The following is a 288,358-nucleotide window of genomic DNA, read 5'->3' as shown; positions in this document are numbered from 1 at the left end:
TTTTTCTTTTGAAGACTGGTTAGGGGACCCCCCAAGAGCCTTGACACAATTCGAACACTGATCACGCGTGCAGTACACGCAACCCGCTACTCTTTCACTCATAGACGTAGACGAACATTACATATATCTGAATATTTCTAATGTTATTCATAGCACAATTTGAATTTTTGTGCGCTACTTTCTGGTTAGGAAATAATACATTTGCCAGATTCCGTGCCATTCTGTGTTATACAACAAATTCTCTTTTTATGCCTGGATTCCGCGATTCTGTCCGCGCTTTCCGCATCGCGGCAATCATAGGGGCCCTACATATGAAGGTAAATGGTGACTGGAGACTTTCAGTCCCTAACATCATGCTAAACATCTTCTCTTGTGTTCCACAGAAGAAAATCATACAAATTGGCAACAACATTAGTGTGAGAAAATAATAACATTATGTTTTAGGGGGTGTACTATCCCATCTTTCATCTCATTCTGGGATTATTACACCATTTATTCAACCATTTTTTCTCATTTTTAGACCCTTACAGTAATAAAATGAGAGGTGATGTTCTAGACCATGTTGTACATTGTATGTTTTACTGAGATTATACTGTGTCAAGCGAACCAGGCAGTCAACCCTTTCCCAACATCCTCTACCATCGATTTAAAGATGTGTCCTTCTTCACTTCTAATGAAATATAAATGACACACTCGAACATGCAAAAGGAACCAATTCCACCAGGCCGGTCGTACCGACGATTTCAGTTTGCTTTTCATCCGAGACCAGATTAGACGCTTGACCCAGACGCACCCGGCAAGATTAAGTTACTCCTGCTGGACTGAAGACCCTCAGGTTAGGGTAACAGAACACACACGCAGAAAATGTGTGAAGAGAGAGAGACCATGTGACACTGTGAAAGAGAGCAAGAGTGTGAGAAAGATACAAAAGGATGAGAAAAGACCATAATTGCATGCTTTAGATATTTACAGCACTAAAGATATTCTGAGAACATGTTTTTTCATTTATGCAAATGTGTTGGAAAAGAAAGCTAAAAATAAAGATTTACCTCCTGTTCCCGACAGCCTCTCTGTCCAGAAGTTCTGTGTTGGTTGGCCATTACGGCCCATTAAACTTCAGAGTGGCCGGCTTCTCAAAGTCTCGTCCAAGACTGTCTCCCATAACACTGTCTAATGTCATCTTAGGGACCATCACCTCTCGGTACGCTTCACTTGAGAGAGCACCATTTTGCGAATGCCCTTTTCCAGCGTGCTAGTGGAGCTTGTTCTCTGTAATTAAATGGGCTCACGGTTCTGTGTCTGAGTCCATACTGCTCTATTCAGAGTTCTGCCCTGGGGCTCCAACACTCAAATTAACCTTTCACTATTGTAATCACCTTGGAGACTCTTTCTCTTTCTCTCTCTCTTCATCTGAACTGGCCTATTGAAGCGGCTCATTGCAGTTAGACTGTACAAACCCTGACAAGTGACATGAGAAGGTTTTATTCCTAATCGTTTTGAAATGACGTAAGCTAGTGCAATGATGGAAATCTGCATACATGTAATTTATGATGGCTGATTAGGGTTGGGAATCAAAAATCATTTCTAAATGGAATCAGAAAAAAAAGGTTAAGAATTGGACACTTGATATAAAAATTACATTTCAGTTCCACTTATCAATTCCTTTGTGCACATTTTCAGAAATGTGCATGTGATAACTTGTGATCTTCTGGGTCTCTCAATAATACCCCTTATGAAAATGAACCATATTTTTACTCTAGTAACCACAGTATAACTATAGTTATTTGATAATATAAATATTTTTTATAATTAATTAAAAATGATACAAATAATTTTATTTTTTATTATAATTATATTTTATTTTATATACAATTATAATGTATACAATTATAAAATTATAATAAAATTATAATGACAAATGTTATATTTTGTTTAATTTCATCATTATAAGTGTTTATAATTTTTATAATATGCATAATAAAATATAATATTGTATTGTTTTTTATAGTTATAGTTATTTGTATTTTTTATACAAATACTCTAAGATTTGATGGAGTTCTCGGTAATGTTTCTTAGTCTGCAAAAATGGGTGAGGAAAAATAAACAGAAACAAATGGAAGATCTGTTAAAAGTGTAGATTGTATAAATAAAAAATCTTAATTTGGGTCAATTTGAGAAATTACATTTATTTTGAAATCTTCAATATTTAATTTTAATTGCAGACTTTAATTATTTAGATCTCTTCTGAAAATCTGATGGAGACATTTGTGAGAGTTTTGAGGAATCTCAAGTTTCGCAGAAGAATGAGCAAATCAATTCGCTTTTCATTTAATTTCATTGATCTCTATGAGGTAATTGAGATATTAAAAAGATCTAATCTCTTCAGATGAAATAAACTACAAACCACTTGCCTTAGAAACTCTTTTTTTTACCATTGCAGTGCTTGAGCAAATTCTTTTGTACCTCTTCCCTCTTTCTCATTTTGAGAACCTGACAAACGTAATAAATACAGACCACCCTTGAGGGGTAATGTAATACATCCAAACTCGCAGAGACTTTGCGAGAAATCAACTCAAGACGATTCAGCCTGAAACTTTGACCCCTTCATCTTTAAGTAACAAGATTGAGAGGGGAGTGAGAGAGGAGCCAAAATGACACAAGCTCCCTGGAATACAAACAACGGTGGGCGAAAGTCCAGAAACGGTGGAGAAGAGATAGCACGCTGCACGTAACCTGCATGCACGAAGGTCTCAGCCATCCGGCAGTAAACATTCTGCTGCCACATATCCTAAGACAAGCTGAAATTGATGTCAGGTCTCCTGGCACTGCTAAACCAACAAAATACGATGGAATTTTTCATGGTTAGAAGTAAACACATCAGCATGTTGTTTTTGGTGACCTCCCTAGACGTGGTGGCATTATTTATTTAACAGTATGAATATTATAAGCATCTGGGTGATTGTATATTTTGTCATTTGGGGTTTTGTTATAGCAATCACACAAGTCTGGTCTGTTTAATAAACCGAGGTACACTTTTTGAGGCTGTTGAATCAGTAAGAAGAGACATTTGTCAATTCTCTCACCATCACCTTTGTGGAAATAAGAGAGAATTATTCAGGAAGATGAAATCAGGTTAGAGAAGACATGTTAATTTAAAACGAATCACAGGCAACAAATGTGGTAGGATCTAAGGCACAATTCTTATAAATTCTAACTTCTATCGTACAAGTCTTTTTATGTTTTAATAATGTTTTCCAACGTTTCCAAGCTGAGATTGAAATGAATATTTAATCTCAAACATCAACGTAACAATTATTGTGGAACCACACCTCCCAGTAACTCAAAGTGTACACATTTCTTTTAAATTGTGATTCTGTTTAGTATTCAACCTCCATCCATTCTTTACTATTTGATTTTGTGAATTTGTTTTGTTAATGTGATAGTTCACCCCAAAGTGAAAATTCTGTCATTATTTATTCACCCTCTTGTCATTTCAAACCTGCATGATTTTCTTTCTTTCGCAGAACACAAAAGAAGATATTTTGAAGAATGTTGCAAACTGGCACCGATTCACTTGCACTGGTTTTGTGTCCATACAATAGAAGTGATAGGTCCCAGCACTGTTAGGTTAGCAACGTTCTTCCAAATATCTTCTTTTGTGTTATGCTGAAGAAAGTCATACAGGTTTGAGATGACAAGAGGTTACATGTACAGTACATGTGTGTTGTGAAAAAAACAACAGCATACAGATTTAGACTGAAATGAACTTTCATTTTTAAATCGACTTGAGACTTTGAGCACTTTTAAATTCCAAGGCAAACTTGGATGAACTTTTTTACCTAATGATATGGCTAAGTTCATTCCAAAACTCTCTATCTTTCTTGCCATGCTGTCACTGTTAAACTCAAATAAGTCTCCTGCAAACAATTTTTCTTCGCCTGCAGTGAAACATGCCGCTTGACTGCTGCACATTAGCCATGGATCAGCTGGCTTGGTCTAAATGAAACTGAAGCCTAACTAGTTTATAACAACCGTGTAGACGGAGCACCTATTAATCAAAGACGTGGTCTGGATGTTTACGAAGAACTCTGCACAGCCTTCGCTCGTGCTTAAAGACATACATCACTTTTAGCATTAATGAAAATGCAGAAAATACATTTAAAACTGTGGTGCAGGGGTTTTGGGAATTAATAATTTAGGTCTTGTCAAAATATGCTGTAAAAAGTTTTGATTGCACAGTTAGAGAGATGAAAGAAAAACCTGCAAATCAATTTGGAAATTAAATTGTATTATTTATTATAGACAAATACATGAAAAAACACACAATTAATAGGCATGCCGCAATGCATGCTGGGAGCATGCTGCACAATGTATTAAAATAGCTTTACTTTATAGATTTTTGTTCAACAAACACAAACGAATCCGCCGTGTTTTTACAGTGCACATATAGAGTCAGGCTCTGCGTGTGTAAGACTTTCTAAGAGGTCTTCAGAGGACTGCAGAGTGAAGGAAAATTTCATCCTTAAAATACAGTGGAAGCAGTTTTCTGTATGTCGTGACTTCAAGGGCAGAACATCAAGCATCAGGAAAGACACACTCCATTTCCTGAGAAATACCATCAAACTCTTCAGAAGCCAAATCTATTACCAGGGTTTTTTCAATACAGCTCTAAAGAGAGAGAGAGGCTTTCATTAATTTCTAGGGTTCTATGAGACTACATTTATATAAAAAATAAAGCGTTACCAAAGGTTATCTATTAAAGCGACACTTTAGAACTATTGCTCAAGGGTTCCCCATGTGGTTGATAAGCGCAATTGTCTGTTACCAGTGTTGTAAATAATGTAGCTTCCCCGTGGGCACCACAATATACGTGAATTTGTTTACGTAAGCTGATGTAACCGGCTATTGCAGAAACGTCTTTTGGAAACCATATCGCACTTTTCCGCAGGCAGGGGATGGGCGGGGCTGTGTGTACCGACACGAAAACAGAACTTCAGAGTGTGGTTGTAGCCGCTATGAGGCTGCTCAGGTATACAGTGGCAGTAGAATTCATTCGGTTAAGAGTTGTTCTACCACAGAAATAATTTTAGAGACATTATTTTAAGGTCGAAAAACTACAAAGTGTTGCTTTAAGAGCATATCTAGGCAGTTTTTTGTAGATGAACACCACAGTTCATTGTGACTTTGGCTGGACTTTATGGTCTTTTGCATCTAATTTTGAAATGACCATATTAAACATATTATAGTGAATATATTCAATGCCACTCAAATTCCTCCACCAGTTTCATAAATAATAACAGTATTGATTGCTTATGATAAATAATGTACACCTTATATTGCTGCAAGACTTGTTGTACTGATCATTTTAAAGCTATAGCTCTTCTGAAAATGTCAACAAGTAGGGCCAAATCATTGTTTGTTTACCTTATTCATCAGGATTTGAGCATAATTAAAAGCACAGTCAATAACAATCCAAGATTCACACAGGCCAATCACTGACTAGCAATGAAAAACAATTGCAAGGTGACATTTTTATGGATATTTGAATCTCTTACGTAGTATTTTATCTTACTGCTTTCCTGTGGCTCGGTGGTCAGAGCATGGCGCTAGCAATGCTAAGGTCATGGGTTCGATCCCAGAGGATTGCACATAGTCAGAAACAAATGTATAGTACAATGCAATGTAAGTCGCTTTGGATAAAAGCGTCTGCCAAATGCATAAATGTAAATGTAAATATTTGAAGCTTTGCTCTCCAATGTATTCCTGTGACAACATAAATACTTTAAAGCAATATTCTATCTGTCTGCAAATTATAGTTCAACATTCAACATACTGTAAAAAAATATTTGCTGCCTTAAATTAGTAAGTACAATCAACTTGACTTTACAAGTAATTTCAGCTTTTTTACATCACTTCAACACATCAAAATAAGTTATTTTGATGTGTTAAAGTAATGTAAAAAAAGCTATCTCAACTTATATTAACGTAATTTCATATCAACTCACCACTGGCCAACTTAAAAAAGTAAGTTGAAATGACCTAAAAATTTAAGACAGCAAAGATAGTGTACAACACTAACTTAACATTTAAATTCAAAATATCAAACAAAAATAGAAACAAATATAGAACATACATAAAGATGAACAATTCTAGAATCATGACAGATAGTGTGTGTCATGTTACATGAAAATGTTATTTTTACTTTTTGTGTCATATATTTTTACAACTTTTAGTTTCAACCGGAGGATGGTGGTCATGATTTCATCCCTGTAGCTATTTTTTATATTTTCATCAGGTCAAACTTATTGCACCACGCAACAAAACTCCCTACCGTGTGAAATAATATGTCCAACACATTCCCACTTTTACACACCTTTAAAACTGTAATAGTATTAATTTCCTTGTTTCTTCTCAAAGACCCATGTTAAAAATGAACATGACTATATAGTAAACAAATTCTACATACCCATTAACTCAACATTACATTAATAAACTGTGTCTCTCAGCACCAATTTTACTGTCCTTTCGTACCATCAAAAGACTTATTTGAAAGCCTGCCTTCATATCATATTTCAAACGTATTACAATTGGCCCGTAAGCTTATTAAATCTAATCAAGTGGGGATTTCAGCTGGAATGCATCCAAGACATTATTTCCCATTTCCCACAGGGAAATACAATCTAATAAACCGAAAGAAAAAATAAGGTCTAACAAAAAAGTAAATAAGCTCCCCAAAAAACCTATATTCCTCCTCACTTGATTAAAGCAGAAATGCTAATCTTTACACAGAGGCAACAAGCATCCTATAGTGAGTTTTTCTCTTCTTAATTACACTTTCCCACACAATCGCTACACTTCTCTGATCCCAATGCATTTCACTTCTCTGTGTTTATTTAAAAGTGACTGCAAAGGTGGTTCGGCTATTTATAATTGTAAATGGATAAGAGGAACAAAACAGTTACAAACGGTGGTGAAGAGATGTTTGTCCCAGTGCGGATGTCTATGAACCAGCATTTGCATAGACGGTTTGTTCATCACGGCTGAGCCTACAACAGTCAACAGTGTGGCTGTGAGTGCATATAAGTACTGCGATTAACCACTTGATCACGGTTCCCATGACAACTGAAGACTTGTTTGTTGCACGCTTATATTCAGAAAGCAAAAGAGGTCTGTCCTGTAAGTGCATGTTCCTTTCTCTGCTTGAAATTAACACGTGGCATATGCATATGTGAAGAGGTCGCATTGATGTCTTGGAGAATGTAAAAGCCCTGGGTTGTGGGAACAGCACAAATGAACAAGTAACTGGCAGTTTTAAGAGAACGGGAATATAGTAATGCAGTAAGCATGAAAGGGCATTACTTTTCATAGCTCAAAAACTGTATATAAAAAAGAATCGTGATGGTGATAGTTCACCCCGAAAAAAAAAAACGTTCATCTTTTATTTAGGCTCATGTCATTCCAAACCTGTATGAATTTCTTACGTGGAAAACAAAAGAAAAAAGTTGGTAACCAAACAACATTGGACCCCGTTGACCTCCGTTGTACATGGACACAAAACCACTGAGACATTTCTCAAAATATCGTCTTTTTTGTTCCACTGTTGATAGCATAACAGCATAACGGTTTCACAGACACGGTTTAGCTTAAGCCAAGACTATGCCTTAGTTAAATTAAGATATTTATGTGGCTTTTATAAAAATGCCTTAGAAGAATACATTACTGGTGTGCATCTCTTGAGACAAAACAATGGCACTAATATATTTTAAGATATTTCTGGCCAAGTTATATTCAGTGAAGACAGCTCACACATTCATTTTAGTCTGGGACTAGCCTTAAGCTGTCATGATTCTGCCTCATCTTGTCATGTCTTCCTTGGTCTTGTGGCAGGATCATGGCAGAGCCTCATGCTTTGTGTGGAGAGAGGCATGTTATTGTTGGTTCTGACATAGCATGCGCTCTCTCCGGTCTCGTCTTCGGCCCCGCCCCTCTCGTATCCTTGTTTAGCTTTCCTGCAGTGTTTCATCCCCGACACCTGTCCCTTGTTAATTATCCTTTGTTAGTCTTCCTATTTAATGCCCTTGTGTTTGCTGTCTTGTGCTGGTTTGTTTAGCTAGTATCCTGTGTATGACGTTTCGTCAGCTCTTAGTCTGTGATTACCTGGTACTTTATAAGTGTAGAGTTAGTTCATGTCAAAGTGTTGTTTTAATTTTAGTCCAGTTTCAGTTAGTCTATGTTCTGTCGAGTTTTAGTTATCATTTCTCCTGTTTTTGTCATTTGCACCCTCGTGGGTTTTGTTTTGTGTTTTATTGTTCAATAAATTCCTGTGTCCATCCTACTGTCTGCGCTTGGGTTCTGGCGTCCCCCTACCCCTTCCCTGACATAAGCCTTGTCTTTGAATCCGGGCATTAATGTTTTTCTCATTTGATTGCAGGCTTTGGTTCTATATCAGAAAAAATAGTCGCCACACCAAAGCTCCAAAAATGTCACCCCCAAAAATGTAATACTGTAGTAGACTTTTACATACAGGCTCTTCATCAGACAAAAAGTCTTTGGTTCTGTACCTTGCCCAATCATAGGACAGTTTGAGACATTGTTGAGATCTCTCCTTAAAGGAACAGTTGACCCAAAAATGAAAATTCTGTCTTCATTTACTCAACCTGTAAACCAAGTTGTTCCAAATCTGTATACATTTCTTTGTTCTGATGAACACAGAGAAAGATATTAGGAAGATGCTTGTAACCAAACAGTTCTTGGCCACCGTTGACTACCATAGTAGGAAAAAATGCTTTATAAATGTCTTTGTTCTGTTGAACACAAAAGAAGATTTTTTTGAAGAATGTAGGGAAGGAAACAGTTCTGGGGCACTTTTGACTACCATTGTAATTTTTCCTACTTTGGTCAAGAACTGTTTGGTTACAAGTATTCTTCCAAATATCTTTCTCTGTGTTTATCAGAACAAAGAAATTGATACAGCTTTGGAACAACTCGAGGGTGAGTAAATGATGACAGAAGTTTTATTTTTTGGTAAACTGTCTCTTTAAACTCCAGGGCATACATTTGAGATAAAGGGGACCTTTTTTTAAAGACACTGAGATGCAGTTCTTAAGCAAAACTCTCCATTGTTGTCTAAAAAGAAACAAATGAGATGTTAAAAAGATCCTATGGGAATACACAAAACTAAATACTGAAATACTTCACATTAATGTTCCATTCTACAGTACAGTTAGAGCAAGCCCAGTTAAACGCTGGCTCAAAATTGGCCTGACATTGGCGACGCTGGCAGACCATCAGCTAAACACTGGCTCTGATCCATATTTTTAACAAGCGTCCCAACAGCAGAAAGCACTGTGTATCTCTGGCATTAAGGTGACATTCTATATGGAGATTAATGCAGCCTGACAGGAATATTGATCAGACGGCGCACATTTCACACCAGGGGCCCGTGTGTTCGGCAGACAACTGCTACGGGACCTTTATCCGCCTAATCATTCTTTAACCTTCTGTGAGTGCAATACATCTTCGAAAACAAGTTGTTTTTCTTTACTTTAATTCTACTTTTTTCAATCAAACTGATTAAAGGTAATGACTGTTTTTCTTTTGATTTTATTGGACTTTACCTGCTGTTCCTCTCTGGGAAAAGTGCGAATCTTGCACAATAATTGATTGTTTTTTATTGTAACCGTATCATGATGTCATCTCCCTGCAGCAGCGTAGTGATTTGTCACATGACTTTTACGGCTGAGGTGATTGGGTAAAAAATGTATCACTCTACTGTATGCACAGGAGCAAACTACCAAACACATGAAAGTCTGCTAACTGATTACTTTCTCCATTTTATAGAACACTTCAGTGCAGAAGTTTGTTTCTAATATTACCTCAATTCCACACAAACACAGGAAGTCATTTGATAACCCAACACGCCTTATATACACACACACACACACACACACACACACACACACACACACACACACACACACACACACACACACGCACGCACGCACGCACACACACACGCACACGCGCACACACACAAACGCACACATCTAGGGAGTGGGTGGCTGGCATCCCATGTGTTAGCGTTGCTAAAATTGCTCCTCTCTCGTGGTCGTCTCCCTCTCTCCATAATGGAGCTCCCTGCAGTGGCGGACCCCAAGAGATCCCAGCCTCCTCTTTCAGCCCGACACCCTATCCATTCCCCTCCACCCTCTCATCACCCACAGCCAAACTACACCGTGCCACAACGCAATAAAACAAGATGAAAGCCCAGCGTGGAAAGTCAATATGAATCTTTCAATAGCTCGTCTCTCTCCGGGGACCAGGAGGGAATGGGATCATAAATACAAGCCTCTCTGTCTCTCTCTCTCTCTCTAGGAAGATCCTGGGAGTGTATTGATCAGACTGTGACTCTAAAAGGCTTTAATTGGCCATTTCTTATTAGTGAAAGTAAAAGGTAAGGGTGAGATTGAGAGTGCTTTACTCCACATACTTCCTCATCAGCTTATTTGGTGGTGGGAGCATGTCAAGATCAAGTGTAAATGCACTCCAAGATGCCTACGAGATGGGTTAGCAATCCGACTGCTCATATTTTTTTAGTACTTGCTTAATAACTGATTTTTGTTCATTTTCTTTACCAACAAAACAGTTACATAATGCAGCTTTGAAGTTCAGAAAAATGTTTTGTTTTCAAACTAAAATTGTACATCTAAACATATTTGATTTAAAGGTCCAGTGTATGAAATTTAGCAGCATCTAGCGGTGAGGTTGTGAACGGCAAGCAACGGCTCACTACACCCCTCCAGGACAAAGATGTCGTCACGCTTTCACTTCTTTGCCTGAAGGAGATAACGTATTTTACGAAAAGTGCTCTGTAGAGCAGTTTGTCCGTTTAGGGCTACTGTAGAAACAACATGGTGAATTCCATGTAAGGGGACCCGCGGTGTATGTAGATAGAAATTGCTCGTTCTAAGGTAATAAAAACATAACGTTTCATTATGTACATACCTGTCAATATTCCCATTTTAGCCGGGAGTCTCCCGTTTTTAACACCCATCTCCCGCCACCCTCCCGTTTTGTTGTTTCTCCCGTAAAACTCCCGTATTTCAGTTATTTCTCCTTTGAAATTCCCGGACCATTCGCGTGAGCAGGGGGGTGGCCGCTTGAGCCACTACCCGTTTGCCCTCACAGGCTGAGGCGCCCTTTTGTAGGCGAAATTGAACGGTAGCTGAAGTGGAGTACTATGGAGAGGATTCACATCCATCCCCGCTAAAAACTTTCTCTTATTACACCGCTAAAGGTCCTCATATTCCACAATCTACGTTTTTCATTTAACGCTCGTTCCTCACAGTCTGTGTCCGCTCACTGGAGACGACAGAAAGATCGTTTCATATATGGTTCCATCTACAGGTAGATGGGTCAACATTACAGCTAGTGCTTGATCTGCAGAAGTAATATTTTAGTAGTTTTTAAAGTATGCCTGTCGGTAATGTATTGTCTTTGCTCTTGGTCTCCTGTAACAGTATTTTTGGAAGTCTGCCTAATAAAAATAATGAAACCGATATCATCTTTTAACACCACATTAGCTGTTTTTGTAACACTTTCTATGCCTTTACAAAAAAAATGTGTTACGAAAAGAGTGTTGTGTTCTGCAACTCTGAATAAAACAGGTAATAATCCCCGTACTGTGACCATAGCGGTTCTTGTAAATAATGACTGCAACATGCAAACACTGGTAAATCCATCCATACATGTAAATAAAAAATAAAAACATTCTGCTAACTAATAAACAAAATTAAAACAACCGAACTATGGGACACGTAAAGGAACAAACTGCTCAAACTTTTTAAACCGTGTTTAGATGTCTTTCATGTCTGACGCAAATTTTAATATTACATTAAAATGATACCTTGATACCGTGAATACCTCGTATTCATGAATTCATGGCCCCGTGAGCTGCATTAAACAGTCTGTCTTATTATTCTGAATAAATATATTGATTTACATATAATAATTTGACATGAAAATTATGTTATGTTAGATATAAAGTAATTAAAAGATTTATAACAGGTATTTCTCTCAACAGGTAGTGGTCTAGCTTTAACTTTGTATTAGCACCTATTGTATTATTGCTCCTGTATGACTTACCGCTTATTGCTCCCTGAACTCTCTAAATGTAAATGTAACAGAGAGGTGCCCTATGTGCCACCCCCACCTCTGCACACACAAACCCAGATAAGGGTCGAGGGTCTATCGGATTTTGGTCCCAAATGTTGAACATAGTTATGTATATTATATTGTATTTATGTCAATAGATCCTCCTTAATCTTCCGCATTGCACCTTTAAATCAACTTGAAGTGCACTAATTTCATCAGTATTGTACATGTGCACACATTCAAAATATTTTATGGAGTTTCATCATCAGCAACAACAAAATCAACTTTCCTAAAAAGAACGGCTTGTAAAATTCTTAACAGTCATGCTAAGACAGATAAAAAGTCAGGCCACACAGCTATTATATTCAGAAATGAGAACTGGGGGTTGAAATTAAACCATGAACACAATGGCCCGACATAAACAGCTATCTCATCCTTGAAAGGTATGCAGAGGTACACATTTCAAAAGCATAAACACTGCAGGATTCAGTGATCTGAGGGACAATTACAACGAAATGCAATTTAGATCCACTAACCTCCCGGCCAGATGATTTCCTTCGTGCTGACAGTGTTAAAAGCTTTGAAGTACAGGTGAAGTGCAGTTATAATTACTGTCCTCTGCTCCTATCTTCCTCTCCACCCTTTTATCTCTCAAAGCCACAGTGGTACTGTACATTCTGAACGTGAACATGGCAATGTACCTTTCCTCAAAACAAGACTTTAGAGTCACATTCCTCCACCGCTGCCTCCGGCAGCTGAACAAAGTGGGCCGCGCCATTGTAAATTGCTGTGGCTTGTTGTAGCCCCTGTGGCCATGTTGTCACAGCTTCTCGTTCTGGAGAATAAAGACGACTGATAAGTCACACTGGCATGGTCTGCCCCTTCAGGCCCAGAGGAATGTTCAATAAAGCAATCTAGACTGCTCAATAGTGCTTTCTCTCGAAAGGATTGGAGTACCGTTTGTGACATCAAAACTCAACAATCGGTTTGTGGCGGTATAATTATCATGTTTGTCATTTTAAACTAAATTTAAATGTACTTTTTTCATAGAAGCATTTAAAAAGAAATATTTGTATTAATTTATTTATATTTGTAATTTGTTTTACCATTTCTTTATTTTAGTGCTGTTAAATCGATTAATTGCAAATAATCGATTCCAAAATATCTCCAAAATGTTTTCTTAAATATACAATAATTTAATATGTATTTAATTATAATTTATATTATGTATAAATGAAAATATATTACACATTTTTCTTAAATATATTTACGTTTGTGTATTTATATATACAAATAAATATACACGCCACAAACACATACACTATATAAACACAAACATTTATAATTTAGAATCGATTATTGCGATTAACTATCTATTTGACTAGATATTTTTTTTAATATTACACTAAACAGATTCTTTGAAGGGCTTCTGTTAGCTGGTGGAGAAAAAAGTCAATAAAGGTTCACCCAAAAATGAAAATTCTGTCATGAATTACTCACCTTCAGGTTGTTCCAAATCTGTATTCATTTCTTTGTTCTGATGAACACAGGGAAAGATATTTGGAAGAATGCTTGTAACCAAACAGTTCTTGGCCACCATTGACTACCATAGTAGGAAAAATGACAATGGTAGTCAAACGTTCCCCAGAACTGTTTGCTGTCCTACATTCTTCATAATATCTTCTTTTGTGTTCAACAGAACTAAAAAAATTATAAAGTATTTTTTTCTATATGGTAGTCAACTCGAAGGTGAGTAAATAATGACCACATTTTTTATTTTTGTTGGAACAATCCCTTTAATTCTTATAAAGTTTTCTTTTAGACCCTAATCTCTGCACAATGCCTTAGAAAGTCCATGGACTTCTCTCTGCATCTCTCTTTGCCCTATTTAACAAGTCTGAGGCATGAGGTGTAGAGGCCTTTGACTGATAATATCTGGCACCTTCTCTTAAATGCAATTTGACAGACAAATGATCCTTCGATGCCTTCTCCACTGTCCAAATCATCTAAGCCAGCGCCGATTACCTCTGCGGTTGGACAATAACTTTCTATTTATCGCCTAAATGATTTCGGCATTGACAAAACACATTACTCAGATTAAATGCCTCTTCAAATAGACTGGACCCTTGCTGTCAATCAAAGACGGGCATTGTGCGATGACAGCGTCAACAGTTCATTACGCCCCATACCCAACCACCACAACCCTACTAAATCAAAGCTGCTGCTACTATTCCCAACCCACCATGATATACGAGCGCTATCGTATTTTAATACTATGACACAGTGTGACAGAAATAGGATTAATTCAATACTTAGCACCACCTACGTGGGAGACCGTTAACATGGCAGGTTACAAGCCCCTCAGCTGTCTGTATATATTGATCAGTGGGACCCAGTTAACTGTAATGGTCTAATACTATCGGGAAGTATGGGATTTTTGACATGGAAAGAGCGCCGTTGCTACTGTATCTGTGAATGTAATTTGAATACGGATTTATTGGTTCCTTCATCACAACACACACAGGAATAAACTACTGCTGTTGTTGTCACCACTAAATTAGCTTTTTTATACGGGTTATACTGGTATCCAGTAAACCACCACAAAAAATCAGTTAATAAATAACTTTCTCATTTTGTTCTATTTTGCATACTTTTATATTTACATTTTTACATATTTACACTGGTGCTTTGCACAAAATGCACAAAGTAAATTAATTTACTTTTTTGGTCCAATGGAAATAACTTACGCACCTTGTCAATTAAAAACCTGTTTGACTTTCTTCTGCACAACACAAAAGAAGATGTATTTTGGTAATCGAACAACGGTGGCACCCATTGACTTCTATTGTCTAGACACAAAACCATGCAAGTCAATGGGTACCGCCGTTGTTTGGTTACCAACATTCTAAAAAATATCTACTTTTGTGTTCTGTCGAAGAAAGAAAGTCATACAGGTCTGAGTGAGTAAATGATGACAGAATTTTCATTTTTTGGTGAACTTTTTAATGCGTGCTGTCATTTTCCTTTTCCCACAAATATTGATTCTTTATCTATATAAAACATCACAATAGTCATTGAAACTAAATTGATTTTCCCCCTACCAGTAACATGCCGGACAACACAAGATCAATAAAAATGAAAAAGCGTGTTGTTAAAAAGTGCCCCCTGTACTTAAAAAAGTATTTTCGCAGTCGTTTGCTCTCGTGCCGGTTTACAGTTGAACATTTATTATTATTACTTTTACAGGAGCCGGATCGAATTGCATCGTAATCAAAAAAGCGCCAGGACATCTATCATAGCAGGTACAAATAAAATGTCCTGTTCTGTAGGGTCGCCGAAAAAAATTAGCCAAATAAATGATTGTCCCAGGTTTGGCTGTGGCTATTTGTTTCTTGCGGATGATGAAAGTGAAGGCATATTTGGGGAGACAGAGGAGGATGTTGGGTAGGAGAGAGCCAGGGTTTGTTCAGGTGGTCAGGGGACGAGGGCAATTTCTCATCAGAGGCTAAGACCCTGAGACCCATTCACTCTCGCAGATGAGAGCTGAGTGAAATGAAGAGAAGGATCGAGCGCTGGTTTATGCCACCGTGTGGTGGCCAACAGCCAGACTTTCCTCAGCAAGAGCAGTCAGAGAAGCACGATACCTTAGGCGGATGCACGACATGCAACTACTGACTGGTTATTGACTTTTTAATTAGTGATCGGGGCAATTCATTTTTAAAACAAGAGCATTTTAACAGTGCCACTTGTGTTTATTGCTGCAGGTATGCTGTTTAGTGAAGGGTTGTAAAAGACCAAAAATAAATTCCTGCCTGGGAAAAGTTTGTGTAATGCATTACTTTAAACTGTGTGTGGAGTGGAGTAATGCATTAAAACAATATGCAGTAATATTAATAAAATCAGTTGTATTTGTCAGCAGTATTTATTATTTTATGTATTATGTATTACAATGCATTATCTTGTGTATGCATATACAAGCATTACAATGCATTATTTTGTACATTGCATTATACAGTATATACAGTAACTGTATATGATAGTAACAGTTAATGATACACCCAGGTCACAACTCGATATAATAAGTGTACACAATAGTATTACAATATTTAAAAAAAGGAAAAACACTAAAAAATCCCATAAAAAACATATTTCGGAGGCTGGGGCGCCAAAACAATACTGTAAGAAAACTAGTTTTCATGTAAATTTACACCCATCTAAACTGAAAAAACTAGTTGGGTTTACTTAATTTACTTAAATGGTTTTGTGGCAACTTTTTTCACACAGTTTTTTGTTTTTACTGTAAATTTACTGCAAATTTACTCTAAATTTCCTTCAAAAACTGTGTGCAAAAAATAAGATAACTACACAAAAATTAAGTAAATACTACTATAGTCGTTTTTTTCACTGTAGTAAATTTGCTTTCAAAAATTTAGAAAATTAGTAGTAGATTTACTCTCTAAAATCTCAAAAATAAAACAGTAAAATTGTGTAAAAAAATTTTTTTTACAGTGAACAATGTTTTCAAAGCTAAAAAAATACAAATGAAATGCTCATGAAAGATTTATTTCCAAAACATTAAAGTTCAATAAAATTCAATAATGTAATATTTTCATAACTATTTTTGTTACACATAACAAAAAAGAAAACACTTAACAAATAAAAACAAACGACAAATACATTTATTCAGTACGGTATATTAAATAAAATGAATTAAAAAATTATAGGTCTGTCACTGAAAAATAAAATGAGAAAGGAAGGAAACTAAACCTAAGACAGAACATGTTGAAAGAGTTCATGTGTTGGATTAATTAATATAAAAAATTGCCATAGCTCTACAATACATGTCGTATTTGTGGTATTACGAAATAAAAAAGTAAAACTGTACCAAGCAATGAAAATTTTGTAAAATTAGCTGTCTCTGTAAAATGCTTCCCTCATGTGACCCTGATGTGGGTGGACCAATGCATGTGAAGTCCACGCGAGGTCTACGTGAGATTGGGATGGAAGGACAGTGTCTTTCTCAAACCAATTCTCCTCCTATTTGTATTCAGCACACAGAATCCATTCACTTCCATCCACTATGAACACAGAAATCATCATCTCTCCTTTACAGATTGAGGAAAAACCAAATGTGAAGTGCAGTGTGGCGTAAGTGGGGACACACCATTTAAAGATGCCCGACGCAATTCTACGGAGCAGATAGAATTCTGGTGGAATAACTGAATGTTTTCCCTACAATAACAATGCTGCGAGAGGTCGCTTTAAATACATTTTGAGACTAAAAGTGCAGCTATTTATTTTGTCCCTGTAATACTGCACACTTGTATGCTCGTGTGCATGTGACCGTGTCTGTTTGTGTATGTGTTTTATTGCGCATCCATGCAGAACAATGGGTTTGTGTCTGCATATGCAGTGCAAGCCAAAGGTCTGAGACCACAGAGAATATCAGAGTTTTTTTTAACAAAGCAAGAAAACAAGAAAAGTTATTACATAGAAAGAAGAATTTAAGAAGAATTTAAGATTCTACACTATTTCTGGGGTCACAGATCAGAAATACAGTAGTTGAATTTGTGCCCATGTTAAATCTTGTGTATGAGATTTTCTTTGCTTGTATCGCATACTCAAGATACTCTGTGGAAAATTCTCAAACAAAGCTGGGATAACACGGGTCAACTCAAGCCATACATAAAAAAAGAAAGCTATTAAATTATGAAAATGCAAAACAGAAGCGTTTTCAATGGCTTGTGTACGCCTGCAGGTTTGTCTGTTCTGATAGATTAAAGGTATAATAAAGCTATAGAGGTCATTGCTAACAGATGTTTGAGCAGGTGTCTGGTCTGAGATGCTTCTACTGGATCTCTTCCAGTAAACCCCCCGACAGAGCTGCCGTTCATTACCCATAACCCCCTGCAACAGCCAGGGCTAAGGGACCGCTATTAATATCACATCTGTTAGAAATGTGTCACTTTACAGCTTTTCTATTTGAGACTGGATTCCATAATATACACAAAAATGATTAATTATATGCCGAAAATGCATTCATATGCATTTTTATGTAATATAAGCTTTATAAGGCAATAATTTAAAGGTTAAGCCTGTAAATGTTCAACTCTCATTAGTTAAAGTAAAAATTGATGTCACATCCCAAATTGTGCAGAAGCAAGTGTGTCATGCAGATTGATCCTCCGCATATTGAGCTCCATTTATGGCAGATTTTCTTATTCTAAGAAGTCTGGAACTGCTTTGATGTGAAAAAAACAAAGAGACATAGGAGGAAGCAAAAAATGAGAAGGAGGAGACACAGCAGGCGGCCATAGAACTAACAGATATCTGCTGTTCCCTTTAGAGAGGCGGGTACAGCACACCAATATGGTGAAAAAAAGTTGCTTTCTCACTCTTGTTTGACAGTGACAAAAACTTTGGCTTTGATTAAAAGCTTTGTCTATTCAAACACAGACTTCTACAGAGGCAAATGCATTGATGCAGATGTCATTATACCATTTGTACTTGGTCAAAGTGTCACGGTAAAATATCATCTGGGAAATTACGGAAAATTCCACAATCCCAATTCTGCCTCTTTTATTTAGGGTGAGGGTGCTTGTAAAATGTTCAAGACACAAGTCATCATAGCTGTAATTATATGCCTCAGCAGAAATGTGATGTTTGTATCAAAGTTTAGGAAGTAAAAGGTTAATTTGCGGTTTAGATAACAGTTTTGCAAATAAGCGACTCACATAGTTCAATTGTTACACAAAATTAGTTGCCTGGAAAATTCTAAAATGCTGATAAAACACCAATTAAATACTGTTTATGCTGAAAAAAACCCAATTGTGTGGTCTTCAGGTTCGTGGGACTTGTTTTTGATGTTTCCTAAAAATGTGATTGTTTTTTTAAGCTGACATTTACAGGTAGAAAAAATAAATGTAAAAACTTTTAGTTCGAAAGCTGAACAAAATTTTTCAATGTAGAAAATGTTAAGAAACATCACCAGTTTGATGTTCAATATTAATAGTCATTGAATTAATAACGTTCAGAAAGTTACAAAATCTTCAGAATGGATATCGGCAGATATCAATCCGAATAATCTGTATCAGTGAAGAAATTTAGCTGGTGCATCTCTAAATTTCAATTCAAATATCATGTCAAGCCAACTTGATTTACCTTAATTTAACTTTAATTAAATTTCGATGAACGCAAGTCAGCATTTAAACTTTTTTAATATACTTTTTACAGTGAAAATTACTTCCTATTAATATGAAATGTTGTGCCAAATGTTTTTCTTTAAAATAAATAATTAAAAAAAATGTATAACAGGGATAAAGTCAAGTAAAGTATATTACATTTTTACAACTGTATTGATTTGAAAAACTGAATAATTTTTTTGGTCGACTGGGCCCACAAACATTGGCTAAATAACAAAAACACAAGCATAAAAAATGAACTTGATAAGGGACCGTAGAACACAATATTGATGAAAGACTACAAACACATGGAGTCATCATCAGTCATTCATATTCACACTTTGTGAAAATACAAAACAAATTCAGCCCATTCTTGTTAATACACTTGTTTGTGTTGAACTGTGACCTTACAATACACAAAGAAAAATGACAGCGCGAAGCGTCGGTGTGCAGTAGATTGCTCTGATGCTATGTTTGAGATTCATGACAGCACACCCAGGCGTGAGCTCCATACTCCCCGCAAACTCAAACATGTCGCGGGTAATGTCAGCGTCTGCACGGTTGGAATCAAGTGCCATCTGAAGTGATTGTTCCATTGTGTTGAACAGTGTCAAACACATTTTCTCCATGATCAACGGCGCGGGCAGCGGCATAACGGACGATATCGAATGCGAGAAAGTTTCTCCCAATTTCCCCCCCTTGAAAGTCAACGCAGATCTACTGTCTGACGCTGTTTATCAATATGTGCGCTCTTTTATCACTCTGAGGAAGATTGAAGAAGATTGCCTGAGCATTTCTTTCAGGAGGAATGTGTGCGTATGGAGGGGGTTGTCTATTGGCGTCTGGATATATTAGGTGCTACAGGAGAAATCTATATTGTTGAGTCTGAGACTCCTATGGGAACAGACAGATAAGAAGCAGTCCTGTAGTTTATTGAGCTTTTGAAACCGCATTTATAAAATGGTTTTTGGCCTGTTCTATGTGTTTTCCTTTAGTATTCTGGGATTGTAAATATTTATAGTTTTGTATATAAAAAGATGTGCGACTAGAGATATTTCACGTATTTTATTTTAACCTAATGTTTTTTTTTTCCAAATGCTTTTATGTGACTTCTATGAGTAACAATGACCGATTTTTATAAATATATCATTACGTATTTTATGTGCAGTAGCGTGTGGTTTATCATGTCTCATTTAGCACTATTCCTCCAAAAACACACAATATCAGAGGTTATGCCTCTAGAGTCTGGACATCATGACCAGACACAACTTACTTTCTGAGTGGCCTCAAATTGCTTCTCAGAATCAAAAACTGGCCTTGAAATTGCCTTGTGAGAATGTTTTCTACACAGTATGCTAAAATACACAGAATTTCCAGCATTCACAGACATAACAACCAGAAAATGTTTTTGTCCCTTTCTTTCATACAGCAAGGAGTCATTTCAATATCTTGATATTTCGACATTCAATAACACACTTTTCCTGACAATTAAACTTCAATTTTAATTTCAACAAGAAACAAAATAGCCTTTTTATATATCAAAGCTGTGGCCTACCTGTTAGCACATTCATCAGAATTTTTTTTGCATTGGTCTTCATTCAGGAGAATTGGTTTGTTAGTTTCTTACTTTTTTGTACACTCTTCAAAATCAAGGTGCTCAAAGGTTCTTTAAAGACACATCTCTGAACAACCTTTTTTCACCCCAAAATCTTTTGTGAAACAGACCTGCATAAATTTCTTTGTTCTGTCGAACACGAAGGAAAGATATTTGGAAGAATGTTAGCAACTGAGATTTCTGGGGCACCATTGACCACCATAGTAGGAAAAATAATTGTTCATTTTTTATTCTTTTTACCACAAAAGAAGATATTTTGAAGAATTTAGGAAAACTAACAGTTCTGAGGCACCTTTGACAACCATTTAATTTTTCCTACAGTACAATGGTTAGTCAATGATAACCCAGAAATGTCAGTTGCTAACATTTTTCCAAATATGCTTCTTTGTGTTCAACCAAACAAAAAAGAAAAAAGAAATATATACAGGTTTGGAACAACTAGAGATTGAGTAATTCATGATAGAATTTTCCTTTTTGGGTGAACTATCCCTTTAAGAGTGTATACTGTACTTCTGCTTTAGCTTTTTGTTTAAAATTCACTATATTTCAGTATCCTCCTAACATGTTTTTCTTTTCATTTGTAAGTTTCATTTCAATAAAAACCTTGATGATCAAATGTACATATATTTTAAATGTATTAATTATGTGAACTGATATGTTCATTCTGTTTCATGTTACTCACTGAAGGAATAATTTCATTGATGATGGGTGGTCTAAGTGATGACTCATCCTGTTAAAGATTTATTATTCATTATTCATTGCACAATGATTCAAAGGGCGGCTTTTCTCTCTGTCACTTTAACTTTAAGGACCTGTTAACATCCACACTAATTTTCCCTTCATCTTTTCTTAATTCTTCCTGTCTGACAACTATCGAAACCCCTCATACAAATGAGACACAAAACACACTTCAATTAAGATTTTTTCCCACTTTTTTATTTTCTGAACTGAACTGATAACTGGAGCCTTCGGGCACAACCTGAATTACTGAAAGAATTAAGTCATTCTTTTAGCCATTATTCTTAACATTATTTAACAATATAGAACAAAACAATATTATTAAAATATTATATAACTTCTACAAGGCTCTTGGCACCTCTCTACATTTGTCTACACATTAAAAGCAAAAACACCTAACCAATTCCTAACAACTAGACTGAATAAATTAATCTTTTTAGATTACGTCACATGGTTTTCCTGTAACTCAACTGGTAACAACAGCAAGATCATGGACTCAATACACTGATTTCTGTTGAAATTTAAACTAAAGTCCTGGTGGGAAGAAACCCAATAGGTAAACAACAATGCCTTGGACTACCAACCTGGAGCCACTAATGCGATTTATGATCTTAGATGTGGAAAAAAATGGGTTGCCTCAGGATGTCGAATCCCATAAACTGCGTGAAATCAGCATATTGCATGAAATGCACGTATTGAGATAATGTACACCTAAAATGTCCTGTAAGTTACTTAAACACACCTGTCAGATGCATAAATGTAAACATACATCCTTGCTTAACAGTCGCATATCTCTCTGCCCAAAAATGAAATGGTTATAGCCAGAGGTTCTGGGGCTGCCTTAGCTAAATCTAATAAAAAGCATGGTGGTGTTTCTCAGACTCGCGGTGTGCGGTCATTAACTTCATTGACGGAAGGCAGGATGACACAGTACAGGGTCCTTAGCCAACTAACAAGTCCCCCTCACAGCTCCCAGATGGTGCTCTATTGTTTTAAAGAAGCCTCGTGTCCTCGTTAGACTCAGAGAGCCAATATAAAGCCAGGTGAGTCACACCACCTGTCCGCTTGAGAAAGGTGTCACAGAGGGATAGGTAGAGACGATTCCTGACCGTGAGGCTGTTTCATTATGGTAAAGAATTCATTAGACGATTGACATTGAATTTCACACACATCCTTTTGCAGCGGTCAACGCCTCTATTTTATAGCCTTTACATATTAGGCTATGTTCAGAAAAGACACTTGACTTTTATGCCATTTCACATCAATGATGTGCACACTGTCACGGATACGTGGTGAGACACAAGGACAGAGGACCCAGGTGCAGACAGCGGGTAAGGGGTTAACAAGACGTTTAATAAATAATAAAGACAAAACCAAAAAACCCACAAGGGGGTAACATAACAAAACAAGGGAATATAATAACATGACAAGATAGGACTAAGACTAACTAAACTTCAATTAACACTTGACATAATTTACAAAATGACTATAGACTAAACTTGACAAGACACAGGAACTTACACCACACAAATCACATGAACCAGCACAGGGCAGAAAACACAAGGGCATTATAAAGGGGATAAATCAAGAGGGGAACAGGTGAAGGGCATGAAACAATAAACAAGTAATTACGAGGAGACGAGAGGGCAGGAACAGAGACGAGACCGGAGAGGGTGTATGGAAGGCCATAAGGGCCAAAATTACCCCTCTCCACATGAAACATGGGGTTCTGTCATGATCCTGTCACTAGACCACGAGAAACAAGACATGATGCGGCAGAATCATGACAGCACACAGCGGGGACTATTTTGCTCTTATATCAATGGAAGATATGAATCAATCTCAGGAAAACATCTAGTCATTCATGTCACAAATGAAAAGAAAATCGTTTTCCATACATTGAAATGGATGTGTTAATTTGAACACATTGTTTGCGTTATCCTAAACGTGTTGTCCCAGGAAATAACACACACAGTAAAAAACAACTAGTAGGATGTACTTATTTTTTTTGTGTTAATTTGTGCAAGTTTTGCACACGTTTTAAGGTAAAATTTACTTAAAAATAAAGTTTTAAAAGTAAAGTTTTTGCACACCTTTAGTAAATTTTTTTTAAGTACAATTTACTTTAAAAAACTGTGTGCAAAAACTTGCACAAATAACACAAAAAAATTATCGTAGTTGTTTTTTTAAAGTGCATTAATGAGATGTCCTTAAATGAACACAAAATGAGTTGTTTTTAACACAACTGTTTTTAGAGTGTAAAAAAAATGAACCCTATTTTACAATTGTTGATTTTTCATTACGTTAATTTAATTTTTTTGTATCTCACAAATACAGTTAAACAGCTATGAGAATAACAGAATCTTGGAAGGGAAGGGTGATAGTTTAAATAAAGTTTAATTGCATGAATTTCGTGAGCGAAAACCAAATCCCACTGGCTCAGGGATACAGATGCAAATTGTATTTTCTGCTATTGTTTTTGGATCCCCATTTTTCTCTGAGGTAAAGCTTTGGAGTCAGCAGAATTTTCTCCCAACAGTGGGGAGACAGTGATAGAGAGAGAGAATTATCAGTCTGGCCTTGGACTGGGTTGACCCCGCTTGTAATGTATTCATAACAAAGAAACTGGCACATTCTACCTAAAACCTTATGCTTTGCTTACCTGGCAACATATTAGTCTTCTTCTTCATGTCAATACTACAGGGGGAACCCACCAAGAATTCATGCCAACCTTTTGCACATCATCTCTTAGTGCTAAAACAATGTAGTGTTTTATTGCCCCGTACACAATTAGAAGCATGCCAAAATCAGACAAACATGTCAGTCACATGCTGGTAGAAACTTATTACGTCTAGCAAACTTAATACTTGGAGGACTTCAGAATGACGATTTAAAACACATTATAGTGTCAGGTAGCTCTGGTTTTTCAGTTTGTCCCAACTGACAACATTATTGTGATGGTTTCTTAAGGTCTTTAGCAAAAATAACCAATTCACGACTACATTGCATGTAGATCAAGCGGAATACTTTTATTGTTACTGCCATTCTGAATGAGGGACTCAATCAGCAACAACTTTCCCATTGAAGCATTCAGCGAATTACCAGGCTTGGTCCCCGTCTCATGAGGCCAAACAGAAACAGAAAACACTGAGGCACTTTCATCGTGTTTTGATCAAGTGGGCTCTTGAATCAGAGAGCAATCAGACGACATTGATTTTTTGCCTTTGTGCTTTTAACAAGGCAAAATTCAGCTGAGCTAACGAGTAACGCGAGAGATCTACAATCTCTCTTCCTCCAGCTTCCCGCTAAACTGAAAGACAGATAAACTAACATTAATTACAGATTTGAATCCCCAGTAATTGCCAAGACCTTTATCTCTCGCTTCCTTTTACACCCCTATCTTAAACTTTTCCTCTTTTCTTGACAGCAGCAGAGGCAGGCATACACCTTTGATAGGGTGGACAGATAAAGGGAGGGGCAGTGAGAAAAGGAAGAAAAATAGATTGCATATGTATGTGTATATTTAAAAAAATAACGTTTTTTAATAATTTTTCCTTAATGTACATTTAAGCTAAGTTTATACTCAACGTGTTCACAAAAGATTTTCCATGACTTCTAGAGTTTCGGTCATCTCTGTATCGAGGCTCACCTCTTTGTACATCACACTTTAGTAGACTTTTCAGAGCAAAACTCACTTAAGCCTGTCAGTATCAGATTGGTATTAAGCAGCTACAATTTTACGCAGCTGTTTTTTTGTCCAAACTGGAGGTTAATAAATTGTGACCTGGACATTAAGACATTAAACCACAACAATAAACTACTAAGGCTTTTTACTGCACAGTAAAATCTCAGCTTTGTTTCTTTTTTATTTATGAGGTTATGGTTCACATCAGTTAAGCTTAGCGTTTATTCGCACTTTTATTTGTAAAACAATATTAGATGTAAAGTTTAGTGGACAGATTAAATAAACAAATAAATTCTTTAAGTTCTAAATTAATTATTTGAATTTCTAAAAATAAATAAATTCTTCAAATAAATTAAATAAAAATCTTTAAATAAAAAAACTACAAATTACTGTCCAAGCACTTCTGTAGTAACACAGGTTACATATTATGATGCTCAGAAATCACGTACAATGTGCCAAGATGTCACAGCAATTCATACGTATTTTACGAGGTGGCCAATTCATATGAATTCGTACAATGTGAATTGTACAAAAACGTACGTTTTTTGGAAAAAAGCATTGAAACCCCTCCCTTACCCCACCCTGTCACTCTACTCGGATGCAGGAACAGACAGGAATCGCAGGAGATCGAATAATATAAACTTGAATCTAGAAATGTATAAGTACAAGCATCAAGCATAAGCATAATATGACTGTGACCGAACAATGGGACAGGCTAAAATACGGAACACAAATGAGACTAATTGAAACAACACATCTGAATTAAAACTACTAAACAAGGTGTCAATGACAACTAAGGAGTGGTGGGAAACTGAACAAAGGAACCACCGGCACCAGGCGCATTACAGTGACGCCTCAGTGCCTTCGCACCCTCACCCCTTGGTCAGACCTGGCCTTTCTCCGAGCTGGGGTTCCACTCGGGCAGGTTTCGAGGCATGTCGTGGTCACGACAGACGCCTCCCTGCAGGGGTGGGGTGCCGTGTGCAATGGGCACGCAGTATCGGGGCAGTGGACGGGTCCCATGCGGTGGCACAACAATTGCCTAGAGTTACTGGCAGTCCTTTTGGCACTGAGGAGGTTCCAACCCCTCGTGCAGGACAAACACATGCTGGTCCAGTCGGGCAGCACGACTGCAGTGGCGTACATCAATCACCAAGGCGGCATACGCTCACGGCAGATGTCACGACTCGCCCGACGCCTCCTCCTCTGGAGTCAGCAGGTGATCAAGTCCCTGCGAGCCACCTTCATCCCGGGTGACCTAAACCAGACAGCCGAGGCGCTCTCTTGTCAGGGGACGCCCCGAGGGGATGGAGTCGCCATTCCCCGCGGGGCGTCCCCTGACGCTCATATGGGAGCGGTTCGGCCAGGCGCAGGTGGACCTGTTTGCCTCCCCGGACTCCACCCATTGCCCGCTTTGGTACACGGATGCCTTAGCACACAGCTGGCCGCGGGACAAGCGGAAGTATGCCTTCCCCCCAGTGAGCCTCCTTGCACAGATCCTGTGCAAGGTCAGGGAAGAGGGACATCAAGTACTGCTAGTTGCGCCCTACTGGCCTAACCAGACTTGGTTCTCAGACCTGATGGCTCTGACAACAGTTCCCCCCTGGCCGATTCCCCTGATGAAGGACCTTCTGTCGCAGGGGAAGGGCACAGTGTGGCACCCCAAGCCAGGCCTCTGGAATCTCCACGTCTGGCCCCTGGACGGGACAAGGAGACCTTGAGTGGCTTGGCGCTGGCGGTCAGGGAGACCGTCCTGCAGGCTAGAGCCCCCGCCACTAGGCGTTTATACGCTTATAAGTGGCGTCTCTTCTCGTCCTGGTGTTCTTCCCATGGGGAGAACCCACGGAGTTGCCCGATCGGGTCAGCGTTGGCCTTCCTACAGGAGAGACTCGAGAGCAACCTCTCCCCGTCTACGCTGAAAGTGTATGTAGCTGCTATTGCCGCTCATCACGGTCTCGTGGAAGGTAAGTCCCTCGGCCAACATGACCTGCTCACCAGGTTCCTTAGGGGCGCGAGAAGGGTGAATCCACCTCGACCGCGCTCCGTACCCTCTTGGGACCTTAATGTGGTCCTACAGGGCCTTTGTATGGCCCCTTTCGAGCCCCTCAGAGACGCCAGTCTTCCTCATCTGATGATGATGACGGCACTCTTGCTGGCACTTGCTTCCATCAAGAGTGTGAGGGACCTTCAGGCATTCTTCGTGTTCCATGGGTGCCTAGAATTCGGGCCCGGTAGTAATCGGTACAAGCCTCTCAGGGTATGCTACTAAGTACTGACCCCACTGGAAGATTACGTCTCGCAGTAGCGCTCACTTGTGACTCGCTAGTCTAGTCAGTGTCGCTCCGCTTGAGGTCGTGATACAGCTCAGCGCTGTGGCGTGTAAAGATAGGTCCCCAGTCTGTGTCTCAACACAACCTCCAGAGACCGACTGAAGGGGAACATCTCAGTTACGACTGTAACCTCCGTTCCCTGATGGAGGGAACGAGACGTTGTGTCTTCATGCCACAATGCTTCACCGACCCACTGCTGCGACCGGGAGATGCCTCTCAGGTTCCTCAGCCCAAAAAATGAGTGAATGGCCACCGCCACCTCCCTTTTATACCCGTATGCACGGGGCGGGGACTGGCGTGCGTGTGCAATTCGCCAAGCCCATTGGTGTTTTAAAATTCCTCTTGGAGATGATAGGTTCTCAAGATCAAACCCAAGTCTGTCTCTCAACATAACGTTTTTTTTGCTCAAAAGACTTAATTATGCTAAATTATAAAGCATAAGTATTGAGTAATTGAATTTAAACGTTTATAGAACTGTAAACACCTACCAGTGTATTTCACATTTAATTATATTGCTAATTGTGTAGGCTGTATATTGAACCTCTATTTGTTCCTTAAAAAACTACTTTTATTTGCTTTTGTGAAAACTGAGTTTGCAATGTATCAGCTCTACTTTTAACAGTTGCTGATGTATACATAATTTAAAAAAACATTGTTTAACACTTCAGTACACTAACCATGATAATTAATTTGCATTAGAGGATGAAGGTATGAAACGTTAGGCCCACAGTTACATGTCCAATATGTCATGCTATATCCCTTTTATATGAATGCAGTTAAAATATATCCATTTTAATTTTTTGGTTTGAATTTGGAAAAAAGTCCATGGCTTTCCAAGTGTTAAAAGAGGTGGAAAAGGCCTATCCTGAAAGGCTATTTGTAATTTGCAGAAAGGCCTTTCAATACTAAACTGTAGGAGGAGGCTGAGAATCAGAAAGAGATTTTCAGTCAGTATGAAAAACCTTAAGTCAAAGTTGTTTTATGTATTTTTTATGTAAACGGTTTTAAAATTATAATAAGCCTTTAAATATGTGAACAGTATACCATAGGTGATCTCATTGGAGGTCACCTAATAAAGCCTTGGAAACCTGCCAGCCTGGGAATCGAACTTGCAACCTTTGAGTTATTTCATTTTAAAAGGTTAAATAATAAAGTAAGTAAAAAAAATAGTTGTGAATGTTGAATTGCGATGGGTGAGATTGGAAATGTAATTGTAATATGGCTGTGCTTCCACGCCCACTTGACGCTCATCAAAAAGCGCACACATGCGCAGACAACCCCTAAAGCTTCATAACATTTCCTTGAAATGAACTAACCTTTGAACATAACCTGCTCCGGAGCATGTTATCTTCAGAGAGTGAGTTGCAATGGTTACTTACTGTACATACCCTGAAAGTTATCTCCGTTTTTGGAACCGAAAGTTGAGGTTATCAGCTAACTAACCCTTAAACTTACCTGGGCATGTCATATAGCCAGCTTTCTGGAATAACCCCCTGGTGCGGAAGCAAATCATACTAAAACATACAAATAAGATCGTATCAATTCATCCAAATTAGCCACCTTGTAAAATATGGCTATACAAATTCCCATGAGACTGTTTTTAATATGCCATCAGTTTGATAAAAACTGTGATGTTATTATGTATACAAAGACCAAACTTTCTATCTTTTTTTACTTGTTTATATATTCTTGTCTTTGCTTGCACATTTCTATTAAGTTAACACATAACTGCACATCAACAGCTTTTAGCCAATGACATATGTCACTGTTAGCAAAAAGAACATCCGGTTTCCTTGTTTGTAGCCGTGCCTCTCATCTTTTTATGACCCTCAATGCCTTTGAGGTTCTGAGAGGACCAGCCTTCCATCGCAACCCCAATACTGAGCTGTGCTGTAATGAACGCATCAATATTCTGTTCAATATTTATGTAGCAGATATCTCAGACCCTCAGATCAGATCTATATGGAGAGGAGCAGGCTACAGGATTCCTTTTGGGATGTAAATAAATCAATTTTGGTAATGAAAAGCTTCACCATGCTCATGTTTTTTCTCCGCTGCTCAGCAAATGGCAGGGAGAGCCTTTAGATAATGGCTCAGAAAACAACATAAGAGCAGGCTTCCATCTCTGACTGCTAAAGGACAGATTCCGTACAGCGGATACTTCCAATTATAATTGACCACCCTGTTTCATGTCTGGAACAAATACACTATGGTAGATGTGTGCATCCTGGATACTTTGAACTTCAATATGAGCCTTTGAAGCTTTTAAAATCATTACCGAAAACCCAACATGCATATATTTTACGGAGTGATGAAGTCAAAGGTAAAGGACGATACAAAATTGTGTGAGTTTGGCAATGTAAAATAGATAGTTAAACAAAAACAATTCTTTAAACTAAAAGCTAAATTTTTTAACATGTATGCATTTGGCAGATGAGTGTTCCCTCTTCATACCTAGAAAAAGCATATTATTATTAATATAAAATTATAGAATAATGTATATATATATATATATATATATATATATATATATACTGTATAGAAATAACAGAACAAATACCAGAAATACGAAATAAACTCTCTGAACAAGATTTGTGCTTTGCCATCTTCCTCTCGCTTTAAACCAGTCAATCTGTTATCTTGAGTCTTTTGTCCTCACATTTATTATTCCAGCTACAGTAGCCAGCATCCACTGTAAACGCCAATCAATAAGCAACCCATCCACCTTCACTTTGAGAGGCCATTTGTCAGTCCGTGTTGTCTTTCACCAGCCCAAGTAATCACATTTCTCCTCCTTTTTGTGTTTTTCTCATTCGTTTTTGCCTCAGCAGGGCTGAAACTGTTTAATAGATTGTGAAGTGGGCATGTTTCAGCCGAAGTTAACGTCAAGCTCCTGTCCTACGCACGCCGACTCTGTCTCATTGTAGTCAACTCATACAGGTATCAACCACAATAAACAGCCTCTCTATATATTTAGATACAACTCTAAGGCCCTTGATCTAGACTCATTACCCGAGACACTCGAGCTAAACATAAACTGTTATCTTTAACATACAGGATACCCGATGTTGATGACAATAGGGACCGATTTGTAGGAATATCATTTACGATTGCTGTCTCCCTGTATCTGGAGATTCTCTCAACCTGATGTGAGTCACTGCGGTGCTAAGTTACAATATGATGCATAGCACCTTTCCTTCTTAATCAAACTCCAGCTGGGTAGCAGTCGTAATAAACTTGTGTGGAGCAGTAAACATGCAAAGTGTGGTCTCCAGAGCATCCTGTGCTCCTAGATTGAGAGCAAAGCTTTGATCGCATTGGGTTACCGTTCAACATCATATTGGGGTCTTCTGTATTTGATGTAATTTCATATCACACCTGATCCCTGTGATGTTGAGGTTTTGCAGCTTGGTTTCAGAACTTCGTGATTCTTGTATTTTGATCTTTTCCTTAAAGGCAGAGCACTTCATGAATTAGAGGGCTGGCAACATGTTGGTGGTTATGGTTATGTGGTAGGGATTACAGCAGATGCCATATGGGGATGGTGTCACCACACACTAAAATTAATTAAATCTTTCATGGTCAATGGTTTTGAAAAAGAAGTTTATGAAAACCAGGCTTAAGTCTCGAAATCTAATTCTGAGATACCAAGCATCAAAATTTAACTTTGACCATTAAATTTATTATGATTTTAATCTTTGACTTGGCCTTACTCAGTCAATATTTAGGATTTTAAAGGTATATTTTCACAAAATGTTCTTTACATTAGGATAATTTATGTAGAAAACATATTTTCTACAATTGATATTGTCAATCATCATTTTTTGGCAAAAGCACTTTGGGAAAACTAAGGACACAATAAAATTCACATTCAAATATGTGACCCTGGACAACAAAACCAGTCTTATGGGTCAATTTTTAGATATTGAGATTTTTACATAATCTGAAAGCTGAGTAAATAAACTTTCTATAGATATATGAGTTGTTGGAATAGGACAATATCTGGCTGAGATACAACCGTTTAAAACTCTGGAATCTGAGAGCGCAAAAAAATCTAAATATTGAGAAAATTGCCTTTGAAGTTGTTAATCAGGGGCACTGTGACAGACCATCCACTCACAAAAATAAAGTTTTTATATATTTAAGGTAGGAAATATACAAAATATCTTCATGGAACATGATCTTTACTTAATATCCTAATGATTTTTGGCATAAAATAAAAATCGATAATTTTGACCCACACAATGTATTTTTGTCTTTTACTAAAAATGTTCCTGTGCTACTTAAGACTGGTTTTGTGATCCAGGGTCACATATATGAAATTACATTTTTATATAAGACTAATGGTAAGCTGGTCTTAGCTGATTGTTTGCTGGTTTTAAAGCGCTTTGAGTCAGCTAGAGAAACTAAACAATACCAGCAAACCAGCTGTTTATGCTGTTTTTTTTAACTAAATTGACTGTTTTTTTAAGCTACATCTATTTTGAAACCAACTTGAATAAATCAGGTTACACCAATTGAAATACATTTTAAGAATCAAGTCAAATCCATGCTGTATAAAGATGCCATACTAACAGCAAATACCTCTGTGCATACAGATTGTGTAGAATCTTACATCTCTGCATCTTTAAATTGGATTCCTAGCGATTTGAAACTCATCGTGTTACTGTAACCGTGTTTCTAATTCTTGGCAATTGCAAATCGTGCCATTTGTTTCAAATCGTCCAATCGTCCAAGACAAAAGGAAACTTTTTGTTGTGGTACCTACGGACCATCTGTCCGCCACCGAGTAAAAATATTCAAAGGATGAGACAATATTTTAATTACTCCCAAGGGGCTGTTTCAAAGACAAGGAGGTTTAAACCAAAACCTTGTGTAGAACAGAGAGCAGGTGGTGAGAATGACTCTTACTCTTGGATTGCATAGCTAGTGAAATTGTATTTATATACGTGCAGTTCAGGCAGCCAAAGATTAAAACAATTATTTTTAGAGATATGTCCATGGACCTTGTTAAAACAATACAAAATGACAATAATGAAATGTGCGAACATTTATGTTTAAATAAAAAGCTATGGGAATGTTTCCCAGAAAGAAAGTCTGGTCTTTTCAGAAAAAAAATATATGATGTATTTACGGGGGAGTTTGTACATTATAGGCTATAGTTTAAAATGGAGACAAATGTTATCTGTGTACAGTATGTGGGGCATATGCATTTTACATAGCTCTCTGTGAAATGCTGTCAGCTGCCATCAATCTTTCTGAAGTGAATTGACATTAAGCTGCATGTAGATATAGAAAAAAAGCAGCTATCACGTGCCGGCTCATAATATATTCACAACCAGGATGAGGTGGGTTTCTCAAAGTAGCTGCTTTCAGAGACCCTTATGATGTCATTAGACCATCAGGAGGCTTCTGTTGAGATTCCAGTTAAAAGGCGGCAATAGTTAACATTTCCCTGAAATTAAACATTTCCATGCAAGCTGTCATGCATCAAAACACCATCAACTCACAGCTTTCAATCGTTGTGAATCGATGGTTAATTTGCATTTCTTTCGCATACAAACTGAACATAATGACCCACTGCTAACGTATCTGGTTTCACGTTTTTCCAAAAACTTTCTTTAAGGTCAATGAGGAGTGATGTGAAACAGCTACAAAATCAACAATCGCCAAGCATGATTTAGTCGCCAGTGAAATAGCCAGGAAAGTGTTTATCAAAAGTGTGTCCAAAATGCGTTAATTTCTCTAAAGGGCCATTCACACTATGGTAGATAACGATAACTACAACTATAAAAATCTAGTTTTAATTTTTTTTCTTAATTTAAGTGAATATTGGGGTTTACATCACAACTATAATGATAAAGATTCAGAGAACAATATCGTTGGGATCACTTTCAGAGTAATATTTTTTTGCAACCTCTCTAATATTTGGCTATTGATGATCGAGATGCAGGTTTATGTCTGAATGAAAGACCGTAGCGGTCAAAAAGTGATGCGTTTACGGCAGGATAATATATGAAGAGTTTGGTTTCAAAATGAGATAACTCATACATTAACTTTCAAAAATCATGGTTTTTTACTGTGCATTCCAATTAATATCAATCAAACTGCAATTGGTTTGTTTTGATTTAAGCCATAATAACTAAAAAATACAGCCAACTAACATAATAAAACACAACAAAACCATGATTACATAATAAAAAAACAGAGTTATGTCATGTTGGAACCAAACTCTTCATATATTAATTTAACAATTATGTAAGTCTGAACAAGCTGACAGAATATATACTTTACATCCCGGACCCGGACACAAGTGCACCTTCAGATAGAGCACTGAGCTTTTGCAGTCATATTTTGGAGAAAAGACGTTCAGGAAAGAAAACGAAAGCATCAGGAGGTCATCTATGTTCATTTTAGTGACTGGGGACACTGCAGTGTGTGAGCTTAGAAAAAATGCAAATATAGTTATAGTTAAGTTATTGTTATGTGAACGCCCCTTAAAGGGATACTCCACCCAAACATGAAAACTCTGTCATCATTTACTCACCCTCAAGTTGTTCCAAACCTGTATAAATTTCGTTGTTCTATTGAACACAAAGAAAGATATCTGGACATATCGTATTGTTTTTTTTTGTTCTGAAGAATTTAGTTAAGCAAAAGTTCTAGGGCACCTTTGACTACCATTTTAATTTTCCCTACTATGGTAGTCAATGTTGTCCCAGAAGTGTCAGTTGGTAACATTTCTCCAAATATCTTTCTGTGTTCAACAGAACAAATACATTTATACAGGTTTGGAACAACTTTAGGGGAATAATTCATGACAGAATTTTCATTTTTGGGCGGAGTATCCTTTAAGAATCATACATTTATTCTCTGGTAACCTGTGTATAGCACAGTCAGGGTTGTCAAGGTAAACTCTTTAAGGCATGCTACAAGAAAGCTAATCCGGCGGTGTATAAAACGCTATGAAAAGCCACAATTACTGAAACAGAACAGAATAAGGTGGTACTGTGTAATCCCAGTTTTTAAAATCTTATTAAGAAGTTTCTGGATTATGAAACATCGAGCTGCCAGGGGGAATATGAAGTATGCTGCATGCATGCATAACAGTTGAATATAGGAAGACCTCAAAATGAAGAACCTGACTAACATGACTAATAATGCAGGACAGTGATTTCGTGATAAAGTTTAATGGCATCTTGAGATGTGACAATCAAAAGAAAAATAAGAATCATAAAATAATGAAATATTTGCGATTTAAACATTGCTTGTAAAGAAGTTTGAAGGCCTTTAATTAACCGAAAAAGTAAAACTAAATGCTATTATTTCTTTTGCATCTGTAGTTTCCAATTTGCCAAAGCGTACTTAATTTGATTTGCTATGTTTTATTAAACTGAAATTTAACAGTGTTAACTTCACTTTCTGGTTGTTCTAAAAGTTTGTCATTCTGACTAAGCATGAACAGAAAGGAATTAAATAGGGGAAAAGAAATGAAAAAACATGAGCACTCGCAGGGGGCTGAAGATATGAGAACATCAAGGTATCAGCACCCTCGTCCTCACTCAGCTTTCTTTGTTTCCCCATCTGTCACACCTCCATATCCACGGGCCACAGAAAACAACGGGACTGCAAAAACGGTTACTAAAAAGAACACAGAATATTAAAATAAAATACATCACTCTTTAGTCTTTATCTTCATTGCAGCCGTAATGCAGCCAGGCATCACTTCATAAAGAACCCGGAAGCTACAGCTCAGCACCGACCTCGAGGGAGAAACAAAATTTAGTTGAACTGTGGATTAAATTTCACTCTGTGTTCAGCATCAGCCACTAAATCACATCTCTCTCATTCGTACATGCTTGGAATATCCAAGTTAGGAAATTGTCTGTGTTGGGTGAAGTCAGGTCAAAAGCTGAAGTCTAAATCAAAGTGTGAAAGCATCGATTGGAATGTACCAACAGATGTAAAGGTTTATGGGAAGGGTTCGGCTCAACCAACAAATCAAATCTGCTCTCCATCAAAAAGAGGAAACTGGTGAGTTTGAACGTGTGGTTAAACACTTGGGCTCATCATTTAGCCTAGGGGTTAAATTAGGATTTTTGAGGGAGGGAAATGTTATAATCTGGTGGCGTTAGTGGTGCCCTAGATAGAACAAAATGAAAAGTAGTGTGCATGTGTCAAAGAGCTGTGTCTGTGTTGCCTAGGGCAGGGGTTTTCAAACCTTATGGCCTAGAGAACAATGCCAGTTAATGTGATTAATGTCGCATTTGCCTGGGTCCCTAATACTTAACAATATTGCTAAGGGGATAGTTTACACAAATGAAAATTCTGTCATTATTTACTCACTTTCATGTTGTTCCAAACTCATATGATATTGATACTCATATAAATTTACCTAAAAAAAACAGTTAAAAAAATTAAGCAAATAACACAAAACATTAAGTAAATCCTACTAGTTGTGTTTTTCAGTGTGATAAAAAATATACAACTTGAATGCATTTGGATAAAAGTGCCAAATGCATACATGTGGACAGGAACAAACAAAACATGACAGGAGTGTACATATATAATGGATTGACAAACAATATTTTTTTTCTGTTGACTTGACAATGAAGGAATGCCATTCCCCATCATTACAAAACAGTAACAAGACATTATGTTTCATTGAACTGCTCAACGGGGACTCTCTAGACAATTAATACACTACAGAATGTTATCATGTAAGGCTGTTTTAAAACAATGTGCATTATGAAAAGCATTTTAAGTACAATTAAGTGCTATACAAATTTAACTAAATTTTTGGAAGAATGTCCCTTCAAAAAGTACATTTATTAAAGGGAATGTCTCTTCAATTAAGGTACTTTTGATTTTCTAAATGACTTCTAAATCACTTATATAGATCTTATTTAGGCACTAATTCGATCTTATTTAACTTTTAAATAATAATCACAAAATACTGCAGGAACCACATTTTGAAAGCAAACAAATCACATATATTTGGTGCAGACCACTGAGTGTAAAAGCATCTTTACCTTATTTGGCATCTGTGACAGACACACACAACAACAGCAGCAGTAAACACCTGAGGTATCAGTCAGTTCTTCTTTAGTAGTGAAGTGTTGGTCATCATTTCCCAACAGGATCGGGGACGGCAGTGGCCCTAGGAATTATTGAAGTAGCTCCCCTAGAACATATCAACAATAACATTTTAGAGAGAAAACTGAAAAGGCCACTTAAAGAGAAACTTAACCCCCCAAACAAAGAACTGCCGTTATTTATTTTAAGCTTATGGTTGTTTGAAAACTGTATGGCTTGATTTCTGTGGAAATAAAAACTTTGGAATAGATGTTCTATGGGGTTATCAGGCTTTTCCGGACTGACAACTTCAGTCACCATTCAGTTTTATTGTAAGGGAAGGAGCAAAATCAACATTTTCTTAACTCCATCTCAGCCAGCGTTTTTTTTTTTTTATAAAGTTGTCAGTCAACACAAGCATTTTTGATTATTGCCCCAGAATATTTTCTTGTATGAATGAACATACAATTTCAAATGAGAAAACAGAGCCTCTGCTTTTAAACAAAGAAAAACATAATTTTATCTCGATTTGTTCTTTTTTATCTCTTCCCGAAAGTGGGTAGGTTTCTTCAAAAACACAACTTTCTGAACAAAAAATAGAAATGTGTTTCTGTCAATGACTTCATCCAGGTTGGATTTAGAATGATTTTTTGGATCTCTAAATGCTGCACTCTTCTAGTGTTGTCATAAATAACGTAAAAACGTGTAAATTGCAGAGAACCGTTGTGTCAAATGACGGAAATTGATGGAGAATATTTCTTCTCATATGTCATACAGGTTTTCAAATACACTGTAAGTGAATTTTCATTTTTGGAAGAATTACCCCTGTAAGATGTCTGCTAAAGATCTGGAGATCTGGAAAACATCAGATGTGTAAAAACATCTGATAAACGTCTTAGAAAGGCGGTTTTACATACATTCTTAATCATAAACATCTTTCGGACGTCTTCTAAATGTCTATATGACATCTGACAGGAGACATCTCAGAGACGTATTGCAGATGAGCAAACAATAAAAAATACATCTTGCAGATGTAAACGCAGACATCAAATAGACGTCTCCCAGATGTACAGTATGTGTGTTATCAGGGATATCCTTCAGGCTGTTTTTGTTCAAACTGTGCTAGGGTAGAAAGGTTACTTTGATAAGCAGGTAATCTTAAACAGGTAACCCTGTGAAGACACGCAGAAATGGTGTTGCAGATGCATGATAAACATTGTTTATTGCACATTTCTGGATAGTAAGATGGCACAGATGCGTCCTTGTGGTTCCTCCTACAGTATGTCACTCTCCCCTGCCAAAAGACACAAATCTCGGTCTAACGTTTGATATAAACGCACTCTGGCATTTTCAAGGCTTCCGGTTGAGTGTTCACAAGAGTAAACTACAGAGGGATGAAACGAGACTTAATGAGATTTAGAGTGTTCGGCTCTCACTAACTCTCCTGCCATCTGCTTCCTCTGATGCAGGCCTGCCGATGCAGTACAACAGCCTTGGACAAATAAATACGCTAATACTCTTTTAATGAATTGTGCCATGTGAACACACATGCTGACTGTAAACAACTGTAAGCGTTCGGAGCGTGCAGCGTGCGAGGGTTAAGATGCCTTGCGAGTCTGGGAATGAGGAAATACAAACGCAAGCTCAAAGGTATCAAGTCATCGATTTGCATACATTAACTTCCTCTGAACTCACATATAGTGGCATGATGCATTTAAGTTCAGCTATAGGGTTATATATTGTGAGTCTCGGATTGCACGCCTATGGCTCACCCACAGAAACTTCACACTGACCGTCTGATGAAAAACGCAAAAAAAAGAGCGCTCAAAAGTGCAAGCTTTAATTTGATTGGTTGGCTTTTGTGCAAAGCCAACCAATCAAAAGGTTGCAAAGGGCTATCATACAGTACGTCTTCTGGGAAATAAAGTTTGCAACAATTAGCGCTTCTGAAAAGCACTAGGTTTTTGAAAGTTTGAGAGGTTTAAAGCATTAAATCTTGGCATTGAAAGATATACAAGAGCTTCGAAGCAAATAAACAAAATAATCTTGAGCACACACACACTCATGTGGTAAAGAAGATATTCTCAAGAGATCTCCCAATCAGCACTTTCCCACCGACCACATGCTCAACCAATGCATCATTTAGAAACAGTGTTCTATTAATTTTACTGAACAATAATAAAACCAATTCCATTTTATTAAATTCAGTGCTCACACTTATGCAAATATTAAAACAATCACTGTTAATCTCCCATCACATCAGAACCTTAATATGAGATTGGGGTCTTTAGGACCCTTTTTGTGCTGACCACAATTATGACAACAAAATTACATCACAAAAAAAAATTAGTCTTCATCAACACAACAGCCGAACCGTAATTTCTTCAGTCTGCACAAGCCTCTGTTTGTGCATCTGAGACAGCCAGTTGTAGAGTTTGACATGAAGCAAACATGGCAGCAGATGATTTCTCCTCCTCAAGTCTATCTGATGTGTCCAATCACCAGATGACATATTGATAAGGAGATGAAAAACAAGACAAAAACAAAATCTCCAAATCTGTCCAATTTCACTCTGACGCCAGCTGCCGGGAGGACCTGAGTGTGCCGTAGAGTCATCGGATATGGAAATTAACAAGGGATGATTGGGCATGACAGATCGGAAATTTACCGTCAAACCGATGAAAGGCGAATCCGTTTGACGCACTCTCACCTCCCGATTAGCAGAAGTGGAAATCGAATTAGTGTTGTGATAGAGGAGCAGATCTGGCACAGCTGTAGACTATAGAAAAAAAAGGAATATGGTGAATTTGGTGAAAGCATCCCACACAGCGGCTTTTATTAAGGAGGAGAACAAATTACACAAGAGGTGGTCTAGAGGGATTGTGTTTTTTAGGAGCTGTGGGCGGGGAGGATAGGATGAGGAGTGAGAGCTCCTGCTTTAGCCAGGTATTTGTGGGCGGTGCCTGAAGAGGAAGTGAAAATCAGGTACAGTTATGAGATCTCTTGGTACTCTGGGGGGCATGGGTTACTTTTTCACACTTTGAACAATTTCTAAGTAAAAGAGAGTATTACAGTTTTCCCCACAAAATAACCTTACAGTACCTCTTGGGGCTACTTTTGTGGTGTTTTTGACTGTGGGGGGAGCGTAATACATAAACAGGAACATTTTAAGACTCATAATGTCTTGAATATTGTATGTGCCCCTTGCAAGAATCAAATCACCAAACTTGTAATTACCAGTCTATTTTTAAGATAAAATAATATTAAAGGTCCAATGTGTAATTTTTTGGGAGGATCTATTGACAGAAATGCAATATAATATACAGTACATAATGTCTTCAGAAGGTGTATAAAGACCTTACATAATGAAGCTTTATGTTTTCATTACCTTACAATGAGCTATTTCTATCTACTGTACATCCACTGCGGGTCCCCTTGCATGGAATTCGCCATGTTGTTTCTACCCTAAGCGGACAAAATTTTGACGCTCTCACCGCGGCGGTCTGAACGCACAGTAAGAATTTCCATTTTGCAGTCTGCCTCATATGTCACTTGGATATTACTATGCATATAAGCAGTGACGTTGCTAGGCCCTTTTTAGGGGAGCTAAAGCCCCCCTAAAGTTCTAGCCTAGCCCCCTAAAATATTGTGAGTAATTATGTAATCTGTACAAGAATTCGAGATCGCTTTTAGTCCACTTTAAAACTCTTATTATGAAAACGGCGACAGGCTGCGAGTGCAACGCATTCTTCAGTTCACAACAGCACAGAGTGGAGTGAACATCATAAGCAGAGTAACGTTACAAGGTGTGTGCATTAACATGACATCTGCATCTTTGCCATTCTTTGTTATAAATGCAGCTTAATATGATGCGGGAGCGATACAAGACCCTTTACCATCCACTGTAAAAAAGTTTTGTCTGCCTTCACCCCTCATTAACTAACGTTAGTTGTTTACCTTACCTCCAGCAAAATGAAAGCACTTCACTCCAATGACGGCATACTTTAGAACACGATCATGATGATGTTGTAGCGCACAGAAATGTGACATTCATGATGATGTTCTGTTTTATTTTTCTGCACTTATAGTTACAGAGAGCTGACGGTAGTTTTGAGAGCCCCGGAAAGACAACGGGCAGATAGAGTTCCTGTAGTTCAGACTGGTGCGGCTGTGTTATTCATTGTTCCGAGTTCTGATGAAACCTAGAAGCTCTTTGTCGTTTTTCAGACGCTTCAGTATTTTTATTATTAATTATAATGGATGTGATAGATGAACACACAGTCATGCACAGGAGTGACAGCGCTGGTGCTGAGTGAATGGCAGGGAAACATCACATCAAGTTATTCCTACTACTAAACAATGATTCAGCAGTTGATTGTGTTCTATATAATTCTTCTTTTTTCATAGCTATTTGCAGTAAACAAAACTGTATTGCGGCAGGGCGCTTTGGAATACCTTTGAGAAGTGCACCAAATTTGATAATTTCACTGCGAGACTATGCATACAGACATGCTTCAGGTCCTTCTCATAAAGCTCTTGGCTGGAACTGAAATGCATTTGGAACCAAAACGTTTCACAGAAAAACACACTGAGATGCAGTAAACAGCGTGCGTGTTGTCTGCGGGGACCATGTAGTGCCTGAGACCAATCAGACACGCAATAACTAGTTATATTTCTTAAATATAACAACAACACCCCTCACCCAACCAGCAAGCTATTGCCAGGGGGTCTACCCCCAATCTGCAACTAACACTAGGCGCAGGACCAGACCTCTGGTGACCATAGCAACCCACACCAAACCATCAAGATAAGAGTATTTTACGACCGAATGGCATGTAGGGAGATGAACTCGCTTTACTCACTTTGGGGACAGACATACAATCCTAAATACATCTCTATAGAAATGTACATATTAGGGCTGAACGATTAATCGAAATCGAATCGCAATCGCGATGTGAGACGTTGTGATTTGCTAATCGCAAGAGGCTGCGATGTGGAAGCGATGTGAAAAATAGGAAACGCGTCTGTTCCAAGCCTGCTTTGAGTGGCATTCTTGCTAACCAACTGAGTGAGCGCAACTCCGTTATGCCTAATCAGCACTGCCCCAGCCAACTGCATAAACGTCCGACATTAAAAAAACAAACATACAGAAGGCAGGAGAGAGACAGTGTGTGTTATTATGGCATCTGCAGAGTCAGATCGATCATATTAGGCAAATAAATACTAAAGAACCGTCCAATTCAGAAGACCGCACACACAACCTGTGTCATACTCGCGCGACTCTTCCCCGCGTTGTGCGTCTCGCGGACGAGCCGTTTAAACTTGACGCGCACACACAGCCTGTCATACTCGCGCTTCTCTGCCCCGCGTTGCGCGGACGAGCCGTTTAAACTTGACGCGCATACACAGCCTGTTTCGTAATGACGTTTATAGTAGCCTACTTGAGTCTGGCTCGGGCATCTGGCAATATGGACGAGGCTTGACGCACGCGCGCACCCTGTGTAAACTCACGCCTAGCTCCGCGTTTCAAACAAATGTAAATTCTATCTAACTGTTTTGCTAATTTCACTTGGATGAAATTAAACATTCAGCACATTTTTTACTTGTTTTAAAAAATCCCACATACTTAAAAAATAATAAATCAGCCTATGTAAACTATGAACTATTTTAATAATTCACTAACACAATAGAAAATGTTATGGATTTAAGGGTTACAATGGGAGTTGTATTTGTTTTAATGGAAACTATAATAGTGTACACTGGTATATGGATTCTATTGGTGTGATGTAATCTGGAAGTTGGGAACCAATTGAACAACAGTAAGACCTATTTGAATAATGCCCAAAGCACACTACAAAAATTAATTTTGTAATGGTTTTAATGGAAACAATTAAATGTTTTTTTTTTGCTGTTTTCTTTCAGGGTAACTATACCCATACTGTGCTCCACACAACAATATTGAATTGAAGCTTGAATTAGAAAAGTTAAAATCGCAAATCAAATCGCAATCGCAATGTCTGTCAAAAATATCGCAATTAGATATTTTCCCCAAATCGCACAGCCCTAGTACATATATTCATTTATAACCTTTCCATGTATTGATGTTCTTGTTTTTATGTCTGTCTTAAACATTAATCCAAAGTAGTTTGAATGAAAGTGTGTATAACTACTAGATTTATTAGATTTGTAGTAACTCATTTAACCAAGATTATATGTAGATCATGTTTGGTGTCTATGAGGCGCATTTGTGATTTCCTTAATGTTAATGTTTGTTGTGTCTTGGTAACTCTTTTCATAGTAGTTTTATTAAACTCTTAGAAGTTTTCTTAGTGAACATTCAATCAGCTTCCACATGCAAAACACCACGTGGAAGACAAAGACAATTAACTTTCCCGCCAAAGGTGCCATCTCCTGATTGGGTCAGTCACGTCTGTAGGATGTGACATCCTTACAGTTTAAAGGAGACCACCAAAAGAGTCTCTTGGTGTTCGAGGGGTTCGTTCTTTCTCTCCTCTCTCTTCTTGCATTTTGCTTTTCTTTTTGTCCAGGTACTGCCACCTCTACAAGGGTAAAACTATCTCTAAAGGATGGACTAAAAGAAGACTTCACCTTTGACCCCTAAGTTTGTGCCAGGCTGCGGCCGCGTCTTTCCAGATACAGATCCTCTGCATAAAACTGGTTCTCTCGGATCACTTCCAGCCAAGATCCACTGGAGCCTCAACAAACTGCATCAGGATACTTTCTTTTGATGGGCAAGACATGCAAGTATCATACTTAGTCTTATTAATGGATGCATAGAGCATCTAATACTTTTAACAAAGGTGCTTTACAAGAAGAAACTGATGTTTTGTTCAGGCTATTGATCTTCTAAATATCAAATACTGCCATAAATCCATGCTCTGTTCTTCTCTCTGCTTCAACTTCAACCTTCTTCCAATGCTAAACTGTATGTGTGTGTGTATGTTAGATTAGTATGTGTCTAGTCTAGGTAATAAAGTCCTGTTTTAGTTCACACATGATGTTGTTTGTAGTTCATGCTCATAATCCGGAGTCCCTTAACATGCAGATTCTTGCCATGTGCTCGTAATGCTAAATGATTTTCCCAGATCATGAATTTTGTCAGGGACGATACAGGAGTCAGATGCAGGTTACCAAATTTATTTAACAGAAGTACTGTATACACAGACAGATATGGCATGAAATAGCCTCCACAAAAAGTCAGAATTGCTAGAGACCACTAGGGGTTGGGGACAACAAGGCTCGAGCGCTCGGCCATAAAGACCATGGGAAAAGATAGCAAGGCAGGGGATCGTCTTGAGGGAGAGATGGCAGTTCAATCGTCACAATGACTGTTCTGAAGCAGATGCTCCTTGAGGGAGAGTTGGCAGTCCAAACGTCACAATGCAGATTCTGCAGAAGTGTCTGAGGTGTCGTGCCAGGGAGTAGGTTCGATGATTGATTCCGGTGGAAGGCGTCCAACCACAGTCTGTGACTAAGAGATCGGGGATGGCAGTAGGAGACCGCAGGGCAGTCAATCCGTAATCCGTTCGCCAAGAGTTGGTCCCTCGACTGGAGTAGACGGTCAGCACTCAGTGAGATTCGGCCTCCGGTGCAGAGAAGCCAGGTAGTAGAAGGTCTCCCAGCGAGGAGAGAGTCCACTCCTGAAGACAATAGAGTAGGTGTTGGAGAAGGTCTAGCAGCCGTGATCGCTGGGCAAACACAAGCAGACAATGCAGACACCCGGTAGTGGTTAACAGCACTGGAGCCAGACAGGACAAGATGGTGAGTACTAGATACCAAGACAAGAAGATGGCTGGGATTACAAGACAAAAATAACTAGATAACCAGACTAGGCGTAAACTAGATTTCCAGACAAGATAGCGCTAGGTACTAGAAGGGGTCTAAGACCGATAAGCTGCGAGACTAACATTAACGATCCGACACAAGACAAGAGAAACACAAGGAATAAGAAGGGAAGGTAATCAGAGTGGGGATGAGGAGCAGCTGGGGAGAGAAAAGAACCCAGGTGGTGAGGAAGTCGAAAGTGATAATTAATTAGATGACAAGAGGGGCGGGGTCAAGCACGTGGACTTCTGAGCACATGGTGAGCTGTCAAACAATACCTCGTGCTCAACACAACAATGACAGAGGACAAAACACAAAACAGGAGTGCTAGACCCGAATTTGATCCAGATAAGTATAATTGATCATAATCAATTAAATTCATCCCAATTTGGGCTGATATTTGTTTCCCTTACAAAGGGTGGTGGAGAATATATTACTTATAATTGTGATCAAAGCTCATGATAATTCTTACAAATTTGGTGAAGAATAGTGTTGAAATAATACTGTTCCTCATTGAATCCCCTACATAATTGGTGGAGAATATATTACTTATAATTGTGATCAAAGCTCATGATAATTCTTACAAATTTGGTGAAGAATAGTGTTTAAATAATACTGTTCCTCATTGAATCCCCTACAACCATTTGCAGTAAACGCTACGTTTTAGATGTGATGGAAAACCTTTCTCCCAACCTCCCTCCCCTTGGTGCTTTTATATTGTTGCATAATTTTAACACTGGTTCTTTTTAAGCAAATTGTTTTTCTGTTCATTTCAGTGTGTGTGATGTGTGTTTGAACATACGTGTTACAGCTGGAACCATACTGCTCCAGGACCATTATCCAGAGAAAATGAAACACCTCTAGATCACCTGAGACCATGAACGCTGTGAGTGAGCGAGCGGGGGAGAGAGAACGAGATTTTCCTCCACTGAAATACAGCGCGTAGCAGGGAAAGTAGAAAATGGCAAAGCTAAAATATTGAGAGTATGCAAACATTATTGGACTACAGCCTCTGTGCTTTTAAATGTGTACTAGCATGAATTCTTTCGAATATATATTGAGTTTTGCTTAATGCACTCAGTAGCACATGAGTAGAGTACAAAACTGATTGATATGTTATTGACTGTGGAAGGACAGAAATTAGGATCACAAAGTTTGTTTTACAAATGCTCATGGAGACCGCTGCGCTGAACTATTATACGAAAGAATTGTTATTTTATTGCACTGGTGTGCTCATTGATTTCACTTTTTGTAGCCCCTAAAGGGCACGTAAAAATAAACAAACTGTTGTCGGACGGTCAGACGTTGTTTTTCTAAGTGACCAGATCGGATTGGTGGACCAGACTTTATGCTGAAGTCAGACAAGCTCTTTTAATATTCAAAACCATGATTTTTTCGTACCTGTTTGTTTACCATCAAACATTTCATGCTGATTGCTATCAGCACTTTGTTGACATGAGCACACTTTGTAAATGCCAATCAGAGATAAAACATCTTTAGGTCTCAATACAATGCCAACTGATAAGCAAATAGCACGGTATCAAACACATTGATCATCCGTGTGCACTTAATCAACATTAAACCTCTAATGCCAAATATTACATTTTTAGTCTGTATTCTCAGTTTTTTATGAGACTGACTGAAATGAAGATGACTTATTACTGAGCCAAACTGTATACTGTATATTTGCAACCGTATTATTAGTTAAGATTGCATATATTGGGCCTGTGAAAGAAACAGATTGATTGAGATCATCGAGAAGTCTGAATCACAGGAAGCCTTTTATCATTTTAAACCGGACTAATAAATGAATATTCTAGCGTTTCGCGAACAGACGTTTCATCTGATGCCATTTGAATGCCATTTCCTGTCAGCTCTGATGACTCTGGCAGGCCAGACAGATGCGCGCATGTGGGCGCTCGGGTCCCCACCGGATGCGTTTATCAGATTCTCACAAAGGCCTCTGGGGCAGGCTGCCACGCTGCCGATGCAGACATGTGGATGCGTGCTCGCTAAGTGAGATGGATGGGATCGGCACCCGCTCAAACAAAAGTCTCACTCTCTTGCGCACACGCGTGCAGACGAACGCGCACCTCCCGAACTGTCACACACACTTCACCATGTCATCTATCTCGTGCTTATCCGGCCTCGACACACACACGTAGCCCCACTGTTACGGCCTTATGTCCTGGTCAGAAAAATTCCAAATGACTTCTGCTTTCTTCCATCTTTGTTCTCTGATTCTCTTCTTTTTTGTGTGAAATGTCTTTGCAGGCAGGCTTGTCACTTAACCTTTATTTCTATCTCTCTCCATCCTTTTCACTAGAAATAAAGACAGAAGGTGGAGATGTCATATCCAGCCCCATTTCTCTACCCAGAGGAAAAATATTTCTCACATAGCTCATAAGACATACATGAACATAATTGAGAACTCCAGTCAGTGTAAACTTTTTCTCATATATTCATTTTTCTTGTAATAGAAATACATTAGATAGATATACTGAAAGACTATAGAGTGATAATGTTAATGTGGATAGCATTATTAAAATTATTTCCATAGGGAGTTAGATGAACGTTGAGCTGCAGTTTTGAAGCAATTATGTCATCTGTCAACAATCTGAGACATTATTGAGGTCTCTATCAAAACAACACACGTTTAATTACAGAGTTATCTTTGTTTTTGTTGTTTTATTTAAGGAGAAACATCTGACAGAATACTCACTGATGTCTAGGATAGACACTTGACGATATGGCATTTGTGAATTTTCTTTCATCTCTATCCCTCTTTATCACTAACTCTCTACCCTGCTGACACTTAAGACAGATATAAACGTTTGCAGTAAGACACCGGGTCTGATAAAACACGGGCATTTGTCTGTAATGTAGGAAAAGGCCATTTATTGTAATGTAGCATCTGTAGGCCAAAGCTCATTTTTCAGGTCTGTGTAAAGGTTTAGGTGATGGCTCAGGTATGTCAAGATTTCCCAGGATGACATTTATCTGAACACCATTGTGTGCTTTGCTATGTCAGGTACTTGTACAGTAGGTCTCCAATAATAATAGTCCATGCATACAGTAACTTCTATACAATGTATAAAATATAAGTGGTGCTTACCCATGCAAAACTCACTGCTATGATGCCTGGCGTTCTGGGTGGTTGCCAGGTGCAGGTATAGTTGTCTAAAGATGCCTTTTCAAACGCTACTACGTAAATAAAAATAGCTGCCAATATAAACCATGGTAAACACGTACAGTGAGGGAAATAAGTATTTGATCCCCTGCTGATTTTGTAAGTTTGCCTACTTACAAACAAATGAAGGGTCTATAATTTTTATGGTGGGTTTATTTTAACTGATAGACACAGAATATTAAAAAAAATCAGGGGAAAAAAATGTTATATAAAGGTTATAAATTGATTTGCATTTCAGTCAGTGAAATAAGTATTTGATCCCCAAGCAAAACATAACTTTGTACTTTGTGGAGAAACCCTTGTTGGCAAGCACAGAGGTCAGACATTTCTGATAGTTGGTCACCAGGTTTGCACATGTGTCCGGATACATTTAGTCCACTCCTCTGTCAATCTTTAAGGTTTCTTGGCTGTCGCTCAGCAAATTGGAGTTTTAGCCTCCTTCACAGAGGTTCTATAGGACTAGGGTCTAGAGACTGGCTAGGACATTTAATGTGCTTCTCCTTAAGCCACTATTTGGTTGTCTTGGCAATATGTTTTGCGTCTTTGTCATGTTAAAGGCTCATCCATGACCCATCTTCAGTGACCTAGTTAAGGGGAGGAGGTTCTCGTCCAAGATTTTACGGTACATGGGCCCGTCCCTCAGCCCCTCAATGCGGTGAAGTCATCCTGTATACCTGTAGCAGAGAAAAAGCCCTAAAGCAGAATGTTTCCAACACTGTGCTTCTCTGTAGACATGATGTTCTTGGGCTCATAGTCAGCATTTCTCTCCCTCCAAACACAGGAGTCCATTTTGGTCTCACAGCAGTGCCAGCACTTTCGCCAAAGCCTTTTCTGAATCATTTTTATGTTCATTGTCAAACTTAAGACGAGCCAGGCGGGCCTTCTTGGGCAGGAGGACCTTGCGGGTGCTTCAGGATTTCAGTCTACTGTGGCATAGCGTGTTACCAATGTGTTACCAATGTTTTGCTTGCTAACTGTGTTCCCAACTGTCTTGAAATCATTAACAGGCTTCTTCCGTGTAGTTCTGGGCTGATCTTTAACATTTCTCATGATCATCTTTACCCCATTGGGGAAATATTGCAGGGAGCTCCAGAACAAGGGCATTTGATAGTTATTTTGTATATCTTCTATTTCCAAATAATCACACCAACAGTTGTCTCCTTCTCACCAAGCTTCTGTCTGTAGCCTATTCAAGGTTTGTGCAGGTCTCCAATCTTGTCGCTGACATCCTTTAAAACCTATTTGGTCTGGACCATGGTGTTGGAGAGGTTGAACTGGAAGATACAGATTCTGTTGGCAGGCATCTTTTATATACATAACAAGCTGATTTAGGAGTACTTTCTTAAAGTGACAGGACTAATCTGTGGTCCATATAGGCACATAACCAATCTGTGGAGCCAGAATTCTTGCTAGTTGGTAGGGGATCAAATACTTATTTCACTGACTGAAATGCAAATCAATTTATAACCTTTATATAACATTTTTTTCCCCTGATTTTTTTTAATATTCTGTGTCTATCAGTTAAAATAAACCCACCATAAAAATTATAGACCCTTCATTTGTTTGTAAGTAGGCAAACTTACAAAATCAGCAGGGGATCAAATACTTATTTCCCTCACTGTAATAACTGAAAACAAGCCATAAGAGTGTATGAATTTGTGATCTTTTATGAATGAAAACACTTACTTTTGTTTGTTAAAACAAACGCTTTGTAATTTAACATTTCGCTGTGAAAAAGTCTTCATTATTAATGATGTTGTTACAACACTGTAGCCAGAAGTAATAGACTCATACATTTTCTACTAAATTGGGAGGTTTTGGAGGGAGAAAAATGATTTTAGCAAAGAAAGACTCGTTACATAAATCGTGTACTTAATGAACCGATACTAGATTCAATTGAAATGAAGACTTTCTTGGAACAGTATAGAAAATTATTTGAAATCTCTTAACTATGTGATAATCAGAGGAAAGCCCTGAGTGAGTCACTTGTGCGCTAAAAGGCAGAGATAAATAATTGTGATGTAAGATATATAAATGCTAAGATATTAGAATTGAATTACATTTGATGACTCATGTCATTAACTTTAATACAGTGAAACACTATGGATGCACAAAAGCAGTGAGAAATGTAATTTATTCACATGTGTGGTTTTGCCTATGGTGATACTTAAACAACATACAGTAGTTCAAAGGTGAATTCTTACTGTAATTGCATTTTTACAGGAGTATAGTAATAAAGCTGGCTGCTATATGTATGGCCTCTGGAAGCAAAGTCTTGCATCACTTATGAAAATGCCCACTTTCGTATGGGTTCTACTAAGTTTATTTCCAGACCAAAACTATGCAAATCACACATAATTATAACATTGTCTGGCTAAATATTACTGAATGCCTGAATTTTGCAACATGGATAATAAAAACGTAGTGGTAGGCTACATAGGGTTGGGAATCAAAAATCTATTCCAATTCTGGAATCTAAATGTTAGGAATCGGTTAATACAAAATTTAAATTTGAATTATTTTGTGTTAACCTGTCCTGTGATCTGCTGATATTGCAATAAAACCCCTTATGAAAATTAACCGTATTTTTACATAGCCTACTTTACAAAACAGTTCTCATATATATGAGTTCTATATATATACATTTTGCAATAAGTGAAGTGAAAGTGACCTATTTGTCAGATATGGTGACCCATACCTGAAATGTGACCTCTACATTTAACCCATCCAGTGAGTAGTGAACACCTCAGTCGTTACCCACCGGCCCTGAGAATTGAACCGGCAACTTTCTGGTCACGAGTCCGATTCTCTAACCATTAGGCCACGACTGCCCCCAATAAGCAGGATACATTACCATACAAGTTTAGATATTTTGATAAAATGTCAAAAAATGATAAAAGTCAAACGATACCCAACCCCAGTAGTAGGCTACAGCAACAAAACTTCACATCAAATACAGTACATATTGCTTTAAACTGAGTTAATAAGAATTATTGTGTAAACAAAACATTTTTTTTCTCTCTGACATTTTGATAAAACCATAAAATATCATCTTCTATTGAAACAGTCTTGTAAAGGTAAACAATGTTTTTAAACATTTTCTTGGCATGATTAAATCACGGCTACTGTTCGATCAGAACACAAGTCCATAATCTGTTTAATAATAAAAGTTAAATGCCAAAGTGAGCAGAATGATGTTCTGTGCACAATTCTGTGGAGAATAAAACTCACCTTCAAACAGAAAACAACTTCTCCAGCAAACCTCCCCAGCAACAACGTTACTGTTTTTAACAGATTTGCCGTCTGCATTATTTTTTGCACACCACTGTGGAATTCAATTTTAGCAGTAACAGTCCCCTGATAGTTGGTCTGTGAAGTGTCCTTTCACAGGATCCCAATTAAGTAAGAATTCCCTCTATTTCAGCTTGGCTATATACCGCATGTCTAGAATCACTGTGTTGACCAGCAAATGGCATGTTTATTTATATTTTAAGAACAGGACAGATGGACCATTTGGTTGGCTAAAACAGCATATAATAAGTTAAACGATTAAATTTGGTAAGTCTTTAGAAAACAGTCTATGATTGAAAAGCAAAGGAAGATGAATGATGTCACCAGAAAATAAATGAATGTCATTAAGCCACCAAATACAGCTGCAGTGAATGGCACTGCTATGTCAATATGTTATTTAAGTATATTACATGTCATATTAAAACTTATATTGACTTGGGTTACTATTCATTTACGCATTTGGCAGACGCTTTTATCCAAAGCGACTTACAATGCAATGTAATGTACTATGCATTTGACTATGTGCAATCCCCTGGGATCGAACCCATGACCTTGGCGTTGCTAGCGCAATGCTCTACCACTGAGCCTACTCTGATGTCCCTTAAAGAAACAGTTCATCCAGAAATGAACATTCTGTCTTCATTTCCACAACCTCAAGTTGTTCCAAATCTGTATAAATTTCTTTGTTCTGATATTTGAAAGAATGCTCGTAGCCAAAAAGCTCTTGGCCACCACCATAGTAGGAAAAATTGCTTTATAAATTTCTTTGTTCTGTTGAACACAAAAGAAGATCTTTTGAAGAATGAAAGCAAACCATTGTGGGGCACTTTTGACTACCATTGTCATTTTTCCTACTAGTCAATGGTGGCCAAGAACTGTTTGGTTACAAGCATTATTCCAAATATCCTTCTGTGTTCATCAAAACAAAGAAATATATACATATTTGGAAGAACTTGAGGGTGAGTAAATGATGACAGAATGTTTATTTTTGGGTGAACTGTCCCTTTAAGTAGAACGAAAACAGAACAAATAGCTTATTCCACAGTATGCATTGAGACAGCATTTATGTCATTTTCTAAATTTCACTGTAAAATAAACCATTTAATGTTTATATAAAGCTACCTTTTTGCAGAAAGATACTGGTTGGAAAGAATGCGAGGGAGGCTTCATCCTTCAACGTGGCCTAATAAAGCCAGTGTGCCACGGCCATAAAATAACCTATTTCCAAGGCATCAGCTATAAAAAAGAGGTCATAACAAATCCATCCATCAAATTCTATTTGCTGAAGTATAAAAAATGTATTCAAGTCAGCTTAATAACTTTACATATTTTACCTACAGATGACTCACTATATTGACAAACCCTAAACAGTGTTTTACATTCTCTATTCCGAGCGTATTATGTTTTGATGACTTGCGTGTTACGGTCTATACCGTCGCTGTTTCCCGTTTTATGAACATTCCTGTCGAGTCTCTCTAACATGTAAAACTGAGCCAAAGAGTCTTCATTAATAAATTCATGTTGAATTTACCTGATGAATCCAAGCATCGCTTTGAATTTGTACCAGCGGCATCTGAGCCCCTTTTGAACCATGCGTCATGACAGTTGAAAGGAAACCACGCTTTCAAAGGGTTTCTGGATCCAGCGATCGGCATTTAGCAGTGCAGAGTGACAGTAACTCCCGACAGATGGCTCTAATTATTTATCGCTCCAAGCTCAAGCCGAGATTCATAATTGATAAAAAGATCCTACCGTCGGTCTAAACCTTTCTGTCAGAAAAAAACAAGCACAAACACATCTGGGCCATCACATCAGACATTAATTGTTCACTGTAATTGTGGGTTACACAAAATCCCACATGGATTTTAAGATATTAAATGAATATTAAACTTTAGCAGCACTCCAAATGCATCTAAATTGGCCGAGCAAGAGGTTACCCTAGGTAGGAAAATCACAAAGAAATGGTTAAGATGCTTTTCCTTGACCGCAAAAAATAAAGCAAACTAGAGTTTTAACAATGATGCAAACTGTAAACAATGATGTAAAGTCTCTGATGAAAACACTTTTCAAATCAATCATTTTCTCAAAAAAAGAAAATACTAATTCCAAAAGACCAAAATATACGAGTCGTTATCCACATAAATCCATATCTTTAAGTTGAAATTGAAGTAAGTCAACAAATGTCTCAATTGCTTCAGGCTCCCCCGAGAAATTTTAGGAGAAATATCTGAGACAAAATACAATAACTCAATCTCTTCCTGAATGAGCAACACTGGAGCAATAAAATGTTCCTCTGGGGAGTGATAAAGCAACGCAAAGCAGTTCCTCGGCTTTCGGCTCATAGTGAAATTCTAGGAATTTTGGGAGCCCTTACAGATTAATGAGGTTATCGTCAAGGTCACTCTTGGATCTGGCAGCAGGAGTGTGCGGTGAGAGCCCAGACACAGAGCTGTCAGCTTAGTGCCGTCAGCGTGCGTCTGATAGCATCGTTAGCTTGCCCACCTGCTGCTCAGATGCAGAAAGACGCTGGCAACAGGTTGTTTCAATAAAGAGCAGACCTAAAAATGCACACAGTGAACCCAAGCAGAATGGTCATTTGTTAGCGCTTGCCTGTGGAGGACAGAAGCCTGGAACGGCCTGCACAAAAAGGGCATGGCAAATAAAGTCATTTTAATTTATAGCGGTGATATCTTTGATAAATTTCGGGGTGTACGGCCTTGGCTTGAGGAGTCCGAGCATTAAAGCTGAGGCATTGGCCTTTGATTTCAGTTTAAAACTGTGAGGCTTCTTCATTGCTTAGAGACATGACTCAGCAACACAAAAGCGGTGTAAAGCTCCTCAGATTTGCCAGATCCAGCATACAGACTTACAGAGCTGATTTTAAAAGAAATTTGAAGATGTCTATCAAAGGATTTTAACAGAGAACATTTTCAATGACAGGTGTTTGGAAGCATGGGACTCAGTAAAATATAAAAACAGGTCTTATTATTTTGACGATGAATTACAAATATGATATGTGTGGACCGAGGTGTCGGTACAAAGAACATGAATGACAAAACAAAAGACTACGCACATGCAACAAGTGTCTACAATTTGTTTAGCTGTGGTAAGATGTTTGTTTCAGCTCTCTGAGGTCAAGCCAAGGAAGACAAATTGATTTCCCCATTAAACCACAGTGGCATTTTACTTATTGACTAACTATACACACTTACAAATGACACAAATCACTCTTATTATTTATCAGTTCTGTTAACATATACAGGGACACAATACATCCATTTAACTTGTCTGACTAAAGGTATTGGACATACAACCAGTGGCGCCCCCAGGATTTTCTTTATGGGGTGGCACAAAGGGGCCTGTAAAAATCTTAGGGTGGTACATTAAAAAAAAAAAGTATTATGCCTGAATCTAATGGTTAAGAGTTTTGGAACTGCCATTAATACTACTGGGATCATATAAAGTTATTAATATTCTTACGATTTAATTTCTAATTTAATTTACTAATATTTTCAGTGTTTGATCGATACATGCTAATTCGCTAACTGTTCTACATATATTTGACTATAAAAAATATGATAGTAATAGATGCCAAAAACTGCAAATCCAACAATTTAAAGATCAGCTGATGGAGTAATGCATTAACCAAACATGTATAGTGATCGATCAAAATGCGAGTATGAGCAGCAGAAAAATTCAAATCCAATGCCTTAGCGACTAGCTTAATCTCAGTTAGCCAACCCGTATTAGAGTTTGATACAATAAGTTTTATCATACAATAAACCACGTTTTACTTACTAGTTTGTGAGTTTCGTCTCCAACCCTCTACCCCTTTCATGCGTGCTGACTGAACAGGAGCAAACATGACGTCACGTGCATGGTACTGCGGCTGCCGTGCACATATTAGTCGCGGTTTCGCAGGTTAAACGAGAGAGGAGGGGTTGATATCGTATTCTACATAACACATTATACAAGTTGTTTTTTTTACATAGTGCTTCGATAATGTACATTTTAATTAATAAATATTAATACTATTATTCTAATATAAAAAATATATATATATTTAAAAAATCTCATTCTGGTTGGGGGACCAATGGGGGGCCAGTGAATTTTTGGGAGGACCGCGGCTCCCCTGGTCCCACCTTGGGGGCGCCACTGCATACAACACAAATATATTCCAATATTTAGTGAAATCAATTACTATTCTGTCAATAAAACATAAATTGTATATAATGAAACCTATAGAAATATATATTATGTATAAGGTCAGGTAATTTGCATAGTCAAAATTCAAAAGGACGTTTGGCTTATATAAACTCTTAAAAACTGGAGATTAGCAGTACGTAACATTTAATAGAATTGTGTCTGTAAATTAGATTTACCTACCTGCCTTATTTTAACTGCCCACAAACTAACAGAGTAGCACTTACCGAATTGGTATTAATGACGTGAATGAAAGAACATGCTCAAAAAGACGTCCGTTTCGTTTCATCTCCTAAAAGCGTCCAGCAGGAGCGCATGAACCCACAAGCCCTCGGCAATTTCTCAACCAAATCGAATTTAGTTCTTTTTCCTCCCTTTCTCTCTCTGTCGCAAACATGAAAGGGTACCTGAGTTTGCAAGGTGCTTCCGGAAAGGCCAGGATGTTAATTAAGTCTCTATCAGAAACTTTTGTTAATTTTAATAGTTTCAGGAATGCGGCTGGCGAGGAAGCGGCGGCAGGTGTAATTTCAAGGATTAGACGCAGCGTGAAGGCTGCCTCTCTCTGACCCCGCAGCGTTCCCCACTCAGCTTTGAAGATAACTTTACCCATTATCACAACAATGGCACACGGATGCAACGTAATTCATGCAGAGCCAGAGAACATGAGGATACCACCACTTACACTTCTGGGGAATTCAGAGAGACAGAGAGTGAATGATTATTTTCTCCGCAGACCTCTGAAGCACAGACATAGCCCTATGCCTATGTGCTTCTGCTTCCCGGGTGGTGCAGACCATCCACGTATGCATCTCTAGGATACGCTTTATCGGTTTGCCTGCCTTCCTCTTCGCATTTCTCTCTCTCCCGTCCGTGTACGGCGATGACAGGCCTTTCAGATTGCGGGAAATGGCTTGACTTTGAAGTGGAATTGGAGCCTGTGGAAGTGTCTGGAGTCTTGATTAATATGAGAAGAAGCTAAGAGATTGGGGAGAAGATGACCCTCTACATTGGCCGTCCTCTTTGGTGGATAAATAGAATTGAGAAAGAAGAGAGGAACAGTTTTGAGAAAACTAATGGATATAAGAGAAACAGTAAAGTCAAAATGTACAGTCCATTACTATCTATACAACATCCACACATCGAAGACAACAGAGTGATCAGAAGACCATGAGGAAAAAGATCAGGACAAGTGGGAGACATGTACTGTAGCACTTTTAAGCAAGCAGCCATATAAGAGCTTTGTGTAAAATATGTTTTTTTTTCTTCTTACATTTACTGTACAAAAGTGTGTCCAAACAACAACCCTATGCATCATTAAGCATACACAGAGTGCTTTCACACCTTTTTTTGATAGATACCAGTGCAAATATAAACACACTCATTTATACGTCTATTAACATTACTGTGTAGCTTTACTTTTTTACAACAAACCGCTTTATTTCATAAAGGACACAACACACATGCAATAAAGCAGTTGTTAGTCTTGCGTTTTTGTTGCTTGTGACAATGACCTCAGTAAAAGCCTGTTAACACAATAAATCACAACTATAAATTGTTTATGGCGATATATATTATCAAATTATATGTGATTGTTTGCTTGTAGAGGTGAAGGGTGGGGGACATGCTGTATACATCTCCATTAGATTTTACAGGTTCTGATGACTTATTCGTATTTGAACTTTTTCCTAAGCCTACCACAGCACAAAAAAAATAAAATACATTTTATGAACTTATATAGCATTTAAAGATGAGGTAACATGCTATTTCATGCATTCTAACTTTTTTACACTGTTAAACGTGCTGGCTTCTCAAGCTTAACATGGTCAACTTGTCAAAAAACGAGTTGAACGTATGAAGTAGTATTTCTGTGCTCGATTCGCTCCGCGAGGGTTCGTACAGGTTTCTGAAAGTTTTTTCCGAACATGGATTCCCGTTTCTAAGAAGGGTTATTAGTCCCTTATTGGACAATTCCCCCGGAAAAGCACACCCATGCGTCATCCAGCGAGCGAAAGAGCACACCCACGCACGAGCATGAGCGAAAGAGCACACCCACGCGTCAACCAGCCAGCGTGAGAAATAGCACGCCCATCAATGCCGCTTCACTCGGCTGCCGGAAGTTTAGCTGTGTTTGTTTGATCACTGCATTTCGGAGATGAATGTTATATAAACGGTGGATATAACGCTGGATTTGGAAATCATTTGAAACGGATAGATGGCGCGGTCCCACCGCTAAAAGATGCCGGACATGAACCGCATGCGATAAGTCAAACTAAGTCATATGTCTGTGTTTTGTTGGCAATCGCGTGTACGTGCATAATGTAAACAACACAAACTTATAGTGAATCAATGCAATGATGTATTGTGTGCTCGTGCTGTAGTTCCGCCCCCTCTGCACGCCTCCAGGCCCTCATCTTTTTCCAGAAATAATCGTACAGCTGTATCTGTCTTTTATAAATTTGATCATGCAATACTACTGTATAGGTACTCAAGATTAATATGAGATTGGCAGAAACTGTGTGTTACCTCATATTTAAGTAAAATCTCTCGCAGCTGCAAATTGTTTTAAATAATTTTTTAAAATAAGAGACTATTTTAAAGACCATTTTCAGTTTTTTCATGTGTTTAGGTAAAATGATAATTTTTGCATCTTTCAAACAAAATATTTGTTGTATTTGCATTTATTTTCAGAAAACAAAAACTGGAGAAACAGGTCAAAATAACAGAAAATATCCTCTGTATTTTTTCAGACCTCAAATACTGCACAGAAAACAAGTTCATATTCACATTAAAGCAATACAACAGTAATATTTGTACATGTATTTTGGAGAAAAAAACATTTTGGAAGATTTTTATCACAGTTTTATTCCGGCAAATGGCACAGGCGTGTCGTAAGTTCCAGTGACAGCCATACAAATTGAAAAATGCCACGTCCGTCACCGGAACGTACGACACGCCTGCGTCATTTGCCGGAACAACGACCCTCTCGTTCACACGCAGCAGAGGGATTACAGAAGTTAGACATTTTGTTAATAGCGTTGTCAATATAGATATTTCTCTTAAACAAACACATTGATTCACTTCAGAAGACCTTTGTCAAGACCACAGAGCTGTGTCGAGCAGTTCTTTGATCGATGGATGCACTTTTTGGAACTTCAAAAACTTGACTCCTATTCACTCCTATCCTACCGCTCTCTTAATTTTTTCGAGGTTGTATATAAGCATATACATATCTTTATTTCTCTTGTGTGTGTGTTATTTTGATCAAAGGTGCCAGTGGGTTGGATTCTGAAATATTTATGCTTCCGTTTTACAAAGGTGGAGATGATATAAAGGGAAGAGGAAGACGACGAACTGTAAGAAAGACAGAAACAGGATGACGGCCCAATTAGTGTTAAGTGCTGTCACCTCATCACAGATAGTAAAAACACACACACAATGCAATGCAAACAAGTGAAAACAGAGCTGTATACTGCTATGTGTGTCTCGCCCATGTCTTTCATGTCGGCCTACCCTGTATGCAAACAAACACACACAGATTTAATGTTGCACGGGAAGATGCAGGTTATTCCAGTGGCAAGAAACACCTCAGAAAAATCTAAAAGTTCATTATTGCAGGGTGCTGTGTCATCCCTATAGTAAAAAAAATAATTGATATCAGAACGAGCCTTTTGTACTGAAAAATCAAACTGTTGTTTTACATTATCCTTTAATTATTAAACGGGTTTATACTAGAGATAGCTCACCCAAAAATGTTGTCATTTCTATGTCAAGTATTTCTTTTTTTTGTGTATGTGAATATAGACATTTTGGAGAATAGTGTCATTGCTTTTTACTAGCACACTGAAAGCAAAAAGTTGTCAGTCATTCTTGCCAACATTTGATTTTGTGTTTCATGTAACAAAGAATGTTATACAACAGGAGTTGGAACAACATGAGGGTGAATAAATGATGACAGTGTTTTCATTTTTGGGTCTCATGTCATGTCTTTCGACACTGGATGTTTCAAAACTTTGCTAAACAACTAATAACAACTAAAGAATCTGCACTTTTTATGCAGTGATCTGAGGAATTGCTTTAAAAGTGCTGAATGCGTACATTAAGAGTCACCTGTCAAAACCATGCCTGGGCCAGATTTTATTTTAAAAGGAAAACAAAGAAACATTATGTAAATAAAGGATTTTTAAGGACAAATACGTTTTTTTGGCTTTTTTATGTGTTAAAGGTGTCCTGAACTGGGCTTGTTTATTGTTTTATACTGTTGTATGAGGTCTACTTATGACGTTTGCGTGGTTTTTACTAAGGCTGTGCGATTTGGGGAAAATATCTAATTGCGATTTTTTTGACAGACATTGCGATTGCGATTTGATTTGCGATTTTAACTTTTCTAATTCAAGCTTCAGCGCAATATTGTTGTGTGGAGCACAGTATGGGTATAATTACCCTGCTGAAAGAAAACAACAACAAAAAAACATTACAGAAATTCTAATTGTTTCCATTAAAACCATTACAAAATTCATTTTTGTAGTGTGTTTTGGGCATTATTCAAATAGAGCTTACTGTTGTTCAATTGGTTCCCAGCTTCAAGATTACATCACACCAATAGAATCCAAATACCAGTGTACACTATTATAGTTTCCATTAAAACAAATACAACTCCCATTGTAACCCTTAAATCCATAACATTTTCTATTGTGTTAGTGAATTATTAAAATAGTTCGTTACATAGGCTGATTTATTATTTTTTAAGTATGTGGGATTTTTTAAAACAAGTAGAAAATGTGCTGAATGTTTAATTTCATCCAAGTGAAATTAGCAAAACAGTTAGATAGAATTTACATTTGTTTGAAACACGGAGCTAGGCGTGAGTTGACACGGGGTGCGCGCCTGCGTCAAGGCAACAGGCTGTGTGTGCGCATCAAGTTTAAACGGCTCGCCCGCGAGACGAGCGAGTATGAAACGGGCTATGTGTGCGCGTCAAGTTTAAACGGCTCGTCCGCGAGACGAGCGAGTATGAAACGGGCTATGTGTGCGCGTCAAGTTTAAACGGCTCGTCCGCAAGACGCGCAACGCGGGGAAGAGAGCGAGTATAACACAGGCTGTGTGTGCGGTCTTCTGAATTGGATGGTTCTTTAGTATGTATTTGCCTAATATGATCGATCTGACTCTGCAGATGCCATAATAACACACACACACTCTCTCTCTCCCGCTTTCTGTTTGTTTGTTTTTTTGATTAGGCATAACGGAGGTGCGCTCACTCTGTTGGTTAGCAAGAATGCCACTCAAAGCGGGCTTGGAACAGACGCGTATCCTACATTTCACATCGTTTCCACATCGCAGCCTCTTGCGATTAGCAAATCGCAACGTCTCACATCGCGATTGCGATTCGATTTCGATTAATCGTTCAGCCCTAGTTTTTACATTCGAAAACATCAAAGTCAATAAGTAATAGGCTATTTTCTACCCGGGTTTTGAGGCCGTCTAGACAAACGCTCAGTTTTAATGGGTGTGCCGCATTGAAGACTTAGAAGTAAATGCCCACTGCTATTATTGGATAGCAGTTTGCATAGTAAACTTAGTCGGAGCCTTCTGTGAATTTGGTTAGAAACGTAACGTTACACATGGATTCCTGTCAGATCCAATATTGACTGTACAGCACTGCTTTTTAATTTTAGTCTCTCCGCAAATCCAGCGCCTTGTTCACAAAGGAATACATGGTGAAATGACGTGAACAAATGCTCAATGATTCACCCACGTGAGCAGGAACGTACTTAAAAATAAACTTCAACCACACATTCCTAATATCAGAATCCGAAGGAAGCGACTGTGTTCTACCACAACCAGGCGCTGCACAATGTTGCATGTTTGTTGCTTGGTCGCTCTAAATAAAAATAACAGTGAAAGAAGTCCTCACTTTTGCACATATGACACGGGGCTAGCCGCTCGAGAGCCCTTCGCTAAAGTGACAGGGTTGCCAGATCTTCACAGAATAAATGAGCAAATAAAGACAAGACAAAAACAAACCTTAAAATGCAAATTGTTTATATATTTTATAAAACCAAAAATTCTTAAAATCTGCAACAGACCATTTATGAGACCTAAGTGCCGAGGCTTTTTGATCTAAGACCAAACAACAAGCATAAAAGCACTTATTAATAACAAACATGGCAACACAGCAAAAGAGCGCTATGTGATGTAGCCTTCTGAGCATAAACACAACACAGCGCATATCAGCAGTTTAGTTTAAACTGACGGACAAAACGAATCTTTAGCTGAAAAATATGTCGCTATGGTTAACAGTTTGTCAATCATCACAAATGCGGGAGTGTGTACTATGTGTGGCTAAAGTCATTCTCAGTGGGCGGGGCTAGAGAAGTAGTCGTTGATATTTTTCAGCGGAGGCGGTGTTCAACCTATCTATAGATAGGTGCATTCCAGGACCTGGTGTTCGCTGAGCCTGGTGTCAATAACAGTTGTAATTTCAGTAACAAGGGCGTTTTCAGTTCTGACACTTACAGGATGTTTGCTTGAATACGATTCCCTCTTATAAAACAAAAGCTCGGGTTAAAATTGAGGTCTTAATTCATGGCCCCTTTAACAATTTCACTAACCTTATCTGTTCTATCAGTTATATCCAGTATTTTAACTTTGTTGCCATAAAGACATAATGCTGGTGAATATTGAATATAACTTTACACACACAAGGTTTGCAAGGCCTCGTTCACACTGCGGAAGAAATACAATTTTAGACTGACTGCAAGTTACAGTATGTGACTATTTCTCATGATTCTCTGTTTACATGCATCCATTTTTTTTGCGCGGCTACACTTGTTGCCATAGTAACTATGTAAACTTGCATTGGGTTGCCATGTATGAAAATTTTGCTATGTGTTTGCCATTGATGTTTTTCATGAGCACAGTCACCAAGACATTCATCGCAGACAACAGCATAGGAAACAGTGAAGCACATGCAATGTTTGCAGCCTTTGTCACAGAGGTGTCACAAAGTGATCACTGATGGGAACATGTCGTCTTCTCAAGAGGAGTTTAGTTGTCACAAAACCTGACATAACCTGTTGTCCAACGAACGGTGAAAAACCAAATTGGATCCAAATCTGACCATTCAGACTGAAATATATGAATCTACTTTTAGTGTGATTTTGTTTCTGTTCAGACAAAATGAAACAGATCTGAGTTGAAAAGACAAAAAACAAAGATTTTTTTTCAACGTGAACATAGCCTAAGCCAGTGGTTCTCAAACTGTTTTGTTGTAAGGCCCCCTTTGTGTAGAGTGCATTGCTTTGTGGCCCCCCAAATAAAAACTTATAATCTTAAACTTAAAATTTTTATTAAACCAAGAAAATATTCAGTTAAACAATGCTAAAACATCAATTCTTTTGGTTGGTGGCGTTGTTTTTCTGATGTTTGATTGCACAAAATGTATGATAGATCTATATTTCTAAAATGCCACAAAATCTGTGGCCCCCTGGAACCATCTTGGGGTCCCCCAGGAGGCCACGGCCCCCAGTTTGAAAACCACTGGCCTAAGCTGTAACTAACCTGACACGCAGTGTTCCCCCTGCCGATCACACTATTGTACGAGTCACAGAGATTTTGACAATGATCACCTGCGCATGATGAATGTGCTGCACCTCTGTGATCTGCTGTATCCTATGGAGAATATGCAGAAGGGTGGAGGACGAGCTTCCAATGCCAGAATCAATGACCTGCCCATTTATCAAACTGCGTTTCAATAAAGGTGAAGAAGGCTCATCTATCAGCCGCAGAAGGCGAATTCAGCGAGGCAACTTTTACAAAGTGTCTTTTTCTAACTCCCTCTCCTTAAAGATAAATGCTTCTACCAAATTTGCAAGGAATTCTCGCCTCGCATTTGAGTTCTGCTCCCGCCATAAAAGACGCAGATACGCTGTAAAACTTGGTTTTGACTCACCGCGGCCACATTTTTCTTCTGAAGCCGATAAAACCGTGAAATGCACAATAGGGGGGAGAAGAAACGCGAGAGAACGCCGAGCGGGGGCATAGCTAGAGAAAAACAACCTTATCTTTCGTTCTTCCTTCCGTCCGCGCGCTTCCGAGGAAGTGGCTCTCACCTTAATGTAGACAAAAGAGGGCAGGGCTGTTATCGTCATGGAAACAGGTGCTTCCGCAGAATAGAGTAATGGCTTCCTGCCTCTACGATACAAGCACGCAGAGCTCTTGACGGTAAATCTGATAAAAAGGAAACATGAAGGAATTACATGCTTGCACGTGAGATACGTAAATATGAATTATTAATCTGGATTCTTGCTGATATAGCCCTTGTACCTATGCCTGAACAGAATAGAAGATTTTTATCGCTTGTTACGTAAATCTTTGTGCTTATATGTGGAACAAAAAAGCAAGAAGTATGTAATAATCTTCACTGTTAGGGAGGTTCATAGAGAAATTGGACAGATACATTATTAATAACTTCTGTTTCAGAACTGATGAAGTTTTTTTCACAGATTGCATTTTCATATCTTCACCTGTGCGATAACGCAGGGGTTCCCAAACTTTTCAGCCCGCAACCCCCAAAATAACAGTGCCAGGGACTCGAGACTCCCACTGTCCTCAGAGGTGGGTAAAGTATACAAACATTGCGCGCAACTGCACACAAGCACTTATTAGGTCTATCCAAACGCACGCATAATGACAACACAAAAGAACACAGTCTAACATAAAATGACTTAAAAGTTATTTACTCATTATTTTACTTGTTGTTATACATAAATATGAACCATTACAACAGATAGTCAAATTTCATCAAACTGATTCGAGTGCTGATGGACGCATGTCCTCTTTATGCAAACGCCGGCCTCCTTTCGTAGCCTACCTGAGGACGATAGCCTCTCTGACGGCAGCGCTTCTCCATCCTCCTCCGCTGGCCTCCCTGCGTTGTCTTTGGTCGATATTAACAAACGATTCATTTCGACATATTAAAATACCTTAAACTTAAAGCCTGAAAAATAATCTGCGTACACATATGGGAATGTTTAACGTGCACATATGGGAATGTTTAACGTGGAGCTGTAAAGTGACTTGCTACACCTAACCTAATGCGGTTGCTAATGTGAAGTAATCACCTCAGAGGTCCCGATCAAGGGGGAGGAAATTCCAAAGGCGCATGGCTTTTTATTTGGATTTATTTATGGTTTATTTTGAAATTAACTAATATTTATATGTTTTGTTACACTTATTGATTAAATACGCAATTTCTAATAATAAAAAAATGATTTCTGGAAATCATCTTGCGACCCCCCCGGGGGGTCCCGACCCCTACTTTGGGAGCCCCTGCGATAACGTAATGGAAGAACAAAAGAAATAGATGCACTTTCTGAAAAGAAACTGGAATGGCTGTCAATTTACAACTCATGAAAAATGCCTCCAAAATGTTTTTGATGACTATGCTGAAAGTTTCAGTTTTTTTAGTTTAACATTAAACACTTTGTAAGGTTAAAATAAAAGATAGAGAGAGAGAGAGCGAGAAACAGAGCGAGAGATGACTTGGGGCTGCGTTCATTCAGCAAAACATGTTTGGCAAAGCCCCAGGATATAAACTCAATTACACCAAATTAAATTATTAAAAACTAAAAGAAAACAACGGTTAAGTTATTGGACAGAAATTACAGCAAAACACAACAAATTGCAAAGCTATGCATCCAACACAGAATACAAAGTGGCAAAACATCAGAGGACTATGAACTACTCTACACAAAGAAAAGTCTTCTACAAACTTCACTGCATATTTTCTGTTAAACACAGATGCAGATTATATTTGTATTTACATTTCTGCTCATTAAATCACACAAAGTTTGTCTGTATTGTATCAGTCACTGGCCACTGCGCTCTCCGGTAACAGTATTGAAACCGGTCATTAAAAAATCCATATCGGACGAACACTATTACTAAGACCTTGCATTGCTGTTCACTACAATTTAGTGTCAGACATAAGACAGATCAAGACCTCATACAATGGCTCTGGGGCTTGATTCAGGAGCTCTCTGTTCGAAACCTTCCTTTAGGTTAGCATAGATCTGAAAGTGTTCAACTGACAAACCATTTTCTGCGAATTCTCAGAAGAGGAAATTTTCCTCCCCTCAAAAACTTCTTCCATCTAAATGTAAATGCTGAAATCATCATAATAACATTCCAGAAGCATCTTGCAACCTCGAAAAGTGAAAGTTGAAGTTTGTAAAAAGAAAAGAGAAAAAGAGTGTTTATGAATATGTGACGGGTGTGTGGCAAGGTGACAGATTTGTTAAACGCGCGCTGCATGGGTGCCTTTGCGGAGCCATAACATTTCGCGCAATTAACGTAATTGTGTTAATTAGCAACATCATTACAGAGTTTTCATACACAAACCACATTCTTTCGATGGAGGCGATAATGAATGCACACTTGTTCAGAAGATTGCACATGCATAAGTTTAAGCACGCACACATACACGTTTTAAAGTACATCTGCAATCGGCGGTAGTAATCTGATTTAAAGTCATTTAGACATCTGGTATCAGGGTTAAATACATGATGACGTCAAATATATTTAACCTTATTGATTACATTTAGATTATCACGTCTCTCCGGGTCAGCCAACACTGTCAGCAGCCAAATGTCTGACGCGAGTTTACGAACTTTGGGACTAAATTTACATCTACAGTTCTCGATAATCTCCACCCAGAAAGACAAGTAATTACATAGAAACCCGAGCGATCATATTAGAGACAGCTGGCTTCATACAGACAGCTGGAATTGGCCGTGTTTAATATTCTGAGCTGAGCTCTATAAACCTCTAGCTTTTATTGGTACTCCACATTTTCTTTGTTCAGCAAAGTCTGTTTCGTCTAAAACAAGCCTGTTTCAAAGATATGGTGTCACCGTGCGGCCGCAGAACAAACCCAACGCCGGAAACTTCAGGAGGTACAGTAATGTTCCTCTTTTCAAGCGAAAGACTTCAGGATATGTCAGCACTTCTGCTAAACACCTGAAGTTACACTCTTCTTTCTTTTTGATTTTTTTTTCAGCAACAAAGGGGAACATCCCAGTCCATCATGCTCATTTAAAGGGGTCATATGGCGCGAATACGTGTTTTTCTGTGTCTTTGGTGTGTTTATAAGTTGCCCATGCATGCATTAGACACGTAAAATTGCAAAAATTAAAGTGTCGGAACAAAAGATGCATTCTATCTAAAAGCGAATGCTCACACAGACCTGCCTGAAAAGCCTCGTGTAACCACACCCCCACAAATCTACGTCAGTTCGTGGTATGATTTGACCAAGACAGCCCAAATGTATACGCAAGTAAGGTGGGTTTACCTGTCAGTACAATTGCTTTGGAACTCTCATTGACTCCAGCAACCCAAAAGCCCTCAAAACTGTAACGTTGTGTCATTCACATTATATTTTTCTATTTGTCTCTGTTTACCCCTGGCATTGTATTTGTTGCAATAATAATAAAAATAAAAAAATATTGCTTTGGAACCTGATGTTCCAAATATGGTAAGAGGCGTTACATTTCCATCACACGCTTGCAGTATTAAACCAATCACTACACACTGGTTAACTGGCCAATCATAGCACACCTTGCTTTTCAGGGCGATGAGCTTTGTAAAAAAATTTGCACGTTTCAGAGAGTCGGGGCAAAGAGGAGATACAAACATGCACGGTATCATACAAACATGCACGGTATGTGGAAAATACAGCGTTTTTGAACCTTAAATCGTGTATACACATTGCATTACATCTAAAACAAACGATAATATTCGTGTCGTATGACCCCTTTAAATTTATATAAGAGATACATTTAACCTTTATCTTGGACAAGATAAAGATTCCAGCTATAGGATTATCTATAAAAAAGCAAAAAAGTGCAACTACGCAAGCTAGATACTATTGAAATAGAAAGTGTGGCTACAGAGGTCCATTTTTAGCAGGGCAACGTTTCTCTGTCTGGTTGATATGGATTGTGAAAGAAAAAAAAACATTATAACAATGAGGTCTATCATTTTTGTTCCCCAAATATGTTAGCATATTAAAAATATTTCACCCACAAACCAAATCTGTGTCTTTTTTAACTCTCTTATGTTGTGTAAAACCTATAGACGGTTTCACATTAACAACATAAACAAACGTTACTGCGCATGTGCACTTTTGTGACCCCAAATAAACTTCCGGGAACACATTCACAAACAATAGAGTGCCTGTAGATTATTTCTTACAACAATTATTAGAAACCGAGAAGAACCGTTACATGGCTAAACTTGTATCTCCAATATTTTGAATTTAGACTCCGATACCAAGCTCAACCGCTAGATGTCAATGTACCATACGGTTTGTTTAAATGCGACGAAACTACAGGACCCATTCAACAAATTGTTTATTTAATAAAATGAACACAACAAAATTCAACAAATCGTTTATTTAAATAATATTATTAAACAGTAAGATGTAGTTACAAACAAATACAGACATTTGATTTTGGAGGGGAAATATTCCTGTAGCAGATTTCAGGACAAAATACTTGCCTCATAATATATTTTAATAATGAGCATTTTGCTGATATATCAACTTGGCCACTGCTGACACAGGTCACTGTATCCTGACCATCCTGCCGAAATCATTGTATAATACAACTTGAGCCATAATCCCACAATGAATAAGCCGTCTTCATCAAATTCACCTCACACAGAATCAATACTTTGCAAAGATTTACTTTGTGAATGGTGCGGTGACTTAAAAAGGCTTTGGGAAAGGTAAAAAGGGTCAGACACTGACAAAGGCGTTTGTTCGGTCGCCAATACTGTACTGTAAATGGGTCGCACTGAATGCACAGTGAGCCTAATACATATTACATCCCTATATCGCTCGCTGGCAGGAAGCCTATCTCATCCCCTTTAGTTTATGCTGAAACCTAGATGCTCTGATGAATGACCTCATCGCCCCCGCCCACCACCGTCACCACCCACCCGGCTGCCAGATTGGACTAAAACCCCTTTTCAGATGGCAGCAAAAAGGGAGGAAAGGAAAAGCTGAGCTCCCTCCACCTTCCTTTCCCCTTAGCTAAATCTAAAAATCCATAAACTGTTTCTTTCCCTGCACGACTCGCTGAATCCATAAAAAAGAGTGAGCAACTCTTGTATAAAGATGACGAAAGGAATTCAGATCCCCTCTTCACTTATACAGCCTGCCAGGTCTCGGGTCCACACGGGGAATGAGGAGGGCTTGGAGTTATGTGGTGTGATTGAGTGGAGGGTGTGCAGGTGTTTTGGGCTTGGCCTCCTGCATTAGAATCAATAAAGATGTTGCACTTCAGATATAAACCTCAGCCGGGACACTGACCGAACCAGCAGCGTGTGATCGATGAATGGTTTTGCCTGCTGAACACGTATACACAACACAGTTCACCAACACTAAATGAATATGAACGTGTGTATACTGTATATGTTTGTGTGTGTTTGCTGTATATACAGTGAGGTTTGCTATTCCTGCTCTCACCAATTTACTTTTTTCATTAACTTTCATGATTTCGTATGGGGAGCAAAAGGCATCTGCTAAGTCAGATCAATATGATTATGATGAAAGGATGAAACTGGGGGAAGGAAATATGAAGAGAGGAATGAGAGATGCGGGGGCGGTGCTTTTGAAGCGAGTGAGCGATCTTTCAAAAGCCATTGCCCTTTATAGATATTTGTGTAATCAAGCCCTAACAGTATTAGGACAAGACCTATCTATGTACGCAGCATGTAGTTCTTGGTTTTGTTGAAAAAAAAACTTGTTACTGCTTAGACTTTTTGTGTGCAAGAGAGATTTATTAAATTGGCTTTGCCATATACTGTATCGCTATAGTAAAGTTTACTCTGCTGTGGTTTACTAAAGTGAAAAGGGCTTTGACCAAGAACAATGACCTTTCAAAGACTGGACACGAGACAAACCAGCTGCCACCAACAGATAATTAGTCTGCCACACTCTTAAAAATAAAGGTGCTTAAAAGGTTCACAGCGATGCCGTAGAAGAACCATTTTTGGTTCCACAAAGAACCTTTCAGTCAAAGGTTCTTTAAAGAACCATCTCTTTCTTACCTTTTTATAATCTGAAGAACCTTTTTTCACCACAAAGAACCTTTTGTTGTTAAAGATGTTAAAGGTTCTTTATGGAACCATTTAGACAAAAAAGGTTATTCTATGGCATCGTGAAGCACCTTTATTTTTAAGAGTGTACACCTGTGGCAGCTATATTACAGGCCAAAAACTACAGCCCACAATCTGAGACAAAACCCAAAACAAGTAATTGACTAAAACTTTGAGCATTATAGTATACAATTAGGTAATATGAACTCATTTATGGATAAAAGTGCACATTCCCAGATTGATTCCTTAGGGCGAATGTTATATATTTGGATATTACAGGGATACTCCACCCAAAAATGAAAATTCTGTCATGAATTATTCCCCTCAAGTTGTTCCAAACCTGTATAAATGTCTTTGTTCTGTTGAACATAAAGAACGATATTTGGAGAAAAAAAATTGAAACTGACATTTCTGGCACATCACAGTAGGAAAAATTAAAACGGTAGTCAAAGGTGCCCCAGAACTGTTTAGTTTCCTACATTCTCCAAAATATCTCATTCCAAGTGTTTATTTATGGTTTTAATAGCATTATGTGCAATATGCTTTAGGCCCCATTAACGGGTTTTTCATTCAATCTGCGTGAATGGTTACAAAATCTAAATGCTAAAAAACGTTTCTCAAACTTTGTTTTAAAAAAACGATAAACTTATTTTTAAACTCACATTTTTGTACATCATATTTCTGAAAAATTATTATACCGTGGCTTTTGAGTGGATCAGTATTGTATTGATTAAATCAGTTTTACATTACAGTTGTGTCGCATAACAGTTGGTTTCAGTGATAAAATTAGAGCGTTTTAATTGAAGAGCAGATTTTAATTAAAACTGTTATAATTCAAAGATTTTCTCAAGGCAATATGTATTTTATACAAATCAGTGCTCCTTAAGCTATGTAGTTGTTTAAAATGGTCAGGTCAGCTATGAGAGCCATGTGATACGACACATGTATTTTGTAGCTAATTAAAATACTCGGTAGAATGCGATTTCTCAGTATTGTACGTCCTGCGATTATCATGATAGATCTGTTAAGATGAGTCTATTATAATATAGATGATCTTTAGCCTATTGCCTTTATCTCTTTGTTCAGATTTTTTGACACATATACAGAAATCGCATCTCAATATTTAAGAGCAAAACAATAAGCCAAGAACTATCAGATTTAGTGTATGTGTAATATATATACAGCTGTGGAAACATTAAGAGACCATTTCAAAAATATTTTTAGTTTTTCTGAATGTAGTATTTATAGGTGCGTTTAGGTAAACTGATCATTTTTGTTCCATTCTGTGAACAACCAACAATATTTTTAACCAATTTCAAATAGAAATATTGTTTCTATGCATTTAATTGCAGAAAATTAAAACTGGAGAAACTGTTTAAAAAAAAACGTATCGCAGTTTTCATGTGTCTTGTCGTGCTGTCAGTCTTTCACATTGCTGTTGGATGACTTTATGTCACTACTAAGGTTTAACTGTTGAAATTTAATAGACACAATACATCTAGAAATGCTGATTAAATGAAAATTTGGAATGGTCTCTTAATTTTATTAAAAAAATAAAACCAGCATTAAAAGTTAGTTTAATCAGCATTTAGATGTATTGTGGTATACACACAACATACATAATACTAAATACACACATTTGTTTCTCTGTGATTACCAATTTATTCAAAACAGTACCAAGGAGAAATAATCACTTCTTTTTGACTCATTCTAAAAGTGACAATCTATCACACTCCATGTCAACCTGTCCAGCTAAAGCAATTAGCCTGCAGTATGTGGGTACAGCGGAAGCCCTATGACTGTGTTTGACAGTCAGCACACCTCTCTCTGCATTTCTTCCTCCCTCTGATATGAGTTTCATTAAAGTGGCAGTCACACTCAGCAGGAAACTGACTCTTGCTCTTAAAATGAAAGCTCTCGATATGCTCATTTACACAGCAAAGTTAAGCACCCTAAAATTCATTTCAGAGAACATACAAGGAAAATAAAAGTATTTGAGGACCCTTAGGAAAAACAGCAGGGATCGTTGAGTTGGTTTAATGCACTTGCACTGCATTCAGTTTATAAATTATAGTAATATTTATTGAGAAGCTAAATCAGTCACAAAAAAATCTGATATTACATTGTGTGAACAAACACATTATCTGCTATAAATGCCACCACATGAGACGCATGATAAAGGTAAGAGTCTAAACGCATAGTGACCAACCACTGTTTTAAGATTCAACATGGAATGCTCTTAAAAAATTAGTATAGACTGCGATCAGAATTGCTCCCTTTCCAAAAGTAACAAGTGCACAGTAGGCTATCTCAAATTTAGAAAAGAGAATACAAAAAACAATTGCGTGGTTTGGCTTCTTCTAACTGCCTTAAACAAAACTCTTAAAATATCGTTAAACAATGATCGTTTCATCTCTCCCTCAATGTTTTAACCTGGAACTTTAACTGATAAAATTCCTTGTAAGCATATACTCCTAGAAGTGCGTAAAGTGAGTCAAGTCAGATTACACTTTGCAGTTTTGTGCGAATATGTATCAGTCAGCCAGTAAATGGACTGTGGGCGGCCAGTAGGCATGCTGTTTGAGGGCAGACTACTGTAGGTCTTTCTAAGTTAGTAAAGACTTTTTGGCCTATCTAACGTCAAGATATATGCATTGCTGGCATCTATCTTACGTACACGCACACACAAACACACTTTCTCCCCTTTTCAGCTCTACTGATTCCTCCGACAGTGTGCAAAACTACCAGAATTCATTACGGTTCTTGACGAATGTGCCATTAAAATGCTTACAGTTGGAGCGTGGTGGCAGGGAGGATGTGACAGAGCTCCCAGCATCTCCGAAGCGATAAGAGGATTTCTGAAATTCTAATGGGGCCATTACTACCGCGACCATTCCACCCGCTGTCTCATGCTAACATCGACGGATCAGCGATTCAGCGTTTAATTACAGCCGTGACACCACTGTCACGAGTCTCGCAACAGGGATGCTGGGAATATAGGTAAAGACAAGCCTTAAATTGGATTTTTGTGAATCTTGAGGGCAATCAGTGACAATAACACTGTTTGGAAAACAAGGGATTTAAATTCGAGAGACCTGCTATTGAGAGTGAGGCGACCAGAGAGAGAACGGAGAGGAAGTATTCAGTTTGTCACTTTGTGTTATTCTAATGATGTCAGTAGGTAGGGGTTCATGATAAAGCGCTTCCCTGACTCCGGAAAAACAAACACAAACAATGTGTATCTATTTGTCCTAGGCTATTATGGGAATGCATTGCAGCACAGCGGTTGAACATGCACCGCTTGAACAAACTCAAGAGATACGCCGGCCTCTAAGCTCGGAGGAAATAACTGGACGGAAAACATTTGACTCTCGTTGAACAGAACTTATAGTCCTGCCAACTGTCTTGTCATTAAATGCATTTGTTACGACTGCGTTTTAAATCAGGGACGCTATAAGGCAAGAAGATACGATGTGCCTTGGCTTAGCTGTATAGCACTTTCTATTCTAAATGTAAAATGACTGAATGTAAATATTAAAAGTAATGCAGTAAGAGTCCCAAAGTCAACTTTCAAGGTCATTTGCTTTTAAGAAGTGTAATAACTTGCTCATTAGTTGCTGAGCTGTAACATGGTCAAGACAGGTTTAGAACCCAAATGAAGCCAAAATTAATCAAATAAAAATCAAATTACCACTTCTGACATTTTAGATCAACGAATATGACAAGACTAAAAACAGGAGGAACCTTGGGAAAGCTGTCCATTAGTTGTTCAGTTGCAGTTACTCGGATAGTGTTTAATCACACCAGAATTATGTCATGATATTAAAAGCTGTACAGTGCAAGGGAAAATGTTAGGGTTGGCAGCAAAACATCTGCAAAATACAAAAAAGATAATAAAATAAAATACCATATTTTGTCAACACACTACTGCTTTTGAATGGCCATCAATAAAGAAATAATTGCCCCCAAGTGGTATGGCACCTGGCTGCCACCTAGCATGGGTTAACTGAACCAGACTAATCTAAAAAGCTCAATAAAACCTGGGGAAAGCTACAGTATCTGTTAACATCTCCATTTATCATATCATTTTCTATCTTTGACTGGTCTGAATCCAATTCTAAATAGTGACTGCCTACAGTCACATTACAGATATGCTGTAAAACACTATTAACAGATCTGTGCTAATAGGTTTATTAGACACATAATGAATAGGTAACAAAAATATTCATACCAAATATTTGATATTAATTTTAAATATTCCACATGAATAATATTACACACAACAATACCAAATTTGGCAGAAAGGATGCATTTTATTGTGTTGTGATACCATGAGTGTCCTCTCATCTCACTGAGTGGGCCAGTCTCATATTTCTCTTCACTGGGCAAAAAATCAGATTCTTTCACATGCTATATTGGATTACAGTGCCTATTTTTAGTTTTTGCCTCGAGTCCAGGTAGTTTAGAAACAACACTGAGAGGTACTGGCAAGTTACCTTTCTCTGCTCAAAGCTGAGAGAATTTACAATGAGAAAACTATGTAGAAAATAGAAATTGGTTTATTGTGCCAATTTGTTGTTCAGTAAAATACTTTAGTAATACATAAATTAAATGGGTTAACATTCCCATTCCAAGGATTCTCGTTTTACCATTTTAACATACCACATGAAAATCCATATGGATATAAGATAATACTGTACTTATGTTGCATTCACAGACACGTAAGTGCAGATTTCATGTAATGCAAGTGCAACTCTATATTCATATGTCTATAATACAGCTTTCAGTTTATGAGACCACTATTTAAAACATACAGTAATATTACATAACTTTTGTCAGATTTAATAACCTAAAGTTATATTATCATTGCAATTATATATCATTATTTGTATATACAGTACATATTAGAAAAAACACAAAAAATATTTAAATTGCACACACTAGTCGGTAGGGCTATGCAAAAATATCTATACATGATGTAACTATCGCAATTTTTTTGATAACTCTACTATCGATACATTTTTTAAAATCATGTCATATACACACGGCCAAAAGTAAGTGGAAGCGAGCATGGCGAAAAATACAAGAACGCTTTGAGCTCTCAGAGCTGATGTGTGGGTGTGCTTTGGTTTTATAAATAAGTCATGGAGTAATGTAGGGCTGCAGCTATCGATTCTTTTACTAATCGAGCATTCTACTGATTTTCCATCGATTAATCGGGTATTCGGATAACAAGTACTTTTTCTTTATTAAAAAGCAATACTAAATATACAAGAGAAAATAAGACAGGTCTCTTAAAATGAGTAAAACAACTAATTTGTTTCCTTTTTAGAACAATTAGTTTTTATTGCTGAAATAGCATACATTAATATCTGTGAAAACTAAACCCATTTAGTACATTCCATTGCCATATTAAATTCAAAATGCAATATAATACAAATATATAAATAAGAAACATGGATAAAAATAGAAATAATCATTTCAAAGGTAAACAACTAACTTCAGCTTATGCATGATGCATTTAGTTTATATAAATTAGTTTTAGTTTCTTTTTTTATTATTAAATAGTAATATATAGCCTATGACTTTTATTTTGGCAGGTTGTCGGAAGACGCTTATTTTTTAGTATGTCTGTTTCTTCACTCAAACAATAACATGTTCGTGAAATAAACTCTGGAGATGAAGTTCATGTCCTCATTCAGCGCAGACGCAGACAAATTCATGAGCATCACGCGTATAGCACGTTAAAGACACGCAGAACAGACAGATGGCATGTGTAAATAACAGGATTCGGCATCCACAAGTCCACATCTAGTTTGTTGGACTCAATGCAGCGGGAAAACAAGTTTCACTCGCAAAATAGACTAAAACTAATTAAAACAGCAGTTCACCATTTCAATAAGCGATCACTTATTTATCATCATGAGAAATACGTGTGAGCGTGTGAACAGACTAAAATGCGTGTGTCTCACGGTGAATGCGTGAGACTTGAGAGCCCTGTAACATGAATGGAGTTTAGCGGGCTGTGCGTCAGTAATAACGGTCCGTGGGGAAACGCAGCGCTCCGTGTGTACTGTAGTTAAATGGATTAAACAAAGCTTCGAGGCAACAAAATTTGCCTCGATAATTTTTTGTATTTGAATTACTCGAGTTACTCGAGGAATCGTTTCAGCCCTAGAGTAATGAGTTACAGTATATAAAATAAATGCTGTTTGTAAGCTTTGCAAGTCATGACCCACCAAGTCACTTGGCTACTGCAGTGCATTAGACAAAAAGTTTATTAAGAAAAGTAACAATGACATTTATTGTGCTTTCACGGTTGTGACACCAGGGCATTTACAGCAAGGATGAACCAGGGGTTTTATACTGCCCATGTTCATTGTTTTAACTGTAATGCACCACAACAGCCAAGTGACTTGTGTGACCCACCTTATTCCCCTGTGCTACCCACTTGAGGGGCGCAATCCACAGTTCGAAAACCCAAACCTCTGATCTAGTCCATGCATCGCACATCATGACCACTCTGTAAGAGGTAAGGGATGTTTTTACACGTATCCTTACAGAAAACCCCCGGTGGTGCACAGCATGTTGTATTTCTAGCTCTACATTGGACATTTTCTATTTAAAGTATTGCAATTTGCAATATATCGCTAATGTGTATCGTATCGAAATATATAGCAATATATTGTATCGTGACCCATCTATCGTGATATGAATCATATTGGGAGGCATTTACCAATACACAGCCCTACTAGTCAGAAGTGGAAGTACTTAGATGCCAGCATGAAACCGTTTTTGATTGATTACATGCTTTTAAATACAGATTTTGGCATCTCATAACAAACGTATACTTAATATTACTTTAACATTTTCCAATGTTGAAAGTCTATTCAGCTGGCTCCTGTGGGTGCTTTAAATTATATGAGAGTATAATTAGTGTATGAAAATCTCAAAGCATTTACATATGAATACTATTAATTATAACATTACAAAGCCAAGCCAAAGAGAAATGATGATGAGTGATTACTAAACCATTCACTTTTATGTATTTGGAAAATGTTATTATTACCTAAAGCAACTTAAAGGTATAGTTCGCTCAGTTACTGACATTTCTCCAAATTTCTTCCTTTGTGTTTAGCAGAACAAAGAAATTGACACAGGTTTGGAACAATCTGAGGGTGAGTAAATGATGACAGAATTTTCATTTTTGGGTGAACTATCACTTTGATAGGGCATTCAAGCTCCACGTTTTATCAGCGCACGTGCATTCTCTAGGATTCAGTCCCGTCTGCTGTGCTGTGAGTTACCACTACGAACACTTGACACAAATCTAGCATTAAAAGTCGTTTGCAGTATTAATGCAGGGATTAAAGTGCAAAACCAAAGTGTTTTTGTAAGGTTAATAATAATTCAAAGCACATATACGAGAATCCTTAATGTCAAACAGCAACTATACAAGTTTCTTGTACTAGTTTCTAAATACAAAGAAACTAGTAACTTTGTATTAGCACCTATTGTATTATTGCTCCTGTATGACATATCGCTTATTGCTCCCTGAACTCTCTGTAAGTCGCTTTGGATAAAAGCGTCAGCTAAATGACCAAATGTAAATGTAAACACTCAAATACAAGAAAGCATTGACAGTTCGGTGACTCACCAATTCATGTCATTAAATTCTGTATCATATATATCATATGCGAAGTTCATGGCATAAACTTATAATCATCGTTGTTTCTGTTAACTTTTGACACGTTCGTGAATGTACATCAGTCTGTTACTGCGGGGACATTTCCACGCCTCTAAACGTTGACGCGGCACAAAACGAAACGTGATTGGTTGCTTTACCTGTCAGTCATATGGCCTCTTGGGCAGGCCTTTCCAAAGAAAAGTTTCCAAAATAAGTTCCTATATGTCCTATACGCGAGACAATAGCTGTGTCTCGTTTCGTAAGGCTGCGTCCTTGTGTCCTCCATAGGTATCGTCCTCTAAAGGATGCGGTATACGGAGGATTCCCAACTTAGAATTAAACGAGACATCCTTCGTAGGACATACTGGCAGAAAAGGAAACGGGAAGTACCACGTTGCTATGACAACACGTTGCACTCGCACACCTGTCAACTTAATTAAAATGATTTCTACATGATTTAAGAGGTAAAAAGTTGGTTACTTTCTACCCTAAACAATGCCAAAAGAGTTAAACAAATATAAAATTTTTGCCTTACTGTTTCAAAAAGTTTCAAAATCACTAAACACTTGTAAACCTATTTACTACATATGCCTGCTAAGATTCCAAAAAACGTGACACAAATTACAAACTGTTCACATTTAAACACCACATATTTGATTGAATGTGCAGCTGCTGCCGTTTATTCAACACGTTTATTTAACAGAGGTTAGCCGACGCAAAGAATTGTGGGTTATCTCTAGCAACTAAGGACACACCTAATGTGTCCTCCGAATTCTCGTGAAAGTAGGTCGCATTAGAAGGGTGCCTACAGAGTATCCTACCTGCTTTTATGAAACGAGACAGCCTCGATGACGTAACAGGCTTTAAATGAGACCTCCGGAGGACACAGCCTATGTCTGTTGACAAGACGGCGCTTTTCTGTTTGATTATGCGACGCTGAACGATAGAGTATCGCGAGAGCAGTATGCTCCATATGCTCTCGAATCACTCTCGCGGTACTTTGATGTTATAAAGTGATCGGTCTGCGCAGCGCCGCCAGCATGCCATGCAGTCGAAGTCGACATTCCAACGCTCGTATTTTACTGTGGCACAGTGTAGAGCTTTACACCGAGTTTTGTAATGTGGAAATGCTTATTTTGTTGTTGTTTTGGTGGTTATTTAGTTAAACTTTTTTTAGTTAAACTGTACTGCCACCTTGAAAGCGCTTCGCCCTCACTCCAAACACACGCCACCGTTAATGCTATGTTGCACGCGGCATTGATGCTAACCTAGTAACCAGTGCAGAGATGTGAATAAATGGGTCTTTTTGTGAATGTAACGCAGTGTCCTCTGGCAGGCTGATTAGTTTATCCATTACGTCAAGACTTGGTTTCTTACCCAGCAGCTGTTTGGAGAAGAAACGATGGCTGGAATTTCTTTTCCACCCACAGATATTATCTCCTCCACCTGTCTTCACAGCTCAAATTAACATGCTGCCCCCTTGGGACACTCTTGAAAACAGACCACGATGCTTGTTTAAACCTGTGTATTTGCGTGTATTTCAGGGTTTTTCCAGATAAAGAATAATACCGACAGGTTTTAGGTGACTATAAGGTGAAAGGAGACAGAGACAAAGTGCTGTTAGTGCCATTTCACAAACTGTAGCCTACTGTAGGTATCACTGAATGCTATTTTGAACTCATACGTTAATATATTTTATTTGTGGCTAATGTAAAGGTTTACAGAATCACCAAAGAATACACCAAAGCTTGTTGCATTTTAATCTCTTGTATTTATTGGTTGTAGAAAAACATTCTAATCAAGGTCATTTATTTTCAAATAAATGACAGGAGAAAATACAACACTGCTAGTTATTGTTGGACTTTAAAGGCAGTCCTGCATGTTCAAAAATTTGTACTGAGACGTTCTTCAAAATCGATTAGAAGTTTATTATCAGATGTAAAAAGGAGTAACAAAGCTTTGGGTTGCCAGTAAATCACCACTCTCTCCAAAAAGCCAACAACCACAAATATTCAAAAACACCCATATTTATAAAGTATGTGACGTCGCTCGTATCTTCTGACTCCTCCTCTGCTTTTTAAGGAGTGCTGCTCCGTTTCCACCAATCACCGTGAAGTCCTTTTTCTTAGTTCCTGTAAAATAACATTTCAAAACGTATATCCTGTGGTCAATCGCCAGTCCTGAGGAATGTTCTCCAGGACAGTTTCTTTTTGGGGAGCGGTCTCCTAGAAACAGTTCTTTGTGGCCGGACAACATACCAACATTCTTAACATTCTTTTAGTAAAAAGAAAACACTCAATCATCTAATGTTTTTAATTATATAGCGTTGTTTCTTAATCCTATGATTCATTAAAACACATCACAACTCATGATTATACTTAAAACATATGCAGTGGATTGATTCATAACATTTTTATGTGAAAAACACTCTTTGTGTGTGTGTGTGTGTTGATCTAGATAATTTATGGCTCCAACCCCCATTTGCCACAGTAACTATTTTACTGAGTAAGATAGCAAGCACATGACAAAATCACACAGCTTAATGATTTAATGAAAGAAAACACTTATTGATTATATTGATATTTAAATCATACTTTTATCTGAAAAATATTCCCACATTATACAAAATATTACAAAAAAGTAAGTAATAATTGCTAGACAATAACGCAACAGACAATAGCAGAGTTAGTGATAGGTGAGTTAGATAACACTACCAAAAAAATACAATGTTTTATGGTAATACCAGGTTTTTGGACACTTGTTATCTTATAGATTGGACCACCATTTATGCACTATGTACATGTGTTTATGATTCAGTTTGATATATATCAGTACATTTATATAAGATCACAGATTGTTCATTAAAATGAGAAAAGAGATATGAAAAATATGTTGGTGAGTTTGTTGAATATAATAAATATTTGAATTTCTGCACTGTTGGTCACATTTCATACATTTTCTTTATTCCTTTGTTCTTCCCCCAACTGCATCTCCATCATTAATAGTCTCTGCAGGATGTTTAAGTTAGACTGTTTGTTCCCTTGCGTTTCCCCACCGACTTTGTGATTAAATGAGTATTTGACTGAGAAAACAACAATTTCGGGAAACAATTCAAGTCTACTGTGATAAATGAATGTTTCAGGGAACTTTCCGACAGGCCTAATCACAGATTTAAGTGCAACAAAATGATTTTGATCAATCAAGAATGCGCTTAAAGCATTTAAATAAAATTACTTGTTTTTGCATGGCAAAGACAAAGAATTTTGATGACCTGGATGCAAATAAACAATATTGACAACCGCAGCAGCTCACGGCAGATATAGCAAAAGGTCCTAATATAGAATTATCCAATGAAAGTTATATCCCTGTCAGAATAGTTTAAAAACAGAATTAGGACTAAAGCAAGCTTGTTTATTGTAGTTTCAAACCCTTTTGGAGCTTTTCCCATCAGTATTTTCATTTGCTGGTTATAAATTGCACAGAGATGGTGGAAAGGCTGGTTGATATCTGTATAGAGAGGAGGATCAAATGAAAGCCTGCTGAGAGTCTCAGAGCCGGGATACAAATGATGGTGGAATACCAGAGTAAAGATCAAGCGGAAAGACCACTGAAATTGGATTTGTGTAATCTTTAGAATACGAAACAAACTGTATGTATGCATTTCTGTGTGTGTGTGTATTAGAGATAGATATGTGGGACAAGTTCACTTCAAAGTTTCTTAGCTCTTGTGCATGATATTTACGCCAGGCGCCGTGTATTGTTGTACTTTACAGTGCAAAAGTGCTTCTTTTCTTCGTAAATTAGGCTCAATATACTATTATTATTTGTCTGAATCAGTTATTATGGCAAAAGTCAACATGATTTTATTTTTAAAAAGATAGTATAATATACACAGTTTCTATGCAGATTGAGTAGTCGGGTGCAATTTTGACATTTTAAAGGGGTCAAATGACAGGGCTAAAACGAATATTATCATTTGTTTTAGATGTAATGCAATGTGTCTACACCATTTAAGGTTAAAAAATGCTGTATTTTCCACATACCGTGCATGTTTGTATCTCCTCTTTGCCCCGCCTCTCTGGAACGCGAGGAGTTTTTACAAAGCTCATCGCTCTGAAAAGCGAGGTGTGCTATGATTGGCAAGTTAACCAGTGCGTAGTGATTGGTCAAATACTGCAAGCGTGTGACGGAAATGTTACGCCTCTTACCGTATTCGGAACATCATGTTCCCAAGCAATTGTACTGACAGGTGATAAAATGTCATTGGTACTTTCCTTATCAATTCAAGCCCGAATCTGATCAAGCCGATACATCAACTTTGCCAGCGTGACTTGAGCAGGATGTAAGGATGGTAAGGTTTTTAAAAAATATATTATGTTAAATAGTTAAAAACTATAGCTAACTGTTTTTCCTTTTATATATGACGTTATAAAGATTTTCCGTTAGTGATCAACCAGTGTTACGCCATGTCTCGTCGCGACTCAACAAAGACAATAAACCCCATAATAAACATGACATTTGTTGCCTCTAGTTGGAACATAATTACTGATTATTAGGACTTATGTTGTCTTTTTCCACGTTGCGCACGCGTGTGTCTGCACTTGCAGATCACAAACACGCAACAAACTCATCTCGTGTTAGTCCGTAACAAAGTCTTTTACAATGAAAATATACGTACAGGCTGCAAATCTGAAGCGCAAGACTGTCCTTGCGAAGTTGTAATGGTTGGAATTGCCCCACTTTTTAACCAAAGCTTTCGTGCACAGCTGGCCTTGATCTCTCCCAGGTTCATGAAGCGATCATCTGTGAAATGCGCTGCACAAACTTGAACATTCGGATTGTACTGTTCTGGAACAGTATTGTAAATAAAATGTAACCATTCGTTTTTTACTCGTCTCATCGTTTGGAAGGGCAAACATAGAGGCTTTCTTTTCGCAACGAAACGCACAGCGTCTCCACGACATGGCCGACGGCGGCGACGATACAATGACATTTAAAAGTACGCCCACCTTACTTGCATTTACATTTGGGCGGTCTTGGTCAAGTCATACCACGAAATGACGTAGATTTGTCGGGGTGTGGTTACACGAGGCGTTTCAGGCAGGTCTGGGTGAGCATTCGCTTTTAGATAGAATGCATCTTTTGTTCCGACACTTTAATTTTTGCAATTTTACGTGTCTAATACATGCATGGGCAACTTATAACACACCAAAGACACAGAAAAACACGTATTCGCGGCATATGACCCCTTTAAGAATCAGGGGCCGGATTTATGAAACTGTTCTTAAGACAAAATATAAGATTGTTCTAGATAAATTATAGGAAGTTCTGAAATATTTTCTTAAGATCATCTTCATTTTTTCAAAAGAACATCATTTCTAAATCAATCTTGAGGAAAATATTTAAGAACTGTCTTAAGAAGTTTTTTTCAGGAATACAAAACATTTACTTAAATTAGAATTTAAGAAAAAATATGGCCTTTAAGGAAGAATTTTCTTCTTTAAGAATGTTTTGTGAATCCGGCCCTGGTGCCTGTTTTATTGTGATGGAGTGAAGTACACAAGACCACAGTAGCCTCCTGTATGCTCCACAATCTCACACTTCTCTTATTTTCATATTGACTCCATATAGCAACAAGAAAGATTTACCAGCGAGTTGTATTTAAATGAAAAACTCTTCAGGTTGAGCGATGGAAAACAGATTGAGTAGCCTCTGTGTACTTCCTACTAAATACACATGCCTGTGTACTTCAGCATGCATACACATCTGTCGGTTTCAATCAGTGCCAAAATATTTTATTCCCAATGACAGATAGTCCACTTTTTTTTTTTAAGTATAAAAGCTTGACAACACACACGCAGTGTCTCTCCACAGCTGTTGTATACCCTCAAAACACAATGGTCTTGTAAATATGCAGACTAAGCCATTACGAGCCATCCCAAATCGTTTCTAATGCTTGTCACTTACCAGGAATGCACCCATGGGTAACGTCTGAACGTCAGAAATGCTCCAGAAATGTCAAAATGCTTTTCTAAAACATAATGGGCAGTAGAAGCATCTCCTTGTCCCCAATATCAGCGGCTCTAGAGTAGTTGGCCTTGTTCAAATCTGACAATGGAAGCTTGAACAAGAGCTGACAGGAAGCTGCTGTAAACCCTAAGGAGAGAAGGGACAGAGGTGAAATAATCGATAAAGCAAGCAGAATCAGGAGACATCCTTCGTGTCTTTCTCTAAACATCCACACAGTCTGTGACATCTTTGTGCCCTCTTTGACCTGAGCCGTGGCACACAGAGTCTTAATCATCCAAACTGGCACATAATGCAAAGCATGAGACAGTTGGGCCCGTTGCCTTGATAATTGGCAGAGGGTGGCTCTAAAGCTTTGCCCATTTCAGTGATCAAAGACTTCATTCTTTGGTCTGGTGAAGAGATACACGCTGTTTCTGTGCAGGAAGCCAAGTCTGACGTCTCGAGGTGTTTCCATTTTCATCCCAGCATTGGGTTTTCATCATCAGCACAACATGGGACAGCCAATTTTGACCCTAAAAATAGAGTTTTACAGGCTGGCTAAAAGTATAGTACAATAGCTTACAAACATTAACAAAACAACTGAACCATAAAAGATTCTTGATTTGCTTGTTTTATGACAGGGGAGACATGCACTTCATGCCATTGGTTGTGAACAGTGCCCAGAATGCAGCAGAGACATTTTCAGAACTACAAAAGTAGTTCCAAAAATTTCCAGGCCAGAAAATACAAAAGTATTCTGAACAACAAAAGATGAGAAAGCTAAAGAAGATCATTACAGAATGAACAAAAGGCAGTTGTAAAGCACCAGAAAGAAATTACACATTTATGCAGCTGAAATACCCATAAACCTGAATACGTAAAGAGACATATTTTTCAGAGAAAAAAACTGTGTGGTTTGCTTTTAGGTTTAACAAATATACTTTCCCATACTGAACAGAGACGAAATCAACGAATAGGATAATCTTGCATTTAGAAGCATTACATTTTGCATGGCCTTTACTTTAAGGGCCTTCCTATAATATGAAATAGTTAAGCATATCTATACTGCACATATACATATCAGCCTTTGTTGTTAGAAATGAGCCCACACTCAGTGTCTTTTGAATATTTTATTATTTTTCAGTGGTTATGTTCACATGTGTAAAACACAATTAGAATAGTTTGTGACCACAAATTCTACAACGGGATGCAAGTGAGAAGTCTGAAAGTGTAATGAAAAATTTTAAATCTAATCAACACTTGGAAATAAAGAAAATCTATAAATAGCAATCTGATAAATAAGAAAGATTCTGCACAAATTCTCTTACACCGTGTCTACACCGGATGCGACCAGCACGCGACACGACACACGGCTTGATCTAATGGGATTGTCGCGTCACGCCGCATCCAGTGTGGACAAAATTAAAAATTATAATGAGTTCTAATGCGTTCTGCATCGTGCCGTGCCGCATCTGGTGTAGACCCGGTGTTAATGAGCAAATCTGTGACTTAATACTTAAAGGTCCAGTGTTTGAAATTTAGCAGCATCTAGTGGTGAGGTTGCGAATTGCAACTAATGGCTCACTCTACCCCTCCCTTTCGAGGCACTATAACGACTCTCACAGGACTAAAATATTGTCACGTTTTCTCTTCTTTGCTACTGTAGAAACAATGGTGGTGAATTCCACGTAAGGGGACCCGCGGTGTATGTAGATAGAAATAGCTCATATAAGGTAATAAAAACATAACGCTTCATTATCTAAGGTTTTTTTAGACCTCTGAAGACATAGTTATGTATATTATATGAATAGATCCTCCAAAAAATTACACACTGCACGCTGTCGTTAAGGAAAAGTGGGACATATCAACAAACTGTTGTACTAATACTGTAAATTGTAATCAAAACAGTTTTAAGGATTTTTGAAATTTGATTTTAGCCCAGATCAAAGTAAAACGCCCATAACACGTGACTGATAAAATTTCTGCATTAAAAGTTTCCTCATCTCAAAGATTATTAAAGATACAGCGGAATTGCTGAGACAATCACAATCACTTGTAGAGGTGACCCAAACGGACCTTTCACTCTCTCAAAGACGCATACTTTCTAGACAAAATGAAAAGACGTGTGCCAGCCCAAAGTTTTCCATGAACCACAGTGTCAAAGCCTTGCTTCTGAGAGAGAGATAGAGAATCAAAGCCATTTCTAAACAAAGCCTCCTGCTGGCAGAATTTAAAATGATAAACTTCTGTTCCACTCTGTTCTACAGGGAACAACACAAAGAGCTACAACAGATGGAGCTCCAACGGGGTCACTCAGAGGGGAAACGCAGCGGAGAGGGGATTTGGCCGAAGTTGGCGGAGTTAACACAATCAGCGCCAGTAACTGACACATTTGTGATTGCTAATACATGTATTTGCCTGCCAGTTTGATACTAATCATAAAGCCCCATTGTGTTGTTTTGGATTTCATGTCTCTTTGAAAAACTCTTAATATTTCTGATTAATACATTTTTGTTAGTTCAGTGTTAGCTTTAGTCGTGAAGATTTCAGTATTGTGTTGTTTTATTAATCTTTTTTTTTCTATCATTTGAAACAATTTGTTACTGAAAAAGTGATTGTGATGGTTGCAATGTTTCAGAAATATTTCTTTTGCACGCAATGGCAATATGATAATAGAATTTGATATGATAATAGCAAGCCACCTGCATAATAAAATAATGTAATGGCACAGCACTTTAAAATTCTGTCACCATCAGACATTGAGAGCCATTAATATTCTGAATGCTTTCTTACACTTCCCCAAAACAACAGGTGGCACTGTAGAGAAAAAAATCAGCTGAAGCAGCAAGCTTAAAAAATATTTATCTTCATTGAAAACACACTAGACAACGGTGTCTAGACTGCGGTGTCTAGAATGATGATTTTAACATTTAAATGTTAAAACTGCCTTTAATATTAAAATAAAGTTTTATTAGAGCTTCAGAGAGACGTCTGGGGTAATGTGTTTATTGAAATTAAATCGATGCCCTTGCTAACAGGGTTGTGCAATAATTTAAGAACTAGCTCCCTTTCAATTCATGAGTGTGAATTTGAATGGCATTGGCCAAAGCCCTCAGCCAGGGTGTAGTTTGCAGTAAACGGAATGTATTTGAATTTAAATTCATTTTAATTCAACTTCCTTATATTCACATTCAAATTGCAATTCTGCATCGTGTTTGCTACAGTACCACTGCTCAATTTTAATTTAAATTCAGTAAAGGGCACTTTAAATTCAATTCGGAATGGCGCACATCCCTTGCTTGCTCAGATTAATACTAGCTCCCTGCAAATAAGAATCAATCTTGTTAGCACCACAGCTGTGTAAACAAGATAATAAACCGTCTGTATTAAATGCCATTGTCTTCAAATGAAAACTATTTTGCCTACCTGTTTAACAGAGACAGATTCCTGGTAAATAAAATAGTGCACTACACTTTTTCTACACTTTTTTTACCTGTATAAAACACATTGGATGTACAGTATAGATGGATGTACGGTATGTTGTTTAGTTTCTGATACACAAGAATTTTTTATTTATTAATTCATTTCTTTAATTCAAAATGCTTATTTACGAGATAATTCGATTTTTTTATTCTGTCATCATTTACTTATCCTCTCGTCATTTCAAACCTGTATGACTTTCTTCTGCAAAACACAAAAGAAGATATTTTGAACAATGTCGGTAACCAAAAAGCACTGGCACCCATTTACTTGCATTACACAAGTGAATGGGTGCCGGTTAACAACATTCTTCAAAATATCATTTTTTGTGTGTTCTGCGGAAAAAAGAAAGTTATACATGTTAGAAATGACAAGAGGATGAGTAAATGATGACAGAATGTTCATTTTTGGGTGAACTATCACTTTAACTTCATCAAGGTAATGCAAAAAGAGCTTTCCTTTGAAGCGAATGCAAATCATCCACCATTTTTATTTTACTGATAAAATGTATGCTCTGTGTATGTTCCTAAGAGTTTTTTGTTATAATCCACATACTTTATTGCATTAAGACACCAGAGCGAGTAGAGGACCACAGAGAGCTTTGCTAATGAAGTTTCACGCGACGGCCCTGTGTGGTGGGCGAGCCAGAAGAGATAGAGTGCAACTGGGAACCTTCTGCTCAGCGCTGCTCTGTAGACCCGATTACATGCAAGGACGCCAAATATACATTTTTAGCTTAGTCAAGCATTGAAGAGGCATGAAAAGCTGAGATGATGAATGTTACTGCTCATTTCTCTCTCCCCCATATCGAAGACCACCCCAGAGGATGGAAGCAAGCACGGGGTGATTAAGACTATCCGGAAGGTGACTTGAAGGAAACATGAGCTGGATTTATGTCTCTGTATAAGTACTTACAACATTTCTTGGAAAACCCTGACTTTTTGAGGGTAGTTTTGGCTTATTAAACCCTGAGCACTAATGAAGACGTTCTACGCTGATGTGTGACCAAACTAGAGTCCCCTAATCTGGGGCTTCAGAGGGTTGGTGAATTACGCACAGTTAGTTTGGACAGGCAGAGCCGAGCGCGGCGTCTCAAGACGCTCAGTTTCAAATCCCCATATTAAAGTAAAACTAACAGATAGAGGAGAAACCCATCTTCCTTGTTCCTCCACCAGATTCCTTTGCTTTCATTAGGTTTGTTTTTCTCTCTCACATACGGTGCCGCATGCCCAGGCTTTTCCGCGTCCCCATTTGGCTTTTATCTTCTTTCTCTATTTCTGTTGGTTCAGCCACAGAAGAGGTGCTTGTTCGGTTGTGTGCCCCTACGATGTTGCGCCTTCCTTGGCAGTGGAGCTTAGCGTTGACAGCAGCACAATAGCGGAGAGAGCCGGGGTGCTGGAGAAAGTGGGAGTCCCATTTTCTGCCTGTTAAGGAGCAGCTCTGTTGATCACGTTTCATTTGCTTTAAGAGAGCAGATTAGGGTCTGTATTTAAATATGCGGCCAGTGAATTATCACGCATTATAGCACGCTTTGAAAAATACTTGAATTTGACTGGCCGAAAGGTGTGGCGTGATAATGCTCCCAGCAAATCGCAGTGTTCCTCCTCATGCCTCATTTATTTTCATGAAAAACAGCAGGCCACCTTTACTGAACACTCATAGACAGTCGAACAGTGACATACATTTCACACGTGCGCATCCATATTAGCATTACAGAATCACAGCATGGCATACTGTACTGTAAAAGCTATGTGAAAGCCTACAGTACTGCTACAGAAAATATATTTTAGCATGAATTTTACATTCTGAATATTCTGGTAACACATTGTCGAAGTCTTTAAAGGTGCTGTGTATAATATTTAGGAGGATTTACTGACAGAAATGCAATATGCATAATATGTCTTCAGAGGTGTATAAAGACCTTACATAAGGAAGCGTTTTGTTTTTATTACTTTAGGATGAGCTTTTTCTATCCACATACACCGCGTGACCCCTTACATGCAAATTCACAATGTTGTTTCTACAGTAGCCCTAAACGGAAAACTGCTCTACAGCGCGTGTTTCATAAAAATGCTGTCTCCTTCGGCAAAGAAGCGAAAACGCACCGACATCTTTGTCCTGTGAGAACCGGCGTAGCGCTTCGAAAGCGAGGGGTGGAGTGAGACGTTGGTTGCAATTCTCAACATCACTGCTAGGTGCCGCTAAAATCTCCACATTGCTCCTTAAAGTAATTTGTGTAATTCACAGAATCACACACAGAGTCACATAATATTATTATTAATTACAGTCTTTCTACACATGGATTGAATTATAAACAAGTGATTTATTTAGTATGCTCATTAATTGGTTTTATAGGTCACAAGATAAAAAAAATTTGTGCTTTATACAGTATTCTTAAAAACAACATAGGAAAACAGATTTAAAAAATCACAATATTTAAAGTAATATCACCTGTCAGATTTGATCAAATCAGTGGCGGTTGAAACTCTTTATTCGCAATCTATAAATTGCTCCTATTTGTTGGTATTACCAAAAATTGTACAATTCAGAAATATCAGCTTTACTGAACTATAACATTCAAAGGCTTTCTTCATTTTTGCAAACCGTTGTGACTCATATGGCTAAATCTGAATTGGATACTACAATATACATTTGTACAGTTATATGTACTGTATTACAAGAAAAGAGTTGCTTGTGCATGAGGTTATTATAAAAAACATAGTTTAAAAAACCTGTTGGTTATGAAACAAAAACAAAAAATCACTTTGCTGAGTGTCTGCTCTTACCCTAGCAACACTAAGAAACTCCCTGGATGAATCAACACGCCTGGTTTAAAGTCCCCGTGAACCAGAAGTTGTGAAGGGCACATGAATTTAAAAGTAAATGACCCACACTAGCTATTTATAAACACGGCAATATACCGTGAAAGAAATTACATTTGTAATTTTTTATTTAATTGAGACTTTAAGTTTGGTAATTGTTCTACTGATTGTCACCTACAGTAAGCACAAAATGAGCAGCTAGAGTTTCAACATAAGGATGAGAGATGGATGCCAAAAGTCTCCAGTGGAGGTGAGATGACAGACTCTGGAGTGTTGTCAGGTGCGTATGTCATTTTGACCTCACCTCGCGCTGCCTCACAGATGAAAATGTGTGTACGAGTGTGATATAAAGAGACTGTGTAGTGTACACATTCAAATAATTCCTGCAAACATTTACACCGGAAAAGCAAATCTCCAACAACACTCATGAGCCAAAATACCCAAAGCGCTCAGCCAAAATCAGAGACCAGATCAAACAGCCTTCAATGAACCATCGTCCATAATCTCTACTCAGCAAATAACCCCAGAAAGATGTCAGCTATTTCTGAAAGACGAAGGTAGTATTGCAGCCCATGGGCTGGAAATGTCTGCTTAAATAAAACTATAACATTAAATCAAATGTCATATTTGCAAACTGATGTGACTCATATGGTTAAATCTGTATCTGAAACAGCAACATACATTTGTACAGTTATATGTAAGATGTTATACTACAAGAAAACAGTTCCTTGTGCATAAGAGGTTTTTCTGAGAAACATAACTTAAAAAAAAACATGCTAAACAAATAAGTTTTCTTAAATCGTAACATACAGACTTCTTGAACTCGTCATAAATATTCAATGTTGTGGCTGCAATCTGGATTTAGTCATTTTGTTGTTAAAGTGTAAGTGTGCAATCAGAAGTTTCAATTAACAATGTTTTGATATTGGCACAGACCAACAGTTTTTACACTTATGGGCGAATCAAACCATAAATGGTTGTCTTATACTGCAGTGTATTTTAAGTTAAGATAAGAGAAAAAAATTACTTAGTCTGGAGGGGTGTTGCACAACAGCTTACGCTAATGGTTCATTTCGTCACAGTCAATATATGTTGTCAAATGTACTGATTCGGACTTGACATGCTTTTATCTTTCTCCAAAATGTAAATTATGATATTTCAGTGGATCTCCTACCTTAATCCTTATCCTACAGTAACAATCAATTATAAATGGTCAATCAATTAAAGGAATGTAAGTCAGATCCAAAGTGTCATTTTTTGGAGAAACTATTGACAGAAATGCAACGTATTATACATAACTACGTGTATAAAGACCTTAATGAAGCGTTATGATTTTAATATTACCATAGAATGAGCTATTTCTATCTTCTATCTACCAGAATTCACCATGTTGTTTCTACAGTATCCCTAAACGGACAAACTGCCCTACAGGCACGTTTTGTAAATACATTATCTCCTTCGGCAAAGAAGCAAAAACACGATGGTAGTGGGGAAGGGGAAAGTGAGCCGTTGATTGCAATCTGCAACCTCACCACTAGATGCCGCAAAATTTCATACACAGGTAATCAAATGAAACAATCGATTCATGAAAAGACAAACATCTAAAAGAAACTAAATTGTTTGGATTGTCTATGCTTTACCTTGTTAGATAGATAAAGATAATAGAGATGTAGTCGGTGTATTTTTAAGTTTAATTGGCTACAATACAGGCAACCCTAACACTGCTCATCAACACCATCACTTGTGTGTTACTAAAACAAAATGCAAATTGAACTAGCGAAACACAAGAAAGCGAGAGTGACAATGAGAGCTTGTTAGTCAGGTTGATGAAACAGTTCACTCATTGAGCGATGGTAACTCTCAAAATAGATAGAAGAAGCTACTAAAATAATAGACATAAATAACATTACTGGTACTTCATTAAAAGCTTTATTTTTCTGTGTTGAGCATGTCTCAGTCTGCTCAGTCTCAGACAGCTATGGATCTGGCAAGCTCTTTTCTGACTGGTTGAACAGACAAGTCATGTTTACACTGGCTGAATCGGAAATGGCATACTTCCTTATTATATAGTAGGCAGTAAGCGAACGAATAATTTGTCCGAATCGTCAGTATACACAAAACAGTAGGCGAGAAATACCCGGGTGGTGGACTATTTCTCGCGAGATTTGGACGTGCGTATACTAATGTTGCGTCCGAAAACACCTACTTACCTACTATGTAGTAGGAGAAAACAGTCCTTGAACAGAGTAGTATGTCCGAATCTTCAGTATTCATAAAAGAGTATGCGAGAAATTCCCGGATGGTTTACTGGTTACGCCCAGATTCTGAAGCACTCAGCGATAGATACTAGAGATACTTCTACATCCCATGAGCCCACGGGACAGAATACCACGCACAGCCCGCAAAACAGTCTCAGCCGACTTTCATGTACAGTTAAATATGTTGTTAATTATTGTAAAGCTAATGTAACATTAACATTGACCTTGCTTTGTTCTTAAATTGACCGTGTTTTATATTGTGCATGTAGTTTTAATTCATAGAATTTAAATACGAAGCATTAATATTGAGCTTATTTTCGCAGTTTATTTACATTTGTGTTTTATATGTATATTTGCCCTTTACAATATTATATATTCCTTAAATGTTTTTTTAACTCACAGATATAACAAAATACATGATAATTGTCACGATCCCAGTCCGTGTTTCCCCTGTGTTGGTGAACTTTTCTGTTACTTCCTGTTCTGTGCCATGTTTTGTAGTCCTTTGTAGTTTTTTGTAGTCCTTTGTAGTGAATGGGTGCTGCTGTATAGTTACCAACTTACTTCAAAATAGCTTCTTTTGTGTTTTACGGAAGAAAGAAAGTCATACAGGTTTGAAATGACAAGAGGGTGAGGAAATGACAGAATTTTCTTTTTTCAGGTGAACTGTCCCTTTAAGCACATAAAACGACAAAATATATTAGATTTGTTATGTTTTTTTTGTCTGAAGGAGCAAAAATAAGCAAAACATGTTTTATTAACAGCTGTGAAGAAAATATCACATATGGTGAACAAAACACAGGTGAAGAATCCTGCAGCATCCGCAAAATGAACAAAGTGACTTCAAAGCTGCTAAAGTAAATGCATGAAGTATCTGTATTACTCTCAATTTCATGTGCCAACACAAATATAATACAGAACGTATGCAGACAAAAATCAATACCGCCTGTTTGAAATCACACTGGCGACTTTTATTTGAACAAAATATCTTTGTATTTGTCGGTCTGCGAATGCCTCTGCTATATATTCAAAAAAATCTGTGCTCTTATTTTAAGAGTGTGAGATCTAAGACTACTCACCTCCAAAGAGGAAGCCTTTGATTAGAGACACATCATCACAGGTGATGCTGTGCACCAGCTGCTGTCGTCTCAGCTGACATGCTGTCAGAGAACAGCAACACACAGCTTCTAATGAACCTCAGGCCTACCTGCTGGTGATACACCTCATACCTCATGACTTTCTGTGTTTTTAAAAGAGACAGGGAAATGTAAAGGCCAGTACTATCTAATAGTATCTCTAACAGACTAATTCACTAGTAAAGCAAAAATATTTTATCTGAAAACATTTTAAAAGTTAAACAAAGTTAAAACAAGGAAACATGTCTGGGGTGAGCAAAATAAACTTGAATCAAGTTTACTGAATTAATTTGAAACTTAAACTTCTCAGGTAAACTGTATCTTCATTTATTTGTACTGGAAAACAAGGCAAACATACTAGGTAAGATTTTTTTACATTTCAGTTTTTGCAGCGTTCAAATGGCGAAATTGTTAGTGATATAAGAACGTGCAGAAGTCCTGAAGTAAAAAAAAAAATGAAAATGCTGGACAGTTGTTTCATCATGCTATTTCATTATAACATTATTTCAGATATATAGCCGCAGAAAAAAAAGTCAATTTCAAAATTACTATTAAAGGTAAAATGATCATTTTTGTTTTTTTGTGAACTACGAACAGTATTTCTCCCAAATTCCCCCAAAAAAATTCTATTTGCATTTATTTGCAGAAAATGAAAACCAGAGAAAAGATGCTCTGTATTTTTTCAGACCTCAAATACTCCAAAGAAAAATGTTTATAAACACTTTTAGACGATACAGCAATTTGTATATTTTTAATGTTTTTTAATGTGATAACCTGGATTTTATCACAGTTTTCATGTGTCTTTCACATTGTTGTTGGATGACTTTGTCACACCAGGGGCCAGTTGTTCAAAGTTATCTGATTAGACTTCGGCTATCGGATTGGATCAAACCTTAAAAATGGGTTGTTCAAAAGCAAAAAAAAAGGATTGTGAATCTGGATCAAATAGTCGTTGTTCAAAACTTTTTAGTAAGATTGGGCTATGTTTAAGCGAGAAAACCAGGATTATTCTGATCCAGATTCAACTTTTTGAACAACTGGCCCCTGAGGTTTGATTTTGTTGAAATTTAACAGACACTGGACCGCGATGGCCACAACACATCTAGAAATGCCGATAAAATAGCAATTTGGAATGGGCTCTTAATTTTTGTTTTTACATTTTCTCTTGTCTCCAACACGCAAACGCTATAGTGGCAAATCATAGTTTATCCTTGTGCCATATCTTCATCTTATTGTTTTAGAAGAAAAAGAGAAGCCCTTCCTGTAGTGACATCACAGAGTGTTTAAGATGTCATAAAAATCAACACAGGAACACATTTTATTTTGCGTGTGTGGAGGTTAAAAACAGAACCACGGGCTCCGATCAAATCCTCTAACCTTAATGATGGAAACAAAACTTTGAAGGCATGTTTGCAAAGCAACTGCATTCAGGACATCTCGATGTGTAGATGATATTGGGGGCAGATAGTAAGATAAGGATTCATATAAACTTTCAAAGATAGAGATACACTTAGTCTGACTGTTAGACAACGTTTTGACACTATTCCTAATGAGAGCGGTTATGATGTGAAATTTCAAAGAGGACTTCTCCTATCCTCTGGCGAACCTAAACTGTGAAGCACCCTGGTTCTTTCTGATCATGGGCCACCAACACACCGTCAGATCAGCCGGGAAATTGCAGCAATTCACCTGGAATGAAAACAGGATCAAACGGAAATCAAATCGGGCCCGTCGGAAAGAGACAGCGAGACCTCGAGCACATATAGGCCTAGTCAAACTCGCTCACGTCTCATAACAGAGTGAAAATAATAGAGATGAAAAGAGTTACGACAAATCTGAAATGATGACATCATCCTAGGTTGTGACTGGCAGCAGCTAAACTTTCCTTCCTTTTTTATTACCTGCTTTTTGATTCAAATCCAGGGCTCACGGTTTCACAATCCAAATCTAGCTCCAAGCACCCCTGACGAGCTGTAAAACCCCGTGCTGTATGAGGGAAGCTAATTATCTTTTCTAACGTACAACCGGCGTCTAGCTTTGTTCTCGCGCGCAGGTTTTACGTCTAACCCAGCGTAAAATCGCGGGTGATAGAAAATGTAAATAGTAAAATGTTTTATAATTAATAACGGAGGAATAATTGGCACTGTTATAAAATCCGAGGCCGCCAAGTGAAGCATGATGACTTGTGATTACCCCAGACATCATATATCACATTTCCACAGCACTCCACTAATAAACTGATTAAGTTTAGTTGGCCCAGCTGTCCCTGATAGACCATAAACACGCTGCTCAATCGCAGGGAGATTATTTACTACCAGCCCAGTAGAAATACCTCAGTCCTGAGAGAGGATATTACAGAAGCCACAGGAGCAGAGATGCGCCGAGATTAACAATCATAAAATAATAATAAGAAATGCCACAAAGTCTATCATTATGCTCGGCTTGCAGATTGTGCTAATGGCTCCGTGAGGGATTGCCGCACCCCTGCTGTAAACAGCTAAGCAAGCAGCCTTTTAAAGGGTGCGCTCGTGCGGAAGAGATCACGGTAAGGAATCAAGTCCATGCAAACGCTACTAATGTGTAAGTTGTGTGCATGAAGCACAGCTCACTGTGACTGTGTTATTTGGTGACAGTGGATATATTATTATAGAATATCATACATAGGCCTGTATATAATATTGACAGAGTAAGGCCACGTCAAAGACTGAAATTAGCTAAATTAATGGTTGTAATCAAACTTGATGCTCGTTTTTAAGCATCAACTTGAGACTGGTTTCACAGGCAGGGTCACATTTAATAAACGTAACACTTCTGAAACCTCGTATCTTCATATTTTTGTGATTTTTATTTTTTGCCAAAAAAACATTATTATTAGTCACCCATTACGTACGAAAATTTACCATGGTTATACTACAGTTAAAATTGATGTTTTTTGTAAAAACCATAGTAAACGATGGTTACTGTAGTAAAACCATGGTTTTGGCCTAAGTAATCAATCCACCAAGGGCTTTCACTGGGTTTTGCAAATATCTAAACAATAAAACGCATTTAAAAGTGCTTGTCAAGTCTGACGACACAGTATTTTTAAGTATTTTAAAAAGAACAGCGAATTTGGACATAGGAGGTGTGGGAAGGACAACGGCGATAATTCATCTTTAGCAGCTTTATATAAACAAAATATTTTTTACAAGAAAGCATACTATCTTACGGACTTTGCTCCGTCCAACTCTATTTAATTAGGCGTTCCTTCCGATTTACCACCACTTCTATTTTTAGACATTTTAAAGTGAATGTGACAAGCGAGACGTCAAAGCAGACACTTTCAGGCTTGCCACAGGTGATAATGAACGTCTTACCGAATTTGTGAAGCCGTTCTCACCTTTAGCTGTTTTCACTGTTCATCAGCCCCCCCCATCAGCCCCTCAAACACCACATACCTGTGCCAACCTGGGATGCGTTTCCCGAACAACGACATAACTCGCTGGTTTACCACCATAGTACGATGGATCATTGGGGAAATTAACGATGTAGTTACGACTGTTTCCCGAAACCGTAGTAACTCTGTCGGAGATCAGTCGTTTGAACCAAGTTGGTTCAGCAATCTAGTTGATGACGCCACACAGGTGGTGTGGAGTAATGACGTCTACTAATAAATACGTTCAGATCGAATTAATGTAAAATTCTTGCTGTAAATAACATGCATTGCATTTAACGGCGACTTTAGTTATCCTATTTAGTTATCTGTTGTTTTATTTCACGATATTTCATTAATTCATCAGTTTCCTACTACGTCACTCCGCCCGGGGATTCCTCAGGGTCCTAGTGCAAGTCCTTTTAGCGCATGCGCACTTGAAAAAAAGCGCTTGTATTTTCTTAACAAACTAAAAGATGTAAAATTAAATTTGTTTGTATTTCTAATTATGGATATAGAATGCACTGCATGTTGCTTGCTTAGTTTGCTCAAAGGCATTATGCTTGTAAGTCTACATGTCATAATAAAAAGGAACTATACTTCTAACCACAGCTCTAGACCTGTAGTTCCAACAACGCAACTTTGCAATGCTGTTTGCGATTGATCGTTGGAACGATGGTTTCGGGAAACACTTAAATCGTTGAACTATGCTGGAACGACGGAACTTGCGACCATAGTTGGCTAACGATGCTTTTGGGAAACGCACCCCTGGTCTGTCAAACTACCTCTTCCATTGAAAATTTTAGATAATCAGAGAACTGATATCCATTCTGACATCATTAAATAACACTGATGTAATAGTCTCAGTGAGCCCGCAGCACCACGTCCAGCCCGTGACCTTCCTGGTCATATTGCTCACACTCCATTGACTCGGCCCTCTTTCACCATAAAGCTTGTAAAGATTAAGTGATTCTGCCTCTCTGCTGGATGATTTCTAAAACATTAAGATAGATGAGGTTGAGGATGAGGTTGGGCTGTTTATCAAAGTGTGACGTACCTGGGCCAGACCTGCAGATCTGCAGTGAAGGGATAGCACACTATCCTATAGTCTACCTTCTATTTTCTCTCGTAGGGTCTGATTTATTGTGGAATATTATGCTAAAAAGCTTTTGAGCTTCACATCTATTAATCAGAGCATATGTATTCCATGCGTTTCATCTTAACTCTTTTTCTCCTTTTATAAATGTGAGGAGCATTTTTTCCTTGTGGTGGAACATTGATCAATTGTCTTGGTTGGGAAACTGCTTGGTTTGTTGATGACAGCGGGGAAAGATTACAGCTCTCCTGTTGTGCTAAATGTTGAGGGTTTTGCCCGGAGAAACAAAAAAAAAAACAGTTATCCAGAGGGGATGAGTGGGTGCATGTGCCTGCTTCAAGTGGATGTGATTTTGTCTGCCACGCCGCTGCTTTAAGCCTTAAAACATTGAAGACAATCATGTAGCTCAGCATGTCACGTGATCCGCGAAGGTTCTGTCCTCCATTCTGTGCTACGGTACCTCTCCTCAGAGAATCAAATGTAAAACATTTGAAATATATGAATCGTTGTGGTCATATTGACCAAAACAGAACAATATTAATGGATCCACAAAGTATTCAGACACTTGCAACACTACCTTATTTTTATTTTAGTTCAAAAGCTGCATTAAATTCTATAGTTAAAGTTCAATTTTAAAAGTCGCTTGACCTATAAAAATGAACAAAAACATTTGGTTTAATGGAGGAAGTCTGGAATAAAGGTTTGTGAAGATGTGAAGAGGATTTAAAGATGACTTTAGTTAACAATTTTTGAGTAAACTCCTTTATAAACCAAAGACTTTTTTGATCACAAATCTGTCAAGGCGACCTTATTTCCATGCTCCTTAGTGTTTAACAACAGCAAGCCAGTCCAGACAAGAAGTGAGTCACAATCAGTGTTGGGTAAGTTACTCTCAAAAAGTAATTAATTACTAGTTACTAATTACATATTCAATAGTGAAATTAGATTACTGTACAAATTACTCTCTCCAAAAAAGTATTTAGTTACTTATTACTTTCTATATCCTATATCAACCTTGATTAGTTAAGTGATTCAAGGCATGAAAGGGCTCTTTTAATTCATTAAAATAAATAATATTAAACTACATAAAGTACTCTTATTAACTGACCAAAGTATTACAAATGTGAGAATTATACATTAAAGCACAGATTTTTAAGTTAGACTTTGAATTTTGATGTCAATTCCACTATTGCACACATAATTACACAAAGTATTTAGTTTAATTACATCAAAAGTAACTAATTAAATTACAAAAAATAAGAGTAATCCCTTACTTTACCTTTTCAAGGGAAAAGTAATTAAATTACAGTAACTAATTACTTAGTAACTAGTTACACCCAACACTGGTCACAATATAGGACAATTACAGACTGACTCTACATCTACTTTTCACAATACAAGACCGTAACTGAGAAAGAAACAGTATGTGTGCCAAGGTAGAGCGCAGTAGAAATAGATAAAGACAGAAATAGAGATTAATAGGCAAGATGGTGATTTTGATTATCCGCTGTAAATCTGCACAGTTCATATAAGGGAGGAAAAAAGAGGCAGAAAAGCACAAGCGGGCGAGATTTAATAAGGAAAAGATACAGGAAGTGCACAAGGGGAAAGAAATGAAGCAGATAATGGATGAACGCCAAAAAATATGAGAGAGATGGAGAGGAAGGCAGACACTGGTGGGGATGGGGCTTCTCTCTTGTGCGTCTGGCAGGCCAATAAACATATCATACTTCCATAAAGGTGGAGCAGAAGACGGAGTGAAGAGAGAGCCAGGCTAATCTTTAAATCCTCCAACAGCCTGTCTAACACTGACTCTCCGGTCACTTTATTAATATACAAACAGAGAGAAATCGCAGCAGAGTGTGGGAAAACCCACACAAACATTCACATGCATGTAATATTTAGCTTTAGGCTTTTATCAAGACATCCAGATAACCTTCCTTCAACCTTGAATTTACAGACGGCTGGATAGACTCTCAGGATATAATTGGTGCGTGCAACCAATAATAAAAGGATGGGCAACCAATTACACAGACGAGGTTCTGTAATCTACAGTGATATTATTTGAGAAAAACATGCAGCTTAATAGTTATTTCACAAACAAATTCTCAGGCTACTTTCCATCAATTTAATTTAAATCTTCAAGATTTTTGATTGTCACATACACAGTTATATAAGGTATAGCCCAGGTAAAAAAAAAAGTGCACTAAGTACACTTTAAGTTTCATAATGCACTTAAAGTGCTCTTTTGTCACAAATTAATTTAGTACTTAATATACTAAAAAATAACATTTTTTGTACTTATATTCATGGTGTTTTAAAATAGCACAGTCGAGTACACTTAGACCTTCTCAAGTTTATCTTAATATACAAAATTTGTTTTGTAATACTCAAAGTACAAAATTAGTATATGAAAAAAGCAGTTTTGTGAAAAAGCACTATAGCACTTTATGAAAAAAAGAGCACTTTAAGTACATTTATCATGGTGCACTTTTTTTTACCTGGGACAACTTGCAGTGAAATGAAATCTTTTCAACTCTATGGACTGTTCAAAATATTTAAAACATAAGATCAACTTTATCTTATATTTTCTCTAATTTAGTTTAAAGTAGGATAGCTAGATAAAAGTATAATTTTTCAACTAAAATTGAAAGAGAATCTTTTGAACTCGGGATTCTTTACCTGCACCTAAATACTTCCAAATGTGGCCTCTTAAACACCTTCGATTGTTTTTTATACACAGCAATGTGTCATGATCCTGTCCTCTTCGTAGTTGTTTTTCCAGTTCAGGATTTTGAGTTCTGTCTTATCATTTATGTGTTAATAAAGTATTTGTGTAATCTTATGCACCCAGTAATCTTATGTGCGTCAGCTATGGTCTATTGAATCAAAAAACAATTTGTCAAAATTGTGCTAAAATATTCAAAAATAACTCAAATATCTGTTATCAAATACTTCTAAAAAAATCTGAGCTTTGTTACCCAAATGAAGTATGCATTAAGTACAAATGCAATAAGTACAAGTTAAGACCAAATACTGTATACTTACTGTCAGTATACTTAAACGTCAGTGTCACTTTAAGAATATTTATGAGAAGTTGATAAAAAATAGACAAAAAAGTATATTTTCTCATTTTAGTTTAAAACACTTTTGTGTACTGCAGTGCCACTGTAACAGTAGACTACAAACAGAAGATTCACTTTCAAACGATTTTTTAAAACACTAACATTATGAGATTTACAAGTTTTCAATGAAACAGTGACCAGTTACGGCAATTAAAATACAATTTGATATACTTTACATATTCATGTCAATTTTAACACAGTTATGTGCTCATGAACTGCATGGACTAGCCTCCAAATGTAATTTCTCCTGAGGAATTTAAGAGCAATACAAGGCAACGTTAAGAAACTTCAATTAAACAATTGAGAACTCCATTTATTCTCCTGAGCTATGGAAGAGCAATCTCTGAGCAATTAAATCTTCCTCTGCGAAACGTCCTGTAGTAAGCATGTACTCATGTGTCAGCAGTGTTGGTTTTGGGTGAGAGTGGGTGTAAAGAGCTGATTTAGGACTTCTAATGAGCTTTAATGAAGGGCCTTGCTGTATAGACGGATATTAACGGCTGGCTTTTCCTAAGGGGTTTAGTTCTATTCCAGAGCATGACATTCAGTCCAGGGTCGGTGGGTTTGGTGAGGTGTCGGGGCACTTCCTGTCTTTGGAGTCTCATGTAGAGCAGTGTAATTTGCCCAGGGCTCAAGCAGCAAAAGCGGAAACGGCAGAAATCCCATTACAAAGGCCTTCCTGGTGCAGGAAAATAACTAAATATTAATCAAACATTGATTAAAGTGTTAAATCCTGCTCTCATTATTCACATGCACTACCGGGTCTCTTACTGTCCGTGTTTTTAAGCATACAGCTCTAGTCTGTGTGCTGAGCGAATAGACCATGTAAGAAATCCACAAAATAAATACACAGAGGTTACAAAAACATTCGTACTGCTGAAAAAATAGGAAGATGGATGGATATATGGATATATGGATAGACAGATATATGGAGAGATATATAGGGGCCACTATTGACTTTGACGGATGAAAAGTTTTAGTGGTGAAACGAATTTTTACTGCCGCAGTGAAAGCAGCCGGCAGGCTTATTCTGAACTAACAACGTTTGCAATGGTCAATTTTCTGTGAAAAATACATCGGCACAGAGACGAAAAGTATTTCATGTTTTTATCATTTGTGCTTTTACATTCTTACCATAACTCTTCTTATTTTCAAGCTCTAGAAAAGGTATTATGAAGGATGTATTATAAATTATATCAATTTGGTATTCCTAAATTTGACTTTCTTCTCTCGCTTTAGACTGGAGGGAAACAAGATTTGCACAATAGATCACAATTATACGAATTCTTCTTTTTTTTTTTTTACTATTACTATTGTTTGACTATTGCCTCGACTCGCTGTACAGTGCAACATGAAAATTTTGCATCATGACGTGCAACTACTTGATGGAAAAAGTAACATGTCACTGTAAAAGCTACATTTGAAAAGACAAAGTGTTGTCATGCTGAAAATAAAGTTACATAAGCTGCATCGCTAGAAATGAACAAATGAGATTGCAGCGTGTTTCTCATACCCCAAGAATGCATCAGTACATTCATATTACATTTAAAATTGTGTTTTTGCAAAGGACTTCCGACAGGATAAAACTCTCCACAAAGGCTTTATTCCTCACTTTTTATATAGCTTTATCTATCCTGCCTTAATTAGTTTAAGTAAAAAAAGCTTCCTGCTGAAGCTATTATGGAGCAATAAAGAAGCCATTTATGAGTTGATCAATAAGTAACGTTTAGATTTCCCTATTAAAAACGGGAAAAAAAGCAAAACAAAAGGAAAGTGAATGTAAGATAGACAATTTCTGCTGACTCAAGCTATTCACCACAAACTGTCTTTTATTTCATATGTCTCGATGCTAAACACTCATCCTTCAGGATATGATATCCATTCAATCTAAGACTTAAAATCATTACATTTACGAGGACGAGTCGATGCGTTTGAGCTAAAACGGGGACGCCGGAGCTGATGGCTTTGCATGAGAAACAGTGTTGTAGTGTAGTTTTTCCCCAAACGCTTCAAAACAAAAAAATAAAAGCTTCACTCACACGAGCATTCAGCAAGGCATGGAAAAGTCATTTCCACACTGACTGCGCAGCCCGAGAGGATGGGGCCTGTTAATCTGTTTCAGATCCTTTACACGGCAGCATCTTAGATGTAGTGTTTTTCCTTGCTCAGTCTCCCAAGCTCTCGGAGTAATCTGTGCTTGAAACAAGCTATACATCACGCAGATGGGAAGGCAGGAAAGGAAAGCAGTGGAAAGAGAGGAAAGCAGAACTAACTGTTAGCTTCTTGGTTCTGTGTCGTTGGATACCAAAATGTTTTTTATGTTAAAGAAAACTAGCCAGAGTTCTTCACATACTCTCTTAAAAACTTTGGGATGTTTTTTCTATGGAGCGTTTTTAGTCTCATTAACTATTCACACATAAAACACAAAGTACACTTGCGTGGCCAGTTTCGCATGCATAAAACCTAATTCACGTGCACAAATTATATATATATATAAAATATACATTCACAAAAAAACAATTCACGTGTGTAAAATAAATTATATCCTCATAAAATATGTTTCACAAAGCTTAATAATAATAATATTAATAATAATAATAATTCATTACATTTATATAGCGCTTCACATGGAAGGGGGATCTTCTCAACCACCACCAATGTGCAGCATCCACCTGGATGATGCGACGGCATCATCCATCCTACATGCACTATATTGCGCCAGAACACCCACCACACAACGGCTTATAGGTGGAGAGGAGACAGAGTTACAAAGCCAATTAGTTCATATGGGATGATTAGGAGGCCATGATGTATACAGGCGAATGGGCGAATTTGGCCAGGATGCCGGGATTACACCCCTACTCTTTTTTCGAAGGACATCCTGGGATTTTTAATGACCACAGAGAGTCAGGACCTCGGTTTAACATCTCATCCGAAGGACGATGCTTTTTGACGGTATAGTGTCCCCGTCACTATACTGGGGCATTAGGACCCACACAGACCACAGGGTGAGCACCCCCTGCTGGTCTCACTAACACCTCTTCCAGCAGCAACCTAGCATTCCCAACAGGTCTCCCATCCAGGTACTGACCAGGCTCAGCCCTGCTTAGCTCCAGTGGGCAACCAGTCTTGGGCTATAGGGTGATATGCTGACAATTAATATAATTCACAGACGTACATCTGTGCACAAATGTTTCGAAGGTTCAAAATGTACAAGTTTATCATTGAATGTGAATGTGCAAATTGTCACTCACGCGTGAATCGCCCTGGATTTGTTTGTGTGTATTTTGAGACTCTCTTGGCAGCGCTGTCCCTCCCCACTTGAGTTGTCATCCTGTTTAGCCAATCAGATTCAACCTTACCATTCAACCAATCATAATCGTGGAGAGCACAGAACTCATGGAACACTAGTGTTAGCACTAAAGGCTCATTTGTTCGCTACTCTACTCTCTGAGCTGTGATGCTGTATTAAAACCTAATACAGCCACACAATAAATCGGTTTTATTAACTTATTTTGTAGAAAAAAAGTATGAAATAGTGAGTGAACATGACCACTTAAAACTACACAACCAGCAGTCACTTCTACTGAACTGCTAAAATCCGGTAACAAACTGTGCTTGATAGATGAGATGTGTTCATGTTTGTATGTCCATACAATGTATGTTTTAAATGAACAAGGACAATAAATGACTAGTTCTTGGAAACATTGTTTTGTATGGGTGCATAGATTTGTAGCTAGCCGCCTTTTGGAAAATATATCGCTGAAGGGAGCTGAAAAATCACTAAATTGGCAACACAGGAAGCGAGTCAAACTGCGCAAAAGGTGCACAGAGCCGTTTTCCTTGAGTCCTGTGCTCTCCGCGTTTATGATTGGTTGAATGGTAAGGTTGAATCTGATTGGCTAAAGAGTACGACAACCCACGTGGGACGGGTTGTGCTGCCAGGAGAGTCTCAAAAAACACACACACACATCCAAGGCGATTAACACGTGAGTGACGATTTGCACATTCACGTAACACGATAAACGTGTACATTTTAAACTTTCGAAATATTTGTGCACAGTCGTATGTTTGCGAAATGTACTTTATGAGAAAATAGTTTTGTTTTACGCACGTGAATAGCTTTATTAATTAGGTTAATTGGGTTTTATTCATGTGAAACTGTTTACGCGTGTGTATCTTGTTTTACGCGTGAATAATTAATGAGACTAAAATCGATCCATATTTTTCTACCCATACACTGAGTTTGAGGTTGGGTTGGGTTGTTTTATTGGATTATTTTGGACCCAACAATTTTTAAAGCGCGTACTAAATGACGACGAATACATTGACCCTAATTTACATAAAAAGGAAGCATGCTTGATCTGAAAACAATGACTTAGAGAAGTAGTTCATGATTACTTCACTCACCCACATGTCATACAACGCTTTTGAGAAAAGTTTTCCAGGATTCTTATAATGCACCTAAACAGGGGGGCTGTTGGTTAAGGTCCAAATTTCAGTTCCATCACAGCTTCAAAAGGCTCTACATGACACCAGCCGATGAATAAGGGTGTTGTCTAGCGAAACGATTGGTCATTTTCCAAGAAAACAAAAAATGATATACTTTTTGAATATAATCATACGGCTTGCACTGCCTCGGAGGTCCTCCATGTAGCCCGTCCATGAGTTCACGTACTTTGTAATCACGTTGGAAAGGTCACGCGTGAAGTAAACTGAAGTTCCGACGCAGTGTTTACGAGTGTGGAGAAAGAAGATTCTTGGATGTTGAATGACACATTATGTATTTGTGCAAGATTATTGTTTAAAAATGGTCATGTGCATATCAGGGATGTTTAAATCTACGTCACGCATAACCTTTCCAATGTGATTGCATAATACGGAAGTCGTGGACGAGCATCCTGGTGGACCGCCGAGGCAGAGAAAGCCATATATTAATGTTTAAAAGGTATAACATTTTTTCGTTTTCTTGGAAAATGACCAATAGTTTCGCTAGACAAAACCCTTATTCGTCGGCTGGTGTCGTTTCGAGCCTTTTGAAGCTGCAATGAAACTACAATATGGACCTTAACCAACAGCCCCCCGTTTAACCTTCGAAACCTTTCCTCAAAAGCCTCAGTTTGTTTTCGACAGAAGAAATAACACACAGACAGCTTGTATGACATGTGGGTGAGTGAATTATCATGAAATTTTTATTTTATAGTGAACTACTTCTTTAATACATGCTTGCCATACAGCACTATTTAAAGGGACGGTTCACCCAAAAATAAAAATTCTGTCATCATTTACTCACCCTCGAATGGTTCTAAATCTGTATAAATTTCTTTGTTGCGATGAAGACCGAGAAAGATATTTGGAAGAATGCTTGTAACCAAAGAGTTCTTGGCCACCATTGATTACCATAGTAGAAAAAAAATTGTGCCCCAGAAATGTTTGTTGTCCTATATTCTTCAAAATATCTTCTTTATAAATGTCTTCGTTCTGTTCAACACTAAAGCAATTGTTCCTACTATGGTAGGAATGTTCATGCATTTAATAGTTAAACTGAATTATTGAATAAGATGCCGCTTTAGTACTGAAACATCGCACAAAAAAGTAGCACAAATGTTTTGTAAATCTGTCTCTAAAACGTCTTCATTTGTTTTACTGGTCTATTATAATAAAGGGAAAGTGTGTATTGTAGGTGGTATAGTGGTGTCCTGGCCCCCTGTAGGACACCATCTATCTTTCCATAAACCACCCGGCTCAGCTGCTCTGAATCTTTATGTATGTGTTATTACGGTATTTGTGCTATTAATCATGGCAATGTGACATTTCCTGTCGTAACCCCACGCTGCTGTTGAGAGCGTAGCATTGACCGATTTCTAAACAAGCTGTGCACAGTGGAACCAAGTTCACTATAGATTTCATTTCCTTGATGTGTAATGTGTTTCAAATGCACTATATGCACGTACCAACACAGTTTCTTGCCACAGCTTAAATGTCATTAAAGTGACTCAGATTGGCTCTAAAGCGCTCTTCTGAATGTGGGGAACATATAAGAAAAGGTTGTTGAGTTAATTGCTTGTAGTAGCAAGTACAGTAAAATAAGCAATATACAGTACAACATACAGTCTTTTCTGTACTGAAGGCAAAAATGCTCAATAAGAGCTTATCAGAGTTGTATAAAATAAAGTTTTATATACAAGTATTAAGTAGTTTAAATTTATGGGATTTTAGTGTGGGTAGGGTACTTGCCCACTAACAAAATATTTAAAGGGATTGTTCACCACAAAATGAAAATTCTGTCATCATTTACTCACCCTCTTGTCATTTGCAATCTGTATGACTTTCTTCCGCAGAACACAAAAGAAGATATTTTGAAGAATGTTGGTAACCGAACAATGGTGGTACCCATTGACTTCTATTGTATGAACACAAAACCAATGCAAGTCAATGGGTACCATTGTTGTTTTGTTACCAACATTCTTCAAAATATCTTCTTCTGTGTTCTGCAGAAGACAGAAAGTCATACAAGTATGAAATGACAAGAGGGTGAGTAAATGATGACCAAAGGTTCATTTTTGGGTCAAGTATAGCTTTAACAAACTATTTAACAGATTAATAACAAAAATAAAGAAAAATGTCTATGTCTCTATGGATTAAGTCTCCTACATATAGGATAGACAGACAGACCGAGAGAAATATAGTATAGTATAGTGTATAGTATAACTGGTCTCGGTTAATGCGCACAACATTAAGAAACATTTAAAATGGTCTGGAGTCTAATCTTTTATAAATCATGATCAGCATGCAGGTAATGACACATCAAGGTTGTATAATTAACACACTAGCGAGAGGGGCGTGGATTTATTAGCATGCTAATAACCCAATCACAATGTCTCTTGAATAGACCTGAGTGCTACTGGAGGAGAGAGGAACTCTATTAGTTCAGTGTGAAAGGTCCAGTAATAGTTACATACGTATACAACTCACAAATTGCTATTTCTCTCATCTCTTCCTTCATGTTCTGTGTCTGCTTCATGCTGTGGGTATATATATATATATATATATATATGCACACACTGGGCGGAAGGAGAGTGTGAAGTTGAGGAGAGAAGGGAAGAGTTGAGGAGAAAGAAAATGAAAAGAGAATAAGAGATCGGAGTGGATAGGAAGAGAGAAAAATAAATCATACAAAATTACTGTTATTTTTTGTTACAGATTTTTCACGTGTAATGTACTTTTGTAATTAAATGTAATTAATCATTTTAAAAGAATGCATCTAAAATGTAATTTTACAGAATTTTTGGAAAAAACCTCCAGAAACTGAATTTTTTTTAGAGTGGAATATTTTTTATAACCCATCCAATTACAGAAAAAGACTGCAAATCTACAAGAAATATGAAAAACATGTCATTTTGCATAGGATTTTCTTTTACGGTATTTTCTTTTTTGCAGTGTAACTTTACATTTTCTTTACAATGCACTCATCCACATCCGACTTTGTGATTTTTCTATATCTGTACTTATCTTTTTATTTAAAAAAGTACTTCCTAAAACATGTAACCCCTCAAAATGTAACCGAGGCTCAGTTTGTGTCAAGCTTGTGAAGAACAAAATGGGAATTTAATTGAGCTCCTTTACTGTCAGTGTTAATACACCATTACAGACAAACCCTGAGCTCATACGCCATTGTTGTACGGATTAAATTAGCAAGGCTGCTCTCCACTTAACGTCATATTAGATCTCCACACACACACACGCGGCGAGTCACAGTCTATATTAGAAAAGGGACTGAATGAACTAAGCTCTCAGCGTTTAGCTCACAGTGGAGGTAATGGAGCGTGAGGCACGGTCAGAGAGAGCGAGAGCGCATGAGCCGGTGCACTTTATGATGTCTGCAAACGCTTTTCTGCTATGAGAGTAAGTGGACCCGAATCTCTCAGTTTTATAGTCTGCTCTTCGTTCAGTTAAACACAATGAGGGAAATATGACCCATGTCTGCGGTGAGTTATACATTTGAAAAGGATCATTTGCCCGGGCCCAATTCATACAGGGCAGGATTCATACTCCAAGTTTTGACAAGCTGACAAAACACTGAGAATTATTTGCTTACTACAAACGTATCCTGACTATTAAATGAAACGTCAAGCTGTTGGTCCGACATATGGTGACCATTTCCCTTACGAAAATTTACCCTGGTTTTACTACAGTTAAAACCGAAAAACCATGGTTACTGTAGTAAAACCATGGTTTTGCCCTAAGTAATCAATCCACCAAAAAACCATGGTTACTACACATGTACCACAAAAAAAACATGGTTAATTTTCGTAAGGGTTGTAATATCAGGTGTCAAAAACTCAGAGGTTTTGTGGAACATATTTTATGGTTCAGTAAAACAGTATGAAGCAATTTGCTTGTCATTTACATCCACGCATTTGGCAGACACTTTTATCCAAAGCGACTCAATGCGCTATACATTTTATATCTGTACGTGTTCCTGGAAAAAACAAACCTGTCACAACTTGAATCATTTTTCCCAATCAAGACCGTTCCTAAAGGGAAGTTTTGTCAGATTTGACTAACTTCAGACCACACACACACCGTTAATATATACTGTAGACCACAAAGGTCTTTTATAGGCCTTAAATCAAATGCATTTACTTCTGAGAAAGAATGTGATGGCCTTGCTCTAGGCGGTTTCTTTCCTCTCATGAAGATGCATTGCTTTAATATTCTGCGAAACACTATTTATAGGCAGGAAAGCCGGCGCAGCTATTCACAGGTAAGGGACAGTACTACTTTAACTTTGAGCAGCTCGGTCCATTCTGACAAACGCACAGAAACATGCTAAAGCAACACTCACCAGTGTTGGGTGTAACTAGTTACTAAGTAATTAGTTACTGTAATTTAATTACTTTTCCCTTGAAAAGGTAAAGTAAGGGATTACTCGTTTTTACTGTAATTTAATTACAGTTACTTCTGATGTAATTAAACTAAATACTGTGTAATATAATTTTGATGTCTTTCCACTATTGAATATAAGTCTAACTTTAAAATGTATGCTGTAATGTATCCTTCTCACATTTGAAAACTTTGGTTGGTTAATAAGAATAATTTGTCGTTATTTATGATTTATTTTAATGAATAAGCCGTTTCACGTATATCCTTGAATCAATTCTAATCAAGGTTGATGTAGGATATAGAAAGTAATTAGTAATAAGTAATTAAATACTTTTTGGAGAGAGTAATTTGTACAGTAATCTAATTACACTATTGAATATGTAATTAGTAACTAGTAATTAATTCCTTTTTCAGAGTAACTTACCCAACACTGACACAACTTAAAGCACACCAGTGACAGCATCCAGTAATGAACGTGAAATGAAAACGAAAATATAGTCTAAAGACACAGGCCACTTCCCATTGGCTTCCTCAAACACGGCCATTTTTCTTGTTAATGTAGCATGTCGAATTTGTAAGGCGACGGTGTGAAAATGAAAGGTTGCATGTCTCACTTGGTTGGCAATATGTATTTGATACCAGCAGTAAGTCAATGCCCTGTGCAGAAACACATGTTAATAGAAGCCACTAAATTGAAACAGAATTTGTTTAGGGAGGGAAAAAAACAGAGTGGCTGAGAGTGCAAGAAACCAACCATCTGTTTTATGCCGCTGGAAAATGAGATGATTTAAAAGAAAAAGAGATGTGTGAGGAGAAGGTCGTTTTCCCTTTTGAAGCCTGTAAAGGTTTTTAAAAGAAAACCGGTCCAGTTGAGTAATAAGCAATATAAATGATTTATTTTTGCGATTCTACAATTTAATTCTATTTGACATAAATATATTTACATTTACTGTAAATATTAACGTTCGGATGTCTCGCCTTCGGACAGAGCATTTATGGGCCGCCCATCATTTGTTTGCAAACCGTCCAAAGCACATTTCAAGCAAAACTGAAAGATTGTTACCAGCCTGTTGTCACAGGAATTCGTAACTCTTTTACGAGGTGGCTAATTCGTACGATGTAAATCGTACAAAAACATACGATAATTAAAAGGCCCCTCCCCTAACCCTAATGTCACTGGCGCGAAAGCAAATCGTACTAAAACGTACAAAGGAGACTGTACTAATTGATACAAATTAACTACCTTGTAAGTAGTTCAACCTGATCTCACAGGAGTTCATAACTATTTTACGTGGTGGCTTATCTGTATGAATTTGTACGTTGTGAATCGTACAAAAACGTACTATTACTAGAAAATAGCAGTCCTGAAGCCCCACCCCAAACCCTACCGTCACTGGGGCGAAAACAAATCGTACTAAAATGTAGCAACGAGATCATACAAATTCAAAACGAATTAGCCACATCGTAAAATAGTTACGAATTGCCACAAGATTGTGTTGAAATAACACTATATACTATGTATGGTTGACAAATCATACATGTGTTTTATGACAAAGCAAAAATTTTGAAAACATTATTTTATATTATTAATATTTATGTTCATAATATACAATAGCATATTTTTTTGCTGTCACACGACAGGACACATGTACAATTAATTTGCCAACTACCCATTTACTGTATGTTTACATTATTGAATGAATTATGAACTAACAATAAAAAATGGTCATTGATTAATAAATAATCAACAAATATTCTTTGTCATCATAATAGCCAATGCATTAACTGACCCTTGTGTAAAAATTCTTGATGTAAACATACCAAAAAGTCTTTTGCCTCTGTTGATATATTGCAGACTTGAATGTTACATGCTTAGGAAAAGCAGAGAAAGGAGATTTTTTTTGTTTTGTACCAAAAAAGTAATTTAATATTCCCTGAAAGCCCCCTTGACTACAACTAAATGAATGACATCTATTTGGTAAAACAATGATAATACAGCCCCTTACCTTTTCCCAGCGCCTCTGAAACAGCCGCATAATGTCAGTTCCATCTTCTCAGAGAAGGGAAAAAATTGCTCAATATTTCAAAAAAATGACTTTGAAGTCCAAGTGGAAGATAGTGAGGTTCATTACAGAGTATTTTCGTGCCATCTTTTGTTACAACAGTCCAAATGGAATGTGTACATTTCACCACATCGTGCCTCACACAGACTTTGCCTGTTTGTACCCTGGGCTCATGTATTACCGGGGCTAATAGTGTGTCTGTCGTGCACCATCCAGAACTTTAGTCATTGGCATACATCAAAGCTACCGTGCATACACTGAAACATAAAAGGCATCGAAATGACAGTATATAAATGCACAAATATGTGATCGTGTGAAATTGGCTTTTGCCAACTAATTTTATACAGAGACTGATGTGGGTTCGAATTAAATTACATTTTTTGCATAAACAAGGACAAAACAGACACACATAGTTCATTGAAACAAAGAAAAAAGATTCATATTAGTAGGCAACAACTTTAATGTCAGAGAACAACTGTAATATAGACAGAATGATGCTCATAATACTGAGAAAATACCTGGAAGTGACATTAACAAGTGTTGGTTCTTCAGTTACGTCATTTGTGGTCTTTAAACCTATACATTTCTACAAAATCGTGTCATTTTTAGACGCTAAAATATATTTATGTGAAAAATATAGATTTGTATACATGAACAACGCGGATTTATCAGAGGAATATTTTTATATGGAAACAGGGATTCATATACAGGGATATGATTGGGCTTGTGAGAAAATGCTGATCACAGAGGATTTAGGAATAGGTTAGCTAAAAGAATTCTGAATATTACCGAGTGAATACTGCATGAAAAAGATGAGTCCATGAATCATCAGACATTATGACAGGGCATCGAAGGTCTTATGGGTATGGTGAATGATCTCAAAGAAACGGTTTATTGTTACAGACTGGTTAAAGAGATGTCAGCGAAGGCTTTGAAATATGAGCACGACATCTCTCTCTCACATTCTATTATATGGATTCTCCATAATTTACAGTCACAACCGACAATATACCAGGATATACTAGTGCTTAAACCAAGCGAGTTAATAAGAAAAAACTGTCATTCTGATGTAAAGAATCAAGGCCAGGACAGAACGAAACTTCACAGCGGAAATGACAAAGTGATCCCATGAAAAAATGAAACTACAGTACGTATTTCTGGGAATCTCTAATGCCGTGGTCACGCTAGACTTTCAAAATACTACATTTCTACGCAGAGACCAACGTATATGGGTAGCAACCAGAATATTTTTGGATGAAAATGTTTTTTTATCTGCACATCATAGATTATAATGTACTGTTTATTGTTGTTTTCGTTATTTTAAAGCTCTATTGTACAACACTGTATTGTGCAATTTTATTATTAGTATTAGGCATTTCCTTCAACAAAAAGATCATACCATGGCCTATTGATATTTCACGGTCACACATTGTCATGTGATATGAATTCACAGGTCAGAACTCACTCAGAAAATTTCACATCTCCGGTGTAACGCATTCCCATGTGTATGAATGGAAGTCAGTGGAACAAAACGTCTAGCGTGACAGCGTGTTGCTTAAAGGGACAGTTCACCCAAAAATAAAAATTCTTTCTTCATTTACTCACCCTCGAGTTGTTCCAAATCCGATAAATGTCTTTGTTGGGATGAGCACAGAGAACGAGTTTTGGAAGAATGGTAGTTAATGGTGGCCGAGAACTGTTAGGTTACAAGCAAAGTAGGAAAAATGACAATGGTAGTCAAAAGTGCGCCAGAACTGTTTGCTTTCCTACATTCTTCAAATTATTTTTTTGTGTTCAACAGAACAAAGAAATATATAAAGCAATTTTTCTTACTATGGTAGTCAATGGTGGCCAAGAACTGTTTGGTTACAAGCATTCTTCCAAATATCTTTCTCTGTGAACAACCTGAGGGTGAGTAAATGAAGACAGGTTTTCATTTTTGGGTGAACTGTTCCTTTAAGTCAAACTTTCGGTCCTTTACCATTACTTTTTAAATTTAGACACATGCCAGTACAGCCTTCGTACCGCATAATTTGTATCAAACCAACGGAGTCGTGCGCTGCTTTTGTCACATCAGAGCAATTCTGAGCACCTTTAGTATAGCTTTAAGTATTCAAACACATTTGAAATGAACTGGAATAATATATAAAAGGAAAAGATTGAATCCAGAATAAATGGAAAATGTGCAAGTCCTGACAAAACCCATGACATGGCTTAATATATCAAAGCTTATTTTTATTCCCCCCGAGGAAATCAGACCTTAACCTAGAATGTGAAACATTGAAGTCGTCCCACCGACTCGTAACTTGTCGAATGTGAAAATGTACACGTGTAGCCGTCTCGTAGTGTCCACACAAAATTTTGAATCATTTTATTTACATCCTATCTCATGTTACACTTACAAATAAATATTGCATTCTTACAATCTACATTTCAACTCTACCACTTCTCATCTGTGAGCGTATTTTCACCTGAGCATTCAAAGAGAAGGTCATGTTTTTGTCCTCCTCTACAACTCTTCAATAATATAAACAACAAGGATTCAGGATATCGGGTAATGTGAAGTTGGTGAATAAGAAATTGAAAGTTGCTTTAAAACCTAAAACATGTAAAAACCACAGGGAAGTGTAAAAAAGGATGATGGACTTTTCGCCTGGATTAAAAGAGAGACATTCGTACGATTACCATACTGAAGAGTCATAGATCATTTCTATTCGGTATATTCATCCATCACAGCAGATCATATGGTTTTAGAAGAAACACAACTCGCTTTGTGGGCTTGTATGTCTACGCGGTCTGTCCGGAAATTTACAAATCAAGTTGTAAGTCTGAGTCAGACACGGTACAGTTCAGATGTGTCGGCCACTTTATAAACAGAATTTTTACATGAATTTTATTGTGCAAATGAACAACTTCCCAATGGGGCTTAAAAGAAGTCCACAATCCTGTATTTCCACATTCACTTCAGAGTATTTTCTATTCTTATGTTACTTTTCATTATTGTTGTGTCCAGTGTTTTTATTCCTACGGGGTTTTAGAGTTTCTGATAGACTTTAATAACAGCACATAGACTTTAATACAACTGGTATCCCAGCCTGGGATTCCCACATTCCCCGTCTCTCAGAATCCACGCAGGAGGACAGGTGGTACAAAATGAGCGTTAAAAAACAAACTTACACCGGGTCCGTGGCAGCCTGTTGTGGTCTACCTACATTTGAAAAAAGCCAGGGATTATCTTAAAAATAAGATCTGTTGTATTCATCCGTAACCTGAACGTTTATCTAAATAAACCAGAAACTACATTACATTAGTGGTAACCCCATCATTGACTTTTAATTTGTCTGTACAGCTGTCAGGTTTGTGTCCTATCTTTCCTTTCTCTCTGGTCTTGTTTAGACTTGTTTATTCTGGGTGTCGGTAACTGGTGTTCTGTCCCGGTGCTAGCCAATTGGCAGCTGCTCTCTTTGCGCCACCTGGACTACTTGTCAGAGACTGTAGGAACGTGCCAGTATCTTTTTACCCGTTTCCCCTTTCTGTGAAATTCCTACTTAACTCTGGACTCCCCGTGGATTTTATTCCTCCAGACTTTCTTTTTTCTATTCCCTACACGTATCCCGTTGCAGTTCTCTTTTAGCAACACGCCTCGTTTCCCCCTCCTCCCTTAGTGCAAAGGCATTTCTGGTGAGTTTGTGTGTGTCCATTCTAGTTCTCCCTTTCGCTCTCTCTTTTTTCCCACCTTTCACAGATTGTCTTGCAGTCTCTCCATGTAGCTTCTGAGCTCGGCAGACTGTCCCAAGTCCATGTCCTGGCAGACCCACTTTATATTGTCTTCATTCCCAACGAGGATGGAGTTGGTGTACGGCCCACCTTCGTCAGGGAGCACGGTGGCAAACGAAGTAAACTTGACCCTCTTGCGCTTTGCGGCACTGGGCGAGTTGTTGAGGGGTTCCACTTTCCCCGCTGGGTCGTTTCCGGAACACGGCCGCGGGTCGGGGTGCGCGTGGGGTATGCCGCGCCCATGCAGGGAGCTGCTTTTTTGGACGCCGCTCCCGTTGAGAAGGTATTTGCTTTCCTCACACCCCTCGTTTCGATCTATCGCCGTCGTGCACTCGTCGCTGTGCGCAAGCGGCCCGTGTTCACCGTGGTGATCCATCAGGTCTGCTTCGTTGCCGAGCCACACCCAATCGTGTGCGTGGTTCATGTTGCCCTGTTCCAGTACAGGAAGCTGTTTGTGACTGTAACGGAAAGCGAAGCTCACGCAGTTGATGAGGAAGACGAGGATAGCCAGACAAAAGACTCCAAGTAGGGCGTACATGCCGATCTCCAGGTCAGATAAACCTCTTGGACTCTGCGTCAGGTCACTTTCCGCCCCGCCGGGTAGGTCCACCTGCGCAGGGTAACTGGTGTAGTCGACAGGGTTGTTGTTTTGCCCCCCGCTTTGCTTATTGCCTCCGGTCTGACTGTTTAGCGTAGTCCGTGTGGTCGTGCTTACTTTCTTAAGGGATCCCTCTTCTCTGTCCACCGCTGTGTTAGATAATTTCCAGCTGTCTCCTCCGCTAGTTTTTTCAGCTTCCACAACCTTATGTTTCTGTTCATTCGTGCTGTTGTCCAGATTGTTTTCGTCTCGAGTTCCACTCCTCTGCTCCAGATCATTCTGTCCAAACTTCACCTGTACGCTCCCTACACCCATTGCCAATATGCTCTTCCTCTTTGATTTCTGGCAGGTTTCAGAGATCATCATCTCTACTCGCAACAGCGCCCCCTGGCCCTCTCCCTCCGCCACTACCACTGGCCAGCGCTGGCCTTGCTCCTGATAGGTGGACACCACGGTCTCATCCAGTGAGGTGACAGTTAGGGTAAAGTCTTTGGGGTCGTAGATGTCAAGAGGGGTTACGGAGCCATCGCTGTATTGAATCCATGCGCTGATGCCGGCTTCCTGTTTAAAAGAGAACAGAGAAGGTGACAAACATTCTCATTTATATAGATATTGCATGTCTGTCCTTGATGAGTGATAAAGCTTTGACACGTACTCCACTGCATTGTGAAAATGATGAAGGAAAACACTTTTAATCTCTGAACACAAGGATTCAAAGCCGAGACTTCCTGTGATTTTATTTGAACTGACATCTAATAAAGCAAAGATGTCAAGGTTTTCTTAATAAATGCATAAAATACTTAACAATTGCCAGTGATGAATCCAGGAGCACGATGAGTTAGGTTATGTATTTTTTTGCACACAGATTCAGAGAGGCAATATTATCGCAACTACCCACTGAGAAAAATGTTTAAAAGTAAGAATACACTTACTGTTTGAATCATCTCAGTAAATGAACTACAGGGAATCTTAACTCAACAGTGTGTTATAAGCTTAAATTTAATTTTTTTAATTAGGGATGCACCGATATGTAAATTTTGGCCGATAACAATAACCGATAATTCTATAACCGATATATTGGCCGATAAACACTATCTAAATAGTAATATAACATTTTCTAAGACTGAAAAGTCTTTTTTCCCCCTGAAAATCATGTACCACGCCTACTTTACACTAACTAAAGATTCTTTAACTTTTCTGGTACAATGTTTATTTAATAAACAAATTAAAGGTGTTCTTCAGGGGAGACCAAGAAAGGTGTTCTCAATAGCCACAAGTCTAACAGGTTTCAAGACAGAAAGCATTCAGACAGCTGTAGGCTTCAAACTACCTGCTTTTGTTTCTATTATTTACACATTCATAAATATCCACATACTACATGAACAATGTTTTGCTTAAAGCAGTAAGTAAATGATCATGACCGAAAGAAAGTACTGGACTGGATTTTAATTGTGAGCAGCCTGTAGCTGAAGTGGTTCAACCAGAGGAAATTAATAATTTATCGGCTATAATATATCGGTCTAAATTTTATTATCTGCAGATACCGATAACATTAAAAACGGCCATTTATCCCGATACCGATCTGGCCGATAATTTATTGTGCATCACCACTTTAATTCATTCATTTAATAGAAGAATTCAATCATTCAAAAATAAACATTCAGTCGTCAATTACTCATACACGTTTTTCTAAATCTTTGACTATCTTTACGCTTTAATATATTAAAACGTGGTGTTTGTATACATTTGTTACATGTTAGGGACCATTATGTAAATAATAGATAATACATTTTGTGACAATGTCACAAACTGCTTTGAGACTGGGTTGCAACTTTAGTTACTTATGTGAGCACTGTTCTTTTAAGAGAGTATGCAATTTCATATTTTCCTAAAAAAATATTTGCGGCAGAATTGCATAAATACAAAAAACCTGAATTAAACAAATACATTTTAAAGGGGTCATATGGCGCGAATATGTGTTTTTCTGTGTCTTTCGTGTGTTTATAAGTTGCCCATGCATGTATTAGACACGTAAAATTGCAAAAATTAAAGTGTCGGAACAAAAGATGCATTCTATCTAAAAGCGAATGCTCACCCAGACCTGCCTGAAACACCTCGTGTAACCACACTCCCACAAATCTACGTCAGTTCGTGGTATGATTTGACCAAGACCGCCCAAATGTATACGCAAGTAAGGTGGGTTTACCTGTCGGTACAACTGCTTTGGAACTTGATGTTCCAAATATGGTAAGAGGCGTTACATTTCCGTCACACGCTTGCAGTATTTGACCAATCACTACACACTGGTTAACCGGCCAATCATAGCACACCTTTGTAAAAAATCTTGAGATGCGGGGCAAAGAGCAGATACAAACATGCACGGTATGTGGAAAATACAGCGTTTTTGAACCTTAAATCGTTTATACACATTGCATTACATCTAAAACAAACCATAATATTCCTTTTAGCCGTGTCATTTGACCCCTTTAATCATTTATAAGCATACAGATTTAAAAACAAAATGCTTGATAAGCGAGAGAAAAGAAGGGAAAATGAAAAAATAAGATATATAAGATTATAATTATATAGGATGTACAGAATGTTTTGAAATTCCTGAATCACGATTCAAAAGATGAAAAACTGCAGATCAATTACTTACTTTGTATTGAAAATCATACATAAAGACAAGCTCCAGATACATGGCCACACTGTTTCTGGCAGCTTCTTCAAATGAGACAAAAAAAAGTGTTTTTCTTAATATCCGCAATTGCCAACAACTCCAAATGAGAGTCTTGCAGTGTCTTCCCACCCACTCTCATTCACTCATACTTAACCTTGGGCCCTGTGCGTGGGAAAACACTGGCAGAAAGCAAGGCAAGTGTTTCGATTTTTAGCAGAGCTGCTATTTTTGAGACTTTAATCAGATGATTCAAAACAGCTCTGTAGGGAGAAGAAGGATATTAGAGATATTCACCACTCAGTTTTAACAACACCTGCCAAAATGAACACGGGGGCAAAATTAACGATGGGACTCTGGGCTAATGGAGCAACACAGAAATTCTTGAGTGTTTGCATATTAACAGATTATTTGATGTTAATCTGTACTGTTTATGTGGCTATGGGGCGGTTTCCTGGACAAGCCTTAAGCCTAGTCCTAGACTAACTTAAATGTCAGAGGTGTCTTGATCAAAAACAACTTACACTGACACATCTTAAAATATATCAGTGCAGTTGTTTTGTCTCAAGATGCACACAGTAATGGTTTTTTTGTAAAGTATGTTTTCACAATGACTTGAATATCCTAATTAAACTAAGGCCTAGTCCTGATTTAAACTAATCCTTGTCCGGGAATCCACCCCCAAGGATTTTAATGAGATGCCACAGTTCCCTTACTATGGCTATGACTTAAGTGCAAAGCTCAATACAATTGCTCTAACAAAGAAAATTCCACCTTTCGGTAAAAAGAGCCAATCATTAAGGCCCAACCGTTTTGAGACTATGGTCTCTGCACAACATACAGGGGAATTTCTTAATCATTCGGCATTTTCAAACTAAGATATCATATTTCAATTTTCAAACATTAAGTAGGTGATTCCCAACTGCTTTCTTCCATTGCTGTTTGGAAACGGCCAGTAATTGAGGAATGTGCTTCTGGCCTTTTTTGAGCGGACGCTTGAAAATTCCTATCCTGGTTTGGAAACGTATAGTAATTGAGAAACACCTTTCCATGTTCTGCAGAGACCTGTACCCTCTTAAAAATAAAGGTGCTTCACAATGCCATAGAAGAACCTTTTTGTCTTAATGGTTCCGTAGAGAACCTTTAACATCCGAAGAACCTTTCTGTTTCACAAAAGGTTCTTTGTGGCAATTTTTTTTCCTTCAGATTACAGAAGGTAAGAAAGAGATGGTTCTTTTAAAGCAGTGGTTCTCAAACTGGGGGCCGTGGTCAAGATGGATCCAGGAGGGCCACAGATTTTATGGCATTTTATGAAATATAGAAACTTATAATATTTTTCTGATGTTTGATAGCGTAGAATTTAAGTCCACCAACCAGCATTGTACAAATGAATATGTTATTGGTTTAATACAAATTTTAAGTTTAAGATTAAAGTCTTTGTTTGGGGGGCCGCAAAGCGATCCACCCTAGACAAAGTATAGGCCTTACAACGAAAAAGTTTGAGAACCACTGTTTTAAAGAACCTTTGACTGAATGGTTCTTTGTGATACCAAAATGGTTACTTTATGGCATTGCTGTGAAGAACCTTTTAAACCTTTATTTTTAGAAGTGTACTTCAAGATTTTCAGGAGGAAGGGATCTGTTAGCATGTTAGCATATAGCATTAGCATACAAATTAGCATGAAGAAAAAAATGGTACAGCTGATGTCAGGTTTTAATGTTTGTAAAAAAAACGTGTTGTTTGATAGCACGATAGAGGTCTTCACCCGTTTACTGCTAAGAAAGTTTTTTTTAAAGTCGCTTTTGTACACTACACAATGCCTGCATTAAAATGACGCCTGAAAGGTATGAATGAGCTTTTATTACATTTTACTTAGCTTTCCGGAAATGTTTTTCTCTCTTGTATCTATCTCTCTCATTAGCCACAGGCTCTAATGAAAATGTACATATATTTATTCAGAAGTGTGACAATATTAAAACTTTCACGTGGATTTTGTTTATTTAGCTCAAGGGTTCCCTGCACCTGTTACATGTTTTTCAACTGTATTGCTTTCTGTACTGTAAATGAACACCAGCAGCTCTAACAACAAGCTGCAGATGTTGTCGCTTCGCAAGTTTTAAGTGTTCCTCCTCTCATCTAATTCACAGCAGCCACAACTTCAGGTTCTTGAAATTTAATTCAAGTTTTTTTGTTTAACGCTTTTCACAGTTTACACGGTCACAAAACAGCTTTAAAGGTTCTAAAGTTTCAATCAACACTATATTTTTTAGCTAATTCATGCAGGTGAATTAATTGTTGAGGTGCTCACTTGTTTTGGTGTGTGCAGCAGGTCCTGAGCAGTGGTCGTGATGTAGAAGGCTCTGTTGTTGGTGGTACTGGGCTGCAGAGAGAGACTCAGAGAGCCTACCAGCTGAACTCCCAGATCAGTAATAGTCACTTTATCATCCAGCACTGTGACCGTCTTTTCAGCCAAAATAGAGTCAGACAGAGGGGATATCACCTGGGAAATACAGAGAAATGCCCTCAGGATGCACAGTGATAGAAACCTCACACTACTCAGATACTGACTTTTGATTTTTTGTGTGAGGAGATTTAAAGTCACCATGAAATCAAACAGGAAAATTCTAAGTGTTTCACACAGTGTTGCAGAGATTATTATAAATGATTTATCCGTGGACACCATTCTTTTTTGTAAATTAATTTGCATTTGTGATCTTTAATCAAAAACATTAAGCTCCTCTCCCCCTCTCAACAACAACTCTTCACCACATGACATCAGCAACAAAAAAGAGGTAGGACTCTACTGACTGTCCAATGGCCAGGCATTTTTAGCCCTCCCCTCCAGGCCCAACTTACAAGAAACCAATCAAAAAGGGAAGGGCAAAATAAAGCTCCGCCCTACATTTTTCTAATTTCAGTAGCCGTGTCACGCAGCTATACGTCACGTTACGGAAAAGAAGTCAATCGCAACTTTCATTTCATGGTGACTTTAAAGATGACAGATATTTATTTTTCACGCCATTGTATCCAAACTATTTTTACCCAGATCTATAGTTTATGCATCAGATCCATCTGTCTGTCCATCGATCTATATGTCTGTCCTTCTGTCTGTCTGTCTGTCTGTCTGTCAATCCATCCATTCACCTATCTGTCTATCCATGTATCTATCTATATTGGGGCGTTTCCACCACGGGAACTTTCCCCCAGCTGATTGGTTGAGTTCACGGTGCATTTTCATTGGTTGACTCTACATGCTGCATCGTGTTCCGGTAAAAATAAACCACCATTTTTAAAAGTGTGTTGCGGTGCGTGTAGTTTGAAATGGATAAAAAATACAACAGATGGACCGACGACGAGGTCCAGGCTTGATTAAGTGTTTTTGCTGAGAAAGAAATCCAACGGGAATTGGAAACGATGACCCGCAAAGAAAAGGTATACTTAAAAATATTGAGTCTGTTATACAAGCTGGGCATTGTCACCCAAAAAACTGACAAGTGTCCGTCGCTTTATGTGACGTCATTGTTGATCGACATTACCCCCTCCTGGACTGGGAGGAGCCGTCACATGCAGTCCTACGTCACTAGACAGATTTGCCTAATCTTCACGGTACTTTAGACCGCTATGGAAACGCAGACAGCAACAGGTCTGGTGAGAATAATGTTCCTGGGAAAAAAGTTCCTGGGACAAATTGTCAAGGTCATGTCGGTGGAAATGCGCCATATGTCTGTGTCTGTCCGACCATCCATCCATACATCCTTCTTTCTGTCTGTCTGTCTGTCCGTCTGTCTGAGATTCTACACACAACCTTTTCCAAGACGTTTCATTTTTAACAGCTCATTCTGACATCTGTCTGTCTGTCTGACGTCCATCCCTCCATCTATACATCCATGTCTCTATCTGTCTGTCTGTCTGTTTGTCCATCCAGCCATTGGTCCGTCCATCCATTCACCTTATATACATGTAAATATAAATGTTTTGAAAATCCTTACCCCACTTTCCATTATATAACATCCTCCATCCTTACAAAAGCAACACTAAGGCGAGGAGATCCAGACTGACACTTTACAACATAGCTTTGCTATGACAGACAGACAGTATGACAGGTGTACAGAGAGCTCTCAGAATCACATGTCATCGTCAAGCACCATCTCCTGTTACCATGGACAAAAACTGTTGACTGACACCATGAGGATTCCCCGTGCTGAGGGGAATAAAGCAAGGAACAAAAAAATGACAGGAAATCAACCCGATGGCAAGAGCCAAAAGACAGGGAGAGATTCTAAACACAACCTCTTCCAAGATGTTTCATTATTAACAACTCATTCTGACGACACAAACCAATAATAATCCCAGGTCTTCATCACACACGCAACACATGATGACGTTTCGATAGAGACTGACACACAAGTACACAAAAGGAAGTATACATAAACACAGGGGGGTTGTGAGTCAACACAACACTTCACACAGAAGTGAGCATTCAGCACCTCAGAGATTTCAACACCTGTAGGCAAACAAGCTTGTTATCACTCACATGCGATGGCACTGGAAATATTTCAGCCGTGTTTAACAAGTGAGGTGTTACTATCTCTCAGGTTCTATATTTATTTGTCAAAGGTGAGTGGTCTAAATAAAGTGTGCTGTTATTTAGAAACTGAGCCGCTCTTCTATCAGATCGCTAAAATCTCTCACTAAAATATTGTTTAGGCAAGCCTATTCCTATAAAAATTTTGGTGCATCACAGACGTTTTTCTTCTATTTTTACTATGAGTTGTACTTTTGAATATTTTGAATTGTTTACAAAGTAAAGAAGCTTGACACAGAAATACAGACACACTATATTTATTATATATATATATATATATATATACCTGTATAGTGGTGATGCCCATATCTCGTCCCACCAGCACCCTCCCATCAATCAGCCGAGCAATGCGTGTGTCCTCCACTTTTAGGAAGTCTAGGACCATCTCCGTGATGTCAGCTGACCAATCAGAACCCAGCATGTGCACAAGCTCCCCACCAGGGTCAGCTGGTTCGGCTACGAAGTGTGTGAGAACTCGCACCTGAGCAAACTGATACTGCAAGGCACAGCCCCTGCCCTTCCTCTCATCGTCCTCATCATCCTCACTGTCACGCGTCGGCCTGGAATGAAAGAAAAATGATTAGGTAATGAGAAATACAACATATATGGAGCCTTGTATGCCTTAATAAGTTTGAATTGCTTTCTACTAAGTTTGTAATTAGAAACATAAAATATTTTCATTCCTTTAAAAACCCCAATATGTAACACTTATTTTAACCTACGCCGGATGCTGTTTTGTTTGTCGTTGACAAACGGTTGTGTGCACAGTTCAACTGAACTAAAATATGATTTTATATGAAAACTACACAGTTTTCCTGTAATACAGTATAAGGCTATGTTGACTTCTTTTTTGACAAGAAAAAGTTGACAATGGCACTTTTTTTATTTTAAGAAAAAAAGCTTCCAGTGTTGTGGTTACAAATAGGAGCTGGCAATGACTTCGGAGGCAGCGTTTGTGCACAAAGGCAGCACAGAGAAATTCAGACAGGCTTCATAGGAAGAGTAACGGACGTATATTTGAATTATAAACGGAGAGCGTCTTTGCAATAACCAATCACATATTTAAAAACTACAATACTGATTTCTCGCTAGAAATGCAATCAAAAGTTATTGAAAGTGAAAATTTAATTTATAATTTTATACAAAATTATGCTCCAAATGGTGTTTCGGCCACCATTTTATTTTTTAGAGCTTGATCCGGCTCGACCAATCACCTTCCTCACATGTTGTTATGGAAACGACAGGTCTCGCAACTCACTTGTCATTGGTTAGCTGTGAAAAGGGTGCTTGATGTGGGTTAAACTTTTTTCAACTTCAAAAGACTCAACTTTCAACTCTGAGCTGCAGAGAAAGATGCAGGTGCTGGCGTTTAAAAAAAACGCTCAGGACTTTTTTGAGAACACTGTTTACTCCATAGGATTATAATGTAAAACATACGCTAGCAGCTTAAAAAAAGAAGTCCAATTTGAACATAGCCTAAGGTGCTGCAATAAAATACATTGGGCCTCATTCATGAAACATTCGTAAATAAATGAGTAAATTCCGAGTAATTTGCGTGTAAAACTGACCTTCCCGAAAACTCTCCTCCGGATTCACAAATACTTCGTAAAAGTCAGATCTGATAGTAAAACGTGTGTATGTTAATGAATTCCAATCATTCGTAAATAACGTGTGCATGCACACTCATTTATAATTAGCATAATCCCCGCCTATGAATTACAGCTACGCAAATTAAGTAGGAATGCTGTGGAATCCTCTGGATTCCATTCTCATGCATTTATGCAATACAACGTGCCAAACCTAAGAGACTAATAGGATATATGCCTAACAATAAATTAATGAATTAACACGTGTCCACCAAAACATTTGTAGCTAAGTGAAATAATGTCTGGTGCTTGACAGAGACAATTGACAGAGAGCGCCATTGAATTACAGTCAAAATGACGATCTAAAATAACCCGTTCTTTAGATTATTAGGCGAGCGATAAAATTTTAGTTCACATGTGTGTTTAAATTAGTTGTTATTTCTGATGTTTTTTGCCAATGTTTATGTTTATTTTGGGCAGAATAGCGACGTATAGAAATCAATGTATAGAAGGTGAGTGTGTATTGAACACTGTTGTAATGGCACATGTGTAATTTTTTAAAAATAAAGCTTCATGACTTAAAGAACATATACAGCGTGTATTTATCTGTATTTAGATTTCAGAATAAGCACATTTGTCATATGTTGAGGTGTCTCGTGAGTCTGCTGATCTGATATGTACGTTAACGTTACAGTAATGAAAATGAACGTAACTCACTCTATATCTAATAAAACGGGAAAATTCCTGACTTTAAATAATTAACCATTTGCATGCTTAAGACATTTGCATTGTAAGAATTTACTGTGAGACTTTAGACATAAAAAGGGGGACTGGTAAGTTACTGTTTTATCATTAATATGTGATAACTTCCTTTTAATTTAATAGAACGTTTGGGAATACCAACATGGCGGCACGGTAGCTTCAGTGTAATGACATCATGAGGAATCCAGTAATTTATATAGATCAGTGGATGCCACTAAATTTCATACACTGGACCTTTAAAAAAAAATTGACAAACGTCTTAATTTTTATAAACTTTTAATAATAAAGAAAATCATGACATTTATACTGTTTTTATTTCACAATTATATAGTCAATGCCAGCGGATCTCCAGGGATCTCTTTAAGAATTTTTAAACAAACAATTATGATTGTCCATAGTGTTTTGCCCACTTCAGCGATACGATGCAAACTGTTTGTGTATTTCTCCTCTTTTTTCTTTCCCACATTTTTTCCCTCTTTCTGGGGCTGCGATGCCTTCAAATTTTCAGTTCACCTGGGGAAAACACTGCGTGGTGTGTGTGTGTGTGTGTGTGTGTGTGTGTGTGTGTGTGTGTGTGTGTGTGCGTGCGTGCGTGTCTGTGTTTGAGTGTTTCCTAGTGCTAACGGTGGTTTTGTTGTTACGGGCAGAGAGACAGAAATTGGCCAAATTGAAAAATGGGCCCAACAGACAGACTGAAGGCCAACAAACAGAATTGGCTTGTGAAAAAAACAGACATATCCACATGACAGCATAAAAAGAAAGACAGTGGATCTCTGTTGGCTTTAATGAAAATAATCGTGTCCTCCTCATTGGTTTGTAAATAAGACCAGTGTTTCTGAATGTCTGATGGGTCACTGTGTCATCTGAGAATGTTTCTAAACTCAGCAGAAGTGGAAAAAATAAGCAATACGGACAGGAATATAAAAATCCAGAATACATTAAATGAGCTCATTTGCTATGAGGACAAACATGATATTGGCCAACCACATTTTTTTATTTTGTATGGTGAATTATTGGACGTTTAGAGCATTCAGGATCCTGTAAACATACTTTAAAAACATTGAATTAAATGAGAATGCACAGACAAGCACATATAAAGCTCTTGCCCTCTCACACATACCTTCTATTAGTGATTATAGGTACCCTCCATCCTTTCACTTGACTAAGTTCTACGTCAGAAACATCAATCTGGAGAGGTAACCGCGGCACCCACACGGTGAGCTCTAATTGGCTGGTCAAATAGAGGTAGGTGAAGTTCACTTGAAGTGAGACACGCCCCCTCATTTCTTTTCCATTTACCAACACCTCATCACAGCCAAGAGACACCTGCAGAAAGAAAAACGGAATGTCAGATGGAACGGCAGTGATTTTGTGAGGTTTGTAATTATGATTTTTCTTCACATACCCATGCGCTAACTGCACTTATTCACAAAATTATAGAGTGGGGAAACAGACTCGAAGGGTCCTCTTTTTCGTTCTATAAACAACCCGCTTGTTTTTTTACATCTAATTTTTTTAATCCAAACTAAATTCTCGGATTTGTCCTCTGCCCCCGTCTCTCTCTATAATGATGGGTGGTGGTCTGTATTCAGTGGTCGTCTTTTCTGACACATGATGGGTTGTGTCTGTGACGTTGTCACGCCAAGCGGAGCGCTATCATTTTGCTAGCGGCAAATCACACACGCAGGTACACACAAGGGAACTGAGGCAGCGTGAAGCAGTCACATCTCGCAGTTACAGCTCAGGGTCACCGCAGGGGCACGCTCAAGTTTGAAATGAACGTGTGTGTTCACGGATCATATATGGTTCACACTGTGAAGCTTTCATGGTTTGTTCAATGCTGTCATTTTTGCAACATTTCTTTCATACTCCCAGTTAACTACTGTACCATTATAACTGAATACAATTGTAAATAGACTTTTTAATCCCATTCTGAAGACAAAGAGGTTGGTTATTTACTGATGTGGCAAGTGACTTACTCCTAATTCGTTGCAAATTGTGTATAAGAACTGAATGGGCTCACACATAAAAAATGTGAAACATGAAAATAAACGCTACTGGGCAATAACATGCAAATGCAAACCTTAGGCTTACGTTTTTACCAAAGGTTTTCACCATACTGATAGGTCAGATGTCAACCTCTTAAATATTTTAAAGCATAGTTTCCCAAAATCAGGTAAGAGAATTGTCACGTCCATAAAGGTCCATAGTCTTCATATATGGGCACATGAAAATAACTATTTTGTGGTCTGTGAAGCATTTTTTTGGTATAATTGCTGCTGGTTTCTATACATTTTAATTCACAGAATCCACTGTACACTGAAAAAGACATCTATTTTGAGTTTCTTAATTTTTTGTGTTAAAGGAATAGTTCACCAAAAAAATGGTCCCCATTGACTTTCCATAGTAGGGATAAAAATGACTATGGGCAAATCAATGGGGACCATTTTCAGAATCAGAATGGTTTATTGCAAAGTACAATGCGTTCACATGTACGAGGAATTTGCCTTGGTAGGCTGCTGCATAACTATAGTTAGAAAACAAGACTTAAGAGACAGAAAAATATATAGATATATACAACATAAAAATGAAACTATATTCAATAAAACAAATTAAAGAATGTCAAAAAAGGCATTTTGTGCAATTTGTGCCGGGTGTGCAACAGTGCATTGATTATAAGTTAACTTGAATTGTAAATTAACTTAATTTTTGCACACAGTTTTTTTTTTGTAGAATTACTTAACTAAACTGTGTGCGAAAACATCCTAATCATTAAGATCATGTTCCATGAAGATATTTTGTGAATTTCCTACCGTAAATATATAAAAAAGTTATTTTTGTGAGTGGATGCAGCAAAATCGAGAACAAAAATGACAGAAACACGCCTACAAACTTCACTCAATGCTGCTCACTCTTTGGGAATTACCCACTCAAGTTTGGTATCAATGTAAAGTTTAGAATTTCTGCTTTCGGGTTCATCTACTCTCAAAAGTTATTACAGCAGTAAGCCAATAGAGCGTTAAAACAAACCTGTTTTTTCTTCGCAACGGCCTGCTACAGTGCCTCTGATTGACAACTTTAAAGGCAATTGCCTTTAAATATTTACATTTTTTGCACCCTCAGATTCCAGATTTTCAAATAGTTGTTTCTCGGCCAAATATTGTCCTACCCTAAAACTATACATCAATGGTAAGATTATTTATTCATCTTCCAGATTATGTATAAATCTCAATTTCGAAAAATTGACCCCTTATGATGGTTTTGTGGTCCAGGGTCACATTTACTGTGTGAAAAAATTAAGCAAATGAACACAACAAATGAAGTAAATCCTACTAGTTGTCTTTTTTCCAATAATTTTTTTGTCACATCCATTTTTCTCTCTTTTAATAGAAAAACCCATGCATAGAATGATATTTTTCTGATGTCTGGACTCTATTATCAGGGGTTTAGTAAAATATAAACAGATGATTCAATATATTGGTAAGAAATCTTTTTCTTTTTCAGTTACTACAATTTGAAAAACCTGAAAATATTAACAACAAAAAAAGTATTTACACAGTAATTTATGCAATATGCAAAGGCTTGATGTTGCTGTAGATTTGACTGAAAATGTCACATCCATAAAGCTGGGTTTACCCTTAACGTCCGTTAGTGTGGACACTAATATAGTTAGTGTTATATATAGTTATAGTTTGATCGAACCTTGAGAGAGAAAAATAAACCAAGTTGTAATATCTGTCTGGGATTAAGGAAACAGACTTGATTCATTTCGGTCGTACAACTAATGTGTGTATTTTGTTATACACTAAATATTCAGTTCTTTAATGTATGCCACTGAACAATGTATGCTACACAATTTCAAATCATTAAAAAACTTAGAACTAGATACACAACAGGGATTTAAAGCCACAATATGGAATAATTTTGTCATGAAATATCCAAAAATCACTTGCACAGTGTGATATATTTCATGCAGTTGTGTACTTACATTATCCCAAATGTTCCCAAGAATGTGCAAATCCAGAGAAATTCCTATTTAAAAGAATGGCCCGTCCCTTGTCTCCCTTGTATTTGTCACATATCAGTGAATTAATATCCAGTTCTCCGCACTACCCTCAGTTTCTGGTTGTAGAAACTAAGGCAACACGCAAATGCAGAAGTGGTTATACAGCATCTGGGACACGGCATCAGTTGTTCTGTTATTATGGATAACGATTACTCTTTGGCGAGTAAAGGAAACCCAAAAAAGCGTAAACGTACGCCAAATGAGGCAAGGAGGCTTATGGACAAACAAAGAAATAAAACAAGGATTAATATCGGCGTGGCGTTTCTAAATGGAGGGGGCTTCGCGACCAACTTGGACTTGACAGACACTCCGCTCTTGCATGTGTTTTAATAGACAGGTAAGCAAAGAAAATGTTATTGTACACGAAATACTCATGCTCAGATTATTTGAATAGTTATGAATGCAGTTACCCTATGAAATGCAGTATATGTCGCACAAAAATATGTAGCCAGTAACGTTACTTGTAAATACTGTGGGTTCGTTCAAAATTACTTTTTAAACGACGACTGTATGACTGTTTGAAACACGAAAAACTGTTTAGCATTACACTACCAAATCGATTGACAAAGTCCAATATCAGTCGCGGGCTAACGTAGCATTACATTCCACGTCTCTTGAAAGCTAATTCATTACGATGACAAAATAAAATTCATTCATTACCTCATCCGTGAACATGATGGGCGATCTCCATACGCCTCTGGATGGTGAAAACGACATGTCCCATAATTCCACTCTCCTACATAACGTCATTTAGCTTCGCCTTTTGTTGTTGCTTCAAAAGTGCGCCATCTAGCGGTCTAAATATTCCACATTGTGGCTTTAACAAAAAATGACTCTGATTACCATGCTAAAGATTATTTTAAATGCAAATCTAAATAAAATGCACTGTGATTTGTTCATTGCACATAAAAGTGAAAATATGAAATAAAGAAGTATCATTTTATCAAACTTAAAGGAACAATACGGCATTTTTAGGAGGATCTATTGACAGAAATGCAATATAATATACAAAACTATTTCTTCAGAGGTGTATAAAGACCTTACGTAATGAACCATTAAGTTTGTAATACCTCAGAATAAGCTGTTTATATCTACATACAGAGCGGCCCTACATACATTGAATTTGCCGCCATGTTTTGTACAGCAGCCCTAAATGGACAAACAACTCTACAACACGCGTTTTCTCTTCCTCTCCGCTGCGGTATCATGGTGAAACGGATCGCGGGATGATCCGTGATCTGTACGGATCGTGCTCTCCGGTGCGGAACACATGTGACCCGCAGATTAACTGAAAGTTTATTCATCATTCAGTAAAAGAATAAAACACACTCTCGCTCGCTCTCCAGTTTCAGCTCCAACGCGCTCTCTCTCTCAAGCATCTGGACGAGTACAATATTAAAGCGGTTCCAGATAAACAATGACGCTCAAAACTGCTCCGTCACACAGCTAATATTACAACATATCTTGGTATGTTAGTATGTTACTCACGTACTGATCCGAATCAAAGCATCCTCGGGGGTGATTTTTAGACGATCTTTCTCTCCAACGTCTCTCTGCTGCGAAGTATCTCCATAGATATCTGTGAGTATCTCTGCTAAAAGCCTTAGTACCGAGGGTCTTAACGCGTCTCTGCTCGAAAGTCTTTATAATATTAACACAGGTCCTAGCTCCTGCCTGACATTTATTTTTATTTTTAAACTTAAAATCCACAAACCTTTTATTTTATGTAATACATAAGTCATCACTCTTTCTACAGTCCTTCTAATGACCGCAAAATCAACATGAGAACGACATGTTTTTGTACTGTGGTGGCCACCGTCGTGTTTGGACTGAGCGATTCGTGGCAAATCTATAATACAACGCTAGTGGCCGCTGTTAATCAAAAACTGCGCCTTTAAACTCACTTTTTGACACTATTGCAAGCCCTGAGAAAAGAATATAATAAAACATGTTGTGGTGATACATAATGTACAGCAGATAATGTACTGCCACACAAACACACAGGGTGAAAGTTGATACAAGACACCCTTCTACAAGCCTTGAAGTTGTTGTTGTGTGTGTGTGTGTGTGTGTGTGTGTGTGTGTATTAGCCTCTGAGATAGCAATTACCCACAATTCTCTGCAAGGACGACACACTCAATTTCTCTACCTTTGCTTCCATCTCTGCTCTTGCAATTTGCACCTTTTCCAACCATCTTTCTGATGATCATGAGTGTTGTTCTAAGAGCTTCCACCCCTGTCATTCTCAGCAGCAGAAATGACTGTGTCGGGAAATGGAACAGGAACACAGCGGGTAAAGTGGCATGTGGTCACATCAGAAACATGACATGAGTAAACATGTTGTTATTTGGTCAACCCTGTCACACCTGTCTTAGTATGAAAAATATAATAAATAAGCAGCATATTTAAATACATGTTAAATACAATTTTCTAAATAGCAAATAGATTTTGTAAATAGATTAACATTGCGCAAGATACTGGAGCTATAGTATTTTATGATTCTGGCCCCTGGTTCACTCAGTTCCCTTTCTGTCGGTCTCTCGACGTTGTGTCGAACCGACAGAATGGGGTTTGATATTGAGAACCTATCATCTCTGATTGTACATTTAAAAGGCCAATGAAGTTGGCGAATGGCATGGCATGCCAGTTTCCGCCCCCGTATATACGGGTATAAAAAGGAAGATGGCATGCCCATTCATTCACCTTTTGTTCTTCGGAACCTGCTGAGCTACAAGCTGAGCTCTTCTTTGATTTAAAACTACTGGATTCTACGACGCAGAGCAGCAGTTTCGTCCTGGTGTGTGCGATTTCCACTGGGCGTTTCGGTAGCGAGCCGAGGGTGTCTACTAGAGCAAATTTCCCTAAAAGAGCAAATTTCTCACAGCGTGCACTTGCCACCAGGCATGTCTCGCCGTTGTAATCTTGGATGTGGCTGGCTAGTCCTCGAGCCTGACAGGCACGATAGCTGCATCACATGGCTGGGTCTCCAACATGCTGAGGCAACATTCGTGGATACGGCATGCACTTACTGCGAGCATATGCCGATCAAGGCATTGCGGTCACGGTTGGCTGTGTTCTTTTTGGACCCAGCCACAACATCGTCTGCTTCCCGTTCTGTGGCGGCTGCCAAGCAGTCCGCAGCGGCGAGCGGCGGTGGTGATATGGGGACTCCCATGGACGTTAATCTGCCACAGAAAGTGCAGCGGACCATCCATGCCCCATCATGCTAGCCTACCCTGTCTCTGATGGGTGGCAGTAGACCGTCCCATAGCGGATCTACCCAACAGCGTACAGAGGACGAGGTGTCAGTCACGGCATTGGATGGTGACTTCCTGGCATCAGACGCTGAGGATTCCCTGGACCTCCCGGCTACGGCCAGTCGAGCCCAGGACGAGTCTGACGCGGAGATGGCAGGCATGCTTTCCCGAGCCGGCGCGAGCCTCGGGTTGCAGTGCACTGCACTGCCTTCCCCGCAGCCCTCACGGCTCAATTCTTGGTACCTGGATACGGTACCTTTTTCCCGGAGGTGCATGAAGAGCTAACGAAGACCTGGCACACCCCCTTTTCGGCGCGTACACGTCAGATGAGCTCGGTCGCCCTGACTTCCTTCGACGGCGGGGCAGCTAAGGAATATGTCGATGTACCCCAGGTTGAGCGTGCCGTCGCGGTGCACCTGTGCCCGCAGACGGACCGACCAAGGCTCCCTTCCAAAGCATGTTACTTTTTCGTCATCACTGTCGAAATCTTACACTGCTGCGGGTCAAGTCTCCTCCACGCTTCATGCCATGGCCATCCTGCAGGTCCACCAAGCTAAGGCATTGAAGAACCTGGACGAGGGAAAGCATGACTCAGCGGTTATGCAGGAGCTGTGCACCGCCACTAACTTCGCTCTCCGGGCGACCAAGGTGACGGTGCGCGTGGTGGGTCGAACAATGTCCACTCTGGTGGTCCAGGAGAGACACCTTTGGCTAAACCTTGCACAGATGCGAGACACCGAGAAAGTCTGCTTTCTCGATGCTCCCATCGCGCATGGTGGGCTGTTTGGTGACACCGTCGAAGACTTCTCCCAACAGTTTTCGACGGTGAAGAAGCAGACGGAGGCTATTAAGCACATTCTACCCTGCCGCGACCCGGTCCCCAGCAGGGCGTCGAGGTCCCGGACGGCATCTGCTTCCCAGCAGCCCCGCTCCTCTGTTGCCCCTGCTCCTCTGGCGCCCCCTTCTCAGGCGGCCCCCCGCAGGCGGAGGACTTCACGGAGGAAAACATCTACTCCCGTCAGCAGCCGAACAAGAAGAAGCGGCCCTGACGGGGACAGCCCAGGGAGGACCAGGACATCGGGCGCAGCTCCAGCCACACCACCGCTGTCGAGCCGCACTCAGACAATTTTCAGGGCCTGGCACCCACTTTCTCACAAAGAGAGCTTCTTTCCTCACTGGGGGGTAGCGATTCCCAGTGTTCCTTACGGTGTCGGGCGGCTATCTCGCCCCTAGAGTAGTAAAGGCCACCACCTGTACGGCCATTAGTAAGAGCCTCTCATCGTGATCCACGCATTGATGTCTTACTACACCACTGGAAGGTTACGATTCACGGTTGCGCTCACTTGTGACTCGCCCAGGCCGGTCAGTGTCGCTCTGTTGGAACTCGTGACGCAGCGCCGTGGCATTTCGTATAAGAACCCCATTCTGTCGGTTCAACACAAAGTTGAGAGACCGACAGAAAGGGAACGTCTTGGTTACGACTGTAACCTCAGTTCCCTGATGGAGGGAATGAGACGTTGTGTCCTTCATGCCACAACACTTCGCCGTCCGCTGCAGCCACCGGGAATGCCTCTCAGGTTCCTCAGCCCAAAGGTGAATGAATGGGCACGCCATCTTCCTTTTTTATACCCATATGTATGGGGCGGAGACTGGCATGCCATGCCATTCGCCAACTTCATTGGCCTTTTAAAAGTACAATCAGAGATGATAGGTTCTCAAGATCAAACCCCATTCTGTCGGTTCGACACAACGACTAGAGACCGACAGAAAGGGAACTGAGGTTACATACGTAACCAAGACGTTATCCGGCACGCTCTCTTGCTCCATTCCTCCTGTCCTGCGGCTGATGGTATATTATTTTGTGACTTTGGGGTAGAGACCAGCATAAACACTTCCCTTCGTCAAAGCCAAAGGGCTGAGCCATGGATTTGATGACACTGAAAAATCGATTTAATCTCTGTCTCTATTTTAAAGGGACAGAAAGAGGAGACTGGGCAATGAGACAGAGAGAGATGAAGGCCAGACTTTTGTTGCAGAAAGGAGCACTATAAAAAGAAAATTATTACTCAACAAGAAGCCCATATGGACCTTTAGGACAGGACAAAGAAATGAATAGAGAAACCTCTCAAGAAATTGTGGATTGTAAGAAAAGAGTGCTGACTCACATATGTGCTCCAACAACAACAGAATACTTAAAATGAATATTTGTAGCCTTATTGGGACATTTGGTAAACAGATGTAAAAATTATGTGGATTCACTGACCTTGTGTTATTAGCTTCCCAGAGTCCTGCCACACCGGTCTGAATTACACCAAGTTGAGGACATGAGTTTATTTTTTATTTCTTGAGTTAACTCAAGAATACCAACTTAACTTCAATTCTACCAACAAGACTATTCAACAAAATTATTTCTTAATTGATTAAATTATGATTAAATATTTAATACTGATATCACATAAAAATGTATTCCCAACTCTTTAAACCAAACTACGTGAACAGAAAAACGTACAAAATAAATTAAAATAAATTTAGCTTGTTTTGATGTTTTTTCCAAATTCATATGCACTCACTCACTCAAAAAGCGAAGAATCCATATAAAATTGATATTTTTGTGAAAATGTCTGAACATTAAGTGAAATAAAATTATTAAATGTGCAAACTAATTCAATGTTTCAGGTCTACCAACAAGACTATTCAACAAAATTATTCCTTAATATTTTGATTAAATATTTAATACTGTTATCAAATTAAAAAAGCATTCCAAAATTTTAAAACCAAACTACCAGCCACCAACTACAAATGACCAGAAAAAAGTACAAAATAAATTAATCAAAATAAATTTTGCTTTGATGTTTTTTCCTTAATGTAAAAATATTAAATATATGCACTTACTTAATCAAAAAACCTAAACATTAAGCGCAATAAAATGATTAAATGTACAATTAAATGATTACTTTATGCTTCTAAAAAAGTAATGTGCTGGTTCAGTGATTTTATCACGTGGAAATGCAAATACTATGGTAAATATGCAAAAACAAAAGTAGTACCATGATATTTTTAAGTGTTCAAACATCTTTTTTATTACTTTTAAATATATCCTGTATTTACAACTTCACACATTTTTATTCATGTCATCTGTTCTGATCAGTTTCTGCACTCTTCCCTGTCTCCACCAACAGTCTGTCATCTTTTTTGTATGTCTCTCTTCTCCACTCATATCATCATCTTTCTGTTCTGTGTCTTCATGCACTCTTCACTCGTCTGTGGAGTGATAAATCACAGATTATTTGGCTGACAATGCAAAACACTGCCAGGTGCCGCAATCCCCCAATCCCATCACGGGCCCAGATCGCAAATTTCTTTGCGATTGGCACTTGCCTCCCTGCCGTGATGATGAGAGAGAGAATCAGGATATAGAGGGAGATAGAGAGAAAGAAAGAAAGAAAGGGGCAAAGAAAAGGTAAGGGAGCGAGAGCAAGAGAGTACAGAGAGAGAGAGAGAGAGAAACAAACAGTGGGCATCAGCTGGAAGAGCTAGAATCAATTTGCTTGACAGGCAAAAGCAGATTTGGTCCACCGGTTGCTGAGCAATGGTCAGGCGGAAGAAGAGGTTTTTTAAAACTGACAGATGATATCACAAAAGGATCATCTTCACTTTTACGGCGATGGTGACGATTTTTATGTGCGAGTCTAAACTCCCGTATGGTGTCACCAAGTCTCATCTGATAAAACTGGTACTAGATTAAAAGAGACAATTGTCATCCCGAACATTTATTGTCCAAAAAATAATGTGGCTACATCTTTCACATGTCTTGCATTGTGCCCTCACTTCTTAAACTCAAATTATTTTCAATTTAATGCTCCCTCTGTGGTGACTGTGACATTTTTCCTTCCAAATTCCAAAGAAATCAAACACGATTCAGGTTTAGAATGGCATGAAATAATAGTCACAAGTCAAGTATTCCTTTAATACAGAAAACAGCTCGGACTCAAAGCTAGTTTGTACCCACACGCACATTGTTATAATGTTCCAGTTAGCTTCTCTTTCAAGCTCGCCTTTCCTCCAATCAGTTTACGGCGAAATTCAATTTGAATTTAGAGCATTTCTATTGCAGAAGGCGATAAATTCAGATTCCAGCTTCTAAATGTGACACCGCCTGAGGTTAGAAACACTCATCGGGCCTTGTGGCACTCTTGAGCGTACACTATCAGTTTAAAATTTCATCTGTCAATCTTCCCCTTTAGGTGATTTCTCAAAATCCACACGAAGAGTCAGATTTCTGATATTAGACCCACGAGGTATAAACCTCTCTCTCTCTCTCTGTCCTCAAAGTACTTATCTTAGCAAAATGTGATCCATTGTGATTGATCATATAGCTCATCACTGCCTGTCACCTTGCATTCGTAACGTGGGACTTAAAAGCCTGCAAATGATCAAGAGAGGAACACATGAGAAAGAAAAAGATTAATGGATAAAGTAAGAGAGAGGGGAATTCGAGATCAAAAGTGTGGTTCTAACCTTAAATCTAATCTCTTAAATCAATCCGAGAGTATCCATTCATTTACGGGCTTCTCCAGGAAATGGTTTCGCCTACCTCCAAATATCCCGAAATGCTTTCTTAGCATAAAAACAGCTGTTATCAGACCATGAAACACTCACAGAGTTACCAACCTGAGACATGAGTCACATAGCAGATGCTTTTATCCAATGTGATTTAAGGTACACTAAAGCAAAGAAGATCGAATCTTGACAGGAGATCTTAGTAGCTGGTTCATGGTTCTTAGTAACAAACTTGCAATCATTTTGTTACTAACACAGATCCTTAAAGGTATAGACTACACACAAAAAACATTCGCTCATGTAATTCTGAACCTGCTTTTATTCTGCACAACATGAAGAGAGATATTTACGACGAAGTCTTCTCAGACTGCTCTTTTGAAAGTAAATGAAAACCGGGCTGTCACTCTTTGAAAACACCATAAATACCATAAAAGCAAAGATCTTGTGCACGAAATACTAGAGCAAAATATTAAAGTCATTATTTCGATGAAAATAAAAATGTGACTCTTCACCATAAGGAGAAGGTCAGCGATTTCCACGAGAACGTATAACCAAGCATTTCAAACTTCTGAAATTGATATGCGGCATATTTACATAACATTTGCATAGGAATATAAGTCATGTGCGTCCTCAATATGTCTGATATTATTATAAGTGGTCTAAACCGTCATCAACATATCCTCTTTGGGAGATGAACTAAAAACAAAGCCCTTCCTTGAGACAAGTCAAAAGACGCACATACACCCTCAGGGTTTTCAGAAAATGGGGCAATTTGTTTGAGATTCTCAGCAGATCAAACGTGTAGAATTCTGCGAACAAGCCTGCAGAAACTTTTGCGTTTAGTAAACACTGACAACTTTGGACAATTGTCTTCTCAGATATCCAGCATCTCAGCTACAATCTGGCATCGTTTCCTATAAACACCTCAAAGCGACGCTTCCATCTGTGTAAGCGTGTATTTGGTTACATTACACAGCATGCCATCATATAATTTGGAGGGAAACTATTGCTGCATATTTGATTAGAAAACACTGTCATTACAGCACATCACCAGCAGCTATGTCAGGCCTATTTTTCAACACACACTCACACACAGATGGAAGCTTTGTTTTAAGTTGTTTATGGGAAATACATGTTTGACAGTCTAATGCATGTCAGTTAACTCGCAACGTGAGGGAATCCAACAACATTTTGCCTGGGTGATATACATAACACATAATAGGCTACCAAAACCACAACATTACATGCATTGCCATTATATCGCTGAATGTGGAGTATTGCATGCAACCCCATAAGCTCAAAACCTCCTGTTGTGCGTTAAAATTCTATTAATATTTAGATGTGGCTAGGTGCAAGGTTATTATAGCTAAAGAAAACTAAAACTATTAAAACATTTCAGTTTATTTTAAGCAAATAAAATATTGACCTAAATATCTTTTTAAAACGTAAACCAAATGAAAAGTAGAAATGTTAACTTGGGAATAAACTGAAATAAGTTTAAGTAAGGCACTAAAATTTATACCTGAAACCAAATAAAAAATCTAATCAAATAATCTTACATAGCAGCATAAAAAATAAACAAGTAAACAAAAAATAAAAAACAAAATTGCTAAAAACAAACTAAAATGAACAAATTCTATTTTTATAAAAAATATTCAAAATATTAATAAAACTACAATAAATTTGAAAAAAAAAAACATGACAATTCTTTGTAAAACATTTTTTCAGAAAAATAGGGTTCGGGAAAAAATGGTTAACTGACGCCTTCCCGATCTGTCATGTGGGCTAGAAGAACAAAGAAAGTCAGGTCAAAGGCTATTACCAGAGCTGGAAAGAGCCCCTGGGATGGTCTTGTTGGGTCTATTAGTTGTGAGTTACGAGTCCACTGGGCAGACACAGGGGAATTATGGAAGTGCAGTCATAGCTAGTGTACTTCCTACGGGAATGAAGAAGCTATCTATTTGGTTTTAAACAGGCTTCACAGTAATTGATTTGAGGCTGTGATGTTTATGAGGTCATTAGCAGTGTACGTCCATATTATATATCTGTTAAATTATAACATCCTGCCAAAATCACTTGACCGAAACTGAAGTGATGCTTAATTTGTTAAGATGTTAAAACTGTTTGAGGGATTCGGCAACAGCCAAGCACACCAGAAAAAAAGAAAGCTAATAAAAACAGCACCAGTTGTGGGAATGGTGAAAGTTGACCCAAAAATACAAATTCTTTCATCATTTACTCACCTTCATGTCATTCCAAACCTGTATGAGTTTCTTTCTTCTACAGAACACAAATTAAGTTATTTTGAAGAACGTTGGTAACCAACAACATTGAACCCCATTGACTTCCACTCTATGGACACAAAAGCACTAAACCATTTTTCAAAATATATTCTTTTGTGTTCCACAGAAGAAAGAATCAGGTTTTGAATGACATGAGGGTGAATAAATGATGACAGAATTTCTATTTTTGGGTGAACTATCCCTTTAATCAATTCAGAATCTGTCCTAAACTCATCCTCCACCATGTCCATCACAATAGCGCTTCACGTGTCCAAGTTTAAATCCTGGCCCGTGATTTTTCCTGACTGTAATTTCTTGTCCTATCCAAAATAAAGACAACACTACATAACTCATAAAATTAAAAAACAGTTAAGGATCCCCCCACATAGAACAATGACTTTATAACCTTAATGAAAGCTAATTGAAATCTAGTCACCCCCGTCACTCTTTCCTAACAAATATATCTCGTGTGTTTTCCTGCTCAGCTGAAACTGAGAATAGAAGCCGGCCTGCCGCTCTTAACCTGATCAGAGTTTTACACGATTACAGGCTCGCCGGATATCTGGCCGCCTGTCACCGCAAAGTGAATGAGTTATTAAACGGATTAGCACTGTACACCTATCCACACTGCTCTCTCTCTTTCTCGCTCTCTCTCTCTCGCTCTGTCTTTAATACACAGGGGACAACCACAATGTCTCCAACAGTAGAGATATATTAAAACCCAATCTTTTTTTCCACAACAAATGAACGTGTTCCAACAAAGAGAAGAAAAAAATGTAAACGACAAAGGTCTTGGTGAAAGATTGATTTATAATCCAACTTGTTTTGTGTCTGCTGGTGGACACACACACGCAGCTATTCCGCCATGTCCTGTCCTTCGTGTTCTATGTCTAATTGAATTACAGCACACATAAGTGAGGGAGTCTTCACAAGAAGCAATTAAGGCCACGGCCTTCTTCATACTGATGCTGGTTAAACAGTGGGATTTGAGCACTAAAGCCTATGGGATCTCTTTAGTCGGCTCTTTTATTTATTTGATCAGCCGTCATTACGAGAGCCCTTCAACCTGCGCAAATGCAGAACTGATTAACAGCAGCGCGTGACGCTAAAGATAAGATCCCATTCAACACCTGAACCTGCAAGGTGGCAATGCTATTAAAAAGGACGACATTGTCCTGAATGAATCAGTTCAGCGTTATAGAAAAAGAATGTGCTTCGGACTAACATAGTAGGAAAAATTGCTTTGTAAATTTCTTTATTCTGTTCTGTTCTGTTGAATTTTGAAGAATGTAGGAAAGCAAACAGTTCTGGGGCACTTATTATCACGACTCTGCTTTATCTTGTCATGGATTTCTTGGTCTTGTGGCAAAGTCGTGGCAAAGCCTTATGTTTAGTGTGAGAAAGCCATGAGTTGTTTACGTTTTACATCTCATGTGCTTTCTCGTGTCTTGTCATTGGCCCCGCCCCTCTCGTTTCATGTATTGCTTCCCTGCCGTGTCTAATGTTTCCCACCTGCCCTGTGTCATTATCCTTCGTTTGTCTTCCCTTTAAAATGCCCTCATGTTTCATTGTCTTGTTGCTCGGTCATTGTTTAAGATGTCTTTGGTTACCCCTCATCTTGCCTTGTCCACCCTTACCTTGCCTGTTGATTTTGACGTTGTGTCGTAAGTTTGTTTTGTTATTTTTCTAGTTTTGCCCCATCGAGGGAAGTCTTTTGTTTGAGTTCTTGTTTTGTTACTGTGTCTGTTTTTTCACCATTGTGGGTTTTTTGGTTTGTGTTTTTGTGTGAAATAAATATCCTTGTTAACCCCTTCAACCCCGCCTGCCTGCACTTGGGTTCTCCTCACAGTCTATTCCTGACAACTTATTGTCATTTTTCCTACTATGGTAGTCAATGGTGGCCAAGAACTGTTTGGTCACTGACATTCTCCCAAATATCTTTCTCTGTGTTCATCACAACAAAGTGTTTATAAAGAATTGGAACAACTCGAGGGTAAGTAAATGATGACAGAATTTTTATTTTTGGGTGAACTGTCCCTTTAATATAAATATCGGTCTGTCTAATCAGGGTGGTTTTTTGTACACTGGAAGCTTCTGTGACCAAGACAAATTCTTTATGTATAAGAGAATAAATGGCCATAACGTAATTGCGTTTCTGTTTCCGATTACATACAGCTTTTTGAAAAAGTGCATACTTTAGTTTATTCTGACTGTGCACTTTTGTATCTCTTTCACAGCGCAACGCTGTCATGTTTCCCGTTTACACCTGTCACACACATCACCCAGAGGTCAAACACACCATCTTTACGACACCACGAGCAGACAGGTACAGCTGCGGCAATTTCCCCACAACATGTTTCTGTCATGAAACGCGTTCTGTTCCTCAGCTGATGCTCATTTTTATGGCACCGCAAGAGAAACGGAGGCTCCTCTAATTTCCTTAATAACACGCTCTGTTGTCCAACTTTGCATTAAAGCCCCGAATGAGTTTTTCATTGTTACCGGGTATTGATTTTATTTAAACTACATATTGCTGCTTGTAAATGGAAATTGCCTCGGCACAGGGGCGTCTGATCTGAGGTATTAGCTCAGCGCTCAGGAGAGCATGACAATGCAGATTGTGATGATACTTTCCAATCACCCCCAGGGGTAGATTTGATAATCGCCCCAAAAACCAAGGGATTCATTTGAACAATGTGTTTATATACTTTCTGCAACAGCAAAGTGCCAAGAACACAAAAATCTCATCAGGACCAGAAAATGTTTTAATTATAATACAAGTCTTCATAGAGCTGTTCTATATAGTCATTAAACTTTCCTGAACTTTCCGTTTGCTTTTAGAATATGGTGCCTTTTGATTTATAAGTAAATAATATGTTCCTATTGTATTGGAAATGATATTCTAAAAATTGATTTTGTCATAAATAATTATTCTTAGTTCGACAACACTTAAATACAGTATATAATCAGACAGGTATAAACAAAGTTGATCTTTAAAGTGATGGTTAACCCAAAATAGAAAATTCTCTCATCATTTACTCACCCTTTTGTCATTTTAAACCTTTATGACTTTTTCTTCTGCAGAACACAAAAGAAGATATTTTGAACAAAGTTGGTAACCGAACAGCACTGGCTCCCATTGATTTCTATTGTATGGACACAAAACCCAATGCAAGTGAATGGGGGCCAGTTAACAACATTCTTCAAACAATCTTCTTTTGTGTTCTGCGGAAGAAAGAAAGTCATAGAGGTTTAAATGACAAGAGGGTGAGTAAATGATGACAGAATTTTCATTTTTGGGTGAACGATCACTTTAAGGTGTTACATCACAACATTTTCATACTTTTTGTATTTTTGTATGTGTCTCAATTTGCATTGCCTTTCACCTGATTGATTTCGCATATGTCCGCAACCATTATTCACCATATTTTTGTGTGTGTTTGTGTGGTGCAATACCTCCTGAATTCCTCTTCATCCACTAAAAGGAAAAGCTCATGCAGGACTACTAGGCTTTCACAAGCACCTGCTGTTCCATTTGTCTCTCTTCCTCCACCCTGGGCTTCCCCGAGTCGCACTAGAGCCTGTCGCTTCTACTTTTCCTAAGATGAAATCTACAGACAATGCAAGGCACCACGCGAAGAAGAGGACGCAGGTAAGCTCTCACCTTGAGGACGTCCTCATCTGTGGAAATGCAGGTCACGGGGTCGTCCACCTCTCTCACCGTTCCATCCTCTTCCACCGTAAGGACCTTTATCGGCATGGCAACACGCCGGCCTGTCAGAATGGCAGTGTTTAGGATCTCTGTGTCCTGCGTAAGACAAACAAAAAACAGAGAGATGGTTACACACTGTAGTTTTAAACTCACGGATCACATGACCACAGAAACTTTTCAGGGAAATTTTTAGTCCTGTCGTTTCAATCCAAGTGTCGGATGGAATAGATCAACAGCCAAAATCCATAACAAACACAGATAAATTGATTTAAAAATAACAATCTGCCAAAAATAGAGGTGATGGGAAGGCAATCCCCTTTATAATACAAAGCTTATGCCGGTCAGCACAATAATGCTTCATATCTCACAACCGCTCGGCTTTGACCGAGAGCAATTATCATATTCTCAATTATACAATCATTTCATCGCATTCACAGAGGGTTAATGGGTCTTCAAGTGCGGTTTGGGCTCTCTAAATTCATCTCCTCAAGTATTTACTGCATAAATATTTAATATGAGAACACTTTCCTCTAGGGAAAAACACTTTTATCAGAAACGAATGAAAGCGAGAGAGACAGAACGCGAGAAAGCAGGGAGGAGATTGGTTGTGGTGGTAATTGACATTTTAACTTCATGAAAAGGCTGGTAATCACAGAGAGATGAGAGGGTCAGTTATCACTTCATTTAGCGGTCTCTATAACAATAATGAGTCCAGAGAGCGATAGAGAGAGACTGTATTTGCATACATCACATTGTGAACATACTTTTCTCTTCATTTTGGTGTCCATCTCTATAACATTCCAAATGTGGATTTTTTTTGGAGGATCTATTGACATAAATGCAAATACATAACTATGTCTTCAGAGGTGTATAAAGACCTTACATAATGAAGCGTTACGTTTTTATTACCATAGAAGGAGCTATTTCTAACTACATACACAGCGGGTCCCCTTGCATGGAATTCGCCATCTTATTTCTACAGTAGCCCTAAAAGGACAAACTGCTCTACAGAGCGCGTTTCGTAAATATGTTTTGCCTTTCGGCAAAGAAGCAAACACATGATGACATCTAAGTCCTGTGTCAGCCACCATAGTGCTTCGAAAGGGAGGGGTGGTGCCGGTTGCTGGTTGAAATTTGGAATCTCACTGAATTTCGTATACTGTACATTTAAAACATTTATCAAGATTTCTCACAAGAATTATAGGAGACCCACAATGTATCTGACAATGTAGAGCATCCCTCCATCCTACTTAATAGCCATATCTCATGCATTTTTAATAAAGGTTGGTAAAGAATTAATGTAAGAATTATGTCAATGAACTCAATTAATTTTAAATGAACGCAGAGTATTACTCCATATTTGTAATTTCAGGACACTGTTAATGTGTAAATACAGATCTCTATATGGCTTAGAAATTGAATACAAAGTAAAGTCATGCAGGCAGAAACCTCACGGACTCTCGAGACGCGCCGGGGCCAAAACTACAGCGACCTACAGAGAGAGAAAATGATAAAACAGCAGTACGTGTTTGTGTGTAGAGGAGGGGGAAGACACTGAGAGGAAGGCAAAGAAAATAGAAAAATGAAAGAAGGTAACCTAATACAACAGACGAGGGAAAATCTTCTACCTGGCTGCAGTTTTTCATCTGGAGCCCTGACATATAAACATGATGAATGGATGAGAACAATAGGTTCATATCTGCAGCCTGCCTTCTGTGTATGAGAGGGTCCTATGATGGTTCTTTAAACCACTTATAGTAAAAATATAACTAAACATACATCCTCTGACATGCCCGTTTAATTTAAGAACGGCACAGACGTACCTACCAACCAAACAACCACACAATAAAAATACTGAATTCATCTATTGAAATGTAAGACCAATTTGTATGATGACATCAGTAACAAGCCTGTAAAAACAGGAAATAGTACCGCTCTCATGAATGAATGAGCCTCTTCCACGTAAAAAGGCACACGCACACACACAAACACAAACAGTGCATACAAACACACACACTTCACATTCAAGGCATCCAGCTGCAGCCCTCTCACGCTACCAGACTGAATAAATCATAATTGATATCCATTACGTCACGTTCCTAATCTCTTTATAACCATTCGGCTAATGAATTTCACGCTCTTTGACTGGAGAAGGAAAGCGGCTCGAACCTCACGGGTGTCGCTGTGATATTGTAAATCATCTCCGTCAGACGGAAAGCATCACAGCTTCAAACAACTTCTAGCTGGGTTACACAGAAAGACAGAAAGCATGCTCTGACTGGTCACCTAAGTGGCAAAAAAAATCTGTCCCGAGTTCAGTTTAGCAGCTATAAATGAGCTGATGCCTTATTGACTCCGAACAGTAGGAAAAAATCCATCCATTTAGTTTCATTCACCACTGAGTGGGTTATTGGGTGTAATAAAACATTTTAGATTCTTTGTTCCCAAAATCAATACTCAGATGTGCTTTTCTTTATTTACCACACACTTTGAAATAGGGACCACTTCAGAGTTCATTAGACAGCATTCATAATGAGGCGCTTCTAAAGACACAAATCCTCCAACATCAATAAATCTGAAAATTGCCTCTTTGTAGAACGAAAAATACATGGGAATAAAAGCAAGCCAGCAGTAATGCAGGATGATGTCTAACCGCAGGGACATCTGTCAGAGCATGTAGTTCTCCCTCTCTATTGCATAACCTGGCATATGTGATGATAGTTGTTTTGTCAGTTGGCTTGCTATGTGCGAGTGGGTTGTAACGGAGGGGCTGCAGCAGCTGAAACTGGGGGATTTTATTTCCAAATTTGCCAAACCCTGTAGGCCAGTAATTCCTGAGCCCGTTTTTCCATTCGCTAGTGGGGTTTTAGCGAAATAACTATGTCAGATACGGCTCTGTGTTTACACCTCTGTACTGATGCCATGCTGTCATAACTTCCTGTTTAAAAGTGCGAGACTGCTAGTGATGCAGCAAACTGGGCACGTGGATGACAAGTAATTTGTCTACACTTAAATTACAGATTACTCTTGTAATTTTGGCAGATTTTTCCAAACTGGGTGTCATGTTCTCAAACTAATTAGCAGAAGGTGTAAATGATGGGTTTTCAGTAGATTCATTGATTCATTTACCGTATGTCATTTCAAAATCTGAATCGCAAAATACAAATGGAAAGATATTTTCTTACCTGAACAACAAAGGTTTGTGACACATAAAGAGAACTCTTGTTGACGAGAGCTTAGACCCAATGCAAGACAATAAAATTTAAAAATTAAATATTTAAAAAAATGTAAAACTATTTTTAAATTCTAAAGCTGCAATCTGTACTTTTTTTTGGTAAAAAAAATCAGTGTTTAAAACTCTACTTACCTAACCAGATTCACAACAGTAAACTCATAATAATGATTAATAATTTGAGCTGTCAGATAAGATTTTGCAGGAAATGTCAGTTTGACTTAATTTGACTCGTAGAAGGAATAGTATAGAAAATAACTCTGAAAGTAATGTGCAATTTATGTTTCATACATAGACAAACGTTACAGATCACATCTTTTAAGGCTAGGGTTGGCAATATATGTTCACCACACAAAGCTGTTAATTGACTTGGAAAATAGTGCACAGTTGGTACGGTATATCCTTTGTGGAGCTTTATAGCTCTTAAAAACTTGGGTCAGCTATTCCTTTTAAACTTTCAAATAACAAATTGCTTGATTTTTCATGTGATTTATTAACTGACTTCCTATTACAAAACAAACAAACAAACAAACAGATGGCCACGGTATCAAGATATATCCTGAACTGTAATCTCTGTGGACTCTGAATCATTATATTTCATTAGAAATAATTAGCTGACAAACACACTGAAAATAAACTAACATTTCTAGTTTCTTTACATGTTCTGCCTGAAAGTCCTAGGTAAATAAATAAATGCAAGGCTGAACTTTGTGTTTCAACACCTAGTCTTCCACCTCCATGTCTGCTGGGGAAAAGTCCCACTTAAAGGGCCAGTGTACAAGCAAATGGCACTTGAGAATTTATGAGAAACGTGGGGTGGTGCAATAATTATTATGCAGCTGTCGTGTCAGGCCAATATCAGTATAGCCTACTGTGCGTCTCATGCTAATTTAAGATCTCCTGCCCCCAGGGCCAATCACATTCCCATCCTTAAGCCCATTTCCTGTTTTCCCCTTTGCCTTGATATCCAATTTTCCATGAGCTCCTCCTGCCATAACGGCCGATATAGCGTTCGGCTCCAAATATATCACCAAGCGCTAAGAGAAGAGAGGTGTCCATGGGCACAGCAGTGATTTATGGGTCGTGTTTCCTCTCCTAAATAGAGGCTGGATGGAGGATTGGATCAGATGGGCAATGGGCAACAAACGCAAAGCTATAAAACTGAGAACGTCTGTGTACAGAGGCTGAAGTTTCTCCACAGTAAATAACAAACCATCAATCAAACGCCTTTAGCACCGAGACGTGTGATATTGGGTGGAGGATAGTGAATTTCGTTTTAATTTGTTCCAGTGACGCGAAGTGCTTGTGACCTGGGTTTTATTAATCAACCTTTCAGTTTGTAAAAAATGTAAATTGCTGGCCAAATCATGATCCTAATCGACCACACTGTCCACAGCAGCTTAGGTTCAATATTTTTTTATGATCATTTTCTTTATAGGGATTTAAAAAAAGAAGTAAAAATTTGAAACTATAAACAGACTATAAAAAAGGTTAACGCTTTACAATAAGGCTTCCTTTGTTGAGCAATGTAATTATTTAACTATACAATATAAACAGTTTCACCTATTTCAACTTAAAAACTTTAAAAAGTTAAAGCAAATTGGCTTTACAAGTCATTTGAACTTAAATTATCTATCTAAAAAAATCGAATTATATTTCGTATAACTTCATTTTATAAGTTGTGTGAACTACAAAGATTTTGAAGTCAGTTTAATATAATTTAAGTTCAAATGACTGGTTTGATTTACCTTAAAAACTTAAGGCAACTTAAGTTTTTAAGTTAATTGTTTTACAGTGCACATTGGTTAACATACTGTCAACTAACAATAGTTGTATAGCATTAATCAATCTTAGTTCATGTTAATTATAACATTTGTACATTTATATAGTATTGGTAGTAACTAGCACAAGCTTTAAAATATGTTCATTGTTAGTTCATGTTGCATAGTGCATAGTTGTAAAGTGTTACCAAAATGCATTTCAAATTTAATTTAATAATTTGCAATGCATTTTGCATTTTTATGCCCAAAAAAACATTAATTTATAGACATTTGACTAAGCATGAATTGCAAAATATTTGAGGTTTATTGCTAAATATATTTAATCGGTTGAAATCGCAAAGGACAGGGAGGTCAGGGCAGTTCATTTTAACATCCAGAACCAAAAAGCCAAAAAAAAGGGGGAAAGGTATAATGTACTGACTATTAAAATACAATTGTGACAATGAACCAGCAGATGTGATTGTGAATGAGCCGTGTGTGCTGTACAAACCTCTGTGCTCTGCCCAATTACTCAGATAACCACAACATGACCTCACCACACAGACTGCGGTTTACAGCACACTGAGCCTCAAAGAAAAGGATCCATCACGGCAGTCCAGAGATCAGAGCTCTCAGATGCTGACCAAAGCCTGAATCAATAAAGCATCAGAGGGACCATAAGCCAGCATCATTCAGCTAATCCTTGTAGATTCCCCTCTGCAGCGCTGTCTCTGTTGCACATTGAGTACTGTACAGGGCATACCGTGAAAGCACCGGGGAATCTGATGGGCGAATCTGTCAAGCTCTGGCAGAATTCAGAATCAGGGTTGTTATTCACGATTCTGATTCAGGCACATTTGCAGTGAGACCCTACATTTTTGGTGTGAATTTAGTATTAGGGTGGTGACTTGTTTGTAAGCGTGCAATGATACAAACTAAAAAAAAATATATGTCTGAGGTAAATGAGTTTGTGTGTAACACTCAAATCCAGCTGACAAGTTGACTGAAATGTTTTCATCATCTTGAAAACCTGTTGACCTGAAATCATGTGTCTGTTTGTTTGGAATTAGTTATGCGAATAAACATACAGTTGTAGAAAACTTATTAACAGACTCGTTAACAGGCAACGATTTAGTAACATTTTTGGCCGTTTTAATAAATTACTTTTGCCATCGTGTCATTTTTATTCAAGCACCCACTTTGAAAATTTTGCAGGTGATGAGCATGCGTTTGTTTTTGTGTTAAAAATATAAAGTCATGTCAACGTATACAATTATTTTATAACAACACTGCTTTTGAAATGGATGACTTTGACCAAATAATGAAAAAAATCCTAGGAAAGATGGGAACTCTTTCAATTCAGTTTAACTCCAAGTTCATAATAGTTACACTATAGTTTCGCTGAGTTTAAAATCCTTCTAAATTGTGGCAAAAAATAAAATTAAGAATGAAGTAACCCTAAACTTTTTAGTTTTGAATTTTTTCAGTGCTTTAATATTTAGAAAATTCCTAAACTCATATGAGTTTAGCAGTATTAGTAAAAGTAATGTTTATCTTAGCAAACATCACTTCAGGATTTAAGGTTAATGGAAAACGTATGGCTCTGTCAATATCCGATTTTACAGAAACGGGAAAAAGTGGTCCATTCCCATTCAAGCAGCATAATGGAAAACATGCACACTAAAAACAGCACCCAATTAAAGCACTTTAACACTTTTAGGAACTATCAATACATGGCTCTAATTATTTCATGGCATCATGTTCGAGTGATTCCAATGCCAGACGATTCGATCCAGCACAATTTTGGAGGTTATTGACCTTCAGAGCAATAGAACAAAAGCATGCAAACGCCGCTCTACAAAGGCAGGCTGGCACAAACGGAGGTGACGCTAAATGTCAGCTTAATTACAATGCCCGGGCATTTTGTTGCTTTCCAAGAGGAGCTATTCAATCATTCGCAACTTCAAACTCTTTAAAATAAAATGTAACTAAAATAATACACAGCAGGCTGGAAGTCATCAGATTTTCCACAATGCAATGGCTGTCATTATCAGCGGTAAGCACCTGCTATAAATGCAATGCCTTTCATCCTGTATTTAATGCAAAGCTACATAGCCATAAAACGGGTGAGGTCACAAACGTCTAACTCCACGCTTCATCTCCAATGCTCCTGTGGCAGCTCATAACAGCCGGTAATTAAGATTTGAAATACAAGCTTGTAAAGGTGACAGGTTCTGGTGAAATGCGCAGGTCCTAGTAGGTCTACGCACTGCTACAACGACAATCAAGTCAACGGAGCATGAGTCAATGAAACACGTTTTGCCACCATTACTTGGAGACAAAACATTAAAACATTAAAACAAAAACTAAACAAACATGACTAATGATACATAATGGCTGGTTAAACAAATGGGAGGAGCCTGTAATTCTACTGCATGTGGTCATACGAATAAATCTCAACATTGGTCTGATGGCTGTGTGAGCACTTCACGGTAACCTCTAATTAGCAGATTCATTACATTTCTCTTCCCCGATCACACAGCTCACTTGAACATGTCAGCATCCAATTAGGAAATGCCTTTCATAGGCATTGTGTGTGTTGTGTTTTCCTGCGTCATGTTTTGAAAGCACATTGTTAATATTGTTGTTGGAATGCAATGACTGCGTTTCTGGAGCTGAACTGGTAGAGCACCACGTTAGCAGCAAAAGCTCCAGGGAAACATAACTGGAATGGACCGTAAGTTGCTTTGGATAAAAACATTGTTAAATTAGTAAATGTCAAAAAAAGTAGGTGAACTGAGATTTTTTTTGGACATTGGGATGACTATCAAAAAGGGTCCCATTAACCCGAATGTCTCCAAGACGCTTGAAGACACCTTCCTGCAAAGTTACCTAAAAAACAATGTGATTGAGTGCATAGGACAAAAGCTGCTTTTGGTCACACTAAACATGAATTTAATTTAGTTAATAAAAGGCAACTGATAGATCAAATCAATTTATGACATTATTTTTTTAAAGCATCCCCACAAAAGAGCCTAAAACTTTTCAAAGTACTTCAGCTTTGTAGGTAGGTTTCTTCAAGCTCTTGGAGACATTGCCACAATTCTGGATTTAGTCTGTATCAGTTTTTCTCTTTTTCCATGTAATAATAGACAGACTCAATTATGGTGAGACCAGATCTCCATGTGGATCACCGGCTGTTTGACTCCCTTTGCATACAAAAATCTCACTGAATTATTACAAATAATGGCAAAACGAATGTTTGGAAATATAAACTGATATTTCCCACTGACACAATATAGCAAACGATATAAATAACTGCCTTAAAACCTTTTTATTGGGTGAAAATACTAACATGCCTAAGACTTCCACAGTACTAGATGCAAGGCCGCTGACAGTGTTAAAAGCGTCGTTGCATTTATATTTATTCATATGCCTTACAAACAAAAATGTAAACATACTCATCTAAATTTCAAATGATTATCTTTACACATCTAAGGGACCCCAAATGGTGCCTGGGGAATCTTTTTTATTTTTACAGTGTTAAGAGGCGGATGCTGCTAAAATGATTTCAAACTTTAACAGAGGACACAGCAGGAGACACCAAGCATCAATATTTCACACATCGTGTTTTTATCTCTTTAACAAGTGTGAACCCTTTACAAACACACGTGCACGCACACACACACACATTAAAGAAATCCCTCTGCCATTATCTTGCTTTCCCTCTTAAACGTATAGTTTTACTGATTGAATTAGAATGACGTATATACAAACATTTAAAAGATATTTAACCTTTAAAACCTCTGTGAAAACATTCTCTGCCCTGTTTTTTGTTATTTGCTATATTCTTGCTAGTTTCCCATTGATAAGCCGTGAGGGGTAAATTGGTGTAGGCACTTAGTGGCGATTTACTGCAAACCCATTAAACACGCAAAGAGCGCTGGGAAGTGCGGATGCTTGGGTCCCTGCCGAGCACTATGCCTCGCAAGCATTCCACTTTAAACGCTTTTATGTACCTTTCATTTGTTCCAGCATTCCTGGCGATAGCCAAACAGAAATAACGTGACGTTAAAAACGAATTAGGAAACACATAACATTAACTTGAGCTGGACATACAGGATTTGGGTTCTTTTTTTTTTATGAACACGACCTACTTTTGTTGTCCTGACAAGCCTTACCATCCAAAACATTGTAAAACTAGCCTTATGGATTTATGGAGGAATACAAATACGGACGGGTATCAATAGCGAATCATTCCGTCTGAGTTTCTCTATCACGGACACGCACAGAATTCCATTTCGCCAAGGCAAATTGCTGTGCAATGGTGCTGCTTTGAAGAAGAATGCTCGGAAAGCTCAAGAGGTGAAGAGCTCGGAGGTGGGAGAGCTAAGGAAGCAGAGATGTAGAGAGAGAAATGAGAAGCACATCAGACGGCTCTTGGCAGGTCCTGGCAGATCTGCGGCTGAGACTGATAGATCAGATGTAATTGACAATTAGCTTCACGACACTTTGAATTACAGGCTCTCTAATAGGGTCAGAGACACAGGAAAACTTCCTCTAAAACTCTGTTTTGGTGGTGTGTGTGTGTCCTTGTTTTTTATATCCCGGTGGGGACCTAAACCTGAATGCACATCAACTCATGGGGCCCAAAATTGAGGTCCCCACGGGCAAAAAAGCTTATAAATCGTACAGAACAATATTTTTTTGAAAATATAAAATGAAAAAAGTTTTCTATGATAGGTTAGGGGATAAAGTACACCGTTTGCACAGTATAAAAATAATTTTGCCTATGAACTGTCCCCACGGAGATAATAAACCAGACATGTGTGTGTGTGTGTGAACCCCCGTGACCCTCCGGTGCGTAATGATTCCACTAAACTCGCTGTAATATCCAGGTGAGTCAGCGTGTGTGTGTCTGTTTGCTCTCTACAGTAAGCCCTTTCACTAACACACAGCGTGTGCTCTTTCCTCTACTGTGTTCGACTTTTGGCTCCATTACTCTGCTTTTTGAAGAATTACCCTCTGAAAGCTTGTGAAACCTATGAGTGTGTGTGTGTGTCTGTGCCCCACATGTATTTATCTCACTGAGCTACCTAATCCTGAAGGCCTCTGGACTGCCGGCTGCCTTCAGTAAAGTACACCTAGCTCATGTCAGACAACATACTACGATAAAATGAGCTTTATTTGGATGACAAGCCATGGTGAACTAGTGGCATTTCCTATTAACAGCGTTCGGCTGGTGTTTTAACAAATGCACAATGAAAGGTCAAATATGTGAATTAAAGGGATAGTTCAAGTTGAAAGAAGATAAGTGTGAAAGAAGATATTTTGAGAAATGTCTCAGTGGTTTTGTGTCCATTTACAATGGAAGTCAATGGAAGACAATGTTGTTTGATTACCAACATTCTTCAAAAATCTTCTTTTGTGTTCTGCAGGAGAAAGAAAGTCATACAGGTTAGGAATGGCATGACGGTGAGTAAATTATAAAATAATTTTCATTTTTGGGTGAACTATATGACTATTAAATACTCAAACGATTAATCGTGATTAATGACATCCAGAATAATATATGTCTGTGTACTGTGCATATTAATTTTGTATTTATAAATACATACACGCAAATATTTAAGAAAAATACAAAAATGAATAAACATTTATATATAATTTAAATTATTGGTAAATATAAATAAATACATCTAAATATTTCCTAAATATATATATACACATGTATATGTATGTTTTTGTGTTTATGAATACAAAATGAACATGCACAGTACATAGACAAATATTACATAAACACAACATTTTATTCTGGATGCGATTAATTAACGCTATTAATCATTTGACAGCCCTAAAAAAAACTACAGGTTTACAAAAACATCAATGTAAACGTATTACATAAAAAAATTGTAGTTTAGTATGAACTTTTCACTAATCAAAAAATAAAAAAGCAACAATGTATAATGTCACTAATATCACGAACTAAATGTCACTATTTTTATTTCTTCATTTTTATTTTTGTCCCTCTATTGGACATGACAGGGAAGACAAACAAGAACATAGTGAAAGTAGTAAATAGTAAAGAAAAATGAATGACACTGGGAAATGACACATCAGACTTGAACCTGCACCCCCCAAAGTAGCATCACAACTCAACACAACTATTTGTTTATTTGGGGTTTATTTCATTTTGTTTTTACATCGTTGATTCTATTTACACGGTAAAATGGCCCCTAAAGTGGGAGTGATAAATCTAAGTTGGCAAGGCAACAATGAATAGAACAGTGATCAAAGCTCTCGCCGGACCGCGTGTCTCCGTTAGGCCTGTTAGGGGTTTGTGTCCCCGGAGCCGAAGGCTTGCAGGCCCTTAGAATACAATGCTCTGTCTTATTCAAAAACACGAAGAGTGGGACTATAAACCACTCTGGGAAAAATGCAAAACATCGCCATTTACGCTCGCGTTTCAAGACTTTCCTTTTTCGACGCCACTGTTTCTTTCACTACTTCTTTGACCTGTGGGAAACATCCATTCATCATACTGTATTATTAAAACTAGGCATGGCAGGTCCATGTACCGCCTGTGATAAATATAGAAAAGATTGCTCTCTACCCCCGTTTCTCTTTTTTGCATTTTCTTTTCTCAACCTTCCTCTACATTCTCACACTGAGCTAATGAGGAAGAAGAACAGGGGGAGAGAGACACCAAGATGTTGTGTGTGCGTGAGAAAGAGACTTACATAAGTGTCATATGAAGGTACAGCTGAGAAATGAAGTTAATGGCCCAAATGAAATGCTGGAGGCAGGATAATGTTTGAATTTCCTGGCTGTGAGTGCATTAAAAGTTCTCATTAAGATCCTCAAATTGAGGTACAACATGAGGGAGGTAGCAGTGAAATACAGACGAAATGTCAAAAATAAACCTGAAAACTGTTGTAATAAATAGGTTAGTGTGTTAGCATGAAAATATGTTGTATGATAGTTATGTAAATAGTGTTCCATTTGCCTTTAAACTTTAACAGAAACTAGAACATCAAATGTAAATGGAACACTAATTTACAACAATCCAACCCAGAAAAGAGACCATCCACCAAATCCACCATACACCACTGCTATCCCTTCAGTGTTTCCCCAATTCCTCATGAAACACATCCATATCCATCTTTCTCTCTCTCTCTCTCTCTCTCTCTCTCTCTCACTCAGAACGCTGTGATTGTCTTTATATCGTTCCATACATCTCCTTTGCAGTAACCTATTTATCATTCACACAACACGAAACAGTAATCGAAATAAAGCACAATACTGCACAAGCAATTCGCTCGCAAATCTCTTTTTCCCCTCATCTCTCTACAACAATGGCTCATCGGCACGCAAATCTGTAATTTCAAATACGACAGCTATTACGCATCCGTCTTTCCCGTCTTTTGCTCTCACTATCTTCTCCTAATGTAAACAAGCAGAGGCAGACCGCCGCTGAAAGCCCCACCCCTCCAGCAGCTGCACGGCCCTCTGGGTATTTCAGCAACTCATTGGAATCTTCAAACAACAAAGATAAACAAGTGTTCCAATTAAGAATTAATTACCATTCAGACACTCAAGTGCTTCCGCGCTCCGTCGGGAACGGCTCTGAAAGCGAGACGGAAAGAAACAGGAAAGGGGTCAAAATTGTGACAGGAAATAAATGACATGTAGAGGTAAAGGTGAGGATGAAGGCAGAAGGTACGAGAGACGGAGAAAGCCCCAAAAAATGGCCTGGAGGTATTACGGTGCTGGGCTTGAAACACTCTAACAAGCCCAAAGCAGAATTACAGCAGATGTAAGGAAACAGCCGCACTGATCCAATTTATAACTGGCTTTCAACACCAAAGAGATGAGAGAGCGAAACAGGCTCTGTAGTACACACTCACTGTGGGTGAAATAGCGTCTACACAGCAAGGTAAATTACGGCTAATAGGTCATATCTCTGCTGGAACTTACGAGTGCTAAAAGCTACTCTGAGCACAAGTATATCCCGTTAAGTGCTTATTTTGTGGGCCAAATATATACGGGATGGCTTTGAGAGCGAGTTTCGGACATATTAGTAATTGCCTCTGGTGTATAAACAAGTATAAAGACTTAATCTTCCACCAAACTATATCTAGTTTGTTCTCTTTACTTGTAATCATTCGTCGATGGTGAAACTGTTTCTAGAGTAAATGGATTTTTCTTTAATGATCAGTATGCTTCCACAGGAAGTCCAGGATGAGACTAAAGCATGACCTGCCTTTCATCTACTGACCTTTTCTGACTTTAAGTCTCACGTGTCGCAGGTCTCTGTCTTTCTTCGTTGACAGGTACTCTGGGACTCTAACAAGATGTAACTTTAAAAGGTTTGGACTGAATGTCACTGTGGATGAGTGTGAAGTAGAAAGATGGAGACAGAGAGACAGACAGACAGAAAGAAATAGAGAAAGAAAGAATGAAAGAAAGAAAAACAGATAGACAGAAGCCTGAATGTCACTGTGGATGAGTGTGAAGTAGAGAGCTGGAGAAAGACAGCCAGACAGACAGACAGACAGACAGACAGACAGACAGACAGACAGACAGACAGACAGAAAGAAAGAAAGAAAGAAAGAAAGAAAGAAAGAAAGAAAGAAAGAAAGAAAGAAAGAAAGAAAGACAGACAGACAGACAGACAGACAGAAAGAAAGAAAGAAAGAAAGAAAGAAAGAAAGAAAGAAAGAAAGACAGACAGACAGACAGACAGACAGACAGACAGACAGACAGACAGACAGACAGACAGCACAGACAGACAGACCAGAACAGACAGAAAAAAATGAAGAGAAAGGAAAGAAAGGAGAAGAAAGAAGAAGACAAAAGAGAGACAAAGAAGAAAAGACAGAAAAAGAAAGAAAGAAAGAAAGAAAGAAAGAAAAAAGAAAGAAAGAAAGAAAGAAAGAAAGACAGACAGACAGACAGACAGACAGAAAGAAAGAAAGAAAGAAAGAAAGAAAGAAAGAAAGAAAGAAAGAAAGAAAGAAAGAAAGAAAGAAAGAAAGAAAGAAAGAAAGAAAGAAAGAAAGAAAGAAAGAAAGAAAGAAGCTAAATTAAAATCCTTAAAATAAACTGAAAGAACAATGTAGTAGTAATAATCCTAATATTATAATTTTTTGCTTTTACCCATGATCGGATAGCTAATATAAATTGAGGCATTCCAAAATGACGCTTTCCTCAGAAAATAGATGTCCCATCTTCCTGACTGCAGTCTCTACATCTCAATGACTTTCCCCTCAGTGGAAACAGCTATTCAGCACTAGGCATGGCTCCATGGAGGGAGAGTCATGACTGGAGTCATGTACCCCAGCAGGGCAGCCCAGTCTGGAGCCATAAGAGTCACCTCTCCCATGTGCTGTAGGTACATGTATCATGGAGATCTAAACAGCAGGTCAGGAACATATGAACTGACTTATCAGAAGGTCAAAACACAAGGGTTATTAAAACATACAAAAGTGTCAGAGCCATGGCCTAGACACAGGTTCCCTCTACTTCTCAACCTATTATCCTCTCTATATAGTTTTATCAATAAAAAGTGTCAACATGTTCAAAAATATGAATAAAACAATTAAATAAATAACAAAGTAATCCACACAGACACGAAGCTGACACACAATGATGTAGCCATTATTTCAACTAAAGTTTGTGCGACACAAATCCGCACAGCAGTTTAAACTTCAGGCCAAACAATCCACACAAACACAATCTCTCTTTCTCTCTTATCTCTGCTCATGCTGCGTTTCAGAGAGTGCAGAGTTGCTACTGTCTATTTGCTAAAAGAGCGCTGTGTTTTTCTGATATGATGTGACAAACTACTGCTGTTATATCACATATAACCACAGGATGCAACTTGTCTAAAGAACTCCTTTGTCTGAGTCCCTGTCTGCATTAAACAGTTGTACACAGGTATGTGCTCCTAAATGATATTTAAAAAGCCAAAGGTCACCGAGAACACAGTATATTTATCATCCTTTATTTGCTAATATTGTATTTGCATTAAGTATATTTCACTCGTTCGTGCCTGGCTTTGATTAAAGCAGGAATTGATGCAAAATGGTGCATCAATCCAAACATGTTTCTGTGCAAGAAAAGTGCCAATTTCAGGCCAGTTTTTAAATGTGTTTGAATTACACAGAGGAGAAGAGAAAAGAACATAAGCGAGAAGAAAAGGACAGAAGAGAAGAGAAGAGCATTTGGAGTTTAGTAGGTGTTAAATCTGAGTCCTGAATGTAGAAAATCAATGCTATGAATAAAATTGCAAGGCACGATCTCCGCATAACAAACACAGAGCCAGCAAGAGTAAACATTGAGGCTGGTGTTGCGTCCTCACCTCAGCGAGGGGTACAATCCCCTGTATGTCTCTCTGACTGATATAGACGGTGGCGATCACTTCTGCAGACGCTCCAGTGGAGGGATACTCGATCTGCCAGCGGACGGACTGAGATGACTGCAGGTTGATGAAATTGTCAATCTCAAAGTCCACCCACATGATCTCATAGAAGGAACCATCAGATCTGTGGAAGAATGGCGAAAGACGGACATTAAGATCAGAGCGGGGAAGAGTGAGAAACCCTCAGATCGAGGCAGAATAAGAGCTTTAAAGGAGCACAACTGCTGCCCTAGTGCCATGAGTCCGACTTTATCATGTGGTTGGATGTGTATGAGTCTCATTTCCTCCAGGCACTGGTTTATGTATGAAGGAAACCGGTTTCAGACAGGGCGTAAAGGCACAACATCGCGTCTACTGATCTTAAAACAAATTCAAGTGAGCTTTAGAAAAAAACAACAAAATATTTATGTACTACAAGACTTATTTCTTAGTTAAAATAATCATACATTGCAAACAGAAAGGAAAAAATTGCAATATGAAGATTACATTTAATTCAACCACATGTGGAATTTTTATTAACTTTTTTTTATTAAACGCAGAACTGTATGTACAGCATTCTGGGATTTCATTGGCAGCAAAAGATATATATTTGGTGCATTTACAACTTGACTTTATAAATGCATTTCATAGATACATAGATACAATGTGAAGCAATCACAACATCCGGCCATTATTCGCTATGAAAATTATGGCATAATACAAATTTTTTTGACAGAATATGACTGCTTTAGAGTTTCCATGAGTGTCACTCAATCATAGACCTAAAAAAGAAAAAAAATCTAACATTGGAAAATGAAAACAGAATGCACATCAAACACAAATTTTGTTCTTTGACATACAGTATAAGCAGTGTCAATAAAAATCAATTTAGATTAAAACAAATTGTGAATTTAACCACTTTCATTGCTTAGAATCTAAAAGAAGGAAACTGTCTACACACATTTTTTCTGTTCAGCAGTTTAAAGAGACTGACACCATTTGAATTGGCTTTTACAATTTATTATTATCGTTAATTTAAGATTTACACAACCCCAAATGGCATGTAAAAACAATCATGCAGTAACTGGTTTATGTACATGACATTGTGCGTTTTCTTCCTGTTAAAATAGGAGACGCGCATACACATGCACACACACAAAGCTACAAGAACGTAGCGCAACCGCAAAACCATTTACCCGAATGAGTCAGGAAATCCTTCCTGACTACTTCCTCCTCTTTTTCTCTCCAATGAGCACACCCGGTTAGATCACGACCGCTTTAAATGCTCTGTCTCGACCTCTGACCTCACACAAACACGGGCCAAATAACAGACTCCCCCTTCTCCATTCTCAATATGACACCCACCCAAACCGGTTCAATTACACTCGCCCAATCGGCCGCTTGATGGATGTTACGCAGTCTGACCCTTCCTCCTTCAAAAGGACTCTTCTGGAAGCAGTAAATGAATCAATAAAGCAACAGACAATACTTTACTGCCAAGATGGCATATGTCTGCAGGGAGAGGCCAGTCAGAGAATGAGAAATAAATAATGTTATGGAGAATGAGAGCACGGAAAAAAGAATCAGTCACAGCCTCTCTTTGTCTCCCCTGGAAGCGCAATGTCATTTCTCTGAATAGCACCAGCGTTTATCATTATTCACTCAGGCTTCCAGTCAGACAGCGATCTTGCCCAAACACTCGCTTACGCCGAACAATGAGCCTCAGACACACAAACCGCACATGCACGTGGGCACGTACAATCATACACGAACGCGCTGAAGAGGACGTTCAGAGGCGTTAAGAGGATTAGTTATGTAGAAGCAGATGAGTAGCGGGGAAGACAGGAAAGTTATTTTGTATTCGAGGAAAGTTGTTAAGCATTCAAAGCAGACGGATAATAAAGAGCAGGAAAGCATGTAGTGAATGAGCGGTGCATTAATAACGAATTTTTTATTTAAAGGAACAAGTTTCAGTTTATTTACACCTTGAGCCGTACCAAACCAGTAAGGATGCAAAAAGAGAATTTCCTAATATATTGAAGTACATAGAAACACACAGAAAAGCATATACGTAATATATGTTTTTATAATATATAATATATAAACAATATGCGTAATATTCAACTAAATCCTATATTGAACTACGGCTTTAAGAAAGTAATAGATTATTGTAAAATATTTTCTTACAAACCAGTGCCAAAAAGATAAAGAGTGACAACAGCCCACCTGCTCTAGATATCTTAAATAAATGTAGAGTTCATTTGCAATAATAGATAACTCGTTTTTATTTATTTGGATAAATCATGTTTTTTTATTGTTTGATCGTGTTTTTATTGTGTTTTATTATGTTAGTTAGCCTACTTAGCTATTATTACTTGATCAAAACAACGCAACTGCAGTTTGATTGATATTACTTGGAATGCATGATTTTTGCAAATGAACTCTTCAAATCACTTTTTGATATTTGATATAACTTGTATCTAAGAGGGAGAATGAACAAGAATCATGGCCCTTTGAGTCAAACCACAAACCACCAATTCACATGCTTTAGTCTCTCTCTCTCTCTCTCTCTCTCTCTCTCTCTCTTTCTCTCTCTCTCAAATGTAATAAATTGAAGTGAATGAGAAAGGAGAGGAATGGACAGTCTCATTGTCCTCTGCTGTATTAATTAGCCATCATTGACTGGTTCAGGGTTTGTGGCCGCCGCAGTCACAAAGGAGGCAGGAGTTAAAACCCGACAGCAGCTAAGAGGAAGAGACGCCACTATACATCACTCGCCTGTTGTTTAACCTCTGTTGAGAAAGTCCTGTTTCAGAGTGCTGAAGAGACACAGAAGGATAGGAAAAGAGAAGTTCAGTCAGCCACATTAAAAGAAGCGTTTGTCACCCGTGATGGGTTCACTCAGGTAAACGTGTATTTCAGGACATCGCCCGAGAGAGTTAGCTCCTCTGCAGGTGTCCGCATAAAGAGCGAGCCAAGAGCACACGGTTGTCACCCACGTCGTAATTCTTTTGACACCGGATCTTCTGGAGTATTTTCGGAGCTCGTGATGCAAATTGAACACTTTCCATGACACACTGCTGTAAATGATTAAACTGTGATAAAATATCACCATTATTAGTCAATATATTTAACAACAGTGTTAACTAGATTTGAAAACTTTTTGAAGAAATGTGTATGGTGACTATAATCAACTCAATTAATTAGTTAGTTGATAAGAAGTTGAATTAGCAGACAATCGTGACTGAGCTGTACTGTAATGTAAATGTTCGCATATGTGGTCCTCTTCCCAAGAGGCAATGAGGCTCAGAGTTCAAAATGTCTTTGTCTTGGCTGAGGCTCAAGTTCAACCCAGTGCTGAGAAACAATCGCTTTATAGAGGTTTGGTGAACTAAATATAGTGCCAGACATTGACCTAATTGCTATTTTACCATGCACAAGCAAGGCAGGTTAGAGAGTTAGCATGTTAGCATTCAAAATGTGCATGTGACAGAGAGAGAGAGAAAGAGAGAGAAAGAAAGAGAAAGAGAGAGTGAGAGAGGAGGAGAGAGAGAGAGAGAGAGAGAGAGAGAGAGAGAGAGAGAGAGAGAGAGAGAGAAAGAGAACAATGTCATATCCTCATTACTGACCGCTGGCTCCAAGCCATGTCTAAAGATGTCATGAAACAAAAACAGAGGAAAAAATGGAAAAAAAGAGAGAGGGAGTGTGTCAGGAAATTCATGGTGGCCGCAGTGTTCCACTAGGTAGCAGACGGTAACCGCGGTGACAGACGGGTGGAGCACAGCGGCCTGATGGTAAACCACACACAAGTCCATTCGGCTACACTCTGTTTTCATACCCAGCACACAATAGCATACAAGCGTGTGTATGCATGTGTGTGTTAGTGTGTATGGTCGAGATAGCCCAAAAGAGACAGAAATGTCATGCTACCTTTCTTTATTTTCCCCTGCCTCACCTTCCACTCTCATTCTATCTTTTTCTGCCCGGTCTAGAACACAATGCCTCTTTCCACACTGTCATTTCCCCGCTGAGACTCTCTGCGGTATTTAGGTCATAGTGAATTTGAATGCAGCCTCAAAAAGCATATTCACTCGACAATAACCCCACTGAGTGCGCACAAGGGTTCATATGCAGGTCTGGTGAAAAACAGCAGAAGTTTCATTAAATTAAACTCAACCACCAACTATCTAAGCAAATGTGGACTGGTGTGACGACAAAGGAAATTCATTTTAACAGGAAACGGGTGTGTTTTGGCTGGGGGCGCTCGGTGTTTCAGCACTGGACAGCTCCACCAATCACAGACCAGCATTATAAAATAAGCAATTATAAAACAAAGAAATTTATACAGATTTGGAACAACTCGAAGGTGAGTAAATGATGACAGAATTTTCATTTTGGGGTAATGTAAATGTTAAAATTATAAATTAAAAATAAATTGTAAATTGTAAATTATAAATTATAAAGTAATGTTGTGTTGAGTCAAAGCGCAAATGATGCTATCCAATGCGGCATAAGCAATAACAAAAATAACTGAAACGCGCACCACTTCAGCAATTTTGATGCACTGCTCACTCATAATTCAGTAAAACGTATTTGAGAAGATGAGAGAACGTCAGTTGAGATTCTTACTCCAAGATCGCCACCTCATAACACCTGTCACATTTAGAATCTGATTTTTAGAGATCCATTTGTCAGCTGTTTACTCTGCACGTATATCATATTTATTTGTTATAAATATTGGCATTTTTTAAAATAATGCATGCATACTGTATGACAGCCTAGAAGATACATAACAACTGTTTAGAAACAAGATTCTCTGTTAAATTAATCTATTGATATCTTCAGGGTATAACTGCTCATACTGTATAATGATAAGCATTTTAGCTAATCCGAAAAATGATCCAATCCGTGAACCAAATCCGTAATAGGATCCGAACCGTGAGTTTTGTGATCCGTTGCACCACTACTCAATAAATATTAAAAATGAATTTAGAATAACTGTACATTCTATATTTTAGGCGTTTCCGCTATTATCTCCTTTAAAATAACATATAGACATTTTTTAATACAATATTGACTTGCAAACAAAGATTTTTTTCTAAGTGAAAATCTGAAACCTTTTTTTATAATAATACAAACCCATCTGTACCATGCAATATATTACATGCGATGTTGTGCTTCTCACTGTCTTGAGGAATTGAGGAAACAAGTACCTGAAACAAGTTCTCAGTCTGAGAATAATTCATGTTGTTTATTCATCAGCCAGAATTCAAAATCTATCACATCAAGGGAAAATGCAAACTATATTTAAATATTTGTTAATTTGCGTTTTTCGTTTCACTTACGTCTCGCATTGTATGTGCACAGCTGGAAACACAAAATAATGTTACAGTTTTCACTTATTCACAAATTTGTGCTTTCCATACGGAAAAACATTTTGAATTTTGAACCCCCTTTTGTGTTTTCAGGTCCCCAAAATACAGCTGTCATGTAACTGAACAGCCAAAACACCTAACAATGTTTCAAAAAAACTTGATTTAATTGCCCCCTAAGGACTGCACCAGCAAAAGATATTGATTTACAATGGTTAACCACATCAAAAGCAACTGCGCTAACCGCTACAACACACCAAGACATACATAAAGAGCTTTGAAACTGTGAACGATGTTAGCGATTCAGTGACTTACAGCCATTCAAACAGAAGTACCACTTTGTCTGACAAAGTGTTTAAGTGGTGTGCTGGTGTCCAGCATGCATGGCTGCAGAAGTTTATTACGGCGAAATTGCCTGAGGCTTTGGAAACTCACCAAGGCCAGTAAGTCAGCGTCAAAATCTCTTCAGAACTGAAAGGTCTACTGTAAGAGTGTCTGCGAGAGCTTGAATAGCTTTAAATCAAATGTCCTCTTCCTCTATCTGTGACGCCCACTTGCTGCTAATGGCTCTGAAAATTAGCCAAGGTTTGGTCTGGATCTTTCATTTTATAGCACACACAAACGTTCAGGTGCACGTATACAGACACCGGAGGATGCCGGCGAGCACACATGAACGCACGGACACGGAAATGTTGCAGGTGAGATTTAATGCCTGTTGAGGGAGCTGTATCAGCAGCACAAAAGTTGCAAGACTATCCTCTAATATTCAGCAATATTCTGTTTAAATTATTTAAAAAGTTTGACAATTAAATCACAAGAACAAGTGACCCCCACTAGTAAACAACACTACTTTCTCTCTCTCCGAAGGTGAAAACAGATTTCAGATATGCACACACACAGGTGGGTAAAGCGTTCAGCTGCCATCAAACAATCAGCGGCGTGGTGCAACAGGCCGGACCGGATCACAGGCGGTCGAGCATGAAGGAGGAAACGGACCTGTCACACGTTCACTGTCATCTTCTCTTTTTCAAACACACACACTGTCATGCTGACCTGCCTTGTCAGCTAAACTTCCCATGATGCACCTCCTCCCTCCAACACTTTCCTATTTGCCTTCGATATGACCTGTCAGTCATCACCATGGAAACCAGGTAGCCTGCATAATCTCCAATCAGCAAGTGTGACTAGTTTATCAACAGCTCCGTGCTGTCCAGTTCTACGCTGCGGGATGCCACGTCCGATCCGAGAGATTTTCCGATGACCTTTTACACTACAAATGACCGAGTTTCAGGGGTTGCTTTTTCGTTACGAAAGCATCTCTTACGTAAGCAATTATAAGCATGAACTGTTTGTGACACCAGGGTGTTCAAAATAAATTAGTTTAAGATGCAGTGGCCCCAAAGAGTATTTTGACACTTCAGTCACATTAATAATGAATAATGAATGAAATGAAACATTAGATGATAAAAAATCAAACCAAGTGGAAACAAGTCCCTTTCTTAGAACAAACTTTACAATTCAAAGCTGTTTTTGTAATTTCTTCAAACCAACTGGCCACAAAGTAGACATTTGCATGAAGCCGAGCTACTGAGGCAGGCTAAGCAGTTGAAGGGTATGGGGGGGTGTACCTGAATGAACATCTTACAAAAAAGAATTGCAAGATGTGCACGTATTCTGAGGAAACGGAACAAGATACGAGCCACATGGACTAGAAATTGCAAAGTAATGACACGGCTAAACGGAACACCTGAGGAAGCTACATATAATAGGAGAACTTAAAGAATTGGATCAGTACGATAGGTGATGACTGTGCTGCGGCTAATGGAACGACGAAAGAAGCCATGGAGAACAAAAATAACTTGATAAGTGTACAGGACGAATAAAGGTTGCGTGAAGGATGCTAAATGGACATGGATTTTTTAATAATATAAATGGCGGATATTGACGAGGAATTTTTGTTCCCATTTAGTGATGTTGATGACTTCTCAATGTCACTGTCAGTACGATCATTTAAATTTGAAATCCTTCAATCACACAGACCATAAAATGTATGAGATCGAATATGAAATTGACCCGGAAAACCATTTTTTCAACAAAGTAAATAATAATTGTTGTGAGTATTATACTGAAGAAACATTTAATAGAAATCTGGAAATGGACGGGGCATTATCAGTATTGCATTTAAATAGTAGACGTCTATATAAAAACTTCATACAAATTAGGGAGTACTTGTTTAAGTTTAACAACTTGGCTTGATAATGTGAGAGTACAAGATGTTGAACTGGAAGGATATCATTTCTTTACGACTAACAGGGTTAATAAGAAAGGTGGAGGAGTTGCTTTGTATGTTGACACAACGTTCAATTCAATTCAATTTTATTTATATAGCGCTTTTCACAATGTGCATTGTTCCTTTACAGGAGAAAATAAGAAAAACTGAAAAACACAAAAAAAGGTAAAACACAGCACAGTGCATGGTGTTTATAGAACAAGCAAAATTATTCTAGTAAATAATATCTAATAAATGCATCCTCCCGGTGGTTTATTTAGCATATTTTGCATTAAGTGAACGCTTTGCTGAAAAGATGTGTCTTTAATCTAGATTTAAATTGGGAGAGTGTGTCTGACCCTCGAATAGTATCGGGAAGGCTATTCCAGAGTTTAGGTGCTACGTATGAGAAAGCTCTACCCCCTTTGGTGGATTTAGTTATTCTAGGTGTTATCAAAAGTTACCTGCCTATTTATGTGATAAAAACGTTAAGATGTAGTTTGATTAAAAATATGTCTATTACCATAGAAAATATTTTAGAGTGTGTAACTATAGAAATCGATATGGAAAGATCTAAAAATATAATCATTAGTTGTGTGTATAGACAGGGCTGTACGTTAACGTTTTTTGCATGTAGCACTGGTGCTACAGAGGTTTAAAGTTTTGTAGCACAGGCCAAACAGTTGTAGCACAAGTATAAAACATCTGTATGAGAAAAAAAATACACATAAAAAACATTTATGTGTAGTTTATCACATAAATAGGCAGGTAACGGATAAAGGACATTAATGTTACAGTTTGGTAAATTAGGGTCATGTAATTTAGTTTTTACCAAGTTCCTTTTTTTCCATTTTATTTCTGAGTGCTGTGTTTTCCATTCTTTTACTATTATATATTTGTCCACATACTGTAGTATACTATTATATCATTTACAATATTAAACTGCAGTAAGTTTTATATATATATACAGTATATATATATTATATATTAGTTGAGTAAATATAAGTATACTCTAGTGTTTATAGTTTATCAATTTACTGCTAGAATACTACAATGTATTATAGTAAATATTATAATACAATACAGTGTTTTTAATCTGGATGTTCAAGTTTACCAGACTTTTATTTTGACGGGTCATCGCAAAGAGAGTGTGGTTGACAAAGGCTGCATCCGAAATCGCCTACTATATAGTATGGAAGTAGGCGATTTCGGACGCAGCCTTTGTCAACCACATTTCTCTTTGCGAAATGAGTATGAGTCATGAATAGTATGTCCGAAACCTTTAGTGCGCACTGGTCGAAAAGCACTGCATCGCGTCTACAATTCACAGGTATCACGCATCGGACGAGTACATTTTGCATGCACGAGCTCAAGTTCACAGTCCACTTCTGATGCAGGATGGGTCAGTTTATTTTTACTCTGTTTTACTTGAAAAACGTGGCTTTTGAACATTAATCAATGAATAAGCTCTATATCACTTTGGTAAATCCGTTATAGTTTTCTTGTACCTGATATTTGTAACTGACAAAACATATCTTAAATGAAAACATATTATATACATTGTATTGTGCACTTATAGTTCCATACATTATTTATTGTGTGGGGCCATACATACAAAACTAATATAAATTCAATAGATATGTTACAAAAAAAGCAATAAGGATTGTTTTGTTATGGAAAGTTGTTTGTGAGAACCGAAATAAAAAATGAAATGAAAAATGAAATTCAGGAAATGTATTAAGTCAGCATATTAAACATATTATTTATGTTTAATGTTGACTCGTTAATATTAATATTTTTCTCCACATTTAAGAAAAGTAGTAAACTCATGAAAACTATGGAACAATACAAAAGTTACTATGTTTAACCTAAATCAAAGTACCTTCTTAGCATCTTCAGTGTAGTCACACTTTGCCTGGAATTTGTAAAAATGTACTCAGTTCTGGTCTCTTTATGGACTGCTTTTCTTCTTTATCCAAGCCATTGATTTCAAAAACATTTGTATTAAATTAAATTGTAGTTTTCTAATGAAAAAAGTCATATGTTTGTGGAAAAAGGTAATTGTACAAAAAATATTCTGTTTTACGTGCTTTGGCTGAACTAGTGTTTTCCTTCTCTTTTTTAATCCCGTTCGCATCTGCATTCTTTATTGTGCTCTGATGGGAGACCGTTGACCTTTAGTAATGAGGACTCACTGTCAAACGACTCCATATCTCACTTCACGCACAAATATAAATGTATGTCCTCTGTCACTCTGTGATATCACGTGGCTGCCATACTTGCTTACACAGCACCACAAGAGGATCAAAACAAAGGCAAAAAACAAACACGCGCACATACACGGACTGTCTGACAAACAAAACAAGCTAACCAAAAACGCCGGCAGGGTCAAGAGGCAACAAAGCCCATTTAGAGAGTGTCAAAAACAGACGATATATTGAGTAAATAGTTAACTTCAAAATTAAAATTCTGTCTTCATTTACTCAACCTTACATTTTAGTTTCTCATGGTACAGTACACTTTTGTCACTTGAGCTTAAATCACAAGGTGTCTAATCTCTTTGAATGGACAAAAGAAAAAAGTTTTACAGGTTTGGAACGACATGAGCAAATGACCGATGTTTCATTAGGGGTTGAATGTTTCTTTAAATGCTGCATTATGCATTATGTAGCTTCATTAAGATGGCTTAGAGCTTCAGACAGAGGCTTAGATTGAAATCACTTCACACTAGGGATGCTCATATTGACCGTTTTAATTTTGACCGGTTAATACTATCAGTTAAACGATTTAAAAGGTATATTTATTTTAAGTTTAATAATATTAATAATATTTTTAAATGACTATTAAATCATAAATGTTTTTAGTTTTCATTAAACATGCTAAGCATTAACTCACGGAGCATGCAGATGCGTGCAACTAGGTGTAAATGCCCTCCGAAACGTTTTCGAGACAGATTAAAGTCCGATCACGCAAGTCACTTGACGAAACTGGACACGTGTAATTCATCTGATTGTTGAGGCCACATTTGTCAGGGCTTTACTCTTCCAAACGGAGTGCCACTGGCAGCCTTGCTCAAGTTCTCTGTTTTAAATGTAGACACGGGACAATCGCGCTCACAATGCGCTGTGACATTCTCTGTCTTCACGGCGTGTCTACGGCTCAGCAAAGCTAATACTGCAAGGGAATTTCGGTGCTAGCCATCAATTTATCCTTTACATAAAATTATCTCATGGATGCTTAGCATCATCTGCCCGTGTGCTTTGGAAAGGAGAAGAAAACAGCGCGACCGGTGGTTTCACTGCCTTCTATTAGATATGACGTAAAAATACGAATGTGAAATATGAAAAAAAAAAAAAAAAATTTGTATTTTGGGTGGTATAGCAGATCGGATTTATATATGTTTAGCTAAGACTGGCTGGTAGAAAGCAAATGTGACGCACTTCCAGAGGCGTTATCTCTACATTCCCGGCACATCAGTGTCATCTGAAAGGGTGTTTTCTGCCGCGGGTCTAATTGTCAACAAGCTCCAGACTGTCACCACAACACGTAAACATGTTACTTTATTAAATAAAAACTCCAAGCTTTGGATTGAGGTAGGCCTGCTATTTTTATTTGATGAAAAAACTTTCTGACGGAAATAAACTTTGCCGGTTCTTTTGTGTTTTCGTTTTGTCATATTTTGTTAATTAATTCAGTTTTTTTCTTGCCTGTTTATTTTATGCTTTGGATTTATATTATTTAAGTTTTTCTCCATTGTCCAAAACGCCGCAGGTTCGTGAAAATGTGATCATATGTGAATGCAGGTGCTGTTGTTGATGTATTCGTTATGCTGCTGTTTGCATGTTAAAATAAATCTGTGAAAAAAATGTTTGTATTTTTAACGTGTCACAGACCCTCGTCAACTTTAGCTTTGTTCTCATTTCGAAGTCTGCGTCCTCCGGATGTCGCATGCGAAGGCGTATGCGGCAGACAAACGCGACCTCCGGAGGACGCAGCCTACGAAATGAGACGCAGCATGTATTTTTTTAATTCCAATTTATTATTAGAATCTTATCAGTTAACGGTTAATGTTCGGATAACGAGTGTCGGTTCTCGATTAGGGAAATTAACAGAAATGAGCATCCCTCCTTCACACCAGACTCAAAGCTAGCCAACTTAAACCTTAAAAAACAGTACTGTACGATTTATTAAGCTTATTAAAGCTTCTGTTCTTTAGTATTTATATCTTTCTTTTGTATTTATGTTTGTGCAATTAAACAATGAAATTGCTTTTTAAGAAAGGATTAAATCCAACATAAGCTGTCCTGATGGCATCTGTGGCATGGTATTGGAATCATGTTTACATTAGACATCCACAATCATGCAATCACATCATGTTAGCATAAGACAGTTTGCATGGTGTGATAAAACTTACTTACAAACCCTGTCTGTGCAATTATCCAGATGTTTGCATACTCCTGGAATAGCAGTCCCTCTAATTAAATACAACCTTACACATTACATAATAAACATTTAATGTAAGTGCTTTAAAAACACAGTTATTACACTGCTCTAAATCCTTCTGTACACTTGCCTCGTGGGCTTCATTTGTAATTAGATACTGTACATGTGTTTTGACAAGTAATGAAAATAATAATCGACAATGTGCCACACACACTGTCAATAGAGTTTAAGAATGTTCCTTTAAAACCTTCATAAACAACAACTACAACTCTAACAGATCAAGGACTGTGTGTTTCTGTGACAAAGACAGTTCCTGTGGTACTGTCTTTAATCTTACATGTGGCCTTACAAACAGCAGAAAAACAAGCACACACACACAACTCAAACTTTCACACTCTGAAATGACCCACAAGGTCAAAGATGAGGCCCCGGTGGGACTGTCCTGAGCAGTGCCAGAGTCAAAGTTAATGGAAAAGTAGCTGTACAAGAGACGCAGGTGAATCTCAAACATACAAACAGTAACCCAGACACACAAGTAGATGGTGGATGTGACATTTAGGACAAGTTTGCCTTACATGCGCAACTCTACAAAGGTGATAAACAGAGAATGAGAACAGAAGTGAGAGAGAGAGAGAGAGAGAGAGAGAGAGAGACTCCTTATCTTACCAGCAGCACAATACATGTAATTTTGCACAGTTCTCCTCATTATTCGCTTACTTCTTGCTTTTTGTTATTCTGTCATGATGCCATGACTTTTACTAATTATGTTGTTTTGCATGACTTCATTTGCATATACGTAGGTACATTTTTTGGCAATACAAAATATTAGTGCCCACACATTTTCAAACAAAACTAGTATGAGGATTTTTTATTGTTTCTCGGGTATTCTTTAACCACCTACACTGCTTTATTAAACACAGCAAATGCCAGACAAAACTGAATATTACCAAGCACATCAAATATTACACGTTCAAAGAAATTATTATTACTAAACTCAAAGTCACATACGTCTTGTTATAGAATTGTAGATTTAGCCATATTTACTTTCATCTCTGCTTTTAATTTATATAAAGGGGTGATTTAACGCTGTTTCATGCATTCTGACTTCTTTACTTCTCATGCTTAACATGGTCACCTTGTCAAAAAATGAGTCGGCCGTATTACGTAGTATTTTCTGTGCTCGATGCACTCCCCCAAGGTTCGTATAGGTGTCGACGTTACCCAACAACTTTTCTTAGTCCCTTATTGGGCAATTCTCCTGGAAAAGCATGCCAACGGCAAGGCGAAAGAAATATCCTGCCCACGCGTCAACCGATGAGCAACAGGAAGTCCCGCTTACCATCAAGATGGTGGGCCTGCAACTGTAGCACGTTACTCTTGCGATAGAGAGAGAAGTTGAGGTGTGTTTGTTTGTTCACGGCATTTCACTGATGGATGTTATATAAAAGGTGGATATAACGCTGGATTTGCAGATCGTTTGAAACTGATAGATGGAGCGGCCCCAGCGCTAAAAGATGCCGGACATGAACCGCATGCGGTAAGTCAAACTAAGTCATATGTCTGTGTTTTGTTGGCAATAGGCACGTACGTGCATAATGTAAACAACACGAATTATAGGGATGGTTTCCCAGACAGGGATTATCTTAAAACAGGACTAGGCCTTAGTTAAATTAGGATATTTAAGTCTTTTTAAAAAACATATTTTACAAAAAAACATTACTGGTGTGCATCTTGAGACAAAACAATCTCACTTTTATATTTTAAGATATGTCAGTACAAGTTGTTTTTGATCAAGACACCTCTAACGTTTAAGTTAGTCTGGGACTAGGCTTAAGCCCTGTCCGGGAAACCACCCCATAGTGAATCAACAGTTATGCAGGGATAAGGCGAAGATGTATTGTGTGCTCGTGATTTAGTTCCTCCACCCGCACACCCCCAGGAGGTCGTCTGATTTCGGAAATAATCGTACAGCTGTATCTATCTTTTATAAATGTGATCAAACTAAACACTCTTCGAAGATACGAAGTATGCAATACTACTCTATAGTTTACTCAAGATTAATATGAGATAATATGAAATAAACTGCGCGTTCAACCGGACATTTAAATAAAAACACAATTGGTCAATTGAACTGCAATTGACCAGGTAATGGGTTGTAAGTGTGATATTGAAGTAGATGTCCCCTGCGAACCCTGAATCCACATTTCTGCTGACAGAAAGAGTAATAGATACAGGCTTTCATGAAAAAGGAAAATGCCTTTTTGGCACAAGATGGAGTCAAGCTGTGACTTGTGAAGGCAAACTATAAAAGAGGGACGGCAAACTTATCTCCTGTGTGAATGTACTGTCCAATCTGCAATACTCTCCACACCCCTGCAGCTTTTGCTTTAACAGAACACCAGAAAATTCATCTTCGGCCCAACATGCTCTCTCGTCCTCTTTCAATATTTTTTTTATAATAATATATTGATTTTTGGGGAGGTGGAGCTATAGCCCTCCCCTCACATAGTTTATGAGAGCAGTTACAGAAGAATGGCTCTCAGTACAAGGTGAACTTGTACATGAGGGAGCGTTTGCTTTATCCTTCATTTAGTTTCTTTCAGAAATTCCTTCTGTGGATTGATCATGACGCTGGCACGTAGAGTTAAGAAGGATTAAATCAATACAAAGAAATGATTTATCGTCCTTATTAGTTCGGCAATCCTAATAACCGACGACTGGGACTAAATAAAATCTTGGGACTTTTATAGCATTTTCTTGTGTGATAGAAATACTATAGTACATATAAAACTGTGACTAAATGAAATTTCTTTATCTTTTCTGAAACAAAAATCAAACTCACAAAATAAATTAAATGGCATTTAAATTTGCACACACACACAAAAAAGCAACAGCACAAACATAAACCGCACAGGCACATAAAGCTTTATTACATACAGACACAGCTTCTAAACTAGCTAAAAATAAAAGATCAAAGAAAAAACGAAATATTTTTCTTTAAGGAATATTATTGGTTACATGAGTATAAGGTTCTGATTCTGTTTGAATATTCTGAGTTCTGTGATTCATAAAGCATATATATGATTATCTCTCCTCTCCCTTCAGATGTTGGAGGCTTGTGTCAGAAAGGATGTCATGCATTGCTATTTGAGACAGAAAGCCAATCCAAACCTGATTTGGACCTTCCAGAACCACATGAACTTCAATCTGCTTTTCTCTGTGTGGATGGTAAAAATACCAGATATGTCTGACTCTTATGTCATTCCAAACCTGTATGATCTGTAATCTGCAGAACACAAAAGAAGATTGATGTTGATGTTGGTAACCGAACAACACTTGTCATCATTATCTTCCTTTGTATGTACATAAAAGACATTTCTCTAAATATCTTCTTTTGTGTTTTACTATAGAAAGAGTCATATACAGTTTTTTAATGATATGAGGGAATAAATGAATGAATGAGGCATTTATATAGTGCTTTTCTCTGTATTGCTGTACACCCAAAGCGCTTTACAATCATATGAGGGGGTCTCTCCTCAACCACCACCAGTGTGCAGCATCCACCTGGATGATGCGACGGCAGCCACAGTACAACGGCGCCAGTGCGCTCACCACACACCAGCTATAGGTGAAGAGGAGAGAGATAGAGCCAATTCAGAGGGTGAGGATCATTAGATGACAAATGATGACAATTTTTTTTGTGGGGGTTAACTATCCCTTTAAGAGAAGCAAATGCATAATTCTTAAAAAAAAAACAGTGTCTTACATTGGCTGTCTATTCATGTTGAGTGAATATCATATATTTTATACTTCTTAACTTTAAAACCACTACATGGGTATTAATAATTTTACATTTACGTGCAAATTTATTTTGGGCAAATTCTCAGACACTATCACATTCATAAATTGTTGATTATTAACATATTTCATTTAAACCAGAAACTATTGGTTAAAAGAATCAATGTTATAAAAATTAAATATTTTACCCAATATTCATGCTGTGTGTATTTTTTTATGTTTATTAGGGCATCACATCGTTATCTTATTAAGATTCTAACATCAAAATCTCAAATCGATCCCGTGTCACGTGAGCCGTGCTATTTGTGTTTGTGCGCAGGTATGCTGCCTATGTAGTGTTCCAAATAAGTCACTTGTTTGTTCAGATGCTGTTTCTGAAGGCAAGTCAACAAACTTGATTTAGTTACAGAGCTAATGATGCACACTCCAACCAAGACAATGTTGGTTAATAAGACCGGTTATTCTTAAACATCATGTCTGATAACTCTATATCTGGCTCTCGAGTCCCTAAGGGCCCCCGGAATCAGACGTTTGATCATTCCAGCAGACGCCCAGGAAGGGTCTGAAAATACGCAGGGAGGTTGTGGGAGAGAGGCTGCAGGGGGCCGGGGGTCAGTAAGGATGAGGCTCTGGAAAAATCAGGCTGGATATTTAGGGAGTAATGCATGCAAGTGCTCCTATCAAAGTGACTGAATTAGGCCAGGTATCTGGTCGCCTGTCACTGGACTACACACACACCCAGCCTGCCGGATACACACAGTCAACCCCCTAATGACTGACCATCTCTTTCCTGTCCTGCTCCATCACACACAGACATTCTGACCGCTCTGTACCCACCGCACACACACACACACACCTGCCAAAGCAGACACTTCACATACTCGAGAGTCTGTGTATTTGGACAGTGCTGGGTTTAATGTCCGTGTGAGTTTCTATGTTAGGCCAGAATAAAATGTTATTGCTCCTTCATAGCTCAAAAAACTTTTATCAGTAATGATTTTAATTTTGTCTATAAAAAACCCAGGTAGTTACACACAGTTAAAGTATAGAGAAAAATCTTTGTTATATTTGTTGTGATCAGAAACATTTTGGACATCTAAAACCAGACGTCTCCATTTGATCAATATAATCCCAATATACAGTAGACTAATGAGAATCTAAAAAGAAGATCGACAAAAGAAGCGGAATTGTGAAATAAAGGAATGAAAGTCCCAAAGAATGTTCAGGAGCATCTCAACCTCATCCTTTGAGGACAAATGGTCCATCAAAATTGGATTAGTCTCTTCCGGTGCTTTTAGAGTAAGTGCTGTGTTTGGACAGACATGTAGCAAATAAAACCCCATTTTTAATCTCTTATAAAGACTTAAAATTCCTATCCAGCCACATAGAAGCCACTTACTCGCTTCACCTGTACGCAAACCACACCCATCCATCTAGGAATGAAAACAGAGAGGTGGAATTAGGTTGAGGAAGGGTGACAGCTGTACGTCTCTGATCCGACTCTTAAAATCACTTGAATCGGCTCATTGCATTTAAGCACAAATCGAGAAGCGGTTAGATTGGGGTCAGCGAGGATGGAAAAGTTTGGCGCAGGTTAAAAGCACACGTCCGTGCAGATGCTTTTGGGAACGAATGGCGGCCTGAAGGTCTTTTTAAGCGCTTGGGGACTGGAGGAGGACTTGATGTTGGGGCGTGATGCTCGGTGGGTGTTGGTGGTTTTAAGTGATTGGGGAGAATGGGGAAGTATTAGATCATCTCAAGTGGGACAACCAATCAGATGCTGCCAAAAGTGATTAGGGAAAAAACCCACGGTGAAGATCCTGAAGGAAACACATAATTTTGGCCATAAACAAAAAAAAATGCAAAAAATCTCTGTTGGAAAAAAATATATTTTTTGATTTATGTATTATGCAGCGTATGTTATCATACATACATGTATGTGTGAGCATTGGGGGAGATATTTATGCTAATGACAACAGAGCAGGAGGGAAACACAAAACGTTCATTTCCCATAATGCCCCTAAAGGGACAAGGTTTGCTCATATTCCTCCGTGAGAACACAAAACCCTCACAGTGGGTAAATGGGTATCGATTAAACCTGGAGTTACTTTGAGGCCAGCGCATTTAATGAAAAAGGAATGAAAAAATTGACCTGATTTGGCCCGCCACGAACAGCCCAAGCCAAACCGTCATTGTAGAGAGCACATTACTCCAACCACAATCCTATTCATCTGATTCCAAATATACCACACAGCACTAATACCCATTTGCCAAACGGTTCGGATTTTTAACTGAATGAATTCGCTGCAATTGAGCATTATGCAACAATATCAACAGCCATGTGTTTATCTGCACATTGTATGAAACTAAACATATTGCGAGCTGGGTTACGTAAAAAGAAGATGAACTTGAAAATAACCTCATTTAAACCAACATTATAAGATAATCAATTATTTTAAAATGACGCAACATGTTCAGACACAAGCAGACTGAACTAATTTTCTTGCTAAAATAACTTATAAAGTACACAGTACGTTTAACCATTAGTCCACGTTATTGTTTGACTTTTACTCAAGGTACAAAGTGCAAATTCCTATGCAGATTATTTTTCTGTGGCTGTATATGTAAATAATGTATACGTTAAGTAAATGAAAAATAATTTAAAATAGAAAGAAATATTTATGCTTGGTTGCTGTCTAATGTTGGTAATGTTTTCAACTGTTTAAATATATGAATTTAAACAGAGACAGATGATAGGATTTTGCATATGGAAGAGGCAGAAGAACTGAGAGAAGGAAGAGAGCGTTTACAGAGAGAAAGGAAAGCGAGGAGAGTGTCAAACTCAATCACATTAGATATGCGGCCTCTTCTAGCACAGCTGAGGCATTTTTTAACTACACAAACACGTCAGGCTGAACACTCACCCCAGGGCCAAACAAATTACGATTCATCAAGCCGCAGATCAACGCAGAGTGATATTTCAAGAGTCCATCAGAACAGTAGCAGCAGGAACCAGCCAACCTCACTGGCAGCAGAAGTGTTCTGCCTCCATATGGGTGTGTGTATATACCCATGAGATTTATTACTGTAAATGCAACATTATGCAAAGAATAGTTTGTGCGTTTCTGCCTGCATATTTTTCAATTATTCAGGACAAAATATATGGGAATATATATCAAGGTAGACCTAACATGAATCTACTATGTCATCTCTATGTGTTTTTAGACATTTCTCCAAATTAGGCTTCAGTACAAAAAATGAAAACTGCTATCAAATAAGACTCCAAATGTAGCAAAACACTTCAATGTCAGCTCATTCAAAGAAGTGCATGCTTCAAATGTATGAAAAGCAGATGTATATTTAGCGGCATCTAGCGGTGAGGTTGCAAATTGCAACCAACGGCTCACTCCACCCCTCCCTTTCGAAGCACTATTGTGGCTGACACAGAACTAAGATGTCGTGACGTTTTCGCTTCTTTGTCGAAAGAGATAACGTATTCCCGACACGCATTCTGCAGAGCCTCCGTTTAGGGCTACTGTAGAAACAACATGGTGAATTCCATGCAAGGGGACCCACGTGTATGTAGATAGAAATAGCTCATTCTAAGGTAATAAAAAAATATTGCTTCATTATGTAAGGTCTTTATACACCTCTGAAAACATAGTTATGTATATTATATTGCATTTCTGTCAATAGATCCTTCAAAAAATTACACACTGGACCTTTAAACACAATACTGTTGTTTAATCATAACATTTCACACTAAAGATCTTTTTTCATGTTTTCTTGATAAAGTTAATCAACTGACTCTAAATTGACATGTTCTGGGCTGTGTTACTAAGCCAGCAGACAAACTTGATGCCAACATGACAATATGCAACACGCATTTAAGATTACAATTTTACAGTATGTTAGTTTAAATCACTAACCTTCTTCATTCAGGAAAAATTGTGTTTAATTGATTAACCAGAACCGTAATTTCTGACTTCTTGTGAAGAAACACACTAACCAAAATCCTGAAGAGAGCTCCGCCAATCAGAAAAGTTTCCCTGGAAACGGATAGCATCAACAGCGACTGACACCAGTGGATCAACATTGCACTTTTATTAAAAACAATGACGTACCACACGATAAGCTGCGGAAGCCCAGCGCACAGTTAACCTTGTGTTTACAATAAGTTCATGGCCAGACGATGAAGCGGTAGACAAAAGCTCTTCATACAGAAGTATTACACAACGGCTGTACACATACAGTTGGCTATTTCAGTATTATTCAACCAACAGCCATGCAATGCCAATGAGTGTGCAGTTACATTACAAAACCTGCCCAGATAAACACAATTAACTCAACAGAATTCAAATGAATATGTATAAAAGAACGTGCTTATAGAGAAATCCTGACATTTAGAAGCACTTAAAATGTCATGCTGAATAGAGGATGTGCATCCGTTTATTTTCTATTCTCTCTCATCCTTGCTTTAAAAAAAATCGTATATATGGTATATACATCATTCAGAGCATGCACATTCATCTTATTGTAAATGCATGTTTTCCTGGTAAAATATATAATCCGGAGAAGTTTACACAAACATAATTATAGTCACCTCACTGTATATATACATAAACTAGGATTAATACCTGTTCACACTGCTTGTTTTCCACACAAAAAAAATGTAAACGATCTGCTATGAGCCAGAAGTCTTTGATAGATTAATTTACATTTACACTCTAAAAAATTGAACTGTGATTTCATGTGAAACAATTTACACTAAAACATTTTAAAGCTCTGAAATCAATAAAATATTCTGTTTAAATTGAGTAAATGTAAGTAATAAAATTAAGCAAATCTGAATAACTTAAATATTTCTATTAGAATTCACCAAAAATATAATTTGTTAATTAAATACTTATTTTTTTCATTAAATTAACTTAAATAATATATGTACATTTTAGAGAAATTGACTTTTGGATTTTAAATATTTTCTTTAGTATGTCCTGAAAAAAAAACAATTAAATGATTTAAAAATATTTTAATTAAGTTAATATAGCTGTTTATTTTTGTGATATTTACTAAGCCACATAATCATTTTTTAGAGTGTACATTTAGCTAATTACAAAGAAATTAGGAAACCATTTCTCACCCCCATCCTCCACTTTGACCTGAATTTAGCCACTTGTGCAAACTGTCAGTGCATCTCTCTCTGTGTCACACACACATTGGGTGTGTATCTTCTAGACTCACTTCTAAAGGCGTCAATTGACCTTGTTAAATATCCAGAACAGCTCTCCAGCTAGCAGTACTCCCTATGTTCATGCCCTCTTTCACCTGCTGCTTTTCAAGCCATTACGGACAGTGTAGTGACCCTGAGATTAATCATTTTAGGGCATCCTAATGTGAGCCACTGGCAGTGTGAATGTATGCGGTGGAATGCGTGCAGGGCCGTGCCTTTAACTCTAATCAATAGTGTGGTTTTGGCTGTGCAGCCATTGGTTCTCTTATGCATTAAATGACACCTATCAGTGTAGTGACCTGCGTTTTGCCGTGATTAGCAAACAGCCGCCGAGCTCATGCGGTTAAGTGGGCCTAATGCTTTCTACATAAACCAGTAACATCTGCGGGGCAAAGACAGATCAGCAAACAGCCTTTTGTGGGGCATGTGCTCAGGGTTCCAAAACATTAGGAGGCTCTGGACTGTGCATATACAGTAAATAATATCGGCATCCACAATCTTTACAGCTCTATTATTGTGTACGAACTTTGCACAACATTTTTAGTTTCATTTACATTTATGCATTTGGCAGACACTTTTAACCAAAGAATCAGCGTATTACACATTTTTATCATTATATGTCTTCCCTGGGAATCAAACCTATGACCTTTGCTCTACCAACTGAGCAAGGATAAGCACAATATAGGGGTATTCAATTAAAGTTCCAAGAGGTCCGGTCTTTATATCTTCTTCCAAACGGGGGTCTTGACAATATGTTTTTGAAAATAAAAAAATTAATCAATTTAGCCCACTTGGATATATATATATATATATACAGTATATAAGATATGATCTTTTATCAGGCCATTTATTTTATATTTTGATATCCACAGTATGCATGTATGTATATATTGTATGCATTTTAGGCTCTGTGGCTAGGGGAATGCCCTCTTAATAGAAGTCTGATAATTAATATTTGTAAATAAAAAAAACTGCTGACACCATACAAACAACAAATGTAATGTAACTATTAAAATGCTCTCATCATAAACAGAAAAACAATTAACTTACTAAATTGGCCTTTCCATGCCATTCATACCAGAACAATAATATCTTCAATATTGACTGAATAATGCCATTTTAAAGATTGAAATCAAAGTGAAATTAATGCATGATATTAATCTTTGATGCTTGTAATCTAATAATTAATTTGATTATGAGACTTTAGCCTGGATTTTCACAGGGTCACAAATGTTTACATGCTGATCAATAATGCTAATACTGAATATTTCAATAAAAACGTTATGGTTCATAAAATATCACAAATCTGGTCGAAAGGTTGAAGACATATAGCAAACAGTAAACAGACTGACAGATACTTAAAAATTTCTGCATTTTGTTTACTGTTGTGTCCATTTACCTGCTCTGCGTGTCTGCACTACTGTTGTTAAAATAAGCACGTGTCTGCTGCTCTTCATGCGGCGCGTCTTTGGCGGGAGAGAAGCAGCGCGCGGAGCGGAAAGGGTTAAAATGCAGCGCGTTTGGCAGCTTGGCGCTAGATAAAGATATTCGGGGATATAGCAGCAAAAGAACAATTACATAAATGTTTCTGAGAGCGCATGTGATGTGATTCTCCTTTGTGTAGATGCGCGTCTTAATTTAAACAACCGAAATAGTCAAATGTTTTAAATGGTTTATTAGGCTATGTCTCGCGGTCCGGATGAAACGAAGCAAAGGTCCGGATCCGGCCCTGCGGGATGACTGTGCTAGTTGAACCATGGCCATATTTTCTTGAAGTAAGTCTTTATAAATAAATTGTGATTCTAGATTATTTGAAAAAGTTTACAGCTAAGCTCCTCTGGTACTTAAGTATGCACTTACAGTAGACAGCTCAAACTCATATAGGGAAAGACGTGAACTGTTGCTTAACTGTAAGAAGCTAGAGCAGTGGCGACTCAAATTATGTAATGAATTTGGCAGTTAGTGGTGAAGCTAATGTCTAATGTTTCCTGATGAGTGGGCCTGCCACCACTGAGGTTAATGCTTAACGCTTCCTGATGACAGGGGCTGCTAACACTGTGGCTAATTTCATGCATGAAGACCCATCCGCATCTCATCCGCTCTACTGGCACACTGATGCCAATTACAACCCAAAACTGCCTGATTCCTGCCATCATCTCGAATCGTTCGGCTATATTTTACCCAACCAAACCATCCAAGACATGCTGTCTGGCCCGAACGGGGAATCGCATTGTGTGATGCTGTGATTGTGAGTGCATGACGCTAAGTTTGGGCTCTTGATGTAAGACAGGAAAGGGAAGCTGGATAAATATAAACCACGCCTACATTGATAAGCAAGTGAAATGGTTTTAGAAGCATGAAATGGGTGTTCTCAGTGTCTTTATTTATTTGTCAAGAACTGTCCACTTCCAAAGCGATGCATTGATGGCGCTGACATGTGCCGCCTGCTTTTGGACGGTAATCGAGTAGAGGCTATTTGTAGCCAGATGGTATAATTATAATCAACCAGAAGGTGCTGACCAGGCCACGTTGTCCATCCAAACCCTGACCCTTGGACTGCTCCCAGCACATATGTAAACCTAGACCCGACATCTTTTCTGACAACAGTCTGTAAGGAGTGATTTAAATGAAGCAGGGACGAAGAGAACAAGTAAAACATAACTTGAAAAAGACACTCTCGTTGAGGGGTTTAACACTTGCAAATACAGAAAACAATACTTGTAAAGATTTCTTGTGTCTATTCACTCTATTTTCATCCCAGTCACATCACTCTCTCTACAGGTTGCAAGTGTAACAAAGTCTTTTACTTAAAGAAACAAGCACATGCATGTTAGTGCTTTTCCAGCCCAGGTAAATAACATCCGGCGCCGATAATTAGTCCCGAGAGCGAATAATAGTGTGATTCAGCATGCGTGATGTAAAACGAATAAGTAGCTTTGTGCATGTCGGGCGTGTAATATCGGGTGTTTGTGCATGTCCGGGTCCATTATTGGTTCCGGTGTCTATGTGTGTGCGACAGTGCGTAATGAAGCAACAGGCATGAGGAAATTGGCCTTTGCATGCAAGCGATAATAGTGCACAAGCTAATCAGACAAGTGAATCAGACAGGCAGTCAAAGGCCTGGAGCTGATGGACAGACGACGGCAGAAATGGAAAGGTAGAGGGAACTCGAGATCATTAAACTCAAAGGCGGGTGTAAAAGAAAGGGGGAACTGCTTAATGGAGAAGAGTTGTGTAAGTCTTAGAGTTGAGGGTACATTTGTGATGTCTGCTTTTTATTGTCCACAAAAAATCTGAAATCTCTTTAATATCTCAATTGTGTCTCCTTGACAGAAGTGAAATTAAACAGAGACATTGGTTTACAAGTCTTCTGTTTCTTACATGTCTCATCTGAAAAAAGTGACATATGAGTGATTCTCTAAAGTTGCAGAGGTTACAGTTTTTTTTTAGTTACATTCAATTATTTGAGTTCTTCAATTCCATAAACAAAAACTCCTGAGCTATAAAAGCCAACCTACAGATGCCTTAGTTTAACACATTAAACTAAGCAGAAAGCATTTTAGCAATTAAAAAACGACACACTTCATATTTCAACCATATCATAAGTAAAAACAAACTGGAATCTGTTAGATGCCTGCAGCGTTCAGCCCAATGGGCAGAAATTTCATTAATGAGACAGAGAATATTAGGCATGAAAAGTCTAAATGATCATTTGGACAGAAGCGACCAGCGGATATGAGAGCGCACCTGCTCAATCAGCCAGAATTTCCTTGACGTTCCGTTCAGAAAAGCACAAAGGGACGTCTGAAAAATGAGGCTTATGAAAGATGGCAATTAAAAGGCCTGTCGTTTTCAAACCATCTGAAAAATGCAGAAGAGAAATCAGGCGAACAGTAATTTAGTCATGATGGCACCAGACCTGCCGGCTTGATTTATACGATTAGCCACAAACCGGTATTATTAACCTGTCTGAAACAATCGGTAAGACATGCCTCTCATGTCTCTCTCATGTAGGCTTGTTGTTTTAGTGCAGGGGTTCCCAAACTTTTCAGCCCGCGACCCCCAAAATAACACTGCCTCGAGACCGCCACTATCCTCGGAGGAGGCTAAAGTATACAAACATTGCACACAACTGCGCACAAGCGCTAATTAGGTCTATACAAAAGCACATGATGAAAACACAAAAGTACACAGTCTAACATAAAATGACTTTATAGTTATTTACTCATTATTTTACTTGTTGTTATACATAAACCATTAACTATTACTACAGATGGTCAAATTTCATCAAACTGATTCGAGTGCTGATGGATGTCCTCTTTATGCAAACGCAGGCCTCCTTTCGTACCTGAGGACGATGGCCTTTCTGTCTGCGGCGCTTCTCCGCCCTCCTCCGCTGGCCTCCCTGTGTTGTCTTTGGTCGATATTAACAAACGATTCATTTCGACAAATAAAAATATCCTAAAAATAATCTGCGTGCACATATGGGAATGTTTAACGTGGTGCTGTAAAGTGACTTGCTGCACCTCACCTAACGCGGTTGCTAATGTGACGTAATCACCTCAGGGGTCACGATCGAGGGGGAGGAAATTCCAAAGGCTGACGGCTTTTTATTTGCATGGTTTAATTTTTAACTTAACTACTATTTTTATGTTTTGTTACACTTATTGATTAAATACGCTATTCCAAGAATTCAAAAAATATTTCTGGAAATCATCTTGCGACCCCACCCTCGCGGCCTTGCCACCCCCCGGGGGGTCCCGATCCTTACTTTGGGAACCCCTGTTTTAGTGAAAACAAGTAGCAAAATGTTTAAACAATGCTAAGTGTAGAGCAGGTTTACATGTATGTAGTTCTTAAAGGTAAAATGTGCAGTGTCTGTGCCACTTGTGATGCTAAACAACACACTGCACGTTAAACTGGGACAGAAAATAAAATATTCCAATAACAATGAATAATATTCACAGAACAACACAAATCTATGCAAATATTCAAATTTCAAAGAGTGCTATTAAACTTTTGCCCTTGTAAATGTTCACCTTTTTATTCCTAAGCTGACAAACTGAAATAACAACACTTCACTAACTCTAGAGTTAAAAGAGCCACTAAAGACGTGATGTCTGTTCCCCCGTGTAAAGCCAGTCATGAGAGACCCGCGGAAGCACAATCAGGGACAAGGTCGTGTTTGATTCACATGATGAAGGATATTCTTCATAAAAGCAGGAGAGCTTCTCTTATTTCCCTTTGTTGTAGCAAAAGAGAAGATGCAAGAGAAATAAGAGGGAAATAAGTAAGGAAAAAGGTAAGAGAATAGTTGAACACCTGCTATCCGATAGGAACAGAGGTGTAGAACTGTGAGCACTTAAAGGTACAGTTCCCCCATAAATGAAATTTCTGTCATTATTTACTCACATTCGTTTACATTTTGTTCCAACACCTCTTTGCAGGAATTTTGAAGTATCTAAACACAGACACAAATATCACGAATGGCACACCTCGTGTGGATTAGCGGTCTTGCGGCCTTCAATTCCTTTTCCTTCAATTTCCTTTCATGGTTTAGAACAACCTGAGGACGAACTGTATCACTTTTAGATGAACTGTTCCTTTAAGACTGAGCTTGTCTGACGGGTCAGGTTCAAGTACATATCTAGACATGCATAAAGAACAGAAAACAGCACACATAGAGGGGTCTCTCAGAGACTGTGGAAATTAAAGAAAGAGAGAGAATGAGAGAAAATGTTCCTATGGTTATTTTCAGCTTTATGTACTAGAAAACAACACTCACCTGAGTCCATATGTGCAATTCCTAGTGCAACGAGAGCGGAAAAACTCTCAAGCTGGCAGATGGAGAGCATCTCTCTCTCTTTCCCTTTGAGATAAAAGGAGCCATTTATGATACTAATTAACTCTAATAACTGTATCATGAGTGCAGGAGTAACATTTTTTTAACTCCGCTGATTTCTGCTCCATTAAACCCATTCAACAACAACGAGCATATATAAAGACCTCACGAATTTACTTGACGCGTACGATTTTCTTTTACAATTTTCAACTATAACAGGACGTTTACACAACAGGAACCTTACCAGGAAAAATAGCGCTTACACTTTACATGTAATGTAGTATCCATTGTGAACAAGTCATAATTTACTTCCAAAATACATCTGACCCCATTTACCAATGGTAGATCGTATCACAAGTCGAATGTTTTTACATGGTGTACATCAGGCCTTACAATCCGATCTCTGATAAAAACCAAAAGATGCCAGATGGATGGTATCACACACACAGATAAGCCCTTTTCTTCACTTATAATGTTGAAGGGTTTTTGTAATAGATTACACAAATAATTTGTCCAGTGGGCCATTTCAAAACCAGCAATTCCACGGTTTCACGGTGTCCCCCGTTTAGCCAACTCTAAGCCTGGGTCAAATCTTTTGGGGAGATTGTGTGCCCAAATTTAAGACATGAACAAACTGTCTAGCATAATTCCTAAAATGACTATTTCTGTAATACATATGTATCCTGCTGATCCTGTTTAAAGCTAAGAGGTCTGCCATAGAGACTTTTTCAAGTACTTCAATACAGGAACAATTGGAACTTTATCATTTGGGATGGCACACATGATCTGAAAATATTTTATGCAAAAATGAAAATTGTCATCGATTTTTTTCACTCTTTTCCGTGAAACACAAAATAAGATGACGATAAAGATGACGATAATCCATAAAATAAATGTAAATGGACACTGGTGCTGTTAAACTCAGACTATGAGATAAAAGCATCCTTAAAATAATCCATGCAACTTGATTCAAAAGCATTCAAAAATGTTATTTAACAGCCATGGTCACCATTTACTTTCAATATACAGAGAAGAACAGCTTTTGACAAAAAAATTTTTTGTATACCATTCATTTAATACAGCACACAATTCATACAAACAAATTTTATGATCCTCAATTTGTAGTTAAGAGAAACACTTGATATGTTCTTTAAAGCTCTTATAAAACTTCCTACCATCTATAGATCAGCAGCAAACCAAATAAAGAGTGATGAATAATTCTCTAGAACAGTTTACTTTGTGTAATCTATTAAAACTTTACCTTTAATTATTTACAAATGAAATCAGTTATGTATAAGAAAATACAACAGTCTCAGGGGCATGAAAGAAATTAGCTGCTGTTTACTTATGTTTACCTAAAAGGGGAAAATTAACAAAGTAAGGTGAGGCGTTTCACAATTAAAAATGTTCCAGGTATGTGTGTGTGTTATGTTGGGACGTGAGGTGGTGCTAGAAGGAGGCCTAGAGGTATGTTCTCTGTCCTTAAATTACTGCAATTTAATAAAAATACACACCTGTGTTTCGCATGAAGCCCCTAAGCAAACAAACAGACTCAGAAGTACACAAATAGACACGCGAGGCCCTCAGCGACTTCAAGAGTGAAGACACATCTGTGGCCATGTACCTACAGGGACTTTCACACTCCTGCACATCCACGGCCTAAGAATATTTCAGCCTTCAAGCATTCCGGACATAAACACAAATTATATTCAAATGATATCCCACTTTCCTCTTAGCTAACAGAGACAAAGACTGCATTCATTTAGCGTTTTTCTATTATGCAGAAAGTACATAGGTTTAAGTCTAAACTAAGACGATTTCGTTCATTTGTTTATTAAGTAAAGATAATGTACAGTCAGTCGGACATTATTGTACATTATTCTGCTTATTATATTGCTACTTACAAAATAAATTAACAAATTCACATAATGAGTTAATACAGTTTTATTAAAGGGAGAGTTTACCCCAAAATAAAAATTAAAAACATTTACTCACCATCGAGTTGTTCCAAATCTTTATACATTTCTTTTTTCTGATATACACCTAGAAAAATACAGTATTGGGAAGAATGTAACCAGAAAATTCTTGGCCACCATTGGCACTCAAAAGTGCCCCAGAACTGTTACATTCTTCAAAATATCTTCTTTTGTGTTCAACAGAACAACGAAATATACAAAAGATTTCTACTATGCAAGTCAATGGTGGCCAAGAACTCTTTGGTACAAACATTCTTCCAGATATCTTTCTCTGTGTTCATCAGAACAAAATTTATACATATTTGGAACAACTTGAGGGTGAGTAAATGAAGACAGAATTTTCATTTTTGGGTCAACTGTTCCTTTTAAGTGAAGTAAAAGTTTAGCAGTCATAACACACATATTTTTATCACGTGTCATAATTGACCAAGTATTTTAGATATGTGTATACTATTTACATACACTTATTTTAAAACTACATCTTAAACCTTGAATTTCTCTGCATGTGTTTAAAGCTTCTGGTTGGGGCAATTTAACCCTGGGCTCCAATTTCAATGGTGCTGAATATTGCACACTAATCTTAATTTTGCATAATATGTTATGCAGACAGTATGCAAACTGGGATACAGCCACATCATATGTGTTTTAATTGTGTTTTAAATGTGCTCTGGGCCATAACCACCATAGGCACAGAAATCGCCAAAATCTGTAATATTTGGTTACCCCCTTGTCGCTTAACCTTTGAATTCATATACATCCGAATATACGATTATTCATTCTTTGTGTCTATAAGCCTGACTGTGCTCTGCCCTCGGAGGAGCTATTTTGTAGTAAAACATTAAATGGGAACACACATCGCACACAACACTGGTATAAGCTATAAGTCAGTGTAAGTACTCCCCGGGTCTTTGCTAACATTTCATCTCTCTCCTTCTCGCACTTACAAACACAAATCTAGCAAGACAATCGGTGATTTAACCCTGGAGAACTGTAACATGCATCAGAGACCAATTTATGAGCAGCGAAACACTATGAATGGATTTATAAACTCGCAGCGGAGTTGCTGTTGGTCTAGAATCACTTACGGAAGTTGGTTGATAATCAAATTACCTGAATGGGCACCAAAAAAAACGTTTTAGCGAGAGACTGTTTTGTTTATATAGTTACTTTGCCCGTGGTAGAGTGAGGAATATTTCTCACGTATAATTCCACAAAGAGGTTTATCTGGCTAAGCCTCTTTACAACCACCCTAAAGCAACACCACTTAAGTGACATGTATACACACAGGGTGCTGGGGGACAACATTAAGAGCAACAATCCATTTCTGGGGGGAGTGTTTGAACAATGTAGCGCCCCTAGTGGAAATGGTGGGGTTTGGGGGGATTAGTCACTTCATACACACTAACACAAAACAGTCACTTTTAAAATGAAATAGTGGCCTGAGGACAAATCTGAACATTTTTCAGAAAATTATATTTATCTTTATGCATAATCAGTTTTTACATTTTGATTGTTATGTTGTTTCCCCAAAGTCCAAATTGCATATCTGGTTATTTGGAGTCACATAATTGACCTGGACTGACCATCTAACCAGGCTGTACCCTGTCTGCCTTATGGGTGAGTGGTGCTTCTCTGTAAAAAAAGGTTCATTCTTTATTTTATCATACTGATGTTGGATTGGATTTTTCCTTTTTTTTGGACTTGTCTAATCAACCATCCTGTCCATCCCTAATTCACAATCGATGCACAATGAAAAAAGAAGAGCAGAAGTGAAAAGGCTGCATGCTTAATTTTGAAACACAGTGATAAAGACAAAAACTCTCCCTCGGTTGACTTGAAGACTTGGATCTAAAAGCATTCACTTGTAAACTCTTGCAGGGTCAGGGGTTGCCGTACTACAACAGTATGCTTCAGTGGAGCATTCTGGAAGACAAGCAGTTCCCTCTCTTCCTCTCTCTCTCTCTAGCCTTCAGCACATAAATACACTTGTTACAAGCGTGATACATTAGTCATGCGGTACGTGGCAAAGATGGATCACCTTGCATCTGCTGACAGTGATCAGACAAACACTGTCCTGTGGTTCAGCTGATAACAACGTTACACAGTACCATCATCTATTGTGAATCTACATTTACCAAAAAAGAAAATGACGGTGATCTCATTTCCCCCTCACTCCCTCCTGTCACCCCTCTACTGAATCGATCAAACACCACCACACAATCAATTAGCGAATCAGAGAAACTGGAGAGAACCAAAATGAAAATATAAAGTTATTGTCTTTAGGATAACATCACAGCAGGGGTGTGATAAGATCTTGTGGCACGAGATCTCACAATATCCGATATGTCTCGCGATATCCGACTGGTCTCGCTAGAACACAATATCCTCGATTTATTGGCATGATGGAGTGCAGGGATCGAAATTGCCACCATTTTAGTCGCATAGTCTCCCTAAATTTAACCTGTGCATCCTCAAAATATATTTGGGAGTAGGGATGCACGATAAATTATCTACCATAACGGTAGATAATCAAATTTAGGCCGATATATTATAGCTGATAAATCATTTCATCTGGATAACTTCCTTCAGCTGCACGCTGCTCACACTTAAATTCCAGTACAGTACTGTCTTTCTGTCATGATCATTCACTTACTGCTATTAGCAAAACATTGTTGATGTAGGTACATTATGTAGGTACAGTATATACAGTATGAATGTGTAAATTATAGGAACTAAAGCATATTGTTTGAATCAGACTGATGTCTGAATGCTTTCCGTCTTGAGACCTGTTAGACATGTGGCTATTAAGAACATTTTTCTGGGTTGCTCTGGAAGAACGTTGTAACGTCCCACCTTCGTTGTAACAGCTGATTTCCACTATCACTCACTCATGCCACCGGCCCCGCCTCATTGCCCCACGGCTCTCGTCCCGCCTTCCTTGCTACATACCCCCATCGCCCCTCACAGGCTGGGGGGTACCAACGAGACTGTGCTTACTCCCCCCCCGGGGAGCCAGTCTCGGCATCCACAGCCCCTGGGGGTATGCACCGATGAGGCGAGAGAACGGAGACGGAAGCACCAGGAGCGACAGGGACGAGAGAAAAAAAAATTTTGGTCCGGTTCCCCGACACTCATGTGTCGCTCGGTCCTCAGCCAGCCGAGAGGCTCTTCCTCGTGGTGCCATGTGGTGGTACTGGACGCTCGGTGGACGGCTCGATCCTCCTCCGCCCCCTGGCGGCCGGCGATGGCTCCTCCGGCTGAGGGCAGCCGGCAGCGAGTCTGCCGTCTCCCGCTCCTCCCCTTCATGGCGGACGGCAGCAGGCTCCGGCCCACGGGCAACGGCCACGACTCCTCCGCTCCTTCTCGGACGGCAGCCACTCCACCTCGACCCAGGAGCACGGCAGCGAGCTCTCCGTCCCAGCCGACGCATACTTGCTCCAGCACCACCGCCTCGGGCAGCCGCTGGCGGACGTCCCTCCGAACTCCTCAGCACCGCCATGCCCCTCGGCGGCGAGGGCTCTTCGACAGCATGTCCCTCCTTCCTCCCGGGTTTCGGCACCAATGTAACACAGTTCAAAGTAGGTAAGGAAGGAGGCGGGAACCGGCGAACATTCAATATATTTTAATCAAAATAAACAAACAATAACACGGAAATAAAAGGGCCGGCAGCCACCTCACGGTCGACTGCCGGCCACAAGAACATAAATACAAACTTAACACATGTCCGGGCCCGGTCCTCTCTCGTCAGCAGTCCTGTCGCTCGTCCTCTTATGCTCCCGATCTCCTCCGTGAGACATGCGGGACCGGTGTGCGCACAGCTGATTTCCACTATCACTCACGCCACCGGCCCCGCCTCGTTGCCCCACGGCTCTCGTCCCGCTTTCCTCGCTACAAACGTCTATAATTTGTTTATTAAATAAAAAATATACCAGAAAAGTTTGAAGGTGGAAGAATCGTTAACTAGTGTAAAGAAGGCTTGGTACATGATTTTCAGGGAAAAAGAGAACTAACGGTTACCTTGTTTTCTGCAGTGAATGTTTTCAAATAAAAGCAGTTGTCCACTTTTTGCATTTTGTTTCAGCCTTAGGGAATTTTATATTCATATTTAGATACTGTATATCAGCCAATATATCGGTAATCAGCTTCCAATGTTAAAGGGACAGTTCACCCAAAAATTCACCGAAGATTCTATCATCATTTACTCACCCTTAGATTGATACAAACCTGTATACTTTTCTTTGTTCTGCTAAACTCAAGGAAGATATCTGAAAGAATGTCAGTAAGCAAACATAGTATTTATTTTTCCTATGGCAGTCAATGGGGGATGAGATCTGTTTGGCTTCTGAAATTCTTCCAAATATCTTCGTTTGTGTTTGTGTTAAGTAATTTATACAGGTTTGGAACAGCCTGAGGGTGAGTAAATGATGATACAATTTTCATTTTTGGGTGAACTATCCCTTTAAAGAGTTATCGGTTATCGGCCAAAATATCCCTATTTGGGAGCATTTGTGAGAGTACATGTTTTGTTGTGGTGCGACCTGTTTTCATTAATGTACAGAACACGCTAATAACTGCACAAAGTATGTGCATGCTGTGAGCTACAGTGACCGGCCCAGCCATTCAAAGACAACTACATTTTTCCATCCAGCTGCGCTACTTTCCCACCGTTTTTCTATGTAAATACGCATATAGAGAAAACAACCACAGCTCTTTACTAAAAGCAAAACATTTTGCAGTGTTTACATATTGTTTATTACTGCAAAATATAATTCCTTAAAATAGAAGTTTAATTTGTTACATAAAGTTAAAATCGATTTTAAAATGCCTACATTTTTGCATTTTGTGTTTTTAATGTGAATAACCTTAAAAAACATCTGAAAAGACCTAAAAAAAGTCTAAAAATCTGGTCTCGTTCTTGTTGAACCCAATCTCGTGACCGCTTTGGAAAATGTAAGCAACGTTGACCCAACGCTGGTCAGTTTTTCAGTTTTTTCACACTACACAAACGTTTGAACAAAATACAACCAACAGAACTTTTATAACCAAATCAAAATGTTAAACGAATATCTTTAAAATGTAATTATATGCAAGATTTCAAAATAAAATATGAAACCGGACATGCTTCAGGACCAGTGTTTACATCTTACGAAGTGGTCTAGATTTCCACATACACTCTGTCTAGCATCTCCTTTTTGCATTCGTCTATAGAAAGCAAGTCACATGGGTTGAAAACAGCATGACAGTGAGTGAACTATTTATTCAAGTAAGTGAGGAAGAATTGGGCTTTTCATTATCACACTTACTCATATACTGTATTTGCACAGAGTCCAAACCCATTGTATACAAACTCCATTCTGTGGTCCACACTCTCTCTCAGCTCTCAATGACCCATGGACTTCTCTAATTGTATTTCCTCTTATTTTCATTAGCTATGGCTGCACAACCAGGGGAAATACATTCAGCGTGCTCGCGTGTGGCAGTAAATCAATACGGCGAGCGTTAGTCCTTTCTCCTCCTGTCATCCGTCTCGCTCTCTCTGTTTAGATTTCTCTGGGTTATAACAGTCAGACTGATAAGGTGTGACCTGAAGGTTACCTGCCGCAAACATCCAAAGGTATTTCAGTATTCCGAAGAGCCGTAGTCAACGATAAAGGCCAGGTGACACAAAGCTACTGATAGCTTCACTTCCTAGTTGAGCTGTGTGGACTTATTGGCACCGTGATTAAAATCTTATTCTGAAAAGGAAAAAAAGCTGATATTTGAAAATATCAGAAAAATCAAACGTGTTGTCGCTGTGCATCTCCTTAGTACAATTATCACAAATTAAAATGTCTTAGCACACAGAAGAGTATGGTTGAAAAAATGATGATGATTGCTAATGGTTAACAATGATTGTTATTACTTTATCATTTTTTTTACTGTCTTATCATACCGTGGAAGGGCGCACAACAAGTGAAAGGTAATTCATGTCAACTTTAATAATCATACTTCAAACCTATTACCCATAAACATTATTAAAAGGTTCCAGATTTTAGCAATCTAGCCGGGGAAAAATTTAAGAGACCACTCCAGTTTTGCATTTAATCTTCATTTCTGTATTGTGGCAATTCAATTCCAGTGTCTGTTGAATTCCAACAGAAACAAACCTCAGGAATGACAAAGTCACCCAACAGCAATGTGAAAGACAGAGAGAATGCCAAGACACACGAATGCTGTGAATAAAAGTCAGGCTTATTTCTTGAAATATTTATATTTTGAACTGATACTAAAATAAATGTAAAACATTAGTCCCGTGTTATATAAACACAAATATGAACTTGTTTTCTTTGCAGTATTCAAGATCTGCAAACATTGCATTTTTTGTTTAGTGTGTCCCATTTCAATTTTCTGCATGTTGTCATTTGGGAGAAATATTTGACCAGGTAATAGAATGAAACAAAAATCATTTTACTTAAACACACACCTATAAGTAGTATCAAAAATGTTTTCCCGTGGCTTCTACAGATCATTCAATCCTGAAAACGTGCAAGCAACATCATTCAAAAGTCTGAGCACTTGAGATTTGGCGATAGCAAGTTAGACATCACTCATTGTTTATGTTACATGTTGCAAGAAAGGAACATTTGTCTAGGCATTTTTGTCGCAACCGCGAGTGAAGTGCACCATTGTAAAGCCCTACAGGTGCTGTATTTATGCGACAGCTAAACGTGCGACCGGCAAAACTAATAAAAGCTAGTCTTTTTTCTCTCATTATTCATCTTCTCCTGCTCCATCTCTCCTGTCAGCGTGTGACTCACAACAACTGAATCAGAAGAAGCATTTAAGTGCAGGAACCAATTTTCCCCACCATATAAAAACCACACCAGTACGAGCGGCGAGCAATTACCGGCGACGATGACAGCTTTAGGGTGACGCTCGGGTCGTAAATTTCTCCCTCCGCATGCCGTTGGGAGATTTCTACATGCTTTGGATATCAGGACAGACTCCCATAAATCGCAGAAACGTCTATTAGAATTCCCATTCGGCGTTCCTCTTTCCTAACGCCGCTCGGGGAGCTAACCTAGAGCGGCGCTAACGGTGAAGCCGTCGTCAGGGTGACTGCTACAGGGAGACGAGGGGGGCCGAGAGGAGCTAATTTGCACGAGACGAGGACAGCTGAGAAGGCAGCCAAGGAGATGCTGAGGAACCGCTGAATAGTCGAGAATGCGGAGTGGATGTCGGAGACGTGGCGAACGCACTGGCAAATCCAGGGAGGAGGACTCGTGGGGCTTAATCAATCAAAGAGTGTGTGCGGTGATTAAAAAGCACTCAGGTGGAATTTGTTACACTGAAGAGGAGACTCTCCTCATAGGAAGAAAAAGAGCCTGTGATTGGCACAAAACGAAATAGGAGTTCAGATTAAGAAGCCTCGGAGCTAATCGTTCCTTCTGCAACAGTCTGAAGTGTCAAAGATGCTTTGCGTCTCGTTTTCTCTACCGACCCAAAAACTGAACAGAACAAAACAGTCATTTAGACCACTAAGCATTCTGATGCTCACACCAATGTACAACATTTTCTGTGTCAGAGCATAAAGGAAATAAATGACATTCTTTTGCGTTGAATAAACACTTTACAATTTAAATCACAATTATCTTCACATTAAAGTCACCCAGAAAATGAAAAGTCTGTCATCATTTACTCATCCACGTGTCTTTTACAACCTGTGCGACACAAAAGATGCTATTTTGAAGAACGTTGGTAACCGAACAATGGCGGTACACATTGACTTGCATTGGTTTTGGCTGCATACAATAGAAGTCAATGGGTACCGCCATTGTTCGCTTACCAACATTCTTCAAAATATCTTCTTTTGTGTTCTGCAGAAAAACGAAAGTTTTATAGGTTTGAAATGACAGGAGAGTGAGTAAATGATGACAAAATTTTCATTTTAGGGTGAATTGGCCCTTTAAAATAACTTAATGCTAAATGACTGTTCTTAACAAATTGCATGAAATTCACCATATGAACATTAAATGAGCAATTTTCTAATATATATGAACAGTTACATCACCATGGTACTTACTTCTCATTGGTGGAGCTAGCTGTCCTCTGGCAGAACATAGAGAGGGAGGAGGAGCCAGGCACAACTTCTTGCTTGATTTCCCATGCTGCCAGATTACTGGGCTTCACCACCATGAAATTAATGCCTTCCCCATACTGGACTCTAAGGAAATTAAGAGCACAGTATTTCAACACCTTAAACAACACACCCTTAATTCATGCTTAATGTTCTTAATAGTAAATTATTAACTTGAGCGTAATATTACAAATTATGCTCAAACTCAGATTTTCAATTTGGAAAATACCATCCCCTAAATCATAACCTATTGCATTTTTACAAGCCCTTTAATAAATAATGTCTAGTACTAGTTATAAAATCCCGAGCAAATGACACGCATTAATATTTAGTACTAATTCGACATCCAAATTTAGAAAAGCAACCACAGGGGGGTGCAGGTTCCCGCTTTTCAGGGTGTCGTCTCAAGACTGCTCGTTTTCCAGCTATGGAGGGTTTGTGATTTTCAAGCATGGCTGCTTACGTTTGCATTTAAATGCAATTGCACTACAATTGTGGGATTCCAGTATTAAAAAAATAAGTCAAAAAGTCACAAATATGCCCTATATACTTAGAATGTATGCTCAAAAAATGCCACTAGTAAACTGCTGCTGATATATATGTAATCTTCCAGTATACAATATTGCCTCTAAGTTCAGTTTTGATACAGATGAGAAGGTAGACATTGAAGTCTATATTATATATTAGTGTGTACAGTATGTGGACTACGTACACAGTGTTTTTATTAATACTGTACATCGCTGTCTGCTCTACCTCACTGCTGACTCAGGTATTTGTCACCTTGATAAGAAACTGCAGACTTTATTAACACACATCACTATTACTGCCTCTCAATGACATTATAAACAGCAGAGGTGAGATTCCCCAACATATGGAGTGCTGTACCTTTGTCTCTGTGGAGTTCACTCACTTTATTCCGAGGGTTCTGTATTAATATTAATTCAGAGTTCGGTCTGCCCTCAAGAGAGAGAAAAACATTAAAACTTCTGGTTCATGATTTATGATGATTGTTAAAAAGAGCTTTTTTTCTTCACAGATTGTACTCCTTTATATTCTGTCCACCTGAAACAATCTGTATTCAGATTAAAATGTGCTCAGCAATAAGAAGATGCAGATAAACATTTTGCAATTGATCGCTTAGTGTTAAAAATGTGGCTCTAGAACATCAGTTTAGTCATGGCATGGCATACAGTAATGATGCCACAGATAATACCTGGAGAAAGATGTTTGTGAGAACTAAACGGCATACGACTGGCTGGTGCATGACCGCTCAGACATATCCGACCTGCCTGCTGCCATCTTTGTTACTGGGCACAAACAACTTTTAGAGCCAATCACCTGAGCCATAAATGACATGTGACTAATCGCTTCAGAGACCCAAAAGAATGAAGTCAAGACAAGACAGTGACATCAACAGAAACTGATGCTTTTTTGCCCCCAAAAGATTATCATTACGACATATCCAGAAGAGCCAAACCATGACATCTTGGGTCACGCCAGACAGTTCACTGTGAATGTATCAAACACACATGTTTAATATCTCCGTTTCTTACACAGAGACGCTCTGTTTGTAAAGCAGATTTATTTTTGCCTTGCTGCCTTATATCTGTAAGCAAAAACCAGGTGATGTAAATAGGTTACTGAGGTAAAAGAACATGACCTTTAGTGGCCAGAGACAGAGATTCATTAGGAGTAAACACACAACGCTGCTCTTTTCACTGTATAATGAATTATCTCACCGTATCCACAAAATAAAGAACAGAACAGAACACACAAGGTCTTTCTTCTGAGTGCAGCAAACTGGGATATATTGAGGCAAGATATATAGAATATAAAATAAGTATAACATTTAAACATCAGGGCAAGATCATTGATACAATTACACAATTTGTTTTAACAATGATTTATTTTTAATAAGAAGAATTTTATTCTTATTCTTAATAATGTTTTTTCTTTTGTTAAACTTCAGGTTTTTGTTGTTTCAAGAAATGTTTTTAATTGTGCATAAAGGCTCGTAAGATTTTTATTTTGAGATTTAAATAATCGTTAACATTTTATAATAAGACTTTAAAGGCTTATAATAAGATATATGTTAAGATCTTTAAGACATTTAGGATTTTACACACAATCTTTCAAATGTTTTTTGAAGATATGACTGTAAGATATATGCTTTTATAAAAACAAACTTTCAAAAACACAGCACCCTTGACAAATATTCCCAAAAGTGAAAAGTGTGACAACTAGCCCAATTTTCCCCTTTAAAGTCCCAGTGAAATAAAAAATGACAACGCCTATTTTTTCATGAAATATTGCAGCGTTTATTGTAAATAGTTTATCAATGTGGGTCATTCCGTTTTTAAAAAGCGTGTGCCCTCATAATCTTTAGTTAAAATCTGAAAATGCTCTTCCGTTCCGTAATGACTATCCATCTTAGATGACGTAAGATAGACGGCTTGGGTGGAGCATCCGTTGACTACTTCCCTATAACTGTCAGTCTGATGCCAGTTCCATTTCAAAATGCAATGGCTGTTTTTATACATCCAATCAAATCGCAGAGAAAGACGAAAGCCACGCCCACTATTTTTCTCATTCAAAATTCCATTTCACTCAGAAATGCGTCAAAATACGCAAAGAAAAACGATCGCAGCTTCCGGTTCACGGGGGCTTTAAGTCATAAGGACTCATTCACTATGGTTACTATGGTACTACATGAGGTTTTCATTCCAAACATTTCTAAGCTCCTGCTTTTACAATCATTTGAGAACATCTGGGTACAATCGCCTGCTGCCATAGTCCCAACACAGCTGCTCCTCACCTCTTATGTAACATCTCTACTATTGTGTAACACAGCTAAAAACAGCTTTTGTTTTTTTAGGCATGTCTGAGTGCATATGAGACCGCATGAGCAGATGAAGAACCATATGCAATGAACCTAATCAAATTCTTAATATTCATATCATTTCAACGGTGTTGTGACATAATAGATAAAGACCTCAGAAGGTAACTATAGGGGGTGGGTTCAAATCTCAAAAGGGAAGTTTCATAAGCTACAATACTACTGTTGTACCCTCGAGCAGGGCACCAGGTTGCTGCCGGATGAATACATGTTTATGTAATGTATCTCAGGTCGGTGATCACATGCTTTCCTAATATAAGTCACATGGCACATTCTAACCCAGCTTTATTATCATTATAATTAGTGTCACCGTAAATCTGCATTATTAAAGAACAGCAGTCAATCATGGCAGCATCACCTATCATTTATCACAAAACACACACACACGCATACATGGGCACATAAATGAGGCGATTCTGCCTATTGATATTCCAGTTCAAAAGTCCAGAAGTGTTGTTCTGTAGATGAGCACAATAGAAAGGTCACATGATAATGTGTGTGTGTGTGCGTATGTGTGACTGGACACAGCACAGGAAGCATTCAGGTCCACAGGCCAATCCAATTGGCATTTAATTAACTGGGGACTCCGAACGGGGAGTTTACCCTTCTAAATCAATTCCCTATCCTGAGACTAAACGCTCGCGTGCGTATAAACACACGCGGTGGATTACACAGGTGGATTAGCGGGGTTCGTCTGGCCGCGTGTCGGCTCCAGGTGAGTTAGCAGATTACGCCGTAAAGGGCGAGGCAACCTCGGCACCGAACAAACAGCCATGTCATTGGATGTCTGCGCGACGGACAACGTGTGTTAGCGTGCTGTAATTCTGCATTTACCACATACCACACCAACCAACAAACAAGCAAATCGCAAACACACACGCTCTAAGCATCAGAGTTTGTTTATGGGTCATGTAAAGAAAATGCGTTTGTACTACTTTCATAGTTGACGGTGCTCATCAAAGATATACGCAGTCATTTTGATACATATGGATTTAAGGGCTGGGGGCGACGCATTGGGCCCTGGGCTGCCATGACAGGAACAGTCTGGCGTAAAAGAGTCCCTACGACTCAAACCCTAGTCTGGTTTTGTATTTGAGTGACGGGAGCAGGACAGGCGTTCTGAGAGGCGCCTTGGCAACCCTCATGGTCCCCGTGGCAACCTCCTATTCCGGAGGATTCTCATTGGTTGGTTGTGACAGTTCCAAATGCCACTGGGGCCAGTCTGAGATGCCAGGTCTTTATCGCTCACCCTCCAGGGAAAGAGAGAGGAAGTGAAAATGAGAGAGAGATATCATGTTTATACATACACATGCCTTTTTTCTTTGTATATGTATAAATATAACTCATTTAGACTGATATAGTATATTGTTTTACAGACACACACACAAAGACAGTCGTCACCGGACAGATCCTGTCTCTTTCAATGAGGAAGCGATCTCTCCACATCTTCTTAAGAGCTTGATCATTTTGACACAAGCACACACAGACGTCCTGCATTCATTACACTGCTAAATTATGCATGGATGTCTCCTCTACTCTGACAAACTCACAGCATTATTCTCATTCAGAGCTGTCTTTTGAATAGAGCGCAGCCAATCAGAGAAAAACCTACAAAACAGGATGTGCCTTACGTCACTGTGTTCATAAGCTGTTCAACGTTTTAAGGATGGGTTTACCCAAGAAAGAAAATTGAGTCATCATTTACACAACCACATGTCATTTCAAACCTGTATGAATTTCTTTCTACCGTGAAATACAAGAGGAGACATTGGGAACATTGAGTTGGTCTTTATTTTTCATGCAGTTATAATGAATGAGGACTTAATACACTATTTCAAGCACTAAAAGGAAGCAAACGCACCCCTTCAAAAAAATGGAAAGCATTTGGGTTAGAAACAAAACAAAAAGTTGGTCTTCTTTGATCTTTTCATTAGACAAAAAACAGATCAAGTCAGTCTTCAAACTTTTAAAAAGGAAACTTATATGGGTTTGTTTGTAATGGCGAGGTTAAGTAAATAATGACAGAATTTGTATTTTTAGGTTACTATTCTTGTTTTTGGAAATTGTGTGTGAAATCTGTCTCAGCATAGACATGCCTCCCACTCACCGAACTATTTGTCAAAACATATACAAACAAATCTTAATGAAGGCACAACATTTTACTAACAGACACAGTAGTGGGGATACAAGAAATTATTGGTGAGAAAGAAGATAAGGATATACGACGCAAACTAGATTCAAACCAGAGGTGTGAAGGACTTGAGGTTTTTTTTACTTTGGGAAATTTTTACTTCACTACATTACAAAGCATATATTATATTTTTTACTCCACTACATTTCATAAAATAAAATTGTTGTGTTTATTTATTACTTAAGTACATTAAAAATCTACTATCTCACTTTTACTCAAGTAAAACAATTTTTTTGAAAAATACTTAAGGAAAATTAAGAAAGTATTAATGTACTGTTTTTAAAGCAAAATTGACATGTATTTATCAAATGTAGTTGAGTGAAAAGTATGATATATGCTATGCTTTATAACGTATGGAAGCAAAATTCTTCCAAAGTAAAAACACTAAAGATACTTTATCCTTCAGAGTAAAATAAAATTCAAACCCACAAGTCTATCATCAAGTAGATACTTCTAAACAAAATCTTATCTTCCACGTCACTTTATCGGTCACAAAACTTTTCCAACGTGCTTTGCTTTGTATTGCTTATATGCCTAATAGGTTGAATGCCATATAATATTACAAAAACGTAGCCTGATAACACTCTGTATTAACATACAAACTGTTTCAACAAGTGAATGTCAGGGGCCACATACACATGAACTGAGGATTAGTTTGAATTATTCTGCTTCAGGAGTCTAATGTTTCCCCTCGCGGGGTGTTTTCCTTGTGCGTTTCTTTCATCTGTGAACTGGCGTACTGCTAAATTCATGTTTTTTTAAAAAAGGAAAATAAGCCTTATTAAACTTTTTGCCACTCATGTGAAAAAATTAATCTAAAAATCTGTGAGCATGAAATAAGAACGGTACACATAAAACGCATTTCCTCTGGTAAATGAAAATAAATTTCCATCAAATTAGCTTCACACTCACATTCCCATTTCTCATCTCCGAACCACCAGGTGATCACCATTCAGACAGACCCAAGGTCCTTTCTCAGTGCGTGTCTCACTGCATGTGTGATTCTTTTTCTGTTTAATCATGTGTTGGTGGTGAGTAAGAGCACATGTGTGTATCTGTCCCAATCAAAGGTCTCAGTATGAAACTTCCATTAGCAGTAATATTACAATATCCCAACTAAATTGTGTATGAATAATTTTTTGATTTTAGGGTTGGTTCAAACACATCGCGGTGTACTAGCTAATGGTTGCTCACTGCAGCGCAGCCCTTCTTGCCTGTTCAGATGATCTCTGAATCTGAGCCGTTGGGTTATAAGTTAACATTTGGGTTGTTGTTACCCAACCATGGGTTGAAATATCCCCGGCAGTTTGGTTGAAACAACCTAGCATAGGTAATTAATAAACTCTTATCCCTTTAAAAAGGATGTGTCTATTAACACATTACTAGTGTTATGCTATTTAACACATTAATTTAACATGTGCTGATTTTGTGGAGAGGGGAGGGGGGAGAGGAGAGGAGAGGAGAGGAGAGGAGAGGAGAGGAGAGAGAGAGGAAGAGAGGTCAGTAGAGAGTGGGAGCAGACAAAATGACAGAAACAGCAAAGATGGCACAGAGAAAAAAAGAGAATATGAAAAAAATGAAAGAAAAAAAAAAAAAAAAAAAAACACAAAAAAGGAGAAAACAAAAAAAAAAAAAAAAAAAAAAAAAAAAAAAAAAACACAAAAGGGAAAAAAAAAAAAAAAAATAAAAAAAAAAAAAAAAAAAAAAACAAAAAAAAAAAAAAAAAAAAAAAAAAAAACAAGAGAAAAGAGAGAAAAAAAAAAAAAAAAAAAAAAAAAAAAAAAAAAAAAACAAGAAACAAAAAAAAAAAGAACTAAAAAAAGGAAAACAAAAAAGAGAAAAAAAAACAAAGAGAGAGAAAAGAAAAAGAAAAAGAAAAAAAACAAAAAGAAAAAAAAAACGAGAAAAAGAGAGAGAGAAAAAAAGAAAAGAAACAAAAGAGAAAAAACAAAATATAAAGAAAAAAAAAATATATCTCAACACAAAAAAAAAGAAACTAAAAAAAAAATAAAACAAAAAAAAAAAAAAAAAAAAAAAAGAAAAAAAAAAAAAAAAAAAACCCCCACAAAAAGGAAAAAAAAAGAGAAAAAAAAAAAAGAAAAAAAAAAACTCGTTCGTATTAACATCATTAAGCTCTAAAACAAAACAACTACACATGAGAAAGAAGAAGAGAAACCGATATGAGAGGAAAGAGGGAGGAATGATGACAAGAGAACTAAGGAGATAGAGAGAGAGGGGGAGAGTCGAGACAGTGAGAGATTAGGAGAACAGATGGAGAGCGAGAGGACATATCGACGGAGAAACAGAGAAGTCAGATGACACAGAAAAGAAAGAAAGAAAGAAAAAAGAAAGAAAGAAAAACTGAAAGAAAAAAATGAATAAAAGAAAGAAAGAAAGAAAGAAAGAAAGAAAGAAAGAAAGAAAGAAAGAAAGAAAGAAAGAAAGAAAGAAAGAAAGAAAGAAAGAAAGAAAGAAAGAAAGATGGGAAAAAGCAACAGAAAGAAAGAAAGACAGAAAAGACGTCAGAAAGAAAGACAGAAATAAGAAAGAAACACAGAAAAAAGAGAAAGACAGAAAAGAAAAAAGAAAGAAAAAACTCAGGGTATTACATCATAAGATCTCCCTAAACAAAACATACTACACTGTAATTGGTGAATGGTTAAGCAGCATCTCTCTCTCTCTCTTTCACCCCAATCAATCAGTTTGTTCTTCCATTTTTTTAACAAGGATTAGTCAATGAGAAAATGCTACAGCATTTTAAAGAGATCCGCATTAATGATGGCGCTAACAAGGAGACGTGGAGAGCGGCGCTCAGAGCAGGACGATTAGCCCTCAAAGGCACAGCACAGGCATCATTATACATTCTATTATGCAAAAAGTAGTTACAGGGGACTTTAACACCAATTAGGGAATCATTGTTGCCGAGTGGTTGACTCCCATCTGAGGATAAACTGGAAGAACGGATAAAACAGGGACAGGGAAGGAGAAAGTTAGTTGAGCATAGTTAATATTTGCCCTTCGGTGCAGCGCTACACCAAACCGACAATCCTCTGGTCAAGAAGAACAGCAAATGAGACGCGAGTCTGTGCGTATGCATAAGCAGGCGTGCGTGTATGCGCATGTATTATTTGTTTTTGACACAGGCACGTTCATGCTTACATAGTCAGGAAGTATTGATGGTGTAAAAAAGGGGTGCAAGACCGAAAGGCAAAACAGGAAGGGGGCCGAAATGAGGCACAGGGCCACACACACACAGAGCTGAAGTGAATGTCATCCAAGACTTTGACCTTTTTGAATATCATAACACACAAACAAACAAAACTCGAGAGAATTTGCATGAGAGCGGATGCGGCGTCTCTGCTGCAATGTGGCTTGTTAAGGAGACAGGTGGTTTGTTCACTATGAAACACACACACATCTGTCCAATATGGTGCTGGCAGATAACCACATACCTCATCAATTCCTTTGTAAATACATTTCTTATGAATGGTCTTCTTCTACAATGTCTACACTCTTAAAAAAGAATATGTTATTATTAACATTGTTTGTGTTATACTATGTTATTTTAACACCTTTTGTGTGAAAGGGACAACACAAGTTGTGTTAAAAGTAACACAAAATGTGTTGTCCCACAGAGATGTGTTCAGTTTAAACTTGTCAAAAAACGAGTTGGGCGTATGACATAATATATTTGTGCTCGATACACTCCCCCAAGGGTCGTACAGGTTTCGGAAAGTTTTTTTCGAACATGAAATTCCCTTACGTAACAACTTTTCTTAGTCCCTTATTGGGCAACTCTCCCGGAAAAGCACTCCTACGCATCAACCAGCTAGAGCGAGAGAAAGAGCACGCCCATCAATGTGCTTGCAGAAGTTCAGCTATGTTTGTTTGTTCACTACATTTCAGTGAGGAATGTTATATAAACTGTGGATATAATGTTGAATTTAGAGATCAATTGAAACTGACAGATGGAGCGGTCCATGTGCTAAAAGATGCCGGACATGAACCGCACCCCGTAAGTGAACCAGAGTCAAATGTCTGTGTTTTGTTGGCAATTGGCGCATATGTGCATTATGTAAACAACACAAACTTATAGTGAGTCAACAGTTAAGGGAGAATGCGATGATGTATTGTGTGCTCGTGCTGTAGTTCCCCCCTCCACACCTCCAGGGGCTCACCTGTTTTCGGAAATAATCGTACAGCTGTATCTGTCTTTTATAAAATTGGCTCAAGATTAATATGAGATTGGCTCAGACTACGTGTGTTACCTCCCGCTTTAAGGACAACACTTTTTGAAGATATTTTGAAGAATGTTGTTAACCGGCACCCATTGACTAGCATTGGTTTTGTGTCCATGCAATAGAAGCGAATGGGTGCCGGCGCTGTTCGGTTACCAACTATCTTCAAAATATCTCCTTTTGTGTTCTGCAGAAGAAAGAAAGTCATACAGGTTTGAAATGAAAAGAAAACAATGACATCGTTTTTGGGTGAACTATCCCTTTAAGACGAATGCAAGAAAGCTTTACCTTTTGTCTGTATATGTTTAAACATTCCTCTTGTTTTTTCCATCTCTATGAGAGGCAAACATAAGCAAGGTAAGAAAAAAGCAAAACTGTATAAAAAAATGCAATTCATAAATGCTGTTGTAATATAAGGGCTACTCTTTTTTTGCAAATCATCACACACAAAATGTACGTATCCCTCCATCTCTCTCTCTCTCCAAGTTAGCGGCACAGCGCGGCATGAGCTTGACGAGTTTGTGACAGCGGGATTCCATCTCCTCTTCGGGCTAATTCCTCTTTCGCAGTCTGAATCCTGGCATGGATGTACCATCAATCCACGCCACTGACATGCACGCACACCGCAGCTGTCCATCAACTGCCAGTCACAGATGTGCTCCCGCCCACTCACCCTCCAGGACACGCCCCCTGCCAAGCAGCCTGCGTGCCGATGCTAGTCGAGTGCATATGTGCACGTTCCATTCGGTGTGTATGTGTGTGTTTATGCGCTGTGACAGCCCTGCTGGATCTGAGCTATCTTGCAGAGTTCAGACAGACACTAACTCCATCTCATTCTATCACAACACTTGGGACTTCCGAGTTTAGAGAATCTTTTTCAACAAGGCTTCTCCCCTAAAACTTTTAGCCTACCTGTATTTTTTCTGGCATTGACAGAACTTATAGTGCCAGCCCTCTCGAGCCCATTGTCAGATAACGAAAAAACATGTGTGCATCCAAGTTTAGTGCATCTTCTTAGAAAAGACCGTAGTATTTACTCCTCGTTTTGCTGTATTTTTACCTGTCCCCTCTATGCAGAATATGGGTCATGTCGCATTTACAACCAAATGTCTTAAAAAGAACCATTCAGAATGGCCAAATGTGACTCCTGGCATTAGCTTAATGGTCATATTGTGGCCTAAAACAAGTATTATTATATAAAAGATAGTTTAAAGATATAAATGAATAAAAGCTGGTGTGTAATTAGGCCAAAAGCCCTGGAAAGTTTTAAGATAAACAGATTAAGCACAAGGACGTAAATCTCCTACAAACATGGATTCTGAAGGAGGCCCAAATCTGAATGCCCAAAAATCGTATCTCATAGGTCTTTTGCCATTAACATGCATACAACAATATCCAATCTATGCCAGATCACAAACAATTCTGACTTTGGTTGACAGTGTAAATACAGCCAATGTGTTCAATAAATATACATTGTCTGTAAAGTGATATTTCTATTCTTGTGTAACCTGTTAGATAATACTATAAGTTAGAACTGGTTCAGCTCACATGAGGTCGAAATGATGTGGTGACAGGTTTATCATTATACATAGTTTACAACCTTTTTCCTCCAGCTGTTATCGTGAAGGATTGTGGAGTCACTGGAAAGGATCAGAAACAGCAGTGACATCACTTCTCAGAATCATGAGTCACAATTTCTGCTGCGTGCACAGCTGACCTGAAGTGATGGGACAGAACATATGCTGAATAAACCTGCCAACACTAACTCATCACACCAACTCGTCTTTTCATCTGACGTCTGTTTTAACATATTGACATTTGATTTTCTATCTATGCCAATACGTCCTGTGATAGAGGACTGGCCTTGGTCCTCCACAGAGGAAGACACAAACAGGATTACCTGGCATAAAGTTGCAGGAAGCAATTATGTAATTGCTAATTTCCGTTATTAATTTAGTTTAGCATCTAGAACAATTGAGCTCAACAATGTTTATGCTGAGTTTGTAATGTATTGGATAAAATGACTTGAAATGAAATTAAGGGGAAACCAAAGTGTACTGTACTTACTGACACTGCATCTTTTTGTACCATCTACGCTCTTTTCAACAATACCAGAGCACATCCCCGTAATGAATGACATTGATACACTGAAGCACCAAAGACAACTAATGCCAAAGCAACAGGATCCTACGGTGTCTGCTCCTGGTGGCACATCCGAAACGGATCACTGCCGTCAACACTGCAGACGCGCTGTAGAAAAAACTCTTAGCAAAACATCCAGACTCGAACGTAATTATGAAAAGTAGCGGAGCTCTTGTATACGATTCTGTATTGAAAAAGCGTACAATTGGGATGCATTTAAAGGAATAGTTCACCCAAAAATGAACATGTTGTCATCATTTGCTCACCCTCCAAATGTTACAAAACTGTATACATTTCTTTGTAGTGCTGAACACAAATGAAGATACTTTAACGAAAGTTTGCAACTAAGCTGTTTTGGGTCACCATCGACTCCCATAGTAGTCTTTTGTCCTACTATGGGAGTCAATGGTGACCCAAAACAGCCTAGTTACAAAGTGAGCATTTTATTTTGGGGTGAACTATTCCTTTAATGCAAAAGATACATCTCCAAAGATGGAAGCCAGATGAGTTTACATTTTGTTAGTGTGAGTTATACATCAAATCAACATGTTTTACTCATGAATCAAAAGTCTATCATTTTGTGATGTCACCACCAACTCCACACACAAGGCCTCTGCATTTTAAAACAAAGTGATACATGCTAATATGACACTTCAGAAGAGTGTAAGAGATACCACTTGGCATTAAAATGTTTGCCTTTTATTTCACATCGGCTTAATTCAACCTCTGATTTATTTATAGTGTCCTCTGAATATTGGCTTGGCTCAGCTCTCCCGCTGGCCCAACACACTACTAGAGTCATTCAGGAAGTTGTTCTGGGTTACCGATCTTGTCTTCCCTCTAATTGCCTTTTCCTATAATTTTCCTGTTTCGCTGCAGCGCGTCACGTGTTGCGCGTGGGCTTGTGTGTGTTTGTCAAGCTAACCATTCATTGTAATCTCACGAACCCTTCTTTTTGTTGTCTGAGTTGAAAAGAGTTTGATAGTTGTTTGGTTGACAGCCTTTATTGGGAAATGTGACACATTCTTTTCTTGTTCCTTTCTTGCAGGCAATTTTCTTATCCCGTGTGAACCTTTTTAAGTGTTTTTTTTTCTTTGTTTAAAAATAAGCTGGCGCATCATGACATGCAACATCTATGAGCACGAGGGGAGGCAGAGACCGAATGGAGGAAAAACAGGATCAAAAGACAAAGAACCATAAAAGATAAGGCTTAGAGCCTGCCAGAGAGCTTGGACTTCTTTTAAAGTGAACAGATAAGAACAGATGAGCATTTATAGTGCGTGTGGTGCTGCTTTTCAGCCTGGTATTGTTTTTCATCTAACAGAATCCTGATGTTGACAGGAAGTCACGGAGAGAGATGTAGAGCGTGAGGTGTGAGATCTTTATCCGCGTTTTCCGTGAGGAGCTTAAGTTTAACCTCTGTAAATCAGCTGGGAGAAAGATTATCCCTTGTACATAAACAGTATGATTTCATTAATCCCGCTATAAGGCATTTAATCTAACACACAGAGAAATAAGCACTGATACTGATGAGACATTATTTTTAAGAAGCCGCTTGATACTAAAAATAAATCATGTTGCAAAATGTCACTGTTATAATACGAATACATTCACGTCCGGTCAAAGGTTTATGATCACTTACTCGTTCAATTTAAATCCATCAAAACCATGAACCATGAATGTGTTATACAATTGTAACTGGGAATTATGTTGTGACTACAAGCGTCCAAAATAAATGAACTTTGTTATATTTAGCATCTTCCAAGTAGTCACCCTTCATCTAAAATTTGCAAAACCGCACACATGGCATTTTATCATCCTGCTTCTTGAGGTCTTAAGGGGGCGTTCACATTATAACGATAACTATAACTATGACTATACAATTTTTTACAAATCGTTCTTAAGTTAGGTGAAAACCTGGGTTCACATCACAACTATAACAATAAAGATACAGAGAACAATATCGTTGAGATCATTTTCAGAAAGATGTTTTTCCAGCTGATAAACGATAAAACATACTGGTGGATCTCTAATATTTGGCTATTGGTGATTGCGACGCAGGTTTAATGCCTGAATAAAAGACGGAGGAATATTACATACTAATGTCACGCTTATAAGTCTGAGTAAGCTGACAAAATATGATTTAAATCCCGGACGAGCACACCTTCAGCCTTCAGAGAGAGCATCCTTTGCTGTGCTGTGTTATATTGTGAAGCAAAGACGTTCAGGAATGAAAATGAAAGCATTAGCAGCAGGTCATTTACAGTATGGACGCAAATATAGTTATAGTTACAGTTAACATTATAGTTAAATATATTTTTGTCAACAAAAGTAATTTCAAACATTGAAACACACCTTCACCTTCAGATTGTTAAGATCATAACCTTTTTATCAAGTGATCCTAAACTTTTGCCTGGTAATGTATGCTCTGACTTTCACTGAAGGTTTCACAGCAAGATAGGAGACTGAAATATGAATAACCTAAAGTCTAAAACACTCAAGATTTTTAAATACTTTTAAATCTTATTAACCCTGTAACACACAGAAAAATGCATATTGCGTACAGCTTAGTTGCACTGACCTCTATGCAAGACTTTCGGTAAACTAAAAGGTTGAAACTTCAGCGTAACAGAATTTTACAACGCTGTTAAAATGCACTTGGAAAAGTTTACTTATGATTTGCTGAATAAAAGTGGTTGCCGACAAATACCAACATTTCTTCTAAACAAGAATTGCTAAAACATTGCAAAGTCAAATACACTGTTGTTAAACATGATTTCCAGTCTGATCTCTGCAATGGTGTTAGTGAACATGTTTTGTGACTTTGGCTTCAAACTTTAAATATTTCCTGCCAAACTTGTTGCAGTGACCCATTTCATAGTGTGAGTCATCATTGCATGTACTTTTAACCCATGTTAAGTAAAAAAAGGCATTTAGTCATCTTTTTTTTATTAAAAACAGTGGGTTTCAGATGGTTATTGAGATCTCATCATCATAAATGTAATCTTTTGAAATAGGAGTTGAAAGCTTAAGATATACTGTACTCTCTGATCTGAAATTTCCTCTCCAGTCCAAGAGACAATTTGTTGAAACTAAGCTGCCAAATCGTCTCATTCTGACATCAGCAATCCCAATACGCAAACCTATGTCCTCCCACGCAGGCACATCAACAACGCCTATTCAATGTTCAGAAACTTGGCCTGCCCGGTCACGGTGAAGTAATGAGGAGGAAGTACGACAGTTATTACATCAACAACTGAAGGTCCTGTCATTCGCTCTGTGTTACAGTATATTCGATTTCTTCTTACTGCAGCTAAATCATATGGAAGGCTGCCAGGAAAGCCTTTTAAGACTTACCAAAACAGAACGAAAATTTAAAAATGTGAATACGAACAAAGTCTTGTTGAACAATCTGTAAGCATGAGTTAATGCTATGCTACTTTACTGTTTGTGTGTGTGTGTGTGTTATTATTCAAAGCCAAGAGAAGAAATATCAACAGTTCTCTATTTAAAACAGCCCATAATAGAATTTTGATGCTGTCAGGCAAAGAGTCACATTTTATGTAAGTACTCTACTTGACAGCTCTCGGTTCTAAAGAAAACACACACAACATCCACCCACACAGGCTATACCATCCATTTGATTTAGAAACATTGTTGTCTGAGAGTGAGAGAGCTTGATGTTTTCTCTCTGCTGATCTTTTTCACTAGGTGTGTGTGTTCACCACTAAATGACAGAAGCGCAACAAAACATCATTTAAGAACTGCAATAAAAATCAGACACACACTTCCTGTGCATCTTAATTGTTGCCTGTGTGAGTGATGGCAGCGTTTAACATTTAAGAAAAACAGATTTGCCGTCTTCAGGGAAAACACTTTTCTCTTTATTTTTTTACTCCCTTCCACCCACATAAACATTTTTAAACAAACTTTTTTTTCATCAGCATAAATGAAAAGGCAATCACACACACTACCGAACTATCTATTGTCGCTATAATTCTACTGTTTTATATAAAGTTCCCTAACCCCACCCCTAACAGCAAACTTTTTTTAATCAAGGACTTCCTCAGGGATGCTTTATCAGACTTCTGAAAGACTCCACACTATATATAAAAACCTCTCTGTGGCAGCAAAAACAGGTGCAGAGAACTGAAGCTACAGAGGACGACAAGATTTCAGTGTTTTAAAGGCCACTGTACGGTGAGACGCCACTAAACACACACACACACAGCTACTGTCTTGTTCTTTTGTGTGCTCTTCCTCTTCCAAATAATGCAAATAATGCCTTTACATGCATATTCATGAGTTCTGAGAAGCATGCTGGGATGCCGGACAAGAGGAAAGAGGAAAACTAGAGAACAGAAGGAGCTGTCAAAGCAAAAACAAAAAGAGAGAGAGAGAGGACACTTGCTGGTCTGGGTGACACTCATTCATTTGTTCTGGAAATACTAGTTACTGTCTTCTAGCACACACACGCCACAAAGCATTTAAACTTGGAACAGTAAGATGACAGCACTTCCAACGTTGAAGTGAAGACGGTAACACTGTTGCAGACTAAATAAGGGGTTCAGTGCAGTTTTCTATACAGTATTCTACAACGGTTGAGTTCATCTTTTTAGCGTTACTTAATTTTTTTTGTGCATTGTTTGCCAATTCGGCCATTATATATATATTTTTTGGGGGGGGGCTTTTCACTTATCCATAGGACAGTGGAGGCAGACAGGAGCATGAGGGTAAGAGACGGGGTGTGGTATCGGGACATGCCCAGCTCACACAGCTCATTTATATGTGTCTGGAGCGCTAACCACTGGGCTACCGCTCTGACACCACATTCCAAACTTATACCACTGAGCTAATGTTGGAGTATGAATGGCTTTTTCTACTAACTATGTTGAAAAAAAAAGAAAAAAAGAGTATTACAACGTTATATCAACATACAGAAATCAGCTTATCAAGGATGCAGTTGCCATTAACCACAATGTATGATGTTTATTTTGTATTGGAGCAAATCCTGCACAGCACATGCTCTTTACCAACCTACCCAGACCAATGGCAAGGGGATTTTTGTACCTCCCATACAGACCTCACTCGGTATTGGAAGTGCTTATACTGTGGATCAGTGGACAAATGGATCTAAATTGCATGACTCTGGGTTCACCAACCAAAAGCGGGGAAGTAGATAGTGAGATCTTTACGAGATCAGAGTGAGAGGCAGACCAGTTACGGCCTTTCGCTGAAAATCTTTCAGTCCAGCAGCTAAACTGCCAAAGCGCCTAATATCATGAAAAATAAACAAGCAGGAAATGAAACAGTAACTGTGCTGCCATGCTTTAAATATTAGAACTAAATACTAAGTATTGAGTATTAAGTCCTTTAACGGGTAAGAAAAGATAATATAATTGCTTTATGTACTATTATTATTAACCTTAGGAAAGAAAGATATGAAAATAAGCAGTAAAGACAGATGCGAATGGCCAGAATTGTTCTGCAGTGCACATATCAAGCACCATGTTCAAGACATTTGAATACATTTTAGACATTCAAATCAGATAAAAAAGCATCCGTTTCAATCTATTGAGAGGGAAAGACTTTGTTCTAGCATGAATGCGTTTGTTACAAAGCCCTTTCTATTCTAAAGCAAACACAATTCAACACTATGAATAAACACAATCACAGAATACTCTTATTAGAAAACTTAAGTTAAGGATCGATGGGATAAAGGTGAAAAGAATTATGTGTGTGGGTGTTTTATCCTACTCAAAGAAATCATTTAACTCCAAACAACCGTTTTACAATATTCCTAAAGCACAATACAAAGGCCAAAATCCTTCTTTACAGACCAGTCCATACAACTCAAAATGGAAATGTTACACCTGAGCAAAACTAAACAATAAGAATGGGAGTCACTGCCCATGGCTCTTCTCCATTGAGGTGAAGGACATTTCCTGTTCAGAGAGATTCGGACGCAGGCCACACAGACCATGTTCACATAGTAACAGTATACGGATGTAAATCCTGTTTTGCAGTGCTAAATGCAGTTATTTTCACACACATTTACGTTACTTTCCATTTACAAGTGATAACCACATTCTAAATGCACAGTTCATGAATGCGTTTTACTCACAGAGATTCAAACTAGATCTGTTTAAGCATTCCCTGTTGTTGGAGGTGTTCCTATACCTCAATAACTGCTAGAGCATTGTGTTAGCAACGCAAAGGTCATTGGTTCGACCCCCAGGGGGCACGAATGCCCCCCCAAAAAAAATATAGATTGAATGCACTGCCGCTTTGGATAAAAGCATCTATCAAATTCATAAATGTTAAACACACACACACACGCACACACACACACACAGTCTACAACAGTACAGTCAGACATGACTGACTAATAACAGCCAAGCAAAAGCCTTCAGAATGACAAGTGTTTGTAAATATTATCATCACAAATCCTCCTTGTCATTAACAAAGGCCTGTTCTCTCACACACACTATACAGTGTTTGTTATGCTATCATGACTTCTATTGTTTTTGCACCGAGCTGATATTTTCCGTCCCTTGTCTCTAAACTAAAAGCGTCAACACAGGCTTGTGCAGGACATAATCTAGTTTGTTTATTAAGTTGTTTTCTTCACAGGGTCTGTTGGCTGGTCTCCACAAAGAAAACAAACCTGACTCCCACACACACACACATGTATATACTGTATGCACCGGTGGAGAAGTCGACAAATGTGTTTATATGAATTTTGGTTTTAGACAGTAAAAAACGGTGCATAAATTGATCTCTCTCCTTTTGCGTGGGACAGTGATGGAAGCCATCGTCTATATTGATGTTCAGTAATCTTCTAAAAGCTTTCTGTCTTTCCTGACTGTAATTACACAGGCAGTTTGATTGTGTTTGTTTCTCTTTATTGAACTTTTCCTTCAGAGTCTTATTGTGATCTTATTTGCTTATATCTGCCAAAAACTCCCCCGAGCATCCTACTCTGTCTTTTTCTGAAGCCTCCTATACCATTATACTCTTTTATTGGCTGTTACATATGGCTCTGTGTCATTAAACAAACAACCAAAAGCACCTTAAAGTACACTAAACACATTCACCTAACCACACATTCATATCTGGCAGATGATTTTACCCAAAGTGATTTACAGTGCAACCCAGATATAGACTACATGGTAACACTTTAGTATAGGGACCAATTCTCACTGTTAACAAGTTGCTTATAAGCATGCATATTATTAGAATATTGGCTGTTTATCAGTACTTATAAAACACATATTCTGCATGACCGTATTCTGCATCCCGAATCCTACCCAATACCTAAACCTAACAACTATTACACTAACTATTAATAAGCACCAAATTAGGCGATTACTGCAGCAAAAATCGTAGTTAATGGTTTATTAATAGCGAGAATTGGACATTAAAATAAAGTGTGACCGACTACAGTTGTGAATCCAGTCACGTGTGATGCTGTACATGGTCTGCAACCATACAGCATCACATTTCTCAAGCGATGTCTGAGAAGTTTATTTGGGATCTTGAGCAAAACAATTTACAGTGACTCTGACAGCAAAACAGCACCATTCAAATATCACCTCCCATTTCCTCTCACATTGTCCCTGTCACCACAAATGCAAATACAGACTTCAGCGAACTAAACACAAACAAAATCACACCATCAGACTACACGTCAGTGTAGTTAAAATCTTCTCAAGAGCAGAGTGTGTTTGACATCACAAATATGTCGCCAGACAGAAAACTTGTCATACAGAATTCAGTCCAAACAGATTTCATTTCATGGAACCACAAAGTGAAAGTAGGGGGGCATGAGGAGCCAATTCACCTGTGGGACCTACCTGAACCTTACAGCATAATAAAACTCACACACTCTTCTCTTAGACCTAAAAAAGGGGTGAAATTTCATCGTACAGAGCGACAGAGCGTGCCCAGAGAAGAGAAGGATGACCAGATCTGATTCGTTCTCTTTCCACACACAACATCAGCTCAGGAGCTCACGGGACAAAACCGAGGTGATATGACAGGTTACACAGTCCTGCTTCAAAATGTCAAGGTGTTTGAGCAGAAAGAACAAGTTAGCTGGTATTTTTCATTACACTGACTTTGCTGAGGATACAACAGAGAGCTGGTGAGTTCAAGTACCGGAATGTTCAACTTGTACCCTGGATTTAGACTGAGTTAAAGCATAATGAATTTAAGCAGAGCTTAATGTGGGGTCAACCCTAAACTACAGTAGCCCTAAACGGAGAAACTGCTCTACAGAGTGTTTCGTAAATACATTATTTTCTTCGGCAAAGATGTGAAAACGTGACGACATCTTTGTTCTGTGTCAGCCACCGTAGTGCTTCGAATGTGGGGGTGGAGTGAGCCGGTGGTTGCAATTCGCAACCTCAACGCAAGATGCCGCTAAATTTCATGAACTGGACCTTTAAAGCATAAAGAAGATTAAAGCAAAGCCAGACGTCAATCGTGGTTACAGCAGGGCTAGACCTAAACTAAGGTATTTTTAAGGTACGATATTTTTAAATAACCGTGATATTAAAAAAACATAATTATTATTTAAAAATGTTAATTCGAGACATATGATAATTGTAAATAATTCAGTACGTTACAAGTTTTGCCTTAAGAGCCATAATAGATACAAACTCTCTCTAATCCTTACATTTACATTTAAGTGTGTTTTGTTGGCCAAAAAAGTAGAAAACAAACAAAAATTAAAAATTAATTTGACTGATAGAATTATTTGTTCATTAAAAACACATTTAAAGGGATACTTCACCCAAAAATGAAAATTCTGTCATCATTTACTCACCCTCAGATTGTTCCAAACCTGTATACATTTCTTTGTTCTGCTGAACACACAGGAAGATATCTGGAAGATTGTCAAATCTCACCCCCCATTGAGTCCCATAGCATTTATTTTCCCTACTATGGCAGTAAATGGTGGGTGAGATACGGAATATTTAAAGGGGTCATTTTACGCGGCTAAATCGAATATTATTGTTTGCTTTAGATGTATTACAATGTGTATACACGATTTAAGGTTAAAAAACGCTGTATTTTCCACATACCGTGCATGTTTGTATCTCCTCTTAGCCACGCCTCTCTGAAACGCGAGGATATTTTACAAAGCTCATCGCTCTGAAAAGCGAGGTGTGCTATGATTGGCCAGTTCACTACTGCGTAGTGATTGGTGGAATACTGCAATTGTGTGACGGAAATGTAACACCTCTTACCATATTCGGAACATCAGGTTTCAAAGCTAATGACAGGAGATAAAATGGCATTGATACTTCCCTATTAATTCGGGCCCGAATCTGATCCAGAGAATGAAGATCATGCCGATACATTAACTTTGCCAGCGCGACTCGAGCAGGATGTTAAGGATTGTTAAGTTTTTATTAAAAAACTACTTTAAATAGTTTAAAACTATAGCTAACTGTTTTACCTTTTATATACGACGTTATAAAGATTTGGCGTCAGTGTAATGAAATCATAACGAATTATAACAAAACACACGACAAACTCAACTCGCGTTAGTCCGTAACAAAGTCTTTTAAATGAAAATATACTTACAGGCTGTGAATCTGAAGCGCCAGACTGTCCTTGCGGAGTTTTAACCGATGGAATTGCCCCACTTTTTAACAGAAGCTGCCGTGCATGGCCGGTCTTGATCGCTCCCAGATTAGTGAAGCAAGCGTCGTTAAAATGCTCTGCACAAACTAGCACTTTTTCATTGTACTTCTCTGGAACAGTGTTGAAAATGAAATGTAACCATTCGTTTTTTGTTGACTCATCTTTTGGCAGAGAAAACAAAGAGGCTTTCTTTTGGCAACGGAACACACAGCGTCTCCACGACATGGCTGCTCCGGCGGCGGTACAATGAGATTTACAAGACCGCGGTTTTAGTCAAATCACTCCACGAGCTGAGGTCAAGTTGTCAGGGTGAGGTTACACGAGGCGTTTCAGGCAGGTCTGGGTGAGCATTCGTTTCTAGATAAAATACATCTTTTGTTCCGACACTTACATTTTTGCAATTTCACGTGTCTAATACATGCATGGGCAACTTATAACACACAAAAGACAAAGAAAAACACGTACTTCTGGCGATTGACTCCTTTAATTACTCGCAGTTATTGTTTGGCAGCGCAAGTTCAGTTTCATTTTCGCTTTTGCAGATTTATAGTCTTGTTTCACCCGCAGCAGCATCTCTAAGTTACCTCATTGTCCGTCTATTTGAAAAACTGTGTCTTTGCTCCACATTTCCGCGACATAATAATGCAGAAAGTAAATAAATGCCTGATAGAAATGACACATGCTGCGTGTCTTAGGTTTTACTCATGCGCAGTACATGGATGTAAGCGTTTTAAGAAGTTTTAGTGTGGATGGGCAGGGTTTGGGAAACGCTTGAAAATGCTAGTGTGCACGAAGAGCGTTTTGAAAACGAAAACTCCGTTTTCAAATGAAAACGCACAAGTGTAAAGTAAAGAATAAAGAGTGAGTAAATGATGACAGAATTTTCATTTTTGGGTGAAGTATCCCTTTAAATATATATAGTGGTAATATTGTTACCGCAAATTCTTTTGCCCACAATAACCATGAAGTGAAAAGGCTGATATCGTGACAGGTTAAGGTAAACTGTACTTAAAGGTGAACACAAATTTAAATCAAGGATAGAGATATTACATCTTGTGGAAAACAAATTGCATAAAAAGTCCTGGAATGCTTCAAGGTTTTCGGTAAGAACTAGTTAAGGATCTCTGTCAGGTAGAGGATTGGTCAAACTGGAGAATCTCTGCTGTCATCACACTGTCGGATAAACAAGCGGACAGACAGGAGCAATGGAACTGACTTGTATGAACTGACTGCTTCTCTCCCAGACTCTGATCATTTGACTGATAGATGTGATGCCACTGTCTCTCTATATTAATAGGCCTGCCAGACTCAAATCTGCCAACCAGTAAGATGTGCACAATAGTAAGATAGACAGACACATCCATTTTAGTTTAGTATAATAGCCAGTATAGCTGCATGTAAAGAAACTGAAAGTGAACTGAAACAAATCAGCACCAGACAAACAGGAATGAAACCTCTATTCATCAAGATAATCTGTTCCTTTCTGATAAATCCTGCAAATAAATCATTCAGCTTTAAACCCCTGTTGTCTTAAACTGAAAAGGTAAAACGTGTCTGTCTGTGTTACACTGTTTTACAAACACACACAGGTTTGTTTTTAATGTAGTAATGACATCACATAGACAACAATTGTTTTCATACAAGGCTATTTACACTGCCCGTCCAAAAAAGAAGTCACACACTAGAGCTGCACGATTCTGGATAAATTGAGAATCCCGATTCTTTTGTTTCAAATAGAGCTTGCGATTCTTTTACGATTCTGAATGATGACTAAAAGTAATACATCATTTACTAGAGGTTCTGACAAAAAAAAATATTTAGGTATGTAATACATAGGACTTTGCTTCAAAATTATTACATATTTTATGGTTAACCTACAGTAGTTATAGTGAGAAATTTTTAACCACAAATTCCATAAGTAAACTAAAGTGTTTTTTTTTACTTTACATGTCAAAGTTTAACTTCCTAAAAAGTATTAATGCATTGAATTAACATGTATATGAAATATTTCTCAGTAAAAAAAATGCATAAGGTGACACTTGCAATTAAAGGTCTTGCTTGATATCTACAGACTGCTTGAAGGGGTCTTTAAAGAAAGACACTACTGAAACATAACAACTTTCTCATAATAATGTCGAAATTTCGACTTAGTAACTCATAATAATGAGAAACTAAGTAACTCATAATAATGACTTAGTATCTCATGAGATACTAAAGTCATTATTATGAGAAAGTTTCTCATTGTTATGAGTTACTAAGTCGAAATTTCGACTTAATTTCTCATTATTTTGAGATACTCAGTCATAATAATGACTTATAAAATCTAAAAAAAAGTCCTAACCCTGGCGGAAACAGGCTTCCATACATAAGAGCAGTTTTGTTGTCAGGCTGTATTTACTTTATATGTTGGTCTGTTGTTTGGTGTGAGATTAATTTGGGCAGCGTAGGAGCTTGTAAAAGCGTCTCATGCGTGTGAGTTGGCAACTCTCTGCTTTAATCCCAATACTTTTGTGACCATTGGACACAGAAATAAGGATAGTGTGTGGTTGAAAAGACTGTTAGTGACGTCGTTACATACCTTATGATAATAATGCTATCTCTGCTTCTGCGGCAGCACATATTGAAGCGTTATGATTTTAGTCCGAGGTAAGTTAGACATGAGAATCCTTGATTTTCATTAATGAGATCGCGTGGGTGTTCGAATCGTGCAGCTCTATCACACACACTAATATTTCGTTGGACTGCCATTAGCTTTGATTACCGCACCCATTCGATTCGTTTCGATAAGCTTCTGCAATGTCACAACATTTTTTTCCCCGTCCAGAGTTGCTTTCATTTTTCGCCAAGATCTCGTATTGATGGTGAGAGAGTCAGACTGTTGCGCAAAGTCTTCTCCAGCACATCCCAAAGATTCTCAATGGGGTTAAGATGTGGACACTGTGGTGGCCAATCCATGTGTAAAAATGATACCTCATGCTCCCTGAGCCACTCTTTCACAATTTGAGCCCGATGAATCCTGGCATTGTCATTTTGGAATATGCCCGTGCCATCAGGGAGGAAAAAATCCATTGATGGAATAACCTGGTCATTCAGTATAGGTCAGCTGACCTCATTCTTTGGGCACATAATGTTGCTGAACCTAGGGGCGTAGCCAGAACTTTTTTTTAGAGGTGGCTAGGTAAGACCCAGTGATTTTATTAGGGTGACCAAACAATCCTTACAGACAGAAATTCTTTAACTTCTACTGTAATTTACACCAATTCTTCATTACACATAGTTTGCTGGTCAAAAACATACACAACAAACGTAAAGTAAACAATTTATTTGCAATGCTTTCATGTGCTAACATTATTTTAAAATAATTTGCTAGCTATTATTTGCAGTAAGTTAGCATTTTTATAGAAAATAAACATTGCAGTACCCCAACTTAAACTTTCGCGAAAATGTAATTAATGAATGAAATCCAGTTAAACAAGACTGATTTTACTGACCTGATCCTTCTGCTCGCGATGAACTTCCATGGTACACAGACAGTACACTGTCACAAAGCGGTTAGCAGCTGTTCAGCTATAGTGCTCAGACTGTTTGCATCAGTGCGTCAGCGTATGACATCATATTAACACGAGAGTAATGTTCTCGCGTTACTTTCAGTGCATAAGCTAAATGATCTGCGCAGCACTCCGTAAACTCCGACACACATCTTAAAACTGCTTCGCACAACAGAGGTGGCCAGATAGGTGGCCACCCACGGCCACCATGTAGCTACGCCCCTGGAACCTAGACCTGACCAACTGCAGCAACCCCAGATCAAAGCACTGCCCAGGTGGTGACTTTTTTTGGACGGGCAGTGTATATTTCACATTAACACACACAAGCAAACTCACTTAGCTATGAGCTAAGATATAATTATATAAAGCCAATTATAATTAATAACTCACTGTAACTCAACTCCTAATTGAAAACTTTTGCAATTTTAAAAATCGAAAAGGACGTCCCCAAAGGGAGGTTTTGTCAGATTTAGCACACATTTTTTTGGGACATTTTTGCCTCCAAGCTATACAGTAGCTAACTACACGCACACACATTTGCAGTAAGGGATGACTTTAGCTCTCTGGTTCGGCATCCAATTCTAGTGTTAATGTTAGCCATTCCATATCCCAGAGTGCACCAGTGCTGCGCCTGCCAACCAGTGTGGCCTAATGTTCAAGCACCCACCACTTTACCTCCATAAATCTCTCTCTTGCTCCCTCTCTCTCTCTCCATGAAAGTGTGTCTTCTCTCTCATCCTCATTAGCCGACTCTAAAATATTCATTTGAACAGGCACTGAGCATCATTAGTTCCTGTTAGAAGACATGAAATATACGCAAAGAAAAAAGACACAGACCTACAGATCTCTAGGGAATTGGTCCTAACGAAAATGAAATCCTACTTGGGATTTTTATTTCATTCAGCCTCGCCATACACAGACAATTTCGTTGATGGGTTGTGTGCGCGTGTGGTCAGCCTGACCTGTTCATTCATTAAGAACTACAGACAACGTTGCGTGCTTAATGTGTGTGTCTGTGTGGTTAAGCTGGGTCGTTGATGTGATAAATGGGTAATTATTTTCAACATGAGAGGTGATCGCAAGCTAAATGTGTGTGTATGTGCATGATTACGTTAAACTGCGAAGATGATGGAGGGTCAGGAACACTTGTGGCTTCCCACCTGTGCTGAAGCTTGTCTTATTACCCGCCTGGTCTCATTCTGTACCGTTCCAATCTCGAAAGCACTTAGCGTGGCTCTCCTAACAAAGAGGGCAAGACCCGTGGAGAAAGAACGTCTATTCCGTCTTAAACAATCTATCTGGCAACCTCCAGTTTCACTCTCCCTAACCAACACAAACGCACACATATCCAACTCCCAGCAAGGAGCTTGTTTCTGATCTCCATGTATCTGACTTCTGATAGCGGCATTGAGTGCGTTCAGTATAAATATATGGGAAGGAAAGAGGCCCCTGGAGGCATATGTAGCATTCATCCAAGAGTCAAACCCATTTAATTCCATTCCCTGAAGAACTACAGTATCTAAATCACTGAGCACACTGCGCTGGCTTGTGTACAAAAGGAAGGGGTCACGATAACGTGAATGTTTTAAAAGAGCTCTGCAAGCACAATTTAAGCCTAATGCTAGCTAGCCTGAAACCTAGAGTCCTGATAGTACAACAGTTTCAGATAGTATAAAGAAAATGTGTAGAAAAGTAGAAATGAAGGATGGACCAATCTGCTGCCGTTTTAAATCTAAAGCCAAACATCTCCTGTTGTAGGTGGTTTCGCCCCAAAGGTGGCCATCTTCACCCTTAAAAGATCTTGGCAGATATGAGTCTTACCAGTTAACTAAAAAAGACAAAAATAATGATGTTCCAACAAAAAGGAAAGCACATGAAGCAACTCAAGGTAGAATTCAAAGAAACTTCTGCATACTGACTACATGAAACTTAAGAAAATACAAATCTAGCTGTAAGCTATATGAGTTCATGCCATGACAAAAGGTTTACCAGTGGAACGCAAACATCAAAGTCACCTAATAAAAAATCCATTTGAACATTCATCCTCAAGTTCTTTCAAGTTTAGCACATGAAGGGTAATGTCTGTAACTGTTGATGTGAAGAGTGTTTGCAAGCATGTGCAACCTCTGTAAAGGCTGTTCGTTGGCGTTTGTTTGATCTGTTTGTTTGATTTGCCTTAAAAGTCTGTTTACACCAAGAGCAAAATTAAATGAATTAGACTATGCAAAAATAATAGATGCTAATAGATGCCACCCATCTGACATTATAGATTTAAAACTCGTTAAGGCAAAATATAACTCATCTGACAACAGATTTTACAAATGATGCCACTCTCCTGAAATGATCAAGAATGCAGTGTAATATACTAAAAGTACACAACAGTATTGTTGTGTGTGTTTGTGTACCTAAGGGGAGAAGTTTAAGATAAGCTAAGAAATTAGCTAGATTGTGGGTGCCCGCTAATAAACGAACTAAACTAACTAAATGTAAATTGTGAAAAGTGACAATGTAAAAATGTTAGCTTCTATGAGCTACTTTTGACTTTTAAAACCCTTTTAATCAAACAATTCAAGGTCACAAGTGCCTCTCTCACACACCATCTCCATTCAAAAACTTGAACATTGTCAGTGTGTCGATAGTATGTATAATCAAGAGCTTTTGTGAGCGTTAAGACAATTGTGAGAGCGAGAGAGCGAGAGAGAGAGACAGAGAGAGAGAGAGAGAGAGAGAGAGAGAGAGAGAGAGAGAGAGAGAGGGAGAGAGAGAGAGAGAGAGAGAGCACAGTGTCCTGTTTTGGGCTAAAGCACAGCTTTGTGAGGATGCTTAAGATGTGTGGCTTTGTTGTATCATAAGACAACCACCAGAAATTTCTTTGGCACCTAATGTAGACAAAAGCTGATATTAGTATCTTTGTCATTGATCAACCTCTGTCACTGTAAAGTTTAAGAGAGTTATATTGTGATGTAACTTTCAATGGATCAGCTATCTGCAACTCCCTGTAAATAAATAGCCTAACAACTAACAGATCTTACAAAATTGGAGGCACACAAAGCATCATCTGATGACTAACTTTAAAAAGCTATGCAAAAAATAATAATGAATTCATACATTTGCTTACAAGTATGTTTATTATCGAGCCAGACTAATCTTCTGAGAAAGCACACAAACTATTTCTTACTGGAATGTAATTGCAAATTCTAAGCAGTACTGATTATTAAACCGCTGAAAACAGTTTAAACATTTCTTTAGTTTTCTTGTTTTTAATTTGTGTATAGGCAGATCAAATCTGAAAGGCCCCCAAAAAAGTATTTTGACAGTGCTGATTATATTGTCAAAGAAAGTTAAGAGAGTAGAAAAGGTTTAAGAAATACACTCTTAAATAAAGGTTCACTTAGCCATAGAAGAACCTTTTTTTGTCTAAATGGTTCCATAATGGTAAAGAACCTTTAACATCTGTTTCACAAAAGGTTCTTTGTGGCGAAAAAGGGTTCTTCAGATTATAAAAAGATAAGAAAGACACGGTTCTGTACCCTTTGACTGAATGGTTCTTTCTGCAGGGCTCTACAGTGCGACCATTTCTGTCACATGTGCGACCGTGAAAAAATATTCAAATGCAATGGTGCGAGTGCGACTGACCCGATCTAAACTCATAACCTGTTTAAATACAATCAAATTTAAAAACTACTACTCTCAAATGTGCCTACGTGTGTATTACGCAGTGTTGGGTGTAACTAGTAAATTATTTAATTGAATGAATTAAAAGAGCCGTTTCATATCTATCCTTGAATCAGTTAACTAATCAAGGTTGATATAGGATACAGAAAGTAATTAGTAATAAGTAATTAAATACTTTTTGGAGAGAGTAATTTGTACAGTAATCTAATTACACTATTGAATATGTAATTAGTAACTAGTAATTAATTACTTTGCCCAACACTGGTATTACGTGACATTATTGCACTGTGATCGGCTGCTTTTCATACCCGTCAACTGAGCAGCGTTTCCAATTATGAGAAAGAAAAATACGCTTAACGCGCCATTTAGTGCGTTGCTTTTCACTTTCGGTTTTGAGGTGATGTCCCTAGGCTGTGCGTGAGTGTTTCATCGGGTGTCGTTGGATGTGTGTCCTGCATAACTGACACTTGTTGGACGCAGGATAAATGTTACTGTGTGGAGTTGCTTTGAGGTATATGATGCTCTATATAGCTTTTGATTATAATAAATAAATGTTTGGTTGAGAATTGGCTGCGCCTGATCTCCCTCTTTTGTTGCAGTGTGAGAGCCGGCTGTAACAAAGGCACGACACAAAGTTCAAACGCGACTAATGTGCATACTACGATTCATTTTGTCCGCCATGATGGATTTTGCCGGTGTAACTAAACAGCAACAGTGTTGCACTGTCATGTAAAAAGGAAATAAAGATCTCGTGCATGTAAAAGAAACGTAATTTTGCTATTAAAAACCTCTCTCTGGATAATTGGTTGATCAGTCTGATCTTCCATAGACACTCACAAGCCTTGAGGGATAAGACAGCGTACAAATATGACAGTTGAGCCGCATCATTATCCTGCAGCTTGTGACTGGAGCAGACATAAGATAGAAGAGCGCTTTACGGGAATCACGAGCGGGTGGACCCCTGCCGTCGACGCCGCTGCGAACGGCCCCGGTAGGCGATTGCGTTTCCGGGGGTCGTCCTCGGTCGTGTTCTGGGGCTGTTTGCGGCAGCACCGCCGGCTAAGGTGCGCCTATTCGGGCCCGGACCAGACCACAATTTAGACAGGCCGCTAAAATAACTAGCTACTCTTCTCAGGATGTCGGTCTTTTTAGTTTAATCGCAGACGTTTTGCTTATGTATTGGATAAGAAAGCAAGACTTTAAATTAATGGAGCAACAGAATAAAGCTAATCTAGATTTACTGTGCAATTAAAACCTAGATCAAATGATATCTTAAATATAAACCTGATTATTTTTAAACAAGGTTTACAGTTTGGTATAACACAACTATTAAAAAAACCTTGATTTAATCTAGATTTAAGACTAATCCTTGTTGGTGCAACCCACCCATTATTTTAAGGTCGATAAACTAAGTGTTGCTTTAAATATGTCAACAGTGATGCAGATCCACACATAATTTAAAAAACAACCCCATTTAACATATTTCACCTAGCATAAATCCGTCCCTCCTAATTCCACAAAATGTCCCCAAAATCAGCACAAAAAATAAAAATCAATTTAAACTACAATTCTGTTTGAAGTTCTAGCCTTGAAAACTGTGTGAAAACAGTACAAATCTGTTAACTAGCAAAGATATGCAAAACAGTTTAGACAGCTGTGCTTACTGATTTGCGACCAAGTACTAAAATTGGAGAAATGCGGCAAATCATTTGAGAGAACTGTACATCATTTGTTCAACAAGCATCACATTACGCCGTGTAAATGAGTCTCCCATAATAACATTTTTTGACAGCTGCATAGAAGGCACACATGATAGAGCAAGACAGACAGAAGAGTCCAAAACTGATCAGATTAGATGTTCTATGCATTTGATGCATACAAACCCATACATTCCTCCCAGACACACACAAACCAAAATATCCCATCCACCAGTCTGACTATGGTCTCAATGTCAGTTTGTCGAACAGGAACAAGATGTACTGAAAACAAGCAGAGGTACTTTTGTTAACAAAGAAAAGGCAAATTATAGCTCAATTTTACAAGGTAGAGGGACCACATCTCCCTCTGAGCAGAAAAAGAACTAGATTCCATCAAACTGTGTCCGGTTTTTACATCTATCCATCCTCTACAAGCTCTATTCAGAAGTACTTGTACAGAGATATTTAATTATACAGTACCTTTGTTTCAACTCTATTTGTTTTTGTACATAAATACCCACTTCATTTTAATTTCTTTAATATAATGATAGAATTTACTATGATTTACTATGAACCAATGAACAGCTAATTCTAGCTTTATAATAATGACAAAAACTCTGCTCCTGTGACTGGAGTTTAGGCTGCTGATCTAAAACTTCGAAAACTTTACACATTGCGACAGCAGCACAAAATATAAATATGAAAAGATTTCTTTGTTAGGACGATACAACCGTCTACAGAGGTATGCTTTCGAAGGCCCGTGTCTCTCCACGTGTACAGCGCACAAATAAGCAAAACAAAAACTACACAAAACTCGGTTTTGATTTTAGGAGGAACAAACGGGCCTATTTTTAGCTATTTCAATCTCCTCCTAGCAACAATGAGGGCAGAAATTTCTGCTTTTCTAGACAAACAAACAACGCTTGGCAGATTTTTCCCATCATGGGTAGGAGGGAAACATTTTGATTTCCTCCATCTAAACAGATAGCAGGTGGCGAAATGAAAGACATCACACATCTTTTATAGACCCAAACGACACCAGCAGGAGCGTCTTTGATGTTCCACCATCGTTCAACTAGCAGAGACAATAGCATCTCCCTCTGCCAGCGTGTATCTGTCTCCGTGCTGACGGAAGTTAATTGAGAAGGGAGAGACGTCTTCCATAGCGATTATCACGCAGATATTCGTAATCCCAGACACAGACGTACAGAGATGGCATCACTCAGACTGAGGATCTATCTTAGTTTAAGCATAAACTTTGTATTTTAATAGCAGGTCTGCCTGACCTATTAAAGTGGCATGCCTTCATAAATCAAACGCAATTACAATGCTGTGGATGTAAACATGCAGCTAAAAATCGCTGACCATAAGCAAGACTCTGCGTTCTGTGCTATATGCCCGTCGATATAACCTCAGCGCATAGCTTCATCCATTTTAATGTTCCTCATGAGCATGGCACAGACTAATTATTGCCTATTATAAAACTCAACAGCAGTGATAGAGAGGAGAGGAGCTGGAACATGTACAGCAGTAGTCTGGAGCTCTGCTTTATCTGTGCCGCTGATGAATAAGTCTAATCTATCATATGTCCGGGAAAGCCCCAAGGCCTCTGGTCTGGAGTGCTGCCAGCGAGCAGTATTGGGTATGCTACGCATATGTGAACTGAGACTTTAGGTCGCCAAACTTTGTCTGTGTGTATAAAAGTTAGCGCTGAATGATGGGTGTAAATGTTTTGAATTTGATTCTTTGAGAAATTTAGGAGAATTTAGGAAATGATGCCATGCATTGCTGGAATGTGAAATCTGGTCACAATCTAGTCCAATTTGAAGATTTTTTTTAAACAACTTTTGGCCATATAGTAATTGAATGGTAGAGATTATATTCCATCCATCCTCCAAATCCACTTGTCCTCTGCCTATGTGGATTGTGTGCTGGACAATCAAGCTATTGGAAATAAAGCATTGAGTATTATAATAATACTTATATAAACAATTCTAATATGCCGGAGTGCTCCAACATATGGCGCTCTCCCGAGTTCGAGTCCCGGCTCGTGGTCCTTTCCCGATCCCAAATTAAGATACAAACAATTCTAACAATAAATTATTCAATTATTATTATCAGGCTATTATTATTATTTGAAATTTTCCAACATGGCTGCTCATGCAAGTATAATGTAAGCCTTTATTTTGGCTTTGATAAGGATTTAAACAACAAATAATAATTTTGTTTATGTTATATTTAATGTTGTGTTAAGTTTCTTGTCTTGAATACTTGAAACGTTAATAAAAAGTCGCTACATTTTACAACATATTTGGTACAACATATACAACTGCTAAAAAAGGAATTGTAACCAGGGCCGTCTCCGGAATGCAATCACGAACCGGGGGAAGCAGAACGAACCAATGCGGGGTTGTCAGGGTTGTCTGTTCGCGATCGCCCTCCGATTCCCCGCCTGGACAGAGGGAGAGATCCACGGAATGCGATCACAAACATCGGGTTAATCAAAACGCGCTCTGACTTCCCCAGACCCGCTTGCTATCGCACTCTGGAGACGGCGAACGGAGGGGTGTGTGGTGAGCTGCTTTTGATGAAAAAGTTCAGGTTCACTTTGGCTGTAATCCACGAAACTGATATGACTACAGCTGACAGCAGCATCTTGGAAGTTTGTGATAAACATCGGCGCATCTCCGTAGTATCAGTGACGTATTATAATGACGTATGACAGTGTAGTAGTGGTGTCCCATTTCTTAGGGGAATGTTTTTAGCCATTCCCCTTGCCACACTGTTTCAAGGGGCAAGGGGTATAATATAGAATTGGGATTGGGCCTTTATGTATATATTCAACGTCTAATGTGTATATCTTGTTTATATACTGTGCATATGTGTATAATGTATATTGTCTTTTTTGTACGGTCTGTCTATTTATACTTTGTTCGTCTGCACTACATACTGTCACTTACAACACAAGTTTATATAGTCATACAGTTGTCTGTCCAACTGCATTCTACTTTGTACGGAGTACGCACCCAAGACTTTCACTCACCACACGTGGTGATGTGACAATAATAGTGATTTGATTTTTAATCCAATTTTCATTGTCAAATCAATGCATTTCAATGCATTAATGCATTTTTACACCCCTAACATTGTACTGTACACATAAGACACCCCTCACAGGTGTGCGTCATCTTACCTCAGTGTAAACTGCTCAGTGGTGGCCGCAGAATTCATTAGCACTTGAAATCCCACAGTCTGTCCCTGTTTAAACGGGCTGGGCGGCACCACAACCTCTACATCGCTGTCCAGTCTGAGTCTGTTTTGGGGTTCTTTATTCTCCCCAGTGGCGAGAATCACCGTCCCAATCCTCTGCATATTCCCCTCCTGCACTATGGCCTTCCCTTGCACCCTACCTGCTACACATTCTTTTCTGAGGCCCTCCAGAGGAATTACGGTGTAGTGCAGCTCCACAGTGACTGGAACGGGCTCTTGTGTTCGTCTGCGTGGCGGAGGGGGGGGGTTGAACCAGCTCGTAGGGACGCCAAGCTGGGCTACACAGATTCCCAGGTTTCCTTCTAGATGGCAGGCGGCTGATACAGAACCTTCCCCAGGCTCCCGGAACCCTACGACACGGACGCAAGGCAACAGTTCCGCGGGAGGATCCGCATCCTCCCACCTGCGTCCCCCCAGGTAAAACAACACCTGGATCTGTGAACGATCCGCTCCTATCCTCCTGGACACCAGGTGTGCTCTCACCTTCCAGCTCAGTGTCAGGTGTGTTGAGGTGTGGAAGGAGCGAGGCAGCGACCCCTGGAGGAGATCGGGTGGTACAGGCATCTCCGCGGTGAGATTGCCATAGCTACAGTTGACCGACAAGAGGGGAGCTGGGCCAGCATCGACCAAGTGGAGAAAGAGAGGCTCGCTGCGTGTTTGCAAGCTCCCGTTACGCATCACTTCCTGCGTGGCCTCCCGGAGAAAGAAGGATGACTCAGCACCCTGCAGCTGGCAGGACACGGGGAGATACGTGGGCAGAGAGGAGGAGAACCTGGGTGCAAGATCACTACCACCGCTTCTGCACTCGCACACTGCAGAGAGAGAGAGAGAGAGAGAAAGAGAGTAATCAGTGTGTTTATTTAGTTTCACAGGCATTTTAGAGCACATTTCAGATGTGATTACAAGGCAAAATAGCTTTCAGTTCTCATTTAAAGTGTCCCTTGGTCTTTGTTTTATTTTATGCAATGAGAGCTTTTATTTACAGAGATTCAAGAGGCACAAATGAAATTAGGGCCAAGGGTCTTTGGAAGGATAATTGTCTGTGTACGCGTGTGTGTGTGCGAGCGTGTGAATAGTAAGTCAATGCTCTGAGTGGAACAGATGGTACAGTCAGGATAAAAAGACAGGAAAAGAGATTTAGATACAGAATGAGAGCATGTTTATTAAAAAAGTAAACCGAACATACATCTACATATGCAGCAGATGCTCTGATCAAGACAATCTCCACTTTTAGCTCCAAACTGTCATCAACTTAGAACTCTAAATATTATCAAAAGCTGTATTTATGTAACTAGATAAAGACAAGCAAACTTGGGTGCACCAATAGGTGTGGGCCAATAACCGATTGCAGTGGCCCAAACCAAAAACAAGGGCACTTTATAACCCTCCCACCTCCAAAACGCATAGCATGGTCCAACACAAAGGGAAATTTTGTATGTGTTTTTAAATAAGTAATACTGGAGTGAAAATGTGCTGTGTGGATAAAATAATAACCTAACAATTCATATTACCAAAAAAAATCAATGCTTCTGCATAACGTTAGCTTTATTTTACTTCTACTTCATTTACTTGATATTATTTAGTCTTGCAGTTAGGTAAAGTCTTCATTTTAATAACTCACCAGAGAAGACAAACATGTGAAATAAACTAATATCCTGACAGCATCAATTCAGAATTGATGTATTATACCAAAGTTAATTCAGTGGAAAGTGAATTCATTTTTACCCCATTAAAGTTTCTTGTACCTGTTCTTGTTCTCATTATTGCCGTGAGCAATCGCACACACTTAAAAGTGGAAATGAAGCTGGATTACTTGTGACGGATCTAGTTTTACACCAAAAACATTAATCTCAGGGCAAAATGCAGTGCTGTCCCATGTACTTCTAAAGTAACAATGCAATATTGTGAAAAAAATATTTGTTACATTTCATGCGCATGTGGTTGTAAGGTAATGGTTGAAGGACCTCATGTTTGTGCTCAAGGTCAACTTCTCTCAAAGCATGCCCCAAAAAGTCAAGACATCACTGAAATTGAAATCTGTCATTTAGTGGACATTTTTATCCAAAGCAAAGGTCCCCCAGGAGCAACTCAAGGCTAAGTGCTCTGTGCAAGGACAAAATGATACTACAGCAGAACTGTGACCTCAGAACGCCTTTAGAGTCACTATAACCCTAAACAACTGTTGGATGAGAAACCAAATATACTCGACTAGAGTTGTATTATAACATCATTTTGCAAACTCTAGTACCCTACACATGCAGAACTCTTTCACCTTCCGTAAATATGTGGACTGACTGTACATGCCAAATGCTTTAGACTTTATATTTACTTTTATTTATACACATACATGTTTATAACAACTTGTATTTAATTTTTTATAAAGATTTTATAGATTTCATTAATTTTCTTACCAAAACACGTAATGCTGAAAATTGATATGAACTGCCGAAATAGAGTCTGTACATTAAACTGAATGAATTGCAGACAACTGCAAAAATAAATAAAGTGTAACCTTACAAGCATATCACTGAATCGTCTCATGTGTGCCTATTTTTGCCTCATATAACTATTATAAATTAGAGAACATAGCCACAGCCAGTGTTGTGTGTAACTAGTTACCAAGTAATTAGTTACTATAATTTAATTACTTTTCCCTTGAAAAGGTAAAGTAAGGGATTACTCTTGTTTTACTGTAATTTAATTACAGTTACTTCTGATGTAATTAAACTAAATACTGTGTAATATATTCAATAGTGGAAATGACATCAAAATTATAAGTCTAACTTTAAAATGTATGCTGTAATGTATCCTTCTCACATTTGAATACTTTGGTTGGTTAATAAGAATAATTTATGTCATTATTTATTATTTATTTGAATGAATTAAATAAGCCGTTTCACGTCTATCCTTGAATCAATTCTAATCAAGGTTGATATAGGATATAGAAAGTAATTAGTAATAAATAATTAAATACTTTTGGGAGAGAGTAATTTGTACAGTAATCTAATTACACTATTGAATATGTAATTAGTAACTAGTAATTAACTCCTATTTCAGAGTAACTTACCCAACACTGGCCACAGCACACATTTTACACAGCAAAAGCTTCAACCTCGGCTTATTATAAGCCAATAAAAACTGATTCAATACACGATCCCAGTTCTTCAATATGTTTGGGGTTTTTCTTATTTGTTGCGAAAAATAGATAGATTTCCAGCTGATTCAGAGAGTCTCATTTGCATGTTTTGAAACGGTGACAGAACAGAACGTAATCCAGCACCCTGGAACAGAGTCGGAGGTTTATTAAGTTACTTTATATCGATGTCTCTCCTCAGGTAGCACGGGTAAAGCATGGAAGAGGTGTGAAAATATAATGAAGATTTGGTATGGCGCTGTGTCTCACAACAAGACTTTAAACACATAATAATCCCTCCAGAGAGAGAGAGAAAGTGAGAGGTACACCTTCAGTGATTTATTTCAACAATCAACACTAAGACAAACAAATGTAAGACCTTATGGGCCAAGCGTCTTGAGAAGGAAGAGCCAGAAAACAAGAGATGAAAGAAACTAAACGGCACGGGTTGGATGCACGCTGAGATTATCTATGTATCGAACCTCGTGTCGAATTCTCTCAAGAAAGCTAGGAACACAACTCCTTCCGGCCTATTCTTTTAATACCCAAATGATCGCGACACAATCGCAGCATGTCCTAGAGGACTGCCAAAAAAAAAAGAATTAAAAAGTGGAATGTTTTGTGGCATCCCTGAGGAGCGGCGATACGGCGGTCGCACGCTATAAAGCACGCAGCTTCGGCAGATGGGGGTAACAGCGTCTCTCTGTGTCACAAGCCCATTCTTTATGATGCTCACATGGCTACAAAGCGGACCATAATTCTGACTCCAAACACCTCCGCTCTGATTTGTTTCAGCCGCTGGGCTCAAGGCTGACGACACCCGGCGCATTACTAACCTTTCGCTTTCACTCCCTCTTTCTCACGCCACTTTTCAAATGTCAAACGTTTCTCGCAAAGCCGAGGAATTTACTGCGCCCCCTTAGACAGCATTAACCAAATCTTGATATTAAACTCCCATACGTAGCCAGGAGAGTTACATTTAAATTTAATTTTACATTAATTCTCGCCCTTAAAGGCAGAGTGGGTGATCCTGTCCAGAAACATTTTTGTCATGTTGGTTGGAAATCTCTTCACATCCTGATAGCAATCAAGAAGTATAGTGGTCAAATAATATTTTTATCATTATATATCGTCTGTGAAAGGCGTAGGACCAAAAAACGTTCTGGCCGAACGTTGTGACTGGTCATGTGTACATTTTCAGCTAACGTATTTTGCATACCACTGCGCACCCTGTTCACACAGACATCATACGTCATCAGCACGCTCACGTCCGCTGTGTCAATGTAGGGAGAATGGCGGACAATCAGCAACAATCAAACTTTCCTGCGGAACCGACAACAAGTCCATCTACAAAATGAAAGTCGAAAAAACATCTGGATCATGAAAGAGGAAAAACTAGAATTAACATCGGTTCAGCTTTTACACGATGAAGACAGCTCTGGCAGGCAAAGGGTCTGAAAGACGATAGGTATGTACATGTTTCGAGAAGAATTTAATGGATTTAGTTTGTAATTCGTTACTTTTAATTTACAAAATACATTCATGTGTTTGGAGGAGGCGTGGCGTGGCTTTAGGACGGCGAATCGCATAGAGGGTGGGATTATAATTTCAGTGCTAGCAGGCTAAAGTTAGCACATTTCCAAATCTACCACCCCATCAGCAGATAAAGCGACAAGCTTTCATAAAGTTATTTATTTGTCTTTTTGAGTATTTTATTTAAACAGCTAATGTATGTGCAGTTTATCTCAAAATAGCCTAGATCATCATCACACCACAACAGACTAACATCAAAAGTCTTTGCAAACAATTGTACAGAAAAATAGCAGAAAATGTTCCTAGACTGTCATCCGAATTTCGGCCATGCAAAAGTAATCAGTACACACCATTTCACAGATAACTACACAAAGCAGAACATACAGTTGGAGAACATACAATCTTGTGTAGATTACTTTAGCAAAACTTCAGTGATTGTTATTTCATCCTCAAAAGCTCTTGCTGTCTCAACCGTGACCCCTGCGCACACAACTTTGTTTTCAGACAGACTGAAAATTTTGTGATTTACTCACCGTGACTTTGCAAGGTAGAAAAGGGTTCGCAAACAACGTGGTCCTGGAACAATTTTCTTTTCTTCAAACAGACTTAATGTACTGAATGGTTAGCGATGGGTTTAGGTATCAAGCTGAGATTGGGGGTTGTGACCAACTTTCCTCTCAATTTATAATTGTAGTGATTTTAATGGTTTTTCAATTTGATTTCATTTCTACAACATTGTTGCAAAGCAGCTACTCAGTAGGGTTGGGCCGATAGACGATGACATCGTCCATCGTCGATGGCTAACAGCCATCACGATGTTGGGCTGGCATCGTGGTTCCCCTGCATGACATAATTTTTGTCATCAGGAGGATCCGCGGTCGTCCGCACATCCCGTACACGTACAACACGACAAATGTTGACAGCCGAGTCCACAGTATGACATTCTACGCATGTGTCGAGCACGTCCATTCGCGCTTTTTTGCGAGACTTGACAGACGTAGAAAGTGAAAGCAAACAGTGAATCGTAGTAACACACTGTGTGTGTGTAAACTGCCCCTGATCTACTCGTCTTTTCACGTGAAATAACAACTGGAATAAATTCAAAATGTGCAGGTCGTACATGCGCAAATACTTGTTGAAAAGTACGCTGTCTTGAAAACTGTTCGCAAAATGCGATTTGGTGGCAGTCTGGAGCCCTGATATAAATGTTTTGGCAGATGGCCATCCAGCAAATTTATAGCCCCGCCCCCCTATGTCATCGTCCATCACGATGTTTCACTGTAGGCATTGTCCGATGCCAATTTGGTAGACATCGCCCAACCCTACTACACAGAAAACATTCTTTGCAGTTCTGAAGACGTTCAAAATGAAAATTGCTTTAAACCTTGTCGTGTTTGGTGAGAGCTCAGGCATATGTCTCTTCAAAAGCTAACCAATCTTCTTTATCCAGACTTTCTGGATAACAAACCATGAGATTAAAGTCACTAGGTACTGTTGCATCCACTTTTGAAGTCATCTGGCCCCTCATTAGCCTTCGCCATTATCACGTCAAAAGCTGAAGCGAACGACCCCTAAACTAAACAACATATCAAAGACAACGAATGAGAGGAGAGATGAGACAAGGCCAATAAGCACAGTGCTTGTTCAGGGACCCCTGAGCATCCTCTCAGAAAGTCTGAGAAACCCAATTATGTGTGTTGATATTGTTTGGACAGTAATGGAGTTGATGCATCATAGGGTATTTTACGCCTGAAATCAAGAATTCTCATCTGGCATTTGTTCTTGGGCCCCTCATGCCAAGAGCAGCTGCTTCTTTCTGCTTCCAAAAACCGTGACCTTACAGCTAGCGTACAGCCGTGTGCACACACAAACACTCTCCAACTTCCTGACCTTTGCTACCTCGCGCGCGCACACAGTCCCTCTCACTCTGTATCAAAGCCAGACACGCCCACATCACTTACATCAGTAGACATCATACAAAACTCAGAGGAGAAAAAAAATGAATGATTTATAGCCCGGTTCAAGACATCATTTGGAGCCCTTCAAACAAACACACACAGCGATGCCCAACCCTACTGGAAACTCTTCGGGTTAATCGGCTTCCTGCCTCCTACAGAGCGCCGAAACTATCCGACACAGGGATGCCCCAATAACCTTTGACCTTTTCATAATACCAAGACTATCCATCACAACTTCTCTCTGCTTCTGTCTCAATCTTTCTGTCCATCCATCTAATGTCTTTCATGTCACCCCTCACATCTGGTGCATTTGTTCTTGCTTCTTTTTTTAATATTACGGCTACTTCGCTTGTGTTTCTGTGGTACACGCAACAAAGGAAAATAAAAGAAATTAAGATTTGTCATTATGTCAACAGCTTTAATCTCACAGAATGCACAGGATGAGTGCAATACTGAACAAATGCGTGTCTGAATGAGTGTAGGTTCACAGTGGGAATGTGTAGTTTTGAGTTTGGGTTACATCATCATTTCTCTAGACTCCAAATATACAGTATAAAGGCCTATTGATACTTGATGTCATACAGTGTTGGATATATAAATAAGTACCAAAATGTACAATGGCAGTTCCACGTGTTTGGTATATGGATCAAAGTAATACCATGTTTTTTTCCCACGGTACTTTTTGAAGTACTTGAATAGCATCCAAATACAAAGGTACTCATTAAGTATATCTATAGACAAAAAATGACATTCAGTTGAATAGTTTGTCTGAGAAATTGGAATACAAAAGACAACCTTTGATAAAAGGTATGCAAAATCAAACAAACCCTTTGTCAAATTTAACAAGACTTGCCTTACATCTGGGAAGTGGACAACACTGACATGCACGTACAGGTGAGACAAAACAGGAAGCCTGGTGCCAGTCACAACAAACCACTCAGCTACACAAAATTCAACATGTTTCAGTGCTACAATGACATTTCGCTGTCATCTTCTTGATTTGTTTTCTTTGCTGTCATTTATAATAGTCAGTTTGGACAGCAAAATGGAGTGGGACATTTTTTCTTTATGTGCATTAAACCCCTTTTTGTCAGGGTTAGCGCACACAAAAGAAAAACTGCAACATTCCCCTCTGATGTCCAAACTGACTTTTTACAAAAGACAGCAAAGAAAAAGCATCAAGAAGATGAAATTCAAGTCAGGCAAAACAAAAAGTAAGGAACAAAAAGCAAAAAGTGTCATAATAGCACAGCTAGATTTTGTTTGCAGTCAAGAGTGGCGTATGAGGTGTGCTGACTTTGATCATCACCACCTTGTGCAAATTGATTTGGTCCTAATTGAACATTTTAAGAATCGATTAAAATGTGCTGTGCAAACACACTTAGAGAGATCCATCAGATTCTGAGCTGGCTCAAGCAGAAATTTACACTCAGGACTGAAGCTAAAGCCAACATTGGCACACTCCTGCCATCTGTATTGTGAAGGCTTTTCGAGAATGTTACAGAAAGAGAGGGAGACAATCTGACCTAGTATTGTATATAAACAAGATGATGAAGAATTTATGTAGGAATCCCATGGAGTGCAGGGATGTACACGGCCCGCCCACTTTTCGTAATCTAAACTAAAAATATTTACTACTGTCAGCAGGCATTAAATATACTTTCTTATGGATTTTATTTTTTTCATTTCATACAGTATACATATTTCAGGTAACAGGTATAAATATCAAACGATGTATAACAATATATCGTGGCACAATAAATCGTGATACAATGACCTGTGTCAACACATATATGTCTAAGGTTTTGTTTTTGTACTTTAGTGCTTTTACTGCTTTAAGCAAGGGTTTAGCTTTCTTAACCCCTTCGTAATTTAGTAAAAGTTCAGTTTTGTTTTACAACGACTCATTTTCACTCATTTACATACTATTAAACTAATCAATACAACAAGCTGTATGTACAAAAATGTTACGATATTTAATGGTGAGCATATACTGTATAGTTTAGCCTAGTAGCATATATAGTTTTGCCTGTAACTCTCAGGATAGAGGAAATCAAATAGACTTTTTTCTAGACTTTGTTTCATTCTCTGTGTGAGTCTGAGTAATTTAGCCGAGGATCTATTACACTCTTCCCTCATGGGTCTCGCACACTGTGCTCATGTAAACTTAAACCCGCTCCCACCAAAGGTGTGAAAAAGCAATTTTAAATGGCTGATGCCCACTGGTATGAGACATACCTCCAGAGTGGCGCTTAAACAAAACACAGCCTAGGTAAGACTGAAAAAAAGACACATCGGCTGCTTCTTGCCAATCAAATTCCCTAATTGTGAATTCAGACTTACACTCCGACTGCCCCATCACATAACGGAAAATACTGTCGATGACATATTTTGCCCGTGTTTTTATTGCAGGGTATCCCACTGTGAGTCACACCATGGGTTATAATTTGTTATGGGATGTGGCGCACCGCGTCCGGTGTAGACACGGTGTTACACGGTCTACAGTGTGTATATTGACGGTTCTACAGGTTTTGATTAAGGACCCAGATTTACATTACACAAAGATATGATTGAGAATGTAAAAACGCCTTCAACATTCAACATGCCAACAAACATTGAATTAATTTTAACAATAATAATAAAGCCGCAGAACAAATGAAGAGACCATTCCAAATTTTCAATTCAAATCAGCATTTCTAGATGTATTGTGGCCATTCCAGTCCAGTGTTTGTTGAATTTCAGCAAAATCAAACCTCAGGAGTGACAAAGTCATCCAGCCGCGATATGATAGACTGACAGCATGACAAGACACATGAAAACTGTGATAAAATCGAGGTTATCACATGTATTTTTTTACTTTGCCTAAATGTACACATATTTGTGTGGTATTGCTTAAAAGTAAATATGAAATTGTTTGCTTTGCAGTATTTGAGGTCTGAAAAAACACAGAGCCCCGGTTTCACAGACAAGGCTTAAGACTAGGCCCAGACTAAAATTAATTTTGAGCTATCTTAACTGAAAATAACTTGGCCGGACATATCTTAAGATATGTCAGTGCCATTAGTTTTGTCTCAAGATGCACATCAGTAATGGTTTCTTATAAGGCATTTTAATAAAAGCAACTCAAATAGCCTAAATTAACTAAAGCATAGTCCTGGTTTAGGCTAAGCCTTGTCTATGAAACCGGGCCAGAGCATCTTTTTTTCTCCAGCTTTCATTTTCTGAAAATAAATGCAAATAGAAACAATGTTTTATTTAAAATTTGGGAGAAATATTGTTAGTAGTTCACAGAATGAAACAAAAACAATAATTTTACCTAAAAACATGGCTATAAATAGTAAATGTTAAAATCAGAAAAACGGTCTCTGAAATGGTCTCTTAATTTTTTCCATGGCTGAATAACAGCTAGTAAAAATATTAATCTAGATTACCATAATTTCAAATAAACCACTATTTGATAAACCTGGGTCTTATTTTCTTTTGTACAGTTCTGTTCATGGTTTTCAAAAATGAGGACATAGCAGACAACCTGTCCATGTTGGCATCTGCCTTATTTGGCAAGCCTCTATTCAGTGCCAGACAAATTTGTGCCAAAATACCTCAGAGGAGGACACAGCCTCCAACAACTAGATACTTTTTCTTGTATACCTTAAAAAATGTAATCGGCCTAAACTAGAATGCATTATTTTATATATTTAGTTTATATAGTTTTATTATTTTCAATTAGCATCGTTTTCCCTACTGCCTGTAATCCTATCTGAACAGACCTGCCATCCATATTCCAGCCATCACCCACCAGTTGGGAAGCACACACTGTAAAACTTTGCTGTAATTTTGCAGCAGGTTTGCCAGTAACTTACTGTAGATTTAATGTACAATTTTGTTTTAAGCATAAACTTACCTAGTTTGTCTATTTTTCTTTCATAAAACAAGACTAAATATCTTGGGTCACTTTTCTTGTTATGTAAATGTATCGTAATTTAAGAAGCTTTAAATATTTTTACAGAAAACAAGAGAAAAATGCTTAGGAAGAATGTCATTTTTTGCAGTGCTGCTGTGCTAATTCCAGTCTCTTCTTGCTCATTTTGAATCTCAAAAGTCAAAGTGTTTTAATTTTGATTAAAGTAATTGAAAACAGTACTAATTGGAAAGTATATTAAGTAGTAATTAAATCTTCAGTAAGTTACTGGCAAACCTGCTGCAAAAAAAGTTTTACAGTGCAGCATAAAATAATTAGCCTTACCCATTTGTATTTACATGTACACGCAAACAAAACGTCACTAAATAATTCGACTTCCAGACAAGAATGAATAAATATCACTCCCTTCGCATCAGTATGTGTGTCAGTGTGATGACTGCCGTCCCATCATGCAGCCAGTAGCACTTGATTCATAAGCGATCATAACAGACATCTAAATCAAACAGCTTCTTCTTTGTCCTTTAGCGGATCAGTGAAGTGAGAAAGACAATGAAAGAAAATGATACGCTGCCAATATATTTAGTGCTGTTATAATCTTTACAGTAATCACACAAGATGGTGTAATCTTGGCATAATGAATGTGATTAGTATGTACGCTGCTGTATAAGATCAACACAGTCTGCCAACACTGGGCTGTCACTTTACTCATTGTTGGGCCATTGAAAGGCCATTAAAGTCAACCAGAACACAAAATACTGTACATAAACAATCATCACTGTACAGAAGAGATCATTTACGGAGACATTGCCTACAATGTCTTCTTACAACAGTCTTCCTGACTTATAATGGGTCATAAATGTATCTAACACATACACATGCTGTTTCTCATAACACTATCCAAACAGTACTCTGTTGCTTTAAAATCTAAACACGGTAACACCCGTTGCACACGGCCAAAAAGCATTTAAACACATCTTGAATTGGTGGTTCTTTCTCTGTGTATATCCAAGAGGGAAGAAAGAAATGTTGCAGATCAAAAGAATTAGATCTCAATATTTTTGATCGTTTGATAATATTCAATATTTGAATGTCTTAAAGGGTATTATTATCAGCAATTTTCCAGTCATAAAGCAACTACATCTTATTTTGAATGTTTGATTTAAAAAGCACTTTCCAAAAACACTACAAAACACTATTGCTACCTAAACCGTATCTGACTTAGAATTCTTGTACTTGCTAAATTTGCCAAAACAAAGGAACGTGAAACTAATTTAATGACACGGCTTTTATGGAAACTCAATGACCAAAAAAGGTGCCACTGAGTGTCAAATCACTGTTATATTCACAACGTTTCTTCATTTTCTAAAAGCAGAAAAAACTTTGTAAATATATTGTGAATTTCAATATGCCGTCTGGTCCAATAGCTGGAATTTATGTTGATTTACACAGATCTGACAAATGCCAACAAACAGCAACAAATTTGTTCATTCTGAACCCAGCAGCCAACCTAAAATGTCCAGGTTTGTTGGCCTTTCTTGCATCAGTGTGAATTCACCTTTAGACCACAACATTTCAAACCCAAACTCTCCAAACGTTCTGGGTGTAAAATTCTCCAGCCATCTCAGTATTCTGTCCTAGAACTACTAGAAGCTGTAATTCACAAGGGAGAATGTCTCCGCCCTTTCTGTTGGCTGCCACACAGATGAGGCTGTCATTGCACAGACAGTCAATGTGTGTGTGTGTGTGTGTGTGTGTGTTCATGTTTGTATATCCCGGTGGGGACCTAAACCTGAATACACACCAACACATGGGGACTCGCGTCACCGTGGGGACCTCAATTTTGGTCCCCACGGGCAAAAAAGCGAATAAATTGTACAGAACAATATTTTTAAAAAATCTAAAAATGCAAAAAGTGTTCTATGATCTTTAGGTTTAGGGGTTGGGTCAGAGATAGAGGATAGAATATACAGTTTGTACAGTATAAAAAAACATTACGCCTATGGACTGGCCCCACGGAGATAGTAAACCAGACAGTGTGTGTGTGTGTGTGTGTGTGTGTGTGTGTGTGTGTGCGTGCGTGCGTGCGTGTGTGTGTGGAGTAAAGAGAGACAGCTAGACAAACAGCAGCTGTTTATTGAGTTTGGGGATGGTTCTATGATAGATTTCCATGAAAGATTTCTAGTTTTGCAGTGGACGTCACCAGTCGTTAAAGTCAAACCATCAATCAAATCATATGTGGTTTGACACTAATAAAAACAAGACTCTTGTAAGAGCTACAGTCTGTTCAATGTCATACCGATGCATTTAAAACATATCACATTTGATTGGACAAAACTAAAATCAGGCTATGAGATGATGAGTATTTCATAGTCAGAATTGCTGGGGCAGATTTTTGTTTCAAGTACAAGGTTTTTCTTTAAAATGACCAGATTCAGACCAGTGTCTCTAATCCTGTAGGGCCCCTGTCCAGCAGAGTTTAGCTCCTGAATCATCTAATCAATGTCTTGAGGATAACTTGAGTATTACAGATAGATGTGTTTGATTTTGGTTGGAGCCACCAGGAGTAGAACTGGAAACTAAATTATCAGAATATTGAACGTACAAAACATTTTAATTAAAAGAACAATATCTAACCAATGACCTATTTTAAAGAAAAGCATGAAATGTACATTTGTGGTGTAAATTCCAATTATTTTGTACTAAATAGTATTATATTATATTAAATATTGAATAAATTGCTGTAATTTTTAGGTTAGGGTTTTCATGACATACAGTACATCAGCCCCACTCTAATAAAAACAAATAAAAGTGTCTGCAACATTCTTTAGAAAGTATGAAATATAAGATTCAGATTAAAAAAACAAGGCAGATGAGAAACCGGTTTGGAAAATGGATGGATATATTGCGGTATAAACAATATAGCAGAATCACGCACAAGACACAAACGGTTGTTCGAAATAAAATTACGGTGTCTTTCTTGCTCCTTTGACCAAATGTGTTTCAAACAGCCATATTACGAGACAATTGTCCTACTTCCACTTTAAGGGCATTTTTCAACTATTGGGTCAAACACAATTCATATTTTCACCCTGGACTATATGCTTAAACCCCACAGAGTTATTAGAATCAGAGTTAATGTGTATGTATATCTGTATTAAAACAACAAAACAGTATACATCTTCTGTTGATTGTAAAGAGCATTGAATCTGGCAAATAGACAAGTTAAACTTTATTATTATTTTATCCAAAACCACTTTCATCTGATTACATGTACTACACTGTAAACTACCCAAACAGAACTGTAAAAAGCAAGTGCCTTAATCATTAAACTTACTTTGAAAGAATTTAAACCAATATGCTTCTAACAAAATGGTATCATTTCTCCGTATCTAGATTGAATCTCTCTGCTAGGACATGATCAAGTGATGATAAATGGCCCAATTCACTGCCGAACAGATTTAGGGGTCCATTAAATTAATGGTCTCTGGAAAAGCACCAGGTCTTGATTAATATGTGATAGAATGGACTGACTTGAACTATGTTCAATTTTTATGTCTTTAATAAACATGCCTTAAAAAATACTATTTGAAACAAGGAAAATACTCTTATGCTCTACATAACACTGCCAACCAAATGTTCTTACCTATTATAAAACTTGATGTTGATTTTAAACTTGCTGACCATATAATATGGTCAAATATAACTATATAATATATAGTTTGGCTTTATACTTCCAGACATGCCCAAATACACTTTAACTACATTAACAAAACAGTACTGAGCCTTGAATGTATGAATGTTTCACTTAATGTTGACAAAGTCTTTCACATCAAAGATTTTTATCTGGTATCTTAAACAAGATTGACCTCAGGTTAACCTTGAATTGTACTTCATGTAAATGTTTAAAACAAAAGATTTTAGATGATTCGTTTGAGTCATGAGACCCATAAGCATCTACACATCTTCTTCCCATACTTGGTCCTAAAACACATAACAAAATATGTCGATAAAAGATCAGCTTGATTATTAAAATAGTCTTTTACAAGTGTAATCCTGTTTTAAATCCAGTTTTTAATCACATTCAATGGTTTTTAATGCACTTGACTTGAACGGAGCTACATCTTGCAGGCCTTCAATATTAAGTATTGAGGTTTACATGCATGACCAACAGAAATACTCTTAAGTCTAATTTTGTCTTATCATGAAACACATTACTTTGTTGTTTGACAAATTTGAAGAATCAGTTCCGATTCTATTGTCCACATTCAGTAAGGACAGAAACCCTCTCCTGCAATAAAGGACAGATTATGTTTTCAAATTAAAGTCTGTTTCTTGGTGGTAAACACAGTCAACTATTACAGTCATTTCAAACTACACACTGAAGAGGACATGTAAAATATAGGTTTACTGAATTTCATTTGAGGTAATGACAGGTTATATTGCCACGTAAAATGAAATGTTCTACCTGTAATAGTTCTGCAAGCAAAAACATCGTAGCCGAGTGCTCAATAATAGGGGGCGGAGCCAATCATGAGCTGTAATTAAGTGCATTACTTCATTTTCCTGTTGTCATGGGCAACCACAGCCACTCATTCCCTTCTCATCAGGAGTCCAAGCTTCTTAATTTTTTACTTATTCTTTCATTTCTCTCACAAACACACAAACCCAGACAAAAAGAAAACACACACAACTCTATATTCACTGAATCACTTCTGACTCCTGACGCCTTGCACCTCGACCTGCTGGTGTGTCAGCCCATACGGTCACTTCCAGTTTGTCTATTTGGGACTTTCCAAAAACACTATACCACACACAAACTTTGCAGCTTTATAGACAGAATACATCATCCACAGAGAAACAGAAATAATGTCCATAAAACAAAGAAGAATTGTTTACATTGTTATCAACCTACAGATGACTGCATGCTAAGCCGGCTTAGAGGAAAGCATTTTAACACTGAAAATACACACTTCACCTTAAATATGTATGGCTTTAAAACTGACGGAGGGGATTTCGAGGTCACTTGTCTCCACATGAAAACTCATCTCTAGGGTTGAGCTGCAGATGGGAGGAGATCGGAAGAGAAGTGAAGAGATGTAAGCAGGGAATAAATGACACGACTCCACCTCAGTTCAGCATCTGTGCCCGAGCACCATCTTATAGACATCTGGCATGTGTGTCAGAGAGTATGTGTGTATTGATTTAATGTCTGTCTCACTCTCTCTGAAAGATGACATTAGATGTGTGATTAATGTCCACTCTTCAACACTGTGAAATATGAAATATGAAAACCGCAGACGCACCCAGCCACAATTTCTCTTCCTCTCTCTTTTTTCGTTCATCACTTCATCCGTCTCACATCCAGGATATAACTAAATCACAGGTACATGTTTGACAAACATCCACGTCTACTTCCTTAGTCAAATATTGCCTGGTTTGGCTACATTTTGTGTGATAAGTAACAACTAGCTAAATTGACCACACAGTATGTACGTAAACAGCTATACAATGTTAATCCTTCATGCTTAAATGCAGAAGAGCATCTGTGACTGTGTTTAATGATATTGACCTTTGGGTAATGGAGTGGAGAGATGTGAATACATGCCAAAACAGAGCAAAAAGAGACTCTAAACATCAGCTATGCCAAGACTTTCTAACTTAACGGAGACTGCAATACTCTTTTCAAAGCAGTCATTTTTGTGACAGAGTTCAAAGTTCAGAATGCCAGCATCACCCATTTAATAAAGGGTTGTGCAGGCCTGCATCACAGCCTAATCCACAATCACAAAAACTTTAACATCAAGCCACAGATATCTCTTTTTCCATTTCAGTGTACAAATATATTTACATTTACATTTAGTCATTTAGCAGGCGCTTTTATCCAAAGCGACTTACAAATGAGGTAAACAATGGAAGCAATTGGAACAACATAAGGACAACAAAAAGCATAAGCGCAGTAAAAATGGTCTCCTATAGCCCACCACAGCAAACAAAGCTAAGGTTTTTTTTTTAAGGATAGAAAGAGTAGAAAAGAGATAGAAGTCAGAACTAATCGGTCAGGTGCTGATGGAAGAGATGTGTTTTCAGACGATTCCTAAAGATGGATACAGAATCTGCTAATCTTGTAGCATCGGGCAGATCATTCCACAAATGTGGAAAAGATCCCGAGAAGGTAAGTGAGAGCGATTTTTTCCCTTTTTGGGATGGCACTACAAGACGTCGTTCGTTGGCAGAGTGTAGGGATCTGGCGGGTATATAAGTCTGCATTAGCGAGTGAAGATAAGGGGGTACCGAACCAGTGGTGGTCTTGTAGGCCAAGAGCAGAGCTTTGAATTTGATGCGAGCGACTATAGGGAAGAGAGGAGTGACGTGTGCTCTCTTCGGTTCATCACAAAAAAATTATGACAGCTGATGTAGGACAAAAATTGTTAAACAAAAGACATTTTTCATAAAAATGATGAATATAAAATACTGACGAGTCAAAATAAAATGTGTAAACTCAGAATTCCTTTGAAAACTTGTTAAAATTGGGAAAGCAATGCTTTTCACATTGTGTTTATGTGTATGATTAATGGTTCATTTAATGGGCGTTTTCTGAATGTGAAGTTAAAGGTTTTCGCAGGGCAGGCTTCCCTGATGAAATTCCCTAGAGCTTTACAGTCACTGACCCTTTTAAAGAGACTGGCTGGATACTCAGCCTCTTCAGACCATTGATATACATTCTAATGAGTGATAAATCTAACCCATGGAGAACGAGAGCAAAGAACAGAAAGCAGAAAAAAGACAGCACGGTAAAACAATATTTCTCTATAAGAAATAGACCTCGGAAAGGATGATAAGGGCTGTCAATTACACATAACAAATTACCGAGGACTTTTTCAAAGAGAACAGTAATTAATCACAAACTAAAAGTTCCACGTTATTGAATGCTTTTCATAAATATATTTACTTCTGAAAGCTTCTCATCAGCTGTTGGGTTTGCTGCCATATCTGTAATACTGTATGCCGTTTCATGCATCTCAGCCGAACATACACCAGCTGTCTATTAAAATGCCCATATTATACTCTTTTATTTAGCATTTTATTTTCCCTGAGGTTTACTTATAACATTAGTAACCAAAACAGTCTTAATTTACTTTTTATTCAGCCTTTTCTAATGTTCCATCTAACTGACTATATTTTAGGATGTCTAATGTAAAGGATTTATGTTAACCAAACTGTTTATCATGATAGTCCAAGTGCTAAAAATCAATCATCAATTACCAATAGTTGGTCAAAATTTTAATTATGTAATAACATGTAGTAGGTAAATCTTATCTTCACCTATTAACAAACCCTAAATGTTTTAATGAACCCAAAGAGTACGGAGTACAGAGTGTGGGTTTAAATGTCTTCGATCACATACACACTAGATCATGTCTAGATTTCAAGACTGATAACCCCAGACATCCTGGATGGTTTTTCCGCACTTGACAAGCATCACAAAAAGACAAGACAGAAAGAGAAGAGGACAGGGAGGACAGAGTGGCAGCTGAGCGCAGGAAGTCAGATCAGGTCACGACGAGATGTCTAAATTCAGAGAGCATCTTATCTGTATTGGCTAACAAATTTGAGCTCATCTGATCTACTTTTTTATTTTCACAGGTCGAAAGAGAATCTTTTGCAGAACAAGACAAGATCTTGTACTGTACCAACGCATATCCTAGAATGCCTCAGGGAGCACAGACCATGCACAATTAAAGGAAAGCAAAGATACTTCAGAGCACAAATTTGCTAATGGAGAGTCAGGATCTGACAAAGGCACAATCAAAAAAGATTATATGTCTTGAAAATCATATCCCATGTCTTCTAAGGCCATACAGCTTTACAGACATTTTGAGATAAACTGTTCCTTTAATACCAGACAGTATTTTTCTGCAACTGAATACCTGTCCTTCACTCCCCGAGGGTGAGCATTATCCTCACATGGATTTACAAAACCATTATTTACATTTACACCACAATAATACCAACATAAACCCAACGTAAATGCATTGTGCCACATGGATCTCTGCTCTCGGCTGTACTTTTGGCAGATCTCGCCTTTGGGAAATTGAAAATGCCCACTTATATTGTCCAAATAAGATTTTCCACTGCCTGTTTTTTATTATAAAAAATTGAAGAAAAAAAAGTATTTTTGTCAGCCAAAGTGTTCCTGAACAGTTACTAAATCACAAACAAGCCGCCTCAAAACGTTTATTACCAGCATCTGTCGCCCTTAAACACTGGCCTGTAGTTTACTCATAACAATACAAGTGCATAAATTGTGCTTATGTGACAACCAGTATTCATTCATCTTCAGCAGATCAGGCAGTTTTTATTGCTTGTCAACACACCATTATCTACAACTTAATGTTACAAATGCAATATTTATGAGCATTCACAAAACCATGAATGTTATATGAACTAGGGGTGTAACAATACTTCGTATTACGATATTTCGTGATGCAAACATGTTACGATGCGCATCGTAGAGAGATGGGGATATTTTACGATATGTTTAATTCTATTCGTTCAGCGTCAAGACGCTACCTACTCTGCGCCAGCGCGTCACGTGTGCTTATCTCACATATGCGGTAAAGAGAGAAGCACAAGACACAATCTGTGTCTCCAAGTGGTTTACAAAGTGTCATATTTTCCTTCACAATCGCCGTTAAAACACAGCAAACTTGAAGCGTGACTGCAGGCGAGTCACCCCGGAACTCATTACAAAGGCAGCACAAACGTTTTTAAATGCCAATGTTAATTTATCCGCAAACGTGAGCTGCTGCATAACGTGATATGCGACATAAAGTAAGCCAAAAGAAACCAGCGCTGTTCCGATCAGAGAAGCGATGAAGTGAGTCGTACTGTATATTAAAAGATCGAATGACATGCTAAAAAACAAGTATGTGATCTGCATGATTGAAGAAATGTAATACAGTTTATGTAATATGTCTTTTTGAAAGATTTTTCTCATTCATTACTGTCTCAAGCAAAGACAGCGCAGCTTCAAAGAGACACGAGCCAATAGCGCTTGAGCGTGAGCTCTGTCAGAGCGTTTCATTGGTTGAATGTACTGAATGAACACGCCCTTCACTGAACGAACGAGTCAATTGAGTCAAAATGAGACTGAATGAACTGCTACATGTCATTCATGGTCTAATATTCTCTGTGTTACAACAATGCATATCCAGTAGTTACTCAACTTTTCTAAAATTAGAAAAGTCATAGGCCATAGGCCGTCACAAACAAACTCGACACATTTTTCTGTTGTTTCATCATTAGTGCACATGACACTTTCAGTTGACTTGCTGTAAATGCAAAGGAAGTTTGTTCTGTACACACACTTCAGATCTGAAGTAAAGTTAAGCTGCTGTAGAGATCCATCTGCTGCTCTTTTACTGCATAGCCCTGCTACCACAGACCTCGCGCTTTAAAATAGATTATTTTAGTTTAGTTGTTGTTGCTCTTGTGCAATAGATAAACAACAGTTTATTTGTATTTAGATACTATATATTTAGAGGCTATTTTGCAGGAGTCCCACCGTTCTCCCACAGCCCACACACGAGTGTCACTTCCCACACCAATTAAATCTTGTTGCAAAATATTTCCTAGCTCTTATTTTATTTATTAATGAAATTATCGACTAGTCGGCATCGACACAGCGTTTATCACATAATAGTCGACTTTAAAAAATCTAAGGTCGTTCAACCCCTATAATATACACTATAAATCAAACACACAGCAAGACACACAAAAAAATCTAAAACATCTATAACAACTAATGGCATTAAGAGACAACACAAAACACCTTTCAGTGATTTTTGTCTGTGGAATAATGAATATAGTTAGGGAAAGACGGACAGCTTGGCTCCGTTTAATAATGCTCCACTTAAGACCACTTTATAGAGACAAGACAACATGCAAAATCCTGGACCCATCGTCTTCTCTTTCACGCATCCTCCATTCCTGCATGTCTTACTCTTGCCCCTTCAATTTCCTCTGCCCTCTTTGCGGCCCCTCGCACACAGTAGAGTGATTGTGATGGGGTAAAAGGGGGCCAGTAAAGTGGTGTTAAGACGAGGATGTGCGCTGGGCCCGTGCCAGACCTTTCAAGCACATCTCCTCCTGAACCACTGAAGCACAATCACAATGCATTTCTGCAGTAATTAACACAAAGACAGAGCGACAGCACAAAAGTGAGCAAGAAAGAGCCAGCGAGAAAGCTCGGCAGGACCTCAGCCAGTTTGCCAAGCGGTCTGCTTGGCTGAGTTTCCATGGTGAAAGAATCCGCCATCCCTGTACGGGTTCCAGAATCCTTGTTGCCGTGGCGAGACACAGACCCGAAGTTACAAGGAAGTCAATGAAAAGAAAACAAGCAAGACAAAAGAGGCCCCTCGGGCCACTTCAAACATCACAGTTTATGAACACATTAACAGAGCTAACCAAATGGGAGCTACATCCGGCTTTGGTCGGGTTGAGACCTTGTCCGTGAGTATTAACAAACTAGGCTCCACACACAAAAATAATCAACCCCTGCCCCCTACCCTCCTCTTGGCCGTCCTCTATTCTAATCCAAACAGCAGGGATGGATGCCTCTGTCCGACCACCACGGTCACGGTATGTGTGTGTGCGTGTATGCGTTTGGACCCCAAACACACTGTGGAAGCCCTTCACTGGAATATTGCAATGCCAACACAAACAGCGACACTTCCAACATGCTGGGGTTTAGCACGCTGGAGGTCAGACTTTACATCAAAGGCCACAGCATGACGAAGGGACGAGTTTCTCACAATTTACAGATAAAGTCACATTTCAAGGGGAATCAATGTCACCATCTCCACTACAGTGTTCAGCCCCATAAACAGAAAATACAGAAGGCTCAATACACCAAACAATTGCGCAAACAGTATTTCAAAGCAACTTCTTCTCTAACCACATGCAAGCCAATTTAACGCTTACTGCACCAGGAATTTTTAAATAAAGTCAATTTCATATTTTTTATCTCCAGTATTTGAAAATTTGACCATGGCATAAGCATGCACTTTATTCACTATTAAAGAAATGCACAGCTTTTCCTCTCAAAAAGGAAGTTAGGGCAGGACATATTAAGTGGCTAGTCCCCCTTTAAAAAAGCCTAAATAAGAAGCTGAAGTGCATAATGGTGTCATAAAACCATAGATCTGTATCGGCAGAAGTGAGACACGGTACGTTTTGAACTTGTAAATCTTTTGAATGCAAATTTTATCAGTGTTTCAGAGCACACTAGATATCCTTAAGGGCAACATCTTAATGCTAAGAGACAAAAACATTTTTAATTTAAACCATTTTTTAATATAGGCCTTGAAATGGTGCAGAAGTGGTAAATAAACCTATGCACTAGTGTACATTTGATGCATTTTATAGATCTACATTTTCTAAGGATCACGGCAAAAGGTACAGTGTTTCCGCTAAGATTTTGTGGAACTGTGGCGCTGAATGATGTCATAGGCTAATTAACATATTTGTGACGTCATCTCCTAGTTTTGTGTGTTGCAACTTAAGACCCGTTTTGCTAGGGGTGGGAATCGTTTGGTCCCTCACAAATCGATTCAGAATCTATTCTAAGGGTCACGATTCAATCCAGAATCGATTCTTGACGTACTAATTAGCATATTGAAAACATCATTACGTCGCATTTGCGCTCAGAATCAGACTAGTGTTGGCACTTTCGTTTCTAGTCTTTGAACTGTCACATACTGTATTTTAATACAACTGAGAAGTGTTGTCACGATACTGGAATTTCTAACTTCGATTCGATACCTAAAAAAATATTGATATTCGATACCATTTTTGATAACACGGGAAAAACTGCCATAACATTAAGGCCCTATTTTTTTATTAAAAGTTAAATTGAACAAGACTAGACAATGAGGAATATTTTTACTTTATTTATTAATTGTTAATCTAATGTTTTAATTTAACTAATACACTTACTATTAAGTTGTATTTGTCAGTATTAAAGACCAGAGCTTACATAAAAAGTTGTATTTTTTAACTAACATTTAAAAGAGATGATTAAATACTTGAACAAATGTATTGCTCATTTATTGTTCGTTAATGTTAGTTAATATATTTATATGATTAACACATTTTAATTGGGCTTTTATTCACATATAATCATTGATCAGCGCACATAGAGACAGAAACGCAAACTTTAAACGCAAGAACTGTTGCGGAGACTCCACACTGGCCATCTTTCTAACATTAACAACGTTTAACCGGAGCAAATGAGACGAGTGGATGAAATCATTGATGAGCGCACATAAAGACAGAAACGCGTGCATTAAACATGAGAACTGTTGCGGAGACTCTGTACTGGCCATCTTTCTAACATAAACAAAACGAATGAAACTAGTGGATGAAATTATTGATCAGCACACATATATAGAGCGCTATGGTAAACATGGGGAGCGTAAACGAGTGTGCACCAAGCGCCAGATGTGTTACTGAGACTCTGCACTGGCCATCTTTTTTAACATTAATGGGCCATTCACACGGTACGTGGTGGAATTGTTGTGCGGAAGCCGCTTTTAAGCCGATGTGGCTGCCGCTGCCGTTAACAAAAAGATAAAATATTTTAATCTTCAGCTGCCCCTGTCACAAAGAGCTGTGCCCGTGGAAGTCGCCGGATTTTGGATGCACGAGCACCGCTTGTAACATGCGTATTGGAACCGTTTCAGATTTTTCAGTATCGATACGTATCGAAATATCGATATTTTTGACAAAAGCCATTCTCATTGAAATTTTCTGTTTTCAGACACTAAAACAAGTGTATAATAGTAATTAAATGCGATTCATTAGTGCCACATGATGACATGACGATTTGACACATCCTCTGACAAAATCATTATACACATAAGAGCGGTGATTTTGGCAATATTACTGTATTTGTCTCGTGCAGCGTGTCTGTCTGGCTAACAAACTGTGCATATTTACAAGAATGTTCATATTCTTAAGTCTAAACAGTGACAGGTTTTGGGAAAAGCTATTTTACACACATTGACGATTCAGCTGCAGTATAGTGAATTGAACGCACCATTTATCCCTGCCACTCACTGCACAGAGTAGATGCAGAGAAAGACCATCCTGAAATGTATTTGGTTTATATTGAAGTTTAGTACAATGGGGCTGAATGGTTTTCTCTTTCTCTACTGCTCGTGTATACTCCGCTATTTCTCCGCGTGAGGTGTGCGCTATCTAAATTGGACCGGTGCTGCACCTCTCTCGTGTTTTTTTGTTCCGATTACATCACGTTATTATATTTACTTTTAATAACATTTAAAAAAGTAGATTTTTAAAAAAATTGTGAATCGATTTGAATCGCTAGAAGACTGAAAGTTTTTCTTCTAATTTCTAAACATTCAGTTTTATAACAGCTTATTGCCCAATACAGCCGATCTCATGTATATAGTTTCGGTTTCATATTTATATATCAAACAGTCAGTAACAGTGTCACGTCTTTTGGAATGGTGAACTGAATGTGCTGCTTCTCCCTGCCACTCAGTGCGCAGTGTAGTAGACACTGAGAGAAGCGATCACTGCTCCAGGAAAGCGAGACCTTATGCTTGCGGGGCAGTACTGCCGACATTATCTCACTGAATGAAAGCTAAGGGTTGTCCGAAAGGATGCAAAGTTTGTCTGTATGCACCTCTACTGAACAAAAGTTGCTAAAGGGTTGAAAAGTCGCTAAATCTAGTGAAAGAGTTACTAATTTAGCAACACCGATGAGACAAATTAATTAGGAATAAATTGGAAACCAAGAAGCTAAAGACGTGATGGGGAAGATTTTTGTGGCGGCAAAATTTGTCAAGCATTATGTGATTACAGTAGGGATGTTCATATACACCGTTTTACCGTTAACCAATAGTAAAAATTTTGACAGATTAATACTATGAGTCAAACGATTTAAAAAGTATGTTTATTTTTTAAAGTTAAATAATATTAATATTTTTTTTAATAATAGTAATAATAATTTAATAATATGTTTGCTATGAAATCATACATGTTTTTTAGTTTTCTGTATGGTGAAAGAAAAATATGCCATACGTGTGTTAACTCACGGAGCGTGCAGAAGCATACAACCAGGTGTAAATGCATTCCGAAAAGTTTTCGAGACAGATTAAAATCCGATCACGCAAACCACTTGACGAAACTGGGCAAGTGTAATTCATCTGATTGTTGAGGCCACATTTGTCAGGGCTTTACTCCTCCTAACAGAGTGCACTGGCAGCCTTGCTCAAGCTCAAGTTCGTTGTTTTAAATCTAGAAGCGCGACAATCGCGCTCACAACGCGCAGCGAAATGAAGCTCAGCAAAGCAAAGCAAATAGGAGAGCTGCTGCAAGAGAATTTTGGTGCTAGCAATCAATTAATTTACATAAACTTATCTCATGATGCTTAGCATCGGCAGCCTCCCATTCGCTCTGGAAAGGAGGAGAAAACGCCGCGACCCATGGTTTCCCTGCTTACTTTTAGACGTAACGTAAAAATACTAGTGCTGTCAATCGATTAAAAAAATTAATCGGATTAATCACACATTTTCTGTGATTAATCGCACATAACAATAATATTTTAAAATATACTTTTACATTGAATAATTTCACATTTAATCTTCAAATTGATGTAGAAACAACATATTTCTTAAACAGCGTCATTTTATGAATGAAAGAAAACATTTTGATATTAGTACTGTAACTGATGTCTCTATTAAATTGATTATTTTAACATTAATTATAGCCATTCAACAATATAATTGAGAGCTATCATGAAATATACAGAAATTGAAGGAAGTTCTCAAACACTTTACAGTCTTTAATGCTAAATTATAAATTAAATGCAGAAGAATTCTCATTAAAGCTACAAAATCACATTGATTTATTCTTTTATTTTGTTCTTTGATTAACAGTAGTGACAGGAGTCACAGCAGCATGTTTAAGAACGTGGCCCCTTTAAAAGCTGTCTCAGTACGCAGATCTGACCGTCACCGCACTCCCATTTTCACAACTCTTTGCATTCATTTAAGATTATATTTTACACTTTGAAGTCTTGCTTAAGAAAATGCTAGACAAAACGGGCTTTCTGACATAATCTTGTGTGGTTTTATCCATTCAAGCACGAAAGAGAACTTAACACGGATGCGCTGTCTGACAGAGATTCACCGACGCAGCCCTCAGCCCGTGACTGTTTACACCAGACTGGACCTCGAAGATACCTTGAAGACCATAGAATATGTCTATCTTCATTGAACGCGTCAAAGTAACTGTTTAAAAATCACGCTTAAGTGGTTTAAAAGCCTGTACGAGCGTGATTACATAATGTAACGCTAGACAAAGAATGTCAAAACAAATGGATGCTGCGTTAATTGGGTTAAATATTTTTCACATGTTAATTTGAAAAAATTAATCGCATGCGTTAACGCGTTATTGTTGACAGCCCTAAAAAATACGAATGTGAAATATGTAATAAATAATGTTTGTATTTTCCGCGGGTATAGCAGATCGGATTTATATATGTTTAGCTAAGACACATTTATGTGGCAAAGTGCCCTCTTTGGATATTAATCCTGGCTGGTGGAAAGCAAATGAAACGCGCTTCACGAGGCGTTATCTCTGCATTCCTGGGTCATCAGTGTCATCTGAAAGGATGTTTTCTGCCGCGGGTCTAACTGTCAACAGGCTCCACATCACGTAAACATGTTACTTTATTAAATCAAAACTCCAAGCTTTGGATTGAGGTAGGCCTGCTATTTTTATTTGATGAAAAAAACTTTCTGACGGAAATAAACTTTGCCGGTTCTTCTGTGTTTTAGTTTTGTCATAATTTGTTAATTATTTAAGTTATTTTTTTGCCTGTTTATTTTAAACTTTGGATTTATATTATTTTAGTTATTTTAGTCCAAAACGCTGCAGGTTCATGAAAATGTGATAATATGTGAATGCAGGTGCTGTTGTTGATCTATTCGTTATGCTGCTGTTTGCATGTTAAAATAAATCTGTGAAAAAAAAATGTGGAGCCTTCGAAATGAGACGCAGCATGTATTTTTATTTAACTCCAATTTAATATTAAAATCTTATCAGTTAACGGTTAATGTTCGGATAATGAGCGTCGGTTCTCGGTTAGGGAAATTAAGCGAAATGAGCATCCCTTGTTAATTACAGTCACAATTAAATTTCACAAAAATGCACTTTGAAAATGTTGTGTTTATTTCATTATGTTGCCTAAACAGAAATTAACTAACTTCAAGAAAGGAAAAAAAAATCAACCTCTGACTTCCAAACACTTATCCACCAGCATTATCAGACTGCATACCGTGTGATTTTCTCCTCTCAACCACACCTGTCCTTGATCTCCTCTGTTACTGATCTTCAGATAATTTGACGGGTGGTAAAAGATGAACATTTCTCTCCATTTTCTGTATAAGCGTGCCATTGTACATCCATAGAGACCTATAAAGGGTATGTGCGCGTTTCAGCTGGGAACTATCTGAATAAATGACTAGACAAAAGGTTGTTGATGACAAAAGTCAGCCCATGGCACAGTGTGCTCAAGAGAAAATACAGTTTGAATCTGACCCGCATCGTTTACTTCTGTTCAATATCAATGCCGAGGTGACCCTTATTATCTGCTGTGAGCTCAAGAGAACAACAAAAGTTGTCAAAATTTGAAATGGATATACTGTAGGATGCAGTAAAAGCAACCGATCTTCACTATTACTTAATGCATTTCAACAGTTCTTTCTCACCATCAATCTTTCCTTACGCGCCAACAAATTAGGATGTACAAGGCAGCTACAATATGCGGTCTACTGTCTTATTTAATCTGACCCATAAAGCACTTAATACATGGAATGAGGCCAAAGATAACCTGCGGTTCATTAATACCATTTCTAAATGTTACTTTTATAGCTTATACATTACAATGACAGCGGATCGTTTCCTTATTGGGATGTAAAATAAATGGGCCGAAAAAAATTCTCTCCATCATGATGTCATCCCTGCATCCAAATGTAAACAATACCAGACTCGCTTTGACTGTCTCTAGAGATACAGCTGGCTGTAGCACCTGCCTGGGCAACCTTGGATCTGGGCAAACTTTCACAAGGGCAATAGGAAGGGAAGAGATTCGGTTTGGATTAAGCAATTACACAACTTACAACTTTCAAAAGATTCAGGTCAATCGCAGGGAAGCAGTATGGCTCACCACACAGGATGTGATTCTTTGATAACACCTGAAATGTCATGTTGACTTTGGGTAACAGAAAACATATACATTGGCCACAGAAACCGCATGGACCCTGACAGTATGTTTGTTAGGTTTTAATCTATATAAAACAATAAAATACACGGTTTCAATAAACAATAATTATTTCCACAACAAAAAAGGGCATTTGGAGACCCACACCTGTGGTTACACTGCATGGGCACCTGTATGAACTTTTGGCCATGTTGCGGTCACCCGAAAGGTCTAATAGTAGTCAAGTTTAAAAAGTAGTTTAGGTCATGCTTAAGCACTTTGATTGGGTGTACATACAGTAAAGGACGCGGAAGCGCCGAGCCGCACAGCGTAGCGCCATTGTTTGTAAAAATGAACATATTGTTTTCTATCAGTGTACACACCGGCGCCTCCATTCCACACCTGGCAGCGGCACAACTCAGGACGCTGTTCTGAGTCCTGCAGCGACACAACACGCCACCCGCATAATTTAACATTAAATTCGATGCAATTTGACTGAAATCATCTTTAATGTACACACTGACTTCCCCATATGCTGCAAGATGCATTTATCTGTTTGGGAATAACGGAAAAACAGCGCATTAATACAGAAAACCTCTCAATTCTACCATATTAATAACAGAGTTGTCCTAGACGCGACGATGCACAGCTTGGTGCTTCCGCATCTTGTGTGCGACCCCCTTAAAATTAAAGAGTATATAAAATTAAAAAATCATAATGCTGCTTTACCAAAGAGCTCCTGAGTTGTAAGGGGAGGGAACATAAGCATACTCAATCTCTCTCACACACATGCACAAACACTAACAGAGAGATGTTCCCTGAGGCAGACTATGAGAGGTTCGAGCTCTTGAGCTCAGAGAGAGAGCTCATCTCTCATCTCGTCCTCTTCACGAGTGCAAACACACAGATCTTGTACACAAGCCGTCATAGACGTATGTTTTATGAAAATGCGGGGTCATCGTTGTGATGTCACTGAATCATCAAAAATTGATTTAAGAAAATGCTGTTCTCAGCATTACATCCTTTAACCAAGTCACTAAGCCACATGTGGACTGTGGAGGGCACACTATAAAGCCAAAATATATATGTATGTAAAGTAATGTAATATTTCATATAGACTACTGTATTATTCTAAAATGTAGAAAAAAAATGCTAAGAATGAGTTGGTGACCTAAACTTTTGAACTAAACTCATAAGAACTATGAAAATACAAAAATGACTACTATGAGAGTTATGTTGAAACAATTACATTCAAAAGTTACATTCAACATCCTCGAAGTAGCAGCGCGTTGCTACAATTAGTGAAAAAATGTTTATCAAACAGCTTCAAACAGGTCTCACCCTGCGATGCTTTGTATTGAATTAGTTCATATTCAGGGCGCTTATTTGCGGCTTCATTATTTTTTTGTCAAAGTAACAGTTTTTTTATAAAATTCCTAGTAAAATAAATAAATAAATATGTTGGAACAATTATAAATCGGTCTACAAAAAAAAACATTTCAAACAAATAACTATACTCCTTCAGTTTAAAATACTTAGACCCATGAGAAATGGGCTAAAAAAAAAAGCTAAAATTTTGACAGATGTATAAAGACGGTTTCATCGGAATCCAAATTAACTTCCGGTCTGTGTTTGGTTATAAACTAACAACTTTTTTATTTTTTATTTATATTATTAATGTATATTATTATTTTATTGTATATTCATTGTATTAAGTTACATTAAAACTACTCAACAGTTGATTCTTTGCGGAGGTCTACCGAAGGTAAGTTTGGGCCATATAACGTTGGTTTATGTTGTTGCCACTGAAACGTCTATAATGTGTGTGTGTGTGCGTGCGTGCGTGCGTGCATACACATACACATAAGCCCAGTTTCCTGATTCAACATCAACCGGGAAAAATACTGCGCCTGTCAAGCCATTTAATTGGGGTCTTTAACAATGAGGCTATTCTATGCCAATGGTGAAATTGTGTGAAGACATTCTGCTAGTCTTGGTTGTGTGGTAATAAACTAATAGATTCTACAGATTCTGGAGAAAACCACATCACACAACATAATTAGACAATTGTCCAGCAGATAAAATAGTTAACATGTTGTGTTTTATCAGGCCCTTTATTTTGTATTCTGATAGCCACAGTATGTATGAAACATGGAAGGGTCTGGTAACTGAGAAAATGTGTTGTAGGCTCCGGTGCTAAAGCGAAGTCCTAGTAGACTATTTTAATATTTAAAAAACTACTGACAACAAAATGTAACAACTGAAATGAATTCGTCATCAGCAGAAGTACTTACAAAATTACTAACAAGTAGCTTTTCCATGCCATTCATATTTGAACTGATTCTAAATTATCTTTCCAATTAAAACATGATTCATTATGAAATGCTCTTAACATGCTGATTATTAATGCTATTAATATTATAAATATCATTAATGCTAAATGTAGATACAAGACGTTATGGTTTATAATCTGTCACAAACCTACAGTAGCAAACAGTAAACTGACTGACAGCTAAAAATACTTTATTACTGATGCATTTTCGTTTATTTAAGCGTTACAGTAAAAGTGTCCATTTATTTACCTACCCTTGGTGTCTGCAGCTACGCGTCTTTGGCGGGAGAAGCAGCGCTCGCAGAGCGGAAAGGGTTCAAATGAGTGTGCGTGACGTGTACATCTCAGTTATGTAGACATGCTGCTCAATTTAAACTACAGAAATAGTCTGATGTTTTGAATGGTTCATTATGACTCGCGGATGGTGCGGATCGAACGCAGCCAAGCTGGGTGAAAACCTTTCATCCAGTGGTGAAAGGTTTTCCAGAAATGACATGCTGCAGTGTAAATAAGATAAATACCATAATGCTATTTAGTTTGTTTAATAAAAGAACAAGGTATAGACATGTTCTGTAGGAAAGGTAACCTTAAAAAACTTATCTTGTGATCTGGCGCTATATAGAAAATACTTGACCTTCAAGGGGGGCACCAGATCTATCAATGAAAGATATACAGACAGACAGACAAATAGATGTACTTTAGTATTGCCCATGGGATAATATGTTAAACTACCACTATAAAACACGAAGGTGGAAAAATTAGCACAAACATTATAGGAGGAAACAACATCTGCGCTACTGTTCTTTTGTTAATAGATGAGGCCAATGAAATGTAATGTTTATATCAGCTATTACAACATAAGCCGCTTTCCGACAGGGTATTAATGCTATCAGACTATTCTGCCTGGATTAAAACAGAGACTCTGCCATCACCATCCCACTAATCTGCAAATCCAATCGGCACCATGATGCTAATCTCTCCCTAATCTGATGGGAAACGGTCTATCCCTGCTCGGGGCAAATTAGTTTGTGTTTGCGCTCCCGTGGAACCATTCGGAGCTTTTATTTCTGAGGAAGACTTTACATTGAGATCCTGATCAGAGATGTCTTGGGAAGAAAAGAAACACACTAGCATACAATAACAAATGAGCGCGATAATATGGGTATACTGAGAGTCTTGAAAGCCTTTATCTTTCACACTACAACATTAAAGGAGTGAGAGATTTGCGTCTATTCTCTTTTAATAGTATCATCATCATATAATGTTGTGGAAAAGCCATTTCATTCTTTCATTCTTCCTGATTATCTCTCAATACACAAAACTGCTTTAATCTTCTGATCATGTCTGGCATAGGCTCACAGGAGGTCCTCCTTGAGGAAACCCATCTCGGGATGAACGGAAAATGAAATGGACATCCTTCATTACTTTTGTTATACAGTTCTTCGCTATAGTCCTCTTTAGTAAATGAAGTTAGTGTTTAGACAAGTGCATATAATCCAAGCACAATATTGAACACCTTTAGTACAGAGTCTTGTTTTCTATTTTAAGGCTTTTCAGTTAGCTTGCGTGAAAACAGATTATTCAATTTTTTTGCCCTCTTACTGTAAGAATAAAACAAGGTAACCTAACCTTGTAAAACTTATGACATCACGATGACTAAAAAAGGATCTAATTTATAGCATCATTGCATTTGTTCTTGTCATGAATTGCTCCATAATGGAGTCATCACTTAGCACCAATCGTGCAATGATTTAAGATCACATACTTTTTGATACATCATTCTTTCATCAAAGCACCTCCATTTTTGTCTGTGTCACTCACTTCCAAGGACTGCCTGGCTGCACTCCGCCAGGCCATTCATTTGCTTGCTTGACTCATCGTTAAAAAGCATGCTGTGTCTTTTTGGCAGCGGGGCTCTAGAGCGTGTGCAAAAACATCCACTGACGCAATTCAAGACAGCTGGATTCCTCCGACCACTGTCCAATATATTCCTTTTGACTGATGAAGTTTTGATTGATAACGCCATGCACATTTTGGACACGTCTACATCTCCAAGCAGAAATTCACCCAAAATAAAGAGCTTCCAAACTTTCGCAAAGACGTGAATCCAACATAATTTATGACCACCCAAATATATATAATCTGTCCCTGTAAACCTTTCCTTGTCTTCAGCGTGAGCCTCAGAAGGCAATAAATCAGAATGAGATCTGCATGTGTTATTCATAAGATCACACTGCACTTGAAAATTTATTAAAGTCCTCTCCTAGAATCTACCTTTGGAGTGAATTTGCCGCAGAGAGACACATAAATAGATATAAAGTGATTGGTTAGGGAAAATACCTTTGCTGTGTCAGGATGATGACCAGTTCCCCCGGGACTAACTTGGAAGTAGTCTGCGCTACAGCGGATGCTTTCTGTAATCTTCATTGGCTGTCGTTATACATTTCACACAACCTGTGAAAGAGCTCTTCAGAAAAAGTTGAAAGGGCAACTGGTGAAGGTCACAGCGAACAACCAAGGGGTTTTCTCACCCTAAATGGAGGTAAAGTACCATTAGCAGCTTGCGCTGACATAAAAGGGCAGTCGTGCTAAAAATAGGGCCTATTGAGGGAATAGAGAAATCTCTTTGGACAGTGATCTCCCATTAAGACTGAATGACTGTTTCATTAGATGGATCAACTGGGGGAACTAACTCACTAATCATCAGATTCATGCACTAATGCGTGAGATCTGGAGTCTGTAAGAGAAGAGGATTGCATTCATAAATCTCCCTCAGTGACAATTTGATCACTGGCAAGTTAGGGTACCACGTGTGTGCGTGAGTTTCAGTTCTCACCACACGCTGACGCTATGATATCTGCTCATGTTTCCCTGAGGTGCCAAGACACCTGCCCAATATCAAAATATTCCTGAACCTGAATTTACACAACCATATACAACTGGAAACTAGAAACATTAGGTACATGGAATGTTCGAGACTTTCAGAATCTGACATCACCTTTAGATCTCTCTCATGGTAGTTTTTAAACCACTTTGTCCTTGCTGCCTATTCGTGCACATTATTCATGCACACACACACACACACCGACCAACGCCTCACATGCATCCTCGCAACCTCTCCTGAAGAACTCTGTCTTATTTCCGAGACAGACTTGCTGAGCTCAGCATTTGTGTCACACATGCTTCAATACACCACACAAAATTGAGGAATATTTTAATTGGGATCATTGTGAGCTATAAGACCTCACAGAAGACAGTTTTATTGCTCAGATGAGGCTCTTTTATAGCGCAGTAAACAAAATGGGGTAGTGTTATGTATAATATAAGAAAAATTTTGTCTCCAAACGAAGGGGGATTTTCCATATTTCTGTTGTTTTTCAGTGAATATATATACCAAAGTCATATATCGTTGCTGTCTTCTAAAACCCTGTATGTCCAAATTGGCTATTTTTCAGGAAAAGGAAAAAACACTGAACATTTTCAATGATTGCATACTGTGTTGTCAAAGTTGACAAGCACTTTTTAATACGTTTTATTGGTTAGACATTTGGAAAACCCAGTGACAAACATAAAGAGTGACTAATAATAATGATTTATGGCAAACAATAAAAAAAACTATCCACAAAATATGGAGATACAAGGTTTCAGAAGGACAGCAGCAATATGTTTGAAATAACATTTGAGGATGACTAAATGATAACAATGTTCACCTAAGAATATAAATTATAAGCAAAACTGTCTATTTGTTTTCTAGCGGGTGAGAGCAAAATACAGAAGAGATCTGTAAAACAACCCATTAGCACATTAGTCACTCTTCTGAAAACCTACTCGACAAAACGCACTACGGCACCCATAATATTAGTTTACGAAAGTAAGTGAAGGTACCAGACCTACTAGCATATAACCACTAGCATACAACCACGACTTTGCATTCTTGGAACTGAGAAACGGCCATAGTCTTTTTGTACTTCTTGGCAAAGAACGGACTTGTGTTCTCGTGGAGACCGGCCTTGCGAGGCAGCCTCGGAAGAACGAACTTGGATGGATGTGCCGCAGCGACTTCTGGGACTTCAAGCGGGTTCCGTATGCGCGCAAGGCTGCATTCGATGCATCCTTGATATCGAGAACACATCCGGGTACTTATTATGCGTTCCCTGTTCTTGAGTATTGGAACAGACTTTGACGGTTATTATATTGATGACGTAGAGGGAGAACACAAGGACACAAGACCGCTGAAGAACGCATATTGAGAAACGGCCTATGTGCCAGGATCATGAGGTCAAGATTTGGCTGGTTAACGCACCCTGTTAGCCCCTGCTGGTAGATGTCGTAACTACACCATCTGGTTACTCCCTTCACGGTCAATTAAAATTAGCTGGGTATTCTGATGTAATACACAGCAACATTAGCGTCCATACTGTATATGTTGCTAATACCTCCGTTTAGGTATATATTCTGCAAAAGAGCACACGTAAAACTGATTTAAATGGACTAAAACAATGGTTCCTGTCCAGGAACACATCTTACAAAAATCACACTTACTGCACTTATCAACTACTGTGAAAATAAAACATGAACTGCAAACACAGCATTTTATGTGGAACCAAAAGTCTTTATTAAGCTGTGAAAAGTGTGGCATATTGCTTTAAGGACATTATAGATTCAAGGCCGACAGTCACCATACCTTGCATCATATCGAAATCAATTTTTCATGCCTAAATCTGAAGGCAGTACCTCAACAACCCTTAGCACTGTAAGCTTTGTTTAACAGGCAGGAAGACAAGATCAAGACACCAAGCGTGTGTTCCAAGTTCCCCACCACATGCAACTTTGCAAAAGTCAAGCTTTGTGATCTTCACGTTTACAAACGCATTGATTAAGCCTCCCGAATCAAAGCATGCTGGGGATGGCAGATCGATCTGACGGTGTGTTTGGTGTGCGTCTCCCCCTCCTGTCCAAAGGAGTTTATTTTTGAAAAATAAAAAGACTCTTTTATTCTACGCTGGATGGAGCAGTGAGAAGAGAGATTTGTAGCACGCTCACACACTCGGTGGGTTGTGTAGAGAAGACACCCCCACACATGCAAAAAGGAGAACGCAGAGAAGGAATGAAGGCAGAGTGAAGGGAATAAAGAATATGGGCGACTAAAGAAAAGAGCAAAGACAGGTACGAGAGGGTAAGAAACAATGGCAGAGATTGAAGAAAAATGAGTGTTAAAAGAGGCTAAAGATGAGGTACACGCCAGCTCACTATCTCCACTCAAAGAATGCACATTTTAATTCATCCTCATGTTCCAATCTGGCTTCCGGAGAATATGTGAGCATTATCCGTCTGGGGGGGGTCAATATGAGCACAACTGTCCAACTCAACCCTCAAAAGACACTTCATTGGCCAGCACTTCAGGAGGCATGAATCTGACAGCAAGTGATTGGACAGACTGACTGAGACCCAAGAGAGACTCGTGGGTCCAAAACACCACTGGACAATGGCCATTTTATTTCATCCTCCTTCTTCCTCTCAAGGGAGTTGTCCAAAAAACACCATCTGAGAGTCACGCTGGTCCAGCCAACCGTAAACGCCTGCCAAGCGGTCCGTTCTGCACAACATGTACCATGAAGATGAGAGATGGCAAAAGAAAGGCAGCGTTACTCACAGGGCATGATACAACAACTGTCTGCTGGAGAAAATCTCTCTGTGAACAGAGCTCATGGAGCAATTTAAATGTACATTGGGTCAGACTTTTGCGTAGGATAAACCCATCAGCATGTTATTTACTGCCAAGGAGTGCAGTGACAGACTTCTCTTCACTTATTAACACCTCCGCACCATGATGGGCCTGGTCCTTGTTCATTTTGAGCAATGACAGCCTTGTTAGGAAAAATAAAGACTTTAGTGACACCACCAATAAATAATTTTAGTTTCATTTTTCAAATGAATATGTGACCCTGGACCACAAAACCAATCACAAGGGTCAATCTTTTTTTAATTAGGATTTGTACATCATCTGAAAGCTGAATAAATAGGCTTTCCATTGATGTATGGTTGTTAGTATCTTGGCCAAATAGTGTCCTATTTAAAACTCTGAGGGTGCAAAAAATGTCCATAAGAGCTGCTGTAGCAGGCCGTTGCTAAGAAGAAACAGGTTTGTTTTAACGCTCTCTATTGTAATGACATTGTAGAGAGTAGATGAACCCGAAAGTTGAAATTCTAAGCTTTACATAGATACCAAACTTGAGTGAGTACTTCCCAAAGAGCGAGCAGCAGCAAGTAAAGTTTGTAGGCGTGTTTCTGGCCAATTTTGTTTGTGATTTGGCTGAACCCAAAATAGTTGTTAATAAAGTTTTGATATATTTACAGTAGGAAATTTACAAAATACTGTATTTTCATGGAACATAATCTTTACTTAATATCCTAATGAATTTGGCATAAAAGAATTAGGGATGCACCGAATGTTCCGCCACCGAAAAAGCAAAAAACGCAAGTTCGGTGTTCGGCCGAATATGTGAAATGGCCGAATAAATTTTACCAAACATGACTCGTGATACGATCAAGCAGCAACCAGCGCAGAGAGAGAGAAAGAGACACGCGTGCCCTTTATTACTGCCGCAAACATTTTTGTGTGTGTGTGTGTGTGTGTGTGTGTGTGTGTGTGCGTTCATGTTTGTATATCCCAGTGGGGACCTAAACCTGAATACACACCAACACATGGGGACTCGTGTCACCGTGGGGACCAAAATTGAGGTCACCAGGGGCAAAAAAGCTAATAAATTGTACAGAACAATATTTTTTACAAATCTAAAAATGCAAAAAGTGTTCTATGATCTTTAGGTTTAGGGATAGGGTTAGGGATAGGGGATAGAATATACAGTTTGTACAGTATAAAAACATTACGCCTATGGACTGTCCCCACGGGGATAGTCAACCAAAGCCTGTGCGTGCGTGCGTGCGTGTGTGTGTGTGCGTGGAGCATTTTAAAGTGTCAGAGAAAGACACAGAACGGGACTTGCCGCACGGAAGTAAATTTCCGAATGAAAGTGTCTTTACCGGTCGGTAACTTTACTTCAGACGGAAGCGGGCTGTCTGACAAGTAGCCCCGCCGCTCGCGACATCCTTTGACATCATACAGTGGTCGCGTGCACACAGTTCCCTGTACTAAACAACTTGTCAAAGTATGTTCTGTGCACCTTCTGAGAGAACAGTCAGCTTTTGTAGGCGGAGTTTGGAGGAGAGAAGTTTTTTTTTTCTCAAATCATTTTGCAATGTAGCCTATAATAATCCAACAGTTTTAGTTGATTCATATTTTTATTTTATAGGCCTAATGTGGAATGACAGTTTTTAATGAAGTGTTTTGTTGTAGGGGTACAGAGTAACTTACATTACATTCTTTTAGCAGTCAGTTATAGGCCTAATTAATATTCAAATTAATTAGGCTATTCATGAAGGGAGAGGGCTCAATTTTTTGCTTGAATTTACCTTGTTTTGCTCAATTTTATATTAAGTTGTATTGTATTTTATTGAAAAGCAAGACAAATTATAAAAAGCACATCTTGACTATTCAGTTTGTGCAATAGTGAAAAAAATAGCTTAATAAATAGAAGAAATGCAAAAAAACATGTTCAGTATTATTCGGCCTTCGGCCAAGTGTTTCACATCATGTTCGGCTTCGGCCAAGAATTTTCATTTCGGTGCATCCCTAAAAAGAATAATCGATCATTTTGACCCATACAATGTATTGTTGGCTATTGCTACAAATATACCCTTGCTACTCCGAGCAAAGTAAGAATACAACTATGCAAAGCACTTGCAGATGAAAGAAAAATAATCAAGTTTTTTGAAAAGCTACACACTAGGGCTGGGCGATGTGTTTAAAAAATTATATTGATAATCGACTTAAAAATCATCGCGATATCCAATAATATCAGGTGTGTTTGACTTCATGCAACGTTGCGCAGATGATCAATCTGCGGATACGGACCGGGAGGGAATTTGTTCCCAAACAAGTGCCAAACAAATACGCACGCAGGCACGTGCACACACACACAGGCGCGCCACGTGCACAAACCAGTGTTGCAGTGACTTCTTTCATCAGGTAAAGCGCGTAGATAAACCATACAGCTTTTATGCAGTAGAAAAATGTTGCAGGTTTCCTGAATTTTCTTCCTACCCGTCAGATTATCCTACCAGGCATGCGCACATCAATGTTACGTCTTTTTTTGCGCTATAAAATCATCCTACCTGTTTATTTTATACTGCTATGGGATATGATAGTGTATTTTCATTGTTAAATCATTCTACATATTATTTAATACCTATAGTACAATTTGACTGGGTGTTGCGCTGTAAATTAATCCTACATGTTTCTTTTATGCTGGTACCTGGTAGGATAATCTGACAGAGTATTTACGCTGAAAATTTATTTTATGTGTTTATTTTAAGATGGTAGGACTATCTGATAGGGTATTTTGCATTGTAAAATCATCCTACCTGCTTATTTTGTTGATGTGGTTTAGATTATATCAAATTTTGCCCTGTGGTAGGAAAATCTGTCAGGGTAGGACAATTCGAACACCGGTACAGTTCCGCGAGCGTGAGGTTTTGCTTTACCGACGCAGCTTGTCTTTCTCTTGGTCTTTCCGTGCAGCGACCAGCAGAAAACAGCAACACATTCAACTGACCGAACAAAACAGCGTTTCCAAAATTCTGTCACTGTTACTGACTGCCTGGGCATATGAACATTAACGTTCACGCTAAAGCCTACATCGCATGATAATGTTATAACGCGTATTTTCCATTATTATCAATTATCATCTGGTATCGGTCTGTTGTAATCGACATCGGGATATTTGCGAGACATCGGCGATATACGATAACATCGTCACATCGCCCAGCCCTACTACACACTATAATACAAGAACTGTAATATTGTGACAATTTTTATATGATATTGTATTGGCAGGTCCCTGGTTATTTCTATCTCTAGTTAGTTAAGAATACAAGAAAAAACGTAAACTACAAATATAAAGAAATATGTCCAAAAAAACACATACATTTACTATCCTGCTATTATTTTTACTATAAAATGTTAGAAAGTTGCTTCCCTTTTTTGGGTAGCCACATTTGTGTTTTCAACCCTATAATGAATTTATTCTGGAATCTTACCAAGGTGACGTCAGGATGCCTTTCTGCAGCTGACAAGAATATTACATTATTACAGCCGACTCTCAAACGTAGATACACAAAAATACTCTCTCACAAACACATTTGAGATGTTTACTTCACACTTCAGTGGTCAAAAGTGAGTCAAGTCCAAGGGTTTCAGCACAAATAAAAATAAATATTTACATAAAATTACATTCTATAAATGAGAAAGCAATATTTATGTTGTGTTCTTTGAAGTAAAATAGACTTACAAAGCTACAAACAAGTTTTATAAGGTTCAAAGAAAGGGCAAAATGTGGCCATGGAAAACTAAATAAAATTACATCAACTTAAAAATGATTAACATTAGAAGTGCACTTGAGGGGGGAAAATGATACGTTCAAGTGTAAAATAAGATCCTTAATAACTCAAGACACATGCAAACTCATACAAGACTCGTAAAGCCTATTAACACGATAGCGTTAGCACACCCACACATTCAGTAGACTGGCCTGTCTCTCCCTTGGGGCCCAGAGACCAGATGTAGTTCACTCACAATCCTACTAAAAATACAGCTCTGACTAACAGAAGAGATTAATTAAAATGAACATGGTTCACAGACTGCCCCTCCCTCTCTGTTTGTCTTTCTCTTCCTCTCATTCTCATACGTGTGTGTCCCCTCCTGTTCAACTCTTTTTCTTTGCTTTCCGTCCTTCTCTGGGTCTCCGCTGGGATTTCACAGTCAAATTCCATCAAGGTTAATGTTCGTCTGCATTCAGCTCTTGGAGATTCTCTTCTCAGAAAAGCTGAGCCTCAAACGAGGACGCCGTCTCTCACCTGGGATGTGAGAGAATACGTTAGGACTCGCAGGTAGGGATTTGAAGCGCACGGAATTCGCGGCTGTGTCTAACAGACCAAAGCAGTTCCACAGACTGAGCAGATTTTCACAGTGAAAGATTCTCCAGGCTTTGTTGGAGTGCTTTTAACCCCTGGTACAACAGCTGTACAAAAATACCTCAGGCGGCGAGCTGTCACATCCGAGGTGGAGGATTCGGCTTTTTGTAAACGCACAATATAAAGGATCGACCTGATGTTGTGGCCTATTAGTCGCAACAGACAGAAACAGAGGCCAAAAGGTGCCAGCAAGACCTAGCCGCCAGACTTCGGCCTCTCTAAGAATGATTAAAAGCGCAGTATATATCCTGGCAAATGAGCAGATTAGAGTGTTCAGATGCTACACCTGTCCAAATATTAAATATCAACTGCGACTTCTATTAGACTTCTAGCCTTTCAGTCTTCTAATAACAACAGATTCTAATCTGTGGGAAACGTTTGGTTAATGCATGAGTATATAGTTCATACAAAAATGACAATTCTGTCGGCGCTAATAGCCTAGCGGTTAATGCACAGACATATAGTGCAACTGCACCTTCGGCGACCCAAGTTCGAATCCCGACATGAGGTCCTTTGCCAATTCTGTTTCCTACTCTCCACCTCACGCTTCCCTGTCAGTCTCTACTATCCTGTCCAAAGCATGAAAAAAGCATTAAAAAAAGACAATTCTGCAAACATTTAGTGACGCTTATGAATTTCCAAAACTGTATGGCTTTCTTTCATGCAACACAAAAAAAGACTGCACAATTTACTGGTGTCTCTTGTTTATTGTAAATATAAAAAATATGTTATTTTTTTATTTTGGGTGATCTAATGTTTAAATACTGTACCGATTTCTGTGGCTGCATATCCATGAACACACACACAAACATGCACAGAGGCAAATAAAGAAAACCATAAAAATGCTAAACTAAATAAGCAGTCATCGGGGTCCTCGCTGGCTCCAAATCTCCAAAACGTGCTTACTCATCTAGCCTGAACTGCAATACCAAGAATTCTCTGATGTGTTTTTAATTTGTTTGCTGCTCCAAATATCTGAGGCACTGCATTATGCAAGAACAAAAATATAAAAGAGGTGCAAACATGAAAAGAATTAGACAGAGAGACAGGCACATTAGCTCAGTGATTGTACTGCTAGCTTTGGGAGAGCAGAAATGACTGAATTTGAAATTTACTGTGATTTTTTTTCTACTGCTGAAATGCTCGCCTCCCTCTGTCGCCTCCAAAGCCATTATGCCGATATTCATGCTATTTATTCCCCTGCCTGGTAACAGCTCTCAGAGGAGCCATGTTTGTCTTCATACAAATGAAGTGCTTTTGTTGGTTTGTTGGCTGTTTAAATAAAAACTCAAATTAAAAGTGTGCCACTGACACATAATCTTAACCGAATGGTTCTCTCTCTCATTCACATACACACACATTGGTGACACTTACCCAGTGTGGCCCTGTGATGCCCCTTGATAAATGTAGGAGTGCAAACACACTTATACCAATCTGATCTAATTCAAACGGAGTGGTGATAATTTCTAACCTCTGATAATGAATGTAATTTCATTTTTATCCCCTAAGCATCCCTGAGTGCCTGAGCTTGGTAGATGTCTCTCTTTTTTCACATAGACAGGGGTCCTGATAACCTGAGAGACTGATGTTTAAAAAGGACACAGCCTCCTGGTTTTGCTCTCGCAAACTGTCTGTTGGTTCTGTAGCACGAGATGGCAGATGAGGTAAAAGATATGAAGAAGATTGACATCTTAGCACCTAGGTTTGGTTCAATGAAAACGCTGTGATAATGTGGTCCCTATACAGCTCAGGATTTCAATTCTATAGGACTTTTTGCACCCGTTTTATCATCTAAGCAAAAAAGTGCAGGGATTATCATTTAGAAAAGTGAAAACACACCTCGCCCCAACAAAACCCATAATTTAAGAAAATTTATCTCCATTGCACCATGTCAGTACACGTCAAAACCTTTGTAAGTTTAAAGGTCCAATGTCTCATTTATTTGGAGGATCTATTGACAGAAATGCAATATAATAAACATAATTATTTGTTTAGAGATGTATAAAGACTATAAATAATAAAGCGTTATGTTTTTATTACCTTAGAATGAGTCCCCTTACATGGAATTCGCCATGTTTTTACAGTAGCCCAAAACGGACAAACTGCTCTGCAGAGCACGTTTCACAAATGCGTTATCTCCTTCGGCAAAGAAGCAAAAACATGACGACATCTTAGTTCTCTGTCAGCCACGGTAGTGCTTCGAAATGGAGGGGGAGCGGTGGAGTGAGCTGTTTTTTGCAATTTGCAACCTCACCACTAGATGCTGCTAAATTTCATAAACTGGACCTTTTAACCCTAATTAGAAGCTACAGTGGAAGCAATGATGCCCTTAGCAAGCAACACCAATTATTAAACATGGTTCAGGTTGAGGGAAACATGAACATGCAAAGGATGAAATCGATGCCCACCTTCCTTTCCCTTTAACTCTGTAAACAGAGATGCTTGCCATGCCAGATTAGCGCTCTCTTCAGTATCAGATCTGCATAAAGGCTAATTTCTCCAACACACAAACATATCATCTATCTCTTTCATAAGAATTCAGAGGTCAGGTACCAAAAGAAGCTACGCAGGAAGTTGGCCAGAAGACACGCAGATGGAAGAGGTGACTGAGGTCCTCAAACTTCTTCACTGTAACTCTCTCGTTTTCTTTAGGGTCAGTGTGTTCTCTACTGTGACGATAATTGGGAGTTTGGGGACGCAAAGCTATTTTACACAATTACCTATTTTATACTCTCTCTTTAAAATCAATTAAACCAGTCAACATCCTAAGCTTAATATCATTCTAGTTTTTCCCAGGATGTGTTTGTAAGTGAAAAGAGGATGTACATGGAGCATGCAGCACACTCTTCAGAAAATCCTTCACAGCCTCTAACCTCTCAGAATACAAAAAACACACAAACAAAGCCACCTGGAAGGGAACACACTGTACTTGAGAATACACAGCATGTGTGTGTCAAGCATACAGCTCCTCCAGAACACTTTGGAAAGTAACTTGGTTGTGAAGCACAGAAAGCAGAACTGTTTTATCAATGATGAGAGAATAACTGTGAAAGACGACATGTAAAAAGAATAACTGCACTGAGTAATAGTATCATCTTCATGTGCAGGTTTCAAGGAGAAGAGGAGCAGCTCTAAAGTCTTCGCTGTAAAAGATTCTGACTCTCAACTACAGAGACGTGAACTAGTCCCCAACAATGATTCTCTTGTTTCTCAAGAGAGACCCGCGCAGACTGATCTTCTATCTTCAATCCTCTATCTGCTTGGGATACTTTTGGGTTAAGCCCTGGGCTAAACGCCACCCTTCCACACCGTTCTGAATCTCTTCTGCACTAACAGAACTGAACAGGTTTAACAGAGAGGGAGAGGTAAGAGATGGCGAGGAAGACAGGGAGCGTGCGCGTGTAGAAGTACTGGATGACAGAAAAATGACAGCTAGAGGGGGAAAAGGAGGGATGAAATGAGGGAGGCAGGTGGAAAAAGAAAAGCAGGCAGGGGAGGAGAGACACACCGAGCATTCGGCTTGAAGTAGAACTTAGACGTAATAAAACCGTCTCTCTTTCCAAGCATTCACTCGCTCTCTTCTATGTAACGTCCTTAATTACCTCTCTCAGGAATGGCAAACGAGTAAACAGCACTTAAACAGCCAGCTGGGAGAAATAGAAAGAGAGACAGGGACTGGAGAGCAGTTTAACAGCTCGTGGATTGAGGAGAGGAACCGGTAAACATATGCCGAGATGCAACTGGCCAATAATACTACAGCAGCACAACAATATGCCTGATATGTTAATCTAGCTCATGTGTATGTTTATGATATGATGAGGACACCAAAAGTGCTTCCGTGAACCGGAAGTTGCGATCGTGTTTACTTCCGTATTCTGACGGAATTTTGAATACGAAAAAAATTGGGCCGTGGCTTGTTTTTCCCTACGATTTGATTGGATGTATAAAACAGCCGTTGCATTTTGAAATGGAACTGGGAGCAGACTGACCTGACAGTTGAAGGGGAGGAGTTAACAGATGCCCCGCCCAAGCTGTCTAACTTACGTCATTTAAGATGGATAGTCACTACAGGACGGAAGTGCATTTTCAGATTTTGACTGAAGATTATGAGGGCACATGAATTTTAAAAAGAGAAGGACCCACATTGGTAAGCCATTTACAATAAACGCTGCAATATTTCAAGAAAAAATAGGAATTGTTATTTTCAATTTCACTGGGACTTTAAATATGGCTCAGGTCCTTTCCCGAATCCACCCTTCTTCTATTATTTCCTGTCACCTCCTCGACAAATTAAAATACAAAGAAGAAAATTAGTCATTCTGTGTTGTTAAACTTTTTTTTGTTACATTTAAAGATTATTAGCTTTCCACCATCCCTTAGCAGCATCTCAAAGCAGTTGCACTTCAAAGAGGTCAAATTTCAAATCTGTTAGTGACGTGAGAATTCTATGTGGAAGCAAATATCACAGGTCTCTTTCACTGCATTTCTGTGAAAAAAGTCCCCTAAAGATTACAGCACTCTCTCCCCCTAAAGCAAAGTTTGAAGAGGAGAGAGAGGCAAGAGAGAGGAAAAGGTAAGTGATGTAGGTTTGTCTTATCAGGGAAAAGCAGGCAGGGATATCTCTGAGGCCTCAGGGTGAAGGGAAAACACTCCTGCCATTTCACCCAGAGTAAAAAAGAGGGAGAGGGAGCGAGCGGGAAGAGAAGAGAAGGGGGCAAGGAGACAGATGGGTTGTGGCACACACAGGCAGCGCCCGCTGTACCCTCTCCAGTGCCCCTCTGCCATAATGAATAACATTATGGCTGCATGAAATGTCACCAGCCCCACCCATCCTCCCTCTCATGACGAATGGAGCCTCAAAATGTCAGATGTGCATTAATATCATTGTGTGTGTTGCACGGATGTACTGTAGGTCTTAAGGGTTATTATCAGGTACACACATGAACACAATGATGTCACTTGAGATGTCATGGGATTGGAACAAAAATGCCAACAGTTTATTAGGAAAAAACAAGACGCCGATCAAACTTCACTATTTGCAAAATCCTTATCACATACTGGAGGTTTGTGTCAAGGTCTTTTTTGTGGCGATGGACAAGTTAACTTTTTATTTAAATCGTTAGAGGGCTGTAGCTATATCATAAAGTTTTGTTTCAAATGCATAAGTAGATTTGACGTCTTTAAAGAAAACAGAATTCACAAGCAAGAGTTTAGAGTGCTTAAATTTAGCGAGTGTGGTTATTAAACATTGACTGCTAACAGATAAGGTCTGGTCAAATCATTCTTGTCTGATTACCTCAAGAAAATTGTGTTTTTTCCTATTAGTCGAGCTATTAAACAGAACAAATACACACCGGGTCGTTCATCCGGCCAACAGCAGCGAGAATTGGAAATTGTTTCTTACACGATGCGAAACATTTAGAACAGATTTCCGCGCCATGCGGGACGCTAATTTGTTTATTTCTATTTTTCTTCCACAAGTTGTTTTGCCAAGAAAGCTTTTTTTGTCGTGACCAGAAGCATTTTTTATCCATTACTGCATCACAGGCCTACAGAGAGCAGTAAGGTCACGCCAAGCAGACAGACCATCTGACAGAACTTATGCCAGGCAAAGTGATGGAGTGATCCGATGCCAAGATCAGCCACACACGCGTGCACACAAAGCCCTGTGGAGGCGCCCCACCCAACTCTGAGCAAAGTCACTCGGGTCTCATCGTCCGTGTGTGTGTGTGATGCCAAAACTCAGCCGGACAGGCAACATGTTGAGGACTAATCACTCTCAGAGGCCTGCAGTTAACGCGAGCCTCGATCCATCACACACGGCCTTATAGAGGTCAGCGGACACATACACAACTCTGGCGATGCTCACAAAACACACTCTCTCAAAAATACATAAAATCCTATACCTGAAGGTACATTTCACACAGTGTTGACTTTTAGCACTTTAAGCTCCTCTGCAGACCGCTACAAAAGTGCTCTCTAGAGGAACAGTGCGAATACTGACACATCAAGTGTTCTTCACCATGGCACAATGACTTAACAGTGTCAGCTTTTACGCGGCAGCTTTTTTGCCCATAATGCTAAAGAGTTGTTTTACTTCAGCAGCAGAGTGCCCTGAAAGTCTAGCTCACTCAGAGATCTCTCTATGGTAAAATTATTTCAGAAACATTTCATTTCCTTCTTCGAAATGGAGCGGCCTCTTTATTGCGGTCTGAGCTTATATTTAATTACAGATGATATATTTCATTCGTTCGCTCTCGTTTTTGTTGTCCAATTACTCTCTTTTCTCTTCACAGCTCTTAAACAGATTGTCCCTGACTTTATTTCTATTTCATTCCTCCCTATATCATCTCATTATCTCTCCTCTTCTTTATCTTCTCTGCCTCTCTTGTCATTTTCTCTCAATCTGAGGTCATCGGTATGACGGAGTTCAGGTAAACACTGACAGAATCGCACTTCCTCCCAATTTGCATAATGAGGCCTATTTGACTCTAATTATCCTAACAAGTAGCACCACCCCAAAGCCTCTCATCACCCTCTTCTTAATGAGTGTTAATTATTCCATCTACACAAACAAGAGGCACCTCTAACATCTCCAGTATCCTCTCGTTTTCGTGTCCCTTCCTCGCTTAATCGCATCACAGGAAAGAGAACCCAGCACAATTGATACAGAAAATGGCTATAGTGAGAAGAAAGTAAAGAATGATGGCCTAATAGTAACACAGAAGTGCAACTGTAATTTCCAGAGCCAATAGCATATGGCTACAATACATCCAAAGCAGAGTACGGGTGTGTGTCGAGTACAGCTAAAGATAATGCCAATAATTTCTCAGGCGTTGTGAGGACATGTACACGTTAAATGAACTGTAAGCCACTACTGACGGAGATACACCTTCCAGTAGATTGTAAATATAGAGAATATTCAAAAATTGAAAGCAGCAGCATAAAATAGATTCATGGCATGACAAAAAATATACATCTCGATTCTTTAATACCTTTTACACTATTGTCTAGCCATCAAATCATCATTCTTCATTGCGCTTTGTCTTGTAATTTGTGTTACAGTCAGCTCGTCTCTTTCATGCTGGCTTATTTATCTCTCTGTCCTTCCATAATGCATAAATCTCCTAATGCAAAAAGTAAAGCGTGTGCGCTCACATTAAACACACCGCGTACTATGCGCAAACTCCAAATGTTTCCACGGCACAGCCATGCTCCAATGGTCTAATGATTTTCTTCTCCTCCTCATTTATCCTTTCTGAATCCGACCGAAATCAATTTGCTGAGATGAAAGTTTTCAATTTTATTATGTTTGCAAAATGGGAACTTGCTAACTGGTCTTTCTGCAGTTGTAATGGAAAATCATTTCCGTCTCTGCATACTTTTTTCTTTCTAGCTTAGGAGTGACAAAATAACATTTACAGACTTGGTATGGAAACACAAAGTAGTATATTAGACAAAACATTTACCCTTAGACTCCCAAAAAGCAATGTTCCATTGTTGGATTTTAAAGCCGTCGTGCAACCACAGCTATCTAAACTGACGAAATTGTATGCAGTCGATTCTAGGAAATTGAAAAGGGGAAAAATAGAAGGGACATGACAGAAAGGGGAGCGAGAGAGGGAAATAGAAATCTTTCCTTTGGGAGTTTTATTGTCTTCCTCAGGGTCATTATCTCAATTAAAAACATGGGAGATAATGATCACAGTCATTACTTTCACTCATCTGTAGCCCTCCTCTGCTTTCTCTCTTTTTCTCTCTCTGGATGCCAATCTGTGGGGAAATATCTTCTTGATTATCCCTCTTTGAATATAGATTATTAAAAGTACACACATATGTACACACTGCACACTTCCAGTTGTGCGCTTTCCTGTCTTGAATTTGATCTGATGAATTTAAGAAACTCTAAATAGTATTCTCTGGAAGAAACTCTAGAAAGTTTGTCAAAAAGAATACCCACAAAAGCATGCCTGAATGCCGGAGTTGCTGTGTGTGTGCATGTGCGTGTATGTGTCGGAGTATAGAAAGAGATTTAGGCTCCATATAGAGCAAATCATCTCCCTGGTGGCAGCCAACCCTCCAACATATGGGTCCCCTGCTCACCTCGCAAACATGGCCAGGATGTCTTTGCCTGCGTGTATGTGTATGCGTGTGGCAGGGCAACCCGCTATTCTGACAGTTTTAATCACACCTCTGTTTTTGTTACAACTGCTCAGACCTGTGCACCCTGAAACACACGGGGATCTGACGATATCTACCCTCAGAAGGGAGGGATGCTGAAGATGAGAGAGGCGGAGAGACATTTTACAATCGTCTTTCACACAGCTAAGAGAACAAGCTCAAAGCCTTGCTTGTAAGACTGTTCTTCTGTAAACATCCATCTGCTTTTGTCAATTAAGTCCTAAAATTCCCAGAAGCGACGAACACCTTTCATCCCATGATTTATCAATGCAGTCGTTGAGAACAGGTGCATATTTAGGCCTTCAGCAGACAAACAGCAAATTTGGTCTAATTCACTCACAGATCTGTCTAGCCTACAGCCGTCAACATTTGGCTCGCACCCCACTACCGCACACACACATTAACATTATATAGTACCATTTCTTTTTACCTTTTGCTTCTGCTACGCAATTCAAACAGTCATCCCACATGTCAGCAGGTTTGTAATTATAAAAAACTGAAAATATATATATAGCTGGCACTTTCATAATAATACTGACACATCTGCCAGGTGTTCTTGTGGATCTTCCACAGCTCATCAGACACAATTCTATTCATTCAAACGACATATACTGTTTGAAAGTGATGTTTGACTGCAGTTTATTACACACGGTGGTGTGAGGCCACCTTTGCTGCGGAGGCTGAATAACAGTAATGATGATGATGACAGTTTCAGTGCAAGATCAGCAAATGTTGTCTCCAGAGTCAACCTCTGTGATAACATCTAACCCCCTCCACACACACACATGGGCAAACTTGTCATCACTCACGTTCGCCCTTTCACAAGATTTTCCACACATACTTTCTAATTTTGCAGTCCCCTACACTCTTGACTTTCTGTCCGTCTCTGTAGCACACCCACAGCCTAATTGTTTGTTTGTATGTCATGTCCAGTTCCAGACTTGCTGGGATAGTGCAAGTAAAAATAGATGTGAAGGCCACTGTGGGCTTCCTCAAGTGGAGAGAATGAACAGAAACAGCACGCTGCTGGGACGAGTCTGGTCATTTCATCACTGTCGCTTGCATCTGCGGAGGGTGAAAATAAGGTGGCTCACCTTAACTACAGCAGGTATCTCTTTATTTAGCATCTATTAGGATTTAAGAGCACTGTCCCCTTAAAACTAACTGCATTGCATAGTAAAATGTATTTTTGTAAAGAGTTAAGAACCATTTAACAACGTAGATCATGTGACTTTCTCAGACAAATGCCACTGGTCTCCTGATGATAAAAAAAGAATAAATAATAGGGTTTTCTAAACAGCATTAGTTTCATGCAACATCTGTTAATCTTGCATACTTTGTTACTCAACAAACCATCTAATTTAACATGCTTAATTATACATGAGAGAAAGAGAAAATATTGCGCTATGAGACCAGATAGTTACGCTACCAAAATGTACAAGTTTTAACCATTTTAATCTAGTCGCACATGTTAGCCTATTTTAAAAGCATAACCATCTTTTTATGTATAAAATAATAAAACCTTCTAATACAAAACATTGAACATCACGCGTTCTTCCTTAACGTAAGAAAAAACCAATCTGTCCAAAACTGCATCCACACGATATTTGGTTTAAAAAAAGACATCGGAATCATCGCATATCTACATCTGTTTTACTAGCCAACTACAGGCATACATAATTAAAGACAAGACCGCAAAACAACAAGGTGAGAAACCAACATTTCTATTATTTACTACGCTCGGAACAACAAAACACCATCACCCTGTCGCTGTCATCGCGCACCGCATCCTCTCAAAGACCAAACACATACAACACTTATCAAAAAAGTGTGTATTGCTTTATAAATATTTCAAGAGTGAATTAATATGTCAAAATGGGTCACACTGAACAGAAAACAGCAGGGAAACCCGTGAAATACAGTAACTTTATCCTTTATGGAGCAGCGCTGAAGACGTAAAAGCGCACTGGCATTGCTCATAACAGTTAACTGGCTAAGTTTGGCTAGATAAAGAATAACCGTTTTTTCTACGGTTATGTATCCAGCAGATAAAATACTTCATAGAAGTAAAAGAGCAGTTTTGCAACAAGTTCTGGGTGTGCGTAAATGTTGCCTTACCTCGATGGAGAGATACGACGAGGAGCGAGTGCAGTAACGTCATCTTTATAGCGATCATCTTTGGCTTTCGGGGTAGTAGAATATTGTTCAAAAACAACATTATGAATAATCTAGTTTGATAAATTGCTGAATAAATAACATAATCCTCGTGAAACTCATTTGAGAATGTAATTGGTAACAGCAGATTCGCGACGTTCGCGGTCTCCCCAAAATTCTTGTCCGTTAAATGTCACCACAAATTCCGTTAAAAAGAGAATAACACCTCTCAGTAAAGTGGCAAAGCCGTATTAAAACACGGGGAAAGTCTCTCTAATGTTCATGTGAGGCTATTATTCCCTTCTGCGTGAAGTTTATAAAACACAAGTGTAGAGCTCCAGACCGGTGGCTGTGTAGCAGGAATCACGCGCCGCAGAAGTTGGCGTTCTCCGCGAGACAGCAAGCTCGCGGGCAGGAAAAGACGCGCGTCCTATGAATCCTTATCTTGGCGCACAGGAGCGCAAAACCACCGTCGGTCGTCGCTAACTCTCTCTGAAATGTTCCCATCGCTCCACTGACGCGGCTTTTGCGTTGACATGTCTGATTTTTAGCTTCGCTTTGCCTCAACGAACTTGGTCGGGTAGTTCTCCAGAGACAGAAAGGCCAACAGTCAAGCTGGTACTGGTACCCCAGCGCAAAGAGAGGCAAGCGCGTGAAGAGGAGGTGGAACTGATTGACATTTTAAGTAGCCAATGGAGTTTTCCGGCAGAACAGGTGCACAGAAAAGCCAGCCAATCACATGCGGAAAAAACCCTCACGCCTGCATCCAGAGAGGCATATAAATCAACAAAACTGAACAAAGAATGCGCTAGATTTACGCGTTTCGTTTTTGTTTAGTAAAAGAATGAAAAATGAATGAATATTTATAATTTACATTTTCAAGTAAAATCTTTGGCCATTTTATATGGTGTCATGACGTGTATGATTCATTCAACAATAATAAAAAAATGTTAATATTAATATTGTTAATAATGACAATAATAATAATACGTTTAATTAATTAAGCGCCTTTCTCACATTACTACAGTAATAAAAACTTTAACGTAAAGCGTATGCTGGTTTAAACATTAGAGACAAGTCAGTTAACTCCAACAAATGTGATTTGGATTGATATGAAGACGTTTGACTGGCTTAAATACATTTAGAATTCATAATTTGCAGACTTGAATATTTCAAGTCATTGAATATATAATAAACATTGTTTTCTCAGTAGGCCTATCCCTGGAGGTCGAACCTATGTCCCTGGTGTTACAAGCTTCATGCTCTACAGTTTACTACGCTACAGAAACGAAATGCTAAACATTTCAGAATATATTTTAAATCTTAGGGGGAATATATTTAGAAGTGAGCCTGCGCGAGGAAGTGTGCTGTGTAACAAGACATCTCAGTGCAAAGTTTCTTCAATAGAGGAGTAATAGCGACCCCTAGTGAGTCTTGAATAATAACTTTTCTCTGTGTGTGGCCCAAGCAGTACATGCTTGTACTGTACTGTACTGGTGTCTGAGCATTCCTGTAACCACGGATCTATTCTCAGGAAAAGAATGTGTATAGCAAAAGACCTGGTTTTGGTGAAAATCAAAGGTGATCTCTATTATAAAATGTAACATGTTCTTACTGTATATTGCATATTTATCCACTTTCTCCGTTTGATTAAATGCAAGTCGAATTTGTCTCAAAGGGTTTTTATTACTTTTTCTCCATTGTGCAAGAACTATATTTCCAGCCATGCTTATTTTTCAGCAGGAGGGCAGACTATTTCCAGCTATATTGAGTGTGTGAATGATGAATGCAGCAAATGAATCTGATGCATTCTGTTTCCTTCTGCGTCTAATCACCAGGCTCAGCTTTTGGGAATCAATGGTTCTGGTCCACATTTTTGGGCACACTGCACTGTGCATTTAGGAGAAAAATACAATTGGCCCTCTTCTTCTGGTGTCTTCTTTTTTTTGTCTTCCTGCACTCCTCTTTTTGTGACACACACCAGCCCATTCTTAATTCGCTACTCATTTTATATCAGAGCTCAGGGAAACATCTTTCAATAGGATGAATCCTGCTCATGTCACGACACCGAGATCACAATCATTTCATTTTTCAATCCTTTATCTAACTTGTTATGTACCACATTAATACCTTTAAAACTTCCTCTTGCTAATAGCAGAATGTGTGAACCATCCATCCATTCTCCAAGGCCGCTTTTCCTCCGCAGGGCAGCAAGATGGCGGGAGACTTTCCCAGCATCACCAGGAAACACCTTTGGCACCCTATTTTAAAATGCATCTTAGCACAGTACAACAAAAGGGTGAGTTTACAAAGTTACAAAATAATTTCTTTTATTAAAGCTGTTTTGGATGACTACAACGATTTCCTACAATAATGAAGGGACGCTGAAGGAAGATCACCTGGCTTCATAGAGGACAGGGATTAGCAGAAACTAAGATGATCTTCATTCAAATAAACACACACACACTGTTGTCAGTGATACACACAGCCGTGACACACTGAACATGAGCCCTGGTGCAGAAAGGCAGCTTCGTGCTTGTTGAACCGTTCCGCATACATTAGAATCTCATTAACAGCGGGTGAATTGCAGGGCTCAGAGGGCATGCTAGCAGGCACATCGCTGGGACGGACAGACCAGCAACACAGTATTCCACACCACAAGGCTTCTATGAAATACTGTTCATTAGTTTGCGGAACAAGCTGCCGTAAACACAAACGACACCAACATCCCATTTACACGGCCAATATTCCAATAAAAAACAAAGGCAGAGTCAATTAAACTATTAAAGTGATATGTCACCCAAAAATAAATATTCTGTCATCTTTATTCTGCCTCATGTCGTTCAAAATCTGTGTATGACTCTTTCTGTGAAACACAAAAGAAGATATTTTGAGAAATGTCACAGTGGTTTTGTGCCCATACAATGGGGGCCAGTGTTGTTTGGTTACCAATGTGCATAATATCTTTTGTTTTCTGCTAAAGAAAGAGTAACATGAGAGTGATTAAATAATAAAATAATTTAAATTTTTGTGAGAAAGCGTTGTAATATGCTGACCATACAACTGATTGCATTTGCAGCGCACGTCACTTTTTGCTCTACTTATGCCACATAATGGAGAAATGGAACTGAATAATACAAGTTAAACCCATAAGGTTTTAATATGCAAATTTGTCATGTTTCATCAAGCACTGCAATAAAAGCGCAAAAACGTAAAACAAGCTCAATTTAATAAAAAATCACTTCGAAAAAAGCAAGTCCATTCCATCGTCTATGAAATAGATGAAACAGATCCTTTTCTTTCTCTTGAGGTCGCGAAGAAATGAATGTTTCCCGAACAGGCCTCCAGCCCTTTCAGGATCTCTTACACAGAGATCAATTACACTCTTGAAAAGCTGTTGTTTAAACGTGCTGCTCCTCAGGAGATGCAATTTACCACTGAGCATAAATCAATGGTGACGAGAAGGGCTAATTCAAAGCCCTCATTTGATGTCAATTTGGCCCTGACCGTGGTCCGTTTATAATGACCGAATGTGTTGGGAGTATATTACCCGGAACAGAGCCACAAAGTGTGTGTAGTCATAACTTCCTGGTCTTTTAGACATTGGGAGCACGTTGCCATATTGCGCCTGTCCGGCCTCATTTGTTTACAAGCCTCTTCAGATGAAATAAGAGCACAGCCAGTCATCAGTCTTCACATGACCAGAGGTGTGAACGTTTCTTCTGCATGACGTATTCAGCATCTCACGAGGGAACGTTTATCTGATAGTGTCTGGAAAACGCAGCCGGATACTTTTCATGCCCATATTTTGCATCAATCTGTTACCCGCTCTTCTGAGATCCATAATCATAAAAACAGAGAGGGAACAGAGTCGAGAACAAGTTAAAAACCAATAAACTAGCATGTGTGCATTATCTGTTATTCAGTGAAAGGGATTTTTAGTTAAATGGAATTTTGTTCACTGTACAGTATTACATGTCCTCTCTGTGACCCTGATGCATAACATCTTATCTGACCCTACAAATAAATCACAGGCCACAGGATTAATATAGTGCAGAGGTGAAAGATCAAAGGTCAAAGTAAAGAAGGTAAAATTTAGAACAGACAGGCCCTGACAACAGGTAATGCAAAGTATGGAAATACAGCCCCATAAAATGGTACATGTTTGCATTATATTGTATCCTATTTACCTCCCCGATAATCTCAGGTGTAAGTCTTAGTTGTCCAAATATATATGTTTCCAATCATTTTATTCTATAGTTTTCAGCTTTCCATGTTTCATATAACATTTATTTAAAGCATCACTAACACCCTACAAAAACAGAACTATATTGATTTTGTACAATTCAACCGATAATGTCTATGTAACGAGGAAGGAGGGATGAGAGCCGTGATGGAACGGTGCGAGACCGGTGACGCGAGTGATAATGAGTGTCAGCTGCGCGTTGCACCGGTCTCGCATCTCTCACGGAGGAGATCGGAAGCATAAAACGAGAGAGGACCAGGCATGGACATTGTGTAAAGTTTTAGTTATGTTTGTGTGGCCGGCAGTTAACCGTGAGGTAGCTGTCGGCCCTTTACTTTCGTTTTGTTGTTGGTTTATTTTATTAAAAGTTTATTTAATGTTCGCCGGTTCCCAACTCCTTCCTTCCTTACTTTGAACTGCATTACAGTCTATTGAGAGTTTTAGATGAAATTTAGCAACAGGCAAATTCTTACAATGTGGTCAAGATACCTGAAGATATTATAAGGAACACGATTTTGTACTTCAGTTTAATGTGGGTGGGGCTATATCCAGTGAAACACCCAAAATAAGACTTCAGCCAAATGTTCTTCATAGCATGGCAACATATAGAAAAAAAACACATTATACATTGAAGATTTACATCAGATCTATGCATTTACCAGACTTTGAAAATCTGGGGACCCTGCTGAAAAAACAATAGAAACCATTAAAGAAGTTATAATGGTTTTAAAGGGATTTGTACTGGCTTTAATGGAAACTGTAATGGTTCTACTGGTATGTGATGGATTCTATTGGTGGGATGTTAAATCGTACTGGAATAATGCCCAAAACACACTACAAAAAGGAATTTTGTAATGGTTTTAATAGAAAAAGCTATTGGGTTGTAACTTAGGGTGTTCTAATGGAATCCATTAAAATTTCTGTGAAGGTTTCTATGGATTTTGGTCTTTGGCTCTACAGAGCCTGTTTCATAAATACATTAGCTCCTTCAGCAAAGAAGCGAAAATGTGACAACATCTTAGTTTTGAGTTGCATTGTAAACATGTGGAAGATTTCATGTACACATGTGTTAGACATTTCATGGTTATTTTTTTATTCTTACTCTTATCACAGTTTCAGAAGTTGATTGTTGTAAAATCAAGGCGATGTACCGCTAATCATCTCATCAGTTTTCATGGATTTCAAATACAAATTATCGTAGTTTTATCCAGGAGTCGCACAGTTTGGTTCACTCTGTGATCATTTATCCCACATAATCTGAATTAAACGCGCTGTCAGGCTTTTGGGTGTAATTCTCCAAAATGAAGTGAGCTGAAAAATAAACACGACCCCTAATCCAAGTGCCAATCACCGCAATAATGATAATGAGAATTATAAACAAGAAATAATAACAATAATGACACATTTTCATGATTCTGCTGTTAGCGGGGGTGTCAATGAAGCGTGATTCAAGCAAACATCTCACTTGCCAGCAGATTACCCCAGAGAAAGCGTGCCACCTGCAGAAAGGATGGAGAGATAGACGGATTTATTAGGAAGAGTGTAAATATTAATTTTGATCTCGTGTCACGGAGCGCAAGGACTTAATTACTCTCATTTGCATATAATTGTGTCCCGTGGGATGGCCCGCGAGGCTTGATTCACAGAGCGAGACGGTGTTTTGGTCGCTACGGTGACGCTCGAGCGTCGCTCATCAGTTTGGCTAAAAACCTTGCGGTGCGATGAGGCGTGCGGGGAAGGGTCCAACTGCGCATGCTCAGTACACATCGATGAATTTAAATGAAAAGCAGCCCGTTTACCTTCTGTCCTGTCAACCCAGTCCTGTGGCTGATTAACAGAGAAGTGTTCAGTTAGACCGAATTATGTAAATGCGGTGATTGAAAATACATCCAAACTGGCTGGGCCTTCTTGCAATTAAAATGACAATTTGCTGCTTTGGTTATTTATATGCTTTCCTAGTTTCTCATTCACTGGAATGTTCTCAAACTCATGCGAGCCTTTGGGTGTTTAAAACACATCCGTTTCATCAGATGTAGGCTACAACTTGTTAACTTATTTATTTACTCTGGAATAAACATTTACGCTCCAAATACCCTATAGGGGGAATTTCTATTAGTCAGGAAAGCTCTCAGTTAAGCATCAACTTAGTCTTAGATGTTTCTAGGAGAAATTTTGAGTTTATACTGAAATCTTCAATCATATACTTTCGATTGCAGGTTTGGCAAATCTGAGTTCAGTTTGTGACATTGTTGAAATCTACTGAAACTCTAATGGAGTTGTGAGATTCAGGGTGATTTTCTCAAGTGAAATGTGAGACACAGGAGGCTAGAGAATAGGAGAATAGTTCAACCAATAATAAAAAATCTATCATGAATTACTCAGAACTGTTTGTTCACCTAAATTCTTCAAAATATTTTATTTTGTGTTCAACAGAATAAAAAAATGATACAATAATTCTTTCTAGGGTGGTGGTCAACGGTGCCCCAGAAATCTCCGTTGCTAACATTCTTCCAAATATCTTTCTTTTGTGTACAACCAAACAAAGACATTTATACGGAACAACTTGAGGGTAAGTTAGTAAATATAAGTAAATTATGACAGAATTTTCACTTTTGGGTGAACTATCCCTTTAAGCAAAACGTTTGAATTGATCTAATCTCATTAATGTCTAGGAGAAATAATTGAGATATTAAAGAGATGATTTCTTTCTTATGGGTTGCTAGAAAAGCTACTAAGCGCACAAGACACATTAAGGCTTTCTAAACATTAAGATTTTTAATGACTATTAAATTGAAAACATGAAGAAACATGAAGCTTAAGTCTGTTATTTCTCAAGTTATTGAATGACCTTGGGATCTCACAAACCCCACATGAGAGCTTTTGTAGGACAAGCCTTCAGTCACTTGACACACATGCAAACCGTAACGCACAATAAAATCAATGGTGCTCGGTTTAGAAAATACCTGCCAACCAAATCTCATTTTGACGGGTGCAAAAAATGGATTTCGATGGAGCAGCAACACCCATGAAAACACCTTATTGACACGAGGAGTTGGCCAGTAAAGCCGTTTGGTTAATGAGCCGAATTTAACACTCCGTAATACTGTAGAAAAAGCACATTGAGGCTTAATCCAGAAACAGCCTTCACACATTTATTCACAGTGCACAAAGACCCATTAGTGGGTGCCAGGAGCGTTATATGACTGTCGAATGACCAGACAGAGTTGCGCTCACAAATGGAGGGAGAATAATTGCGCTAATGAACAAAAAGGAGAGATGAGACGCAGACCATCGTGTGACAGATGGCTGCGATGAATGAGGGGGTGATGTTGTGTGTGCATGAATGCTAAAGATTGCTCTATCAGCACAGGTTCAGATGGACTGCTCATGTACATTAATGGTGTACAGGTATACATGTAAATATACTAACAGAATCTGCCGACTTTTTGAAGGAGAATCTGTGGAATTCTGCAAAATGGATTTGGGAATTCATTTTTCTTACACACTCTAAAAAATGGTGCTATATAGCACTAAAAGTGGTTCTTTGCTCGTTATCATATGGGAACCACTTTTAGTGCTATATAGCACCATATCTTGGTGCTTCAGTGGTTCTTCAGACGTTCTTCAGAGGTGCTTCGGGGTGACCGAGGTGCTATATAGCCCCGTGTGGTTTTTCAGCGGTTCTATATAGCACCTTAGTCATCCCAAATAACCTCTAAAGAACCACTGAAGCACCAAAATATGGTTCTATATAGCACTAAAAGTGGTATGGTGTTAAGGAGATTCCCCCCCTTCGATGTATAGCGCTTTGAGTACCCAGAAAAGCGCTATATAAATGCAATGAATTATTAATGAATTATTATTATTTTCCTACCATACTGTAGCTTTTGATTATACTGTAGTTTTGATCCTACATTGAATTTGTATTAAAGTGAAATAGCACACTAGAATCATCCAGTTACTGTGTGGTATTTCTTTTGCAGTTAGAATGTAAAGCGGAGTCACGAAGGCAGTGAAACAGCTTCTGGTGTAAGAGAGAATAATATCTGATTTGATAATACAAAGACAGGACAATCTGTTGCATGCAGAGCACGGCTGGTGGGGGACAAATTGGTAGTCCGCAAAACCACATCCAAAGCCAGACTAAACAGGTGACAGACACCCCACTAAAATGTTTCATTATCTTTTGGGATAATTGTCATGCTGACACAACAAACACCACACAATGCTACGTATTAAGTTTGAGAAGTTGGTAAAGTGTTAACTGAAAGGTGTAGTTCATCTCAGAATTCAAATTCTTGATAATTTACTCAACCCTATATGTCATCCAAGACGTCCATGTCTTTATTTGTTCAGTCGAAAAGAAATGAAGGTTATTGAGGAAAACATTCCAGGTTTTTTTTCTAATGGACTTCAACGGGGACTATGAGTTTATTGTCCAAATTTCAGTTTCATCGTAGCTTCAA

At 38.3% G+C, this 288,358-nt stretch overlaps 1 protein-coding gene across 2 annotated transcripts; it reads right to left on the bottom strand.

Annotated features, from left to right (window-relative positions):
• Nucleotides 1-111,888: 111,888 nt before the first annotated feature.
• si:dkey-215k6.1 (transmembrane protein 132C) lies at nt 111,889-280,265 on the bottom strand. Of its 2 annotated transcripts, XM_057361482.1 has the most exons (9): nt 279,611-280,265; nt 228,975-229,863; nt 195,687-195,827; nt 158,656-158,839; nt 143,253-143,396; nt 126,544-126,749; nt 123,362-123,635; nt 120,799-120,990; nt 111,889-116,373 (listed from the first exon to the last, which is right to left on the bottom strand). In XM_057361482.1, the coding sequence occupies exons 1-9, from the start codon at nt 279,708-279,710 to the stop codon at nt 115,177-115,179; spliced, it is 3,327 nt and encodes a 1,108-aa protein (XP_057217465.1). In that variant the 5' UTR covers nt 279,711-280,265; the 3' UTR covers nt 111,889-115,176. The 2 variants fall into 2 exon arrangements, with proteins under 2 accessions (XP_057217465.1, XP_057217473.1); XM_057361490.1 differs by lacking the exon at nt 228,975-229,863 and having other exon boundaries at nt 279,611-279,694.
• Nucleotides 280,266-288,358: the final 8,093 nt, after the last annotated feature.

Source organism: Triplophysa rosa, linkage group LG2 (genome assembly GCF_024868665.1).
Source record: "Triplophysa rosa linkage group LG2, Trosa_1v2, whole genome shotgun sequence".
Taxonomy (NCBI): Eukaryota; Metazoa; Chordata; class Actinopteri; order Cypriniformes; family Nemacheilidae; genus Triplophysa; species Triplophysa rosa.
This window is presented reverse-complemented; position numbering and strand designations above follow the sequence as displayed.

Excerpts from the sequence above, each read along its gene's own strand:
- si:dkey-215k6.1 (XM_057361482.1), bottom strand. The coding sequence starts at position 279,710 with ATGTTGTTTTTGAACAATATTCTACTACCCCGAAAGCCAAAGATGATC. Across the intron at positions 158,840-195,686 it reads GCTAGCTCCACCAATGAGAA|ATCTGATGGTTCCTTCTATG; the intron begins GTAAGTACCATG and ends ATTCTTCCACAG. Across the intron at positions 116,374-120,798 it reads TGCTGCACACACCAAAACAA|GAAGCCGGCATCAGCGCATG; the intron begins GTGAGCACCTCA and ends TCTTTTAAACAG.